The 285,857-nt window shown below is 42.7% G+C and overlaps 9 protein-coding genes and 5 long non-coding RNA genes across 33 annotated transcripts in view; 7 read left to right on the top strand and 7 right to left on the bottom strand.

The window, feature by feature from the left end:
* The window catches only part of SERPINC1 (serpin family C member 1), a 13,529-nt gene extending 2,971 nt beyond the window's left edge, over positions 1-10,558 (top strand). The window contains exons 3-7 of the mRNA XM_084783904.1: positions 2,960-3,175; positions 4,506-4,643; positions 5,764-6,154; positions 8,093-8,157; positions 10,299-10,558. Of these exons, the coding sequence (XP_084640030.1) occupies positions 2,960-3,175; positions 4,506-4,643; positions 5,764-6,154; positions 8,093-8,157; positions 10,299-10,475 (987 nt within the window). The 3' untranslated portion in view covers positions 10,476-10,558. The remainder of the gene's footprint in view (positions 1-2,959; positions 3,176-4,505; positions 4,644-5,763; positions 6,155-8,092; positions 8,158-10,298) is intronic.
* The window catches only part of LOC311599319, a 155,240-nt gene extending 109,456 nt beyond the window's left edge, over positions 1-45,784 (top strand). Inside the window, exons 2-5 of the long non-coding RNA XR_014779865.1 lie at positions 44,827-44,875; positions 45,263-45,284; positions 45,471-45,518; positions 45,697-45,784. This is a non-coding gene — a long non-coding RNA (uncharacterized lncRNA). The remainder of the gene's footprint in view (positions 1-44,826; positions 44,876-45,262; positions 45,285-45,470; positions 45,519-45,696) is intronic.
* On the bottom strand, positions 11,131-42,355 carry ZBTB37 (zinc finger and BTB domain containing 37). 6 transcript variants are annotated; one of them, XM_084783496.1, is made up of 5 exons: positions 41,939-42,354; positions 41,255-41,450; positions 38,952-39,908; positions 36,706-36,805; positions 11,131-28,736 (listed from the first exon to the last, which is right to left on the bottom strand). In XM_084783496.1, the coding sequence occupies exons 3-5, from the start codon at positions 39,878-39,880 to the stop codon at positions 28,251-28,253; spliced, it is 1,515 nt and encodes a 504-aa protein (XP_084639622.1). In that variant the 5' UTR covers positions 39,881-39,908; positions 41,255-41,450; positions 41,939-42,354; the 3' UTR covers positions 11,131-28,250. The 6 variants fall into 6 exon arrangements, 3 of the variants coding, with proteins under 3 accessions (XP_084639622.1, XP_084639623.1, XP_084639624.1); XM_084783498.1 differs by lacking the exon at positions 11,131-28,736 and adding an exon at positions 34,228-34,397 and having other exon boundaries at positions 41,939-42,206; XR_014779542.1 differs by lacking the exons at positions 41,255-41,450; positions 41,939-42,354 and having other exon boundaries at positions 11,131-17,953; positions 19,854-28,736; positions 38,952-39,926.
* Positions 42,346-44,756, top strand: LOC311599260. 2 transcript variants are annotated; one of them, XR_014779833.1, is made up of 7 exons: positions 42,346-42,371; positions 42,954-43,006; positions 43,187-43,216; positions 43,414-43,449; positions 43,809-43,839; positions 44,077-44,108; positions 44,528-44,756. It is a non-coding gene; the product is annotated as an uncharacterized lncRNA (long non-coding RNA). The 2 variants fall into 2 exon arrangements; XR_014779834.1 differs by lacking the exon at positions 42,346-42,371 and adding an exon at positions 42,682-42,696.
* Positions 45,785-49,768: 3,984 nt separating the features above from the next.
* Positions 49,769-78,805, bottom strand: DARS2 (aspartyl-tRNA synthetase 2, mitochondrial). 2 transcript variants are annotated; one of them, XM_084783350.1, is made up of 17 exons: positions 78,151-78,805; positions 77,027-77,126; positions 73,371-73,437; positions 71,506-71,607; positions 71,034-71,129; positions 67,902-68,025; positions 66,792-66,838; positions 65,113-65,219; positions 64,456-64,525; positions 60,650-60,829; positions 57,946-58,053; positions 56,362-56,424; positions 54,104-54,256; positions 53,455-53,673; positions 53,163-53,273; positions 52,106-52,181; positions 49,769-50,389 (listed from the first exon to the last, which is right to left on the bottom strand). In XM_084783350.1, exons 1-17 carry the CDS (start codon positions 78,272-78,274, stop codon positions 50,172-50,174), a joined length of 1,965 nt encoding a protein of 654 aa, XP_084639476.1. In that variant the 5' UTR covers positions 78,275-78,805; the 3' UTR covers positions 49,769-50,171. The 2 variants fall into 2 exon arrangements, with proteins under 2 accessions (XP_084639476.1, XP_084639477.1); XM_084783351.1 differs by lacking the exon at positions 73,371-73,437.
* A 196-nt stretch (positions 78,806-79,001) lies between these two features.
* On the top strand, positions 79,002-92,631 carry CENPL (centromere protein L). Its single transcript, XM_084784255.1, has 5 exons — positions 79,002-79,553; positions 82,653-82,826; positions 85,473-85,724; positions 88,962-89,504; positions 92,292-92,631. Exons 2-5 carry the CDS (start codon positions 82,656-82,658, stop codon positions 92,361-92,363), a joined length of 1,038 nt encoding a protein of 345 aa, XP_084640381.1. The 5' UTR covers positions 79,002-79,553; positions 82,653-82,655; the 3' UTR covers positions 92,364-92,631.
* A 1,995-nt stretch (positions 92,632-94,626) lies between these two features.
* On the bottom strand, positions 94,627-135,007 carry KLHL20 (kelch like family member 20). 3 transcript variants are annotated; one of them, XM_084783068.1, is made up of 12 exons: positions 134,892-135,007; positions 133,938-134,001; positions 116,606-117,179; positions 112,253-112,411; positions 111,014-111,108; positions 108,528-108,643; positions 105,588-105,771; positions 105,180-105,323; positions 104,047-104,180; positions 102,046-102,254; positions 100,410-100,516; positions 94,627-96,693 (listed from the first exon to the last, which is right to left on the bottom strand). In XM_084783068.1, the coding sequence occupies exons 2-12, from the start codon at positions 133,958-133,960 to the stop codon at positions 96,609-96,611; spliced, it is 1,830 nt and encodes a 609-aa protein (XP_084639194.1). In that variant the 5' UTR covers positions 133,961-134,001; positions 134,892-135,007; the 3' UTR covers positions 94,627-96,608. The 3 variants fall into 3 exon arrangements, with proteins under 3 accessions (XP_084639194.1, XP_084639195.1, XP_084639193.1); XM_084783069.1 differs by lacking the exon at positions 134,892-135,007 and adding an exon at positions 134,559-134,797; XM_084783067.1 differs by lacking the exons at positions 133,938-134,001; positions 134,892-135,007 and adding an exon at positions 119,388-119,706.
* A 1,386-nt stretch (positions 135,008-136,393) lies between these two features.
* On the top strand, positions 136,394-173,303 carry ANKRD45 (ankyrin repeat domain 45). Of its 6 annotated transcripts, none has more exons than XM_084784362.1 (7): positions 136,394-136,487; positions 144,745-144,865; positions 149,488-149,827; positions 155,915-156,082; positions 161,198-161,292; positions 164,244-164,382; positions 170,132-173,303. In XM_084784362.1, exons 1-7 carry the CDS (start codon positions 136,444-136,446, stop codon positions 170,161-170,163), a joined length of 939 nt encoding a protein of 312 aa, XP_084640488.1. In that variant the 5' UTR covers positions 136,394-136,443; the 3' UTR covers positions 170,164-173,303. The 6 variants fall into 6 exon arrangements, with proteins under 6 accessions (XP_084640488.1, XP_084640492.1, XP_084640489.1 ...); XM_084784363.1 differs by having other exon boundaries at positions 136,410-136,531; XM_084784366.1 differs by lacking the exon at positions 144,745-144,865 and having other exon boundaries at positions 136,403-136,531.
* Positions 145,195-146,421, bottom strand: LOC311599523. The gene is made up of 2 exons (XR_014779923.1): positions 146,238-146,421; positions 145,195-145,273 (listed from the first exon to the last, which is right to left on the bottom strand). It is a non-coding gene; the product is annotated as an uncharacterized lncRNA (long non-coding RNA).
* Positions 155,153-159,847, bottom strand: TEX50 (testis expressed 50). 2 transcript variants are annotated; one of them, XM_084784816.1, is made up of 3 exons: positions 159,387-159,846; positions 157,825-157,950; positions 155,153-155,382 (listed from the first exon to the last, which is right to left on the bottom strand). In XM_084784816.1, the coding sequence occupies exons 1-3, from the start codon at positions 159,708-159,710 to the stop codon at positions 155,293-155,295; spliced, it is 540 nt and encodes a 179-aa protein (XP_084640942.1). In that variant the 5' UTR covers positions 159,711-159,846; the 3' UTR covers positions 155,153-155,292. The 2 variants fall into 2 exon arrangements, with proteins under 2 accessions (XP_084640942.1, XP_084640941.1); XM_084784815.1 differs by lacking the exon at positions 155,153-155,382 and having other exon boundaries at positions 156,296-157,950; positions 159,387-159,847.
* A 2,902-nt stretch (positions 173,304-176,205) lies between the features above and the next one.
* On the top strand, positions 176,206-230,827 carry SLC9C2 (solute carrier family 9 member C2 (putative)). Of its 4 annotated transcripts, none has more exons than XM_084781930.1 (28): positions 176,206-176,324; positions 177,340-177,512; positions 180,755-180,855; positions 183,293-183,421; positions 184,573-184,738; positions 187,130-187,246; positions 189,547-189,708; positions 192,913-193,012; positions 195,047-195,190; positions 196,084-196,252; positions 197,161-197,242; positions 198,131-198,294; positions 199,425-199,544; positions 200,865-200,962; positions 202,696-202,815; positions 205,935-206,133; positions 206,944-207,132; positions 208,522-208,671; positions 212,335-212,386; positions 215,199-215,347; positions 215,463-215,588; positions 218,207-218,305; positions 220,345-220,512; positions 221,452-221,583; positions 224,732-224,917; positions 225,752-225,836; positions 227,132-227,187; positions 230,279-230,827. In XM_084781930.1, the coding sequence occupies exons 2-28, from the start codon at positions 177,377-177,379 to the stop codon at positions 230,312-230,314; spliced, it is 3,435 nt and encodes a 1,144-aa protein (XP_084638056.1). In that variant the 5' UTR covers positions 176,206-176,324; positions 177,340-177,376; the 3' UTR covers positions 230,315-230,827. The 4 variants fall into 4 exon arrangements, with proteins under 4 accessions (XP_084638056.1, XP_084638055.1, XP_084638054.1 ...); XM_084781929.1 differs by having other exon boundaries at positions 177,337-177,512; XM_084781928.1 differs by having other exon boundaries at positions 176,206-176,344.
* LOC311599487 lies at positions 184,750-187,116 on the bottom strand. Its single transcript, XR_014779912.1, has 3 exons — positions 186,465-187,116; positions 185,233-185,379; positions 184,750-184,852 (listed from the first exon to the last, which is right to left on the bottom strand). It is a non-coding gene; the product is annotated as an uncharacterized lncRNA (long non-coding RNA).
* A 4,691-nt stretch (positions 230,828-235,518) lies between the features above and the next one.
* On the bottom strand, positions 235,519-246,757 carry PRDX6 (peroxiredoxin 6). The gene is made up of 5 exons (XM_084797374.1): positions 246,562-246,757; positions 242,698-242,854; positions 239,287-239,433; positions 237,712-237,858; positions 235,519-236,402 (listed from the first exon to the last, which is right to left on the bottom strand). The coding sequence occupies exons 1-5, from the start codon at positions 246,654-246,656 to the stop codon at positions 236,274-236,276; spliced, it is 675 nt and encodes a 224-aa protein (XP_084653500.1). The 5' UTR covers positions 246,657-246,757; the 3' UTR covers positions 235,519-236,273.
* Positions 246,758-277,572: 30,815 nt separating this feature from the next.
* On the top strand, positions 277,573-285,441 carry LOC311599405. Of its 2 annotated transcripts, XR_014779883.1 has the most exons (5): positions 277,573-277,735; positions 280,942-281,043; positions 283,390-283,448; positions 284,410-284,584; positions 285,340-285,441. It is a non-coding gene; the product is annotated as an uncharacterized lncRNA (long non-coding RNA). The 2 variants fall into 2 exon arrangements; XR_014779882.1 differs by lacking the exon at positions 280,942-281,043.
* Positions 285,442-285,857: the final 416 nt, after the last annotated feature.

Below are 285,857 nucleotides of genomic sequence, written 5' to 3'. Positions count from 1 at the left end.
GAAGATTTTAAGTATTAGCTACTTAAATGATGATTAGTATTATTTCTTTTTGATTTTCCAAGACAGGGTCTCTCTGTATAGCCCTGGCTGTCCTGGACTTCTTTGTAGACCAGGCTGGCCTCGAACTCACAGCGATCCTCCTGCCTCTGCCTCCTGAGTGCTGGGGTTAAAGGTGTGTGCCACCACGCCCGGCTCTATAAAAGTTTCTTATTCTCTCCCATTTAAGAACTATTTTCCTTATTAATTGAGGGGAGCACACATGTGCTGTGGCATGCATGTGGAGGTCAGAGGACAGCTTTCAGGAGTCAGCTCTCTCCTACCTTGTTGAGGGAGGGTCTTTCATTTCTGCCACACTGCATAGGCCAGGCTAGCTGCCCTGCAACCTTCCAGGTCATTTTCCCGCCTCTATTTCCCATGCTGCTATAGGAGTGTTGAAATTACAGATGCAAGCCACTGCATGTGGCTTTTTGCGGGCTCCAAGGATCAAATGTAGGCTGTCAAGCTTGATAAACAAACACTTTCACCTGCTGGCTCATCTTGCCAGGCTATATCTATACTATCTGTAAGCAGGAGAAGGTGTCGTGGCTTCTCTTTTTAGTCATATTTTCTTCTTTCTGTCTCTGTCTCTGTCTCTGTCTCTGTCTCTGTCTCTCTCTCTCTCTCTCTCTCTCTCTCTCTCTCTCTCTCTCTCTCTCTCTCTCTGTCTCTCTCATTGCTGAGATAATCTCTCACAGTGTCTCACTCATGTTGTCTTTGAACTTGTTGCCCTCCTGCCTCTCCTTCCCAAGTGCTGGGATTAGAGGTGTGCACTGCTATGTCCAGTTATTTGTATTGCCATTCATTTGATCATTTGTATGTATTTCATATCTAGAACTACCTCTATGCTGGGCCCTATGCTAGCACCCGCCCCCCCCCCCAGGTAGGGAAAGACAATTTGCCATTTGGTGAGCTCAAGCAGGTTGGCTCTTGGGGTAGATTCTACAGACCTGGATCCTATGCAGCTGAGACACTATGGACGGCACTGATAATGTCAGATCGGCGATTTCCCCACCCCCTTTGGGAGGGCAAGGGAGAGGGGACATGAAGCTGGACCAAGATAACAAGAAATGCCATAAATGGAGTGGTCTCTGGGATCCCAGTAAGCCACCCGTGCAAACACTAGGTCCCTACTTCACCCTTGGCTTGAGTGTCCAGCTGGCATCCTTCAGGTTGGACCTCGCTCTGGAGACAGAGATAAATGACAGGGAGTCAGAAGACCCTCCAGCACACCATGTGGTGTCCTGGAGACCCGAGACACGGAAGTCTGCAAGTTAGGAAGGGTTTCCTTTATCCAAACAGCCAGTTTCCACTGAACTTCGCTCCTGTGTCCAGACTCAGGCCTGAGGTTATCTATGCCGCTACCCCACAGAAGGCTGAAAGGCTCTGTACTCGCCTCCTGCTGTCCCAAGCACAGTGTACAAGAAACTGTCCTTGCCCTATTGTGTGTTCCTCACGCTCTTCTGAATGACAGCTCACAGCACATTAGTAACTCCTGCCACAAATGCTGCCTCCTGGGGCATGCATGGTCACTGGCATCGGTCTCAAGCAATCCCTCATACTCTGTCTGCATCCCCAAATGTGAGCTTAAGTATGACCCTTCTTATCAAAAGAAACAAGAGCTGGAGGGAGACCTGGCTCAGGGGTAGAACACCTGACTGGGAATGTGCCGAGCTCATAGTTGAATTTCTGTCAGTGCGAAATAAAGCCGGGCCGGGCGATGTGGCGCACGGATTTAATCCCAGCACTTGGGAGGCAGAAGCAGGCAGATTGCTGTGAGTTCGAGCCTACCCTAGTCTACATAGTATAGGACAGCCAAGGCTAATAAGAGAGACCCTGTCTCAAAAATCCAAACAACCAAACAAGCAAAATAAAGCCGGAAAGAAAAGCCCATTAGAGACAGAACAGCGCTGCTAATCCCAACATGTCCTCAGGGAGAGGGGCTCGGTTAATAAAGTGCTGTGCCTCACATACATGAGTCCCGAGTTTGAGCTCCGGGACCCCTGTACAGAAAGCTGGGCACAGTGCGCATGCTTGTTAATTGAAGCGCTGGGGAGGCAGACCGCGGATCCTCTATCAATCAGTCAGTTCCACCGGGGAGGTAGACTGGCAGATCCCTGTCAATCAGGCCGCTCCTCCATGGAGAGACCCTGTCTCACGAAGGGGGAAAGGTGGATCTGCGGAGGCGGCTCAGAGGTTAAATGCGCGTGCTTCTCTTCCACAGGGCTTAAGTTACGTTTCCAGCACCCACACAGCGGCTCATAATCTCCTGTATCTTTAGCTACATAAGATGCAATGCCTTCTTTTGGTCACTTTAGGCACCCACATAAATGTCTTTTCCCACCCGAGGACAGATCATAGAAAGATGAGGGCAGCAGACACAGCATTTTTATGCTGGTGATTTAGGGGTGGGTGGTTGGGTCTGTGACGGCTTCTGCAGCCCTGACTGCCATGGGTAACTTTTAAGTCCTTTATAACCCTGAGACTCTGGTTCTGGGTCTCTTGCTGACACACTCTTTTCCTTTCTCGGTCCTTCTACAAGCAGTATTCCAGAGCCCTCAAGAAGTGCTGACCAAAAGAGACGCTGTGAAAACACTTGTTACAGTGACATACACTAGCTTGGTGTCCAGAGCCACCAAGAGGACTTCTCCTGTCACAGTCAGAAAGCGCCCTGCACTGGTCTACAGTCCCTAGAAGATCAGGTGGCGTGCTTGCCTCCTGGTCTTTGCTCCTTATGATGCCTGCCCCTTCTTCTTTTTCTTGCATATTCATTTCAAAAACATGAGCCGAGTGTTTATGCTGTACCAGGCACTGCTGGAGGGAACTAACAGCTGAGTTGGCTTTGGTCCAGCATTGGACCCCGTACCCATGGTAACCGGACTGCCCAGCCACACCCACCACTGTTTTCTTTTGTCATCTATAGGTTTTTAAATTTGATACTATCTCCGAGAAAACATCCGACCAGATCCACTTCTTTTTTGCCAAGCTGAACTGCCGACTCTATCGAAAAGTCAACAAGTCTTCCCACTTGGTATCAGCCAACCGCCTCTTTGGAGACAAATCCCTCACCTTCAACCAGACTTATCAGGACATCAGTGAGGTTGTCTATGGAGCCAAGCTCCAGCCCCTGGACTTTAAGGTGAGTTGCAGACATTAGGGTCTTCACCACTCAAACTGAGAAAGGAGAGGGACAGGAACCAAACCAACAGGGCTGTGGTTGCCCATGGCTGGTGGAGGCTGAGGGCAGATCAGTGTCCGGGGAACACAGACCCTTCCTTAAGGCCTCAGAGAGCAACAATGCTCAAGCCTTCGGCTCCAGGGGCTGCTCTGTAGAAGCAGTATAAGGAATGACCTTTCCATTTCGTCTACCAAGTTTAAATGTGTTGTGCTCAAATGAAACTGCAGCATGATGTGTGTTCCATGCTCCCCTGGAGATCCGCGAGGCGCAAAAGCCTACTGAGCGCTCTGGGGAGGGACGACAGCCAAAGCACAGCAACAGAACAAACCTTGATTTCTGATGTCTATAACGGTGAAGAGACACCGAGACAACTCTTGTAAAAGAAAGCATTTCACTGGGGCTTGCTTACGGTTTCGGAGGGTTAGTCTGTTTCCATGATGCCTGGAAGCACAGCAGCAGGCAGGCCTGGGGCTGAGGGCCTACACCTGACCAATAGGCAGCAGGCAGGCGTGGGGCTGAGGGCCTACACCTGACCAATAGGCAGCAGGCAGGCGTGGGGCTGAGGGCCTACACCTGACCAATAGGCAGCAGGCAGGCGTGGGGCTGAGGGCCTACACCTGACCAATAGGCAGCAGGCAGGCGTGGGGCTGAGGGCCTACACCTGACCAATAGGCAGCAGGCAGGCGTGGGGCTGAGGGCCTACACCTGACCAATAGGCAGCAGGCAGGCAGGCGTGGGGCTGAGGGCCTACACCTGACCAATAGGCAGCAGGCAGGCGTGGGGCTGAGGGCCTACACCTGACCAATAGGCAGGCAGAAAGGAGGGAGAGAGGGAGAAAGACAGAGACAGAGGTTGGCTTGGTCTTTGACTACAGGGCACTCGCCCCTCCCATCCTCTTAAGCTGCCATCACTCGTTCCCTCCCATAGACTGTGTTTGGAAATTAAGCTTCTGTGAGTTTAGGTTTCCCAGAATCAGAGCCCTCCAGACTGCTTTCCCCTTCCATCATTCCTGGTCCTTTGTCTCCTCTTTTTCTCTCTCTCTCCTTATAACATTTATTAATGGGCTGGGCTCTGAGTGTGGTCCCAGGCATGGCAAAAGATTAACTATTAGTTAGTGACAGTGTCTAAGATGAGTTAGGTTTCCTCAGTGTGGATTAAGATGATGGCTTCTTAGCCAAACACTGGAAAAGAGCAGAGAGATTCTGAGCAAGGTAGATCCTGCATGGGGAAGTTGAGATTCAAAGCTGACCGAGAGGAACAGGTGGGTAGGCTTATTTCCTGTTTCCCATAGGAAAACCCAGAGCCATCCAGAGTGACTATCAACAACTGGGTAGCTAACAAGACCGAAGGCCGCATCAAAGACGTCGTACCCCAAGGAGCCATCGACGATCTCACTGCCCTGGTGCTGGTTAACACCATCTATTTCAAGGTACTCCAGCTGGTCCTGTGGAAACCCTAGGGACGGCCTCTCACTGTTAATCCAGGAGGCACGTGTAGTCAGATCCCTCCTGAACTGGTCTGTGCAGAGCCTAGACAACCATATAACTTTCCTAAGAGCCCAGAGGCTTTAGTAATGTCCCCAGTATGTGAGTTCAGTCTGTGAACTGAGCTCACAGAGAGCCACCTGCCCCCACCTCCTCCCAAGTGCTGGCATCTCTAAGCCTATGAGTTCCTCTGAGTCACTGGGGACTTTCCTGTGGCTTGATTCCAGCATCTATGGTAAAGAGGACTCACCGACTTTATAGGATTCCCAAAGGGGCAGAGTAGGTGTTTGTACATCTTTAGAGCACGCCGTTAACGTTCTGAAGTCCCTGGCTCTTTCCTGTGCTTAAGTTTCGGGTGAGAAACCATTCTCAGAAGCACTGAAGGACTTAACCTAAGAGCACAGAGTGAGAAGATGGTGAGGAGTGCTGCAGGCAGCTGGCCAGGAGGATTCTCTGCCTGGCAGGACTTGCTGCCTGAGTCTGGCCTGTGACTCATGAGGGCCAGGCCACAGAGTCTTGGGAGGCTGGCTCTTGGAAAGATGCTGGCAGACAGCAGACCACACAGACAGAAGGAACTTGAAAAAAGAAAACTGCAGCTTATTCTTGGCTTTACACATTCCTGATTAAAAAAACAAAACAGTACCAGGATGGCAAGACAGCTCAGCTGGTGAAGGTGCTTGTCACCGTACCTGGTAACCGCAGTGCATTATGGGAACTGACATGGCGGGAAGAAAGAATCTGTTTCTTCCTGTTGATAAAGTGTCCTTTGACAGCCACACACTCAGTGGCACACCCCTCCTCTCAAATGTTTAAAAAAAAAAAAAGGTAATATTTCTGGAAATCTGAAAAAGAAATAAAAGAAAAACAACAGATTGAATCATGCAGAAATAATGGCATCACTCAGACATAATTAGCCTTTTAACATATTTAACATATTTAGTTTTTTTCTAGTAACTATTTATATGTTGATGCAATCAGATAATAGGATTATGCCCCATATCAGTAAACACTCTGCTAGGATAATTTTCTTCTTGCTTTACGATTCTCCCACCTGACATTTTTCAGGGCGTGTGGAAGTTAAAGTTCAGCCCTGAGAACACAAGAGAGGAAAAGTTCTACAAGGCTGACGGGCAGTCATGCCCAGTGTTTATGATGTACCAGGAAGGCAAATTCAAATTCCGGCGCGTGGCAGAAGGCACCCAGGTGCTGGAGCTGCCCTTCAAGGGCGATGACATCACCATGGTGCTCGTCCTGCCCAAGCCTGAGAAGAACCTGGCGAAGGTGGAGCAGGAACTCACCCCGGAGCTGCTGCAGGAGTGGCTGGACGCGCTGTCGGAGACGATGCTGGTTGTTCACATGCCTCGCTTCCGCCTGGAGGACAGCTTCAGCCTGAAGGAGCGGCTGCAAGACATGGGCCTTGTTGATCTCTTCAGTCCGGAGAAGTCTCGACTCCCAGGTGGGTGTGGGAGAGAACCGCCGCCTCTACTCCAAAGGGGTTGGACCCAAAGTGGGAGAACTGAGGAAAGCACAAAAAAAAAAAGAGTGCCGAGTCAGGACACCTGGAATTCGGATCCTGGTTCTGGGCTAAGCTGTGGCGGTCCCTTGCCCTTCCTAGCCCCCCTGTGAAACGGGGTGTTTGCTCTGGTCTTTAGGAGTCCAGTCAGTACTGTCACCCCACAAGTCTGTATCTAATAGAGGAGATGAAGCCAGGTGGGGACGAAATTGAAAAAGCATTGGAATTGAGGAGACAGATATTAAAACAAGGCATGCTGGGACAGAGGTGAGGCAGAAGATGAAAGTGTTCCAGGTCTTCCTGGGCTATGTAACAAGCCTTTTTCCCAAAAGTAAGTAAAGTAGGGGCTAGAGAGATGGCTTAGCAGTTATTATTATTGCAGAAGACCCAGGATCAGTTTCTAGCATCCACTGTAGACAGTTCACAACTTCCTGTTACTCCAGCTCCAGGGGATCTGACTCTGTAAGTGTTGGTACTTATGTACACAGAGAGAGAGGGGGGGGGGGGAGAGGAGACTTAGACTTAAAAAATAAATTTTGAATACAATAAAAATGAAATGTGATAGAGATTAAAATTAAAAAATGAGGGCTGGAGAGATGGCTCAGAGGTTAAGAGCACTGGCTGTTTTCCCAAAGGTCCTCAGTTCAATTCCCAACATAGCGGCTCATAACCATCTATAATGAGACCTAGTGTCCTCTTCTGGCCTGCTAGCTCACATGCAGGCTGAATACTGTATAATAATTAAATAAACCAAATCTTTAAAAAAAAAAAAAAAAGAACCTTAGCCAGGTGGTGGTGATGGTGGCGGCACACACCTTTAATCCCAGCACTCAGGAGAGGCAGGTGGATCTCTATGAGTTTGAGGTCAGCCTGGTCTACAGAGGGAGTTCCAAGGCAGTCAGGGCTATACAGAAAAACCCTACCCCCGAAGACCAAAATAAATAATAAAAATTTCAAAAAACAAACCTTAAAATGCCCCTCTATTTTCCTTTTTTGGTTGAGACAGGGTCCTATGCAGCTAAGGTTAGCCTGGAACCCACTGGACAGCTAACAGTGGCTTGGGTTGTCCTGTCTCTACTCCAAGTGCTGGGATTATAGGTGTGCACACCATACTTGGCAGTATCTTTTACATATTCATTCCCTTATCTCTCTCTCTCTCTCTCTCTCTCTCTCTCTCTCTCTCTCTCTCTCTCTCTCTCTCTCTCTGTGTGTGTGTGTGTGTGTGTGTATAAGTCAAGGGACAACTTTTGCGGCGTTCAAAGGCATGTGGATCCCAGGGATTAAATTTAGGTGGTCAGGGTCGGTGGCGAGCTCTTACCTGATGAGCAATCTCCTTGGCCCGCATGCCTAGAGCTGCATGTGGTGGCACACAGCTGGGGTCTCAAGAGCTCAGGGTTGAAACAGGGTGACAGTTGAAGGCCAGCCCAGGCCACATAAAGAGATTCTGTCTAAAATAGACGTAAATCAGGCGAGTGATTTATCTTTATTGGACTATCTTTAGCTTTGAAAGCCAAACCTCTTTAAAAGTTTACGGGACTGCAAAGACATATTTTTTACTAGACTTAGCGAAGTGTTTCTTTAAAAACAGGGTCCCACTCGGGAGGCAGAGGCAGGCGGATCACTGTGAGTTCAAGGCCAGCCTGGTCTACAAAGTGAGGCCAGGACAGCCAAGGCTACACAGAGAGACCCTGTCTCAAAACAAAACAAGAACAGGGTCCCATCTTTCCACCTTCCCCAAAAAGCTGACATGAGAATAAAATTCACAAGACCCAGGCCTCACTGTTTTTAAGAGGTAATTGTTGAAGAGGTGAGGTTACTCTCGGGATGTTCAGCACTCTGTTTCTCCAGTCACAATGTCACCTTCCCTGTTCTTGCTTCCAGGGATTGTTTCGGAAGGCAGGGACGACCTCTACGTCTCAGACGCATTCCACAAAGCATTTCTTGAGGTGAGTCCACCTCCCTCCAACCACTGCCTTTTCTGTCTTTTCTTGATCCGTGTTGATGTCCTGCTACCGCCCTTATGGTGGGCACAGTGGGACAGGACGGTGGGCGAGGCATGTCTGCAGGGTTCCTGTAATCATGTATGTGCACATGGAGAAGCTGGTGCTCTCCTTCCCCATGGGGTCTGCCTCAGTACAGCATTTCAAGGAAACCCTCAAGCGCCAGCTGTCTGACCTTCCCTCCCGCTAGAGGCATATTTAGAGGGTAGCCCAAGGAAGAGGAGCCAGCAAAGGCCACTGGGAGGGAGTTCTGAGACATTTCAGGAATATAGAAAGCATGGAGTAAGGCTGAAACTGAATCTGGACAGAGTGGGGAGGGGGCATGGGCCTAAGTGGGCAAAGAGCAACTGGACATAAGAAAAGGGGATATGTCAGGAAAACGCAGTTAGGTCAGCACATGATGATCTTGAGAGATTAACTACACACCACGGTGTGCTGAGACCTGACAAGTCCCAGTGAGGACATTAGTGGAGTATTGCTTAGCCTGATTCCCCCCAGCTGAGGTGAGCGTAGACCAGTGTGGTAGAGGAAGTCATGACAGCTTGTAAACGTTCTGAAGTGTGATCTCTGGGTGGCGAGCTTCACCCCTGGAGCCTGAGAATCGGTTTCTTTCTACAGAGTCTCAGGAGATTTCTTTACATACAATTGGGTTTGAAGCCCAGTGGGCGTAGACTATTGCTCAGGGAAGTTAAGACTGAGGGTGGGAGGAGATGGGCCAGCATTAGACAATGTTGACAAAACTGGCATTTGCAAAGGAAGGCTGCAGTCGGAGAGAAGTGTCCAGAGTGTGGTACCAGAGAGCTAACTCTAGGAAAGCAGAAGGATGGAGGGACAGGAGGTTGGCACCTGCTGGCTCTCACCTGCACACCACTTGGCATTTAGTTCTAGAATGAGCATGGAATAGATGTGAGACCCCGAAGGGAAGGGGGAAAAACATTAAAAACACTAACCAGCCCTCAAAGTACAGACATTACAAGTACTTTGTCAATAGTTAGGGACAGGAGGCAAAGGCAGGAGTGCCACAAGTTCCTGGCCAACCTGATCTATATAAAAAGCAAAAGGCCAGCAAGGGGTACATAGAGAGATTGCATGGGGGTGGGGGTGGGGAAAAGGAACCAGGAATAGGTGAATGACAGACTAGCCTTGGCTGCTGGAATGCACAGCGTATCCCAGAGATGTCAGTAATACAGTCATGTCACCAATGGCCAGACGTTCTCTGAAGGCATCCCTCCATTTCCTCAGGTCATTACTCCGAGAAACACCTCACTCAACCAGAGGACTGACTTTTCATAATCCATAGGTTCTCAGTGGCTGTTTGGGGTAGTGATAGCTGGGATTTCTTAGTGCTTCAAGAATGAATCTATTTCAATTACAGATCTCCGATCTTAAGAGTCTGAATTTCTCTTAGCAATTGGTTCAAAAACAATGCTCTGGGGGCCTGGAGAGATGGCTCAGAGGTTACTGGCTGCTCTCCCAAATGTTCTAAGATCAATTCCCAGCAACCACATGGTAGCTCATAACCAACCATCTATAATGAGATCTGGTGCCCTCTTCTGGGGGGCAGGCACACATGCAGTATAGAATTTTGCATACACAATAAATAAATCTTAAAAAACAAAACAATGGGGCTGGAGAGATGGCTCAGAGGTTAAGAGCAGTGACTGTTCTTCCAGAGGTCCTGAGTTCAATTCCCAGCAACTACATGGTGGCTCACAACCATCTGTAATATGATCTGATGCTCTCTTCTGGCCTGCAGGTATACATGCAGGCAGACCATTGTATACATAATAATAAATAAATCTTTAAAAAAATAACAAAAAAAAACAATGCTCTGTGATAGTGTCCAACCATGCTGGCAGAATGTGAGATCTAGTTCAGGGGTCACACTTGTGGAACTCTTGCAAGGATTTGGATGAGCCCCTACATTACATTCACCAGATGTGAGAATGAGCAGGTCTCTGGAGGGAACCATTTGTGTCCAAGTGTGTTAGCTAGTGGAAAACAGCGGGATGAGGAGCTGGGTCTGTGTGTGGTTTCTGGGCCTCTGATGGACCACAGCTAATGGCTGTTTCTTCTGTGGCCTGCAGGTAAATGAGGAAGGCAGTGAAGCAGCAGCGAGTACCTCTGTCATGATTGCTGGCCGTTCGCTGAACCCCAACAGGGTGACCTTCAAGGCCAACAGGCCCTTCCTGGTCTTTATAAGGGAAGTTGCGCTGAACACTATCATATTCATGGGGAGAGTGGCTAATCCTTGTGTGAACTAAAATAGTCTTAATCTTTGCACCTTTTCCTATTTTGGTGTTTGTGAACAGAAATAAAAATAAATACGACTGCCACCTCACAAGAATGGACTTTTCCACTTGAAATGGGGGCATTTGGTAAAGTGACATTTTCAGGTCTTCACTACCCAGTAACCGATCTGGGTAAATACAGGGGAAGAGGCCAGCCATGGTAGCACATACAGGGGAAGAGGCCAGCCATGGTAGCACATACAAGATTTCAGACGCAGGAGAAGAGGGAGTTAAGGAGTTGCGGCTGGGCTGCATAATGAGAGACCCTGTTTCAAGATGTCTTCCCTCCCCCTCAAAAGTAGAAAAGAAAACCATAAAAATATATAGGTAAAAATATTACTGTTTCATCTTGGAGGATGGCAGGAGTCTGGAAAGGGGAGAAGGACCTTAAACTCTTATAAACAAATTAATCTCTATATAAAAAAGAGAGATTTGGGCTGGAGAGATGGCTCAGCGGTTGAGAGCACTGACTGCTCTTCCAAAGGACCTGGGTTCAATTTCCAGCACCCACATGGCAGCTCAACTGTCTATAACTCCAAGATCTAACACCTTCACACAGACATACATGTAGGCAAAACACCAATGCACATAAAATACAAATAAATAAATTAAAAAAGAGAGATTCAAATGAGTATTAAACCTTTTATTTCTCAAACCACTCACATGCATAATGTTCTTATACACAGTGTCAAAATAAAGAGGAAATGCACTTTTATACAAACAATTTCAAGTATACATTAATAGACTTTTCAGATTACTAACCAGGTTGCTAAGGTTTCATTCACATTGTTCTTAAAGCTGCTCAGTGAGAAAGCTTCTGCTCACTGCTTTAAATATGTTTATATAAACCCACATTTAACTCTTCTTTCATCCCCTCCCCCCTCCCCAACACGCCAGGGCTCCATGGGCTCTAGGAGACATGCTACCCCTTGTCACCAGGGGAAGAACAGAATCTACAGGAGGAGAGTCAGGTACTGTCACATTAGGGGAAAAGAACCCAGCACTTAGATGTGACATAATTCTGGAAAATATTTTAGCGTCATTGCATTTTCACTTGATTTTTAATTTAAAAATAAAAAATAAAAACAAGATTAAAAAAATAATTTGGTAGCAAAAAATTAATAAAAATAAAATTTCCCTTAGGGGGGAAAAATCCAAAACCAGTGTAGGTATTTGAACTTGTTTGGTGGTTCTTTTCCCTTTGGAAGGGAATGCTTGGGGGAGCTTAAACATAGACAGCATTTTGTGTTCACATTAAGATATTAGTTACAAGGCAGCAGTTGCCTAGCTCAATCCCCAGCACTAGGAATTAGGGGTAAAGAAATTTGGTTAAATCTTACAGGGTCTGGCAAGAGTTTTCCCTTTTCAACTCTCCTCCTGAGTGGTCTGGCTTCAGGGCCAGGAACAGCCACCCTTCTTAGGGATTAAAGTGCATACTTTGTTTTTGTTTTCAGTCAAGGGGAAGGGAGGGTTTACACGTAAGCGATGGCTACGGGAGGCTGGAGAGGAAACCTACTCCTATGTATAGGTATTTATAGTTAAGGTCACAACAAAAAACCAAAGTCTGAGGAGGAAAGACGCACACAGCCAGCCCCATGTTCTCAGGGCTACCTGGTGTACTTTTCTGAGGCATTTTTACTATTCACAGAGTAATTGCTACAGATGAAAAGACACAAATCTCAAATGTTAGACTCTCTTCATAGGGAGAAGACAGACTGATGGTTAAAAATAATCTGTCCTGCTCCCATCCAGGGCCAATGTTATAGAAAGTGATTGTCTGTTTCAATATGAAGTCCTTGTGATGAATGAGTTGTGGAAACTAAGTGCTGCCTACAAATGCTACAGTGTCAGCTTGAGGAAGAGGAAGAGGAAGAGGCTGCAGTCTGATTCTTGCTATCACTCTGAGGCAACTGAAGTGAAATCTTTCGGTGATTCCTTAATGGGACAGCTATAAGCCAAATCTAACTTTCAGTTTCCTTGTAAATGTTTTACGGTTTCCTGGGAAGAAAACCTCCGAAGTTCTCAGAGAGAAGTTAATGCTACATTTTAAGCTATGTGAGGAAGTAATGGGCTCAAGATAAGAAGAGGGATCTTGTCTTAGATTCTGGCCTCTGAGTCCAGTGTGATCTACTTTTCACAGTGACCAGTGGGAAGGCACAGTGCCAGGGACAGGTAGCTGGGAGACAGCTGTCACCCACTGAGTAAGCACCATAGAGAAGAGTTGGATATAGTTCCTTCTGAGTAGGCCCATCTGAAGGAAATCAAACCTCTGCTGCATTGCTGTTCTTCTTTCGCCCTCAGCCGTCCCTTTGCCTCTCAGAGGCAGTGCCTGAGTGGCCCATCCTAATGACAGGAGCCAGAAAACCTTAGTGCCCTGCCAATGTGCTTTCCCTCACTTAGGTAGGCTCACAACCCTAGGTTGAGTGCTTTTTTTGGGGAGGGGGGGAAGGAGGGGGTTGAGACAGGGTTTCTCTGTATAACAGCCCTGGCTGTCTTGGATGTGCCACCACCACCACCTGGCCCAGAGTGCTGTTATTAAGATGTTTTAAAGTAAAAGGAAGCCACTGGGTCCACTGGGTCCTGAGTATTAAATCTACTACAATACAAAACAACTAACAGAGGAAGCTGTGAAGAGACCACAGCAGGTGATAAGCTAATGAACTGAGAGCCATGTCTTTTGCCTACAGTGATGACTTTTGCTTTGAGGGCCAGCAGACAGAGCAAAGGGCTCACAGTGTGGTCAGATCAGCATTTGCTTAGCTATTTCTGAAAAGATTTAGATCTGGAACGATAGTGCAGTGGCAGAGTGCTTGCCTAGCATGCTCCAGATTCTTGCACTCAACACCCAGTACTAAAAGAAGAACAAAGAAAGAAGAAAAGAAAGAAAGAAAGATGGGGGGCAGGGTAAGGGAGGGGGATGAACCAATGAATGAATGAGCAAGACACACATTAGGGCAGAAGATGATTGGACTTTACAGTTGTGGTAGAAGCTGCTTTTACCAAAATTTGCTCAAAATATCAAAGGCAGACACGTTTACCTTTTACTACCACTTCCCTACCTTCCTCTTTTGTCCCTTCAAAATCTTAAAGTCCAGTGTGGTGTTACTTGCATAAGCTTCAACAAGTTTCACAGCACTCCACCATGTTCTCCAGCTTGAAAACCCTAAGGGACTGTTTTCCCATCCTAGTCACGACCAGGAAGTCTTCAGAGCATCTCCTAAGGCCAGGGAGGCAGTTCTCTCCTGAAGCTGCAGCATTTATAGCTAAGCAACACCAAGGCCCTAAAGCTTAGAACAAGCGTTCATATCCTGATGCTAATTAGTCCTCTAATCAACTTCTCCATGAACCTACCTTTTCTTCCTAATCACACCACCTAGTTCTAAAGGCCAAATGGTCAGTCATTTATAGGCAACGGAAGAACAGAATTTTCTATGTGTTCAGGAGGGTAATCAGAGTCTGGCACTGAGCTTGCCCTTGAAGGTGCACTTCTTTGAGAAGCTAGAAGCTGCTCAGTAGTTCCTTTGAAAGGTGGTTTTCATTGACTTGGGATAAGAATGGAAGCTGCTAGGTCTCATTTAGGAATTACTGGAACATCTTAAAACAAAGATGTTAAGATGACTCCTTTCACATACTAGTCAGGAATATTTAAGCCTTGGCTAGTTCATTTTATTCAGAAAGACACAACTAAGGAAAAGTAAGAGTTGCTTGACAAAGAAATCCTACCAGGCTAAGAGACAGGTAATCAGAAGCCATGATCACCCACGGCAAGACTATTCTTTTCTCCACTAAGCAACATTACCTGTTTGTTTTACAGAGAAAAGCAGCCTTGCAGACAGCCTGGGCATAGCTTTGCAGTTTTGTTTTTTCTCAGGACACTGAAGTGCTGCTCTATTTTAGCTTGCAGAACTGAGCAATTGTCACTCACATCACATATGCAGAGAAGGAGTCTGGAAAACAGTCCTTGACACTGCTTTCATTCACATATGCACCTTTGTATGGCACACAGGATACTGGGCTGCGACATTTTCCTCCAGACCTACTCTGAGGGGCAACAGAGGAGCCTGAGCTCTGGCCCACGGCTAAGCCAAGAGCCACGCCTGGGATAGCAGTAAAGGTACCTGTGCCAAGAAAACCCAGGCCTTTAGCCCCAGCACTTGGGAGGCTGAGGCAGGCGGATCTCTGAGTTCAAGGCCAGCCTGGTCTACAAAGGGAGTCCAGGACAGCCAAGGCTACACAGAGAAACCCTGTCTTGAAAAACCAAAAAAGAGAAAGAAAAAACAAACAAACTAAGCTTCAGGCATTTCTCTCCTGGAGTCCTTCCACTCTAAAAAGTTTTTTCTCTTACAAAACAAAACCCACACAACAACAGCCCACCTCCACTACAAACAAAACACACACAACAACCACAACCTACCTCCACCCCCACCACAAACAAACAAAACCCAAACACCTTCATTTCACTTGGTAGGTAGGGTCACAGAGTGAGCTACTGTTAGTTTGACGTTACCCTGCCCAAGTTCACCAATGACTACCCACAAAGGGATTTCCCGCTTTGGCTGTGCATGAGAACCGTGGGGCAGGTCCTGTTGTTGCTCAGGCACTGCACTCAGGGAGTTGTGTATATACACCCAAGCCACATGCTGCACTCCAGCACACTCCTAGGGACCTTTCTAAACCCAGGCAGCACAGCACACAAGTCAAAGGTGAATGTCAGACAATACAAGGCCCAATGCTCATCCAAGCCAGAGGGGAGGGTAAGAATGTTTCCTTCTACATTCATGGACAATGTAACTCAAGAAAATTACCTGGGAACTTCTTATTCTTTTTCTTTTTTTACTCCAAATAAATTAGTTTGACCAAATAGGCAACAACATTGACAATAAAATATTATTATGACTTAATTAAGTATGTGTTTTAAAGTATAATTTATAGCAAGACATCAGGGGTAGGCTCTGTGTACAAGGACAAGACTTTGTGTAACAATAAGCCAGAGGGAGAAAGTCTCCTAAGCACAACTTAATCCCCGAGTCTGGAACACCAGCCTAGCTCATATACTGAGATCTTCTCTATGGTTTAGCAGTAAAGCATTTGTGGTAAACAGACTTGTGTCTACCCAGCTTTCTCCCTGGAGGACGCATACTGGATTTATTCACAAACTGTTCACAGTCGCTTCTGTGTAATGCTTCTCTCCCTATTGGGGGTTTCACACTGCCTGTATTCCCTACCTGCTCTACTTAAGGTCATGAGGAGAGAACACAGTACCCAGAGAACAGCGGCAAACCCTCAAGCTTTGAAAATGGATACTCCTCTAACTTCATTCCTAACCAGGGAATCGCTGCTTTCAGACATTATAACCGGGCAGAGCAAAATAAAATGAACAGGTGGGGAAAACTCCAGGACAGCTGTTAGAGCCAACAGCTGCTCCTCAGCTATAAGATGCTCAGAAGGGAGGCAAGCCGACATCAGTTCTGACTAGGTGGCATTCTACTGGTGAAATGAACTTTTCTGCCATGTACAAAATTCAAGTCTTGATTATTATGACAGTAATTTGGCATTTAAAAAAGCACATCTCTCTTTGGAGTAATCCTTGTCATGTATACCATAAGCTATTGGTAGCAAGCTCATTATCAGGAAAATGTGGTTAATATTCCAGTCCCTATAAAATGAACTGCAAATGGCAATGGAAGAACAGTGATGTTTCACTTCATTCAGAGGAGGCGGGGCCATCTTTAAGAACAAACACAAAAAGTAGGTGTGGTGACAGATACTACTAGTGCCAGCAACCAAGAGACCAAGGCAGAACAGTGAGAGTTCAAGGCCAGCCTGACCTAAAAAGCAAAGCCTGGGGAGAACATCACAAACAAACTGCAAAAACGAAGGTGAGGATGGAGGATGGAAAAGTTTGAAGCCAGCCTGGGCAACACAGTGAAACTCTGCGCATGTGCACGCACACACAGAGCGAAGGTTCTACCTCCACTAGACACTCCCAGCAGACAAGTACAGGACTTGGGCAACAAGAACCAGACAATAACATCTGCATTAGTCAAGCATTAATAATGGCTCTTTATTTTGAGTCTAGCTTTCCTCTGTTTGCTATAGAAAGCTACACTCTATTTCCTCAGCCAAATGCTTAGAGGTAGAGGAGCTGAAACGTATACAGAAAAGAACAGGGGTGGAATGGCAAGGACTCAGGCTCCTGTGCAAGGGCTATAGGGAACTCTTGAATATGCTCAGTATTCAGTGGGAGGTAGAATACTCTACACTGCCTTCTCTGCCTTCATTAAATACATTTTCCTTACACACACAGACATCCAGCAACTCACAGCAATATTGCAATTCACAGCAACAGTACGTTTATCCCAACAGCTACTTTCAGGCTATATCCTGCGTATTGATTCCTAGCCCTCCTCAGTATCTAGAAGCATAGTTTCTTTTTCTTTTGCTGGGCTCTAAGCATATATTTCACTTTAATACTTACATCTGCTGGCTCCTAAAAACTAAACCAAACCAAACCAGATACACTAACTGTTAGATGTATTATAATGTCTTTATAAATAGAAAGTACAAGAAAGAATATTTTTCAGCCCAATACAAAGTTACCAAAAGCTCTCATAGCCTACTGTGCCAAGAATTGAATTTTTAGTACAACACAGCTAACAGAATGCTTCTATGCTACCAAGATCATGGTGAGTAAATATATTTTATAAACATACATTATGAAAAAGACATTAAGAAAATAGCTAAACTTCCCATAAGAGTTATTTGCATGAACTATCTTCAATATACCATTCTGTGTTTAATGCACATGCATATACAATTGAATTCTTTAGTGATATTTTTATTGAGCCATTTTTCCAAAAAGAAAACAGGCTCATTAAAAAACAACAACAAAACTCATTATCAGATTTAGTTACTTCTGTAAAAATACTGGAAACTCTCTATAAATTCTAAGTACGTCTGCCATCTGATAGCATTTCAGAGATGGACTTTCGGCACACTTTTAGTGACCTCTTTATTAACGCGGCTTCTAGAGGAAACACATTTAAGCTTTGTTCCCTGCATAGCATCTCTAGGTTTGAGTGGTTCTTAACCACTGCAGTTGGATTTCTATGACTTATAGAAAACAGAAAACTCTCCAAGGTTGTCAGCACCTGCTTCCGGATAAGACTACAGGCAGAACTCTAACCCTCAGGTGGCGACTACTCACTTGGGTTGTTGTGACTGGCTGAAACAGTTTATACTTGTGATGCTGAAAGCAAAGCAAAGATTGTCAATCTGTAGGATTTCCCCCTTTTTCATCTTGTTCTCTCTTCTATGGAACCGTACAGTGATTCCGAACTTGAGACCACAGAGATTCCAGAGAAGTTTTCAATGAGCAGAATACACATGCAGTCATGACATAGGCTATCACGGTAAAATGCCATTTCCTGGGACTGTAATTTCAAAGTTCTCTGTCAAGAAAGGCAGAGATAAGTGATTATATCAGGGTGGAAATGAGCGTTTTTTAAAAAGTTTTAAATTAAGTTCTAAAACTTCCCCTAATCTTCACGATAAAACCTAATTAACCTCCACAGTGTCTTTGGATATCTAAGTACACTATTGTCCCGTCCCCTGCCCTCCCTCCCCCGATTCCTAGCATTTTTGTAGAGTCCTAAATAAGCGTTTGGCTCCCAGTGCCCCTCATTTCCCTAGGCCTCACATGGCAGCAGAGGTCACTGTCCTCTGAGACCTGGGAGTGATGAGCCAGAAGCCTTCACAGCTACTTCTCTGGGAATCTACTCACATGGTACCGTAAGCCTTTTCTTCCCTCAGAAGTGTGTGATTTGGGATAATTTGAGTATAATTTATTCTCTACCGTCTTCTTCTCAGTGCAGGACTAGTGTAAGTTTTCCAGTCTAATCATTTTAAGTCAGGAGAACTTAAATAACGCATTATAAATCTGACAACTCCAGCCTTAAGAAAACGTCAATGATCTGTGACTTTGAATAAGAGAGGCTGCTAACAACTGCTAAACAAGAGACTAATACACAAAACTGGGCATCTGATTTTCCTGTATGAATAGCAGTAAGAATGGGATCAGCCAATTCATCTTTAAACACAAAATTATATGAGGAGAAGTGGTAGAGGCAGAGAGGGGACAGGACAAGCAGGCGACACTTGCCATCTTGAGCTGGAGATGTAGTTCGGTGGCTGGAGCATTTGCCTGACACCTGTGAGACCTCAATACAAGAACCCTTATGGTCTCAACAACGGGTATCAAGCCACACAATAGAAATTCCTAAAAATGATTTAGTAGCCATGTATTTCCATAGCACAGGAATTTCTCATCTAGACAGCTATTAAAATATAGCTGTCTTCAATAAATCAAAATCTCAAACAATATTAAGTTTTTAACTTCCTAGGGAGTATTTCTGGCTCAGCACATACAGCTGTTGTGCCTTCACAGCAACCAAAGCAAAAAGGCAAAACCTGGAACACAGTGGAGGGGAGGAGTAACTGCTTTAAAATATGTGCAACTCAAAAGAAGGTGTTAACCAAGAAGTGAGGCACAAGTATTTGTCTCCTTCTTCTTCTCAGATCTTTTACTGTCCCACCGCAGATATAATAATGGCTTCAATAACACTAGTAACTGACCACAAAGGTTTAGAAAGAAAATTAGAAACTTTATGTTACTTGTAAACAATTAAACATGGTTTCAAATCTGCATGTCTTTCATAAAGTACTGGGATATTTCCTCTTGCTTAAGATCTGGGCTCACCACTGACTAAAATATGGCAGTGACTCTGATGACTGTGGCCTGGACTCTAAAACAACTGGCATCTTTTGTCCAGCCTGAACTGCCATATTAAGAAGTCCAACTACCGGTTCCCAGCACCCAGCTGTCTCTCCAGCCACCAAAAATAAAAAATAAAAAAATAAAAAAATAAAAAATCCAAGTACTTGCTGGGTGGTGGCGGTACATGCCTTTGATCCCAGAACTTGGGAGGCAGGCAGGTGATCTCTGAATTGGAGGTCAGCCTGGTCTACAGAGCGAGTTCCAGGATAGCAAGGGCTACACAGAGAAGCCCTGTCTCACTGCCTCCCACTCCAAAAAAGAAGTCCAACTACCATGGATAGTCCCTGAAACTCAACGAGAAGGCTAAGCCCAGCTTTTCAGCTATGCATGACATAATTTTGGACCTTCCAGACCAGTTCAACCACCTGCCTCTTCCTTAACATCTAACTTTTTTACAAAGATTTATAAAGTGGTTGCTAAGCTACTTTGGAGTTAAAACTTTAGAGTAGTTTGTTAGACAGCAATAAGAAACCAGAAAACATTTTCATTTTTAAATAGTAACTCAGTCAACTTACCTACAATTAGACCTACCAAGTGGGCAATCCTGAATAATACTCAAGTCAGCAGAGACCAACTGCATCATCCTTTGAAGAAATTTGCTGATTACATACTCTTGGGCTATACAACATTTTACTTATTTATATGCCTATGGGTATTTTGCTTGCATGAAATGTCTTTGTACAACGTGCATGCCTGGTACCTGAAGAGACCAGAAGAAGAGGGTTTTGTGTCCCCGGGGACTGGAATAGCAGTTGTAAGCTGTCATGTGAGTTTTAGGAACCAAAGCCAGGTCCTCAGGAACAGCTAGTACTTGTCCATTGAGCCATCTCTCCAGCCCCTGTTTATGATTACAAGTTCACTGAAAGTAGGAACAATGCTAGGTACTGTACGGGAAGTAAATGTGCTATGGTGGAGGCAGTCTGGACTTTGTAGCTGGATGGGTAAACACCAGCTCTTCAAATTAGGTCCCCTCAGGCCCATCAGTTTTTTCATCTATAAAATGTGCCATAATTATACTTATTAAAGGCCCTAGAGGCTATTCAGAGTATCAGGCGTTAGACTGCCCATGTAGAGACAAAGTGCGTCATTCTCACTAAAATGACGGTAATAATCACAACAGACTGACATTAGGATCAGATAAATTAATAAAACTGTGTCTTGAGCATAAACATTCAAAAAAAGCTGACTGTTTTTAGTATTATTGTTATTATCTCAGGAGATTTGGATATAACTTCAGCTATGCTAGTAGAGCACGTAGTACAGCTAAGACTTTCAGAACCTCCCTCGCTATAGAAAAAAGTGCAAGCTTTCTAAAAAACCATGTCTCAGATTCCCAACAAGTAGATTTGGGTCTCTCAAGAATGGGAAGCATGTTGGGCATGATAGAGCGTGCTTTTAACTCCAACACTGAGGAGGCAAAGGCAGGCAGATCTCTGTGAGTTCAAGGCCAGCCTGGTATATGTAGTGAGTTCTAGGACAGCCAGGAGAAACCCTGTCTCAAAAATAAAACAAAACCCAAATCAACCAAGCAACCAAAACCCCTAAAGGAAAAGGAAGCCACAACTAACGCTGGTTTTGTTTACAAATTCCAAGCATATTATCTGGTACCAAAAAGTATTTAACATTTATTTAATGGAACATAGTCTCCTATATATTACCTACCAGTGAAGACAAGTAATTGCATATGTTTCCATGAGATACTTTAACTTCTGGCATTATGGAATAATTCACATCCTAAGATCCAGAGTATTAAATTATGGTGTTGGTCACATGGGATGCTCAATGTAAGACTACCTTAACTGGCTGGTGCACTTGAGACTCCTCCACAGGACAGGACCTACTCAGTAGACACAAAATAACAAGCATTAGAAAAGCACTCCCCATTCCCACCCACCATGAAGTTATGCTAATGGCCAGTAAATACAGGAAGTAACATTCAACAGGCTCTGCCTTTTTTAAAAAAGTTAGCTTTGCTGTTTAAAGCTTTTACTAGTTGAGCTACTGGGGTTCTTTTAACCATGTTGAGAAGTTAAGCATTTTTGCTATACAACGGGAAGGAAGATTAGAAAATTATTTATAAAAATTATTTTTGTACTCTCTGTAAAGATAATGTAATTTCAGATAATATTTGTCTTTTCAGCATTGCTGTTTATGTGTCATTTGAGAAAAGATGGTCTTCCAACACAACAGATGTGGATGATTTATACAGATATCTCTAAGGCCGTAGCAATAATTACTTTCTTTGTAATGTAACAAGCTCAAGTGTTCTAACATGCATTCATACTGTTTTAACTGTGGCTGGTCCTGAGGAAGAAAGCCTACTTACTATCTAAGTAAAAACACCAGCCTGGGGAAAAGTACCACTTAAAAATCTTGGTCTAATGCCGGGCGTGGTGGTGCACGCCTTTAATCCTAGCACTCAGGAGGCAGAGGCAGGTGGATTGCTGTGAGTTCTACAAAGTGAGTCCAGGACAGCCAAGGCTACACAGAGAAACCTCATCTTAAAAAAACAAAACGAGAGAGGGGGGAAAGAAAAGAAAAAACAAAACAAAACAGAACAAATCTTGGTCTAAAGACCAGGAAAAGCATTAGAAAGCAAAGAAGCAAAAATACTGAGAATTGTCGGGCATGGCAGTACATGCCTTTAATCCCAACACTTGGGAGGCAGAGGCAGGTGAATTCTGTGAGTTTGAGGTCAGCCTGGTCTACAAAGTGAGTCCAGGACAGCGAGGGCTATACAGAGAAAGCCTGTCTCGAAAAGCCAAAACCAACCAAACCAACCAACAAAAACTGAGAATTAGTCATAATGGTTGTCAAACTTCAATGCTTTCAATTGATTCCTGTTTAAATGACAGCTTCTAGCATAACTGGATGTTTCAGTTGTCTGCAGCCAAGTTCTTTCCCAAATAACATGTCCCAGATCAATCAGAAAACCCATTATTACTAAGGTTCAAGTGCTCTGAGACAAGGCAGATTTAACCTAGATGAATAGTCTGAAACTTAAAATGAGGATTGTCTAGTCCTCAGAGGCTATCTCACATAAAACACAGTAAAGCTTATTGGGAGGCAACTTTAAGAACAAAGAGGTGAGCCTGGAGTGGTGGTGCACGCCTTTAATCGCAGCACTCAAAAGGCAGGTGGATCGCTGTGAGTTCAAGGCCAGCCTCATCTACAAAGGGAGTCCAGGACAGCCAAGGCTATGCAGAGAAACCCTGTCTTAAAAAACAAAACAAAACAAAAAGAACAAAGAGGTGACCAGCCATGGTGACACATGCCTTTAGCCGCAGCACTTGGGAGGCAGAGGCAGACATATCTCTTTGAGTTCCAGGCCAGCCAGGGCTATATAATAAGACCCTGTCACAAAATGAAATAAAAACTTACACTACACTAAACTAAACCAAAAGAGCCAAAAAAAAAAAAAAAAAAAAAAAAAAAAAAGACATGTCCTGTGTGGAGACTAATGATTCTTCCCCTTTTACCTCCGATGATAGAACTTATAACAACAAATCACACTCACTGTACTGCATCAGCACAACCTAGAAAACTTGGCCCAGATAAAACTCTGAAGCCCTTGTATTATTTCCAAATGTGGAGAAATATTCTCCTCTTGTAAGCAAGCATTTATGAACACAGTTAAAATTGTACATTTCCCACATCTTATGTAACAATGAGAATGAATGTACACAAAGTAAATATGTAATGGTCCAAGTATTTTAACAAGTTAGATATTAGCAGATGTGCAAGAATGAGCCTAAGAAGAAACTTAAATTCTGATGTTCATTATGTTTTAAAACATCCAGAAGAAAAAAACAGAAAGATTGAACTTTGTATTAGTCTACACATGGACAGAATGGATTTACTTAAGATTAGAACGAAGGGAAAAGTATAGGTGTCTAATCTAGAAAAACAGTACACAAGAATTAAAACACCATTTGTTTTGCTGTTTGAGAGAGAGTCTTAACGCACCCCGGCTACCCTCAAACTCTATATAGCCAAGGGTAGCTCTGGACTCCCGGTCCTCACCTTCACCTTCCCTCCCAAGTGCTGGCATCGCAGGCAAGAGCTATCCACAACAGAAACTGCTCTTTAAGTCTACCTTAAGTTCACTTATGCCATTATTATGCAGATCAGTTGAAGCAAGATCAGAGACGACAAAACTTATTCATAACATGAACTTTTGAACAGGGTACCCGTTTAGCCCTATACTGTTGTATGTGGGATTTTTAAAAAAAAGATTTATTTATTTATTTATCATGTATACAGTGCTCTGCCTGCATGTGCACCTGCAGGTCAGAAGAGGGTGTCAGATCACATTATAGATGGTTGTGAACCACCAGGTGGTTGCTGGGAATTGAACTCAGGACCTTTGGAAGAGCAGTCAATGTTCTTAACCTCTGAGTCATCTCTCCAGCCCATGTGGAAATTTTTTAAAATAAGAAACATCCTGTTATAAACAACTATTCTAAACTTAATCTATTTATAACTTTCAGACAAGGAGAAATCATAACCCTGTTTCTGTTTGGCTTATAATCCATTCTTAGTGCCCTTTGGAATGGGATTCAAGCAAAAGAAAAAGCCAGGGGACATATGAGATCCAGGAAAGGATGACACACTCTCAAGTACCAGGCACAGATATGACTGAGGTCAAAGCCTCTGTGAAACTATGCCTAAGGTGAAATGCGAGAGGAGTAATTTGTAGTTAGCTTTTGAAAGTTAGACAGAAGACAGCAAACTTCTCTGACAGCGTCTAGACAGTGAGTACTTTTAGGCTTTGTGGCCGTATACTTAGCTTTAACCAAGCACACAGGTGTGAGGATGTATCTTATAATCAGGTGGCCTTTATATTTAACTTAAGGGCTACGGGTTGCCGAACCCTGATCTAACTCAAGCTCTGCTGAGGGCTACACTCAGAACTCTGTGGTTTACCTGGCAATCACTGCTGTTCCTTTCCTAACTCTCAGCTATGAAAATGTTTTAGTATTTTAAATTCTTTCCCAGCTGGCCTATGTAAAAAGCTCCACTTCCACAGACTGCTCAATAATGCCTTAGTCAATATTCCTTGAATAAGTAATATACAAGTAAGAAAAAGGGCATATTTGGAAGGGAAAATAAGTTATTTCTGCTTACATATCTTCCAGGGTTTCAACTTTTCTGATTAAGTACTTTTCTACTACAATTAAGAAGCATTTGCCACTGCTTCTATTTCTTTAAAATTAGACCTTCTGGTTAAACAAAAAGTAATTTACACAGGTTAACACACACACAGACACACAGACACAGACACAGACACACACAGACAGACACACACAGACACAGACACATACACATACACACACACACACACACACACACACACACACACACACACACACACACACACACACACACACACACACACACACACACTAGTCTGAGTTAGTAGGAAGACTGTGAAAAGCTACCTCTTGGTCACAGACTACTCAACTATTAAAATGAGGTTCCAAACATCACTCTTCCACCAGGAAACTCCAACCAAAGCTGGATTTCCACTGCAATGAGGCAGGGACAGCCTATGCCTACTTCATACCATGTTTGGAAAACTGTTTCACTGGTGGCAAGGGAACTGGAAACAGGAAAAAAAAATTAAAAAGCACAAAAATACAAGACAACTAAGATTAGACTTAGTTCTCTGGTACAGTGAGATGGAATGGGGCCAGGGTGGAGGTGTGTGCCTGGAACCTCAGTGCTCAGGTGGCTCTAGAGCGTGGACCAGGACACCAAGGGGCTACACAGGAAGGCCCTGTCTCAAATACCCAAAAGCAAAATAAAACACCCCTCAAACTATGGAGTTGCTCGGAATTACATAAAATAAAATTCAACTCAGTTTAGAGGTAATTATGGTTGAGTAAAAAGAGAAGAATTCATTAGGAAGAGCCTTTCTGCATATATACAGTGATACTGCCACGTGAATGACATAGTTTATACCAGTATTAGAATTCGGAGAGAATAGAAAGTCTATTTAGGTGAAAACAGATACACATGTGGCCAACTCTCGCTTTTGCTGAGCATCCTCCTCTGCTGTTAAGTGCCACCCAATAGTACTAGTCCTGATACGGCAGCTTCATGACACTGAGTCACACACTGATGACGTAGCTCTCACTGCTAATGCAGTTCCCCTCACAAGGTGACGTGTGCAGGTCAAGATTTGGTAGTAAGGGTCAGCATTAGCTGAAGCCCATTTAGTGCTCCTCGTACACACCGGTACGCACACATACGGGTACTACAGTACTAACCCATGATCCTACAGGGGTGCTAGCAAAGAAGTAGGACAAGGTCACAGTGAATCTGGGTAAGAATCCTGGGTATTCAGAATAGTTTCACTTCTAACTAAAAAGGAAGATTATTTTTTGCAAACTTTGTTTCAAAAGTAGCCTGGGTGGAAGTCTCATGAATTTCATGGCTCTGGCTAGGATAATTAGGGCAGAGAACCAGCAAAGAAGATTGTGCTGATGTGGTCCCAGGACCGGAAGCATTCTATTCACAGTATCAGTACAGTAAAAATTTAGTAGAAATGAGTGAAAACGGTGGGAGGGAACCCCCCAAACATGCATTCAACAGTCTCCACCCCATTCAAGCTGTTTGTGGCTGACCTGGATGGAGTGCTGATAAGTGCTCCAAAGTTTCTTTTTATAGAAATTACTGCACGTTACCTTTATAATTTGGTAATAGTTAAAAGCTCTATTTTCTTATATAACCTAAAAAGCTAACAATGTGAAAAACAACTTCTGAGCATATAACTTAACTTTTCAAAAGTAGGGTAGACGTAAAATATTTTTGGTTGGCTTAAAAAATCCCTCTAAAGCAGCATCTTCTGACCTCCCAGCAACCTGCCTGATCAGTAATGACAAGATCTGTTCACTGAAAGCCTCGAATACAAGGTAAAGTTTCCCTAGAACTTCAACTCTATGGTTTTAGGCCACAGAGCACGGTCACCCCTAAGGTGGCTCTAGCAGACAGTTTTCACTCTTTCATGCTGTTGCCCACTGAAGCAGCAAGAAGTCTGTCTATGATTATCAGAGACACTGCTCTCCAGTGCTGCTTTTAAAGGTGGGCTCTTCAACTGGAACACCATAATACTCCTTTAAAAGATGAATTTCTATACTTGCTCAGAAGAGAAAACCTTTCTCTGGTGATACTGTATACCCAAGCCTCCGGTTGCTTAAAGCCATCCTTTGCATTCCAGTTCCTTATCAACGTCTTCTGCACCTTTCCACACGCCACAAAGTGCTCACAAGAAAGGAGCGCACAAACTCCACATTCTCCTAAATGGCTCACAAGTGCAGGTAGGACCAGCCCATCCCCCCAAAGCTCTGAGAATCACAATATCCCTATACCAAAACAATTACACATTTAAATATGCTCTTAACATCACTCAAGTTAGAGACATCCTTCTGTTTGCACTGTAGACTGCAGGCATCAGCTTGCCTGAATCACTTTTAACATTCCTTTGCCCTCTGCATGCAAGACAAGGCATATAAAGCTCTATGTGTTTGGTAAATTCTTTCAGAGCTGGATTTAAGAATCTCAGAAAAACTCAAGATCACTAAAAAGTTTTAAAAATCTTAGGAATGATGATGTAACCATACCTGATAAGAATTGATCCCTTGATCATTTATTGCAACATGATTGTGCATGATATTTTCTTGTAAGTCAAGTGCCCTGTAGTGTATTATTTAAAAAACAAAAAAACCAAAGCTCTTGGAGTCACCAGCAATTTGCTAATTGGTTTATGAATTATATATAGACCTAAGACACAGATTTAAGTGACGTTCCTCTTCACTGGACTGAAAATATAAAGTATAAAACACGCAGAAGGAAATAAAATTGTGGTTGCAATAAGAACAATAGTGTTGAATCTCTCTTCAACTGTAATATTGCAGGAAAAAAACTTTAAAAACTTCATATAAAAGTTATCAAATGTGGAGACCTGTGGATTTAAAAATACAATCCAGGCTCATTTCACTGGAAAGTGACACTTCTGATGTACAATATTGCTGTTATATGAAACTAGGAGCTGAAGAGAATCAGCTTTTGGTAGCCAGCCTAACAGGTTAACCCATAGCGCTAGAAACATTTTTGTAATACCCAAGGATTTATGCAAGTGCAACGGTTTACAAACACCGAACAGGAAGTTGTACTTCAGTTCTGTGCTGTGCAGTATTTGTAAAGCATAGAAGCACTTGCTTCCCTGCTCCTCTCTCAGGCTCCCACAGGTAGACGTGCCCACTGTAATGCTTGGCTGTTCGTTCTCCTTCTCTGTGCCTAAAGTGCCTGCTAGAATACTGCTCCATGGTAGCTGACCACACGAAACCACCAGGCAACGTCAATGTCTCCCCAGGGCAAGGGCAAGCTAACCATTTAGACTAGTAAGAACCACCAGCATTCTCTTTTCTTAAATACGGAAATGCATGCTCTGGCAGGGAAGAGGAAGGAAAGACTCCCCTTTCTCACCATGTTGACTATCTTTCCCTCTTCTGATAGGCTGCGTCAGCTGGCCAAAGCTCCTGTTGCTTTTCGTTTTTTTAGATCTGGGTTTTAACCCATCAAGATGATATGGACCTAAGTACAGTGTTCAATCATGACTGGTAGATAAATGACCATTCATTTATCAGTTTTGTTAAAAACATTTTTTTTCTTATAAAGTTAACAAACCAAGGCTGTTGATCCCTGAATTAGAAGCTGATTTGCTTGATTATTTTCCAAAGTGTGAGGAGGAGAGAGAAGAGCCTTTAGTGCTTTCTGCATGTTGGTCTTCTAATTTGGCAACACCATCTTCTAGTCGAGTGATGTGGCATTTTGTGAATCTAATGGTCCTGATAGGGGCTGGATACGGCCCAAAGGGGAAGAGGGTCTGCCCCCTCCCCCTCAGTGTTTCAATCTGGCCCAGTAGTAGACACTGAGCCCTGGGCAGATTCCCCAGGAGCAACTGTTTCTTCGTGAGAAGGTGAGCCTTCTTCAGCTTGCCGAGATGTGACAGTTGTCTCAGGAGAAATGCTGTGAGGCCCTTCCAGAGGTATACAGCCAGGGTGGTTTTTTCGAAAGTGCTGATTCAAGATGGCCTGGAAGGGGAAACTTTTGCCACAAACATGACAGTGAAAAGGCTTGTTGCCTGTGTGCTTGCGGATATGATACTCCAGCTGATCTTTCCGGGTATACTTTTTTCCACACATGCGGCAGACAAAAGGTGTGATTCCCATATGCAGGCGCATGTGGCGGTCGAGACTTCCCTTTTGGTTGAAAGATTTGGCACAGTAGATGCAGGTGAGACGGGGATTATACCGGAACCACCGTTCAGATACTTCCTGTTCTCGGAGATACTCCACATAGCCGCTTACTCCCATCATTGCTGACTCTTCTACCTGCACCAGAAGAAAATAAGTGAATAGCACATAATGCTAAACATAGACGTTAAAAGCAACCCAATCGACTTGTGCCTGCTACTAAGATGTATGCTCTTCTGTATCTGTGTGGTGTAAGGAACAGAACACAGGGTCCCACCCATATACACTTACTTGAAATGGAGAGCCCAGAGGGAGCCTTACTACTACCAAAAGGTAAAGATATGAACACAGTAATGAAAAAGGAACCCCGGGAGTATTATTCCATTGACATAAGAAGTGCAATGCAAAGCTCTGGCTGGTGATCTGGGTATTTACTAAGCCTCTGCTACACTTGGGAGGTAGAAACAACAGGGTTAGGGATGCAAGACTACTTTTAGCTATATAGGGAGTTGAAGACTAGCCTGGACTACATGAGGCATGCCTCAAAAAAACAAAACCAAAAGCCAACCCAAAACCGCTCTGCTTTAGTGCTATTTTACATACTAGGAGACAATGAGCCCACAATACTACCCTTGACTCTATGCTTACAGCTGTGCTCTAGAGAATCGGCCACAGAGTACGTACAACTTTCTGTGGTGCAAACGCTCTGTAATTTGAACTACTCATGTGATAACTACATGGCTATTAGCATTTGCCATATGCCTAATGCAACTGAGGAACCATTTAAATGCCATTACTTTTAACCAATTAAAACAGAAATTCAAATGTGGATTTTTGTCTACTACATATGAAAATATGGAATATATAAAGGCAAATATAATAAAATTTTATTTATGACATTATTATTACCATGTTAACCAGCAGTAGCTAGCTTTATAAAATATATAATGTATAGGTAATAATGTAATGTACCAGCACACCATTATCATTCCAAAAACTGAAAAAAATTCTTTACATTTTTACTATTTTATGTGTTATGGGTGTTTTGCCTGCATGTATGTTTATGTATCATGTGTGCTTGGTGCTCTTGGAGATCAGAAGTGGATGCCAAGTCTCCCAGAAGTGGAGTTACAAACAGTTGTGAGCACCATGTGGACGTCAGGAATTGAACCTAGGTCCTTTGGAAGAGCAGCCAGTGTACTTAATCACTGAGTTATCTCTCCAGCCCCTAAAAAACTTGAAGTGACTTTGGAGTAAATTGGCTGAATATGTGGGGTTTTCTCATCTGACAACTGGAAGGATAAGAATATATACCTCGGGCTGGAGAGATGGCTCAGAGGTTAAGAGCATTGGCTGTTCTTCCAAAGGTCCTGAGTTCAATTCCCAGCAACTACATGGTGGCTCATAACCATCTATAATGAGATCTGGTGCCCTCTTCTGGTGGGTAGGCACACATACAGGTAGAATACTGTATAAATAATAAATAAATCTTAAATATATATGTATATATTTTTTTCCCTTAGCTGGGTGTGGTGGTGTGCACCATTAATCCCAGCACTTGGGAGGCAGAGGCATGTAGATCTCTGTGAGTTTGAGTCCAACCTGGTCTATAAAAGTGAGTCCAGTACAGGCAAGCTACACAGAGAAAACCTGTCTTGAAAAACCAAGAAAAAGAAAAAAAAAAAGAAAGAAAGAAAAGAAAAAAGAATATATTCCTTTAAAAAACTAACTTACAAAGTTTGGGACTGGGCTCTGGAAAATGGCTCAGTTGTTAAGAGTGTGCGCACAGCTCTCACAGAAGACCCGAGTTTGGTTCCTAGCACTCATGTCTAGTTATTTTGCACCGCCACCTTTGGCTTCTATAGGCATCTGCACATATGTTCACATAGTCCCACACAGAAACATATGCAGAATTTGAAAAATACTAAAGCTGGGTGTGGTGGTGCACGTTTTTAATCTCAAAACTTGAGAGGCTGGTGGAGCTTTGGAGTTCCAGACGAGCTTGGTCTACACAGTAAGTTTGAGGCCTGCAGGACTATATAGTCAGACTCTATCTAAATAAATAAATAATAGCAAAATGAAACAATAAAAATAAATATTGAAATGTGTTTTTGGGTGATTAACATTTTTAGCTCAAAATTCTTTGATAAATATCACTATTCAGAAATTATACATTTTGTTTCTTTCTTTTCTTTTTTTTTTTTGGCTTGTTGACTTTTAAGGTCATTAAAGTCAATTTTTAAAACAAAATCATTTAGAAAATAATTACAACTAGGGCTACCTTGAAAAATCAAAATCAAAACCAAACTGAAACATTACCCAAAAATTCATATAAATGAATGATTTCTTTTACTTTTTATTTGTCAGTTTGATACATGGTATTACTCTACAGCCTAGGCTGACCTAGAACTTTTATATACCTCAGGCTGGCTTCGGGCCTGAAGTGATCCTCCTGACTCAGTTTTTCCAGTGCTAGGATTATAGGAATAAACCATGACACTGAAAATTTCTACTTTCTAAAACAAGTATCCCAAGGACTTGATGTGGACTTTGAAGTTTCCCATCACTTCAATCTTTAATTGCTACCAGATAAAGAACTGAAAAGAAATAAAAAAGAAATAAAAAACCACTAATGTTATTTTAAAGATCTTCAAAACTGGTAATTTTAGCTTTCACAAGCAACTAGAAATTTTACAAGCAACCAAATAACCTATTCAGAAGATACAACTTTCATAACTTGTGATATCTGCAAATGAAAAAATTAGCCATTACTATTTTTAGAAGTAAAACTGACAAACACGATGTCATATATATATCTGCTCTCAAGACTTCAATTTAATAAAAACCACAAAATTAGGGCTGGAGAGATGGCTCAGGAGATATAAGGCACTGACTACTCTTTCAGAGGCCCCGGGTTCAATTCCCAGCACCCACATGGCAGCTCATAACTGTCTGTAACTCCCGTTCCAGGGGATCCAACACCCTCATACAGATACATATGCAGGCAAAACACCAATATACATTAACAAAACAAAACAAAAAATAAACAGAAAGGAATAATTTATACAAATCAGTAGAGAATCAGAAAAATTAAGAGGCTGGGGATTTTCTTCAGTATAGAGCGTTTGCCTTCCATCCCCACCCCATCCCAAAAGAAGAGGAAAAGTGGTGCAGTGTGTAAAGTGATGTAATAGTGGTTTAAGAAAAAATAAAATATCAAAGAACACTGGACTAATCAGGGCAGGGAGAACTTGGGTGTGGGGCTTTAAAAGGACTCAAAAGAATGAAGACTCTCAGACACAAACAGGGAGGAGTCCGAGGGGTGACAGCATGCACTGAGAAGTCTGCAGACGGAACAGTCAACAGTAGGACAGCTGAGCTGGAAAAACTGCAACTCACACGGAAAATTAGCCCAGTATTCTTAACTTTCCAGTGGTAGAAGAAAATGATTTTAAGAAGCAACTTTGGCAATTTGTTCCAGATTTACTCTTTACAGTCAGAAAGTCTAGTCTATCAAGTTAAAATTCTTTTATTACATCTATTTATTTGTATGTCTGTGCATGAACTACGTGCATATAAATCAAAAGGCAACCTGAGGGAGCCTGTTCTCCTCTTCCACCATGTGGTCCTGGGATGGTCCTCAGGATGCAGCTCATCATTCTTGCCATCAAGTGCTTTTACCTGCTGACCTGTCTTGCTGGCCCTGCTTTTTTTTTTTTTTTTTTTTGGCTTTTTATGGGTTGTAGATCAAATCCAGGGCCTCATTCATTCTTTTTGAAGTGCTGGGCACTGAGCGAGGTTTCATGTCGTCAAGGCAGGCGCTCTACCACTCATTTACAGTTCCAGTATTTTCAATTTATCAGCTTTTTTCCCTCTTTTTTTGCTCAGATTACTATAAGTTAGCTAGAGAGTTATCTCAGCAGGCAGAGGTGCCTGCCTCCAAGTTTGACAACTGAAGCTGACTCTAGTGATCCACATGATGGGAGAACCAATTCCTGCAAGTTGTCCTCTGATAGTCACATGCTGTGGCATGTGCATGTACACATCCACACACATGCACAAAAGCAAATAATAGCAACAAAATATGTAAATTTCTGCCTTACTTTGGTCTTCTATGGTACAGGAAAATGACTGGTAAATGGGCTTACCAAAATAAAATTTCTTTCTTTTTTAAAGAAAATGTATTTATTATGTATATAGTGTTGTGTCCACATGTACAACTGCACACTAGAAGAGGGCATCAGATCTCATTATAGATGGTTATGAGCCACCATGTGTTGCTGGGAACTGAACTCAGGACCTTTGGAAGAGCAGCTAGTGCTCTTAACCTCTGAGCCATCTCTCCAGCCCCTCAAGATAAAATTTCTTACACATTAAAGTATGTAGACATACTTTATCCTTCATTTCATTTCTAGATAGTACTTTTAAAGTTTTTTTTTGGGGGGGGTTGTTGTTAGTTTGTTTGTTTTAGTATTATATTTATTAGGGCTGGAAAGATGGCTTGGTGTTTAACAGCATTTGTTCTTCCAGAGGACCTAAGTTCAGTTCTCAACACCTACATCAGGTGGATTTCTTGGGCACTTGTACATACATATGTGTACATACACACACACACACACACACACACATACACACGAGAGAGAGAGGGAGAGTGAGTATGTGTGTGGTGTGTATGAAGATCAGAGGACAACTGATAGCAATCAGTTCTGTCCTTTCAATATGGTCCCAAGTTGTCAGGCTTGGCAGTAGTTGCCTTTACCTGATGAGCCACCTTACCAGCCTTAGACAGTATTACTATATTCTATTTCTTTATGGACTTTTATCTTTTGCTTTAGCCATATAAAGCCCCTTATATATTTCCAGTATGATCTCTATCCTAATTACAATAAAAAACTACATCTAGGCCAGGCATGGTGTTGTACTCTTGTAATTCCAGCATTTGGGAAGCTAAAGGAAAAAAACAAAAAGATTTAAATCCTGGTAGAGTGATGCAGAGCAGTAGCCCCAGTTACTTGGGAAACTAAGGAAGGCAGATCTTTAGCTCAGAGTTTAGCCTGGATAACACACTTTCCATCTCAAAATAAGGGAGGATGGAGGTAGCTCAGCAGTTAAGAGCATTTGTCATTGTTCTGTAAGACCTGAGTTCTGTTCCCAGTACCCACAACCTCCTGGAAGCCCTGGGGCTGTCTTAGGGTTACCACTGCTGTGACAAAACACTAGGACCAAGACAGTGTATACAATAAAGCAGTGAGTTGGGGGCTTGCTTACAATTTCAGAGGGCTAGTCCAGGTTCATCATGGTGCAGAGCATGGCAGCAGGCAGGCAGGCAGGCACGATGCTGTAGTAGTAGCTGAGGGGTCACATCTGATCCGAGTCCCAGGCAGGAAGCAGAGAGCCAGGTGGCCTGGTGCTGGCTTCTGAAACCTCAAGCCCCACCCTCAGCAATACGCTTCCTCCAACAAAGCCACACCTCCTAACCTTTCCACAACTGGGGACCAAGGACTCAAATCTCTGAGCCTATGGGGGCCATTCTCATTCAAGCCGCTGCAGGTGCCAAGGCCCTCTTCTAGACTCTAAGGGCACTTGTACTCATGTGTACAGCGCTATGCATAGACACACGGGTAATTAAAAATAAATCTTTTGTTTTTTTTTCAGGGAAGGGGAAGAAAAGGGAAGGAAGATGCAAACTGCATTTAAAATCTTAGGAAAAAAAAAATCCACAGCTGGGAAGACAGCTCAGTCAGTAAAATGCTTGCCATGCCATGCACACATTAGGACTTCGTTCAATCCCCAGAGCCCCTGTAAAAAAAAAAAAAGCTGCGTCTGGGAAGGCAGAGACAAAAAGGATCCCCGGCTAACCTGCCTAACTGAGTCTTTGAGTCTGAGGCCAGTTAGAGACCCTTTCTCAAGAAAAATAAGGTAAAAGGTACAATGGCTAAGGCTTACTTCTTTTTTTTGGTTTTCCAAGACAGGGTGTCTCTTTGTAGGCCTGGCTGTCCTGGAACTCACTCTGTAGACCAGGCTGGCCTCAAACTCAGAGACCTACCTGCCTCTGGCTCCCAAGTGCTGGGATTAATGTCGTGCGCCACCACTGGCCAGCATGAGGTTTACTTTAGCTGCCGTATATACTTGTACACCATCCTCCACACACAAATACAGGAACCTGTTTAACTGTGCTTTTGTTATGTGGACACTAATCTAGTGAATGCCCAGTGAGTCTAGGAAGCACTTACACTCCTTTTGTGTGTTACTGTGATTAGCCAAAAGGCTGTTAAGAGCTGCCCTAATCACTGAGCCTATTTGCTTACCTAGTTATCTTTGTGTGCTGTTACACCACATTTGAGAGATGGGGAGAAGCAGCATTCTAATTACCTTCTCTCTCTCTCTTTTTAACATTTTCTCTACCACTCAGTCAAAACAAACAAACAAACAAACAAACAAACAAAAATAGCAGGATGTATTGACACACATCTGCAATTCCAGCCCTCGGGGAGCAAAGTCAGAAGGATCACATTGGAGGTCAGTCTGGGCTACGGAGACCATGCCTCAAAACAACAACAACAAAAGCCAGAAACTGAAAAAGTTAAGTTTGAAATAATACCTTACTGCTATTAGTATACCAATATACACAACAAATGTTCAGTGGTTTAGATAACAAGAAATTATAATAGAGGTTTAAAAAATTAGCTATTCAATGTTGTTGTTGTTGTTGTTGTTTAAGACAGGGTCTTACCATGTAGCCTCAACTGACTAGCTTGGAATTTGCTATGTAGACCAGGTTGGCTTTGAAATGACAAAGATTCATCCGCCTGCCTCTGTTCCCCAATGTTGGCATTAAAGTCCCGTATTACTATGCCTGTCAAGCTATACAATCCTTTTTTTGTTTTGTTTTTGATTTTTGAGATAGGGTTTCTCTGTGTGCAGCTCTGGCTGTCCAGGAACTTGCCATGTAGACCCAGCCAGCCTTGAATTCACAGAGACTTGCCTGCCTCTGTCTCCCAAGTGCTGGGATTAAAGGCGTGCACTACCATGCCTGGCCAAACTATTTGTATTTTCTTTTTAAGGGCTAAAGTGTCTAATTTATTGTGTTCTATGTGATTTCCAGCTTTGAAAATCAATCCTCAATGATTAGGATTTGTAAAAGACAAACAAAAATGTCAACCAACCACTTATCCTAGCTAAAGAGAGCTGGGAAATATACAGAAGACATCATTCTCGGGAGTTTTTGTTTTTAAAGATGGAGTTCCATTCTGCAGGCTGCCTGGCCTGGAATTAATAAAGTAGCCCAGGCTGGCCTCACATCAGCAGCTACCCTGCCTCTATTTCCCAAGTGCTGGGATTACAGATGTACACTACCACATCTAGCCTTTACAACTTTGTAGTATGATGTAGTATGTTTTAGGAAGCAAATAAAGAAAAAGATACAGTCACACAAAAAAATAAATACACAGAATAATAAGAAATTTGCTTTATGTACATAAATAAATATTATATAAACTAACAACTACATACATACATTATATTCCCTACCTACCCCTAATCAAATTATTTGTAATCTAGGTTCTAAATGACCTAAAGGTATAATATTCAGGAGTTAATTTTATTCTTAGGTTACAAGTATATCTCTATAATCAGGAAAAAGTTCTACATTAAAAAAAGAAGAGAATGAGGAGGAGGAAGAGGAAGAAGAAGAAGACGACAACGACTTATTTTAATGTGTAGGAGTGCTTTGCCTACATGTGTATATGAGGGACATGTGTATGCCTGGGGTCTGCAGAGGTCAGAAGAGGGCTCTTGATCCCCTGGAGCTGGAGTTACAGATGGTTGTGCACTGGGAATCACCCCGGGTTTTCAGGAAGCGCAGTACGTGTGTACGTGTGCGTAACTGCTGAACCATTGTTCCACCCTCACACTGTTTTTTGTCTTTCTACATCTCAAATTCTAATTCTAGCATGCTCACAAGTAAGATTAAGGAAAATTTAATATATATCAAAGCCAGTATTTAATAGGGCCACTCTTGTTTCTCCTACACACTTTTTTTATCATTCATTTACTCAGTGACAAGTTCTTCCACCAACACAGAAACCCTAAGATCAAAACTACATACCTGGGAGCTAAGTTGCTTAGGCTCATCCATTCTCCCAGGAGACTCACTTCTGGCTCTGTGTCTTTCTGTCATGGAAACAACACTGCCGGAGGGACTAAATCTGTTGGAAAAGGAGCATAAAAGGACCAATAGACAAATAGTGTCAAGGAACTTGAATGTTGTTTCTACTCTATCTTATAGCTGAGGAATGGAACTAATCAAACAAAAATATTTTCAAAGCAGGTATACCATATGAGAAGTTGAAGCTTTCTTCTCTAGTAACTGCTGAAAAGAAGGTAAAAATGTAATGAACCCCAGTTTGTGGTTTTGCTTTTATGAGCTCCAGTCTTCCTAGGAAGCCTTGGGTGGCCTGGCTGGGCTCCAAGGCTGCCCTCTGCTCACAGGAATCCTCAGGTTCAGTCTCCCAAGTGCTACAGTTCCAAGTATGCTCCATGACGTCTGGCAATTTTGGTTCTTTTATGTGACGGTTGGTGTTTTGGTTGTTCCTTCTCTTATGGTAATCTATTCATAGTTCATATAGATTAAATTTTTTTTTTTGCATTTAAGAAGGTATTACTTCTGATATAGTTCTAATGCAAGAGGATAACAGTTACCAATACAAGGGATGAATATATTCTGTACTCTAGAATATTTAGACTACTAAAGTCACATGATGGAAAATACTAAATTATGACCACCTAAGTGGCTAAAAATCCTAAATGTCTACATTATCAGCTATAAGCTAAAGAAATGAGTCGGTTGGTTTTAATTACTCCCAAGATCAATCTCACTGTTAGTTTACTTGCGAGAGGCATGTGTGCAAGTTCAAATGGTAACTTATATTATAAGAGTCCATTCTTTCCTTCTCCATGTGCATGCCAGGGGCTGAACTCAGATGGTCAGGCTTGGCTCTAAGTGCCTTTACCCATTGCAAACTATTTTAAGCAGGAAAAAGAAAAACATTAGTGCTTGGTAGCCTGAGGCAGGAAGAATGCTTGGGTTTGAGTAAGCTATAGGCCATCTGTAATTACGGAGTGAGACCCTGTCTCAAAAAAACACAACAAAACAAAAACCCTAACCAAAACCAAAAATTCTAGATGGGTGGGGTGGCACACGCCTTTAATCCCAGCCCTCAGGGAGGCAGAGGCAGGTGGATCTCTGTGAGTTCAAAGCTAGTGGCTAGTGCGGTCTACAAAGAAAGTCCAGGACAGCCAAGGCTATACAGAGAAACCCTATCTCAAAAAGACAAAAAACAAAAAAAGCAAAAACAAAAACAAAAACAACAAAAAACCCAAACATGAGGGGACAGTGGTGGCATACTTCTTTAATCCCAGCACTTAGGAGGCCAGTCAGGTGGATTTCTGTGAGTTGAGTTCAAGGTTAGCCTGGCCTACAGAGCTATTCCAGGATAGCCAAGGACTCATAAAGAAACCCTGTATGTGGAGAAAATACCCCCAAAAGCAACAACAACAACAACAATACAAATATGGTGGCTCATGCCAGCAATTCCAGCACTCAAGAGGCTGAGGCAGGAGGACCGTCCTGAGTTCTAGAACAGCCTGGGATATAGAAACCTTATCTCAATAAATAAATGAACATAAAAAAAGAACGTAACACATTACCAATCTAAACTGGTAGGAGCTTTCTTTCGATTGGCTAGGTGAAAGCCATTGCTACTTTCATCAAAATGAAATGTTCGAACAGATTCAGTGTTTTAGGGAGAGAACAGTGAAGGCCGAAGGCCAAAGGCCATGGCAGCACTGGTGAGGATACTCTCAGACCAGAGGTAGCAGCAGCTTCACAGGAAACATCACTAGGTGACACTTAAGCTTTTCTCTAGAATTACTGTACTGTGGTTTACTCTAATTGACAAAGAACATCTACTAATGGCACTGGACTTTCTCTAATTTGGTGGGTAAGGGCAAAGAGAAGTACACAGTGCTCTAGGGAAAGTAAAACTCCGCAAGGTTATCTACCTGTGGGATGCTATGGTGAGAACGGGCAATGTTACCAGACTGCTGACAATCAGCTCCCTGATGCTATCCTGACTCACGGCGGTGGCTGGTTTTACATAGCTCTCAGGGCATTGTGAGTACTTCAGAACCAGGAGCCTCTTGCTTTGAGAATAACACAAGTCTCCTGGCAATACTTGCAGCCTCCCAAAGTCAGCTGAAGAAGAACGTCAAGTAAGAAAGATGCTCCTGTAACACAGACGGCTCATTTAGTGATGTCTGCACAGTAGCTTTAAGTGGGGAAACAAAACTTACCTGTCAACTTCACTGCTGCTTGGCCGAGCTACCTTGGCTCCTGAAGACCCTAAGGTGTAACTTTCCTGTCCTATAGAACCATGGCCAGTGGTGTCAATCACCATGGCGGTGACTTCCTCTGCACTGCTCCCATCTTCTCCAGAAGGCTGGTTCTCTGGCCCAAGCCACTCTTCCAGATGTTCAGTTTTGATGTGCACTGCTCCAAGAACCCTAACTTCATCCCCACTCCGGGCCCCCTGGTCTGCTACTCCGGTTTCCACGTACCACTGTCCCGCTCTGTTGATTCGAAGAATGGGCTCGCGGCCCTCTACATCAGAGCTCTGTTCGATTATCTGAGGACTAGTGGACTCCTCAGGGGGACTGAGCTCTCTGATATCCAGCACGGCACTGACCTGTCCTCTCCAGTTTCCCTTTGTGGTGTTATGCCGTGGACTAAGTGAGCGGCTCAGGCTTGGTGTGACCCTGTGAGACTCTGGAGGTCTCTCTTGCTGCTTTGTCCTCGTTTGACTTAATTCTGCTTCGACCTCAGCCACGTTGATTTTGAAGTGAATGCCCTCTAGGATCTGTGTACATTTGTCTATAATATGCTGCATCTGCAGAAAACTAGCGGCCGTTAGGTAGCTGATGATATCTGCTAGCTGCAGGCATATCCGCCCTGTGTAACAGAAAGAAAGGAGCTGTTCAAAAACAGTAGGGTTCTTGATGACAGAAATGGACACAGTACTCATTTCATTCAAGGACATGTGATCCCGGAAATAAGGGGAACTGGCAGCCAGTACTACTTTGTGAGCCCGAAAAGCTTGTCCTTGCACATTGACCACAATATCACAGAGTCGGCCTTGCATGCGGAGTTGGTTGAGATGGCTCAGAACCGAGTTGCTGAAGTCAGGGATCTCCAACTGTATGTTCCCACTTTTCTCCATGGTCATGCCTGAAAGTACAGGCAGACATTCAACCCTGCTGAAAGAGCAAACCATATTCTTAGTACTACTTTTACTCCTTACATCCCTGCAAATCTTAAGTCTTCTAGCTAGGAGTGCCAGGGACACGTATGTAATTTTAGCACCTAGGACACTGAGAATCATAACTTTGGGCTATGTAAGTGAGATCCTGATTCGGGGTGGGTGGGAAGAATTCTCCATGTACAAAGAGATACCTTCCTTATGTTTGGATGCTGGATATAGAAATAGAATTGCCAGCAGGTGTTTTGTTAGTGACAAGGACTTATTCTAAGTCTGGCTTCAAACTGTGGCAATCTTTTTGATCCTACCTCCCGAGTACTAGGATTAGTGAGAGCAGCAAAGCCTGGCACAATGTATTTTAGATTTCACTGTAAAATGCAATTAACACAAAAAAGGTGACTGCTAGACTGCTAAGAATTCAAGCTAAGGTCATACTTTACTATATATAACATAAAGATAAGAGCTCATCAAAAAGGGGCATCAAACACAAGGTATTTTCAGATTGAATATAAAAATCCATCATCTTTTTCTGGAGGAGGAAATAAATTTTAGAATGTGATATATACAGGTTGGTTATAATTTACATTTGGCTCAGGCTGTTTATGACCATAAAGTGACTTTTTCCCCCTGAGACAGTAGTTCTCTGTGTAGCCCTGGCTGTCCTGTAACTTGCTCTGTAGACCTTGAACTCAGAGATCTACCTGCCTCTGCCTCCTAGCACTGTCTCCGGGCAGTCCTAGAATTAAGCCACCACACCCAGCATTTGTTTGATTGTTTTAGACAGGGTCTATGTAGCCTTGGGTGTTCCCGGAACTTACTCTGTGGACCAGCTAGTCTCTAACTCACAGAGATGTGACTGCCTCTGCTGAAATTAATGAATGCTGGTGTTAGAGGTGTGCAATCACCATGCTAGACTATGCCAGTGTTTTTAAGCTTACCAGTTGGGGCTCCAGCTTTTTGAATATGGGACTCTGAGGTGGATGAACTGTAAGTTAAGAAAAAGTCCACAGCCCTGCCAGCATGCAATTAACATGCAGAGAATGTAGAGCTTAGTTTCCAGAGTTAGCAAAAACTAAGCAAATCTTTCTCTACCCAACAAACTCGAACTTGGGAATTCGAAAGTGGTGATGCAACTTTGATTAGGATGCTACTTTGATTAGGAAAGTTTGTGGCACCGCACATTCAATTTACCTCTGAATTTAAAACACTACCCAGCACACCAGGAAGTTGTCCTGACGAGCTCACATCATCACCTTCTATCACCTCGCATTTACCACACACTTATAGATAAACAGGGAAGTGCAAACACTGCTTTCAAGAAGCAACTTTAACCACTCTGACCTTTTTCCAAAGCGTTATTGTTTGTTTTGAAACTTTTAATCCTTTAAGAGCCTCTGTCGATGCCATCACGAACTCAGATGTATATTTTGGAGCCTACACCAGCGCCTTTTTGTTTGCTCTTTCCAGCAATTCCCCAGTGAGGAGGAAGCCCCTGGAGTTAAGTCTTTCTCTAGCGTCGGCACTGGAGGGGCGAGAGCTGTAAAAAGGGAGAATCGGGAACGCTGGGGGTTGGCCAGTCAGGTACTGGGGCAGCTTCCGTGACTGTCAGGGAGCATGGGAAAAGGGGACCACACCAAACTGGGAGGTGACACAGAGCCCGGGAAAAGTGGAGGTGCAGAACCCGCAGCCAAGTAGGAGCAGGCGCGCTGCTGCGGCGCTGGAGGGGGAAGGGGGCGGTGCCCCGGGACCCGGTACGGGGCGGCAGGGGCGGCCGCGGTGGGGGTGTGTCTGGGTGTGTCCCCGCCGCGGGGTCCTGAGGGAGGGGCTCGCGAGGGGGCGGGCCCACGAGCTCTGCAGCCGCGAGCCAAAGGGGTGGAAGGTCGCCCAGAGCTGGGAGGGGAGGTGGGGCCGCGCGGCTGAACACCCCAGGGGCCGGCTGCAGCGGAGACGCGGCCGAGGAGCGTCCGGTATAGGCTACTGGGGCGGGGGTGCGGGGCCCGAGCCCAGGCAAGGAACAGCACCTACCTCCGGGGGTGGAAATGGGCCGGAATGGGCCGGAACACCGTCCCGGAAGTGAAACCCCCTGCCCCCCCTCCTCCGGAGCGGGCGACGTGCCGGAAGGAAATCAGTCACTCTCACACCGCCCCTCCCCCAGCGCTTTCCTTGCGGAGCCCCCTCCCCTCAGCCTTCACTCCTTAGGGAGGCAGAGGCCGGACTTGACGTGACCGCGCCGACTCCGCCCCCCAGGCGCTGTAAGGCGTGGCCAGCCGGAGAGCTTGAGGGCGGGAAGGAGGCGTGGCTTGAGCTTGAAGGTGGGCGGGGGGAGGACAAGGCGGGACTTAAGGGGAGGCACGGTGGCTTAAGGAGGACGACGGTGCGTACTGACGTCACGGAGGCCTTATATACTGGACTCCGCCGCCATATCGGTCTTTCGGAGCTCTGAGGCAAGGGAGAGCAGGTACTTACGGTCTTTTGTTGATTATCGTTTCAGGCCTTGGGTGCTAGGATTTTTGGATCTCAAGTCACTTAGACTTGCCGGATTTTGGGATTAATGGTGGGATTACTACAGTAAGGCTCAAACTGCAAATATGGGAAATTGGCCTTGTGTGATTGCGTTGCTTAAAATAGTATTGGAGCTTTTACTGGAAACCCTACATAGAGCGCCCGGCATGCGTGCTGTCGCTATGATGAAGGCTATGTTGGTAGGGACAGCTGAGCTTGTTGATGAATACCAACATCTCTGATGGCGGAGCATGCCGAGTCATCCCGGGAGGCCTTTTGTGGTTAGTGCTCACGATTTCTGTGTTGTACGGCTGATCTGGAAAGCACAGGCCTGCAGTCTCGAGCTCACCATGAGGTTGGCGCTGGCTGACAAAGGCCTTAACGTAGGCCTTTCTGTAATTAGTAACAGCCTGCGGATGCCTCTATGGGGAAGGCCTGGGATAGAAATTAAGAGTGCAGCTGTTAGGCATGTGCATTCCATAGAGCCACAGTGAAAGTTCTTGTGGAAATAAAACTTATAATAGCAAATATCTCTTAGGAATGGTGCCGTGGAACTCCGTGATGGGGCTTTTCGTGACATCTCACAACCAGGTAAGTCAGAAGGGCGTCCTAGAAAGAAATACTATAAGATGTAAAGCCTATGATGGTATGAGAGTAGTGGACAGAAGGGATTTCTGAAAAAACACTGTTCTGAGGCATTAACTTGAGTATGCGAAAGGGAAAACTCTGGAAAGAAGTGGTCTCACTGTTCACCCTTCTTTTTATTTCTAGTTCTGTCGCAAAGACGGATGAAAGCTTGAGGTAAGTTCTAAAGTGGTCTCTGAGAAGATAGGTTTTGAGAAGAGTGTGACAATGATGACATTTTTATTTGCTACTCTTGACAGTGGGGATGACGATAGCCTTAAACCACCATAATTGTAAACTGAGGCACATGAGAAAGTGACTTGGGTATACTTAACGGCTTGAGCAAAACTTACACAACGCTGTTTTTATTCCAGGATCTATGAAGAAGCGGGAGTGACCATGAGTGCAATGTAAGGAAAGCCTTTATGCATGCAGGGCATTGAAAGTAATGCCTGATTGGTCAGCCAGAGGGAGAGGCATTGACAAGGGAGAAGCACTTGGGAGAGGTTCTAGCAGCCAGCACCCGAAGTGGAACAGTTTCATGGAGAGCTGAGCGGGTGGGTGGTCTGAAATTCTTTGCATATGCGGGGAAGTATTGATAGGGAGATTAGCTGAATTCTGATTGGGTCTCCAATCTCACATGCTGAGTCAGCCGTGTAAAAGTAGGGTGGTCCTTTATAAAGTGGTTGCATGCAGACTTTGTAAGTTTTTGGCTAATTACTGTGACAACCCTGGCTGAGTTTTTAACTTAACCTATTTGAAATTTTAGGTGCTAGATTGGGAAACCAGAAGAGAAAATGGTGAGTAAAACTGACAAAGGAAGGGTAGATTGCCTGGTTTGGCATGGTTGTACTTTTTGCTGCCATGCGTTGAGTGTTGCAGCCATGGCTGTGAACACAGCCTACATGATGACAAGCAAATGCTGACTAACGTGAAGATCTTAATTAGCTCTATCTGATAATTGGGCTCTGTTAGCTGTTTTGGAGGGTTAAAGTAAGTCTTCTGACTGCACTAAAATTCTCACTTTTTTTTAATAGATGGAGTTTGAATTGTCTCGACAACTTGCAAAGTAAGTCCTGGAAAACACTGACTGTAGGCCAATATTAGTGGCATGCCAGACATTGAGTCTTCATGGATGTTAGATTGTTTTCTTGGATGTGCTCTAATCAGGGTTTTTGTAATGATGTTGATTAAATGTCTGAGCTGAAAATAACTTGTGGACAAATTAAGACTGAAGAACCCTGGGGCAGGCAAACAAGTAATTGATGCTTAGCATATTAGGAGATATTTCTAGCTGCTGGTTGCATGTTTTTGTTTGGATGACTTATGTAAAAAGCCAGCTTCTGGACTGCTGGCATCTTGATTCTGAATTGGGTTCTTGAGGATTATTTTGTTATTAGGTGCTATGTGCAGTATTGACTGCATAGCATTTAAGTTTTGAGTATGCACATGCTACTATCAACTAAATGGTGTCATGAATTTTTTCAGGTCCAAGTTGATGCTTATTTTTTTTTCTTTTGAGACAAGATTTTTGTAGCCTTGGCGGTCATGTGGACTCAGAGTGTCAGTCAAGATAGCCTCCCAATTTGATCTCTCAAGGTAAGTAAACATTTTTGTAAAGTCACACTTTACAAGTACTGTTAGTGATGACTATAAGGTTAACACAGATGGGAATCTCTCTGAATAAGATTGAAGATTCTTTCTTAATCTGAAACAGTAGTTAGGTGCTTGTATAAATCTACTTTATAAATACCTATTTCTAAATGGCTCTTAACTTTATTCTTTAGGTTTATGTGGGCCCCATGACTAAAAGCACTTCGCAAGCTTTGAACGGAGGTAAGTTCTGATGTCCATGTGAATGTTCTTTGAATAGTCCCCAAACAAAAGCCGATGCAGTGATGATAACATAGTTCAGCAGACTTGACCTATGATGAACAAGTCTTTCGCTCCTATCTGATGTATCTGGCTGTAATGGGTCACCACAACCATTTTGCACTATTAAAAGAGTATAAGACGGAAGGGTGGGTACTAGTGACTTAGGAAGCCAAAGCTGCCAGTGACATGACCCACTAGGACAATTTATATTGTAGTGGCTGTAAGGTATAGTCTCAGGCCTCTAGTCAAGAAAATTGAGAGCCCATGGAGACCCAAGCAATAGTGCAAAGTAGAATGAATGGGATAGACAATCTCTGGGCTAATAAGTTTTCTTTTATCTTTAAACAGATCCTTCATTCTGAACTTCAAGGTAAGTCAACTTGTTTTTGTACAGATGATAATATGCTTGTAACCAGTGATGTGATGATTCTGCCAAATGATTAAAAAATGATATCACCTTTAAAACCGTTCCATCTTATTTCTGAGGTTACTCTAGATCACATGAAGCCTTCAATTGTTCTAAGCCAGTTTAATAAGTTTTTCTTTTTTTGGGTAGGGCTCCTGTGGCAGAAGTGGACATGGAATGTACCTTACTATTTCAAAGGTAAGAGTTGAAAATGGCTATACATGAACCTATTACAGAATATGTGATGATCTCAACCCATCTTGAACTCTCTCACTGATTATTTGATGACAATAAAAGATCTGATATTCTGTGTTTTTAAAGTTACATTTAAATTAAGATTGTGTAATGTTGCTAACAGCAGGCACCTCTTTTGCAGGTGGCTGGCTGGAGGCTCGTGGATCATATACATCGCCCTGTATTGCTGTTATAAGAATTTTACCATTAAAATAATGAATTAAATAGCATCTGGAGAAGTGTGCATTTTGTTCCAGTGCTGAGGATCAAGTCCTGAGATTATTGTGGGGTATTCAGAGAAAGACTGCCCAGTAGAGATGTATTAGTTGGCCAGTGACTGGATGGATGTTAGTGTAGTCTTGGCCTTTGGGTAAACTTTGACATTAACATTTTGCAACAGCTAGCCAGAAGTAAAACCATAGAAGCCAAAGCCAGAACTATGGGTCATGTTGAATTGGTAGTTTCCAGTCTTGGCAAGTGGTGCCAAAAGTTTTAAACCTGAATGAATGACTGCCATCTGTGGCCCTCTTAAAGTAGCAATTAGTGGGGCTAAAGTTGGGGGTATGGCAGCCTACTAGGGAGGAATGGTTGGGAAATTCCAAGTTGAGGCTAGGCAAGATGTGAGGTGGTGAAGGCCTACTCCCAGCTAGGTCTTTGAGCCTCCTGGGTAGCCCAGCATCAACCAAAGCGTGCTGAGATATTTAGTGCTTTCAGGGCCTCTGGCAGCACTAGAATCTGTATCTTAAGTTTCATGAATAAGCATTTTGGCTTTAGAGAAAAGTAGTAGCACTTGAAGTGACAGTGCTGTCTGTCTGAAGACAGACCTCACCAGAAAATACACACTATAGCATTGTCTGAGATTAGATATGCACTTTGACAGGCTTAGCGATTCTTCAGAGGGAGAAAAGCTAGAGGATGATGGTTGTCCAGCTTGGGCTTTTATTTCCCAAAAATAAGGGTCTGCTTTGCAAAGCCCAAATTCCTGGGCACTTAATCTCCTGGTACCAGATGGCATGTCATCTGGACAGTACTTCAACACCATTCCTAGGACTCTGCATCACTGTAGCAGAGGCTATCTAAATAGATCATCCAGCTAAAATGGATTGGTATATGGCATCATACCTAGCTCCCAAGTACTTGCACACAAGTGGTTATGTGCCTGGCTAACTGTAAGTTGTGCCTTAAGTAGCTCTTGGCAGAGCAGTGTACCCTGTGGGGTTCAGCCCCTGCCACCGTTAGACAGCATCCCAGAGGTGGAGGCAAGAGTGCAGACTGGGCTACATGAGAAACCAAAGCTAGCATTGATTCTGCCTAGTTGTGGTTCTCCCAAAGGGAGGTGTGAACCACGCTACTTTAACTGGAATTTAAGGTAGGGCATATAGTCCCGTCTTGGACCATACTGGCCTCATTAGTCAAGGATCCTAATTACTAGGTTTTGAATGGCCTTGTGCAGCAGCCTTTGAGGGAGCTGGGTGCTAAACCAGGATTTGCCTGGTTCCCTGGTAGGGCAGAGTGAGGAGCTATAGTAGGTGCTATGCCTCAGCTGGGGGTGTAGACGAGGGAAGGCAGTATTTTGCTCACCTGCTCTGCCTATGGGTTCTAAGGAGTTGGGACAAGGCAATGAATTGGGGGAAGGGAAGCTTAGAGGAAGATCTGTGATCTGGTGATGGCTGGGGGAGGGTAGGAGGCTACAGTTGGTGGTCACCTACAGAGCCAGGCATGAGACTAGGAGATTGGATTTGGAGGAATGGAGGGAGAGTTCAAGATCTGCTATCCTATTTCCCTGATCTGAATGACCTGTCGGTTACCATGGAATGCCTACAGGTGGTCATTTTACTGTTTGTGACAATAGAATTGAAACTAGTATACTTCAGAGGTTTTTTTGTTTTGGATTTTCAAGACAGGGTTTCTCTGTATCCCTAGCTGTCCTAGACTTTGTAAGACCAGGCTGGCCTCGAACTCAGCTATCCTCTGCCTCTGCTTCCTGAAAGCAGGGATTAAAGGTGCCCAGCTAGGGTTTACTTATGTGTATATCCCACGGGTTGATGTTGGTGTTCCTAGATTTCTATCTTACTGAGATAGGGTTAGGAATCTCACTGCTAGGGTTATTCATGTGCCCCACCACACCTGGGTCATGGGAATCTGAACTATGTTCCTCATGCTTATACTCCCCTTACTGATGTACTATCTTACCCAGCCCGTATTTCTAGATTCTCCACTTGTGTTACATACATGTGTTAAATAAAGGCCAGAGGACAACTAATAGGAGTCTGTTCTTTAACTTCTAGGCTCCAGGCACCTTACCCAGTGAGCCATCCTGCCTGTGGTCATTTTTGGGAATGGCTTTCTTGTGTTGCCTTGGCTGGCCTGGGACTCCATATGTTCTCTTTCCTCTGTCTCTAAGTGCTGGGATTAAAGGTGTATATGGCATGTGGTACCAGGTCCAGCTGGGAATGTTTTGCTTTTTTTCATATTTTTAAAAGACTTCTGTAGTTCCTCAATTTTTTTCTAGAACACAAGATCTGACCTTTCCCATAGGAAAGTATTGCATCCCGATATTGTTTGAACCTGTTATTACCACTTTGTTTTAAGACATGGTTTTATTGTGGAGCCCTGGCTGTCCAGAAACTCTGTACCAGGCTAGCCTTGAACTCAGAGATCCACCTACCTCTGCCTACAAGGGCTGGGATTAAAGGAGTGTACTTCCACTACCTGTCTAGCCCATTTTTGGGGGGGGGGGGTTGAGACAGGGGTTCTTTGGACTCCCTTTGTAGACCAGGCTGGCCTTGAACTCACAGTGACTCACCTGCCTCTGCCTCCAGAGTGCTGGGATTAAAGGCGTGTGCCACCACACCCAGCCTTAGCCTATTATGTTTTATAGGGACCAAAAGAAATAAGAGATTAGCTGCCACATAGGCACTCATCTGCCTCCCTTAATCCATCTACTGCCCAAGCAAGCCTTTTTGTCGGGAGCCAACCCAAGGTCACTCAAGGCTAAAAGAATCTACTGGCTATGGAAAAATACTGATGGCCCATTCCAAAGCTAATCAGCCTCTGCATTAACTTCCTCCTTTCAGCCTCTACATAACTTCCTCCTTTTAGCCTTTGCATAACTTCCTCCTTTCACCCCCTGCAGATGTTGTTCAGCAGGATAGCTCCGGACTTTCCGAGATAGAGATAGTGTTCCGATATAAACCACAGGATGTTCCCTTGATGGCATCATCTGGAGGCATTCTCGGGCCCCCGCCCCTGCTGCTTAGCCCCTGCCTCCACCCCATATAAGCTTTTGCTTTTGATTCAATAAACAGACCTTGATAGGAGTTCTGCTTAGTCTTGCCTCCTTCTTTCTCGTCCCATCTTTTCAGGTATGGGTCCCCTCGCGACCCCGTAATTACTGGTCCTGCTGGACGGGACACCTTTTGATTTTTATGTACATGGGTATGATGCTGGTGACTTAACTCCAGAGCTGTGTACATTCTATACAGATGTTCTACCACTGAGGTGCTGCTGGTTCGAATAAGAATGGCCCCATAAATTCAGATATTTAAATAATTACCAGGGAGTGGTAATCTTTGAAAGGAAGAGATTAGGAGATGGAAGAGTGTGCCACTAGAAGCAGGGCTTTATGGTCTCAAAAGCTCATGCCAGGTTGGTGGCACATGCCTTTAGTCTCAGCACTCAGGAGGCAGAAGCAGGTGGATCTAAGTTTTGAGGCCAGTCTAGTCTGCAGAATGAGTTCCAGGACACCCAGGGCTACATGGAGAAACTCAATCTTAAGAACAAAAAAAGGATGTAGGACTCTGAGCTACTTCTCAACCATGTCTGTGTGCTTGCTGTTATGCTGGTAATGGACTAAACTCAAACTGTAAGCCAGCCCCAATTAAATGCTAATTTTTAAAATTTTTTAATGTTTTTTGAGACAGGGTTTCTCTGTGTAGCCTTGATTGTCTTAGACTTGCTTTGTAGACCAGGCTGGTCTCAATCCACCTGCCTCTGCTTCCCTGGGATTGCAGGCCTGTGCCACCATGCCCAGCTAAGTGCTTTCTTTTATAAGAGTCCCTTTGGTTGTGGTGGCTCCTCACAGGAACAGAACAGTGACTAAGCCAGCTGCATTTCCAGCTCTGCTTTACAGTATTTCAGATCATTTCTACTCATTCTACAAATGTTACCTCCTGATTCTAGCAAAAAGGGACCGGTGAGACAGCCAGGACAAGTGTCATTCACATCATTTAAGCAGCAGGGGAGGCTGAGATGTTTGTAACTTGCTCAAGGTACAACACTGAATAGAATTTTGCGACTTGTGATTTTTTTTTTATATATAATTCTGCTATGCTACTTAGTATATTCTGTTGATAGCTAAAAGGTCACCACAAAGCTCAATTATTTTGGTTGCTTGGAAAGCAAGAAGATGAAATACTCTAATAAAGAGGTTTTCTGTTTTGTTTTACAATTCCCCGATTAAAAAACTTCCACAGAGTCCTAATGTTACATGTTACCAAATCACCATTGTGAAGCTTGTCTCTTACTCAAAGATGAAGGTTTCCACAGAGACTGGATTCTAAAGTCTGTGGCAGGTCTGGATCCTATTTTAGGTTTGTCAAGCAAAGAAGACACAACTTAAGAGCTCAAGTGTTTGGAAGGTGTAGCTGATGCTTTCTCTTCTTCTTCTGAGTCTGTTGGCCATGAGACCTGGATGTGGTAAGGCTTCAGGTCCTCAGGAAGCACAGAATCCGGGGCACTGCTCATGAGGTCATAGCCGCGGTGGGATTTGGGGAAGGCTATGACATCTCTGATGCTAGGTGCTCCTGTGATAAGACACACCAGTCTGTCTAGTCCTGTGATGTAAAGCACAAAGTTAACAGTGAGAAATGTGTAGCAACTTAGCTCTGAAAATGATGTTTTTCCTATTGTCTCTTTTGGGGAGGGAGTTGGGAGGAGGGGTGGTTTCAAGACAGGATTTCTCTGTAGTCCTAGCTGTCCTGGACCTCACTCAGTAGACCAGGCTGGCCTTGATCTCACCTGCCTTTGCATCTCAAGTGCTGGCGGTAGAGGTGTGTGCCACCACTGTTGAGCCTTTTTTTGAGTCAAGAGTTTCACTTTGTAGCTCTGGCTGCCTGGAACTAGGGGAGATTGGCTTGCTTCTGCCTTGTGAGGGCTGGGATTAAAGATATGCGCCACTACTACTGGCCTTGGTCTTTAAAAGATACAGAGAACTTTTTTTTGCCCTGGTTTTATGCATTCCAGACAAGTGCTCTACCACTGGGCTGCATTATCAGGCCTGTAGAGAATTTTTTTTCTTATTTTTATTGTGTGTGTCTATGCACCTGAGTGCAGGTACCACAGAAGGCAGAGGTGTCAGATCTTGCTCCCCTGGCACTGGAATTACAAGTAATTGCGAGCTGCCTGAGGTGGGTGTTGGAATTAAAATTCAGGTCATATCTGATGCACATTAGAAACAACAGTGGCAGCATGCATGGGGTCTGCAGATTCCAGTCAGATGGGGATCCCAACGGTGAGAGGGGGAAGTGGACATGAGCTTTCACCCCAGCCAAGAACTGCAACTGACACTTGTTTGCAAAGGAAAAATAGTTCTCTCCAATTGAGTCTCACTGGGTATATTAACCATACTTAATGCTAGGCACCATAGGAACCCAATCCTAATTGTGTAGACTTTTGTCTCAGTGCTTGATTTGGGCATTCTTTATCTTACTGATCTTTTACTTGTACACTCTCTCTTTTTCCTCTTTATTTCTTCCTTTGTTTTGTGGCTTTTTTTCAAGATATGGTTTCTGTGTAGCCTTGGCTGTCCTGGACTTGCTTTGTAGACCAGGCTAACCTCAAATTCACAGAGATCCCAGTGCTGGGATTACAAGTGTGCACCACTGCGGCTGGCTGCCTGTTTAATTTATTTATAATATTGACTTTTGGCTGTGTGTGTATATCTGTGTGAGGGTGTCAAATACCCTGGAGCTGGAATTACAGACAGTTACGAACTCCCATGTGGGTGCTGGGAATTGAACCTGGGTCTGGTGGAAGAGTAGCCAATAATCTTAACTGCTGAGCCATAACTTTAAGCCCTAACTTTTCTTTTTCTCCAATTTAAATAACAACAATCAGGCTCTCTACAAGAGTAATAGGTAATTTTTTGTTGTTTTTTGTTTTTAAGGGTGTGTATGGTGGGGCTCTCACTGTCATCTTGGCTGACCTGGAGTTTGCTATGTTGACCAGGCTGGCCTTGAATTCACAGAAGTCTGCCCACCTCTGCCTCCCAACTGGTGTGTGTGTGTGTGTGTGTGTGTGTGTGTGTGTGTGTGTGTGTGTGTGTGTGTGTGTGCGCGCGCGCGTGCGTGCGTGGGTGCCCACATCTGGCAGTAAAATAATGGAATGTGTGAACACAAGGCTCTGGGTTCAATCTAATGTCTCATGAATTACTGAAATAAGAAGAGAGTCATAGGAACTCTTGGACACCCAATCCTTTCCCCTAAACTGAGAGTCTGAATCTGAGACACAGTGCCATGGAATGGAATTTAGTGCACAAAAAATTTGTTTACCTAAGGCAATTCCTCCATGAGGGGGTGCCCCATAGTCTAAAGCCTGGAGCAGATGGGAAAGCAATTTCACATCTTCCTGAAATGCAAAACACATTTTATTTAAATATATACTTCTGTCTTCTGTCACAATGTAACAGTAAGTACTAAGGAGAATGAAGTTCAGTTTAAGAAATGACCTAACTAGTGATAATGCATGGGGAGATTGGTTTGGTTTGGTTTTTGGAGAAAGTTTCTCTGTGTAGCCTTGGGTATCCTAAACTCACTTTGTAGACCAGGCTGGCCTTGAACTCACAGAGATCCTGCCTCTGCCTCCCGAGTGCTGGGAGACTCTTATTTTTATTTTTTTAAATTAAGAGGGTTGAAGTTCAATAGACAATATACCAGCACTCTGGAGAAGGCAGGATGATGAGTGCCAGCCTAGCCTGAGCTATAAAGCTGTAACACAGAAACCAAACACACAGAGGGCTACCTAAGAGCCACCCTTCAGCTCTCGCTCTACAGGAAACAGGGCTTTGGTAGTGCAAGCTTGAGCAAATCAGCAACTCCAAACTACTGAAAGCGGAGATCTCAGACTATGCCACCATGCCTGCCCTGGCTCTGCGCTTTGTGACTTGTGCAAGTATCTCCCTCAGTTTCTCACCTTTAAAATGGGAATAATGAGGGTATTTACTCACAGGAATTACTGGGAATGTTACATAATACAGCAGTGCAAGTGTGTGTGTGTGTGTGTGTGTGTGTGTGTGTGTGTGTGTGTGTGTTAGTCAGGGTCTTGCTATATAGCTCAGGATGGTCCAGACCTGAGGGCAGTCCTTATATATCACATCTTCTAGCCGTTGGAGTTCTATGCATGAACTACCACATTTAGCTGTGTAGCAGGCAGCCCCTGGCACACAGTAAGCATTAATGAGGAACTGTTACTATCGTTTGCTCTTCCCAGTCCTACATAAACATGGAGAAAAGGTCGCATTTTGCACCTAGTAAACTCTCAATTTAAAACAACTGTTTCATAAAACAGACTCATGGGTAAAGGAAGGAAAGGTCAGAAGGCATTCGTTACCTTTAGCAGCGTTGCCAGGATGTACCTCTGGAGCTGTGCATTGTGAATTCGGATGGAACCACCACCTATCTCGCTGCCATTTAAAACCAAGTCATAATGCTGGCCACGAACCTACAAGAGCACAGAACTTTTAGAGAAAATTCCTGGCTTTCAGTCCTACAGGACCAAAACCCTATACTTAAACACGATTCATTAACAGGCTCAGTTTTCCCTTTGCTTCTCCTAAGCAAATCTGGAAGTTCTTTGTATCTATTTAGAGATTTCCTTTTTATTTGGAAGAAGAGATCAGTACCTTTTCAGGCTCAGTACAGAGGAGGTCAATGTCACTGGAATGAGGAGCAGTGAATGGGTGGTGGGCTGACTCCAGCTCTGTGGGACTCTCTTCCTTGGTAAGGAAGAGTGGGAAGTCTACCACCCAGAGGAAAGAGAACAACGCTGGGTCACGGAGCGCCACGCCTCTCATTTCCAAAAGGTCTGCACACTCCAGTCGTAACTTTCCCAACAGAGAGCACTGCAAACAAAAGACACAAGCATTAAGTTAGCTTCTGGTCAGAGTGGGCAACAGATAACACAACCTAAATTCTGCAGGCCAGTCTCTGTTAAAAGACTAGCCAATTAGTAGATGAGGCACTTTCTCAGGAGACAAACATGACAGTGATCTGATTGCCTGATGGGTAACCACACAGGACCATCAGCCTAAGCGGCCTGCATGACAGTGATCTGAATGCCTGATGGGTAACCACACAGGACCATCAGCCTAAGCGGCCTGCATGACAGTGATCTGATTGATTGCCTGATGGGTAACCACACAGGACCATCAGCCTAAGCGGCCTGCATGAACATCTCATACTATGGTGACCAGTCCATTTTACATATGGAAATACACAGGGAAAGAGGCAGCCTGTAGCACATACCATGTCCAGAGAAAAAATGTTACTTACTGCTTTCTCATGTTCGCCAGCAGTCAGTAGCACCATGTCTTCTTCTTGTATCTCCATCAGTCTGGCTAATTCCAATCTTTCTTCCTCCATTATGAATTTAGCACATGGTGAGCTCCAGTTCCTCTTGGCATTCAGGAATACAGGCAGGACTTCCTTGATACGGAAAAAGGCTCATTGATTTTTTTTTTTTTAAAGTGAGATGATTTCTTTATCTCACAATACAAGGATTACTTGTTCCAAGTGGAAGACAACTCATATGATTTTCTTAGGTTTCTATTGCAAGTTGGGGAGGGGAGGAAAGGGGTTTTTTTTTTGGCTTTTATTTCCATATCACAGTTCATCATTGATGGAAGTCAAGACTGGAACTCACACAGGGCAGGACCTGGAGGCAGGAGCTCACGCAGAGGCCGTGGAGGCTCTGACTTGCACAGCCTTTCTTGTAGAACACAGGCCTACCAGCTCAGGGATGGCACCGCCACATGGGCTGGGCCCTCTGCCAATTGATCACTAATTGAGAAAATGCCTCACAGCTGGAGGCATTTCTTCAACTGAGGCTCCTTCCTCTCTGATAATAGCGTGTGTCAAGCTGACAGAAAACTAGCTAGTTCAATGATACTCTTTTTCACCATGAAATGAAATACAATTTTCAAAAAGATTTATTTATTTATTTAATGTATTTGAATGCTCCATCTGTATGTACACCCGCAGGCCAGAAGAGGGCATCAGATCACAGTACACATGGTGTGAGCCACCATGTGGTTGCTGGGAATTGAACTCAGGACCTCTGCAGGAGCAGTCAGTGCTCATAACTGCTGAGCCATCTCTCCAACCCCAAAATACAAATTTTAAAAGTTAGTCTTGAGGTGCAGGCCTATAAGCCCTGCTACCTAAGAGACTGCAACAGGAGGCTTGTACTTTTCCAAGACCTGCCTGAGCTACACTATCATCAGTTCAAGGCTAGCAGAGAGGCAACTTAGTAAGACCCTGTCTAAAAAAAAAAAAAAAAGAAAAGAAAAAGAAAAAAGGATGGCAGAGGATATAATTGATCTTAGTGGTAGAGCACCTGCCAATTTAAGGGAGGCCCTAGAAGCTTCTGTGACTTTATTTTTTCCTTTTGGCAGTGATTGAAAGTGAATGGAGTAAGAATGACTGAAAGGGGGCCAGTGCGATCTCTCCGTGGTAAAGATGTGTGACCTCTGCATGTATCCATGTATCCCCCTCCCCCGCCATGGCGCGCACACACACACACACACACACACACATACACATTACTACTACTACTACTAATAATAAATACTCCCATCAAACAGAGACTGCCTTGGCCTCCCAAGTGCCAGGATTATCAACAGGTGCTACCACACTTGGCTTTTCTTGGTTTGCTAAAGGGTCTTGTTACCTAGACCAGGCTGGTCTAGAACTCACAGCAGCTGTGCTTTAGCTTCCTGAATACTGGGTACTGATGTGTGCCACCATGCCCAGTCTAAAAGAATATTTCTATAGAGAAAAAACAGAAAGGATGGCTCTCTAATTTTACGATGAATAATGTTTCAGAGTCTTTTAATTTCTGAAAATTTGCTTTGACCCGTTTTGGATATCTCTTCCCTCTTTCCTTCCTCCCTGTACTGATGACTGACCCTAGGGCCTCGCACCTGCTAAGCAAGCACTCCCCCTTGAGCATCAGCACCAGTCAGTCTCTCTTTGAAAGGTTGAGACAGCCTGGCAGTGGTGACACACACCTTTAATATCAGCACTCAGAGGCAAATATAGGCAGATCTCTGAGTGCGAGGCCAGCTAGAGCTACAGGTCGAGTTCTGGGACAAGGTCTCACTTTGCTATCCTGGTGGCCTTGACTCACTAGGTATCTCATCTATGCCTTGAACTTGTGACCCACCTGCCTCAGCATCCTACCCTTGTGTTTCTTATTGAAACATCTGTATCCCTCTTTGAGCTTGAGCTGTAAGGGAAGTAGTCCATTTTAAAAGGGATCTGAGAGCTGGCTGTTATGGTGCACACCTCTAACTCCAGTGCTCAAGGCGAAGGCTTGATGGTCAAGAGTTCAAGGAAGCCTTGGCTACATGAGACCTGCCTTAAGAAATGAAAATAACAATAACAAAAAGGAAAACACACACACACATAACAAATTTTTCAGACTTATTTTTAAATCTAAAAAAAACCCACCAAAACCAGAACCAACCCAAAACTCAAGTCCCCGCCAATTGTTAGTGGAATACAGACTCCCACAAAACACTGCTCCTTACCTGACTGAAATGGTGAGCTGCAAACTTTCTAATGAAGTCAACATCTTCCTTTCTTAAGTACTTCTGGTGAAGGGAAATGAAAGTAAAGTCATCATTATGGCATCGGCTTTATGAACAGGCAAATAAGATATAATCATATCTGTGTCTCTCCATTACAAGAGTCTAATTCAATAAAAACTTAATTTCTTCTTTATGATGGCACATGTTTTAAGGCATGCTACAACTTGCACAGGATCACTGCTTTCCAGTTACAGTCTGCTGGAGCCTGCTGCAATGTGCTGGGTACGTATAAAGGTGTGCTCTACAACTTTCAGAACAAGAGGGTCCACAGTTCGATTATTTCAGGTTTCTATTTTTTGAAAAAGATTTATTTATTTATTATTATGTACACAGTGCTCTACCTGCATGTACACCTGCAGGCCAGAAGAGGGTGTCAGATCACATTATAGATGGTTGTGAGCCAGGATATGGTTCCTGGGAATTGAACTCAGGACCTCTAGAAGAGCAGTCAGTGCTCTTAACCTCTGAGCCATCTCTCCAGCCCCTATTTCAGGCTTCTTTAACTATATGTTTTTAAAATTATCTGATTTTTTTTGGGGGGGAGGAGGGGATACAAGGTCTCACTATATAGCTGAAGCTCATCTGAAACTGAATATGTATACCAGTGTAGCCTCAAACTCACAGAGAGCTGCCTGCCTTTACCCACCGGTTAAAGGCATATCCACCATGCCCAGCAAGATTGAGTTTTTAACTACCACTACAAATATATTCAGCTGTTTATGTATCCAAATGGGTGTAATCTTCCTTTCATATAGTCTTTGTTTTGATTATTATAAAATTTAAGTTAACGAGGATGTTTATTCACAAGAATACTACTTTTAGAATTATAACAGTGGCGGGGAAAGCAAATTTCCCATGTTTTCAAATTCCTGGCATCTCTTTTAAAAAGAGATCTCAGCACTTGGGAGATTAAGGCAGGACACCTGGAAGTTCAAGGTCAGCCTATTCTGAATGAGATCCTGTCTGATAGAAGTAAATATAAATACATTTAAAACCCACAGTTTTATCATTATTTATGTAATAATTTTAGGGACTCTGGTTAGACCTTCTACGAAAAACATTTTTTTTTATTTTTTAAAAAGATTTTATTTGATTTATTACATATACAGTGTTCTACCTTCATGTAATGCCTACACACTGGAAGAGGGCACCAGATCTCATTATGTATGGTTGTGAGGCATCATGTGGTTACCCGGAATTGAACTCAGGACCTTTGGAAGAACAACCAGTGCTCTTAGCCTCTGAGCCATTTCTCCGGGCCCCATTTTTTTCTTTTTTGAGATAGGGTCTCACTATGTAACTCTGGCTAGCCTAGAACTCACCATGTAAACAAGGCTGGTTTCTAACTCACATAGTTTCACCTGCCTCTGCCTCCCAAATACTGGGATGAAAGGTGTGCATAACCATGCCTGGCTGAAACACGTTGTTATATTATTCTTTATCAAGTGTTCATGTGCCAGTATTAAACACATTTTCTTCTAAATTATACATTCTAGAGAAAACATAAAATTGTACTTCACTTACTGCTCCTTCAGGGACACGTATGGCTTTGATAGTTCCTTGGGGCTTAGCCAGTGCATCCTGAAGAAATCTAATCTCTGTGTTTCTGAACACATCGCTGATATCCACAATCTATAAAATGGATAACAATAAGGAATAACTAAGCACAAGGTTAATTTCACCTTAAAACATTGTATAAATAAGATTTGGTTTTGCTTCTTCATATTTTCTTTCTTTCTTTCAAGATTTATTTATTATTTATACAGTCTTCTGCCTGCTTGTACACCTGCATACCAGAAGAGGGCACCAGATCACATTATAGATGGTTGTGAGCCACCATGTGGTTGCTGGGAATTGAACTCAGGACCTCTGGAAGAGCAGACAGTGCACTTAACCACTGAGCCATCTCTCCAGCCTCCTACTTCTTTAAATTTTCATGTGTATGTGGTATGTGAGTATACGGTTGCATTGTTGCATATATGTAGGCACATGTATGGGTTTACATGCACATATGTACATGTACATGTAGATGCTGGGGAATGAGGTCAGGACTCGTCCTCCATTGCTCTTCCACTGTATCTATTGAGACAGGGTCTCTCAATCAAACCCAGAGCTCCTGATATAGTTAATCTTTCTAGCCTTGCTAGCCTTACGGCTGGAATTACAGGCAGGTCCCAGGACCACCCAGCACTTACATGGGTTCTGGGCATCTGAGCTCAGGTCATTACACTTGAGTGGCAAACATTTAACCATGGAGTCATTTCTCTATTTGACAGGTAAGATATTTTCTAATTTTATATATTTATTACTGTGGGAGAGATGCATGCTCATGGGGTGTGTGTGTGTGTGTGTGTGTGTGTGTGTGTGTGTGTGTACGTGTGTGTGTATTGAACTCAGGGTAAAGTGTGTGTGGGTGGGGTGGAGGAGGCCAGAGGACAACACAAGGGAGTTAGTTCTCTCATTCTGCCAATGTGGAATCTTGGGAGCAAAGTCAGGCCATCGGGTTTGCCAGAAATAATCTTTTATCTCCTCAGTCATGGTGCCAGCCCAGAAACAGGATTTTAAAGAAACAACTAGAGCTGGAGAGGTGGGTAAAAGTGGTTGCTAGGCAAACACGACAACCTGAGTTCAAATTCTCAGCATCCATGTTGTAACCTCAGCTCTGGGAGGCAGAGACAAGGGCATCTTGAAATATTTGCTAGAAAAGGAAAAAAGAACTACATTTTAGTAATTTAGCATTTAAAGAATGTATTCTACAGAGGGTTACTGCAGGGTCAGCCTTTGCCCAAGTGACTGCTGTGGCAGAGTCAGGATTGACTCCAGGCCGTCTCAGCCAGCATTCTGTATTACAGATGAACAAGGGAAGGCTGGCATATAAGAACGTATGTACGGTGATGGCGATGGTGGTGGTGCACGGGAGGCAGAGACAGGCGGATCTACAGAGGGAGGTCCAGGACAGCCAGGGCTACACAGAGAAATCCTGTCTTATAAAAACAAAAAGCAAAAGGCAAACAAAACCAAAACAACAAGAAAATAATGTATTGCCGACATGGTGGCGCACGCCTTTAATCCCAGCACTCGGGAGGCAGAGGCAGAGGGATCACTGTGAATTCGAGCCCAGCCTGATCTACAAAGCGAGTCCAGGATGGCCAAGATAACATAGAGAAACCCTGTCTCGAAAAACCGGAAAAAAAAAAATTCCATTCTTTTTTTACTGGTAATTGGAATGTGTTCCTGTATTTAAGCTCTTTATAGACCAAGGGAAATTAGTAACTCATTCATTTCCCTTCTGAGAGCCATACTGACATAGGAAAACTTGTTTTACTTTTTTCTTTCAAATAACTATTCATGTCCATAAAAAAATCAGTAACTGGTAAGTACTGTAGTAAAACCTTATAGTGAAAATTTTGCACATGTGTGGTTAGAGGGCAGCTTTCAGAAGTCAGTTCTCTCCACCCTGTGGATTCTGGTGAGCAAATTGAGGTTGTCAGGCTTGACATGAACAAGGAAGTGTTAATCTTACCTTTTTTTTCTTTTATGTTTTTTCTTTTTTGTTTTTTTGATACAGTGTTTCTCTGTGTAGCCTTGGCTATCCTGGACTCACTTTGTAGACCAGGCTGGCCTGGAATTAACAGAGATCCGCCAGCCTCTGCCTCCCTCCCGAGTGCTGGGATTAAACGCATACACCTCCATGCGTGGCTTTTGTTTTTTGTCCCCTCCCCCCACCCCTCCAAGACAGGGTTTTATCTATGTAGTCTTGGCTTTTCAGGAACTCATTCTGTAGACCAGACTGGCCTTGAACACAGAGATGCACCTGCCTCTGCCTCCTGAATGCTGGGACTAAAGGTGCGCACTATCAACACGTCGTGCCTTCTTAATCTTGCTCTTACTGAATATGATGAGACACCCTTGTAACCCCATCACCTGTAGGCTTAGGCATAAGGATCTCAAGTGTGAAGCTAGTGGCTTCAGCTACATAGCAAGCTTCAGGAGCCCCCATCTTACACAGACACAGACACACACAGAGGCTTGCTTTTGGAAATGGAACTTGAATGAATAAGTAGTACAATGCTAAGAGTCTATTATTATTATTTAACAACAGAGATAACAAGGTAAAAGAACATTAAAAATATTAACCAACAGTACATAACATTTGTAAATTTCCTCACAATGCTTGAAAAGATGGCTGAACTACTTGGGGGCAGTCCTGGAAACATGAAGAAAGTACCTTCATCCCAAAGCGTGTATCTGGCTTATCAGTGCCGTAGGTGGCCAGTGCCTCAGCAAAAGTCATGGAAGGAAAAGGAATCACCAGAGGATCTTTATCATCAGGCCAGGAATACTGCAGCAAACCCTCAATCAAACGCTGGATGCCTGTCTGGTCTACAAAAGACATCTCTATGTCAATCTGAAAGCAAAACAACATGGAAACAACACAAAGAGTCACAATATGAAGAACTCTGCCCAGAAATAATATATGCCTAAAGGTATAAATTTTGATTTGCATTTCCCTGATGACTCAGGACGTTGAACATTTCTTTAAGTGTTTCTCAGCCATTTGATATTCCTGTTGAGAATTCTCTGTTTAGTTCTGAGCCCCATTTCTCAACTGGGTTATTTGGTTTGGTGGTGTTTAATTTCTTGAGCTCTTTATATATTTTGGATATTAGACTTTTTCAGATGTAGAGTTGGTGAAGATCTTTTCTCAATCTGTAGGTTGTTGCTTTGTTCTGCTGACAGTGTCTCCTGCCTTATAGAAGCTTCTCAGCCTCATGAGGTCCCATATACTAAGGTACAAATTTTATTATACATCATTCTTATGTCAATGACTGCTATTGCCTAACATACATGGTCTTGTTTACTTCACAATTATCTCACAGCTGAAGGCTCAGAGAAGTAAGCGAATTGCTTGCAAAGTGCAATCACTAAGTAGTTAGGCTACATCCGATCCTGGTCATTATGACTGCAACCTTGTGACTTTTGCATTTAATCACACCAATTAATGCTATCTTAACAAAGCCAAATAAGGGTTTTGATAAATCTGTAGATTAAATAAATACATAGCGTAGAGTGATTTTAATCCAGCAACATGGCTACTCTGGTTAGACTACAGACATGCTTTTAGTACACACTTTTAATCCCAAACAATGAAGGTAAAGTTAGTTGGTTGGAGGCGGCAGCCAGGCTGGAGTTCATTAGTGAGTTCAGTGCAGGTCAGCAAGAGACAGCTGAAGCCAGAGAGAAGGGGGGGGGGGGGGTAGGAGAGAGAGAGGGGGGGGAGAGGGAGAGAGAGAGAAGGCAGTTTTACTTGGAGAGTTTTACAGAAACAGATAGAAGAAAGAACAAATTAGACACAGGTGAAGACAGAATGAGCCAGAAAATGAGAAGGAGCCAGAAGATTAGAACAGATTGCCAAAATTAATATGAGGCCAAGAAGAGCAATTCAGTCTGAGGCCAAGAGAGAAGTCAGATAGAATCAGTCAGCTTGGAGATGCGGTTGAGCCAGAACAGCTGAGTTGAACCAGCCAGCCAGAGTTCAGTAAGAGCTAGAAAGGGTGAAATTATTCAGCAGTAAGTCTCAGAGGCTGAAAACATTCTAGGCCTAGGTTAGCTTGTACGAGGGCTAGAAGCTTTCAGGACTAGGCCTAGGTTAGCAGAAGGAGGCAGTAAGCCTGGAAGACAAATCAGGCAAATAAAAGTTACTTTAACAGTATAGGATTATTTTTCTTTAAAGTTAGTATTATCCTTTAAAAAAAATTTTATATCTATGAGTGTCTTGCCTATATGTACACATGCATACTTGGTTTTCGTGAAGGCCACAAGAGGGCATCTGATGCCCTGGAACTGAAGTTACAGATGGTTGTGAGCTGCCATATGGGTGCTGGGAATGGAACTCAGGCTCTCTTAAAGAGCAACCAGTGCTCTTAACTGCTGAGCATCTCTCCAGCCCCAACTCCTGGTTTTGGAGTACTGATTCTTCTTTTAACTTTATTTGTTATTATTGTTGTTGTTGTTGTTTTGAGACAAAGTTTCTCTGTGTAGTCCTGGCTATACTGAAACTTGCTTTTATAGATCAGGCTGGCCTCAAACTCAGATATCTGCCTGCCTCTGCCTCTGCTGGAATTAAAGACATGCACCAGCATGGCCAGCTTTAACTCTATTTTTTATTTGTTATTCTATTCCTGTGTGTATAATGCGGATGTGGGCACAAGGGTGTCACAACACACATATGGAGGTCAAAAGACAACCCAGTAGTCAATTCTTGCCTTCACATTTTATGGGTTCAGAACACTCAGGCTTTAGGCTTGTGCAGCAAGTGCCTTTATCTGCTGAGCCACCTCACTGGTCACTGGAGTACTGCTTTTTGATGGATAAGATTTGTTTTAAGAACTTTATCATGTCATAAATGCTAAAACACTGGGAATGTTTGGCACACCTTAGTCGATGACCACACTCCTTATAAGAAGGACAATGGAAAAGATTAAAACTATTTTGAGTTCTATCTTTCCCTAGGCAGAATGTCAAGTAAACATAGGATGGGGGTGGAGAGATGGCCCAAGGTCAAGAACACTTTCTGCTCTTGCAGAGGACCTGAGTTCAGTTTCCAATACACACATGGCAGATGGCCACCTGTAACTCCAGTTCTAGGGACTCCGTGAGTACCAGGAATGCATGTGCAGGCAAAATATTCATATATGTATGATAAAATCTTACTCGCATGGTGGGACACTCTTTAATGACAGAGGCAGGCAGATCTCTATGACTGTGAAGTCAGCCTGGTCTATTTAGGGAGTTCAAGGCTGGCCAAGGCTACATAGAGAGACTTAGACCTTGTCTCAACTGCACAACCCTGCAGAGAAGAAAAAAAATCTTTTAAAAACTATATGAAAAAGAATACAAATGACAATAAATGCTGGGTAGAGGTTTGGGGAAACAAGGAACCCTTAGTCACTGCTGATGAGAGCACACACTGGTGGTGTCACTGTAGAAATCAGTATGGAGGTTTCTCAAAAACTGGAAATAGCTACTATATGATCTGATTTTCCCACCCCTGGGAAATACTCAAAAGCTCTAAGTCTTTTTTTTTTTTTTTTTTTTTTTTTTGGTTTTTCGAGACAGGGTCTCTCTGTAGCCTTGGCTGTCCTGGACTCACTTTGTAGACCAGGCTGGCCTCGAACTTACAGTGATCCGCCCACCTTTGCCTCCCGAGTGCTGGGATTAAAGGCGTGCGCCACCACGCCCAGCTTAAAAGCTCTAAGTCTTAACACAGAGATACTTGCATATCTGTGTTTATTGCTGTACCATTCACAATAGTTAAGGGATGGAAACAGCTTATTTGATGACTGGATAAATAAAATGTGTTATATATACACAATGAAATTTTATTGAGCCATAAAGAGAAATAAAATCATGACATTTGTAAAAACTGAAATTCGAAATTAGGTTCAGTGAAGTATCCCAGATGCAGAGACAAGTACCCCATGCTTCTCTCATACGATAGATTCTAGATTTTAATTTTATAATAGCACATATATGTGCACGTATAGGTCATGGAACTTTAAAAGGAAATACAAGAGGGGAAAGGAGAGATCTTAAGGAAAAGGAATTAAAAACAAGGTAGGGCTGGATGTGGTGGCACACATCTTTAATCCCAGCCCTTAGGAGGCAGAGGCAGGTGGATCGCTGTGAGTTCAAAGCCAGCCTGGTCACCAAAGTGAGTCTAGGACAGCCAAGGCTACACAGAGGAAACCCTGTCTTGAAAAACAACCTCCTAATTAAAAAGAAAAAAAAAGCAAGGTAGGACGCTTGTGATATAAAAGCAGGAAGGTAGTGGGAAGAAGCAGACCAGTGTGGAGACAGGGGAATGAGAGTGGACGTTCAACAAAAATGATATGTATATGAAAATGAAACAAGGAGGCCCAGTATCTTTTATGTTAATTTTAAAACACTCATAAAATGACTGCTCTATTATTGAAGAATCCTGGGTTATAGCAAGCATGAATTTGTAAGAGCCAAGTAAACATAACTTAGTACCTGAGTAAACTCGGGCTGTCTGTCTGGTCTTGAACCTTCATCTCGATAACACCGAGCAACCTGAAAATACCTATAATTGAAAACGAGAGTTAATCTTGACTTTGAATAGCCCAAATAATTTCCCCCAAAGTTTTGGCAGTACAGGCTATGAAACAGATTAATGTGAGAAAGTTTAGTTTTTCATTTTATTTGTGGTGCAAGGCTCAAACTCAGGCCCTCATGCATGCTAGGCAAGTAAGTACTCTACCATAAGGCCGGTATCCCAGCCTCAGAAGCTTTATTTTATTATATAGGGGACAAGCAATCTCAAAACTCACATAAAACTAAACCTCTTCATATGAGACAACTTTAATTTTTTTTAAATTTTTTTATTTTTACTATTATTGAGTGAGGGGTGGGGTGTGCAGGTGTGAGGGCACACGTGGAGGTCAGAGGGCAGCTTTGTGGAGCTAGTTCTCGCCTTCTACCTGTATGTCGGCTCCGGGGATTGAACTTAAGACATTAGCCTTGTGTGACAAGAGCATTCACCCACTGAGCCACACCACCAGAGCCAGATCAGACAAGTTTTGTCCCTTCCCTCTCCCTGGTCTTTCTTCCTCCCTTTTTGAAGGAATAATAGCAATCCCCAAAACAAAACAAAAAAAAAAGGCTGGTTACCTGTCTAAACCACCGACCATCAGAAGCTGCTTGAATTGCTGAGGGCTTTGAGGAAGAGAATAAAACTTTCCAGGCTCCCTGGATGGTACTAAAAATTCTTTGGCACCCTTTTAAAGAGAGAGAGAGAGAGAGAGAGAGAGAGAGAGAGAGAGAGAGAGAGAGAGAGAGGTGGCAGAAGGAGAGAAGAGAGATAGTATTGAAAAACAAACAAACAACAACACGTAAGCCGGGTATGGCAAGTGCCGGCCAGTCCAGCAGCCCTCAGGAGGCTGAGGTAGAGGAATAGTAAGTTCAAGGGCACTTGACCTGTATAGCAAGGCCCTGTCTCAATAAAACAAAATGAAAATCTTGAAACAAAATTAACAACAACGAAACAAACTCAAGGTGTGATAGTGCAGCTTCCTGCTGAAGCACCCCAGGAAATTAAAGGGCCAAGTTCCCCCTGACAGGCACACAGGTCTTGTGCATCTTTTTCTTTTTTTGGTTTTTCGAGACAGGGTTTCTCTGTGTTAGCCTGGGCTGTCCTGGACTCACTCTGTAGACCAGGCTGGCCTCGAACTCACAGCGATCCACTGGCCTCTGCCTTCTGAGTGCTGGGATTAAAGGCCTATGCCACCACACTTGGCCTTCTTGTCCATCTTGTAGTCCCCTAAAACAACTCGCATACAATAAAATGTATTTATTTATGTAGCTCTGAATGGACTGGAAATCACTAAGATCCACCTGCCCCTGTCTCTTGAGTACTATAATTAAGAGATGTGCCATGCACAGCTACCATATATATATATCTATATCTATATCTACATATATATATTGGAGACAGTTTTCTTTGTGTAGCCTTGGCTGTCCAAAACATGCTTTGTAGACAAGGCTGGCCTTGAACTCACAGAGATCTGCCTCCTGAGTGCTGGGATTAGTGGCTTGTCATCTCTCCAGTCCAATATTTTAATTTATTTTGGTTTTTCAAGACAAGGTTTCTTTGTGTAGCCTTGGCTGTCCTGGACTTCCTTTGTAGACCAGGCTGGCATCGAACTCACAGAGATCCGCCTACCTCTACCTCCTAAGTGCTGGGATTAAAGGCATGTGCCACCACCCCTTGGCTTCCAAGATTTTATTTTAATTAAGTATATATGTATCTGTCTGTATGTGGGTATGTGTTCATGAATATAGCATTCACAGGCCAGAAAAAGGTGTCTGATCCCCTGGAGACGAAGTTTTACTATGTGCTTTTAACCTTCTAGCCTAGTTCACAGTTTTTGTTTTTGTTTTTGTTTTTGGAGACAGAGTTTCTCTATGTAGGCTTGGTTGTCCTTGACTCGATTTGTAGATCAGGCTGACTTCGAACTCACAGAGATCAGCCTGCCCGAGTGCTGGGATTACAGGCATGCACCATTGCACCTGGGGTTCACACAGTTTTTAATGGACAAAACTTAATAGTACATTCATTAATGATTTGCTTCTGTAAAACTAATGGGAAAGAAAACTCATGCTGAATAAAAGTGTTCTGATTCAAAATGCTGACTCACAAAATTTTCTCAACTCTTAAAATAACCTAATTAATCTGAAGATACTGAGGTAGTAATAAAAGTAAATTAAAGCGGGCCAAGTGACTATAAAAGCAAAGCAATCACTTATATCGAGGAGGATATCAATAGTAAAATGATAAGTAGTTTACATACCCCTGGGGTCCTCTTAAACAATGTTGGGGTTTCTATATCCACAAACCCTAAAAACAGAAAAATCAGTTAATACATAGGGATTTGGCAAGTATAATGTCAATAGTGAAGTACAAATCAGAGGCTCCCTTAAATTAGGAAGCCGTCTGAAGTAAGACATGCTCAGCTTGGTGTCTATAAATCCAAGAAAGCTAAGCCTTTTATAAAATGTAATTCTACTCATAAGACTGATGTTTGTGATTGGAAATTATCCCAAATACCTGATTAATTTATATCTACCGAAATGCTTCAGTGATCAAAATGTTCTGCCAGTATAGCAATGATGAAATAAGAACAAGTTCCGGGGCTGGAGAGATGGCTCAGAGGTTAAGAGCACTGTCTGCTCTTCCAAAGGTCCTGAGTTCAATTCCCAACAACCACATGGTAGTTCACAACTATGTATAATGAGATCTGGTGCCCTCTTCTGGCCTGCAGCAGTATGTGCAGGCAGAACACTGCATACTAAATAAATAAATAAGTCTTTAAAAAAAAAAAAAAAAAAAAAAAGAACAAGTTCCAAGGAGTGCTCTAGTTTTACTCAGGGGAAATTTCAGACCTCCCCACAAATGGCGTACCAAAGTGACAAAGAACTATGCAAAATTGGCTGGGCATTGTGGTCTATACCTGTCACTCCAGAGTTCAACACGCTGAGGTGCTTGTGAGTTCAAGGTCAGCCTGAACTTATCTCAAATAGACAGACAGATAGACAAGTAAATAGATAGATAGGTAGACAGACAGACAGACAGACAGATATATAGATAGGTAGATAGATCGATAGATACAAGCTGGGTGTAGTTGTGTATGCTTCGAATGCTAGTAGCTAAGAGGCTGAGGCAGAAGGACTATTTCAAGATTAGTCTAGCCTGGGCTACAAAGCAAGGTTCTATACCCTGGACTGCAATAGTGAGACCTTATCAAACAAAAAGGAATTAGGAAAACTTAAACTGTTGGAGGCGGGGGTGGGGGGAGGGGGAGACCAGTCTATACACTGACTGATTACAGGTTTTGGGAACACGTGACCCAACGATGACGAGAGCATACAATAAAACAGAAAGAATACACAGGCTTCCTTACCATGCAGATTACAGAGATACTCTCGCATTTTCATGACCATCTTCGACCTCAGCCGCAGATTGTATTGCATTTGGAAGCTTCGCAGATCTAAATACCGATACTGCAAACGAAGAGCCTCTGTTTTCTACACAAATGAAGATTTTTATGCTTAAATATTTTTGAACATTAAAAAGGTAGTTATCTTTTTTTTATGTTCATAGACACTTTATTCATAATATTCAGAATCTGAAAACAATCAAGATGTCCCTCAACTGAAGAAAGCATATAGAAACAGGGGTGTTTATGTAATGGAATAATATTCAGTTATCAAAAACAAGTAAAAGGTAGTTATCTTTAATTTTTTAAACTTACATTTATTTATTAATGGGGTATGTGTAGGGGGGAGAGAGAGAGAGAGAGAGAGAGAGAGAGAGAGACAGAGAGAGACAGAGAGAGACAGAGAGAGACAGAGAGAGACAGAGACAGACACTGACTCTAAGCACCCTTGGAGCAAGAGGCAGCCTGGGAACTCAGGTCCTTTGTAAGAGCAGGGCAGATTCTTAGCCATTAAGCCATCTCTCCAGCTCAGTGTTGTTTATTTTCAAAGCTGTAAATCTTTGTGTTCATCTTTGTTATGAGAACTTAAGAAAATAAGCCCTTTAATGTGGGTAGCTCAATTATTTTATACCAGAAATAGAAATAGTAACAAATGCCTATAACTTCTTTTTCTGAATGTTTACCTAAGGAAATTAATTTTCTTTTCCATAATAAGGTCAACTTTGCAATCTTTTTTTTTTTTTGCAATCAATGAACTTAAATATAAGACTTAATGATAATATAAGTAAAAAATCTCTTAATAGGGCTGGGGAATCACTCAGTTGGTGTTTCATTCCACTTTCTGTTACTATAATAAAATACCATGAAAAAAGCAACTTAAGGGAGAAAGGGTTAATTTGGCTCCCTATTGTAGGTTACAGGCCATCACTGCAGGAAAGCCAAGGCAGCGGGAACTTAAAGCAGCTGGTCACATCACACCCACAGACAAGAGCAGAGTGCAAGGAATTAATCCCAGCACTTAGCTTACCCCTTCACTCAGTCCAGGGCCCAGGCCATGAAATGCTGCCACCTACAGTCATGGCTCTTTTTCCCTTATCAACTCATTCAATTAAGGAAACTCCCCTTTCTGGGTGGTGGTGGAGCACACCTTTAATCCTAGCTCTTGGAAGGCAGCGGCAGGCGGGTCTCTGTGAGGCCAGCCTGGTCAACAGAGCAAGTTCCAGACAACCAAGGTTACATAGACAGATCCTGTCCGGAAAAAACAAAACCAAACACCGATCCCCCCATAAAAAACTCCCTGAAAGCATGCTCACAGCCAAACCTAATCCAGACAGCCCCTCACGGAGCCTGTTTCCCATGTGATTCTAGGTTGTGCCAGGCTGACTTAAAACCAACCATCACAGCTGGTAAAGTGTTTGTCCTGTGAGCGCGAGCACCTGAGGTCAATGCTCTGGACCCAGGCAAAAAGCTGGGGGTGTGGTGCACAGCTGTGGTTTTAGCACAAGGTAGGTGAAGTCAGGCCGATCCCTGGGGCTTGCTGGCCACCTAGCCTGTTCTACTTGGTGAGACTGAGGACAGTGAGAGGCCGTCTCCAACAGGAGGTGGACAGTGCCTGAGGAATCACACTCAAGGTTTTCCTCTAGCTCCCACATGCATACCTATGTGCACACACACACACACACACACACACACACACACACACACACACACACACACACACACATGTTCATAGATTGGGTTAAAAATTAGGTATATATGCTGGGCATAGTGGAGCACGCCTTTAATCCCAGCACTCATGAGGCAGGGGCAGGCAGATCTCTGTGAATTCGAGGCCAGTTTGACCTATAGAGTGAATTCTAGGGTTGGAGAGATGGCTCATAGGTTAAGAGCACTGGTTGTTCTTCCAAAGGTCCTGAGTTCAATTCTCAGAAACCAGGTGGTGGCTCACAGCCATCCATAATGAGATCTGGTGCCCTCTTCTGGCTGAAGGTGTACATGCAGGCAGAATACTGTATAAATAAATAAGAGTGAATTCTAGGACAGAGAGAGCTACACAATGATACTCTATCTTGAAAAAACAAAAACAAACAAACAAACAAAATTAGGTATATACAAGCATATAACTGTGACAAAATTAAAAATTATCTGGACATACATTTTTTCTTTTATTTATTTTTAAATGTGGGTATACTTAATCAGTGCTGGCTTCCTCCATGAAGCCCTGAGACTTTTGGCAAACATCATTCTAAATCTGTAATTGTATGGTTGGTAACTTAGGAATTGCTCTAAGCATACATTTTACTACGGTTACAAGTTTTCAACTTAATAGAAATAAAAGATTCCCCTATGCAACTTTGCCATTTTCAAGTTAGATACAAATTTCCTTTCAACACTTTTTCTTTTTCTTAAAGATGTATTTATTATTTATACAGTGTTCTGATTGCACATACACCTGCACACTAGAAGAGGGCACCGGATCTCATTATAGATGGCTGTGAGCCACCATGTGGTTGCTAGGAACTGAACTCAGGACCTTTGGAAGAACCTCTGAGCTATCTCTCCAGCCCCCTTTCAACATGTTAAACAGTAGCAGTGGAAAAGCTTGAACAATAGAATACTTCAAGTCTTTTTTTTTTTTTTTTTTTTTGCTTTTTGAGACAGGGTTTCTCTGTGTAGCCCTGGCTGTCCTGGACTCACTTTGTAGACCAGGCTGGCCTCAAACACTCAGCGATCCATCTGCCTCTGCCTCCCAAGTGCTGGGATTACAGGCATGCACCATCACATTTCAGCCTGTCTGCACCCCAAGAACATAGTAAGCTTTCAGTAGTGTAGAATAATTGATAATAAAATACTCATTTTATTTATTTATTTATTTTTTTGAGGCAGGGTCTCTCTGTGTAACCTTGGCTGTCTTGGACTCCTTTTGTAGACCAGGTTGGCCTCAAACTCATAGTGATCTGCCTGCTTCTGCCTCTGCTGGTATTAAAGGCGTGTGCTACCATGCCTGGCTAAAAAATACTCATTTTATATAAGGTAAACTTTCTCTTTAAAAATTCTGATACTTCCAGATGGATTTTATTAATGAGATGCCCTCACCTTCACAAAGTCTTTCATTTCAAAGGGAAGCTTCTTGCAGGCATTCAGGAGCTCAGCTGTTTTAACTTTGATTTCAATCTCACCTGTTGGCATTTTCTTTAAAACACAAAACAAAAAACAACTTATTTAGAAAGTAATTTTTTAGGACATGTATGCAATTTGTTTATTGCACAAGCATTTGTATACACAAGTAAAATGGGTCAAGCTACAGTGTAGATTATAAATAATAAGCATCTATATAATTTTTACATATTATTTATATCTGTGGCACATGTCAGCAAATATTATGTCATCATCAAGATCGACAGATGTCTTTTTGTGCACACTTAGACGGGTGTGTTGGCATCTGTGAATTCATTTGTAGACGAGGAGCTTTAATGCTAAGTGTCCACAAGGGACTCAATCTATGTTGTTGCTGTACGCAGACACCGAGATGCACAAAGCCAGCCTTTGCATTTCCTAGACTACTAACTGGGTTCTCTTGTCCTGGAGGTCGGGAGATCACTGTCCCAGATACTCTCACCACAGATTCCACAGGGGCTTCACATAAAGTCTTCCTTACAGAGGCAGCAGACTGCAAAATAAAGGGAGGTGAGGGCAGTTCCAAGGATAAATGTACAGAAATCTTCAGTAAGTCTGTAGTTTAGAAAAACAATATTCAAAGCTTACTTGCTGTAATATTGGAGCTGTCTGGATGTTATTACAAGATTTGGCAAATCCCATTGCGCCTTTGGCTCTGTGTAAGACTGTGAGTAAGCCCGTCAAGAATGCCCCTCCCTCCTGTCTATTGACAGGGTCTCACTATACAGTCCACACTGGCCTTGAACTCCCAGCCTTCCTGACTCAGCTTCCCAAGTACCAGGATTGTAGGTAAGCACTACCATGCCCACCAGCTATTTCTTATCCATCTCCCTACCTAGCTTCATAACTATTTATTTATTTTGGGACAGGGTTTCACTATGTAGTTCTGGCTGTCCCTGGAGCTCATTATGTAGACCAGTCGGTCTGGCCTTGAACTCAGATCCACCTGATTTAGTCTAAATGCTGGGATTAAAGGCATGCACCACTATGCCCAGCTTGCCAGCTACCTTTTATTTTGAGACAGATTCTAATTTGTCAGGCTGGCTTTATTGTTGTGTGTGTGTGTGTGTGTGTGTGTGTGTGTGTGTGTGTGTGTGTATGCATATCCATGTGTATGCTATAGCCTGTACATGGAGGTCAAAAGGCAGCTTGTGGGAGTCGACTCTGTCCTTCCACCACAGGGGTCCAAGGGATCAATGTCAGGCTGTCATCTTGGTGGCAAGAACCTTTACCCACTGGGCCACCTCCACAGCCCTAATCACATCTGTACCTTCGGCATACTTTCATGTGTACATGTGTACCTATGTACTTTAGATAGGCTCTCATGTAGCCCAGGCTGGCCCTGAATTCCTGATATTCTTGCATTTGTTTCGCACTGAGGAGATTGGAGGTGCACGCTTCCATGTCTGCCTTATATTTTCTTTGAAAATTATTTTTAGGCTATGTTTTCTTTTCTATAAATTTCATCTTCACATCCTGATTTCTTTATTGATTTTTTTTGCTAGCTAATTTATTTATTACATTTACTTTGGGTGTGTGTATGCACACAGACACGCACATGAGTGTACCATGGAGGTCAGAAGCCAACATGTGGGAGTTGGTTTTTTTCTACCATGTGGGATTTGAACTCAGGTTGTTAGGCTTGGTGGCAGGCAACTTTATACTTTCTGGCCCCCACCTCTTTTTTTGCTTAGTTTTTTTTTTTTTTTGACATATTAGAGAAATTAGCCCTGTGTCTATGGTATTAGCTGTTTGCCTGCATGTATGTGGGTGCAACACATCCAAGACTGGCACCCTTGGGAGCCGTGAGAACACTGGATTCGCTGGAACTAGCATTACAGATGGCTCTGACCTGCCATGTGAGGGCTGGGACTTCAACAAGAGCAGCAAGCACTTTTAGCAGATGATCCACCTCTCTAGTTCCTCAGCTTATCATGTCTTAACGTTGTATGTAGTAGTTTTCAGTTTTTGTTTTTGTTTTTTTTTGGTTTTTTGAGACAAGGTCTCTCTGTGTTAGCCTTGGCTGTCCTGGACTCACTTTGTAGACCAGGCTGGCCTCGAACTCACAGCGATCAGCCTGCCTCTGCCTCCCAAGTGCTGGGATTACAGGCGTGCGCCACCACGCCCGGCAGTTTTCAGTTTTTATTAACAATTAACTCCTGCATTTAAAACTTCGAACACACTGATCAAACTACTTAGCTTAGACTACATCTTATCACAGAAGCTTTTAGATAACGGTAGGAAACCTTGAATTACCTCATCCTGGGGAATGATAATTTGAACAAGACCGTGGCAATCTCTTAGGACTAAGAAGGTGTTTTGCCTGGATAATGGAAAAAGGAAGAATATTTTATGATAAACTCTCTCAGCTAAAAATTTAAAGACAAAACCTGTAATAAAAACAAAATCCACTGAATTTCCCCATTTTTATGATTATTTCCATAAGCTATATTCATGAAATTATTTTATGCTCCCTCCCCCCCTTGAGACAGTCTGGCTTTGTTGCTCAGGTTGTCCATGAACTTGACATCTTCTTGCTCATCTTTGTTTTTTGTTTTTTAAAAAAAGATTTATTACATATATGTATGTTCTGCCTTTATATATGCCTGCACACCAGAAGAGGGCACCAGTTCTCATTATAAATGGTTATGAGGCACCATGTGGTTACACGGAATTGAACTCAGGACCTCTGGAAGAGCAGCCAGTGCTCTTAATCGCTGAGCCATCTCTCCAGACCACTGCTCAGTTTCTTAAGTAGCTGAGATTATGGGTACACAATCCCATACTTAGCCAAACTGTTTTTTTCAACTTGAATTTCTTTTAATTACTCATATAGCTACTAATTTGCTATATGTGGTTTATTAATGACAAAGTAGATTTAAATCTTTTTTTTTTTTTTTTTTTTTTTTTTGAGACAAGGTCTCGCTGTGTAGCTGTGGCTGGCCTGGAGTCCAGGCCTCACTCACAGAGATCTGTTTGCCTCAGCCACTCCAGTGCTGGGATTAAAGGCGTGTACTACCATTCCTAGCTAGATTTAAAGTTTTCGAATGTGGCTGCTGTGAGCATCTTTTTTGAAGTGTCAGGCATGCATGCAATCACTTGTTTGTTGAAAAATTCTTCAAGGAGACTCTCAGACCTGGTACCAGGCTCTTTTGGCACCATCAGTCATGGGTTGAGAAAGCAGCGATTGTTTCTATTAAACCAGAAGATGGAATCATAAGAAAGAAAAGCCTGAAAACTATTGATTTTTAAAGATTCATTCTAATCTCAATTATGGTTCTGTGTGTGGACATGTGCATGTGAGTGCAGACTTTCTGGAAGGCCAGTGGCGTGAGCTCTCCCCAGAGCTGGCGTTTCAGGCAGCCGGGAGCCTAATGTGGATGCTGTGTCCTCTGCAAGAGCAGAACTCATCCTTAACTCCTGAGCCATCTCTTCAGCCCCTGCAAATGGGTCTTGATCATCCCGCTCCCCTGAGAACAGATTCCCATATGAGGAAACAGGGACTATGGATTTTGTTGTCTAGGCTATGAAACAGTCATGGGAATTGATGGGTTCTGCAGAAGTGTTTTATTTCTTTCTGATGTCTTTCTTCTTACTTTGGTCCAACATCTTACAGGGACTCAATGTGCTAAACTCAAATAAATCTTGGGATTTTGGTTATAATACATGGTCTGGAATCAGCTTTAACTATACCCTGTGTGCATGCAATATTATACAAATTATGACAGGTTAGGGCTGCCTGATTTGACTTTTGCTGCAAAGAACAGCAGGTACACTGTACTGGGGTCACTACTCTTGATAGCAGTCGGCTATGGAGTCTTTTCTCTGAGGGAGCAAATGTTCCAAGAAGGAATCTGGGCACACCAGTTTCAGTCAACTTGAGAGTATGGTTTTAATTCTATACAATAACTAACAGTTAAATTGCTGATAACCAGATATAGAGGCACGTGTCTTTAATCCCAGCACTCAGGAGGCAGAGGCAGGTGAACTTCTGTGGGGTCCAGGCCAGCCTGGTTTACATAGTGAGTTTCTGGCCAGCCCGCTATACTGTAGAACTTTGTCTCAAAACAAAACAACAACAAAACCCAAAACAACAACAAAACCAAAAGACTGTTGGTGGCCTGGGATAGCAAAGGGGAAGACAGCATTTACGGATGCCTCCTTTAGTGAGAGGTGCTTGATTAAGATGTGAAAGCTTCAAGAACACCAAACCCCATTCCAGAGCTCACACTGCTGTTCAGGAGCCCGTGGAGACCTGTGGAGGAAGTGTCTAAAGCACAGGGAATTTCTGTTGCTAGCTTTCAGCCCAAGCCAGTGAGCTACATTAACCAGCTTATCATAAAAAGAGCAAAACACTGTACTTGGCTGAATGCGAGCAAGCACTTATTTTATTCTTATTTACCTATCCTTTTCTATAATGTCTGTAATCACGAAAATGGAATAGATTCTAACAGCAAGCTTTTATTATTTAAGAGAATAAAGCCTTTTCTATTGTCGTAAGTCTTCACAAGGAAATTTTATTAACTTTATAAACTTTTATTTTACATAGTAAAATCCAAAGATAATATTTTAGAGAATTAGAAACACTTGATTGCCTATTTTTTTTTCTCCATAGGTTGAAACAGATAATATATATTTTTCTTCTTTATTTCAGGCAGTTTATTGAGAAAGGAAAAACAGGAGCTGGAGAGGTGGCTCAGAGGTTAAGAGTGACCCAGGTTTGGTTCTCAGCATCGGGATGGCAGCTCACAACTGTCTGTAACTCTAGCTTCATGGGTTGAGACCCCTTTCCTGGTGTCCATGGGCACCAGGCGTGCACATGGCCAGACATACATACAGGCAAGATACCCATACACACGCAGTAAAAATAAGGGAAGAGAGAAGAGACAACCAGTGTATGTTCTCCAGGTCTTGTGGAAAGCACAGAGGTCTTCCTTTGTCCACATACATGTGACTCTAGAAGGGTGATATTGCAGACATCAAGGGAATGAGTATAGTTAAAAAAAAATTGCTTTAAGAATGTTACTATGAGCCAGGCATGGTGGCGCACGCCTTTAATCCCAGTACTAGGGAGACAGAAGCTGGTGGATTGCTGTGAGTTCCAGGCCAGCCTGGTCTACAAAGTGAATCCAGAATAGCCAAGGCTACACAGAGAGACCCCGTCTCAAAAAAAAGAAAAAGTTACTATGGCAGCCAAAGCAGTAGAACGTGCCTGTAATTTCAGCACTCTGGGAGGCAGAGGCAGGAGGATCTCTGTGAGTTCAGGGCCAGCCTGGACTACAAAGCAAACCCAGACGAGCTAAGGCTACACAGAGAAAGCCTGTCTTGGGAAAAAAAAATGTCATTATGGCAAAACTGTAAGAGTCTACACTGTCACTCAGCATAGTGCTGACAGCGGTATAATCAAGCAGGGTAAGGATAAGGGTCTTGCCAGCACAGTTAATGAATGTCTGTACTGAGGCATGCTGAACCCTCCAAGAGCTAAGGCAACTTCTTTTATGTGACAAATATGTACCTACATTTTGGACTTCTTTCATATGAGTTAATGCTCTAATGTGCTTTGGAACGTAAGAGATAGACAACAAAATATGGGTTTCAAACCTAAGGAGCTTTTCCTTCCTCCCGTGCTACTGCTGCTCCACACTGGCTCCCAGCGCCTGCTCTAGTCCCAGTGCCTGCTGACCAAAGGCTACCTCAAGATTATTTCAGTCTTCTGGTGGACCAGGGTTCATCACTGCACCCTTTAATAGATGACATTGGTACTGAGAGTGACACTATCAGAATTTTCCAAAACAAAACACGCAGTGGATTCTGAGAAACTACAGAAGTGGCAAAATGCGATTCTTTGACTGGATAAAATTAGTAAAGGTTGGAATTGTTTGGGAAAACAATCTCCATTTGTTTCAGTTTACCTTCGGTACTGGATCCATCCACACAGGGTGACCTCCTGGCCCAAGTGGGAAGAGCGCAATTCTCCGCAGGTGTTGGTTCGAGCAACGAAGCTACTGAATTCTTTAAAACACACACACACACACACACACACACACACACCAAACAAAACAAAACAAACAACAACAACAAAACAGAAAAGAAAAACAATTTAAAATATAGCAGTAAGAATATTTGTAGCCTGTTTAAAAATATTCTCCATTCATGGTATATTAGCTGTTTCAGGTCAACGGGTGAAGTTAATAAAAACTTTAAACTACATTTGTGTGTGTGTACCCACACGTGTGGGGAGCCAGGTGCTACGGTGCCACCTGTGGAGGTCGGAGGACAACTTGTTGGATTCTGTTCTTGTCTTCCATGTACAATGTGGGTCTTGGGAATGAACTCTGGTCCTCGCTTGGCAGCAAGTGCCCGAACCCACCAAACCGTCTTGCTGGCCTACATCAAACAATTTCCTTATTGTGTTTATCTGCAAGTGGCAAAGCCCAAGGAAATAACTGCCCCAAAATAAAACTATGCATTGTGTTTAGAAACCTAAACTTTTACAAGATGTAGCACTTGCAAGGACCCAGAATACATTTTTCTTTGCTAAGTGAAATATGATCTTGGGATTACCTGTTTGATAGGGCAGTTACTATTTAGCTTTAGTACAAATCTAGTTTATAACAATCATGTGTACATCAATAAAAGATGTTGCGAAAAAAATCTTTCTTTTAGTTTTTCTATTAATAGTACCAACTAAAAACAGACTGTCCTATCTACCTTTGTTTTTATAATTAAGGGGGAAAAAACTTGATTATAAGTTATCAAGAGAGTGAATGGACGCCGAAGAGACGGGTTCAGGGGTTAAAGAGCACTGGCAGCTAGACCCAGGTTCAATTCCCAGGACCGCACGACAGCTTAGAACTGTAACTCCAGTTCCAAGGGATCTGACACTCTCACACGAACATGTGTGCTGGCAAAACACCAATGCACATTAAATAAACAAGTAAATAAATAGAGAAAACGAATGATCTGCTATTAAAATGCAGTGAAGATTGGGGAAACACGCTGTCAAAACCAGGAAGAAGCTCGCCGCTGCTTTCACCTGGAATTCTTTGTGAACTCGACGTGAGACTTCTGGAGAAAGAACCCCAGCTTGGCTGGGTGGTCTTTCCGATGGGTCTGGATAAACCCCTGCACAGACGATTTAACCAAGAACCAAGATACATGTTGAAGTCCCAGGATCGGGAGAGACAATCACGGATCCCACGCTGCGGGTGTGGTGCTGCTCAAACTCGGTTTCCGGAATTCCAGGGAACCTTTTAAATTCTAGTTCCCACGCAAATGCATCCGGACCCTCCTCCGCAGAGCATCCAAGTATCTACAACGTAAATTAATCTGCGGGGTCTCTAGGGCCCTTGGTGAGTGGGTAGGGCAAAACTTTTGCTACCTTCAGTGCATTAGTTCCAACTTGAATTAAACAAGACTGCGGCCCGAAGACACCAAAGATCCCAAAGAGCAGCGCGAACGCGACCCCAGCGGAAAGACCGGCCACGTTTTCTCGAAGGTGACTAGGCCATACGCAGAGTCATATGGATGTACAGCCTCGCGTTTCAAACCTCCCAAACCTGTCGGCCCAGCTTGAATTTTTCTGAAAGGCGAAGGGGAGCAAATCGAAAATGCTTCTAGGTTCGAATCCAGACACAAACCACGTTCAGAAGCCGGTGTCTCTGACGCCCTGCGAGCGCCAAACATTACGTAAGGTATTCGGCCAATCAGCGATAGGTCGACTCCCGCCATGTTTATTGTGGGCGGAAATAGGCGAGAAAGCTTCGAGCCGGTTGTAAAACGGAAGAGCAACACGGCGCAACTGGAAACTTGAGGCTACTGATTAGTCACGAAGCCTTGCCCTCAGTTAAAATGGCGGCTTCAGTTGCTAATTTCCGTGAATTCGGCGGGCCACAAGAGAGGCTTTCCGCAGCCGCAGGGCACGTCGGGAAATGATTTTAAACTGTGGAAGGCGTAGTGTCTGTGATGTTGTGGGTTCCCGGACGGAGGTTTCATTCAGGTTTACCTTTGATCACAGGAGAGCGCCGGAGAAGGGGCTTTGGGGACGCCAGCTCCCGCGGAGTGAAAGGTCGCAGAGCCGTGCCGCTAGGGAAGCGGAACTGTTTCTTCCAAGCTGCAGTTTCAGGCGTTGCCCCTGTCTGAGGGAGCCTAGGTTCCCTCGCTGGGCTCCTGACGTCTCTTCTGAACTCACCAGGGATTGCTTCAGTTCTCTCTTAGCAGCCAATTTGGCCGCTTTCTCTCTCTCTCTCTCTCTCTCTCTCTCTCTCTCTCTCTCTCTCTCTCTCTCTCTCTCTCTCTCTCTCTTTCTCTCCCTCTCTCCCTCCCTCCCTCCCTCTCCTTCTCAAAAAAACCTTTTGCCTCGTCGTAGTCTTGGAGCCAGACTTAAAGAATGATTCGTGAATCCGGAATGGGTGACAGCGTCATTACGACATATTTTTGGTAAGAGGGTTTGTTAGGGTCCTGTACTGGCTACGTACTGGGTTGAGCTCTGTTGTGTGGCTGTTGTCTTTGGAATGCTTTTGTGTATTTAGGTGGGTACGTACTGTGTTGTGGGGTACACTTAAATCCAGCATGACGTAAACACCAGGTCAATGCAGATGACAAAAATGTATTGTAATCAAAACTGCTACTCGCTTCTTTACTGATCGATCAGAGCTGCAGAACAGATCCTGGAACTGAACTGGGACCCTGAAGGACGTTGTTCAGCATATTTAAAGCATGAAACCATAAAGCGAGTGGGGGGGGGCGGGTTGGGCTGTAGCATTGTCCAATCATATTTTGACATAAGGGGTTGATCAAGGGACTTCCCATCAATCAGGCTAGGAGTGGGTTCCTGAGCCTGGCAACGTCAACTTAGTTTGACCCTGCCAGTAAGATGGAGAAGTTGTCTTTGGGATGTGTGGACTCAGACAACTGTTTTCTTACAAGTTTTCCCTGATATGGCTGGACTCTGACAAACTTTCTCCTTACAAGCTGCCCCTGAGATGTCTGGACTCTGACAACTGTCTCCTTACAGCAGAGCTGTTCAGCTATAAGTCCTCAGCTGCCTTAGGGCCTGGGACCTTGAACTCAGTTTTCTCCCTAAGATTAAATGAAGTCTGAAAACCAAATGGTAGTGCTTAGAATAAGTTTCTTTTGCTTGTTCCCAACATTGTCCCCTTGTCTTTGTACCTTAATCAAATCTTTGATGTTATGCTTTCTGTCTGTTGTGCCCTCAGGACCAAAAATTTGATAGCATTATTGCGGTCTTGGAAAAAAAAGTGAAATGAAATTTATCATGCTGGGGGCATAAAGCATAACTAGGAGGAATAGGACTAAGGACCCAATCAGGATGGTGATGAGAGGGGTTGCCATGGGGATCAATTTTGACTATTCATCTTGTCCTGTTCCCTCTGCAAATATATTTCCGAAATCTTAAAGATTTCAATCATATGTAAGGTGACTGATTATTAATTTGTACTTTTTTTTATCCTGAACAGTTTATAATAAAATGACAATTCTGAACTAAAGTATCAAGATAAGACTTTTAAATTTTCAGATTGGGAACTTTCTTGATCCTTATATGGTATACTATTATAGAACATAACAGTTCTTTGTATGACTCAGTTTATTAAAAAATAGCTATATATTAATAATACTAGTAAAAACAGTGAGGTTAAACATCTATCTTTAAATCTGCCTCTGTTTGCCTGAATAGACTTAATGTAGGGGGAGACATAGTTTTAAGCCAGTGATTCCCATTTTTTTTTTTAATGCTGTAACCCTTTAATATGATTTGTGTATGTGTGTGTGACATCAGTCATAAAATAAACATCTACTTTGCAGGCAATCCTAGACTACCCCTGTAAAAAGTTTCTCATGTCAACAAATCCATTGACATACATGGATTTGTTTATCTGAATCAGTTACAGTCTTAAAATAGAGATCTTACTGTCCACAGGCCACAAAGGGTTGTGACCTACAGGTTGAAAAATTGTTTCAAGTTCTTTGTCAAGCTGTCCAAGCTCATTGTCTTACTGCATGATAAGAATTCTTTAGTTTCTGTTGCTTAGCTGTGGCCCTAATTTTTTAGTTTTTTTAAATTCACCTATTCATCAAAATCATATATTAATAAAGACATTATAATAAAATACATATAAACTTTAAAATGTCCTATAGCCTTATAAATTTAAACATTTTTAAATCCAGTTTCACCTTATGATCAAAATGAAGACTCGGAGGCAATAAATTTTTTTGCTTGTTCCCAACAGCTGAAGTTAACGTTCAGGTGAGCGTTGGTATGGGGTAGCGGATTGACTTTTTTGGCAATCTTGCAGTGATTAACTCAGAGGCCCTTTCTTCTTGGACTAACTACAAGAGAAACAATTGAGTTATGTGTTATGAACTGAGTAGGAAAGGATTTGGCAAAAGATGTAGTTCTGTGGGTACTAGAAAGCTGCTGAGAGAGTGAGTCTTGGGAAGTCATCCGGCAACATAGTTTACATAATGGGGTCATTTGAAGAGTGAACAAAACAGTAGTACCAGATGTGTGCCTGCACTAGGGAGACTGAAGCAAGAAAGTTGCTGAGTTCGAGGCCAACCTGGGGTTGACACAGTGAGACTGTCTCTGAACAAAACACCTCCAGACAAAAGGAAAATATTTGTTGAAGGCTTACTGTCCATCAACACATCCAGTAAAGTTGCATTCTCTTTACTTTATACACATTCAGCTCAGTTTTGTTCCTTTTCTGGCTGAAGGAGGCTTGGTAGGGAAGGAAATCCCTTACACAGGGTTGGAAGGCGGCAGTTGAGGCGTTTCCTCCACAGGGCAAGTTCTGGTAGAGGGTGTTGGTGGTGTGGGGCTGGGTCTGTAAAGATGCTCTCCAGTTTTCTGGCTAGAAATTGCACATCTTTCTGGCAACCAGGAGTGTTAAGTGCACAGCCAGCAGGGGTATGCAGTACTCTAGTCTGGGAGCATGGTTTTCTAATTGGCTGGTGATCTAGAGCCAGTTAGGAAAAGGTCATTCTGTTGCTGTTGCTATGCAGCCTCCTTCAGGAAAGGGCGACAAACTGTGATATGGCCGCCTTTCCTCCTAGGACTGGCCTTGGTTCCCTTGATTCCCTTCCAACCTCCAGGGATCCTGGAAGAGAGCTGTCCACCCACCATGCCAGGTGTCATAAATGTTGTCTTTCCATGTGCTCCTATAAACTCGCCTCATGCCTTTCCTAACTTTTTAAAACTGGTAAGCCAGATTAGAGACTGCTCTTCAGGGTCATGGCGAAGGCCTTGTTATGCCTGCCCATCATTCATGGTGGTCTTACAACTCTCCTTTGCAGCATAGATATAACATTATTTGACTTCTTCTAGAGCTCATACTATAAGCTGGCTTGCTTTGGTATTTCCCTTCATAGCAACAGAACATTGGCTAAGACGGGAAACAAAAGGATGTTGTGGAAAAGGTGTAGTGGAATGGAAAGAGTAAGAAGTATCTGTAGAGCAATATGCATGAATCAACTTTTGTGTGATTAGAATTCAAGTTACCTTTTTTTTTAATGCAGACCATGGATCGCTATGACTCACGAGGATCGACTTCTAGACAAAGGACCACAAATCTTAAAGATTACTCTGTAGGTGCCACCCCTCTGCAGAAACGACTGGAATTCGTCAGGAGGCACAGTTCATACTTTCCAAGTCCATCTCAAAGGAAAATTCCCCAGTGTTCACAGTTGCAGGTATGGTTTGTGTCCCCGTGAGATAGTCAGTCATAGAAAATCTATGAACTAGAATACATCACCTAGCTGGGTGCAGTGGCACACGCCTGTAATCCCAGCACTCAGGGAGGCAGAGGCAGATGGATCTCTGAGTCGGAGGCCAGCGTGGCCTACACGAATGAGTCCAGGACAGCCAGGACTACAAGAGAAAACCTGTCTTGGAAAACCAAAACCAAAACCAAAACAAAACACCCAAAAACCAAACCAAAAAACCCAACTTACATAACTATAATACCTTTAGTATCTTAACCTGTCAGCTAATAGATAAATGAGGAACAGCTATGTAAGTAATTCTTCAATGTTTTTCTTTTATGACATTGGCATCTTATTATTTTCATTTTACTTTTTGGGGGTGTTGGTGGTTCAAGACAGGGTTTCTCTGTGTAGCCTTGGCTGTCCTAGACTCACTTTGTAGATCAGGCTGTCCTCAAACTCACAGAGATTTGCCTGCCTCTGCCTCCCAAGTGCTGGCATTACAGGTGTGCACCACCATACCTGGCGACGTTGGCATTTTCGAAGAATATAGACTCATATTTTTCTCTGATTGACTGGAATATTCCTCATTTTCTTATTTGTATGATGTTTCTCAATAATTGGAATGTATATTCTTGTCTAGCAGATTGTATAGGTTCTGTTGTATTCTTTGGTTTCCTTCAGGGTAGCCTTCTCCTCTTGTCTGTGGTGTGTGTCTAGTGTCTTTTGGGATAGGAGATAAGTTTGCTTCTTATGATGGTTTTTGAAGAATTGCTAGTGCCAGTACTGAAAATAATAGTTCCTAGCCTGGAAGCTACTGGGTTTTTAGTGTAGGGCCTTGCATAAGTTAAGCTTAGGTCTAACCCTGAACTACCTTCCCAGACTAAGCGACTTTATTTATTTATTTATTCATTCTTTCTCCTGAGAGCTGAGATTACGTGTGTGCACCTACATGACCTCCAAGTGTATAGTGTTTTGCCTGCTTGTATGTATATGTACCACATGTGTGCCTGAGGTGGTCAGAAGAGGGCACTGGAGTCTCTAGACTTCGAGTGACATCATAGTGAACCATCATGCGGATGCTGAGAACCAAAGCCAGCTCCTCTATCTTTTCTCCAACCCCTCCGAGATATTTTATATAAAGATAGAAATGTCTAGTTTAGTGCTTCTTATTTTTATAATTTTCCTGTATATTTAATAAGAAAATGTATGGCTGGGAACTTACTTTGTAGACCAGGCCAGCCTCAAACTCACAGAGATCTGCCAGCCTCTGTCTCCAGTACTGGGATTAAAGACATGCTCAGTTTAACACATTTTCTTTATTTAATATGCACATGAATTGAGCATGTATCTTTATAGGATATTACTCCTGTGGATATATGCCAAGAGTGGTCTAGCTCAAGAAGTTCCACACTGCCTTTGTAGTGTGCACTGGCTTATGTTTCTACCAAAGTGGGTTTGTAGTTGTTGTTGTTGTTGTTGTTTTTGGTGGCACTTGTGACTCTACTAGAGCACAGACAAACATATTTCTAAGTATCCTTTTATTTATTATACTAAATTAGGCTGTGTTGCATAAAGTGGACTTACTGTCAAATAATTTTTTAAATTACTTAAGGCTAATCAAACTAGATCCTTCAGAAATACTTTTGTGTGGGTAGTGCAAGTCCAGGGCTGGCCACATTTACCAAGCCCCCTGCCGTTAAATGACAGCACCACTGTTTTCAAGATATATAAAATAAGCTGGGCGTGGTGGCGCACACCTTTAATCCCAGCACTCGGGAGGCAGAGGCGGGCGGATCGCTGTGAGTTCGAGGCCAGCCTGGTCTACAAAGTGAGTCCAGGACAGCCAAGGCTACACAGAGACACCCTGTCTCAAAAAACCAAAAAAAAAAACCAAACCCCCCCCCAAAAAAGATATATAAAATAGAACATAAATATTTATCTATGAACTGTTTATTAAAATCCTGTGAAATGCCACTGTTATGATCCAGCAGCTAGAGGAAATGAAATAGACAAAACCCTGTCCTCAGTAACCTTATACTCTGATTGGAAAGGAAGACAAGACAAATAATACATATATATTCGGATCATAGTAAGTGCCATGAAGAAAAATAAAATGGTTAGGAGACAGTGACAGACTTGGAGTGATACATTTACTTCAGAGTGGCCTCTGAGATAAGAACTGATGACAGAATTGAATACAATTGGGAGCTGTCTTGTGTGAGCATTCAGAGGAAGAGCTTCCTTCCACTCAGGAGGGAGGGCAAAGGCAGAGGACCATTTAATGACCTGTAAAGTCCTGCAAACTCCATTTGAGATAAATCTTTGGAACCCAAGATCATGTACCAAGAAGTAGATTTATGTTGAATGTATAAATTGCCATGATTAAATTCCTTTTTAAATTAAAAAATATTATTATTATTATTATTTTGAGACAGGGTTTCTCTGTGTAGCCTTGGTTGTCCTGGACACGCCTTGTAGTCCAGGCTGGCCTCAAACTCAAAACAATCTGCCTGCCACTGCCTACCTGAGTGCTGGAATTACAGGCGTGTGCTGCTGTGCTCAGCTGCTATAATTAAATTCCTACCCATATTTTTGTTTTTTCAAACCTGTGTCTTAATTTTTTTGTTTTAGGAAGATGTTGATCCTCAGAAAGTTGCATTTCTCCTGCACAAACAGTGGACGGTATATAGTCTAACTCCCCTGTATAAATTCTCCTATGCTAATCTTAGAGAATATTCTAGACTTTTGAGTGCATTTATTGCTGCTGAAAAACAAAAAGGACTTGCTGTGGAAGTGGGGGAAGACTTCAACATTAAAGTGAGTTTCTCCACTCTGCTTGGAGTGAAAGGAACACAAAGAGACGCCGAAGCCTTGCTTGTCCAGGTACAGCGTGATCGCGCGGCATGTGCTTAGTGCGGGTTAAGGTCTGCGTGCTTGGTGTGCAGTAGAGACTACAGTATTTCTTACTGCTTGTTCTTTTGTTTTTGTTTGTTTTTCATTTAAAAACATTTTTACTACATTTATATATTTATATATTTATTTATTTATTTATATGTGTGTGAGTGTGTATGTGTGGCTGTGTGCCACAGTGCACTTAGAGAACCTACTGGAATTGGTTCTCTCTAATGTGGGATCCTGGGGCTCAAACTCCTGCTGTTAGGCACATCTTACAGGACCAAAGTTTGTTTTTTAAAAAATCTTACTTTATTACTTAATTACTTACCTATTTACTTATTTAATTGGTTTTTGTCAAGACAGGGTTCTCTGTGTGTAGCCCTGGCTGCCCTGGACCTTACTCTGTAGACCAGGCTGGCCTCGAACTCACAGAGCTCCGACTGCCTTTGCCTCCCAAGTGCTGGGATTAAAAAGTATGCGCCATGAATGCCTGGCTCTTATTTTATATTATAATAATTAGATAGAGTCAACTTAAATTTTGTTTCCTACATGTATAGGAAATTTTTTTGTGAATGTAATATACTGATATTAGAAAACACACAGAAGTATAAAGAAACTTTAAGAAACTTGTGCTGGCAGGATGACTGGGCAGGTCAAGCCCTGGTGGTTTGAATTTGATACCTGGAGCCAAAGTTGGAAGGAAAGAAACTATTCCATAAAGGTGGTTTGGTCCTCACACTCCACTCTGGCACACATGCCCCCCAACCGTGTACTCAGATACATACAATAATATTTTTAACTGAAATTTAACATTTTTGACATACATGGATTTGTTTATCTGAATCAGTTACAGTCTTAAAATAGGGATCTTACTGTCCACACTTTGCATTCTGGCATTTTGGCTAATCAGTGTTGTGGATAATACTCACAATTAGGAATTCTACATTTTTGTAGGTACAGCTACATGTTACAGTTTATTTTTTATTGTGATAAAACACTGACCAAAAGCAACTTGGGGAAGAAAGAGTTTATAAATTGGCTTACATCTCCATGTCATAGTCCTTGAAGGAACCCCAGGCGGGCGCTCAACAGAGACAAGAGGGAGCACTGCTTATCAGCATCCTCCCTGTGGCTCGCTCAGTTTGCCTTCTTACACAATCCTCGCTACCTGCACAGGGTGGCACTGCCCACATCAATCAGTAATCAGGAAATGCGAGGCCAGGCTGGTGTGGAAAGTTGTCAGTTGATGTTCCCTCTTCCCAGATGACTGTGGCTGTGTTAAGGTGACTAAAAATTAACATGATAATTCAGTGGAGTTTTTAAGGTTTAGTTCCTAGAAGCAGAACAATAGTAAAATCTGTTGATTATATCATTCCATGTGGTACTCTCAGGTGGGAACATAAACTTTCAGCAGCCACTTTAGAAAGCAATGGGTTTCAAAATTTTATTTCTTGATAACCTTACAGACTCGTAGGTCACGACAGTGTGATACATAGAGTATATTTGGTCTTAGAGATGTTTGGATCCCTCATCATCTCTTAAATAAGGAGACTGTTAAATGATCCTTTATTAAGAAATATTATGGGGCAATGATTTAAATGTTGCCTTGGTCAGTACTTTAACAAAAACTATTGTGTTTTGAAGCTGTGTTTGATATTTAATTCACAATGGGAAATTTGAGGGGTTAGTCATGAGAATATAATTAAAAATTTAAGCCATCTTGAATAGATTAGCCCAATGGGACAAATTAAAAGGCCCTTAAATTTTAGGGTTAAGGTTTACTGCCTTAATTTAGATTGAGAGGAGATTTTCATTTTACATATAATATCAAAGATGAATGTATTGGGCCTTTTAGATTCTTTTTAATTAGATTTATTCCTTTTATTTTATGTGTGTCTTGCCTGTTTGTATGTCTGACCACCTGTGTGCTTGGTGCCCTTGGAGGTCAGAAGAGGGCATCCGATCACCTGGAACTGGAGTTACAGGTGGCTGTGAACCACCATACGGGGGCTAGGAGTGGAACCCAGGTCCTCTGCAAGAGCAACAAGGTCTCTTCACTGCCGAGCCAGCTCTTCAGCCCTGGGGATTTTTTTTTTCTGAGTTAGGGTTTCTCTGTGTAGACTTGGCTGTCTTGGACTTGCTTTGTAGACCAGGCTGTCCTTGAACTCACAGCGATCTGCCTGCCTCTGCCTCCTGAGTGCTGGGATTAAAGGCGTGCAACACCATGCCCGGCTCAGCCCTGGGGATTTTTAATACAAAGCTGTCAACTAAAAATCAGCGGTCTGTAATCTGAGATTATATTAATAGTACACTCTATTCAAGGATGATCTAACCAGACTTTTTTCTAACCTAGAGCCTTGTATATACTATGTACTTTGCCACTGAGTTAGACTCTTAGGCCCTTGTCATTAAACTTTTCTGAACTAAGTATGTTCATTTTTGGATGGCTCCATGCATGAGAAGTTCAGAGAAGAGAAACTGTGAGTGTATGTCCTAGGAGGAATGACTTGAAGACACTGGAGATGTTGACCTTGACAGTGTATGTGTTGTGGACCAGCAGGTATCTGAAGGGCTTTTCCTACATAGAAGAGAGATTAGATTTTATTTGTCCTACATGCCCATAATGGAGAGGGAGAGCGTGGGCGGGAAGTGTGTGTAACATACGGAAGAGGAGAGCACCCACAGCACTCCACCTCTTCCTGTCTCCATGCTAGTCCCTAAGCTGTTTAACTACTACTTACCTCTCGGCTCCTGTAGTAACTGTGGACCACAGCAAAAAGAAACTTCTCTGACCGAAGCTGACAGCAGTATTCATCAATGAACACAACATAGTATTTTAAGAAGGCAATTTGAAAGGGACATTATGCCCACTTAGCAATAAGACGGCAGTATAGAGCCTAGGTTTACAGTTCCAGACATGAATTCCTTCCTGTGCAGTAGGCCTCAAGTGTAGTAACAAAGTTATTGGTTACTCCCACAGCAGTTATGCCATTATTGCACATTCATTCATTCATTCATTCATTCATTCATTCAGGCAGTATCTCATAGACCACATTAGCCTCAAACGTGCTATGTAGCCAAAGGTGTCTTCCTGATTCAGCCTGGGATTATGAGCATGTGCCAACCATACTTGGCCTTTTAATATACTCACTAATTTTGAGAAGATAAAATTTAGGAGTAAATGGTCTTTTAAACTTAATGAACTTGTTTTGGTTTCCCTTGTAGATTCTCTCAAAATCTCAGTCATCCCGTGAACACAGAGAAGGCAAAGTGTTGTGGACTGGTTGGTTCTGCTGTGTGTTTGGAGAGAGTCTCCTGGAGACTGTCTCAGAAGACTTCACCTGTCTACCCTTATTCCTTGCGAACGGAGCAGAGTCCAATACATCCTTAGTTGGAAGCTGGTTTCAGAAAACCTTTGACTGTTGCTTCAGCCCATTAGCAATCAGTGCATTTAACCTTTCCTGGATGGCTGCTATGTGGACTGCATGCAAAATGGACTGTTACACGGCTACTACTGAGTTTTTTTGGTCTGTGCCCTGCAGCCCTCAAAGCCTGGATATTTCTTATGCAATACACCCAGAGGACGCAAAAGCTTTATGGGACAGTGTCCACAAAACACCTGGGGAGGTTACCCAGGATGAAGTTGACTTATTTATGGACTGCCTTTATTCACATTTCCATAGGCATTTCAAAATTCACTTATCAGCCACAAGATTGGTTCGTGTCTCAACATCTGTAGCTTCAGCACATACTGATGGGAAAATAAAGGTTAGTTTGAACACATCTAACTAATTTTTTGGTCATGTTTCCCAAATGTGAGGTGACTATATTTTTACATGGAGAAACATAGTTGAATGTATAGTAGTTCAAGACAACAGTGACTTAGTGTATGCTTTATAAGTGACCCAATTGGGCATGGTGGTACATGCCTTTAATCCTAGCACTCAGGGGAGGCAGAGGCAGGTAGATCGCTGTGAGTTCTAGGGCAGCCTGGTCTACAAAGCGAGTCCAGGACAGTCAAGGCTACACAGAGAAACCCTGTTTTGAAAAAGTAAAAATAAATAAGTAAATAATAAATGACCCACTAATGTCTGACCACCTAGAGCCAGTCTTAGAGTGGAAGGGCACTGTGCTCTGTAGAGCTGAGTAATATGAACTACACTCTAACAACTGAAAACTTCAAAATTGCCACATTTTGAGATAGTTATTAAAATAATAGCATTTTTATGTGTGGGATAAAATTATAGCCAGCGACAGAATAAATGTCATCTTTGCCTTCTAGGCTTTTCTATTGATTGCCATTAGGAAGGAAGACATGGTTTTTATGTTCTCTAAAGAAGCAAATATTTGGCTTCTAAGACATTTGTTTTTAAATTTTTATTATGTATATGGGTGTTTTGTCTGTATGTATGTGTGTGCTGCACCTGGAGCTCCTGGAAGCCAGAAGAGGGAACCTTTAGATCCACTGACACTGGAGTTTGGTTGTGAGCTGTCATATGGGGCTGAGAATTGAACCTGGGTCCTCTGAAGGAGGAGTCAGTGCTCTTACCCACTAAGCCATCTATCTAGTCCCTTTAAGATATATTTAACACTCGGGGAGGCAGAGGCAGGCCTCTGTGAGTTCGAGGCCAGCCTGGTATACAAAATGAATCCAGGACAGCCAAGGCTACACAGAGAAATCCTGTCTCAACAAAACAAAACAAAACAAAACAAACAAACAAAAACCAAACCAAACCAAAACAAAAAAACCAAAGAACAAAAAAATAAAAAAAGCTTAAATATGAATCCCTATACAATTCAGTAAATGTTTCTTATTATTTTGCCTTTGTTAAGACTTTTAAAATTGGGGTTGGGGATTTAGCTCAGTGGTAGAGTGCTCGCAAGGCCACGGGTTCAGTCCTTAGCTCTTAAAAACAAACAAACAAAACACACACACACACACAAACAAACACAAAACCTCTTAAAAATTAAGGATTTAATTCTACTTTTTTTCCTACTTTAAAATTTTTCTGTGTATTTGTCCTTTTCTTAAGTGTGGTGGGAATTCATCAACAAAACACATAGGCAAACACTTGGCCACTGAGCTACACTCTTTCTGTCCTATTTATGCATTCTTAGGGCATACTATGGCTCAGGAAGGGCTGGATTACAGTAACTAATCTATCTTTTCTTTGTATTGGAATCTTCAGATCGTCTAGTTACTTTGAAATAGATAATAAATTGTAGTCCCAACTGTGCTATAAAAACAGAACTAATTTCTCCTATCTGGTTGTATTTTGTTATCCAATATGTATCCCCTTTCTATCTCTCTTTAGCTGTCTGTGACCACTCTTTTCTTCTGTGAGATTTGTTTTGTTTTAAGGAAGGGTCTCATGTAGCTCAGGCTAGCCTTGAACTCATTATGTAGCTGATGGTGATGTTGAATTCCCAATCCTCCTGCTTCCCCTCCCAAGTAGTGAGATAACAGATGTGCACCATTACTCACCGAGATCAATGGTTTTTAGCTTTCACAAATGAAAGTATTCTATATTTGCTTTTTTGTGCCTAGTAGATATTAATTCTGATTTTTTTTTAGAACAACACTATTTTTACTCCATGTTTATTTTAAAGCAAGGAAATCAAGGCCAGAATAAATTTAAGTGACACATTCAGGGTAGCTTAGGAAGAAAGGATGTAAGGAGCTAGTGTTGGCTCAGTGGGCAAGAGTCCTTGCTGCCAAGCAGGATGACCTGAATTTGATCCCTGGGTCCCACACGGTGGAAGGAGAAATAACTGGCTCCTGAAAGTTTTCCTTTGACTTCTTTCTCTACATGTGCTGTGGCATGCACATACATAAAGACACAAAATAAATACTTTTTAATAAAAAGAAAAGGAGACAATATTTGGACTTTGATATCTTAGGTACCATGAGTACTGTATAACTCACATTTTCAAACTGGACGTTAAAATGAAATAATTGGCTGGAACATAATTTTCATGAGAAGAGCTAAGCATTGAAAATAAAAGGAACATGCTTATAACACTAGCACCTGGGAGGTAGAGGCAGGAGAATCAGTAGTCCTTGGCAACATAGGGAGTTCAAAGCCACCATGGGCTAGTTGAGACCCTGTCTCAAAAAACTAAAACAAGGACGAGAGAGATGGCTTAGTGACTGAGAGCACTTATTTGAGAGTCTGGTTCCTAGTACCCATATTGGGCAGGTCACAAGTGCCTGCAACCTCACTTCCAGAGGATCCAGCACCCTCTCTGGCCTTTTAAAAGCAGGCTCAGCTGTTTGAAGACTGTATTGTTCTTGCAGGGAATCTGAGCTAGGTTCCCAGGACCCACATCAGGCAGTTCACAACTTCCTGTAACTCTGTCTTCAAGAGATCAGATGCCTCTGGCTTCTTTGGGCACTTGCATTCATGTGCATATACTTATACACACAACTACATAATTAAAAATAAGTAAAATCAACAAAAACCATGACAAAACCCACAAATATCAAAATGCTGTCATCATCATAATACTTACTGCATTAATTTTAAACCTATAATCTTTTTTTTTCTTTTACAGATTCTGTGTCATAAATACCTTACCGGTGTGCTGGCATATATGACAGAACTGGCAATTTTTCAAATTGAGTGAATTCCTGTATGGACTATAAATGATGCATTATAAACCCTTCCGATTATCTGCTGAATTGCTATACCAAGTGGGACAGTGGAAGAAACACTGCACCTGTTTTCTCATGGTGCCTTTGGAGTTGTCCAGGTGGATCTACATCACAGCAGTGGTAGTGGGTGAGCCGCGTTCGTGTGCTTGTGTGCCCATCATATCAGTGTAGTCGTGTCATGTATAATGCTGTTAATATAAAACTATCCAAGTTAGTCAAATAAACTTATCTAAAATCTGGTGTTGCTGATTTAGGTTATTTATTCTCTTGGTGAGACTTGCCTCTGAGGTTTCTGTTTGAGGTCCACAATTTTTTTTTTTCCTTTGAGACAGAGTTTCTCTGTGTAATAGCCCTTGCTGTCCTGGAACTCTTTCTAGTTTAGGCTGGCCTCGAACTCAGAGAGATCTGCTTGCCTCTGCCTCCTGAGTGCTGGGATTACAGGTATGCACCACCATGCCCAGCTGAGGTCCTCGAGTTTTCACTTCCAGATTTCCCTTAGCTTGTTTTTTGTTTGTTTGTTTTTAAATTCTATTTCCACTTTCAGGTTTTGAAATACATTATTTATTTCCTTTCACTATTTGTGTTTTCATAGATTTCTTTAAGGGATTTACTCATTTCCTTTTAAAGGACCTCTATCATATTCATAAAGGCTATTTTAAGGTCTTTTTGTCTTGTGCTGCAGGTATGTAGCAATTCTCAGGGCCTACTGTGGTAGGGTTGCTGGGTTCTAGTGGAGACCTACTGTCCTGCCTATTACTGATTATGTTTTATGATGGTGTGTAGGCATCTGGGTTCGGGAAGATTATATTTCATGATGTTGGTATCTGGTCTTGTCTTTGTTGGGTGGCTGTTTTGCTTCTTAGTTTCTGTTGCCATCTCTGGTTCTTGGGGAGTGTGGCTATGTGTTGCCTGGTAGGAAAATCTTCTGGGATGCTGATAGGTGTGGCCATTGGGAGTTACAGGTAATGAATACACAACATACTCAAACTTGGTTCTAAGTGAAGGCAATGAAGGCAATGAAGGTGGTTCTAACAGGCAAGTTCATAGTACTAAAGTGCAGACATTAAAAGAAAAATAGATCTTATACTAGTAATTTAACAACACAATTGAAAGCTCTGGAACAATAAGATATTATACCCAAAAGGAGTAGACAGCAAGAAATAATCAGCCTCAGGACTGGAAAAAAAAAAAAACCAGTATAAAGAATCAATGAAGCAGGGTGTGGTGGTGCACACCTTTAATCCCAGCACTCGGGAGGTAGAGGCAGACAGATCTCTGTGAGTTTGAGGCCAACCTGGTCTACAAAGAGTTCCAGGAAAGCCAGGGCTATTACACACAGAAACCCTTTCTCAAAAAACCACACACACACACACACACACACACACACACACACACACACACACACTCCAAAAAAAAAAAAGAAAGAAAGAAAAAAAAGAAAGAAAGAAAGAGGGACATAACACTGAGGAAATCCTGAATTATAAGGACAAACTTAAAAAAATCTCTCTTCCACCAAACTGTAAAATCTAAAAGAAGTAGATGATTTTATATATATATATATATCACTTACCAAAGTTAAATCATGATCAGATAAACAACTTAACAGACCTATAATAATGAAATAGAAACAGTCATTAAAGGTCTCCCAACCAAAAAATGCCCATGGCCAGATGGTTTCAGCACAGAATTTTAGACTTCCAAAGAAGAGTTAGTGCCAATACTCCTCAAATTGTTCACAAAACAAATAAGGAACATTGCTCAATTCATTTTACAAGATCACAGTTACGCTGATACCCAAACCACAAAAAGACCCAACAAAGAAAAAGAGTTAGACTGGTGAGTGTATTAAATGGGTTTGGGCTAGGTGACTGAAACACCAGAAAATATGTTGACTGGGTAATGTAAGATACATAGAGGTCTTAATTGTATCACTGTCAGGACTAAGTACTTGTGACTTTATATACAAGTGATGTAAGATACAAAACCAAAAAGAATCCAAATAAACACTGAAGTTAGAAGCACTAAACCGCAGTGATTAGGACTGGAGAGGGCTCAGCAGGTGAAGGCACTTGCGGGCAAGCCTGACGAACTGAGTTTGATTCCTGGAATCCACATGATGGAAGGAGGACGACGCCTGCAGGTTGTCCTATGGTGCCGTGGCACGCTCCATTCACACACACACACACACACACACACACACACACACACACACACACACACACACCCCATAAAAACATCTTTATGGTAAATACTACCTTTATTTTAAAAAGTTATACATGCTAGAAAAAAGCATAAATGATACATGTAAACAATTGTTTACCAAATACTTATTTTTTTCCTTGAAAAAGGTGCAAATGATGTTTAAATGTAAACACAAAAATTGCCAAACATTTTGTTGTAGGGAAGAAGGAGAAGGTAAAGGTTATTCCTTTTGGTTGTGGCTAAAGTCTCATTCAAAGGTTTTCCTGCAACATATATTGAAAGAAGAAAAATCAGTCTATGACTATAATGGGGGGAGAACCTTAGGCACTAAAATTTTCATTTATTTCCTTAAAATTTTTAACCTTTAATCAGAAAGGGCAACTTAGGAAACATAGTTACAGTGGCCTTACGGGATGAAAGACAGTGACAAAGAGTCAGCATAGCGACCCCAGGCCTGCTCAGACTCCTTCCCAGGCACCGCTAAGAAGAGCTGAGATCATTCCTTTGGAGGTGTTACTGCAGCTCACAGCTGAGAGAGGCCGCTTCTGCATGTGGCAATGAGGAGATCCAGAGAGAAAGCTGCAGGTGGAGACATCTGTGGGCACTTGGTTTTACTGTATTCTCAGGACAACAGTGAATGGGACTCACACTGTTCTAATAAGAGGCACTGAGCAGAGGCCTAGGGAGAAGGTGTGGCAGAAACTCTATGAAAATATTACAGGGGAGAAAGCGGTGGGGGCAGAATGGAATAGAAAGCAAGTTCGGTTAGATAGACGTAAACGTTCACTGGTGAATGAAAACCAGCATCCAAGTTCTGCTTCTATAAATTTAATATTCCTTCTGATTTATCCTATTTAGCGAAATGTTTTCTTGTTTTGCTTTCCTTTTACATTTAAAAAAATTTATTTTTAATTACTTGTATTTGTGGGGTATATGTGTGTTTGTATGTATATGAATGCACAGGAGTATAGGTACCTGCAGAGACCAAAAAACAGCCTTGGATAAGACAGTCCACTGGTTCTCAACCTGTGAGTTGCAACTCCTTTTGCCCTTTCACAGGGGTCACATATAAGATACCCCTGCATATTAGATGTTTACATTACAATTAATAACAGTAGCAAAATTATAGTTGTGAAGTAGTAATGAAAATAACTTTATGGTTGGGGATCACCACAGCATGAGGAACTGTATTAAAAGGTTGCAGCATTAGGGAGGTTGAGAGCCACTGCCCTAGCTGGAGTTTACACAGTTATGAGCTGCCAGATGTGGGTGCTGGGAGCTCAGCCTGGGTCCTATGCAGAAACAGCACACACTCTTACTGCACCATCTCCAGCCCCTTTATGTTCTGCAGTGTTCTGATAGTTAGTGCAGGAATGGTAACTAGTGAATATACTTTGTGTCTATGTCACTGGTAATCTTTGCAGATGGATAGTATCTAACAGGAATAACACCCAGGTTATAAATAGCCCTTCTGCCCTTATCAGTATTTTCAAAATCAACCCAAAACCTAAAAAAGCAAAGAAAATTTTGCAGTAAAGTTTCTCTGTGTAGCTCTGGATGTTCTGGACTCGCTTTGTAGACCAGGCTGGCCTAGAACTCAAAGCTCTGCCTGCCTCTGCCTCTCTGAGTGCTGGGATTAGAGGAGTGCACCACTGCACCTGGATCAGTTTGGAATTTTTGCCTTTTTTTTTCTCCATTTTTTTTTCATGGTAGGAAGAATAAGTAAGAAAAAAAAATTAAAAAAACAAGAAAACCAAAGGACCCAAGCCAACAAAAAAAGAAATCCCCATCAAAACTCCCTGATAAATTAAAGCCAAAAATAAATACTCCTGTGTACAGAGCAGAAAGGTTTTGTGCAAAGGTGGCATCTTGCAGGTGAGGCTCGTCGTTAGACTGGTATTTCTGAATGTTGAGGCACCGGCAAATAATAAAATTTGTTCTAACATTTTCTTGAGCTGTACAAAGCTTCAAAGTCAAGGCTCTTCCAAATACGTAGGAGAGTACGCTTTCCGTGTTCACCATATGTGGGATTCACAATGTGTCATTTTAATAACTCCTACACCACCTCCCAGCCGACGGTAATTCATCCCTCCATATAACCTGCAAAGATAAAACCAAAAATTTTTCTACCTGGCAAAAACAGCAGTCATGGCACTTTCAGCTTTGTGTAACTTTTCCAAAGTCAGAAGCAAGTTGAACACAGACAAGTAGCAAGAGGAATTCAGACTATACTGCAAAGCGCTCAGGTGAGTGAGGCTGGCTGCCTACCTTTTTGCACTACACCTTTGCACCTAGACTGGCTTCTAACACACAAAACATATGTTCTACATTTTAGTGTCTAATTTTATGTCTGGCTATTTACTTTCCAAGTTGTATTTTCTCTTTGCCTAAAACTTTCTCAATTGTTTGTTTTATTTCTCTTGCTATGATCTTCCTAGGCCTATAGCTGTGGAAGTGCTGGTATTACAGGTATGTACCATTGTACCTGCCTCAATTATTTTTATTTTATTATTTTATTTTATTTTTGAGCTGTTCTCACTCCAGCTGTGGTTGCTTCAAACCCATGGCAATCCTCTTCCTTCAGCTTCCAAAGGGATTATAGGTATAAGCACCAAGCTAAACTGCTCAATTTCTCCCTCCCCTTGTCTCTCCTCCCCTCCTCTCCCTCCTTCCCTCTCTTCCTTTCTTCTTGGGTATCTGTGTATAGGTGCACCTATGTCTGGAGACAAGAGGTCACCTTAGATGCCATTCTTCAGAGGAATTTTAATCTAGCAACATGGATGCTCCGATCACTCCAAAGACCTTCTAGGTCTGTGTGATCTGGCTGGAATGCAGACACACCCTTAGTACACACCTTTAATTTCAAACAATGAAGGTAAAGTTAGTTGGTAGAAAGAAACACCCATGTTTGAAAGTGAGGAGGCAAAGTGACAAATTAGAAAAAGATCTGACAGAATAGGATAGGCCCAACTCTCACAAGAACAGAGAGGAAGAGAAAAGCTTTGAGAAAGCAGCTCAGAGAGAAAAAGGAGGAGGCAGTTTTACCAGGAGAGTTTTATAGAGACAGGTTGAAGAGAGAACAAGCTAGACCTAGGTAAAGACAGAACGAGCCAGAGAATGAGAAGGCACCAGAAGTTTAGAAGAGATTACAAGAGTTAGTTTGGGGCCAAGCACAGCAATTCAGTCAGAAGCTGAGAAACACCAGTTTGAATCAGTCAGCTTGGAGAGGAGTTTGAGCCAGAACAGCTGAGTTGAACCAGCCAGCCAGAGTTCAGTAAGAAAAAAAAAAAAAAGGGTGAGTTTATTGAGTAGTAAGTCTCAGAGGCTGAAAACATTCTAGGCCTAGATAAGATTGTATGGAAGCTAGAAGCTTCCAGGGAGGCCTAGGTTAGCAGATGGAGACAGTAGGCCTCTAAGAAGATAATTGCATCAGAAGAATGAAAGTTATATTTACAACCCGTCATTTGAGTTTTGAGACAGGGTCTCTCAGTAGCCTGGAACTCATCAAGTAGGCTTGGATGGGAGCCCAGGGACCTGCAGTGTCTGTCTCCCCAGCTCTGCTAATGCAGATGCACACCACCATGTTTGGCTTTTCAAGTCTTCATGCTTGTATAAGCAAGCACTTTACCAACTGCTCTTTCTTCCCAGCCCATCAGTTACTCATTTTTATTCCTTTGTCTATATAGTATCACATCAGCATTTAGCGAGTGATAATGTGAACAAGATCATCTTCAAAGTTAAAGACTCCATGGAAAAGTACTAGCTCCTCATTCAGCAATGAGATAAAATTGGTTTGGGATATGCACCTGGCATGGTAATACATGTCTATAATCACTGAACACAGAAGGGTGAACATGACAGGGTGAGGAGGATTATCCCTGCTTAAGGCTAGCCTTGGCCTACAAAGGTCTAGGCCTGCCTGGGCTGTAGAGGGATACTTTCTTAAAAAGCAAAACAACTAAGCGTGGTGGTAACCCATGCCTGTAATCCCAGCAGTCAGGAGGCTGGGGTAGAAGGAATGCTGTGAGCTCAAGGGCAGTTGGGCTGCAGAGTAAATTCCACATCAGCTTGGGCATAATGAGACCCTGCTTCAAAAAGCCTCAAACAAAAATAAAATTAAAAAGTTTGGGCCAGGCATAATAATACACACCTTTAATCCCAGCACTCAGGAGGCAGAGGCAGGTGGATTTCTGAGCTCAAGGCCAGTCTGGTCTACATAGTGAGTTCTAGGACAGCCAGGACTATAGAGAGACCCAGTTTCAAGAAGAAGAAGGAAGAAGAAAGAAGAAGAAAAAGTAGGAAGGAAGAAGAAGGAGAAGAAGAAGAAGGAAGAAGAAGGAAGAGGAAGAAGGAAGAAGAAAAAGAAGGAAGAAGAGAAGGAAGAAGAGAAGGAAAAGAAGAAAAAGAAGGAAGAAGAGAAGGAGATTACATCATATAATCTAGATTATTTTTAATACTTTCATGAATATTATTCATCACACATTACTAACTTTAGTGATGGCCACTGATAAAAGTCCATAAATAAAGTATATGAGACAGGAAAAGATAAAGCTATTTCTTAAATTATGCTTATTCTGAATTCCTACCAAAAAAAGAGAAAACTATATAAAGAAGAAAATATCCCACAAGTGGGAGGCATTTCTTTGTGCAAACCTGTTCTTTCCTCTCTGCCCTTTACCATTTCAGGGAGGCTTCTCTGGCCACCCTTTACAGCCATGCTTCCCTGCTTGCTACAGTCATCCCGCAGCTCCCCTGCTTGCTAATCACGCAGCACTTCCACCTAGTACGACATTATAATGCTCACACCAGGACTGCAAGGAATTTGTCTTCTTCACTTTTGTTTCCTCCAAGACCAGAACACTCAGTAAATCTGATACACACGGTCATGAAAAATATAATGTTGGAGCAAAAACTCACTATGTTGTTATTATTCTGACTTTAGTACTGTGACTACTCAGCCACACACAGAATCCCAAGAAAGTAACTTCAGTCTCTAAGAGGAATTGGAGGGTGTGCTTGCCTAGCATCTGACACCCTGGATTTTGGGATAGAGAAAGTGCTAGAGGTTAAGCCCAGGCTCTCATCCAGCTAGGAATGTACTCTACCACTGTGCCCAATCCTGGCCATGAAGATTTAAAAGCTAAATAAAATTAAATTTATAAAATACAGGTTAACATAGTTAACCTCTCAAAAATAGGATGTAGCTTCCTATCTAAAAGTATACATTAAAATTGGCTGGATTTCAAAACAGAAGAATCTATATCAATACACTTTTAAAAGCTAGTTATATATGAAATAATGGGAACCATTAAATAGGTTTTAAAATATTGTTTTGTTTTGTTTTGAAAGTGACTACATTTTTACTCCCTAGAAACAAGACTTCTCAAACAAAACAAAACAAAACAAAACAAAAACAAGCAAACAAAAACAAGAACCTATAAAGAGAGTCTGAGAACTGAAAGGCAGGCCCTGAGTCTAATAATGTCACTAGCTTATTTATGCACACCTTTTATTTTCTTGGTACTTTAAGTTTCCTCAGCAGGATGTGATCAGAATAGAAAGGATATTTTTCATTGTTTTTCTTACCTCTATTTATATAACATGAGATGGTTAGTAGAAGAATTTTGGAATTTGCTATCATACTCTTTAGAAGAACCAAGTCAAATGTTTCATCATATCTGGGTAACCTTAGCACACTTGAGGAAATCACACGAGGACTTTGGGCACTGGCCATCCCAGTTTTGGTGGGCATGATCTTTCTCAATCTCATGGTTTCAAGTGAGTAATGAAAAGACTTGCAACAGTCTAAAGGTTACCTCCACGTATTGGCATCTGGATCAAAAACTTCAATGGTCTTCAAGTACGTTGTCCCATCAAAACCTCCTACTGCCATGAGCTGTCCATTGACCACTGCCAGGCCAACCTGGAAGAGCAAAGCAGTGGCTGCTGCAGAACTGAGACAACCACTGGGAAACTTTAGACTGTCTCTAGACATCCACTCAAATCTATGAATTCATATTCTAGTTTACATGAATTCAGGGAGGAAAAAGTAGCAGTTTTATATGAAATTATGGGAAGCATTAAATTATGTATTTTATTAATAAATGTACACAAGAGTCAGACCATGTGTTTGTAAAATTTAGAAAAGCATTCACTAGGTAAGAACAAGAACCTCCAGACTGCTCTCACTTCTGGTTTGTTCTCTCTAATCCACTTTCTAAATTGCTACTGAAATATTGAAAATATAAACATAAACATGTCACTCCTGTTCAGAAACTTCTAAGTCTCTGTCCTGCCTAAGGTAGGTTTAAGGTCTGTAATGCTACTCAGGTCTTTCAGGAATCTGTTATAGGCCAGGATGTTGGGTCTCAGCTCCATTTCCCCCTCTGGCTGTACTCTATGTTCCGGTAACACTGGGTCAGCCATTAGTCTCTGAACTAGTATGCAGGGTTTCCTGGCTCGTGTGAACTCAGTGCATCCTTCCCTGTGCTCCCTACCACAGCACATCCTTCTGCATTTCTGTAAACGGTTCAGTTTCCTTCACCAGACTGAGCTGCAGGAGGACAATCACATAGACATTTCTGCTTTCTAAATGAGTGAAAACATGATCAGTATGAAACAGTGAGAATAATAGGAATGTAACTGAAAGTCTGTTAGCTTCCAGTAATAAATAGCCATGGATATGGGATGCTTCCCTCGGTGAGACCCCTTGACTATGTAAATCAGAACTTGCTCCTCCCTCAGATTCTGGAGCCTTTCTGTGCTGTTTGCTTCTCTTTCCTGTTGAGCATGTGTCCTATATTGATGGACTTCTGCCATGATCAGTGGTAATGAGTTCACTGAGACAAACACTCCCAGAAGGATGAATTTTATATTCCATCTTGGACATATCTTAGTGGCAAGTCATTCATTCATGGCTGAGAACGAGACAACAGGTCAACCAGATCTGGCCTAGGTTATAAATGGGGCAGACCCAAAGCAGCTTTTGAGGACTCGTAGAAGGCCACATATGCTTTGCCTAAATATTCATATTAGTATGCAAAGTCTACTTGGAAAAAATAGCTAGAAATATCAGGTAAGAATAGTTAGTGCTAATCCACAGTCGTTACATAGGGGAATAGCTCATATAGGGAAGACACCTTCCAGAGAAGTAGCTGGTAGAAGACAAATAACAATAATAAGCCACACAATTAACTATACGAATGCTGAGAAAATATATAGCTACTAGAGTTAAAAGCAATACAAGCTTTTTTTTTCCTCTTTTCTTTTTTCCTGTTTTGCTGCAAAGCATCTTGACAGTTGAGACAATTGAAATGGAAAATAAAGCACGTGGACATCAGCACGTCACCTCCTCAGTGCCCTAGTATAGCTTATAGTTCAGAGAATTCCTCTGCACAGCCCCCTCGCAGTGCGTGTTTCCAAAGCTCAGAGCTCTCAGTAGCTGGCACTTACTCCACTCCTGCGGGATGTCATGGCCACCACGGGAGACCACTGGTTAGTTCTGGGGTTGTATCTTTCAGCACTGCTAAGCTCTGTAGTATCGTCTCTCCCTCCCACAGCATAGATCATGTCCTGGTACACTGCACAACCTAGGTGTTTCCTTCGGGTGCCCATAGGGGCTATGGTGTGCCATCTGTTTTCCTGAGGATTGTAGCGCTCCACTGCAGTGAAAACAAAGACCAGTAAGTAACCACTTACCTGAGTCTTCTTCATAGCCACTAAAACTGCGATGACATTTATTTTCAGTAAATAATCTGATCAGGAAGCAGTTTCTTGCAGTCATCTTCTGAGGAAAGGGCATGTGGTAAGTTCTAGTTTTGGCTATGTAACTAATCATATGCACTCTATCTTCCAATGGGATGGAACTAGATTGTGATTCATAAAAAGTTGAGTAGTAAAAATTTATTGTTATAATTAGACAGCTTATGTACTCCTATAATCTTCATATTGTTTATTTAATTACTTATTTGTTCATGTTTTGCTATTTTACATGGGGTTTTGCTTTGTGGTGCTGGCCTAGAACTCACCATGTAGCCCAGCCTCAAACTCATGATCCTCCTGCTCCTGTCTTCCAAGTGCTGGGCTGTAGGCAGGCTCTCCTGTGCCTAGTTTGCCGAGTGTCTTTTGAGCCGCTGAAGGTACATGACCATGAATTTCATAGGTGCCACTGAGAATATCCTTACATGAAAATACCTATTATGTCTAGACCAGCAATTCTCATGCTGTGAGTCACAACCCCTTTGGAGTTACATATCAGATATTTACATTATGATTCATTACAGTAGCAAATTTAAAGTTAAGAAGTAGCAACAAAATAATTTTATGGCTGGGAGTCACCACAACATGAGCCCTGTATTAAAGGGTCACAGCATTAGGAAGGTTGTGAACCACTGGTCTAGCTACAAAAGGCAGAGAAACTTGTGGTTCTAAGGCTTTATTTATTCTTATATTAAACGAATTCTTTTTTATTAAGGGGAGGTGGTGATTATGGGAGGAAGGAAAATCATTCTATTTAGAAAGTAGATTTTTAAAAAAATTATGGCCCACATCTTTATTTATTATATGTCTTAGTGTTTTGCATTCATGCATGTATGTGCACCATATGCATGCCTGGTGTCCTCAATAGTTCTGAAACAGGAGCTACAGAGGGTTGTGCTCTACCATGTGGGTGCTGGGAACAGAAGCCATGTGTCCTTTTATTTTCAAGACAGGGTTTCTCCGTGTAGCCCTGGCTGTCCTGGAACTCTCTTTGTAGACCAGGCTGGCCTTGAACTCACAGCGATCCGCCTGCCTCTGTCTCCCTAGGTCTGGAATTAAAGGCGTGCACTGCCATGCCCAGTTAGAATAAGTGCTCTCAACTGCTAAGTAATCTCTGCAGCCCCAGACATTTTTTCTTAATCACTAGAAGTTTCTAGCAGCTTATAAGTATGCAGAGAAAGACAAGTTTGGAGAACATATTAGAAGTTATGAGTTGTAGTTTCCTAGAGAGAAAAATAAGACATTTTCTTAAAAAATATAGAATACATTCATGAATATATGAGCAGCACAAATTAGACTCAGTGGGTTATTAAAAAAAAGAAAAAGAGGCTGGCATATGTCTTTAATCCCAGCACTTGAGAAGCAGAGGCAGGCAGATCTCTGTGAGTCTGAGGCCAGCCTGGTCTACAAAGCCATTCCAGGAGGACAGCCAAGGCTACACAGTGAAACCGTATCTTGACCCTCCCCCACACAAAAAAAATGAAGTTGGGAGCAGATGGGGAGGTGGGGGTGGATCTGGGAGGAGTGGGAGGGTAAACAATAATAAAATATATATTGCACGAAATTCTCCGAGAATTTATAAAGATGTTATACTGAAAAATTACAGAATAACCTGGGCTTTTTATACTTAGTATAGAGGGATTCTCTCCAGGAAAAGGTGCTACTTTTGAGACTCAGACTGCCTTACTGACTAACCTGTATTGAGTGGGGATGTTCCATCAGAGCCACCTACAGCATATAAGAACCCTCCCAACACAGCCACAGCAACTCCTAGTCTTCTAGTGCTCATAGAGGCCACCCGAGTCCACTTGTTTTCCTTTGGGTCATACCTGCAGGGAGGGAGACAGATTCCCATTAGCCCAAGTAGTTTCCAGAGGTCTGAAATCACAAGAGATACAATGAACACAGATTTGCCACAGCTTAAAAAAAAAGTACACGTGTACAGACACACACACACACACAAACACACACAAAAAAAACCAACAACAACAACAAAAAAACCCACAAACCAAACCAAACCAAACAAAATAAAACAAAAAACTACTCAGCATCCTAAAAAGCCAGAAATGTTGTCATTTGTGACAATAAGATGGCTGGGTGGGGGTGGAGGGGACATTTTGTCAAGTGAAATAAATCAGACACATGAAGAAAATACCATATACCAGATGATCTTGAAAATGAAACCTAAAATCAGTCTAATTTATAGAAACAAAGAGTAGAATGGATTTCACTCTCAGTGGGCTGGGTGAGTGGTTGGCAGAATCAGAGAGCTGCTGGCCAAAGAATGAGTTTTTTTAACTGTTTTCATCCAAACCCATCAAGTATGTAAGGTAATAAATGTATCAGTTAATTAGTTTGTCTTAGCCATTCTACATGGTTTAAATATTTAAACACATCATGTTTACCACAAATATATCTTAATCAATTAAAGGATAGACGGATGAGGGGCATAAAATAGTAGAAGAAAAGAACCAATTCCACAAAGTCATCCTCTGACCTCCTCCTTTCTCTCATAAGACCTAGGCCATTTAGGGTTACAAAAAAATGCAAAAAGAACTCTGTATGTCCATTTAAAAAAATAGAAAATTACTTAGGTTAAAAAAAAAATCACCTTAGCTGGGCGGTAGTGGTACATGCCTTTAATCTCAGCACTTGGGAGGTAGAGGCAGGTGGATCTCTGAGTTCAAAACTAGCCCAGTCTACATAATAAGTTCCAGGGCATCCAGATATATACAGAGAAATCCTGTCTTAGAGAAATAAGAAAGAAAGAAAGAAAGAAAGAAAGAAAGAAAGAAAGAAAGAAAGCAAAGAAACAGAAAAGAAATCACCTCTCAACAATATTGAGGCAAGAGACACCATCCTGTCCACCCACAGCATAGAGAAAACCTCCAAGGACTGCAACACCAACGCTTGTCCTGCAGGTACTTGTAGGGGCCACATCACTGCTCCATTGGTTTGTTTTGGGGTCATATCTGCAAAGAACACATTGCAAGTTTGTATTACATGGTAGAGCTTGGCTGTGCTTATTATATTTAGCACACACAGCATATATTTCTATTTAAGGGCTGTTCTCCTCAAACATAGGCTGATTAACAATCAAAGCATATGAAAACAGAAATAAGCAATGCTGGGGATTGCCCTCTGAGCCATCTCTCCAGCCTGCCACATCTGTGTCTTAATTAATACCTCAAACAAAATCATAGGGACAATAGGGATTTTTTTCACATTAACCTTACCTTTCAACACTATTGAGATATGAGGATCCATCATGGCCACCTACTGCATATAACAGGTCGTCAAGAACACTGACTCCAACTCCACATCGCCTTTTACTCATTGATGCTACCATTCGCCACTCATTGGTCTGTGGATCATACCGTTCAACACTGGAAATGGCATCTCCACTACACCAACCACCAACTAGGAAGCAACAGAAATGATTAAGAGACTACCTGTCCTAGACAGATTGCTAACCTCACTGTGACCCAATGCTCTGACTAACCAAGTGCACGAAGAAGCAGGTCAAGGACAAGTTACAGCCACCAAAAGTCACCAACCATCACTAGCCTGTTACCTTGATCTTGGATTCCAGTGTGAGAAAATGCATTTCCTTTGTCTGAAATATCTAGTCTACAGTAATCTGTTATGGCAGCCTGGGTAGACTAACAGTGAGTAAGATTTAGATTAACTGGCAAGCGAAGATTCATTATCCTTTTCTACTGCTAAATTTGTTTTTCTTTCAAACCACCCCCATTTCAACATAAAAACAAGAGTGATTCTGAAGCTTAAAAAAATACAAGGTTACTTTAAGCTCAAAACCCTTTGGAACTATTAAGTGTTAAATGATTCCTGAACCACACTAAAAGCAGAACACTATTAACCATCTTCTAGACAAACCTAAACATTCACTTTCTTTATTTCAAATTATTGTTTCACTTAAATCAGAAGAGTCACTTGGTACTAAACTACAGCAAGTCTGTGTACAGTAATTTTCTTAATGTGGACTCTGTAAATGGGTATGGACAGTATCAGAGAAAACATCTTAAACTTTAAAATGGCTCTAGGCTGGAAATGTGAGGGTTCATGATCTTTGAGATCAATCAAATGGCCCAATCATTAAATCTCTGGCACACCTGTGTAGTGGAGAGCCATTAAAACCAGCCTTATATTGGACTGTATGGTTTCACCTTAAATAAATGCTACCTCATAAATGGTACTCCTCAATATCAAAAGGAAAAAAATTCCTTCAGGAATAAAATATAAGTCTTGCCTGCTGACTTAGAGAAACCTGAGACATGATTTGTTAGCTCCAGAGCCTCATGGTGACTGTGTGTGCACTACGATTTCTACAGCAACACCTGGTGACAGACACAATTGGATGTTAGAGCCTTAACAGTGGGTCATATATGGAAGCCAAAGTGACTGTCTAGAGACTGCCTTTAAGGAGGTAATTAAAACTAAAATGAAGTCATGAAGCTGGACCATTACAGTAGAACCAGTGAGTCTGCTCTTAGGAGAGGAAAACACCAGAGAGTTCTCTCGTCCCATCTCTGCACACAGAGAAAAGGCCATGTGAGGCAGAGGACAGAGAAAGGCATTCTGTGTGAGGGTGAGAGGAGGCTCAGCAGCAGCCGACTCTGCTGGCACCTTGATTTTGGACTTCAGCCTACAGAACGATGAAAAGACAGATTTCTAGAAAGCCATTTGCTATGGGGGACCAAATTTTACTTATTAAAATGAAATACCAAACCTGGAAGCTCTTAAAATTTTTTTTGTTTTTTGTTTTTTTCGAGACAGGGTTTCTCTGTGTAGCCTTGGCTGACCTGGACTCGCTTTGTAGACCAGGCTGGCCTCGAACTCACAGAGACCCACCTGCCTCTGCCTCCCGAGTGCTGGGTTAAAAGCATAGGCCACCATGCCCAGCGAAACTCTTAATTTCTGTTAAGTAACAATTTCCGAACCTAAAGGAAAATATTCAGAAAAGGGTTCACACACCTTTGTATATATGTGATATTTACTTTATAATTATGTCAGCCAGATTTGCCCAAAATGTGTTATGATAAAGAAGGCTAAACAAACTATGCAGGCATTATTAACCTAACGAAACAGAACAGTAAAATCAAGAAATGAATATATCAGTAGGAATAAACATCCTTAATCTGAATATATGAAATTTGAAATGTTCCAAATTGCAAAACTTTTGGAGAACTGACATGATTTTGAAGACTGCTGACTTCAGATTTTCAGATTAGGGATGCCAATGCTTAGAATCACCTAGAAGACATATCTCCATGAGGGTGTGCCCAAAGAGTTCAGCTACAGAGTGGGGTACCACCAGCTAAGGAGATGGTATCACTCCATGGATTAGGGTCTGGAGCTGAATAAAAATAAAAGAGTAGACAAAGTGAGTTGAGTGTCAATATCCACTCTACCTCCTGATTGGAGAGCCAGTGCTGCCACAGCTGAGGGCCACTCTTGCCATCATGCCTTCTCCAACACAATGGACATACTCTTTGATTGTAAGCCAAAGTCAGACTTTCTTCCTGTAAATTTCCTCTGGTGAGATATTTTATTACAGTAGCATGTAAAGTGACTGGTATACATGGGTGCAACTGCAGTTGCCCTCAAAGGTGAAGGCTTCAAACACTTAAGAGCAAACATAACAGTAAAGTGATGCATCAGGTTGTCTTGAGCTCAATCAACTTCAAAAGCCAGGAAGAGTCTTTAATGTAAGAGAATGTTTTTGGCAACTCCATGTAATTATGAAGTGACCTGCACTTTGGTATAGAGATTAATGCATGTAACAAACACACATTGTATGATATTTTTAGATAGGTTTTCAGAGTCCTCATTTGAAGAATAGCACTGTTGACCCACTATGTGACTCTTACAATAGTAGGTATCACAACTATCAAGTGATTACTCAAACATAAGATATTTGGATTAATCACAGTACATTAAATAAAGGTCAAGCCTGTACTGGGCATGTGGTATATCATACCTACAATTCTAGCTCTCAGAGGCTGAAGTGGAAAGATTGTAAGTTTGAAGCCAATCTACACTATATAGAAAGTTCCAGGACAAGTTGGGCTATACAGTGAGATTTTTATCTCAAAAACAAACAAACAAAGGAACAAACCAAAAGACCTAAATAAAACAAATAAAAAGGTTGAAACCTGCAAAGAGCACTTCTCCACATCGAATAGGTTTCCGGGGTCTTGTCCTTGGTCCCTGCATTAGTGGTCGTTCTTGAGGCAATAGGAGGTAGTTTTTAGCCTCATCTACCAAGTCTCTGTAGAAAGAAAGTTCTGCAGTTATTCCAAATGGCTAAATAACATTGCAAGTTAAGTCCCTATATGGGGTAAGAAAATAAATGTTGGTAAAAGGAAACAAGCACAATTCAAATCAAATCTTTGATCCCAGTCAATACAAAAAATGACACAAACATGAAAGCCATGATGCAAGTCACACTATGAATTCTGAGTTGATTGGTATTTCTACTTCATACCTGAGTGAAAATTGTAACCTTTTAAAGCTCAACAGTCTTAGAGCAGACATTTTTCCCTATCCCCACCTCCCAAATCTAACTCAATTGCCAGCTTGCATAGTCTCTGTTTTCTAATGAGTTTTATTAGGTTCTACAAGACAGTGGCAAAGGACCACATCAGCAAGGACAGTAGCTCTCTGCTAATTTACGCACAGTAGTAAAGCTGGGCCAAATAATACTTTAGGCCACTAACACTTAGGTACTACCTAGTATCAAAGAATGGTTAGTCCACTGACATGAGCAAAAATTTCCCAATATTCCTTTAGGAGAACAGCCTACAGACTGTGCATAGTACAGATTTCTGTATGTGCATCTTTTAGGTGATTCAGTGATTAATGTAAATTCTATTACTCTATTACAATCAACTCCAAATGTGCCCTCAACTACTCTGTGTTTTAATTTTTCACTATATATATTACACTGAGTAATTTATTCACACATGATCAGCACTAGCAAACCCAAAAATATATTTTCTCCTCTTAATTTATTTATCCTACTAACAAATGAATAGAAAACAAAATAAAAATTAAAAAACAAAAGTCAAGCCGAGCATGGTGGTGCATGCCTGTAATCCCAGTACAAAGAGGGCAGAGGCAGGCAGATCTCTGTGAATTTGAGGCCAGCCTGGTCTACAAAGTGAATCCAGGACAGCCAAGGCTACACAGGAAAACCCTGTCTAAACAACAACAACAACAACATCAACAAAGACAAACTAACACACAGCACAGATAACACTTAACATCCAACACAAATTAACAGCAACAATATGGCCACCTTCTAGCTTCTGTTTTAAGCTCTCAGTATATGCACTCATGTAACTAATAGCCATGAGGAGTAGACACTGATTTTATCTCCATCTACAGATAAAGGAACTATAGCACAAAGTATGTCCTTTGCCCAATACTGAGGATGGGGTACTAAAGTAACTTCATAAGTACTTCTCATATTAGAATCAATATAATCTGGTTTATGTTTTATTAGAGGAGGGGCAGCCCTTATTATTTCCATATTCCAGATTGCAATATTTAGGAAGCTGACTGCTAGTGATTTATTATAAATTTAAAAGTTGCAATTTGTAAAACATTTTTAATGTATATGGGATATGAGTATCACAGCATGCATGTGCAGAAGTCAGTTCTCTTCTTCTACCATGGGGATTGAACACAAGTTGCTAGGCATGATGGCAAGCTGCTTTACCCACTGAGCCGTGAACACCAGCACCTCCCACCCCAAACATGCACCTTTTCAAATTTAAAAGACAAATATCTAACCTCAAATGTTACATTTGCAATGAACAGCAAGCTTGAGATCACAGAAGAAAATGCAATGGATTTCTATGGCCTACCTATGTACTAGAATCTGGGATAATTCCAAATTTCTTTATTGCTAAGGGGAGGCAGAAACAACAGTGTGATCTGAATAGTTCTGAGTACTGGCTAGTTCTTTTACTCATATAGTTTACTTATAGTGTGTTTGGAATATACTACTTGGAGGGGAGGGTCATTAAAATGCCAAAATGCTTCAGATTTGAAAATAAAAATATTAATAATCTACCAAGCTGAGGGATCAATTTATTAAATAAAGCATACATATGTTAAAGAGCAGCCTAGTAAATCAGTGAGGTCTTCTTTCTTAATACTATTTGGAAAAGATATCATTTAGCTCTATGGGTGATCTTTCTAGCTACCATGGGAAGAGCAGGACTTTACCTCTGCCTATAATCTTCCAAGTAAGGCTGTGCCATTCCTCAGTGAGATGTGATGTAATCATGAGAAAGTACTTGTGGACAGACTCACTGCACTGTTTAATTTATTTCAAGGAAATGCAATAGTAGAGAATTGACTCTTCAAAGTCAAACTTAGAAATCTACTTCTTTATTGCTACTTCTACTCCAATAAATACCACACATTACAAACCAAAACAACAAAAACTCCTAATGGAACACAATACTGGAAATTCAGCCCTCTCTTCTTTCTCCTCTTGACCCTAGTCCAGAAGAAACACTTCTTAAATACTGCCCTGATTTTGGCATGAGAAATTTTAGAAGCAATACCAGTAAGGACGGGAACAAATATCAGAAATGCTTAATTGTTTATTTTTCTCACCCACTCATACCTGCATTCTTCATCACTTTTAATGAGAGGGTCAGAGCCTACGGTGCCCACCAGGAACTTGGGACTAAGCAAAGGCAGGCGAACATGCTGCAGCACCTATGAGATAAGAAGCACAGTTAAGGCATGCACACCCACTGCAGTTTGTTAGGAGAGTGGTGACTGTGCTTACCGACGGACAGCCAGGTGCTCAAACTGGACATAATAAGTGAAGAGTAAATCTAGAATTTATTCTAACCATCAATTCAGTAAAGCAGACTAGTTACAAAATAAAAGCATGCTAGTATCACTTTAAAATGCCACTTTTCACTTTCAACAATGTTATGAGCTTCTCTATTGCTAGAGTCAAGTTCATCAGCCATTATATCCCATTAGATTACTAAAGAATACTGTTTCTGGGGCTGGAGAGATGGCTCAGGGTTAAAAGCCGTTGTTGGTCTTGCAGAGGACCTACATGGTCATAACTCTCAGCATCCGTATGACAGCTCACAACTGTCTGTAACTCCAATCCCAGGGAATCCAAAGCCCTGTTCTGACCTTTGTGGGACCAGGCATGCATATAATATATATACATACACACAGGTAAAACACCCCTACATAGAAAACAATAAAATAATCTAAAAACTATACTTTTTACAAGGCAGTGGTGGTGCACTTCTTTAATCCCCGCACTAAGGAGATAGGGGCAAGCGGATCTCTGAGTTACTGTTAATCTTTATTGTACCTAGTTTCTAAATAAAACTTTATCACAGAATATATATATATGGTATAGTATATATATAGTATATATATAGTATATATGGTATATATGGTATATATGGTATAGTATATATATAGTATATATGGCGTGTGAAGGTTTTAGGTACCTGCTAAATATCTTGGAATACATCTCCTCTGGATAAGGAGGAGACTATTTCATAGTCATAAGAATGACTCTACCTAGTGACTACTCAGCCCCAATCCATGCTCTTACTCTTTGAGTGTGGGAGGACTTCCAAGCTATGGAACCAGATGCAGTCTTGCTTTCTTTTGTTATTTTCTATAATTTCTGAATCGCGGAACAGAAACATAAAATGAGCCCAAAACAGGCAGGAGGCAAAGGAGCAGTAAGTTCACAGCAGTAAGCAGCTTGTGTCTCTAAAGGCTTATAAGGAAAGTAACAGCTGTTCGGTTTCCGTAAGACAAGTACATACTTTTTCTCACAGTATAAAGCAGCTTCCTGGAGAAGTGCTCCGACTCTCACCTGGGGTAGCTGAGGGCGTCTTTCCTGGATGCTGTATTTGACCCAGGCCATCACGGCAGTGAACACTTGCTCTTCACTCCGCACATTGAGCTCATCACTAGATATTATATCAATGAGTTGGTTAGCTGGAAGTAACATGAATTCTTCACTCTCCATTACCTGCTCAGGGTTAGGTAAGAAAAAGGAGAAAAACCTATAAGCACATTTTTTGGTCTCTATATGTATGTTTGTTTGTTTTTCAGTCACAGGGCAAAATTACATTCCACAATGGAGTTGGTATTTAAAACAAGGAGGAAAAGAATAGTTTCAAAAGAGAACCAAGGAGAATAGAAAAGACACAAAAAGCTACCAAAGCTAATTGTTATTTAGCTTAAATGAGGTTTTCCCTTTAAGAATTAACAAAATTATAGTCAAAATAAGCTGAATTACAATACTAAATCAGAACTTCAGAATGACAAGACATCTAAAGTGCCTGGAAAAGCTTCCAGAGGAAGGCTAGCTGTTAAATTCAGCTTCCAGAAAGAATGAAGAGACATCAGTTCTGCAAGCATGAATAAAATGAAGGGAGAATTTGACTGAGGGGAACTTCTGAGGCCAAATCACTATGATAATATTCTAGTGAGAAATTACAAACACACCATGCTTACTTTTACCCAAATCTGGAGACTTGTCAGGATGGAGATGACATGGCAATTAGGATACTACCTTGTACAGGCCAGCCATGAAATGTAAGACCTTGTAAGTCTATTTGTCACGATGTACGTACGGGCAGGGTGAAACACAAGGAAGGTAAGCACCTATTGCTATCCTAATGGTGCTCTCTATTACATTGCATGTGATGTCGGACAGCTCTCACAGAATAGGTTACAAGTTCAGACTCAGTGGTGTTGCCTTTAATGAGCATAATGCATTGCTTTTGGGACAGGGCCGTTTTCTTGTTCATCAAAAAATGAGAATATTTAGCAGGATATGATAGGGCGTAATGATATTTTAAATATTTGATTAAGAATGTTTTATTCAAAAACATTAGAGAAAACACAAACCACAAAAGTAGTTAGTGGCTACAGTTATTTATTACCTTCTTGTAGCACCAAGATTTAAATAGTCTGACTTTCTATGGTCCAGTATAGTCAATAGTAAACTTTCACACTTCAGCCAAGTAACTAATTAGCCAGATAACTAGTAATGAACATTTCACTTTCTGTGTCTCAGTTGCCAGATTGCCTGCCCTAAACCAGGACCTAGCTGCAGGACAAATAATGCGCTGTGGAATGTAACTGGGAGCACTGTACTTTACTTGGCAACTGCAGTTTCGGTGCTGTGGGTTCTACAATGACCGGAAGTAGCATTTGGGCCTAGTTCTAATAGGAGTTGTGGCCTTGATGGCCTACAGAACCTCAGTTGTGGCTGTGTTCGACTGTCTGTTTCCTAGTTTCTTCATCTAAGTTTAAGTTTGGTATTGTGCATCTTTAAGAAAGGCTTAATGTGTCCCCTGGATGGGGAGGCCTGATGGCACTTGGAGGAAGGATAGCAGACTACCAAGAAGAGACTTGATACCCTAGCATCATATTCAGGGGGAGGAGGTCCCCTCAGTCACAGTCATAGGGGAGGAGAATAGGGTGAAAGTGGGAGGGAGGGAGGAATGGGAGGATGCATGGGATGGGATAGCAAATGAGATGTAATATGAGTTATTTTATTTTTCAATAAAAATGTGTAAAAAGAAAAAGAAAGGCTTACTATTTATTCACTTGTTTATTTATTTGTTTGTTTGTTTTTGAGACAGGTTTCTCTCTGTAACAGCTCTCGCTATCCTGGAACTTGCTCTACAGACCAGGCTGGCCTTGAACTCACAAAGATTTGCCACCACTGCCCCACTTTAACATTCTTTTAAAATTTCATCAGAAGATAACTCCCCCCCCCCTTAATATATGGGTAAAAAGCCAAATGTTAGCAGGCTGGGGAATGTAGGCCAGTGGTAAAGGTCTTGCTTAGCATGTGCCAGGCCCTGGGTTCTAACCCCAGCGTTACAAAGTCTACACGGAGATTCTCTTTTGCTGTAGTCAGAATGGTGGTAACGAAGAAAACAAGCAAAATTAAATGCTGGGAAAAAATGAGGGTAGGAAAGACCTCTTATTAATCTGCATGGTTAATAAGAATGTACATGGCCGAATGTGGTGGTGCACACCTGTAATCCCAGCACTCAGGGAGGCAGAGGCAAGTGGATCTCTGTGAGTTCGAGGCCAGCCTAGTGCACAAAGTAAGTCCAGAACAGCTAAGGATATACAGAGAGATCCTGCCTTGAAAAACAAAAACAAAATAAATAAAATGAGTATTTTATTATCAATTATTCTACACTACTGAGAGCTTTCTATGTTCCTGGGGTGTAGACAGGCTACAATGTGATTCTATCCTTAAGATTTGAAATATTCTATCTATTGTTCAAGTTTTTCCACTGCTACTTTTTAAAATATTTATTTATTTATTTTTGGTTTTTTGAGATAGGGTTTCTCTGTGTAGCCTTGACTATCCTAGACTTGCTTTGTAGACCAGGCTGGCTTCAAACTCACATCAATCCACCTGCCTCTGCCTCCCGAGTGTTGGGATTAAAGGCGTGTGCCACCATGCCCGGGCACACTGCTACTTTTTAAATTGTTGAAAGGAAATTTGTATCTAGCTTGAAAATGGTAAAGTTGCATAGGGGAATCCTTTTTCTATTAGGTTGAAAACTTGTAAAGAGTAATTTTGAAGGCAGGTGGTAGTGTACCTCTTTAATCCCAGCTCTTGGGTGGATCTCTGTGAGTTCAAGGCCAGAAGTAAAAAAAGAAGAAGAACAACTCTGATAGATACTGCTGAATTTCCTTTCAAAAGGGTTGTGCCAGTGCATATGCACACCAGCAACGCACCTATGTCTCCACAGCTTCGCCAAGAGGGTATATGATTACATTTAAGGATATATGAACCTGAAAGATGGTACTTTGACCAGATGGTGCATGTGTCTATAATCCTAGATTCTAAGAGGCTGATGTTCAGTTCAAGGCCAGCCTAGGCTAAAAGGTAAGACACTGGCTCAAAAGACAAAGCTGGAGAAAACAGTACTTTGCTGTAGTTGTCTTTCAGTCATCTCAAACAAACAAGCAGACTTTCAGACATTTAAGGGCAATTTGAATTTCTCTCTGTGTGTCCTGCCTACTTCCCTGCTACTCACTGGTGTGCACTACTGCTGCTCTTCATGCATTAAGTACATTAGCCTTTTGATAGGGATACAAATTGCAAGTATTTCCCTCACTTTGTATTTGGCTTTTGTCTTAATATTGCAGAAAAATTCTATATAAAATTGATAAATGTTAACTTTTAGCCTTTCTAGATTAGTAACTTAGGAACACTTCTTTGTTTCAAGATCATAAAGGGATGTTTCATGTTATCATCTCATGTGTATTGAGTAAGTGAAAAATAGTAAGTTTAATGAAAATTCTTTTGGTACCATCTAAACTTGTTTTTTTCTTGTTGTTGTTTTTTATAATTAATTTACCAAGTAGTCTGGTATATAACTTATCCTGTTGAATAATCGATCTAATCAGGAGGTAAATGCTGTAGGAAATCATGTCTATGATGCACAGGTCCTCCCATGCTGAAATAAGCTATGCTTAGCTTACTTATGAGCCCTTCATGAAGATGATTAGGGAGAAACAACTTGCTCGTAGATATAGAATTGGCCTTTAAAAGTCACCAACAGGCTTGGAATTTATAGCAACCTATTCATTTGATATTATGAGCTAGACCCAGAATACAAGGCAGGTGTTAGTTAGAACATAAACCCATAAAATTTAAGACTCCATTAAATTAAATGGCACTTATTTTTATATCATCATCATCATCATCATCATCGTGTGTGTGTGCTTCCTATGACATGAGTGTGGGCATCAGAGGGCAACATTCTCTTCTACCACAGTTTCTGGGGTAGATGAGGTTTACCAGTGGAACTCACTGGACCCCTATTGCTCTTTTAACAAAAGGTTAGAAATACATTTAAACCTCTTAGTACAACTTGTGTATGTGTGTTTGGAGTCACATGTATGTGGTACACTTTCTACATGCATGTTTGTGTAGAGGTCAAAGGTCAATGTGGGGTTTCTTCTATCATTCTTTACTTTTTTTTTTTTAAAGATAAACAGGGTTTTTCATTAAACCTGGAACTAGTCAGCAAGCCGCAGGATCCTTCTGTGTTTGCTGGGGTTACACATGCCCACTGATGTGTCAGGTTCCTATATTGGTGGTCAGGAGCTGAACTCAGGTCCCTGTGCCTGCACGACAAGCACTTTACCCAGTGAGCTATCTCCCTAGCCCACAACTCACCTCCTGAAAGTTATGTTGAGTGAACTTGTCCGCAATCCTCAGCAACTCGCGGCAAGAATGCGTGTCAGCAAAAGCCCGAATGCCCAGGCAATTAGAAGGGTCTAATTGTCTCTTTAAGAATTCACAGCAGGCTTCCTGTATTTCTGCCAGCTGGAGGAGGCAAGCAGCAGGCAAGAGGGTCTGAACGTTACCCTCTTCCACAGTTATCTGGGAGGTATATGCGAAGTCTATCAGCAACTCCATAGCCCTCTCATCTATGTCTCGGATCACCACTTCTGTCTGCCGGCTTTCTGCCAGCTCTCCTGTAAACATTGCTCGGAAGTAGGGGCTGCAGGCCGACAGAATGACTCGGTGGGCATAAATCTTCTTAGCACCCACAACTAGCACCACATCACATAGCTCCCGGTGCTTTCTCAGAAGGTTGATCACTTCCAAGGTTTGCCGAGGGTGCTTGTCTGAGATATAGGGCATGCGAGCAGGCTGGGGAACCCCTTCTGGCAGTTTGTTGGGGTCTCCAAGGGTGCAGCGGCTTGTTACATCCATTCCAGTCTCTCCTGGTCGAATGCTGGTACACCTACAGCAATGAGGGGATGGAGAGAGAGAGAAATATTATCGCTTCTCTTCTTGCTTTAAAGTGTTTATAGAGGTAAGAGAACGTATCACCTAGGAGGTGCTGGACGGTGCTTTGACTTATGGGGATGAAAACTAGGAATTCTGGCTCCACGTCCAGTTAGAGGAAGACCTTATGCGGTTGAGATGCTGCCCCAGTTTTGACTTGTGCCTACCCAGCCCATCTGTGAGCTGAGTCTTCCTTGACTTTGAGTTCATCTACCCTCTTACCTCTTGTGGCATCAGGACACAATTTCTTCCATGGGGGCACTCTCATTGAAAGTTCTCTCTTATATAAACCCATGATTTTAAAGTGTCAGAGCTTATTTCCCAATATCATGTTCTGTTTGAAGAAAGTTTAGATCTATTTTTACAGCAAAAGTGGTAGTGAACGATAGAAGTCCATATGGGGAAACAATCCAAGGACCATTGGCAATGAAAAACTCAACATCAGCCGGGAGGTGGTGGCACATACCTTTAATTCCAGCACTCAGGAGGCAGAGACAGGTGGGTCTCTGAGTTTGAGATCAGCCTGGTCTATAGAGTGAGTTCCAAGACAGCGAAGGATATACTGAAAAACCCTATCTCAAAAAAACAAAACAAAACAAAAACAAAAAACAAAACAAATCAACTCAATATCATCTCAAGGGCTAAATTTTGGGGCCCAACCAGTATGTTAGCTGAGAACACTTGTTCCTTTGTTGAGTTATCTTAAGTTTCTTCTTTGGTCCTAAGCAGAGGAATGAAGCTATAACCATCTGAATGGTTAAGGTTTGTTTTTTTTGAGACAGGGTGTCTCTGTGTAGCCTTGGCTGTCCTGGAACTCACTTTGTAGATTAGGCTGGGCTTGAACTCAGAGATCTGCCTCCTTTTCCTTCCAAGTACTGGGATTAAAGGCATGTGCCACCAATGCTGGGCTCCAATTTTTAATTCTTAAGCTTGGTTTGATTTGAATGTTGGTTTCTGTAACTTTCCTAAAGTAGCTGGTGTCTGTTCTCCTTTCCACTTGGGTGCTACTTTAATATTTGCAGTTATAGTTCAGCACAGAGTCTGTAGCACAGAATACATGGTACATGAACAGACAGGAAGAAAAGAAGATAGCCACCAACCTCCAAAATTAAACTTGCATTTAATACTCAGTTTCTTTGAGTCTCACTATCAGGCAATGAGTTATTACTACAAATGACATGTAATTCATTTTAAGACGTCTTATCGGTCAGGCATGTCGAGAAACGCCTTAATCCTAGCACTTAAGAGACTGAGTTAAGTGGATCAAAGATAGTCTTGGCTACATAGCAACTCTTGTCTCAAAGACAGTCTTGTTTAATCTAATAAAGTATATGCCCCAAACATACAGTCAATTATAATGGTTGTAAAGAACTTTAAAATAATCAGCACATACCCGCCCACATACACACCCAACATCACAAAAACCAGAAGCACAGGTTATAGAAAGAATAACATGCCGTCCTGATGCTGGGTAACTGCTGAGAGCCAAACATAACTCAGAGGATTCTGCGATCTCTAAACAGAAGGAAAGCTTAAAAATCACTACTAGGCTTCCATATGGCTTTTCAAAAGGCCTTTAGTATTAGTTGTCCCTCCCCACATCCCTACTCTAGCCTGCTCGCCATCCTCCTTCCCATTTTATCATCCTATTCCACTCTGCTTTTTACTTCCTTAAAACACTATATTGGACTAGATAGATCACTGCCCTAGGGGAAAACAGACTCTTCTTCTTCTTCTTCTTCTTCTTCTTCTTCTTCTTCTTCTTCTTCTTCTTCTTCTTCTTCTTCAGGAATATAGCAATAGGTGACTCCTAGTGACACACTGCTATAACTATAGCTGAACCTTCATCAGAGAAACTTCATTTTTCAGCAGACGGTAATTACCATGAAGACCCACAAGTAGAAAATGTCTAGAGAGAGAGAGACTTTGGAGCACTTGGCCCTAAATGGTATGTCTTTTTCAGCCTCCTCCCTTCAAGGCTCAGGGATCTATGTGGAAGAGGAAGCAGAAAGATTATAAGAGCCAGACTGGTATCCAAGAGTCCCCAGACACAACAGAACACGTATGAACCCACAGACTGTGACGGTACACACCAGGCCCACACTAGAAGGGGAAGTGGACAGAAAACCCCACAGCTAAGCAGGAAGCTATTTGAGATTGATACCTGCTGGGAAATGGAAAACCAGTTTTCTCCAGTGGCGCCACCAGGGCAGGTCCCACGCCCAGGAGTAGTTGGCCAACACAAAACAGACTCCACGGTTTTTTGTGTGCTTTTTGTTTTGTCTGTCTTATTGGTTTGTTTTGATTTTCTTTCTTTCTTTCTTTCTTTCTTTCTTTCTTTCTTTCCTCCTTCCTTCCCTTCTTTTCTTTCTTTCTTTGTTTCTTTTTTTCCATTTTATTTCCTCAGAAAGAAAGAAAAATGAACATAAAGTTGGGTAGAAAGGGCGGTAGAGAAGATCTGGAAAGAATTGGGGGAGGGGAAAGAATCTGAGTAAAATATACTACTGTATGAAAAAAATGTTTTTGGTATTTTGTTTTGTTTTGTGTTTTGCTTTTTTGAGACAGGGCTTCTCTGTATAGCCCTGACTGCCCTAGAACTTACTCAGTAGACCAGACTGGCTTCCAATTCAGAAATCTGCCTGCCTCTGCCTCCCAAGCGCTGGGATTAAAAAATGTTTCTAAATAAAAAAATATTAATTAAGAAATTCTGTGACTCTGGGCTGAAAATTATTTACCTTTATATGGGAATTCTTTAGCCAAATACAAAGACTGCAAACCAATAGTAAAAATTTGCCTAGGGTGTGCAAAGGTCTGGGTTCAATTCCCCAGCATTTCCCCACCCCCAATCAAATTATGTAAAAAGCTAGGTATCATAAGCAGGACTCAATCCTTTCACAAGGAACACGGAGGCCAGAAGATCAGAAGCTCAAGGTCATAGAGTGTGAGGTCAGCCTGGGCACATGACATCTTGTCTCTAAAAATACCAACATCTGAGCTAAAGAGATGCTCGGTGGTTAAGAGCTTTGCCTGCTCCTTGAAAGGACCCGGCTTCAATTCCCAGCACCCACATGGCAGCTCACAACTGTCTGTAACTCCAAGATCTGACACCCTCACACCAAGGCATATAAATTAAAATTAAATAAAAATATTTTAAAAAAATACCAACATCCCTGAAAAAAAAAGGACTCAATTTTTTAAAAAGTACTTATTTTATGTGTATGTGTGTGTGCCTGAATGTATGCATATGTGTATGCACATGGATGTGTGGGTATTCATGAAATCTATAACAGAGCATCAGATCCCCTGGAAGTGGAGTTGTAGGTGGTTATGATCTATTCAATGCAGGTGCTAAGAACTGACCCACTCTTAGAAGCTTCTAGACCAACGTTAGATTACTTTGGGCTCAAGTATTGTGTATATAACAAGCCTTATTTAAAAGCACCATGTGTGTCAGATCAGCTTGAGTCAGCTAGGCTTTACTATGATTCTAGAAAAGCTGTAAGTCCACAAACATTCTGTGCTTTATATATAGTCTTCTGAAAGTTTACTTCTATATCAGCTGTTTGGAGGGCTGGATTTTTCTGTAACAGGAGTGCTATATATAGGCTTAGACTTAGTTGTAAAATGCACAGTGCCTCACAAGCAGCTAAAAAAGAATAGAACAACAGACAAGAAAATATTTATATACATTCTATTTAGTCAAGAATGTGGGTGCAAGGGAGGGGAAAGGAGACCTCTTTTAAAAAGTTATTCTAAAGCTTGTTGCTACTGGTTTTGGTTTTGAAGTAACTATGTTAGGGAGGGGTGACAGCTGGAGCTTAGGGACGTGTCTGTATATAAATAACCACTGTTGAAGCCTGTAAGCTGGGTATTTCCTGTATATTAAGTATGTGTGGTCCAAGCTGCAACTCCTTCCAGGGCATCTAACATGCTCTTCTGCCTCTGAGGACACTACACACACAGTGCATATACAAGCAAAATCCCTATACAGATTTAAAAAAATGTTTAAAGAACAGACAAGCTCTAGAGGCTACAAAAATTACTTTTCTTTAAGATCTGAAAAAAACAAAAACAACAAAAACCCACCCAGAATGCCATAGCCAAGTTGAGTGGTTCAAATATTTCAACATATGAAATAGAACATATTATAGGCTCATCTAGAATAATATCTTTCTTCTACAGATAAAGAAGCCACTTTGATTATCAGGTGACTTTGGTGACTTTCAAAAAATGAAAACCCTGATACTTTCTTAACAGTTTTCCTGCTGCTTCTGGATAAACCACTTTCCCCTGGAGCCAATCCTCGTGAGTGCCATAGGAAGAGAAGAGTTTATAGGATTATTTTGCAATTCAAAATAAAGGTTTTATTATATTATTATATATATTATATATTGTTATACAGATTTCTGTACCACCCTAACTCTTTGAAAGCCCTGGAAACTGTACTAAATACAGATTGCTTTGATTCGGTCATCATGGCGTCAGTAATTTGGAGAAAGGCCTACAGAATGAATTTCAATTTAGCATTAACAACACTGAATTTAAACTCTGCTTTTCCAGTTAAAAGCAAGTGAATGGTGTAAGAAGATTAATTTTTTATTTTTTATTATTAGTGTATCTGTGCACACAGAACATCTGTGCTTGGAGATCAAGGGGTAAGTTTCTGAGGGTGGTTCTCTCCTTCCACGTGGGGAATAAACTTAGGTCATTAGGCTTGAGTGTCAAATGAGTACCTGCTAAGCCATCTTGCCAGCCCTGACATTTCAATATTATCTCTCAGTGTCTAAAATATAGTTAAGGTTTTGTTATCTTTAAAAAAGTTATTTCAGTTAATATATGAAAAACAATCTATCTATCTATTTATCTATCTATATATAACTATATCTATCTATCTATCTATCTATCTATCTATCTATCTATCTCTCCCCCGTCCCCCGAGACAGCCTTGAACTCACAGAGATCCGCCTGCCTCTGCCTCCCTGAGTGCTGGGATTACAGGCATACACCACCATGCCCAGCTCACAATTTATATCTTATAACCTAAAAATGGAGTTGTATAAGCCTGGTAGGTAAACAGTAGTTTAAATAACTGGCAAATGATTATAATTTAAAAAATTGGATTTCACAATCATTATATTGTGAATCCACAGAGAAAGAGAACCTATGTCTACCAGCTGTATATAATGCACAAAGCTTTTAGCTCTGGACTGAGGAGAGTTCACGGGTGTATCAAGAAGCAATTGGAGCACTTAGTTATTCAGAGTAGAAGTGCGCGAGTAAGCAGAAAGAGGACAAACAAGTTGGGCTTGGTGAGTCCGTGCTGTGATCCCAGCACTCAGAGATCTGAGGGAGCAAATGGTTGGTTTGAGGCCAACTCAGTGGTGCAATAGACCTTATTTCAAAAACAAACAACCCAAACCAAGCAAACAAAAAAACTCCAAACTAAAAAAGGAAAAGGGGAAGGAAGGAATAAACCCTGATAAAATGTGGGCCAGACAAAAGCATTTTTGCTTAATAAATTATTATTATTTATTTTGGAGGGGCACTGGGGATAAGACAAATGCTCTACCACAAGTTCTACACAAAGAACTTTTGGAGGTGATGGACCTATATAATGCTGTGGTGATAGTAACACAGATGTAATGGCTAAAATCTCAACTCTCCTAGGAGACAAGCCTTCAGGCCCATCTGTGAGAGATATCTAGATTAACTAAGGTGAGCAGATCCCCTCAAGCGTGGGCAATGCCAGGCCATGAGCTGGGGTCCTGGACTGAATTAAAAGAAGAAAGCAAGCTGAGCACCAGCATCTTCGCTCTATTGCTGACTGAATGCAGTGTGACAAGCTTTCCCAATCTTCTTTCCATGACGATTAACTGTACCCTCAAAGACGAGCCAAATATACTCCCTTAGATTGCTTTGTCATACCAACAAGGAAAACAACTAATACAATAGGTGTGTTCAAGTGTCCAAACTCACAAAAGCGTATACATTAAATATGTGTAATGCTTGTATATTATATATCAATAAAGTTTAAAAGCATAGTTTGCAAAGGCAAAATATTGAAGTATTTGTTTTACATCATCCAGAGAGGTTTGGATTTAATTACTCCAAGGATTTGTTTTGCTGTATAATAGGAACACCACCTCTGGCTTTCGCAGAGTTTAAGTGAATTAGACCACTGCACTTCTTTTCTGCCACTATATGCACTAAGCGGTTCTTTAGTATTTTAAAGGTACTGTGCTACTTTAAAAGGGGATGTGGAGCAAAGTGATGGCTCAGCAGTTAAGAGCAGAGGACCTGAGTAAGGTTCCCAGAACCCACACCAAGCAGCTTACAACTGCTAGTAACTCCAGCTCCAGGCGATGGATACCCCTGATCTCTGAGGATACCTCATTCATGTACACACACACACACACACACACACACACACACACACACACACACACACACACCTAATTTTTAAAAGTGTGGATAGGTAACTCAACCATTCTTATTATTGGGTCATCCCCATTTAAGTATCTTTCAGACATCAAATATCTGTGACCATACGGAGATAGTCTACTGTCTTGTCTGAAAAGAAAAGAAAACAAAACACAGTATCCCTATCAGTTTGCTCCTCATAGAGCTACAGTGCTACTATAACTAAAGTCGCAAAGAGTCTTGTGGAAGGAGAGGACACTCTAGGAAGAAGAAACTGCACGTACAAGACAAAGGCATAGTGTTGAAAACAGAGGACATGGTTCTTTCTCCAATACCAACTTATTTCTCAAAATTATGTATGTAACTTTTCATCTCAATCTTAGATTTTTGGTTGGCCTCAGACCACAGGTAATTCAATATTCTAGAGTACAAACTTCATAATTTCCAATATCTGGTAAGCAACGTTGTTTGTGCTTGACAATTTAAGAACTGATACTACCCACATAAACATTCAAGAAAACTTAAAAAATATGTATTTATTTTAGTAGTTCCCATTACTGACACACAAAGGGCTAAAGAACTCCTATTTTCCAACTGGTAATACTGAATTGGATCCATGTTAGTGTCCCACTACCACCAAAACCAATGTCCTCTCCCATAAACGTCACCATATCAACAGAGAACATTTTCATTCTTCCAGCTGCTCAATCCCAAACTCCTGGAGTCCCTTCCCAGCACACCCTCAGACCCAACCATCAGCAAACCCTGCTGAGCCACCTTCACATAGGCTCCAGCTGTTTCCCCACATCTTTCTAGTCTGGCGGTCATGTGAATTGTGGCTATCCCCATCCTTTTCTTACCTAGACTACTACAACAACCTTATGAATGACAGTTCTCCTCTTGCCAATTTATACTGCCTTCACTAAACGACAATCAAAGAGTTGCTTCAGGAAAGCAAACCGCATCTTCAGAGCCAGTCCTGCGCTCAAAATTCTTTGTAAAATCTTCACAGAGGGAAACAAAGTTCAGCTAAGCAAGCTCGCTGGAACCTCTCCCTGCTAATCTTCTGAATCCATCTCATAACATCCCCTTGCTCCCTGCTCTCCAGGCACACACTTCTAAGTCTTCTTTTGCTTTAGACTTTTACTCTTTCTTCCTAAAGTTCTTCCTGAGAAAATATGTAGAGTTCATACTCATTTCTTTCACACATTTACTAGATCATCAACTTATCAGGCCATCTTATGAAATAATTCATATTTCTAGTACTCAGAATCATTCACCTTGCTTAAGGTTTCTGCAAGGTTCATAATATATTAACTCTCTCCTGCAATTAAAATAAAAGCTCTTTAAGAGCAAAAGGTTCTGTTTTTTTCTGCATGCTGCTCTTTTCCAACACTCAGATCCAGAGTCCATTAAGGAGCTATTAATGAATTAACTTCTCTTGCCAAAATAAAGCATGTCCTCTAAAAGTTCTTGTCTAGTTCTCATTCAAGAATGCCAGCTTTGTAGCTAGACAAACTCTGGTCAAACCTAGGCTCCCCGCTTACTAGGCAAGGAAAATTACCTAACCTGCATTACCTTGGTAAGTAAGGGTTTATATTGCAGCGATGAAACACCACGACCAAAGTGACTTGAGGAGAAAAGGGTTTATTTGGCTTACACTTCTGCATTGTAGCCCATCATTGAAGGAAGCCAGGACAGGAACTCAAACAGGGCAGGTACCTGGGGGCAGGAGCTGATGCATGGACCATGGAGGGGGTGCTGTTTACTGGCTTGCTTAACCTGCTTTCTTATAGATCCCAGGACCACCAGCCTAGGGCTCGCCTCATCCTCAATGGACTGGGCCCTTCCACATCAATCAGTAATTAAGAAAATGCTCTACAAGCTTGCCTACAGCCTGATCTTATGGAGGTATTTCCTCACTTGAGGCTCCCTTCTCTCTAGCTTTTATTAAACTGACATAAAAGTATCCAGTACATGTTTCATCTCTACGTCCATCATATGTACGCGGGGACAACTGTACTTACTTAATAAAGACTGCCATTGTTGAAACTTGTCTGAATTAGGCCCTCTGGTTCCAAACGCAGAGGTTTTTTTTGTTTTGTTTTTTGTTTTTTGTTTTTTTAATCACAAGCTGTCTTGGACAACCGGACCAAGTATTTAAAATAGAATGATTTTGGAAATCTGTTCCATGTGCCCGTCTATTATTCTTAGGTAAGAAGCAAATGTGTTGCCCCAAGGCTGTAGTATGCTGTGCTCCTAGAATCACAGGCATGAGAACAGGAGCCACCGGCAGGCTGGGCCCTGCTTTAAATCTTCCAGAAGGCTGCACTGAACTCTACAGGTGTCTAGGTCTACAAGCTGTACTCAGTGCTACACAGTCAAACGCTTCTGATATTTATCTTTCTGTTTAGACGGGTTTAAGAATCTGATCTCACTGGGTGTGGTGGCACACACCTGTAATCCCAGCACTCAGGGAGGCAGAGGCAAGCGGATCACTTTGAGTTTGAGGACAGCATGGTCTCAGCTACACAGAGACACCCTGTCTTGGAAAATAAAACAACAACAAAAAACCAAACAAAAATAATCTTATCCTCTTTCCTATTCTCATCTTCTCCAAAGAGTTTTATGGAATAAAACTGTTTATTTTGTTTTCTTAAGTACCAGAGATGAGAAATGATAAGAGACCTGGAAATAAATCATATTTATACCTTATGCCTGCAGTTTCTTTGCCTAGCGGAATAAATGCTCTGAAGATCTGAGAGTTAAGCTGCCCTGCAGAGTAATAAGGTATAGAACTAAAATACAGAAGGAATGGGTGTTAGGCAAAAGGAAGAACTTCCCGTGGAGATTAATTCACAGATCCCGTGCGGGCAGGGGGAACGGTAACAGACCATGGGAGGAAGAGATAAGGACTGAACTATTTCCCGTGTAGAATGATGAGGCAGTGACTACAACACTGTCAGTTAGACGCCATTCTAGACCAGGAACATTGTGGCATGGATTCTCTGCAGCTGGTTTTATTTGACAGTACTCACTACTATGGATCTGAGAATACAAATTCCTGGATTATTCTAGAATTAAAATGTTCCTAAGACCCACTACTATACTAAGAGCAGTCTCAACTAAAGAATCACATCCTGCAAATGACTAGTTTCTTTAAAAATAATTAGAATAAAAAATTTAGAAAATAACACCCTAAAGCATTTATTATCAAAGATCTGTGGAATGGAATGTTTCCTTAGACATGTATGCTTCTCCTTTTATACGTTTGCTTAGCATTGCAAGGCCCTGGGTTCAATCGCCAATACTTTTTTTTTTAATTTGAAAATTAAGAGCCTATACTTTAAGATTCGTTTGAGCTGACTCCCATTTACAGTTATAAATACAACTGAGAGCACATTTGCATGGAGATTTGCACAAACAAGTCCTCAGAGCGTAAATACTGCCTCAGAGCCCTGCTGCTGCACACCAGGAGGACACCCACGACACTAGATTTCATATCTAATTCCAGACCAAAAGGCCTGACTGCCTATTTTTAAAACATTTGTTTTTATTATGTTTATTCATGTGTACTTGTGTATGTGTGGGTGTATGTACAGGTGCCTGCAGAGGCCGCAGCATTAGATTCCCCTGGAGCTGGCGCTATAGGTGGCTGTGAGCTGCCTGGCATGGGGGCTGGGAACCAAGCTTGGGTCCTCTACAGGAGCAGCATGTGCTCGTAACTGCTGAGCCTTCTCTCCAGCCTCTGCCTGTTTTTAAAATTAGAAATAGGTTGTGAATGTTTTAACTCCGAGACATCTCATCACGGCTTACTGGGTAAAAGTGTAAGTTCTACCCCAGTGATCAAGGCGGAAGAAAGAAAGGAAGTGGTAAGTAGCCATGCAAGCAAACTGCTTTCCTTGTAAGTCAGGAAGTAGAAAACACCTCTAGAATACTCTCAGCAATGTGTTCATGAGCAGAAAGCTGGGCAACAGAGCAATCTCCAAATGAAAATAAGACTAAAAAATGAAGCACATTATTCCATTTTCCTGTGTCCCAGAAAGGGAAGGAGAGTGTTTGTGACTAGGACAGCGTGCAGTACATGCATGCTACACTGGGGAACAGTCGACTCAAGCAGCCCTATCTGCTATTTTTAAGCATGCATTTCAGACGAGCTAGACTAAACAGGAAGTTGCAGCAAAAGCTCTTTTCTGTTTTAGAATGTTGGCTTGTCTTCCTTTTGAGCCCCACTTAAATCCCCATGGTACCCTAGGCTTCTGTCCTTGGTGTTTTTCCTTTTTATTCTCTCATTGATTCCCATAGCTTGAAGAACCTTCTCCACATTGGTTGACTCGATTTATTACATTCCAGCACAGAGCTCTTTCCTCTCCATTATAAGCCATGTAGCTGTACTTGGCTCCTTTGTAGACAACAAACCTCTTAAAACATATGGTACCTGCTGGAGGCCTATGAAACCCACTCAATTTTCCACGTATTTTATGTCATGGGGCAGCACTCAATGTTCTATGCTGAAATCTTTGGAACTGTTAGATTTTCCTCAACCTCTACCCCAGGTAATGTTTCCGTTAAACTACCAAAACTCTTTCATGCTCATTTCTTGATTATTATTTTCTCTGTTTTCCTGCCTACCTACCATGTGCCTAAAAATCAGAACAAACAAATCTGATCTACATGCTAGTGCTGACTCCTAAAGTAATAAAATGATAAAGGCCAAGCTACTTCATGGTTACACTTTTGAGTTCCACAATTTTTGTTTGTTTGCTCTTCTTCCTTTGTATACCACATACTTAAATTTGGGAAATACATATCGTGCATATAACGCACACTTACATCTTCCTGTCTCCCTCCCCAGCTTTTCCTTCTGCATCTCTCCTTCATTGTAGTGCCTTTAATTACCCTGCTCACCCCCATCCCCACCTTTTGCTCCCCTACCCCTTGGCAATGCTCGGATTGAGCCAAGGGCCTCACACATGGAAGACAAGTGCTGGACCACTGAGCTGAGCTACAGCTCCAGTTCTAACACTCTCTTTCAATTTAAAAAAATTTACTTGTGAGCCGGCCATGGTGTCGCATACCTGTGAATCCCAACACTCAGGGAGGCAGAGGCAGGTGGATCTCTGTGAGTTCAAGGCCAGCCTAGTCTACAAAGCTAGTCCAGGACAGCCAAGCTACACAGAGGAAAAAAAACCCATTCACTTCTGTCTGTGTAGGTGTATGTGTGCGTGCACCCATGGATGTCTGTTTGTGTGGTGCTACAGTGCATGTGTAAAGGGGGTAATTTTTGGGAGTGGGTTCTCGCCTTCCACCTCGAGGAAGGGCCCCTTGTTTCTGTGAGCTATCAGAGGATTCCCCTGTCCGTCTCCCAGTTCCCAGGAGGCACGCTGGAATCAGATGCATGACCAGCACCTAGCTTTTCATGTAGGTTCTGAGCACTAGCTCAGGCAGTCAGACTGGACATGCCAAGCACCTCTACCCATCTTGCCTGTCCCTCATGCCTTCCTTTAGAGGTCTTGGGGCAGCTAGATGGCTCAATGGATAAAAGCTCTCACTATGTAAGTCCAAAAACTTGAGTCTGATCCTAGGAACCCATGTAAAGTGGAAGAAGCACATATTATGTGTACACATTTGAGCAAAAAATACGTATATGGATGTTCACTATAGAATTTGTTTAAGTATGGAATATATGAATACCAGAACTAGAGGCGGGGTGCTTATGTGTATCGGTCACTTGAAAAAAATAGAAACATGTTCTTGTTGTATAGCCTAGGCTAACCTCAAACTTGTAATATTCTTGCCTCAACTCTTGACTGTAGGGATTTCAGGAAGTGTCTCATCATACTGGCTCACAGTTATTTTGTAAAGTGGTTAAGATACAGAACACTGTGCATGATATGTTGACTTTTTTCTTTACTAAATTCTTCCTTTCAGAACTATTCAGAATCCGACTTCAGCTCTAGCTGTGCTGGACAGCAACCTGTCCAGCTGCACATTGGCTCCTAAAGGGATAAAATGGTAAAGGCCAAACTATTTCATGATTACAATCCTGATTTCCACAATTTTTGTTTGTTTGCCCTTCTACAGCTAAAGGGGAGGAAGCTCAGGGATCTGCTGTTGTTTTGAAGCAGTATCTCATACACCCAGGCTGGCTTCAATTTTGCTGTGCAGTTGAGTCACTTTACAATCATGTGCTACAAAAACCTAGTTTATTCAGTGTGTGGGATTAAACAGGGCTTCAAACATGATAGGCAAGAATAGCACTTGAGCCAGTATCTTGGCCCTAACATACATACACATATGAGAAGACAGACACTCTGTGTATCTCGGCCCTAACATACATACACATATGAGAAGACAGACACTCTGTGTATCTCGGCCCTAACATACATACACATATGAGAAGACAGACACTCTGTGTATCTCGGCCCTAACATACATACACATATGAGAAGACAGACACTCTGTTTATACTTGTACATGACTTGCGTGGCCTTACAAATAATGCAAAGAAACTATTTACGCCTTTGGAGAAGAGCAGTGGGACATGGGAAACTTATTTTTCACAATTTTTGTTGTTGTTTTGGGACAAGATCTTTCATAGGCTATGCTAGCTCTGAACTTTTTATGAGGCTTAGGATGATCTTGAATTTCTGATCTTTCTGTCTCCACTTCTCACAAGCTAAGATTATAGGCAAACATCACTATGCCCAACTTTGAATATGCTACTGTATCTTTAAGTATAATATCATATATACATAAACGTACACAAATAAACCTTTTGCTAATAAATTAACAGTTAATTCCATGAAGCTGTATAATTATGTATTATAATACCTTACATATTTATATTTATCATTTCTTTGTGCTGGAAGCCTTTGAATTCCCTTTTCTGGTTTTATAAAATATATGATAAATTATTATAAACTTTAGTTAACCTATTGTGCTGTAAAACATTAGAACTTATTTTTCCTACCTACCTGAATTTGAGAATCTATCATTCAGCCTCCTTATATCCCCCATCCTCTTGTTTTTTCCTAGTTAGTATCCCATTTTCTACTTATTTGAAATCAATTGCTTTTAGTTTCTATATATGAGAATCTGCAGCTTTGTCTTTTTATATCTGGCTTGTTTTGTTTAACATAATGATAACATTCTTCTATCTAGGTTGTTGCAAATGATAATATTCTTTTTTTAATAGCTAAATAATGTAAGTGAGTGTGTGCAAGTGCGTGCATGCGTGCGTGTGCGTGTGTGTGTGTGTGTATTATTCTACTTTCTCTATTCAATGGACACTTCAGGTGATTATCTATGATGTCTGTGTGCTGTATAATCATGGAATCTCTCTGATACAGTGATGTCATTTTCTTTGAATATATATGCAGTAATAGGATAGCTAGCCAAGTAATAGTTTTTGTTTTGTTTTGTTTTTAGGAATTTTCATAGTGTTTTCCATAATGGGTGAAAAAACTTACATTAGGAGATGTGTAGGCTAATTACTTTGATTTGATCATTACACATTGTATATATGTATTAAATTATAACACTGTACTACATAAATACATACAATTAAAAAGAACGTGAAGGGGGCTGGAGAGATGGCTCAGCAGCTAAGGGCACTGGCTGCTCCTCTGGAGAACCTGGTTTAAGATCCCAGCACCTACATGGCGCCTCACAACTGTCTGGAACTCTTGTTCTACCACATCAAACACCTTCACACAGACACACATGCAGACAATACACCAAAGCACAGAAATAATAATAATAATAATAATAATAATAATAATAATAATAATAATAATAATGTCATTTCAAAAAAGAATAAACAATCAAATCTTTAAAAAATAAAAATAAAACTACAGAAGAATACCTTTAATGGCAACTTTCAATCTTTTCTTGTCCATAGAGTCTGCCCGCCACCCAGGGGAAAAGCCTGGGGAGGCTGCTCATTCGGACAATGATTCAGTAACCATTAGGTGCTATGGCTGTTATGGTGCTGTGTATTAGGTGTTATGGGTAAACTTACAGTCTGTGAGGGAGAATGAGCATGCATCTAGATAACCACAATAAAGAGTTACTTTCATTCAGTTTGTTAGCAGCAGTTGAGGATAGGCCACGCATTACCTTACAAAGTCTACTTTCTGAGTTTTAGCAGCAGAAGGAAAGAATCAGGAAATGTGACCATATGTAGCTTAATGTAGGCAGCACTAAGTGAAAGTAGGACCAATGAATCGAGGGTGGGCTGGCCTCTGGCCAAGTGATGAAAATAAAGAACTATAATTCAACAACTGACGGCATTAGAATTATCAACATCATTAAAAAAAAAAAACCCGACATTATGTAATAAAAATAAAGCAAGAAAAAAAGCTCCTCAGATTGGGTGATTAAGTGAGCACTTTATATAGAAATCACTAATAAACTAAAAACATTGCCACAATCTGACTTTCCTTTATAAAGCCCCAGCATTGAGAAGGGGAGTTGAGTACAGTCTCAACCCCAACCAAGAAGCTATTTGCAAAAGACAGGTGCTGAGAGAGGAAAAATCAGTTCACTGAGTATTTCAGCCATATTCCAGGGTAGGCACTATGCTCAGGAATGGCTGGTCAATACACAATGTACTCCATGTTCTGTGTGTGTGTGTGTGTGTGTGTGTGTGTGTGTGTGTGTGTGTGTGTATGTGTGTGTGTGTGTTTAAAAGAGAGAAAACACGAAGTTGGAGGAAGTAGAATCTGAGTGGGGAGGGCAAAGAATATGTTCAAACTATACTATATAAAATTTTGGAGGTTATTTGGTTGTTTGTTTGTTTTGTTGTTGTTTTTCGAGACAGGGTTTCTCTGCGGAGCCTTGGCTGTCCTGGACTTGCTTTGTAGATTAGGCTGGCCTTGAACTCACAGAGATCCACCTGCTCTGCCTGCATGTATACCTGCACTCCAGGACACCAAATCCCATTATAGACGGTTGTGAGCCACCATGTGGTTGCTGGGAATTGAACTCAGGACCTCTGGAGGAGCAGTCAGTGCTCTTAACCTCTGAGCCATCTCTCCAGCCCGTCTAATACTCTTCTTACTATAGAGTAAGATACAAGTAATATAACAAAATGTGTCACCTTTATGATGTCCTTCCATTTGGATGTCTTAACGCATTTGTGAACAGTTACTAGTTCTGTATCATGGGCAGATGCACCAGCAAAGATAGCAGGACAAGAGAAGGTGGACCAGCTCAAAGCCAGTCAAAACAAAGACGCTCACTCCTTCTATTGAACTTGATCTTGCTGTCTGTGCCTGTAAGGTGCTGGGTTTGCAGTTTGTATGGCCATATCCAGCCCTGCTCCTAGTTCTAAGCCCTGCTCTTATGATGGATGTCTCTTTTCTTAAAGGATCACTGTGCTGCCTATCTTTGATGTCAAGTAACATATGACAAAATAGTTTGATAACCATAAGATGAGTTTAAACAATGGATAAATAGAATTGGCTCATTTCAATAAAGATTCTAGTATAATTTGTTAGAACACATTAAGACATTAGTAAATTCTAGAGGCAAGAGAGCCAGTAACTGCATAATTTCCTCACACGTCTATTTTTCTACATCTATTTTAGTCCTTAATCGTCCCAGTAGTGCAGCTATTTTTTTTTTTTTTGAACACCAGCAAAATAACCTATCTGTAACTAAGGATGCAGCACAGTGTCTTACAAATAGTACTTTTATTTGGCAACAGAATCCTCTATAGCGTACAGGGAATTAAATTTATAATAAGCACACAAAGCATCATAGTGCACTTAATGGTTATATGTAACAAAAATTACTTTGCAAAAGACAGACTTAAATAGAAACACAAAACCCAAACTGTTTTTAGAAATCTAACTCCTACATTCCCTTAAAAAGCTCATCTTTAGTAATCTAACTCCTAAATTCCATTAAAAATCTGTGGAGTATGGCGGCATACACCTTTAATCCTAGCACTTGGGAGACAGGCAGGTGGATCTCTGTGAGATCCAGGCTAGCTTTGTTTACATAACATATTCTAGGACAGCCAGGACTACATACTAAGTTCTTGTTTTAAAAAACAAGCCAACAAACAAACAAAATAAAACAAACAACCCCCCTCCAAAACCAAACCAACCAAACAAAAGTAGTTGCTAATTTCTGACATTACTAGTTTTAATTTACGTGAAATAAGAATGATTAATTCCAAGCAGGATTTAGTAAGGCCTGTGAATAGAATAATTTTAAATGATGCACTGTTGGTAGACACTGTTTCAATCACTGGAATCAATTGTTTTATTCTTAAAAGGCTTACCTGCGCATTGGCTTTCCTTCCATGCACCATGAAAAGTATCCTTCACCGTATTCTAAAGCCGTACCTTAAACAAGAGAAAAACAGTCTCTTACTAAAAACTGTTTCTGACTTCTCCAGAAACTTTTATAATAATTTCATTCACTTCGTCTGTAATCAAGAATCTTACACCACATTATATTTTTTGTGCACATGCACAACCACAGAAGGACGTAATGCCTTTAAAATGACTATCATTAACTAAGTATGCTAAGGTGATTGATTATATGTGAGGGTGAGGGAAAGCGTGAAAGTAGTTATGATCGCTGATCTGTCTTGTCTCTGTTCAAAATGCACTTGGGAGTCTTTTTTTTTTTTTTTTAACTTCCGCCATCAAGTATATCTGCAGAGCAATCACTTGATACCCACAACAGTACTAGTTGGAGATACGTTGTTTTAACACTGGATCTGAAGGTTGTTAACTAGTTCTGAAGTGACAGGGAGCAGGCCGAGGCATTTGCCTTTAAAAACAACTCCACTTCAGACCAGCCCGGGCAGCCTGAACAACGGCAAGGAGAGTATAATTCTAGATAAACACTCTCCCAAGCCCTCGCCTGAGCCCCCGAAATACTGTCTGTTCATCACCAGGATCTTGCTGGCTTCCAAAGGTAAAATGGGAGGCACAGCGCTCACTCCCTCAGAATTCCGAGTGAAGCTGTCCAGGATGCAGAGCCCTAGCGTCCCCAGAAAGCACAGTCTTCCCCGGCTTTAAGACACCTCAGCGGGCAGGAGCGCAGCCTGGCGCCTCGCAAGGCCGGACCACGGAGCCCCAGCAGTCCCTTTTAGGCGCTGACTGACAGGCGACCTACAAAGCACTGTCCTGACCCCACTGGGCAGTTCGGCAAGTTGAGATCACAGATCTGCAACGCGAGACCTAGGGCTCTGCTCTCCATCCCCTGTTCTAAGGCTCTGACTTACTGGCTCTGACACTTTTTTCTCTGAGGCACCTTTCTCTGCCTTCTCCGCCCTCTCTGCCTCCACCTCTGTTGCCGCTAGCGCAAGCAGGATGCGGTTCTCGGAGCTATTTCCTTTCTCAGCACCCGCCCCTATCCAGAAACAGGAAACGGTCCTATACCTAAATCCTTCCCACGGAAGTACACATGCTCGGGCAAGTGGTTCCGGTATGGCTGTAAGAGCGTAAAAGTCTTACAATCTATTTAGACGGCAACTAGATGAAATATGTATGAAGTGAGGGTTAAATTTTTGAGCCGGGCGTGGTGGCGCACGCCTTTAATCCCAGCACTCGGGAGCCAGAGGCAGGTGGATCGCTGTGAGTTCGAGGCCAGCCTGGTCTACAAAGTGAGTCCCGGACAGCCAAGGCTACAGAGATAAACCCTGCCTCGAAAAAAATAACAACAAAAAAAGTATATTAGTAAAAGGCTATTGCTGATTTTTTGAAAACTATACTAGGCTATATTAACCAGAATTGCTTTAACTGATCGTTACTTGACATCTACAGATTCTGTGCAGTTGCTTGTGATCGGAAATATAGCTCTTATTTATAAACGTGCAGTATGGAATGATTGGCTTTTGGGTCCAGTTTCCAGTTCTAGTTATATGATAACTAGTTATATGAAAATTTTTGGCCAGTTTTTTCTTGCATGTGTATATGTAACATATAATAAATAATATATGTACTAGTAACAATCCGTGGATATTTACTTTATTATAAAATACTTAATATATAACATTTTGTATTAGGTTATCAGTTACAATATCTCTCCTATTGAAGAAGGATTTATTACCATCATTCCAAATGGTGATACCAAAGCATTATATCTCAGATGGTACTATTGCAGATGGTACCAAGCATTTTATAACTTACAAAAGGGCAAGAGCACCTGCAGAGTGCCTTTTTGGGATGCATAGCATGTAAGGGTTAGAGCCAGGACTCGATGCCATCTATAACGGTCCAGAGTCTGGCTATAATTGTGTTGTGTTTCCCTCCACAAAGCTTCAAGGATTCTTGTTGATCTATATTATTGGTACTTTCAACGTTATTATTTTTTCTTGCCAATGTGATGGATATAAAATGGCTTAGATGTACATTTCTTTGATCCATTGAGATGGTATTTTATATGTGCACCTGCCAATAAGGTTTCTTTTTATTTTAAGGTTTCTTTTTTTTAAATTTATTTATTATGTATACAGTGCTCTGCCTCATGTATACCTGCACACCAGGACACCAGATCACATTATAGATGGTTGTGAGCCACCATGTGGTTGCTGGGAATTGAACTCAGGACCTCTGGAAGAACAGACAGCGCCCTTAACCTCTGAGCCATCTCTTCAGCCCCTCAATAAGGTTTCTTTTGTGTGAATTGTCTAAAGGCATCTTCAGAGTGACCCTTAGATTCTTGCAAAATATGAATTATGATTTTAATTATTTTTGTTTTGTTTTGTTTTGTTTTTGGAGACACAGTTTCTCTGTGTAGCCCTGGCTGTCCTGGAACTCTCTCTGTAGACCAGAATGGCCTTCAACTCAGAGAGATCTGCGTACTACCTATCAAACAGGCAAGTGCCTGGGTCTGGGCAACTTGCTTTGCCGACATAACTGAGTGAGTATGTGTGTGCTTGCAAAAGTGGCAACATTTCTGTGGAGGGAGATTTGGCAACTTCTCCAAAATTACATTTGCATTTCCTTTTGACCTCATAATTATTTTACCCCAAGAAATTAGTTTCAGGAAGAAAAGAAAAGGTAAATGTGAGAAGAACATGAGAATAAAAGGTTAGGTACAGGAGTATTAACTGTAGGACTCTTAGCAATAGCAAACATAGCAGGTAAGTTTGCAGCCTGCGGGTGTTGTTTTTTTCTTTTTTCGAGACAGGGTCTCTCTGTGTAGCCTTGGCTGTCCTAGACTCACTTTGTAGACCAGGCTGGCCTCAAACTCACATCATGCACCAGTCTCTGCCTCCCGAGTGCTGGGATTAAAGGCGTATGCCACCATGCCTGGCAACTGTGGGCTTTCTATATGTTGGGGAGTTACGCTATAAAATAAGAAAAGACAAAGATTTGTTAATGTTCTTCATGTGCATTGTGAAAGCCAAGCACCTTCATGCTTAACTAACCTCATTTTGGAGCCTGAGTTGAGGGAACCTATCATTGTGGGAGCCGTACTTCTCACCTCATGGCCTGGAGGCAAGCAGAAAGCCTGGGCAGGCAGAAGACTCAAACGTCCCCTTCAGGAGTATGATCCCATGACCTGATCATCTCCTTTATAATTAGTAAACTCAGCCCCACAACAGCATCTCCAAGCATCAAGCTGATGGATTAAGAAAAGACACCACTGAGCTTATCAGCAATTCTGGTACTGCTTTTCATTATGACCTTGCTATTTTGGTAAATGGACCACCCTGCTGAATGTGGTGGTCTAGTTAGTTTTCTGCTTGCATGGTACACTAGCCCTAGCATACTTAATTCTTTGAGCTTCTAAATGCCTTCTTCCACTTCTATAGCAATTCTGGCACCTCTACCCCTATAGCATGAATCATCATCTTCTCATGCTTACAGAAGCAATCCTGATGGCACATTCGCATTGCTGTTAGACTTATGTCCTCGCGAGCAGAGGGGATCTGAACAAAGACATAGACTAGAGATGCTATGCAGGGCCAGGAAGATGATGGCCATCTAAACACCTGGATAGATCATTCCCTCAGAGCCCCTAGATGAAGCCAACCCTGCTAGCCCTTTCATCTGCTGCTTGCTGTTAGTTCTTTTACTTTGGCTTGCCACATACTTAGCAAGCTCATTTATTGACAACTCAAGATTTTATTTATTTATTGTGGATCATTTTCTGTATGGGACAAGGGGTCAAAAAATGGAATGTTGCCCAAGGTCTGGTCTGCAGAAGAGCCACTACATACATGATAATTTCTAGTAGCCATCTTCCCCCATCCCTGACTGTATCCTTGCGATAGACACACTCAGCATTTGGCAAGGTCCTCACATTGGTTCCTTGGACAGCATAGCTGGGAAGCACAGGTGGAACTCCATCCCATAGAATAGGAGTAGAACAAAAGCAATATTGATTCTGAGGAGAGGGGAGAAATGATAGAAATTTGTGTCACTTAAAGACCAATGGAGGCATGGGTCCTGTAGTTTCATCCCACCTGCTGGGTTTACTATCCAGACCTGACAGTGGGCAAATGGATCCCAGAAGAGGTCTATGTACTGTGCAAGCTCACGCATTCAGTAAGCACTGCGGCTCTTATGGCAATGTGATATTTTGTTATGGGATATTAGCACAGACTCAGGGACATGGCATGCAGGCATCATCGGAGAGCTGTTTCTTCATCAGAGAAAGATCAGACCAGTTCACACTCATTTGGAAAGGACAAGCACAAACTTTTACAGTCTTACCACTCCAAACACAACATAACTTGAATAGATCTGAACCAGCTAGAAACTCCATAAAGTATCGAATCAATCCATTCTGTCATTGACATAGCACTGATTAGGACCCAAAAGCAAGATGAGGAAGATATATTGGTGTATTAATAAGAAGGATGCTTCAAAGGGTAGGTTAAACCTGTGGGCATTCAGAGGCCCTCCTTACATATATATAATTTTAGGTCCTGGCTGTCTAGAGCATGTTGAGATATTCCTTTTATAGGACAGGACAAATTTCATACCTTTCACAATACCTGGTATGCTTTATCATCTAGGAAGCTGCATCAACTCATATAGTGGATGATTTAAAGGCTTAATTTTTTTTTCCAGATTTGGGCTTTGTTGAGGTACCATATAACCCAAGGCCCCCTTCAGTACTTGAAATGCCAGTGGTGAGAGCTAGGGAGACGGCCCATTGGGGAAAGTGCTTGTGCAATTCTAAGGACCTGTTTTCAGATCCCTTTACTTACATAAAAATCCAGACATAGTGGTGATACCTAGTCTCAGCACTGGGAAACAGAGAGAGAAAAGTTCTGGAGGCTTGCTAGCCAACCAGCGATCTCTAGGTTCAGTGAGAGACACTGTCTCAAAAGAAATAAACAAAGCCGTGGCAACCACTTAGAGAGCTTTTGTCATGAAGTACTGCTAAGCTGCTTGCTTTACTGAGTTCTAACTCCAAAAGCACAATTTTTTATTTTCCTTCTCTCTCTCTCTCTCTCTCTCTCTCTCTCTCTCTCTCTCTCTTTAATTCTAAGCATGCTTTTCTTACCCTTCTCACACTTTTTCTTTGAAGCTTCCCGACTACCACTGTGCACTAGTTTGCCAAGTGGTTGGCTAACTTCTGTTGCTGAATTTTCCAGCTTTTGAATTTTTCTAAAATTTAAATATTATTTTATGTGTATAAGTGTTTTGCCTGCAAGTATGTTTATATACCATGTGTGCAGTGGCTGTGAGGCCAAAAGAGGGTGTCAGATCACCTGGAACTGGAGTTAGAGATGTTGTGAGCTGCCATGTGGGCTTGGGCTCTGGGAACGGAACCTGGGTCTTCTGAAGTCAGAGCTCTTTAAAAAAAAAAAAAAAAAAATATATATATATATATATATATATATATAAACTTTGTATGGATTGGTGTGAGGATATCAGATCTTGAAGCTACAGACAGTTGTGAGCTGCCATGTGGGTGCTAGGAATTGAACCTGAGACCTTTGGAAGAGCAGACAAGTGCTCTTAACCACTGAGCCAATTGTCCAGCCCCAGAACTCCTGAGCCATCAATGTATCCTTGAATTTATTGGTTTTCCTGAACCATAATTCAAAAAAGTATCTTCCTTCTGTTCATCTCTCTCTTCCCAGAAACTTTCCTGTACCCTCCTTCTCTCTGGCCCTCCCTCCCTCCCCACCTCTCTCCCTCAGACTTATTTATTATGTATACAGTATTCTGCCCACATGTTTGCCTGCCCACCAGCAGAGGGCACCAGATCTCATTACAGATGGTTGTGAGCCACCATGTGGTTTCTGGGAATTGAACTCAGGGCCCTTGGAAGAACAGACAGTGGTCTTAACCGCTGAGCCACCTCTCCATCTCCCCTGCTGTTTTTCTCTTAAAGTCTAATAAAAGTATCCCGGAGCTTAAAAATGGGTTGGGGGTGGAGTGCAATGGAGGAAGACATCTCACACTTAGCTCTGGTCTTCACTTGAACATGGATGAATGCATGCATCACACACACACACACACACACACACACACACACACACACACACACACCAATGATAAGGAGATTTCTCTGAAAATTTTGCCGTGGTCTAGTGGGTACCATATTATAGACCCCTTTTGTTAACTAGCACATTATGTCTATTGAGAGTAGAACTAGTTCTTGAAGTATTTCATCAGGAGCCAACACTGTGCAAAGACATAACTCCTAGATTGTAAACTATAGAAATATAAGCTTTTCTACAACAAGTTTATTGATATCTGGGGGACATCTTCCTTAGGGTGAAAAAAAAACTCAATCCCAGTCAGCTAGAAAACTCCCTCCCACCATAATTTTGGAGCTGATATGGTGCCTGAAGTTGTGGATGGCACTTACGTTGTCTGCTCTGCAGGCCTTGAGTGCCTTAAGCTGAGCCTCCACCATTTGTAGCCTCAAATGTCTTCTGTACATGTGTATTTGGCCCCTTCAGAGCTACTGGCTCCTTTCGATGTCAAGCTTGGGAGAAGGTGGCTGGAGGATAGAGGGAATTGTGAATGTCTTGTTCAGGCTTTTCATCACTGTGATAAAATACCTGAGAAGAGCGACTTAAGAAGGAAAGAGAGTTTTGGCTCCTGTTTCTTAAGGTTCCTATGTCTGTCTTGCTCTATTTATCTGGCCCTGAGCACGGAAGGTTATCATAGCAGTGTGGTGGGGGAGGTTATGCATCTAAGGGCTGTCAAGAAGCAGAGAGACAAAGAGGAAGGGGCCACGAACAACATAAACCCTCCCAGAGTGCCCCTGACACAAGTGACCTACTTCCTTCATTTGCGCTCCACTTCCTATTTTCTGACACCTCCACTAATGCCATCAGATTATGAGTCCATTGAGGGTCGGAACCCCAGTAATCAGTCACTTATAAAGCCTCAGACCACGTCTCTAACATTTGGGCTTTGGGGGTAGCACTCCATGCTAGCTGTAACAATGGGAGTGAGCCTGCTGTACCTGGGTCACACTTGAGGCACAGATCTCCCTCACAATCCACTTCTAACCCTACCTGCCTAAACATGCCGCACAGTTGCTACCGACATGAGCTCAACCAGCCAACAGGAGTCAGTTGCTTTATGTTTCTCAAATCTATTTAGTTTCTGGTCTCCTACTAGCACTTAGAGCATCAAAAACAACCTTTGAGAAGTTGAGGCTGGTGAGATTGCTCAGTATATATTGCTCTTGCGGAAGGACTGAGTTGTGCCTTCAGCACCTATGTCTGGGTGCCACAACTGCCAGTAACTCCAACTCCAGGGGATACAACACCCTCTTTTCCCTTCTGATGGCATCTGCACTCACACTCACATACCCCTACCCAGAGACACAAATACACAGTTTTAAAACAAACAAACAAACAAACAAACAAACAAACACACAAAAGCCCACACCTATTTAGAGCCAGCTGTGCATATGCAACCCTAGGAGATCAAAGCAAGATTACTGCCCCTTTGATGCCAGCCTAGGTTTCATAATGAGTGCTAGGCACAGTTTGGGCTACATAGCAAGAGCCTATTTTGGAAAACCAAAACTGGAACTGGCAAGGTGGCTCAGCAGGTAAAAAGGTACTTGCTGCAGAGTCTGATGACCTGAGTTTGACCCTTGGCACCAGAATGGTTGAAGGAGAGAACCTGTTCCACAAGCTGTTCTGTGACCTTGACATGCTGTGGCAGGAGCCTCCCCCAAATAAATGTGTTTAAAAAAAAAAAAAAAAAACCTAAAATGAAGCAAATAGCAACAGTGGAAAAACTCTGACTTACTTAATTCTACTTAAAGCCTTTAAGAAATATTTACATTTGCAAATTCTTTGTGACCTCTAAAACTGAATTTAAAATAAAATTGCATACAATTATGTATTATGTCATCTTCTATCCAGATATTAAAAACAAACAGACCTTCCTTTTAAAAATACTACAATGAAAGAAGAACATGTTAAAATGATGTGGTAATACCTAAAGCACATCTGGGTTCTCACCACCAACTTCTGTAGGAAATGGGCTTCAGTAGAGCAAGTCTGTTTCGTGGTTGTTACAATAAAATGTATCTGTTCGGCCTAGGAAGCCAGTAACCGACACAAAGAGACTGAAAGGTAATTCAAGCTACAAGCAAAATAGGCAGAACTAAAATAAACTACTCTACTCCTCATAACCTTCATATATCCCAAGCATGTGCCAATCCGGTTCTTCTCTGGCCTCTTCTCTCTTCCAACTCCCAGTCAACTAACTCTCAACCATCACTCTGTCAACTGCCGGCTCCTCCCCCTCTGCAGGAAGTCCCACCTTCCACTTACTGTCCTTTTGCCCAGCTGATTGGCTTAACAGTGCTTTATTGAAAGTTGTTATATCCACTCAAAACATTCCTCCACAATTCCCCTTTTTAGTCTAATAAAAAAAGCCTTTAACTTATACATTTATATTATTACACAATGTACACACACAAGAACCACAAAACAATCATTATATTTATGTTATACTCATAATGTTTTGCTGTCTTCAACCCCATCAGAGACTTGAGAAGGAATAAAATTAATTACCTGAGTAAACAGGAAGTGCAGGTTAACAGCTTCCAAAATGAAAAAAAAAAAAAAATGACAGGGGCACTTTACTGCCTGAACTGTCACTCAAAACTCTTTAACACGTTGGAGCATCATCTTCAGCCTTCTGGCCCAATATATTTGGAAGACATATTTGTGAAGCAGGGTCTATTGAGGACTTGCATACCCTGTCTTGGCAGAGTTTGGGCGTCAACTCTGCCTGCATCCAAGCTTTCCCATTTCAGGCAGAATTCTGTCTGTGGCAGAGAACAAGGACATGTTTGCCCAGTGGCTAATTTGCCACACCTGAAACCATCTCCATAAGGAGGTACCTCTGTGCTCATTACCTTCTTTGAGGTAGGTTGGGTGTTGCCAGGAATCAACCTGTCTATCACCAGTGCTTGGGATATGTGTAGGTTATGGGGATTAGGATAGTTTATCTTAGTTCTGCCGGGTTTAGTGCTTGCAGCTTTGCACTACCTTTCAGTCTCTTTGTGTCAGTTATCGGCTTCCTAGGCGGAACAGATACATTTTATTGTAACACCTGATGATTGCAGGAGTAAGTCTGTAGCTCACAGAGCATCTGGCCTGGCTTGTGTCACTGTCTCTACTGGCAAATTCTAAAATTCTGACCACACAACTTTGTTGAATAAAAAAAAATCTTAACATTTAAAAATTAAGATTTCAAGCAGGGCCAGGTGGCACACGCCTGTAATCTCAGCACTCAGGGAGGCAGAAGCAGATATATCTCTGTGAGTTTGAGGCCAGACTGGTCTACAGAGTTCCTGGACAGCCAAGGCTACACAGAGAAACTCTGTCTTGAAAAACCAAACCTAAACAAAAAAAACCTAGATGTCGGTGGTACATGCCTTTAATCTAAGCACTTGAGAGGCAGAGGCAGGTGGATCTCTGTGAGTTCAGGGCCACCTGGTCTACAGAATGAGTTCCTGTACAGCCAGGGCTACACAGAGAGACCCTGTCTTAAGAAACAACACACACACAAAGTTAAGATTTCTTCCTCTTCTTCAAACTTCAGCTTGATAATGGTTGATCTTTTGCTTGGGCTTTAAGTTATGCATTTCCTTTTATTTTTATATTGTTTGTTTGTTTTTGAGACAGGGTATCACTATATAGCCCTAACTGGCCTCAAACTCACAAAAATCTGTGTCAGCCTCTGTTTCCGGAGTGCTGGGATTAAAGTTCTGTGCTACTATGCCTTGAAAACATTTATTTTTATTTTTAAAGATATGATTAAATTCACTGGACCTTACGCCTTTTGTTCACTTAGTTTAAAATTTTTATTATTTATTAATTTTTGTTTGTGTGCCTGCACGTGTATATGCATATTTGTCGAAGGATATCAGCGGCATGTCAGCTCCCTGAGCCTGGAGTCTGAGACAGATGTAAGCTGAGTGATGCGGGCGCTGGAATCGAACTGCAAACTATGAGCTCTTAGCCACTGATCCGTTTCTCCAGCCTTCAAACACTGATTTTTAAACAGGTTTTAATCTTCAGTGCAACTGCTGAGCCCTTCTGGAATATTGCCTCCCCTTTAATGATTTCATTGAAGAAACAAATGACGTTTCACTTTACACGACTTCAGAACAAAAGCTTCCTGACTTTCTCTCAGCCAAACCACATGCACACGTGTACTGCTTAACAAGGAAGGTGGCACTTTTCTGTTGGCTTCTTTCCAGTTTCCTCCTGGTCTTCCCCACTCATAGAGATGTTTGGGATTTAAATTTTCTGAATTAAAAGAGAATCTAACACATATAAACTTGCAAGTTCCTTCTATTCCGACCTAGGTAGTATTTGTGAGTTGTCAGGATCAGTCTAGTTGACTCGAACTTAACTATATAATTTCCCCAAATAAGTAGGAAAATAAACAAGGTGTTTAGTTGCATTCTTAAAAATAGAGTCCATCATATTTTGAGGGGAAAAATCCATTTAAAGACAAAAAGAGGAGACCAGACGGACCATCAGTGAACATGCATACTTCATTTTTCATTATAGTTTTCAAACAGTTAAATACAGACCTACTACAGAAAGTTTTACAAATAAAACATCTTCACAACACCGTTGGAACACAGATTTCCTGCATGCTTCTCCCCTTTAGCGAGCTGTGCCTTAGCATCCCTGACCTTCCCACCCAGCCAGAACCTAGGCGCTGGGTGAGACGCGGCTGCGCGAAGTGCGCCATCACCATGGTAACCGCGGAAGCCTGGGCCTTAGGAGAGGTGAGTAGGAGTCCAGGAGCTGAGGTCCTGGGTGGGCGATCGGGAGCGATGGGGCCAGGATAGACCCGCATCATCCCTACGGGCAGCAGGGGCAAGGGCTACCGGGGTAAGCGTCATCCAAGGTATCCCCAGCCTCTTTGTGTCCCGTGGGCTTTGTGCATCCCGCCCCAGCTTTAAGCATCCCGCAGCAGCAAAAGGGCAATGCAGACGGTCCCCCAGCGATTGCGGCGGAAGGGAGACTTCTGAAGCCCCTCGGGGAACCACTGTGCTCTTTCCATCTGACCTGGTTAGCACGGCAACGCTGGCACTCCGAGTGTGGGTCCCCAGGCCTTCTTTCTTTATTGAATCCTGGGTGCTGACTTTGCGGGGTGAGGATCCAACCCCTTTGTGAGCTGGGACTTAAAAATTCTTAAGACGATATTTTTTATTATTATTGTTATTATTATTATTATTATTATTATTATTATTATTATTATTATTATTATTATTATTATTATTATTATTTCAGTTAGCTAAAAGAGCCTTTGGGGTCGACTCCACTACAGCTCTGGGAAGCTCCCTCTTCCTCTTAGCTATTTGTTTATAGGATTCGGATCTCATCATCATTAAGCCTCCTTCCACCCTCCTACTGAATTATCACCTCTCCAAGGAAAGCCCTTCTGGCACCTTCTTCTTCCAGTTTGCTGTTGCTGCCCATCCTCTTTAGAGCCAGAATGAGCTTAGTCCATGGCCCCTTCATTCTTCATCTCTGCCGTCACTGATTAAACTGTGGGTTGGCAACCAGACCTGTGTAATTTTCTATTTTTGGTACTTTACTTTGCAGCCTTTAAAATGTTCCCTTTGTGTAGTCGGGAAGTTTCTAGACCTCTCACAACCATTTAGTTAAGTCAGAGCAGGTTATAGCCTCATTTCATAAAACTCTACTGAATAAATAGGATTAAATGAGGGACACTCTGCCTTCACAGGCCCTGGCTGCTCTCCCTTTTCTATGTGTGTACAGTCTACAAAGCTTATGTTTCATATTATTACATATGTGGATATAGAAAACATTAAAAAAAAATGTGTCCTTTAAGAGTTGGATGGGAAAGCTATGGTCCGATATCCAGCTATCCATTTTGCAAATATTTTAGCCACAGTCAAACCCATTTATTTGTGTGACGCCTGCGATTGCTCCCCTGCTACAAAGTGAGTAATCATGTGCTACACAAACAATAGGCCCCGGAAGCCTAAAACTGTGCCTTTCCCGGGACCTTCATTTCTCTTATCCTCTGCAGTCCTAGCTCAGGATCGGCTCCTTATCCCTCCTAGTTTACGTTTTCCCCCCTTCTCTTTCCTTCCCTGCTGTTTCCTAATTCTTCGTCATGTTTAGTACCTCATCACAGTCTAAAATGGCCTCCTCTGTTTTCTTTGTCTCTTGCCCATATGCATAAGCACCGCGATTGGAGGGAACCTTGTACTGGAAGACACCCAGCAGGCACCGGCTTAGATAGTTAATAATTACAGCCCTTGCTCCCATTAGTTTGAACTCTCGCCGCCGCTGTACTGGTGTGAGTGGCCGTTCCTCTCTCCTCTCCTCTCTCGTGTGTGTGGAATGTGTACCTAGGCTTGTTGAATCCAATATATTTGAAATCACCTAGTTCTTTCAGCAGTACCCTGCCAGCTGCCTGCAGAATCAAGTTTAGACATCTCTTTATGCGTACACTGCACGTTAATTTTTAATGGAGTTCCACTAAGCTGGACAATTTGTTAATTTCTAAAGCTGCTTTGTGGCCTTTGCTCCGGTACTTTTACTTGTGTTCTTCTCCTCCTCGGTGACATAGTCTTGCACATTCCTTACTGCCCAGTACTTTTTGGTAAACATCCGAGCCTTGTGATTAGTCTGGTTTTGCTCTCTTTCCTTTCGCTTCCCCGTCCTCCCTTCCTCTTCTTCCTCCCTCTTTCTTTCCTCCTCCTCGTCTTTCTTCCCTTCTTCTTCCTCCCTCTTCCTCTTTTTTCTTCTTTTCTTTTTTGAGATGTAATAACAGAGGATTAAATCAGTGGCATTCTGCCTTCATAGGTCTGCTCTTCTCTCCCCTATCTATGCCTGTACAGTCTATAAAACTTGTGTCTCATACTATTATGCATGTGGGCATAGAAAAAAATAATTTGTTTTGTCTCAAGAATAGGGTAGGAAAGCTATGGCCTGTGGGTCTTTATCCATTTGCAAATATTTTATTTGCAAAGTAAAGTCTTGCTGTATAATCCAGATTAGCCTTGATTTTGCAGTCCTCAAACCCAGGGATTACAGTGTAATACACCATGCCTGCTCTCTCCTGTCTTAAGATGTGTCTCTTAGTTACTTTTCTATCACTATGATAAGTCACCATGACCAAGGCAACTAATAGAAGAAAGAACTTATCTGGGCCTTACAGTTTCAGAGGGTCAGGGTCCAGGGCTACCATGTCAGGGAGCACTGCAGCAGGCTGGTAGGCATGACCCTGGAGCAGTAGCTGAGATCTCACACGTTGAGAAACAAGCATGAAACACAAAGAGCTAGTTGGGAATGTCATGGGTTTTTGAAACCTCAGAGCTCCAGTGACACACCCCCTCCCGTAAGGCCACACTTGGTGATCCTTCCCAAACAGTACCATCAAGTATTCAAAGATAGGAGCCTATGGGAGACATCCTGATTTAGATCACCGCTGAGTGTAATTACATCTCTTGCATGCTTTAAAAATCACTTTGACTGCCAGGTGGTGGTGGCACATGCCTTTAATCCCAGCACTTGGCAGGCAAAGGCAGTCAGATCTCTGTGAGTTCAATGTCAGCCTGGTCTCCAAAGGGAGTCCAGGACAGCCAGAGCTACATAGAGAAACTCTGTCTTGACACCACCACCACCAGCACACAAAAAGAACAACAACAACCAAAGCCAAACAAACAAAACAAAAACTCCTCATAGGCTGCTGGCCTGAGGGCTTCTCTTCTTGACAGCTGTCATCAGAGTTTGCCTTCAGTTTCTTGAAAAGTGTCTCTTTCCACAGAACGAAAATATAGGACATAGCCTACTAAGGTCCCATTATGGAAGCATCATATCATTAGCATACGGCTCTCATTACTGTGTCTCTTAATTAGAAGCAAGCCACTATATAGAGCCCATGCTGAAGGTGATGGGATTCCCAATGGCGTGGAAGGTAGGGTACTGTGAGCCAAAGCAGAAGAAGCAGCAGGTCACGTGGTATAGCTCTATAATTTATTTCATTCATCTGCTATCTATAATTTTTACTTAAAAATAGTTATTCTTATTTATATGTGTTTATATGAACCTGCATACGTTTATATATACCAGGTGCATGCTCAAGGCAGCCAGAAGAATATTTTGAATTTCCTGGAACTGGAGTTATGAGTAGTTGTGAACTGCCATGTGGGTGCCGGGAACTAAACCTGGGGTGTCTGCAATAGCAGTAAGCACTCCTAACTGCTTAGTCATCTCTCCTGTCCCTGGGCACAGTGTTCCCCTTAAGGATTTTTTGCTGTTGTAAGAACATAGTGACATCATAACATTTCATGTGTATGGGGGAGGGTGGAGCCATGGTGCTCTTCCCTGAGTCATTCCCAATTTGATGTGCATTCCATCAGTGATAAGACTTTCTTAATTGACTATAATTAGTTTTGTCCTTTCTAAAGTTCCATAGAAGTTTGTATGTTATAGTACTTACCACATGTCACTTTTGTTACATATATTTTTGTTTAGCTCAGATTTTCTCCTATGTAGTGCATTGTTGAGGGCAGAAGATAAACTTGTGAGTTTTAAGCTGGGTGTACAAGCTCATACCTGTAATCCCAGCACTGGAGATATGGAGGCAGGAGGATCACCGCAAAGCCAAGGCCAGCCTGGTCTACACAGCAAGTTTCGGGCCAGCCAGGGCTATCTAGCAAGACTCAATCTCAAAACAAAAACAAAAAAAATTAAATTTATATAAACATTTAAGTAACGTACTAACAAGCTTTCAATAAATAATAATAAGTGAATAAATTCTGTTTGAGTGGATTCTGTTTAAAAGCTAGTGCTTAATTTTTAGTCCTCAGAATTTAGCTCCAATGATCTAACTATATTTCTTAATTCTCCCCAACGAGAATCATGTTTAGACAGGTAAATTTCTTTAACAATTCTCATTTGATTCTTTCCTAATGAATCAAGTTCACTTTGATCTCTCATCTGTTTCTATTAAATATAGTATTTATATTACGTATTTAGTATTTTGTTATATACTGAGGCCATATGTTTACTCGTTGTAGATTTTAATGATTGACTGGCTAAAGCAGCTTATTTTATGAGCATAATTACTTTCAAGTACACATTTTTATTTCATTAATATTGCCAGTGGGATGACAGAAGGTAAGTAGCCTTGTGTGGTGGTGCATGCTGCCTTTAATCTCATCATTGGGGAAGCAGAGGTAGATGGATCTCAGTGAGCTAAGAGGCAGAAGGAGGCTGATCTTGATGAGGTCAATCAGCTGGCTCACATAGCAAGATCAAGCCAGCCAAAGCTACATAGTGAGGCCCAGTTTCAATCAATAAACAAATAAGTACATGCTGACATGTTGGAAATGCTTCCCCCCCCTTCTTTTTTCATTGGTGCTAGGTATTTTTGAAGTTAATGGAGCCGGAAGAAGCACCAGAATCAGAGGGTTCTGAAAAGTTATCATTTTCCTCACAACAAGAATATGAAGAATCCCAAGAAACAGATGAGCGGGGCGCAGAGAACCCCCTCCTGCACCCGGCTCTCACAGGGGACGTAGAAGGTCTGCAGAAGATTTTCGAGGACCCTGAGCACCCTCACCATGAGCATGCTATGCAGCTGCTTTTGGAAGAAGACATTCTTGGGAGAAACCTGTTGTACGCAGCTTGCATGGCTGGCAAAAGTGACGTCATTAGAGCCTTGGCAAAGTATGGGGTGAATCTGAATGAAAAAACTGCCCGAGGTATTTCATTTTTTATCAGCATGACTTGTGACCCCCCCTAAAGATGCTCCTCGCTGTCTTAAGATTGGATAGCTTTGATGTGTGTGTTTTATACTTTACATAACTCTTTCAGAAAACTTTAACTTTTAAATGAAAATGAACAGTTAAATTCATTTTCATTAAGCCAAAACTTATTAGTCAGCTGTGTTTATGCCACGAACTAGAGGTTGGTTATAACGTTAGAAAAGATTAGTGTTATTCCCTACACTAAAAGATTAAGCAAGCCGACCTTGGGATGTAGGGTCATTGGTAGAGTCACCTTCAACTTGCAGAAGGCCCTGGCTCTGAGCCCCAGAGCTGCATAGGAGTAAACTATAAGAAACAAAACTGGTACCACTTATGACCACATAGATTTAAATGCAAAAAAAAAAATTCTGTTAGTACTAATTATTTCCCAAATTATCAATGTGGATAAACATTTTAAATCAATAGCTTTCTATAGACCATTAACAGTCAATTATAAAATATATAAAAAGTAAACATAAGTAATTTATTATACAAATATAGAAGTATTAAATTACATGACTCTCTCTCTCTACACACACACACACACACACACACACACACACACACACACACACGTTTAAGAAGCTGATATTAAATATTATAAAGGTGTCCATTTTTTCCTGTAAGCATAAGGCCTCACACAGGTTAAGAAACACACTTTCCAGATGATAGTGGTGGCGCATGCCTTTAATCCCAGCATTCTGGAAGCAGAAGGCAGGCACATCTCTGATGTCTACAGAGTGGGTTCCAGGACAACCAAGGCTACACAAAAACCTAATTTCAAAAAACAAAAACCAATCAAACAAACAAAAAACCAAAACAAAAAAATGAAAGAAAAGAAAAAAGAAACCCTTTGCTACTGAGACACACCCACTAAGCCCAAAGAGACATAATTTCCTTTTAACTAATTCATTAATTTAGTATCCTAGAAGACGTTAAAGTTTTTAAATTTTACTTTTGAGGGGCTGGAGAAGTGGCTCGGTGGGAAAGGTACTTATTGTTTTTTCAGAGGATCTGGGCTTGGTTCTCAGCACCCATATGGCAGCTCACAAGCACCCATAACTCCTTATACCTTGCTCTGACCCCTGCAAGCATGAGGAACACATGAGGTACACTCACACACATAAAATAAATCTTTAAAAAATAAAATTGTTTTTGATTTCCATAAAATGTAAAATTATACATATTAATGGAATGGTGTGATGGTTTGACATATGTGTGCATTATTTAAGTTGTGTAAAATATACTTATTTTTCAATTATCATTTCTTTATGCTCGCTACAGACTTTTTATATATTTTCTAAAATTTATGTATATATTTTATAAATGATATATATATATTATGGCTGTTAATGGTCTATAGAAAGCTATTGACTTAAAATGTTGATCTTACATTGATATTTTGGGAAACAATTAGTGCTAACAGAAATTTTTTTGCATTTAAATCTATGTGGTCATGAGTGGTAACAGTTTTGTTTCTTACAGTTTACTCCTATGTCCAGCAGCATGCTGCTAAATCTATCTGTAGAGAAAAGCTAATTACTGTGACATGGGGCCTAGAATGGCTAATTTCCAACTGCCAATATGATGTCAATCATTCATAGAGCCCTGAAGAGCTGATAGTCACTTCTTAAAGCAAAACAAAAACAAAAATAGCATTGAACATAGGAGGAAGTAGGGCTTATATAGTCAACAACAACAACAACAACAATAATAACAACAACAACAAACAAAAAACCCAAAACCCTGCAAGACTAGGGATTTTCAAGGGTTGGGGAGTTCCAGAGGAATTTTGGTTGTGTGGGAACTTGACTGAACATTTTAAAATCATTTGGCAGAACATTTTATCAGGGTCTGTTCAAGGTGTGAGTCAAACTCGGTAAGGTGGGAGAATGTCAAGTTCCACAAACATGTTAAAGCACAACTTGATTTTGTTGTTATTGTTGTTGTTGTTGTTGTTATTGTTGTTTGAGACAGAGTTTCTCTGTGTACCCTTTGGCTGTCCTGGACTTACTTTGCAGACCAGGCTGGCCTTGAACTCACAGTGATCTATCTGCCTGCCTCTGCCTCTTGAGTGCTGGGATTAAAGGAGTGCGCCACCACTTGAAATTTGTAGCCAGTAGAGCATTTTCTTAATTAGTGATTAATTGTGCATGGTGCCATCCCTGGGCTGGTGGTCCTGGGTTCTGTGAGAGAGCAGTCTGAGCAAGCCATCCATGGTCAAGCCCTCCATGACCTCTGCATCAGCTCCTGCCTCCAGGTTCTTTCCCTGTTTGAGTTCCGGTCCTGACTTCCTCTGATGATGAACAATGATATGGAAACACAGGCCAAACAAACCCTTTTCTCTCCAAATTGCTTCGGTCATGGTGTCTCATCATAGCAACAGCAAGCCTAACTAAGGCGGCCTATCCGATTGCTACGTTTTATGTTTCTTCCTAAAAAGGTTTGCTTTTATTTTTCAGTGTGCGTATGTCTGAGTCTGTGTGTGTATCTGTGCATGTGTCTGTGTGTGTGTGTGTGTAGGTATGTGCACATGAATGCAGTTGTCTGTGGAGCCCAGAAGAGGGTGGTAGAGCTCCTGGGGCTGGAGTCACAGCAGTTGTGAGCTTCCTGACCTGGGCATTGAAAACTAAAGTGTGAGCTTGTCTTTGATATATTGTGGGTTCTTCTTTTACCACCCTTTATCACTTCAGCTTTACCCCCATCACTAGCTAGGAGAAAAAGGATAGAGCGGAGAGAGATAGAGATCCTTGAATCCATTTTCTTTCTTCTTAGAGCATGACTACTAACAGACCTCATCCAAGCCCCATGAACGACCAGCAGCCACCCACCTCTCAGGGCTCCAGAATGTATGCACCCACTGAAAAGTTCCCAGATTTGCACATGTCACACAGTCGCAGAAACTATCTGCAGCTTGCAAAACCATGCCTCTGCTAGAGCACAAGGCAAATAGTAATTAGCTGCTGAGAAGCAGCTCCATATCCCCACACCTGGGATTAAAACAAAAACATGTTCTTATAATGTTTCTGTGTTACAAAGCTAGCTAGCAGTACTAGCACTTAGCCAACGAACAGTCTCATTTGCTGCCACAGTTTTCTTTTGCATGTTAGTTTTTTTTTTTTTTAAGTTGTGGTAACTGCTTCTCTCTCTCTGTTCTTGCCTTCCATTATTTTGGTCCTTAGAGTTGAACTTATTATTGGCACACTCAATAATTAACAATGGCCTTTTGTGTTTCGGTTTTCTTTTATATAGCTGAGAGCAGTACCAGTGCCCAGTACTACGTCAGAGGACCAGGATGAGGTTTGAGTTCATTGTCCTTATGAAGTACACTGAGCAAAGCCTGCACAGAGGAAAAAATGGTTTTTCCTTCTCACCTAATTTTGGCTTACTGTGAACTCCTATGTTGGTTAAAATTTTGTGAATGTGACACCAACTAGGGTTGTTTGGGAAGAGCGAATCTCAGCTGAGAAAGTGCATCCATCAGATTGGTCTCTAAGGCATTTCTTCTTGATTATTTGTGTGGGAGGGCCCAGCCCATTGTAAGTGTTGCCACACTTGGGCAGTGGTCCTGGGTTGTATAAAAAAGCAAGGCTTGGAGAACAAGCCAGTAACATTCCTCTATGGCAGTGGTTCTCAACCTGTGGGTTGTGAGCCCTTTAAGGAGGTTGAATGACCCTTTCACAAGGGTCGCCTATGCCCTTGGAAAACACAGATATTTACATTACAATTCACGACAATAAAAATTACGATTATGAGGGTCGCCACATTAGAAATGTTGAGAGTCAGTCACTGCTCTATGGTCTCGGCTTTAGTTCCTGCCTCTAGGCTTCTGCTCTGCTTGAGTTCCTGTTTGGCTTCCTGCATGGTAGAATGTAATCTGGAAGCAAAAAAATGAAACCTTTCCTCAGCAACTTGCCATATAAAGAAAACTAGGACACTACCTCTTAAGTTACCCTATTTTTCAGGAATCTTCCACAAACAATTTTTTGTTTTTTTTTTTACTCTTAGAATCTTCCAAATTCCTTCCCACTTCTAGTATAGGCCCTTTCTTCTTGTAGGGCTTTCCAACCCCCTTCTATGTGCTCCTTTCTGTGTCTACAGCTCGTTGCCAAAGTAAGAGGAGAGGCTCAGGAAGTCACCATTCTAGTTTCACTTTTTTTTTTTTTTTTTAACTTTTGAGACAAGGTCTATGCAGTCCTGGCCTGGAACTTAGCATGGAGACAGGGCTGGCCCCAGACTCACAGACACCCATATGCCTCTCACTTCCAAGTGCAGGAATTAAAAGCTTGTACAGCACACAGCGGGCAAAAGATCTCATTCTTATCTGAATGTTTTCTGGAATCTTAAAAAAATTTACAGGTAAAGTTTATATTTTACGTGTTAAAAAAATCTTAGCCGCCCCCCTCCCTCTCTGTCTTGTGGAGACAGAGTTTCTCTGTAGCTTTGGCCGTGATGTAGACCAGGCTGGCCTCAAACTCAATTCACCTGTCTCTGCCTCCCAAGTGCTGGGATTAAAGGTGTGCACCACCACGCCTGTCCCCCCCCACCCTCCACCCCCCGCTTTGTGCATGCACGTATGTGTGTGTGTGTGTGTGTGTGTGTGTGTGTGTGTGTGTGTGTGTGCTATGATGCATGTATGGAGGTAAGAGAGCTTTTTTTGTTGTTGTTGTTTTTTTTTTTTTTTTTTTTTTTTTTTTGCAAAATGGGCTTTTTCCAGAAAAGGATTAAAAGTATGTTGAAACTTTCTTGGTAAAAGCTTGTTTAAAAGTTTTATCTTAAATTGGCTATATTAAAATATACAAGCCCTTCACCCCTACTTTTTGTGTCAAGTGAATTTAATGAGTAAACGACACCTTGAATTATCATTTCAGCTTTGAGAAAAGCAATACAGGGATCCAGACCGTGTCCCATGTGGACTTTTTTTTTTTTGTCATATTTTCAGTGTCTTGTCTAAAGATAGTGGGCCGTTCAGCTGATGGAAGATTTCCACGTTTAGACTAAAGGAAGGAATAATAGAATGGCATTTGGATATTTGACTCACTTTGTACTCTGTGGTCTGAGTATGTCCCCTACAAAACCCGTGTGTTAGAAATGAACGCCAGGGCAGGAGGGTTGGGAAGTAAGTGCTTGTGAGGTGTGTTTAGGTCAGGAGGCTCGCTCACGGATGGACAGTGGACTGATGCCACTGTGCCACAGGGCTGTGACAATGCCATCCTTCCCACCATGTGCAGATGGTAAGAAACAACTTTCTAATTTGTGAAGTTATACTTCCAGCTTTAATGCAAAAGGTTAGTTTCAGTAAAGGGAAGGTAATTAGAGTTTGACGAAAGTTCCTTAAAAGCACAGTTCGGAAGTTCGGAAGTGGACAGCTGCTAGAGGTTGCCATCTTTCTTAGCAGATGTGGGAGAGGCGCTCAGGGGTCAGGCTTCCTGTGCAGGTTTCTTGCTTCCATCATTAATTTGCTGTGATTCTTGAGCCAAGTTTCTTATCTCTGAATTTAGTTTCCTTGTCTGTAAGATGAGGATTATAATAATTCTGATGCTATAGGGTTTATAAAATTCAATGAGTTTACTATGTAGAACACTTAGTGCCTGGCTTATAGCACCTAATCATTCAGTATTTGATTATGTTTATGATCTGCCACATAAATTAGTCTGGAATAACATAAAGATGTTATATACTTTGACTTACGATGAAGTAATGGCCCAATGGAGCCATTATAAAATACTATAAGCATAAACATGCATTTGATATAGCTAGCCTGCTTGTCTCCATTTAGCAATACTGTACACCAGAGAACAAGCCTGGCAGCTATTTCTCCCTGCGAGTACATGGCTGCCCAGGAGCCACCGCTGCTCATGTTGCTCTCCAGAGTCATGACAGCATATTGGAACACATATTACCAGCCTTGGGAAAGACTATCAAAGTTTCAAGTGTGGTCTCCACAGAACGTGTATGCCTTTTCTACTATCGTAAAGTTAAAAATTCCTGTCGAGCCATCCTATGCCCATTTGACCTGCCCATGCTCTCTCTGTTCGTCAGGGTACACACTCTTACACTGTGCTGCAGCCTGGGGCCGTCTGGAGACTTTGCGGGCCCTGGTGGAGCTGGATGTTGATATACAGGCTTTGAACTTCCTGGGAGAGAAAGCGCGAGATGTTGCTGCTCGCTACTCTCAGACTGAGTGTGTTCATTTTCTGGACTGGGCAGGTGAGGACGTGTGTTCTTAAGATGATTGAGGCCATGGAGTGAGATGATGAACATTTCCAGCTTCCATCCACTTGCTGTATTTTCTATTGTTACTAGTGTATAAAGATTGCCTTCATTTCATTTCTTTTCTTTTTATTTTGCTATTGACCATAAAGCATTACTCTTAATTGTAACTCTGTGTGTGTGTGTGTGTGTGTGTGTGTGTGTGTGTGTGTGTGTTGTTGGCTTACCAACTTCTAACAATTTAAGCAACAAATTCCCACGGGGCTATACATACAATATATGCTCAAGATTGTTTTCTGAGAAAAAAAAACACCCAGGCAAAATACACCATTCTTTGAATGTTTAAATATTAGCATATTTCAGTAATATATTTGATACCCCAGGTAGAAAATTTGTTATTGAAAACTAAAAATATGTTCCTAGGAAAAGTTAACCTATGGTGTTGGCTTACCCTGTAGCACAGGAAGACTTCTGAGACCTGCCAGTTTTTGGTCAGTTTGGCTGCTGGTGACAGGGGTATTTTATTTATGAAAGTTCACTGAGATGTACACTTAAAAATTTTCACATTTTTATGCATATTTGATTTCAATAGAGTCCTCCCCCCCAAAAAAAACCCAACCTTTGTGCTACCTTGAATTGTGTTACTATTTTGCTCTTATTCCCCAGAACTGTAAACTACAGCTTGAAGAGACTTTAGGAAGATGAAACTGTAACTTGCTGTGTGCGAGCATACACTTCAAACCAATTTTGCATGACTGTGTGCGTCATATGCTTAGGGGTCTTTTATGGACTGCCCACCACTAAGTATGCTGATATTGTAGGCACAACTGCTTGTTTCCACCTCCTGGGTTTTTTTTTTTCTTTTTTAGGAGAAACAATCATGTAGAGATCATTCAGCAAGTATATAAAAGTATCAGAAAGATGTATTAAAAGAAAGGTTAAAGGTAATAATTGGTGGCCAAGGCAGTCCATCCTCTGGACTAGTGAGAGGACAGGATGCCAGCTTGCTGGGCTTTCAGCTGAGTCTGCAGAATGAATAGGATTTAAAAACACAGTAGCAAAGAGCAGAAGCAAAACACTAGACCTGGGCATGAAAGTGACATGTTAGGGGACAGTGACAAGACTCTCTTGCTGAAGCCTCTGCCATACCTTCCATAGGTAATATATAGTAGAGGTGGAAGGCGTACGCCCAGGGTCCCTGGAGGATACTTGGGTTTGAATACTATATTAGCTTGAGCCGAGCACTCAATTCTTTGAACCCGAGTTTGCTTTTCTGAAAAAAGCGGCCAAAAATAGCGTCTTCCTCTTGAGACTTGTGAAAACTAAATAATATGGTATAAAGCGCATAGCAACTACCTGTCACGTGGTCAGGCTGGGGAAAAAAAAACCTGCTGCTATAATTACCACCAGATTATACCCTTAAGTGCCAGGTAGAGGTGTTTTCATTTTATTCTGGGAGCCACATTAGTAAGTGTGGATTCTTCCTCAGTTGAATGGAAACCCAGACTTTCTCAGTAAAGATTGTGGCAAAAAAAGAGAAAATATACCAGCCCTCAAAGAAACCTTTTCATGCTTAGATGGACCTCGCAATAGGTTCCTTTTGTTCTCGTCCACGTTTGCCTGAGCTACACTTAAGTGTGCTTAGCATTAGGATCCTTTGGCTCCTTTTCTCCTTTCCTCTTCTTCCTCTTTAATTGACGCTGTTGCTTAGCTTTCTTAAAGGAAGAATGTTGGGACACCTGCTTCAGGAACTTGGTCATCATGGATGTCGTGGCCAGCAGTCTGCAGAGAACTTGTTCAATGTCGTAGATGGCTGGGCTCCCTAGGCCATTGCTGTGGCTCTTCAAAGTGGCTTGCTGTCTCAGCTGAAAGAGCAAAGCAAATGACACTGGTCTTACTTCAAATTAAGCATGTATTCTGGACAAGCAGACTTAAACACCACTAAGACGTACGCATCACACATTAATGCTAAAGGCACGGTTACTATAGAAGGGCCTGAGTGCAGGGGAGATGTTCTTCTTTAATGTGCAATACAAGACAAGGCTGATCACTGTTGCTGCCGGCAGACAGAGGCTAGTGTTTTCTAATGCCAGAGCATTTGCCAAAAGAAATTCAGATGCAAGTGCAATGTTTTCCTTCAGAACATGGAGAAATTGAGTCGGTATTGACCACATGGCTTCCTCCCTGACAACTGGCTAGCTCTCACAGTATTAGAAAGTGCGAGACATGCTGCTCTGGCCTCCCCCCACCCTGGCCCCCCTTCCCGCCCCCTGCCAGCTGTGAACCCTGTGAACTGCAGTAATGACTAGCATAGCAAAAAGTGCCCATGGGTGCAGTAGTGGCGTGAATAACACACTGTTTTCTGATTGGATTTAAGGCCTGCCCCACAAGAGGAAACGCATGCCTGGTACCACAGAGCAAGGACCCATGGTTGGGGAACTCACATGTCCCATTGGGTAACCTACTAATATTATTTTGCTGAATGGGCATAATATCGAACCGCCCTCCAAATTTGTATCTCTATACACTTAGATTAGTGCAACTCTTTGCCCCCATCAGAGAAATTTCTTTGTGCATTAGGTGCAGAAACTTACAACTGGTCAAAGTGCAGAGACTAAAATGACTGTGGCGTGTCTAGACATAAGTTGCACATCTGTGTCATCCCTCCTCCCCTCAGGCATCATAGAAGCCACAAAGTCTGAAAGAGCCAGAAGTCAGAGAGGACCAGAGAAAAGTGTACCTTCTGACCATAACAGGAAATCTGCACTCATGAACTTAACACAGTATATCTAGGTCACTCTGAAGGTTGGGGTGTGTGTGCGCGCTCTTGTGTTTAGAAGAGCTCTCAAGTGTCTCAAACTATAGCGCCATCTATTGGCAAAATTAGGAATTAAGCGCTGTTTCCCACTAAGTCCTAACAAGGCAGGTTACAGCCAGCCTAGGGTCTCCAAGAGAACCCCTCGTTTCAGATCATTGTATGAGGAGGGTGAGAAAGAGCACACGACTTACCTGAGACAGACAGGTAAACTTACCTCCTATAAGACCACCCACCACATCTTAATGTTTTGGTGTGTTTTGTAACTTGAGGTAGGGTTTGGACGAGATGACTTTTAGGACCTACTGATTAAACACACATCTGCAGAACTCTTAACTGTGCGCATGACACGACCCTGCTGGATGATGGCGGGTGAGTGGGGAGCAGGGAACGCGTCGGAGACGGATAACTTCAGAGAACCGGGTAACCTTGCGCCATGCACCCTTTGAGATTCTACAACGCCTCCTATTTGCATCACACATTCACCTTTTTTTTGTGTTTTGTCCATTTCATCCATAGGTAATGCACAGATAACACAAACAGGATGAAGAAGAGAGCTTGTGTTAAGATATAGGTCATGTATAAGGAACTCTGGAATAGGTCCATGTTAGCAAAGTTGCAGCAGAGTCCATCCAGAGGGTAAGGGAGACACTGGGAGGAGGGGGCCTTAAGTTTCAGGTAGTATACTTCCTCTGGGAAGATCTCCCATCCAACCTTTGTCCAGGTTGTCCCGTCACAAATGCAGAAGCTCTCCCTGAAGAAGCAGAAGAGCAGCAGAGGAGAAAGCACAGATAGTCTTTGGTTACACATCTCTTTGTCTTAACTGAGAAGAAATTCTTGAGCTTTAAAAAAAAAAAAATTGGTCAGACAGAGCAGAAAATGCCCCAAGCACTAGGTAATGTGGTGCTCCCGTCAAGGCCTTTAAGATAATCCTGCTAGTTAGCCCATCACACCCAGCCAAATACACAGTGATGACCATTGTTACATCGTCAGTCATAGTGACTCAGGGCTAAACCCAGTGACATCACTTAAAAAAAAATGTACTGGGATGACAAAGCATATCCAGCTAATCAGCCTAGGTTTCTTTTTCTTTTTCTTTTTCTTTTTCTTTTTCTTTTTCTTTTTCTTTTTTTGAGACAGGGTTTCTCTGTGTGGCCTTGGCTGTTCAGGAATCACTCTGTAGACCAGGCTAGTCTCACAGAGATCAGCTTGCATCTGCCTCTCTGAGTGCTGGGATTACAGGCATGCACCATTGTGTCCAGCCCTAGATTTCTTGAAAATGAACAATTTGTTAATATTTTGTCAAGGAGTGGTTAGCAATAGGTATGCAGTCATAATAATAAAACTCCATGAAAAACAAAACAAGGCTGGGTATGGTGGCGCATTACTACCTTTACTCCCAACACTTGGGAGGCAGAGGCAGGCAGATCGCTGTGAGTTCAAGGCCAGGCTGGTCTACAAAGTCCAGGACAGCCAAGGCTACACAGAGAGATCCTGTCTTGAAAAACAAAACAAAACTAAACAAAAAAGAAAGAAAGAAAGAAAGAAAGAAAGAAAACAAAACAAAGTCCCAAAGGTTGTGACACCTTGCTGTGAGGTAGCAGAAAGACACTGACAGCTTTGGGCCCTCACCGTCGTGTGCAGAGCAGACTCAGAGAACTTGTGTGTTTAGATGAAAAGATTTCCATGCAAAATGTTGGAGGTGTAGCTGGTCTTTTCTTGCTGTCTATAGTGAAATGTGAAAGGAAAGGGATAAATTGAGGGAAACTACATATGTCTAATGTAATTTGGGATGAATCTACAGGTTCCAGCATTCAGTTATTCTGTGTAAGAATATGGTAAACCCAGTAAGCCCTTCCATTTATTCCAATTTTTATTTCTTTTAGCAAAGTATACTTTTAAACAGATCTGTGTGTGTGTGTGTGTGTGTGTGTGTGTGTGTGTGTGTGTTGTGTGCGTGTGTGTGTAAGCTCAAGAAAAGAAAAGCAAGTGACAATCTGCCTACCAGAAATATGTTTCTGTTGTTGCTTTTTTCCCCAGAGTGAACCTTTTCACAGATATGGTTGATTTGGGATCCAGTGTCATGTTTTATATTTCGTTGGTTCTTTAAAAACCCTATGACAAATCTAGGAGCACTCTGAGGGCCACTTTCCTGAATTCCTCAAGGACAGCGACAGTGCACCTGCTACGCAAACGCAAACTTCGTTGGGTTCGGGCTATGTGTTGGGCTCCACAAACAGGACGGCTTGCTCCTCCTTTTTTGTCTTATTTCGTGTTTTTCTGTCCTGTTCTTTCAGATGCAAGGCTGCTTCTGAAAAAACTAATTATAAAGTCCTCTCTCGTTATTACTGACCCAGAAAAGGGCCCAGGGAAACTCCTCAAGGAAGACAAGGTACTGTGTGGTAATCACTGCCTGCCCTGACATTCTAGAGGTAGCCAGTTCTCTTCCCCTCCCCCCTCCCCTCCCCCTCCCCCCCTCCCCTCCCTTCCCCTCCCCTCCCCTCCTCTCCTCTTCTTTCTTTAGTAAGCTTCTGATAAGAGATGAAGCAATACGAAGGAATGATGTTGATGTACAAAATATGTACCTGACCATGTAGATGAATGTTAGAAATGTTGTTTTGAGTGAAATTTGGAAAAACAGACAAACCCACCAAAGCTTGAGAAGGTTTTGATAAAGCTAATGCTCTCAAGGTTTATTGTCAGATGCCTGTTTTGTTTTTTTGTTTTCGAGACATGGTCTCTCTGTGTAGCCTTGGCTGTCCTAGACTCTCTTTGCAGACCAGGCTGGCCTCGAACTCACACTGATCCTCTTGCCTCTGCCTCCCGAGTACTTAAAGGCGTACGCCACTACGGCTGGCTCAGATGCCTGCTTTAACAGAGGGAGAAGCGAGGCCGTGCGTCTGTGCCTGGGGCAGGCTCTGAGAGGAGAGGCGGGATCGGGAGCTGTTGGCTTTCTATTTTTCCTTTGCAGTACTGCGCTTCTCTGATAGTCACACCAATATTTTGCTTCAAACCCTTAAAAGATACATGATACATTTTCGTATGTATGCATATGTGTATAGTGCATAAGCATACACAATACACTTTAGTATATATGCCTATGTATATATTACATGTATCAAATCTCTCACAATGAGGAAAAAGTAAAAAATATATTGATTTGGATATACATTAAAATTGGGCCTAGTGGCATATGCCTGTGTTCCAGCACTAGGCAAGTCTCGTTACATTCTGAGAACCAGACCATCCAGGGCTACAGAACACAACCCTGAGCTATAAACTAAATATGCTCCAGGCATTAGAAATGTGTGATGGCTTTAAGTTGCTCTCTGTGCTGCTCTGTAGGATCTGAGTATTTGTTCTGATAGTATTTGATGAAATACAGTTAGCTGCTCCTTAACGGGCACCAGCAAATCTCTCTAAAGTGCACACTGCACTTGTATCTTCATAAACAACTTTAAAATTTTCTTGTGAGAAAAAAATCCAGAACCCATTAGATTAGAGCACATACTAGGGCTGTTGGATCTAAAATTCACAGTCACCATGAAGAAACAGTGTGTTGTCAAACTGTTACTAGAGAAGCCTTTAAATTACAATTAAAATGTGATATGCACACACTGTTACTTAGAAAAAAATAAAAATATCTAGAATGAATTTAATGCCCTTTTCATTTCTAGTCTTAATACCCTGGAATTCTGATAACAATTTTGTGATTTTATCATATTTTTCCTTTTACTTATGTAAATACAGATAAAAGAGGTTTAAAAGGGAGACCTTTTTGCTATAAAACTAAGATCCTTCTAAACAGGTTATATTATTATTAACTTGCTTTCCCCACTCTGGGTCTCTTATGGATACTTCCTTGAATCTGTCTTTCACACACTTCCATATCTATGGCTTTTTATTCAGCACTCTGGAAAATACACACCACGAGGATGTTAATTTGTATTATTATAAACCTTAGTGCAATACACATGTTTTTCTTTCCCACTTAAAATTTTTTTGGCTGACACATTCTGTCTGTAGGTATAGGGCACATGTGAGAACTTTCTTGAGGCAGACATCAGGAATGTGTTGCGGGTGTGTGGTCAGATGGGGAGGGGATTTCTTTCTTTCTTTCTTTCTTTCTTTCTTTCTTTCTTCCTTTTTAAACTTCCTCCTCTAGCATACCACTGAGAGGAAGTAGATATCATTTTTACTGAGCCACCTGTAGTTAATACCATCCACCATTTTTCTAAAGCTCTATTTGTTTTTTTTTAAAAATGTGCATGAATGTTTGTCAGCATGTATGCACATGCACCATGTGTGTGCAGTACCTGAAGAGACCAGAAGGAGGGCACAGGATATCCTGGGACTAAGTCACAGGTGGTTGTGAACTGCCATGTGAGTCCTAAGAACTGAACTCAGGTTCTCTGCAAGAACAGCAAATGTGGGCTGGAGAGATGGCTCAGTGGCCAAGAGCACTGACTGCTCTTCCAGAGGACCCAGGCTCAACTCGCAGCACCCACAAACAGCTCACAACTGTCTGTAACTCCGAGAGCAGACACCCTCACACATATATGCAGGCAAAACGCCAGGGCACATAAAATAAAAATAAATTATTAAAAAAAAAAAAGAACTGTAAGTGTTTTTAACTGCTGAGCCATATCTCCAGCCCTACTCTTTTTCAATGTTTGCAAACACTTCTCTCATCTAGAGGGCTCCATTAAAAACAAAACAAAACAAAAACCACAAGGGAATCAAGGAGAAAGGACAGGCTGGTTTAAGGCTTCTCAGTTCCCAATGATGAGTTTCATGACCTCTCATTCTACTGGTTCAGTAGCCAGAAGCCGTATGCTGCTTCAGAGATAGTTACCAAAAATTAACATTTAAGTATAATTTAAATTTTAGTTCTTCAGTCACACTAAGCCCGGCTTCAAATACTCAACAGCTAACCATACCTAAGAGTTACTGTGGTTGATGAGGTTCTCTCAGATACTGTGGCCTTAGAGACATTCCAGTTTGCAAAAACAATATTACACTGTGTGTGTGTGTGTGTGTGTGTGTGTGTGTGTGTGTGTGTATGTGTGTGTGTGTGTGTGTGAGAGAGAGAGAGAGAGAGAGAGAGAGAGAGAGAGAGAGAGAGAGAGAGAGAGAGAGAGAATATGCCCTGGCATTCCCATATGTTAAAGTCAGAGGACAGCTTGGGTGAATTTCTCCTTCTACCATATGAGTTCCGGTATCACACTCTTGTTTGGTGAAAGCGCATTTAGCCACTAAGCTTTCTTGTTGATCCTAGAGATGCTACAGTCTTATTTCTCAATAAATAATAAGTGGAAGTCAACTCACAACTTCTGTCCCCAGAACACCATCATCAACGCATGCCGCATGAAAAACGAGTGGTTGGAGACTCATCCAGAAGCTTCCATCAGCCAGCTGTTTGAGCAGAAACAACAACTGGAAGACATTATGGCCCCCATCCTCACAAAACTGTCTACACCGCGTGAGTTTGGGGCTTGAATGTCAGGAAGTACAATAATTCAATTCAGTGTTGCTTTTCTGATGCACTATGCTTTTAACTATCTTCATTCAACGCATAATACCTGAATTCTTTTCATAAGATATGCCAGAGTCTAATCTTGATATTACACTTATCAGTTGTTGATTTTATATAATTATGTCGTTTTTAAAGATGATTTTATTTTATGAGTGCTTTTCCTGGGTTCTGCTCACAGCACACACGTGGTGGCTCACAGTCATTTGTAACTCCAGCTCTGAGGGCTCTGGCACCCTCTGACCTCCAAGGGCACCAGGCATGTTATGAGGGTGCACATACATGCAGTTCTCTTAGCTGAGGCATGACCTCCCTATGCCTGCCTTTGAGTTTTTTGAAATAGTGTCTTGCAACGTGGGCCCAGTCGCCTATGCCCATGGGGTACTTGGATTACAGGTATCACCTTGCCCTGCTTATGCCATTGATTTTGACCAGAGACTCTCATGCAGGAAAGGATGTTCTTCTGGGAGACAGAGCAGCAGAGTGTGTAAAAGATTTTCAGTATTATAATTCTGTTTTTGGTTGGGGGAAACTACTGTGGAAATAGTATCCTGAGACCAGAAGAAGTATACACATCAGAATATCATCGGCAGGTGTGGTGGTTTGAGTAGGTTTGGCCCCCATAGATTCCTGGGTTTGAATGCTTGGCCCATGGGAAGTGACACTATTAGGGGGTGTGGCCTTGTTGGAGGAGGTGTGGCCTTGTTGGAGGAGAAGGTGTGGCCTTGTTGGAGGTGGTGTGTCACTGTGGGGGCGGGCTTTGAGGTTTCCTATGCTTAAGCTCCACCCACAGTGGAATGAGAGCCTCCTCCTGGAGGCTTTGAATCTTGGCTCCTCCAGTATCGCGTCTGCCTGCACGCTGCCATGCTTCCTGCCATGATGATAATGGACTAAACCTCTGAAACTATACAGCCCCAATTAAATGTTTTCTTTTGTAAGAGTTGCCTTGGTCATAGTGTCTTCTTCTCAGCAATAAAACCCTAAGACAGCAGGTATACCTACTATTTTTTAAATTGCAGCCTTACTGTCATACAATTTTCATGAAATTCGCCCTTAAAGGCTCCAATCAGTGCTTTTTCAGTATATTAAAAAAGCTGTATAATTATCACCATTTTAAATTTTAGGCCATTTATCTACCTCATAAAGAAACCCTACACCTACTAACAGGCATTTTCTGTTCCCCTCTCTCCCAAGTCCTGGCAGTCATTACTTTACCTTCTATCTTTATGGGTTTGTTTGTTTGAGTCAGGGTCTTGCTATGCAGTCCTGCATGCGCTGGAGCTTATGATGTAGACTAGGCTGACCTCAAACTTGCTGTGATCCTCCCGCCTCAGTCTGTCAAATGCTGGGATTACAGAGGCGTGACATCTTGCCCAGCTTGGATCTGGCTGCTCTGAACTCTTCCTGAATAGAATCACACATTGTGTGTACAGAATTACACATTGGCTGCTGTCCTTGGCGTAATGCTCATCTCGTTCTTTTATTCTGTACATGTTTTGTCACTTAATATGGGTGAATAACATTCTGTTGTAAGGACACACATTTAGTCCATTTGTCGACCAGAGGACATTTTCGTTTTCACTCTTTGGCCGGTGTACACAGTTCTGATAAGAGCTGTTGTAGATCGCCACACTCTTTCCTTTTTCTTTGGGATATAAACAAGTGTAGAATTGCTGGGTCATAAGGCACTCTATGTTTAGCCTTCTGGGGAACTGCTAAGCTATTTTCCATTCTCATCAATGGCATATGAAGTTTTCAAATTCTCTTTGTTAATGTTTATTATTGTCTTTAAAATATCTTCAACACACTTGGTGGATGTGAAGTGGCACCATGCTCTGATCTGAATTTCCCTGGCGACTAATAATTGTAAGCATTGTTTCATGTGTTTATTGGTTATTTGTGTAAGTACTCAGGATAGCTACTCATTTCAATTATTTTAAAATTTAAATTTGATGTGTCTTTTAGATATCTCGTTATAAAAGTTTTAAAATATATATTCTGGATACAAATCTATTATCAGAAATATGACTCCCAGCTCGACATGGTGACAAACGCCTGCAATCTCAGCACTGGGAAGGCTGAGGCAGGAGGTTCATGAATTTGAGGTGATCCACTGCTGGCACTTCATTTCTCTGCTCTCTGAGAGCTGAAGGAAGGATGGGTGTGAAAGAAGAGGTGGGATAATTAGAGTAACCAAGAAAAAGGGGCAAGTTGGCTAACTGCCCCTCATCTGCTAGGATGATTTTCTGAGTAAGCCAAGGGCTCTAGCTGGGATTATTCCCATCCTGTGAAAGAAGGAAGAAATTGGCCTCTCAGGGAAGCACGTCCAAATTGCAGCTAGAAATAAGAGTGGCATTATAATTCTAATCTCTGCCCCCCACCCCCACCCCCGCCACTGCCACAGGAGTGAGGGTGGTGCTTGTCTGTGTTACCGCTCAATTAATGAACAGCTTTGCCATAGCCCACAACAGACAATGCCCTGTCCACTCAGAATAATGTGTGGTGCTGTGAGGAAACAGAACCCATGATTTTGCAGACAGCTCTCCACTCCTCTTTTGACTACTGAGAGATAAAAACGACATGGCACTGCCTGGTTGCACAAGTTTGTCTTCATTTCCTTGGCTATTTTCCTCAGTTAGCTGTCACTGTCATAGCTAAGATACCATTGCCTAACCCAAGGTTCCAAAGATGTAACCTATGTTTTTGCTCAGAGTTGTCTTTTTTTCCCCCTTTGTATATGGTATGGGATAGAGCTCAACTTCACTTTTTTTGTGTGTGTCTGGTATCTATTACTTAACCCTTTTCTGTTTGTCAAGAGGGATTGTGGGTTTTAAGAGGCCGAGACAATTGGCTAGTATAGGTAGGATGAGAGGCTAGCCCTTGCTTTGATGTAACCAGTGTCTATGAGCACATGGGTGGCACCTGCCTAGGTACCATGAGGGGAGACAGTCGCTAGAGTGCTGCACCTTAGGCAGATCCTTACGTAGGTTGTGAGTAAAGCATGGATACTCGGAAAGGTAAACTAAGTTCAGAGAGGCTCAAAGGAACAGAGAGAGCACCACAAAGCAGGCAGAATTGGAGCCAGGGTAGTTTGACAGTTTTAGGGTGAACGCACAGGCTACCTATGAAAGGTTCAGATCAGGGAATAAGGAAGTGAAGAGCTCCTGCTTTGCTGATTGTAGTTGCTGTGTGACAGCAGGGTAGAAAACAAGGCCACAAAACTAGCTTGTGATCATTTTATTAAAATTACCGAAAAATAATCTGACAGCTTTAAGCTTTGTTTTAGGGGCAGTGGGTTGTCATTGCAGAGCTTTTAGGTATGGAGAGAGCTCAGTCAGTAAAACGCTTGTCTCAAAAACACGAGGGCCTGACTGAGACAGATCCCTCGAAGCCCCTGAAATAGCTGCGCACAAAGCCATCTGCTTGTAGTTCGGGTGCTGGGCGGTGGAGATAGGCAGCTCCTGGGCTCACTGACTGGCTGGCTTTGCTAAATCAGCAAGCCCTGGGACAGCGAGAAACAGAATCAAAAAACAATGTGGCCATGTCCTGAGGTAGGACGCTTGAGTTGTCCTGTAACTTCCAAAGGCATGTGACCCACATGCACACCCACACAGGTGCACCTGTACACGCTGTTCCTCCAAGGTGTTGTGTACCTATACTCCCCCCCACCCCCCGCCACACACACACAAGGTGTTTGGTGTTATGTACCTATAATCCCCCAATACAAAGTGTTTGGTGTTGTGTTCCTATACCGCAGCCCCCCACACATGCACAAGCAATCTGCTGTGTGTACCTATAAATCCCCGCCCCCCCGACACATGAGGAGTTTGCTGTTGTGTACCTATAATCCCCCCAAGCTGTTTGGTGTTGTGTTCCCATACACCCTGACCCCCCTAACACACAAGAGGTTTGGTGTTGTGTAGCTGTAATCCCAGAACTTGGAAGGCTGGGGCAGGAGGACCGTGCCTTAGGTTGCATAGCAAGACTCTGTTTCAAACACACAAAGAAACAAACCTTTCAGGCAGGAGAAAAAAGGGCTTAAGCATGGGAGAATAAGCTGGCTTTCTTCATGAAATGGGTTGGAGGGAGAGGAAACTAATGCAAGTCAAGCCCCGCACTCCAGCAGGGAGATAATTAAGACTTCAGCCACTGGTTAGGCAGCCATTTTCCACCCATTCCATCACTACCACTGAGCTGACCCAACAGCCCTCTCCCTCCTCCTCACCTCTACAGAGGAATTGCCTCTCTCCTCAGGTCTTTTACACACCTGCCCCTCTAGGCACCCTCATAGCATAAGATGCTCTGCTGGGTCTTGATGGAACCTCTGAAATGGTCCTTCACCTTACCACAAAGAAATGAAGATCAGAGAGGTTCAGCATCTTTTAAAAAATATTTTGGTTTTCTTAAATTTATTTACTTTACATCCCAATTGTAGCTCCCTCCCTCATCTCCTCCTGGTCCCATCTCCCCTTCCTCTTCCGTCTAGCCCCTCTCCCCTAGTCCTCAGAAAGAGAGAGCCTTTCTCCTCTGCCATCTCACCCCAGCCTATCAAGCCTCATCAGGACCTGCCTGCATCCTCTTCTTCTGTGCTCTGGCAAGGCGCCCCCACCAGGGGGAAGTGATCAACAAGTGGGCAACAGAGTTCATGTCAGAGGCAGCTCCGACTCCCCATATTATGGGACCCACATGGAGACTGGAATGCTAGGTCCTCTCCATGCATGGTCTTTGATTGGTGCATCAGTCTCTGCAGACTCCCTTAGGCCCAGATTTGTTGACTCTGTTGGTCTCCTTGTGGAGTTCCTGTCCCCTCCGGGTCCTTCTATCCCACAACTCTTCTATAAGACTTCCTGCACTCTGCCCAAAGTTGGGCTGTGAGTCTCAGCATCTGCTTGGATCCCCTGCTGTGTGGAGTCTTTCAGAGGACCTCTATGGTAGGCTCCTGTCCTGTCCCCGCTCTTCAACTGCTTCCGGTGTCTATTCTCTTTGCCCTTCTGAATGAGAATTAAGCATCCTCCCTCGGGTCCTCCTTGTTATTTAGCTTCTTTTTTAAAAAAATTAATTTATTCAGATTGCATCTCAATTGTTATCCCCTTGCTTGTCTCCGCCTGTTACTTAGCTTCTTTAGCTCTGTGGATTGTGGCATGGGTATCCTGTATTATATGATTAATATCCGCTTATAAGTGAGTATATGCCCCGTGTGTCTGTCTGGGTCTGGGTTACCTCACTCAAGATGATGTTTTCTAGTTCCATCCATTTGCCAGCAAATTTCATGATTTCCTTGTTTTTAATAACTGAGCAGTATTTCATTGTGTAAATGTACCACAGTCTCTTTATCCATTCTTTGGTTGAGGGACATCTAGGTTGTTTCTAGATTCTGACTATTATAATAAAGCTGCTATGAACATAGTTGAGCAAATGTTCTGAGGTTTTAGCATCTTAATCAGAGTTCCTCTAGGCAGTGGTACAACAAGCACTAGGAATAGCGAGTGTGTGGAAAGTGTGTCCCTGTAGCTTTACACACACTAAAGGAAAGGCAGAGACTATTGGAACTGACATACCCAAATGCTAGGGTTTAATTAACTGAGCTGACTCAGGTTAGGATGTTCTGATATTACATGACCATTGTTTGAAAAGTTGGTTTCATTGTATTTCATATATCAAGCTAATTAAATGTTATTTAAAAATCCGCTTCTTTCAGGTCAAGTGAAAAGTGCCAGATCCGTAGTCTAAGCTGTGGTCAGCAGAGAAGACAAGGCTGGACCTTCTACAGATGCCACATGGTGCAGAAGGCTCTTTATGTTCCAGTGTTAAATACGACAAGCCTGTTCCTGCCAAACTCAAGAAACAGACCCAAGATTTTGCAGAAATGTTTGGGTACAAATCCAGTCACCCTAGCTTTGTGTTAGGCTATTCAGAAAGCTCACACCTGGATCGGGGGCTGGCCCCCTGCTCCTCCAAGCACAGCTCCTCCTGTGTCCTCCAAGCACACCCCATGTTCCTTTAGAAGAGCTGAGGGAGGCTTTAAAACCCACACTGTGTATCCAAGGAAAGAAAATTCCACTTGGCTAGGGAATTCCATTTTTAAAAGATGCGTTAGTCCAGTTCTAAAAGAAAAGCATTTGTTCCCTCTCTTTCAAGAAGCAAATACTAAGAATTGTTGGGACATGGTCCTCTGGTTTTAGCTGTTACTTTTTATGTCTGAATTAAAATTCACCTGGAAGGTGGGATATAGTCCCAGAGAAAAGACCAGTTACTTTAACGTCTGTAATAAACACAGAGCTGTCTAGTTTCCCCTCTCCAGGGGGTTTGGTAATACAGATACTGTAACTGGCACCGTGCCATCTCCTACCGTTCTCTTTTATATTGCCTGCGTTTTAAAGGTCATGGTTACCAAAAGGGTCTTCAGAAAGTCTTATTTTCTAGTCAAGTTAAGCAGGACCCTGAACTTCCTATTACTTTGTGACTTTCTGGAAAAGTTTTTATAGAAAATAAAATATTTAAAAAAGGAGAGAGAATATTTATTCGTCATTTTTATCACTTTCTCCTCTTTGTCTTGCTATGCAAACTAACTTCACATTAGAGGAGAAAGAAAACAAGAGAGCCATTCAGTAATACTTGTTAAGGGATGCTCTCTTGGTCACTGTAATCTTGTTTTAAATGTTTCCCCAAGTTTTTTGACTTCTGAGATCTTTTCACTATATGAGCAATTCCCATTTGGCCTCCTTCAGCAGAAAAACTAATGCTAGCCCATGTCCTCGACACTCTTTGTATTCAGTGCTAGAAGGAGATGTGTTTGGCCCTTTTAATACAGTATATTTGAAGATACTCGATGTGCATCAGCCCTGGGATCATTAGGAAGAGGCCAGGAGCCATTTTGTTGTTGTTGTTATTTTTATTCTAAGCCACAATTTCTGAGCCTTGATCATGAATACAACAGTGTTTTCCAGGTCTGCGCTCCTGGTAAGTGAGAAGGAAGTCTGAAAACTCACTTCTGTTTCTAGGTAAGGCGGAAGCATTTTTAACAGTCTACTAGAATAATGTCTCTCTCCCTCTTCTGTCTCGCAGTCTTTGTCCTCAGACATTTTATAGTCTTTGATACACTTGCTAACACAGTATTTGTACAATTCCTTGCATTGGCACCTTTATACCAACACCCCAACTTTCTTACAATCAACTTTTCTAACTCCTCACTAGCTCCTCTTCTTCTTGCCCCTTGTCAAAGCCTCTCAGGATTCAGTTCTTACTCTTGGTGGGACAATTGTTCTTCTTCACCCCATGACTATCCCCATCCCCAATATTACAAAGAGTTAACCCTTCCTTCTTCGTGGCATTAATGGTGCCAGAAGCCTCATTCCCTGTTCTGCATAATTACTTACACGCGCGTCTCTCCATGTGAATGAATAATGATGTTTATGAAAGGAAGACCTTTTCTTTTCTCTTTCACATACCTAAAGAGCGTGTAGAATAGGTAAGTCAGTAAATAAACGCTGAACTGATTCACTTAGTACTACCTTACTCCCAGTACCTAGCACTGCCTAGTACTCATAGAACTCAGTACCTCTTCATTCATTTATAGAGCTTGATTACTGTTACAGAAATGACACCAACACTGCTCATGTCGATGCACCATTGCAATCCCTACTCCTCCAACAGGCAAGCCATACGCATAGCAGACACGTGGCTCTATGTCTCTCTTCTCGCGACTTTGTGTTCCTTAAACTTCCCTCTTGACTGTCACGATCTTAGTGATTTCCAAGAGATTCTTGCATCTTATTTCAGAGATTCCTTTGATGAGGGAATCTGAGCACTTATTTGTATCTGCATATCTGTAACTTCTGTTTTGCGAGAGTTGATATCAATTATTACCTACCATACTAACTTATAGATTTATAGGAGATTTAGATGCCCTTATGCTGTGAGTTTGATGTCATTGTATTATCTGCATGATGTTTTCTGAACGTGCATAAATAATTACTTTTTAAAAGCACATGCTAAACAATTCAGGAATGCTGCCACAGTATTTGAAAGGTAGTCAAAGGCTAGTTTATGTTATGATCAGTCCTAGGTGGTAGTTTTTTAGGTTTTTGTGTTTCACTGGTCATAAAATATGTAAAAATATAAAGATGTTCTATCAATGTAACATTATTTAAGTAACAACTGCTGCCTGCTCTCATTGTCATGTAACACCAAAAAACGAGGGACTCTATGACGACAGTGTGAACGGAATACATTAAGTTTCCCTATATAATTTTATGTTAGGCACACTTTTCTCACCAGAGCTGACCTAGTGTCTAACTTTTGACAATTACTGCTCTAGAACAATGTAGGAAGACTGACATTTATTTTTAACATCAAACCCCACATTGTGAAAGGCGGACAGTTACTCCAGCGCAGTAGACCTACTCTAATATGCAGTAGATTTTATTGTCCAGGCTAGCCTAATGGCCCCCATGTCACCCACTCCTCTTACTGTGTGACCCTGTCATTTCTAATGTGGAAATACGAGTCTCTGATCTCTCCTGAATCCAGGGAGCCCATGACAGTAGCTGAAAGTTATTCTGTGTCATTTTCAAGGCTGAGTGATGAGAAGTGATGTGGCTTCTGCCCCAGCCTCTTAAGATGCTGCTTTGGAAGCCAGTCCGTGGGTGGACAGACAAGGGAAGGAACCGTGGCCTGAGCCTGCAGCTCTGACTGCATTCTGTCCATCTAGCCAGTGCTGCCAGCCTGCCCAGACTATGAGGGTGTCGTCTTGGAAACGGATTCTCCAACCAAGGCATTGTTTGATGCTCTATGGAGCAGAGGCAAACTGTTATCAAGTCCAGATACAGTTTCCAGAATCATGGACTTCTGTGATAAATAAATGTTTTTGTTTTCAGCTACAGAGTTTTGTATTTATTGGTTACACAGCCAAAATATAACATATGCCTTTTGGAACTCAGAAATGTGAAGTGACACAACAGAGCCCAGAGTATGTGGCTTTGGTTCTGAAACTGGATGGGCGGGGGGAGGGGTTGAAGCGGCAAAGATCTAGTGGAGAACATGAGTGACAGTGTCCAGGCCTCAAGTACAGTCCCAGCAGATGCCTTCAGATCCTCTAAGAGGTTACTAGCGGGGTATATATGGAAGAGGAAAATGTCCCTGCAAGCTAGAGAAAAAGGCTCTCATCGTGAGGTCACCGGAGGATATCCATGATGTTATTTGAGTAATAAACCCAATGATTCAGTGACTAACTAGTCCACGTAACTAGTCCACATAACCAGTCCAGCTGGTCAGTTATTGGGGGGCCGAGGGGGGTCGCAACCTGTGGTTAAAGATATGGGCGAGAGAGACTCAGGGCTCAAGCGAACAGTAGCTTGTCAAGAGCTGTTTATTGAGGGTGGGGGCAGGCTTTTTAAAACCTGCTTTAGGGAGGGCGGGGTAAGCGGGGAGGGTAAATGGAAAAGTACAAAATCTTCTGGGGTTGAGCCCCGGGAACATTTGCAAGGAGAGGGGTTTTCCTAGGTGAGACAAAGCAGGATGTCTCTGTGGTTATCTCAGGATCAGATCGCTCTCTTCTCAGGGCTAAGCTGGATGCCTTGCATGCCTAATGAGTGGCCCAGCAGGATGTTTGCTGCAGATGCTGAATGGGTGGGGGTCAGCCACAGGCCGTTTGGTCCCTGGCAGGTGACTGTGACCCAACTTTGCCCCAGGGCCACCTAGCCTTTTCCAAAGTGTGAGAGGAAGAAAGGAATCTAGCTGCAGAAAGGAAAACACCAGCTTTCAAGGAAAACTGAAAAGGAGTATGAATGTGCCAGTATCTACTTGGTTAGAAATCAAAGTGTGGGCTGGAGAGAAGGCTCAGCCGCTAAAGGCTAGGCTCAACCATAAACATAAGAGTTTGGTTCCCAGCACCCATGACTGTCTCTCCAGCCACAAAACAAACAAACAAGCAAACAAATTGAAGCGCCTCTTCATTTTGCCTTTCTAATTCTTAATCCAAGAAATGACATCCAGGAAAAGATAAGACCCAGGACAGAACTACAGGGGCAACTGTTAAGAAATCAGAAACACCGACAATGGCACCTTGAAATTCTCAGATCTTAGAGCTGTCTACACGTGGCCGGGAAGATGTTTTCTGGATGTTCTAAGACGGCCATCAAGGCTCCACCCTGATGGAGACAGAAGTTCCATGCGTCCCTTTCTCAGCAGTGGCACACTCGCCTCTCCACTGTCAGAATCTCTTTCTGCTGGCTTTGCTCAAAATGGCAAAATGGCAGTTTATTATGGCCTTTATAAAACATTCTACAGGACAGGTTGTGATAAAGAGCTTGGTCACTCCTGCAGCTTAGTTAGGTGCTGTCTCTGGCTCTCAGCACCCCCATTTAAGCCAGAGCTGAACATAAATTCTGTCTAGGTTTCCTGAGGTACGTAGGCTTGGAGAGCCTGAATCTTGAAACTTAGAACTACAAGTGTGGTACTCACAGGGTTTGGTGGAACCAAGAGAGCTTGAGGGGACAGCAGTGGGACAGGAGCTAAACACAGCAGGGGAAGGCGTTGTTTGAATGATTGGAGTGTGGGGAAATTCAGGAGTGAAGGTGACTACCAGCCCTCTAAAGTGAAAGGGCAAGTGAGAGAAGGCATAGTGAGCTGGGCATCCAGTGAGGCAAACGACGGCAGCAGAGTGAACGTTCTCTAGCAAGTTTGGTCCTGCGGTGTGAAAAGAACTGCACACCTATCTCTACAAAGTTACAGAGCCTATTTTAGGTGACATGTGGATGTAATATAACTCAGGGGCATTGATAGAACTGTTGGCTGAGATTCAGTCTCTAGGAATTGAGATGTCCTTCGAAGTTTTGTAAGTGATACAAAAGATGATAGATTCCATTAGCTTCCGGCTTGTGATGTTCCCCTTGTCGCTCCGTGGAAGACCATATGCAACAACCTCGGTTAGTAAGGCATCGGAAGAATAGAACCCGCTCCACCCCACCCCCACCCCCCACCCCCACCCCACCACGCACACACACACACAACACAACTCTTCATGGTAGTAAACTTCAGATTGAGGTCATTGAAGAAATAGTTAATTGTATTTGTTTCTAGTTAGATTGGAACTACCTCCTTAAACAACGTGCTAGGCATAGTTCGTTGTCCTGAGGAGAGTGGGTGGCATTGTACCTTTAAGCAAATAGCTAAAAATACAACGATGAGTTGAGTGGAGGAAGATGGGAACCTTAAATATTGAAAGGGAAGAAGAAGAAAGGGAAAGTGGTGACTAAGAACGGATCAGGAACCAGGAAAGAAGTCTAAAGGGACGAAAAGGGTAATGGGTGGAAAGATAGATACGACGTGAAAGCTGAAGGGCAGAGGGATGTGGGAGGCACAGATGTGAGCAAAGTATAATAATATACACGTGTAAGATGCTATAGTGAAGCCCATTGTTTTATAAGACAACTATAATTTAATTTAAAGAAAATGAGTCAGAGAGCAGGCAGTGCAGCGTTGAAGGGAGTTAGGGCTGAACTGGATAGAACTGGCATAAGAAAAACATCATGTATGTTTTAAAAACACCACGTCTGACTTTCGTGTGTCACATCAGGCAAAGGAAATCAGTTAAACAGTTTGTAGGTGCGGACAACAGTGGGACCTTTAAGAAATGCACGCTTCGCTGCAACTCAATCACTCTTTTTGGATTGGAGGTAGGAATAATGAGTGCAGCCAATCAGAACAAAAGCAAGTTGGCAAGAAGCCAATAGGAAGTCAGTATGAAAATAGCATTTGCTTTGGTATCAGTTGGTGGCGCTGGCCCTGGCAGACAGCGCGACTGAGCCATCTGTTCTTGCGGGTTTTTGAAAGGCTGCGTTTTGATTTCAACTCTGAGCCAGCTTAGGCTTGGAAGAACACACACACTTCTGGTGAAGAACTTGGTTTTAAGGTCAATTACATGGTGGGGGGGGGGCGGGAGCGGGGGGGGGGAGGAGGAGGGCTTGGGGAAGGGCTGCTTGAGGCATGGGGAGTAACTTGAAGATGTAATGTATAATATTCTCTGTATTAGAATCTTTGTGACTGGTAGCGAACACGTACAAAACAGGGGCCAAAAGATAAAGTTTGTTCCCCGGGCTACTTCAGGACCTTCAGGAGGTCTTAGGTTAAGGCTAGCTGTAAGGAAAAGCAAAACAACGCAAGTCCTTCTCGGGACCATCCCATACATGTAGGGCTATGTCTTACACAAGGCACCAACTCAGTGGGCGCCTCCAGCCTGCTGTTGATATGACAAGCCACGTGCCTGTTGCCCGGCTTCATGGCCCAGAGGAAAGAGGTCCTTTTTCCTAATTTAATCAGAGGCGTCAACACAACCAAGCCTCAGTCTTTTCAGGCTTCTTTTTAGAACATTGTTTACTCCTGTCCTCACTCCAACCTTAACTGTTATGATGCAACTCACCTTGTTTTTTTATTTGCTGAGAGAGGAAAACAAATACAATTTGGAGTTGGAGAATAAGGCAGAATTCCAGAGTGATTTGTACTCACGGGAAACAAGGAGCATGGTGTTTGTCTTTGCTTCTTTCCTTTTAAAGATTTCACTCCGGCAGGTGTTTACCCAACCTGTGTTGTGCGGTAGACTGTGTTTTACTGCCTTATTGGAAGTCAGAAACTCAGTCTCAGCCTTTGAACGACTCACTGCTCCAAGCAAGCGCGTGCTCAGATCGCCACAACAACACTACAGTCAGGATCCTTGTGTAGGCAGTACCTCGAGGACAAAACACCAGCACGACTGTTGTTAGTTCCCTGTAAATATTGCTGGAGGCATGAAGGACACAGTGATGCGCTCGGATCTCAGTGTGGTACCCGCTTTAGACAGGTGGAGGATGGAGGAACCGGATCCCAGCCAGTCTCATGCTTTTTTTTTTTTCTTCCCCCATATCACAGCAGGATAGTCGCTGTAGTGCGAGTTAGTCCTGAAAAAGCAATGCCAAACAACAGTTTTTCTTTCTGGGCAACAAATAAAGGCAGCATGCCTGACTTACTCTGTGGGAGGCCAGCTGATTACTTTGTGGTCCAGAAGCATTTCACGGTTCTTATCAGTGCCACCGTCGTTTTGGGAGGTAAGTAGCTCTGTGAGACCCTTCCTCCATCCTTAGAACCTTTTCTCACTGTAGGATGAGATCGCAGCTACATCCAGAGTAGCCAGTGGACCCTCAAGCTGTGAATGAAGGCCACCAATCGGTACAGCTTCACTCCGTTTCTAAGGGGCGCTTGTGTATAACCCTTCATTCAGTAACGCTGGCTGAGCCTGGTAGGGTTGTAGGTGCATTAAGGAGAGTGAGACTGTCTGCCATCATGGAGGTCTCTCGTGGGAGGTAGGCAAACAAATAATTTTGAGGCAAGGAGCTAAGTGTAGACAGAGAGATACTGTCAGGATTCTCTAGTAAGGAGGAGGAGGAGGAGGGAGACCCTGAGACTGCCTACTGTGACCAGACCTACCTTAAATCAAATCTCTGAGATGAGGGGACACAGCTTGTCAACCAGACAAAGAGCACAGACAAACAGTTCACGATTTGCAAATGAATTTTGTTTATTGTGGCTTTGAAAAAAGATTTCACTTTTTTTTATATGTGTAGGAATGTTTTTGCCTGCATACATGTCTGTGTACCATGTACATGCAGAGGCCAGAAGAGGGCATTAGAGGCCCTAGAAGTGTGTAGTTACAGCCGCTTGTGAGCCGCCATGAATGCTAGCGCTGGGTCCTCCGGAAGGCCAGCAAGTGTCCTTCTTATTCTTTTTAAATGCAGTTTCTTTTATTTAAATCACAATCATCACGCATGTTTTCAGGAGACGGTGCAGCATAATTAATACAAGCGTAAAATGCATAATGATTACATCTAGCTGTTGGTGATTGCTCCAGATCATATTGGAGATTTTAATTCTAAATTTCTTTGTTCACCTGGCAGTAGAGCTCACTGGCTTTCTAGCATTGTTTCTTCTTTTGAGCTTTTGTGTCAGCATGATGCTGGTCATCTGCCAGCATGAGAAGATGAGGGAAACAAGATATTTTTGGGGCCAAATAACTTATTAAAAATTTTTTTAAGTACTTTGTTTTATTTGTGTGTTTTGTCTGCATGAATGTTTGTGCAACACATGGGTGCAGTGCTGGCAGAGGCCATAAGCGGTCTGTAACTGGAGTTAGGGACGTTTATGGACTTCGTGTGCGTGCTTGGGATTGTGAGCCCTCCGGAAGAGCAGACAGTGGTCTTAGCCTCTGAGCCACCTCTCCAGCCCATGATTTAATTTTTTAATAATTATGAATCTCCTTCGGCTTTAGACTTACTAGACACTTTAAAACAATCTTCAATGAGATTCACCGAAATGTGAAAAGTAATAGGGGGGAAGTAACAAAGTGAATGAAGGGCTGGTGATACAGCGCAGCACAAAACACTTGCCTAACGTGGGTGAGGCTCCAGGCTCAATCTCCAGTAGTGCAAAAATATCAAATTATTAACAAAGGAGTAAAGTAAAATAAGCATAGTGAAATAAATTATTAAGTGAAAATAGTAAGGGGCATTTTATAGGCCCTGGTCCCACTACAGGAAGCTAAGAACTTTCACATTAGGAATGGAAGTATAGAGATTATTTTAAAGATCATTTGAAACTTAAAAATACACCATGGGGCTTTATTAGGAGTCTTGAAAGTTTGACCAAGAACCCAGGCTATTATTATTATTTTTAAAAAGTGTTTGACATTTTGTCATGGCCAGAAAGCATCTTGAGGACTAAGGGCAAGGGGAACAGTGACAGATTCGGTAGTCTCCAAACATTCTTTCATATACTCAAATTTCTCTAGCAAGTGTTCTTAACCACCGAGCCATCCGTCCATTCCCCTAGTATGGTCTTTGATGGGATTTTCTACTCACTTCACCTGCCTAGAAGAAAATGACAGAGGGCTTTGTAAGAAACGTCTCCTAAACATGAAGAATTCAGCAGGCACAGTGAATGGCATTCACGGAGATAAAGTAAAGATAAAGTCAGTAACACAGGTGCTTTACTCTACAGCTAACTCCTGTGATGAGAGTTTCTAGGACTCTGAAATTTACGTAGGAAATTTCTGGAGTCAGGAAGACTAGCAAGGAACTGAATAATGAAACAAATGTGTGTAAAGAATATCTTCATCTGGAGAGTTTTAATACATTCCCTAATGACTTTGCTGACCGTGAGCCTTGGCAACTCTACATACATCCTGAGGATGTAAAGATGAGTAGCCAGTAGCAAAGGGCATTGCATAGATGGTGGGGGAACCAGCTCATTACCTGGACTCAAGCATAAGAAATATTCAACAATTATTTACTGATTTGGTTCAACCTCGGGTGGCGAGGCAGGAAGTACCGAATCTAGGCTGTCAGTGAGTCTTGCTGTATGCACAAACGCACAGGGTTCTAGTCTCTCCATCTTGCGTCTCTTGGTGGAGAGAAATGAATAGTCTTGGATGGAGCAGGCTTAAAGGCAGCCAGACAGTGACAAGTGCTTTTTGTGACTTGTCCTGTAGAGGAGCCTACCTGATGATCAGTACAGTCAGTTTCAAGCATTTCTGTCTTTCAGGAGTATATGTAATTTTAGCACAAAATAGTTACTAACATAAGATTAACTGTATGGATATTGAATTTGGCCTCTTCCTTAATTTTCACCATATTGGTAAGATGCCTAAAGAACGGTCCTAACGTGTTCCCAGTGATCAAGTGTGAGCTGGTGGAGCCTCCATGGTTCCCATATTCTTGTGTGCGGGGTGCTTGATTATGTGTATCTTGTACTTCACAGACTGCACTTGTGAGATGGTTCCAGGAGGTGAAAGCACTTGCCACACAACCCTGTCCACCTGAGTTCAATCCCCAGAACCCACCGAAGGTGGAGGGGGAGAACCAAGTCCACAAGTGTGTAGAGTGCTTGAATTCTACACACACACACACACACACACACACACACACACACACACACGCGCGCGCGCGCGCGCGCACACGCACCCACCACACGTGCACACACATGCACATGCACACATGCATGCACACACGCATGCACAAAATCCCAAATCCAAATAGAATTTGTAATAATTATTAACTTTCCACACATCCTATGACTCAGAAGAAGTTGGAAATTAAATAACTATGCTGAATATTACATTATTTTGAAAATATAATCACCTATCTCTTTCAATAAGGTTTATTCGTATTGACATGTAATATATACACATACACACATATTATGGGTTACAGTACAGCTTGACATAGGCATATAATATATACTAATTGAATAGAGTAATTACTATTTTGAAATTTAAAATTATGTTTTTATTTTTTAGGGTTTTCAAGGATGGTTTTAAAGAATTCTGAGGTCTATGTCTTGATGATTCTCTCTCTGTCAGGATTTGTGACAGGGCGACTGGCTTACCATTTTGTTGAGGTACTGTATACATAATAAGTTAGAGAGTAAATTGAAGGTCAAACACCTCAAACAAGGTCCATTCCTAATGTGCAAGTTGTTTTTCTTCTGTAGTCCTGGGGATTAAACTCAGAGCCACATGCATGTCAGACAGAAGCCCTGTATCAAGTACACACATCCTCAACCCCATGGGATTAAAACAAACAAACAAACATGTGAATAGGTATTCAAATAATTTCACATAACACTGAGCATTTTTGCAAAGAAAGATGGTGGGGGATGGTCTGATGTATTTTGATGCTAATTACTGCTTGCTGTCTCTGTGACCCACCTTTTAATTAATGAAAAGCCATCCCACCTGGGCAGGGCAAAGCAAATAGAGGTGTGGGTAAGGTTCCCTGGTTTAGGGGAGAGAGAGGAATTCTGGGAAGAGGAAGAAGAAAAAAAAAACTGCCACGAGGAGGAAGGAGAGAGACGTGAGGAGAGAGAGGAGAAAGGGGAAGGCCGCCATGGGTTAGATGGAAGAGAAGCACATGGCTGGTGTGGATGGAGGCGTTGGCCCAGATGAAGAACATGAGCAAGTATTTGGGATTATGGATGGGAGGTAGCTTGATAGACATTATCAGAAGCAGATGGCATGGGAGTGGGGCAGGGGTCCCATCCTGCTCCACTATGGGAAGTAGTGTACAGGATTAATGTCTGCCCTGCCCCAGGTTAACTAAGGCTATTTTAAAATATAACAAATGTCAATGTCTTGATTGATCTTCAGTAAGAGTAGCAAGTGCTCTTAACTCCTAAGCCATCTTTCCAACCCCTGTAGCAGTTATTTTCATGATAAAGCATCATTGCACATTTTCCTAGATTAAATACGAAACATACACCATACACAACATAGCCACAAGAAACTTCATTTTTTAAAACTTATTAATGCCTGGCCTTAACAGCAATACAATAGGCATTAACAGTTTGTCTCCATTCAATGTTTCATTTTTTTTTAAATGGAAAATAATACCTATAGCATATTTACCTAGGGCTGTAAACTCCTGTCAGTCTCCCCAGATCCCACCACTCCCGCTAGCTAACGTCATTTTAATGTCTACTACGTGCGCCACACTCATCTTATGCTGCCCTCCCCTCCCCCAGCCCCCACACACAGACAGGGCTTCTCTGTGTAGCCTTGGCTGTCTTGGATTCACTTTGTAGACCAGGCTGGCTTCGAGCTCACAGAGACCCATCTGCCTCTGCCTCCCCAGACGCTGGGACTGCAGGCGTGCGCCACCACTCCTGGCTGCGCCGCCCATTTTTAAGTGCTCTGTACTCCGGCTCATTAATCATTCTTTCAGGAGTGCAGCGATAGCATTGCTCTCTAACCACGTTACAGATGAGGAAGTGGGGTGCAGAGAAGTTGGGTGATGAAGTTGTCAAGTTGGAGTGGTCTAGAATAAACCTTTAGGAGAGAATAGTGCAGCACTTTAACTAGCGCTGTGTTTTCTGTTACTCTGTGTACACCTTCCGACCATCCATGCCTTATGTAGATTATACTACGTAAGCATATTTTGCTCTGACTAAATATGCTTTTTTTCTAAATATATGTGTATAAATATAACAGATATATTAAAATAAGTATCTGATAGCCTCACAAAATACTTGTCTGTGGATCGGATAGTGTTATCTCAGGTGACCCCAATGTAAGGGATATTATTTCTGAAAGTACCAATTATAGGTTCTAAGCAATGTTCATGTAAAACATATGAAAGAAGATCAGTTTAAAAGGAGAAGAGAGTGAAAAAGAAGGGGATGGAGGGATGTGTCGGTGGTTAAGAGCACTTGCTACTTTTGCTGAGGATCTGGGTTCGGTTCCCAGCAGCCACATGGTACCTCACAACACTTTGTTAACTCCAGTTCTAGAGGATCTGACACCTTACTCTGGCCTCTTTGGGTACTGAAGGCACGTGGTGCGCACACACACACACACACACACACACACACACACACACACACACACACACACACAAATGCAGTCAAAACATTTACACATAGTCAAAAGGAGGAAAGATGTATTTGGCTCACGGTCTCACACTTTCCCGTCCTTGGTTGTTGTCTCCATGGCTGTGGTACGAGGGGAGATAGAGCATCATCATCATCATCATGGCAGAGGGGGATGGGGTAGTGAAGGTCTGCTGGCCCCATGACTGAAAGGAAGGCGCCAGGACAAGATACGCCCTAGAATGCTACTTCAGTGACCTTCCGTACAGCACCCATATCCCAAGAGCCCAATGATAAAATTAGCATCCTTATGATCTAAGTGCCTCTAAATAATGCCACCTGCTGGAACCAAGCCCACTAACACGAACCTTTTCCGGGGGACGGGGCGGGGCGGGCCGGGGAGGGCCGGGGCAGGGCGCAGCGCTAAAACACCACAGTAACAGACCGCTTTACCTTGCTTTTGTTACTTTAGGTGCACCAAATTGTCTACCCTCTTCTAAAAACACCAAGTTTTTCACTTTATTGTTATTTTTTACCTATAATTGTATTCGTGGCTGCTTTGGATGTAGACTTTTATATAGTCAAGAACGTGTTATGGCAGGTAAAAAAAACATTTTACAACCGCTAACCTTTTTTGTTCTGTAGACCCACTAATTTAAAAGAGTTGCAGGGCGGGGTAGGGGTGGGGGATGGGATCAGTGTTTGCTGAGGGCCTCCCATGCTTAGGATCCGAGTAAACAGCCTCTCAGTTTTGCTCAGGAGCAAACTGAAGCAGAGGTCACAAGAAGGTCAGTAAATATTTGGATCTGGGTTCTGGTCCTGATCCAATTTCATTTCGACTGTGTCTTCTTTCTGTTGCTGGGACTGCTGTATTTATCTGTTCTCCTTTTTCCTTAATTACACTTGTTGCACTGTTTTATTTATGTCTTCAGACAACACCTCCCCCCGTTTTGGTTTAACTCTGTTCTTTCTAACATCTTATATTAAAATTAATTGTAGCAATTTAATGGTATTTTGGATGTGCAGGGTGTAATTGCTTCCCTTTTTAACCTGATCTCATTTATTTTATTTTATTTTATTTTATTATTATTTTAAGTCATATAGCCTTGGCTGGCCTGGAACTCACTATGTTGAACTTGAGTTTACCAGGCTCTGCCTGTTGGGGTTAAAGGCCCCACCATGCCTGCAGGGTACGAGTAGTGTTGTAGTAAGCAGAGCCCTGCAAGGAACCTGTGGTCTCTTGATTTAGAGTCCTTTGGGTACTCTCTATCCCCCAAATGCTGTCCAAGCCTTTGCCAGTTAAAAATAATAAAGCAATGGCTGGAGACATGGCTCACCACTTAAGACATTGGCTACTCTTGTAGAGGACCTGGCCTTGGTTCCCAGCACTTACATGGCAGCTCACAATCATGTGTAATCCAGTTCCAGGGGATCTGATGCCCATTTCTGGCCTCTACGGGGACACGGGGACCAGGTATGCAGGTAGTACACATGCTACAGTTATACATACGGGTAGGACACCCATGCCCATAAGAGGAAAAAAAAAAGTTAAAGAGAATAAAATGGTGAACATGATTAAAATACATTGTGTGTATGCATGACATTCTCCAAGAATAAGTAAAAATGTTACATTATTAAAAAGAATAAAAATGAAAAAAAAAACTGTAACCCAGGATTTGGTTCTTGAACATGAGTAAATGCAGGCCTGTTATTTTTCGGTGACGTAATGCTGTGTGGTGAATTGGTTCATAGGTCTTACTAACAGGACTGATCAGTTTTGGCACAGCGTTTGTCACAATTGCGTACGTGGTTCTGAAATTCCAAGAAGATTCGTGGGATCTGCAGTGCTGTTTACTCTTCAGCATCATCCTGTGCATAATAGATCCTCTTCACTCCGTCAACGCGCTGAAAACTATTGGTACGTCAGCTTCCCTTTCCTCACTCTGCAGGTACGAGGAGACGGCATTTCCTTTGGTTGTATTTTTCTTGCACGGTTTATGCAGCCAGCAGAATAGGACTTAGGGCTTTATTTCTGCGAGGAGAGCCAAAGTCTGAGAAATCTGGTACTTAACCCTATCACTCAGAGGTCACATGGGGCATTCCAAAACTTCACCTCCAGATTAAAAACTGGAAAACTGATTCCTTCACAACAAAAACTATAAATACAGTATTTTAGGAATAACAATAATGATGATAGTATGTCAACTCTATATTTTTAATTATTATTGCTTCAAGACCCCAAGGTAAAAAAGAAGATTAACCAGGTCCAATCTTCTTAAAGATGTTGATGATGATGATGGTGGTGGTGGTGATGATGTCACTTAATGTGATCAGTTTGGATTTTTATCCAATGACTTATATTAAACAGTTGCTTTTATTTTATTTTTGAGACAGGGTTTCACTTTGACTTACCTGAAGCTTACTGTGTAGACCAGGCTGGCCTTGAACTCAGAGATCTGCCTGCTTTTGCCTCCTGAGTGTGGCCTAACAGTTGCTTTTAAAATACAGGCCTTCTTTAGTCATGGTGTTTGTCTGAAGATGCTCGGTGTTTGTCTGAAACTATAAATAATATGCAGGCATAGACTGACTGTTTTGTCTTATGTATCCGCATGTATGACAAGACTTAATTTATACATTAGCTTCATGAAGAAGACAACACGGCAGTGGTGGTGCACAACTTTAGTCCCAGGACTTGGGAGGCAGAGGCAGGTGGATGGAGCTCTGTGAGTTTGAGGCCAGCCTGGTTTGCAGAGCTAGTTCCAGGACAGGACAGTCACAGTCGGGGCTACAGACAGAGAAATGGCTGTCTCAAAAAACCAAAAGGAAAAATAAAAACAAAAACAAAAAAACCAAAACAAAACAAAGCCCAAACTGAAAACAAGAACAACAAAACCCAAAACAAAAGAAGATAATATCTAAAGACAAACAAGGAAATTGTAACAATATGTGTTGTAATTAGTTATTTAAATCATATGAGTTGTTTATTTCTGCAAGTTTTCATTTTCTACTTTGAGACCTCATTTGGTCTCAGAGGACTGAAGTGATGGAGAGCGAGATCACAGATATATATATATATAACAGGCTAGTGTGCATGGCTTTTGTGCCTGGCATCTTTCATTTATAAGGTCCTCAAGGTTCACTGTGCTGTGATTGGACCAGCATTTAATTCCTTTTGTGGAGGGATAGTGTCCTCCTGCATGCATGCACTCATTAGCTGACAAACACTGGATTGCTGCTGTACAAACACCCATGTACATATAATTACTGGGTTATATTCCCCCTCCACACACCCCCTCTCTTATTTTTTTATGCAGTCATGACTGTCCGGGAACTCACTAGACCAGGCTGGCCTCAAACTCACAGAAATCCTCCTGCCTCTGCTTCCCCATTCCTGGGATCAAGGGCATGAGAGACAATGTCTGGCTATTTTGCACTTTTCTAAAACGAGCTCTTCTTCTGGACTCTGATATTTATTCAAGCTGAATGTGGTGTCTTAAGATTTGTCTCATCCAGAAGCTTAAAAAACATTTGCGGCAGGGTGTGTCGATAGCTCAGTAGATACAGCATTTCCCACATACACACGAGGATAGTAGTTATGATCCTCTTAACACCCACTTCCAAGCCAGGTAGACATGGTGGCTTACCTGTAATCCTAGTGTGGGGAAAGGCAGAGACGAAGACTCTGGAACAAGCTGACAAGCCAGACTAAGTGAAACAGAGAGCTCTGGGGTCCGTGAGAGACCTTGCCTTAATATATGAGGCAGAGAGTGATTGAGGAAGACAGTTAATGACAGGCGACCAGACACGTGCGTATGTAAACATAAAGTAAAAGGAAAGGAACAGATACTTGAGTCAGTGGGCATCCAAAGGTTGGCTTTAATTGCCAACTTGTCACAACTCTAGGTCTCAATGAGAGACTGTCTGTATAAAGTTGGCTTGTGGGCACGTGTGTGTTTGCGGATCGTCTTGACTATGAGTTAATCGATGTATCAAAACCCAGCTCACCATGGGCGGCACCACTCCCTAGGCAGAGGGTCTTGGACTGTGTGAGCACAAAGAGGGAGCTGAGGACAAGTAAGAATGAATGCACTGCTTTCTGTCTGTCTTGATGTGTGAAATGTGTGAAATGTGACTAGACGTTCTAAATTTCTCATGTCTTGACTTCCCTGCCATGGTGAGCCATGGCCTTTTATGATGGTCTTGTTTTTGTTTTTGTTTTTCTGTCATGTTCTACCTCCTCTCTGTTTTCTATGCAAGATCATCGTTTCTACCCACTGCGTTAAACTATGTTCTGTGTTTCCTTTCCTAGGCATTTCTAAGATGTACACGGATATCATCAGAGGGGAGTCACTGATCATTTGTAGTTTCACGTGCATTTTCTTTGGAATTTTTCGGGGCCACACAACTAACGTGTCCATGTTCAGGGGTAAGATGGTTGTGTTCTGTCTGTGTATTTTCTAGAATTATTCTTACTGAAGTGAAGGTGTATTTACCTTTGCATCTTTCTCTGTACATTGTTCTTGGACTAACTAAAATGACAAGTTAGGCAATGAGAAAATAGCTACCATCTTTGCATTTTATTAATCACTAAAATACAAAGTGTGGGGCTAGAGATATGGCTCAGAGGTTAAGAGCGCTAACTGCTCTTCCAGTGGTCCTGAGTTTAATGTATCTGTATCTGATGTGATATGATGCCCTCTTCTGGCCTGCAGGTGTCCATGCAGGCAGAGCACTGTCTACATAATCAATCTTTAAAAAAAAATCCTAGCAATTAAAAAAAAAACCAAAGTGTGAGTTTTATTGATCAGTAATATGCAAGCAGGGTTATATGGGAGGGCTGGACAGAGAAAAAAGGAAGGAGGAAATAATATAATTCTATAATCTCAAAATATAAAAGAAATAATTAGAATAATAACTAAAAGACCCCATTTCCTCTCCCTCAGCAGCATGCATGCATACACAATTGCATCATCTGGCTCACCTTATCCCTTGAGCTGGGATCACTCTGTTTTAAAGTCATTGGGTGTTAAGAATTGACTTGGTCCCCCAGAAGATGCTCCAGCACACAACAAGGATATATGCTCAACCATGTTCATAGCGGCCTTATTCATAATAGCCAGAACATGGAAACAGCCTAAGTGTCCCTCAGTAGAAGAATGGATAAAGAAACTGTGGTACATTTACCCTCCCTGGGATACCCATATAACCCTGGGATACTACTCAGCTATTAAAAACAAGGAATTCCCAAAAATTGTGGACAAATGGATTGAACTAGAAATGATCATAATGAGTGAGTTCACCCAGAAGCAGAAAGAGTCAAATGGTATATACTCACTTATATCTGGACACTAGCCCAAGGGGCGTGTTCTGTGAAAGTCTTCACTTACCAGGAAAGTGGGATAGAGGTGACGACATCCTATTGGGACTCTAGGTGAGAGAAGCATGGGAGAATGGGGAAATAGAGGGATCCAGAGGGTCCTAGAAACCTACAAGAAGAACACTATGATGGGTGGATCTGGGGCCAGGGGTCCTGCTCAAACTATGGCATCAACCAAGGACAAAACCTGCTGTAAGCATCAAACCCCTACCCAGATCTAGCCAATGGACAGAACATTCTCCACACTTAAGTGGAGAGTGGGGACTGACTTTCACACGAACTCTGCTGCCCCATATTTGACCACGTGCCCTTGATGAAGAGGCCCGGTGGCACTCAGAGAATGGATAGCAGGCTACCAAGAAGAGACTTGATATCCTAGGATCATATACAGGGGGGAGGAGGTCGTCCTCAGTCACAGGCATAAGGGAGCAGAATAGGGTGAAAGTGGGAGGGAGGGAGGAATGGGAGGATAACAATTGAGATATAATATGAATGAATTAATAATAATAATAATAATAATAATAATAATAATAATAATAATAATAAAGAATTGAGTTGGTCCTAGATTTGAGGGTGAAAGCAGACTGTTAATGCAGTGTTAGTAAAAACAGGCCTATGAATGACAATAGCCATATCTGTGTGGCTAATGATCACTGGGGTGTGGAATATGTTCCCTTGACAGGTTTCTAGATGCTTTAGTGGTATTTAGAGAAAAGGGGGGAAAGTCTGGTCGTAGCGTGAAGGGGGAAATGGACCTCCTGGTATATTCTTGTGAGAGCTGCACGAGGAGGGTAGGGAGGTCTGAAATCAGAAAGCAACGCTGCTGGAGGAGAAGGCGTCCTGCAGTGCTTCCCGGTTAAGGAGCTACAGAAATTTGGGTCGATAATTTTTAAAAAACGATTTATTATCACATATTAACTATGTAATGGGTTTCATTATATTTTTATATGTCTACATAACGTGTTCCAACTGTATTTACCCCTGTTAATTCTCTCTTGTATCTTTCCCCACTCTCCCCACTAGCTACGCCTGTTTAATGTCTTTTGCGTGTGTGACCCAAGGAGTTCCCTGAGATTGTTCAGAGGAGTGTGGGTGGGGGTTTGTTTACTTCTAGGGGAGGGGGAGCTGAAGCGGGAGGACACTCCTAGAGAGCCTGTTTTTCAGACTTTCTCTGGGCACTCTGCCTGCTGAAGAACAGGCTTCTTATTCACAAACCTCGAGAGCAAATCACACTGAAAAGCCAAACAACAACGACGACGACGACGACGACGACGACGATGACGACAAAACCCAGGTGAGTGTTTAACTCAAGTTTTTTTCTCTCTCACGTTCTCTCTTTTCTTTTTTAGAGTTACATGTAATCATCGGACTCACCTTTGATATTTTTGGAAGCACGGTATGCGGATATTGGTGTACAAGAGTCATTCAAATCATACTGACGGACCTTTTTAGCAACACCCTGACTAACGTTGTTCTCTGTTTTTCGCTGGTGTACATGACTTTCTACCTTGGTAAGGCAAACAAATGCAAAGCTACTGTACTACTGGAGAGCCTATGAATCTTGGTTTTGCCATGCTCCCTGCTCCAGACTCGTCTTCACGACTTCCTCCTCTTTGTGGCGCCCCCTTCGTGTTTTGTCACATCACCTTTCTGTCATCTCTCCCGGCCTCCATGTCCTTTCCTCTTTGCACTCCTACCTCTGGGTATTCGCTTACCCCTTTGCCGCTCGCTCTGTTCCCTGACCCTACAGGTGAGTCACTGGCCGGGGCCCTAGAAGTGGAATCAATAGGGAGTTGTTTCTGTTCGGACTGTTGAGCAGCTTCACCAGTCCGAACAGAAAGTTGTCAGAGAAGTTCCCGAGGTCTTTCCCTTAGTAAGCAGAGAAGGATGCCGAAGTAGCGATCTTCTCTTGACTCTAGAAGGTGGGAAAGGAGAGAATCAGGGGTGCTTCTTCATACCACCACTCAGTTAAGTAAGGAAAGGCACTGTTTTCCCTCTCGATATGTCGCCACCTAGTGGTTGCTCACTGCCCTGAGCCAGTCAAACTAGAGAACACTTTCACAGAAGGCTCGGTTCCTTAAGCTTTGTTTCTCTTCTCCTTTGTGAAAGTTGTGTGAGTGAGTGCCTTCTTTTTCTTTTGGTTTTTTGAGACAGGGTTTCTTTATGTATCCTTGGCTTGACTGTCCCGGACTCCCTTTGTTTGAGGCTGGCCTCAAACTCACAGCGACCCACCTGCCTCTGCCTCCCGAGTGCTGGGATTAAAGGCGTGCGGGCTGGGCGTGTGCCACTCAGCTTTTCCACCTCCCTACCAGGCTGTGAGCCTCTTGAGCATGAGTGGGGTGCATAGTCAGCTCTTTACTTGATCTGTTTCGCCTCTTCTCAGCCAAGCTTTGAGTTTGCCAAATGCCCGACAGTAATTTAACACATGATGATTGAATGAACCAATATCCTTTCTCAAAGGTGTTTTTGAGCAGGCCAACTCCACATATACTCAGTCAGCGTATACACAGACATCGGTCAGCGACGTTGGCTAGTACTTAGCCTCTCTAAGCTTGTCTCTTCATCTATGCAAACCGTCTAAAAATAACTCACCTGCATCGGGCACTGCAGGCATTAATGAAGTGTGTGCTGGGAATTACTATGCTTGGGAGCTGGAGGTAGCGTAGGGGCTAGCAAGAGCTCAGTATGCACATCGGCTCCCACCTCCTTTTGAGTGGCAGTTGTTCATGGGGGTGGGGTGTCTTTATACCACGCAAATCAAGGCTTTCTCCCCTGCCCCAGAGATTTGTTCTTAAGCCTCTGCCAGCTCACCACTGAGTTCCAGACAGGGTGGTGCTTAAATGCTGGCTCCCTTCCTCTTCTAGAAATGCAGGCATTTCCGGCCAATGCTTTAACAGATTAAATGAACAAGAGCTGAGGGCAGAGTGGCAAGACCAGGATTTTAGCCACATTTTCACATTCCCCAGCCCTGACACATACGTTTTTAAGTTGAGACGGAGTTGTCACATAATTTATAGTGCAAGTTCCTTATTTTCATTTAGCTATGTAACCAAAATGTTGAACTGTTCAGCTCAAGTCATTGAAACACAAACATTTGATAAAAAATGTGTTTAAAATCCAGCATGAAAGAAATCAAGATATGCTAGGCGGAGGCACACACCTTTAATTCCCAGCACTCAGGAGGCAGAGGCAGGTGGATCAATGTGAGTTCGAGGCCAGCCTTGTCTACAGAGTGAGTCCAGGACAGGCAAGGCTACACAAAGAAACCCTGTCTCGAAAAAAACAAAAACAACAACAACAAAAAAGAAAGAAAGAAAGAAAGAAAGAAAAACAAGAACTAGCATGTACCCATTATAAAAAACTGGAAATAAGATTTCTCCTATTGTCATATTTGCAGAACTATTAGCTTTACTCTACTTGATTTCTTTCTTTCTTTTTTTATTTTTTAAAGTTAAATTCAGTTAGGTAAGTAGATTTAAAAAAAAAAGTCCAAAGTGAAGTTAAGTGAGTAAATAAATGAAAAGAACTGTGGAATCTTCTTTCCTGAGTATTAACAAGATTTGCAGAGCAGTAAAGCCAGTGGATTAAAGTCAACACCATAGTCACAACAGTGATCATCGGTTGCTATGCAAATATGCCAAGTAATAGTTCATCTAATGCATATGTGGGGTGCTACTATTTTACACTTGTTTTGCACGTGCAGAGACACTAACAGAAAAAAAGAAAGGTCACATTCCAAAAGCACCTTGCTCCGCCCCGTTTCAAAGCTCTTCCACCTTCCTTTGGATGGTCTTTTCTTTAATTAAATTTATTTTATTTTATTTTTAATTTTTATGTGCATTTGTGTTTTCCCTGCGCGCGCGCGTGTGTGTGTGTGTGTGTGTGTGTGTGTGTTGTGTGTGTGTGTGTGTGTGTGTGTGTGTGAAGGTGTCAGATTTGAAGTTACAGAGAGTTGTGAGCTGCCATGTAGGTGCTAGGAATTGAACCTGTGTCCTCTGGAAGAGCAGTCAGTGTTCTTAACCGCTCAGCCACAGATGGTCTTTCTCTTCTTTTCTACCTCCTGTTACCCAGGGCTCTTTGGAGACTCTGCAGCCCACCACCTTTAGAGTTTACGGTGTTCAAACACTCTTCCTAGACTATGTTTCAGCGTTTAGAGCCCAGTGACTTGCCCCTATAGTGAGGTGAGGGCAAAAGCTCCAGGAAGCAGTGAGTTTGGTCAGCAACTCCAGGCTCACCCAACACAATGTCCCTGAGGTGCTGAGCAGAGATTATGTAATTTCTTTTCCCACTAGCTCTAGCCTCAGTGATGATGTAGGGTTGGCAAACTGGGTAAAATATGCTCTTAGCTAAAAACAGCCTTATGAAAAGAGCAGAATATATATAAAAGAAAAACATCCTATGGAGATGAAGATTATATGAAGTTCGAAGTCCATAGTGCTTTATTGGCCAGCTGTTTGTTTGCATCCTATCTCTGGTTTTGTACAGAATACTAGGCAAGGAGAGTTCCATGGCAGGTCACCCATGGCTCTTTATTATGTTGCCCATTGCAGAAGCAGCATTGCTATTCCCCGACCTAGTGTTAGGCTAATCCCTTGAAGCAATTTTCTAAATAAGAAACGCTCCTTTCGACTTTCCTATGGATTCTTTACTCAGAGCACACCAGTGTGCAGGTTTCTTCGCAATCAATTTTAATTCACTTTTTTTTCTCTCCCCAGTGGAATATTTTGGAATGTCTGGCATTGTTGCTTTGGTCACGGTAGGCCTGAATTTAGATTCTTTAAGCTTTAAGCCGAGGATGGAGTTCATCATTACTAAGTGAGTTTTCTGTTGTGTGTTCAGTATAGATTTCATAGAATTCCAGCGGTTAGGCCATCCTGTCTTCAAGGAGGCTAAGACAGTTCCATTTATATACATATTTCCATCTTTAAAGTTTCAATGTGCCAACAATGATCAGCATTTTGATATCCTCATTCTGAGCAAAGGATCAGTGGTTCCGAGACCACAGCGCTTTGAATTGTGGGTGTTTTTCCTTCATATCACACTTGGGTGACATCATCCTATTGCATGAAGGGAGGAGGTCAGAGCAAGAGAGATGCATCACCAGCAAAACTTTTACCTACCCTTTCCACCTGGTGTTAAAAAAAATGTGACAGGGATGGCGTTGGGGTGGGGGTGTGGGGATCAGTGCCTTCTCAGACAAATGGATTAAGGCCTTCCCTGAGAACCTCGCAAAATCACAGAATTGTTCAGAATCCAGACACTGAGTCGCAATCTACCAAAGAAATTCCCATATCAAATGAAAGCAGTTTCCCATGAAAATTTGTTCAGTGTTAAAGTTGTTTTGAAATACTGTCTTTTCTATATTCTTTAGTATTTAAAGTATCCTATAAAAATAATAAATAGCCACAATAGAGAATGCTCCTTTGTTTATTTTGGTTTGGCAAAATGAAACAAAATTGGCACCTATAACTTTTGTTGCTTTGATGTGCTTGTGAATGAAGCCTGGGACTGGCTGGTTCCTGAGGCTTATTTCCAGGGCAGCAGCTGAGCTTGGATGCGCTCTTGAGAGTGGGCGTACTGTCACTTACCAGTATTGTAATCTCACATCCTAGTCACCCAGTTGTCTATTCTTTCACTTAGGCCACTAATATTTTCCTGGATGTTGAATTTTAAGCCAGAGGCAATAGGAGTAAGACAGCTCAAAAACCAAAACAGCTCCCCCGCCGGCCCCACCCCCACCCCCACGCAACAACAAAAACATGCCGTCGTTAAATGGCATTCAAACTAACTAGAAGTACTCTAAGCTCATGTTTCTTTTGGGTCCTGCTATTTGCAAAGGAACTGTCAGACTCTGTGGAGATATTTTAAAAAGCATCCAACTCATCGGTTACCCTACGACAGCTGAGAATTAAGCTCTGGGATTTCAGGCCCTCGGTTCCTACCTTTCTCCAAAGGAGCCCTGAGCGGCTTGAATTAGAAGCTGGACATCACTTGGAGAGTCACACCTCGTGCTAATTAGATCAGATAACAAGCTTAATCTGCAGCTAAAACAAGGCTTCCCAGCGCTCCTTCGCTCGCAGAACGGTTTACTTCTTCAGCCAAATGAGGTCGTCCCCAGAGAGGGAATCAAGAGGGGGTGGGGCTTGCGATCTGCCTGTGACGTCAGATCTGGCCTTGACTCTTGCAAGCCCGCAGGCAGAGAGAGCATAGTAGGTTTTCCATAAGCAACCTAACAGGAGTCTATTGCTCTCCCGTACTTAACCACCGTGGTGGTGCAGACGGTCAGCACTGCAGAGACTCAGAAGAGGTCACGTCCCACTAGAGTGCGTCAGTTGGAAAACACAGGAAAAGAACTGATTTCGAAGACTTGTAGGGACTCAGCAGATTGGGAAGCGGACGAGAGACGTTCCAAAGTAAGGGGAGGAGCATGTCTCAGCAAGAGGCGTGGTGAAGAGGCATTGGGTCACCATCCTTTTCACCTGAAGGTACCCAGGTGCCTCTGCAACCACCGTCGCTCTGGACTTCGAAGTGGCAGCTCCAGTACTAGATAAAGTGCTGGCTAATCCCAGAGAAACTGGTGCATCACCAGCTTGGGGAGGGCTCCGTTTCTCTGCTTTGCTGTTGTCGTTGTGCTGGGAGAGGCACCCCATGAGTTTTGGTGTGATGAGGATAATGACCTGAGTGTCTTAGACTGACAAAACGTAGTCTCATGCTGACTGTAAGTGTGATGGAGGCCACAGCTTCCACCGAGATGACAGTGATGGGCATAATGTAGGTGCTTTCGTGTGAAGAAGAATCTACTTAAAAAGTGCATTGATTAAAATGTCATTTCCTTTTCATCTCTCCTAGGTTCTTAATAATGTGCTCATCTGTGTATGAACATTTAATATATGCATTCTTTGGCATTGTTATTGGCTGTGGAGAAATCAAGTATTTCAGATTTCACTCACTAGTTTTCACTGTTACCTTATTTGTAACAGTGAATTTTGTAAGGTAATGATTAGTTTCTTTTGTTGGGCTTATATTATTTTTTGTATACATGTGCATATATGTATTTAGGTCTGTGTGTATGTGATGTGTGTGTGTATGTGTGCATATGTGTGTGTATGGTGTGTGTGTTTGTGAGTGTGTGTGTGGTGTGTATGGTATGTGTATGTTTGTGAGTATGTGTGTGTGGTATGTGTATGTATGTGTATATATGTGTGTGGTGTGTGTGTGCGTGTTCAAGGATGTGTAGGCCTGAGGCTGATGTGGGATGTCTTCTTCTACATCTTTTTCTACCTTATTTAAAAACTTTTAAAAAATTACACATGTATGTATGTATTTGCATAAACACATACATCCACATATTTTAACGTCAGAGGGCAAATTGCAGGAGTTGATTCCCTCCTTCCACCATGTAGGTCCTGAGGATGGATCTCAGTTTCATCCACTGACCCATCTCCTGTATATTATATTATATTATATTATATTATATTATATTATATTATATTATATTTACTGTAATAATTTTGGTTTTTTGGGGGGCCAATCAGTACTTCTTCCATTTCCAATTTCTCAGTCGTTCCAATTTCATCACTGCATTGATAAGTCTGTCAACATACTTTGGAGACCTGTCCGTATAGGAACTTATTACCCAACTGCAAATTATACACCATCGTGTGAACAGCAAAGCCTTGTACTTGTGTAGACATCCTCCCAGTATTTACACACTAGAGTATAACACAGTTCAGATTGGCTCCAGAGACTTAGTGGTGACCTATGCTGTTCTCTCAGTCATGGAAACTTTTGGATGAAGTTCAGCACTAAGTACATGATTTTAGCTGTGAGTAACATCCGTGTATGGCGCCTTTTTAAGTTTATTCACGCTGTCTTCCTGCCCACAGGTTGCTTACTGTGATCTTAGTGAGCCCTATTTTGATGCACTCAAGCTATGAGTATGACTGGCGATGGGGCGTTGTTATTGCATGGTCTGGAATTAGAGGCGTTTTTAACTTACTCTTGGCTCCGGACATTTATAATTTTTCTGAGTATAAACTAGAGGCACCACATATGGTAGGAAAAATAATCATGTGTTATGATTATTTTTATTTATTCATTATTACTTATTTTGTAGCGTACTATAGCTAATCTTAAAGTTAACCAACTTTGAATTAGATTTTCTTTTTTGAATGCATTCTTTTCATTAGAAAAAGACACCGTCAGAAAAAGGTTTATGTGGATAGTGACAAGGGGCCAGTGTTCACATAATGATTTTAGCATGGCTATTTGTAGACTTGGTTTCCAAGCCAGACTCCACTGTTCACAAGTTCACTGAACATCAGATTCTAATTGAGGAGATGACACTTCATAAAACAGCTGACACCCAACCGAGCACACAAATGGCCATGTTTTCAATAGCTACTAGAAAATGTGAGAAGAAAATACCCCCATCTAGAACATTCAATCCCATATAGGTGCTAGAACAAAACTTGAGTTGCTCCTTATGTATGCCAAGGGAAGAAAGAGGCTATAAGTGGATGTATTAAGGATATCCTTTATTTAGTCTTCAGACTCATTTAAAAATGTTTGACTGAAACTGGGCATGGTGGTGCATGCCTTTGGTCCCAGCACTTGGGAGTCAGAGGCAAGCAGATCCTGTGATTTTGAGGCCAGCCTTGCTGACTTTACATGGCTGCTGCTAAATGAGGCAGCTCTGGAAAGATCTCTCAGGGTCCTTATCCTAGAATATACATGGTTAGTCTTTTTTTTCTTTTCCTCATTCGAATTGAAAGTTAATTACTGCCCCAGTGTACTATGACCAAACAGTGTCCACAAACAATCCGTTTGCTTTAACTTATTAGAGACAGAGGTTAGAAATATAGATTGAGTTAGAATTCTGCAGGCAGTTAAATGAACATTGTTCACCCCTGGTAATAGTATTTGATATTTTTGCTCTAAACATCTATATGTTTTGTTTTTAGTTTATATTCTATATACAAGTACTGTCATTACTGACAACAGGAATAAATTCACATATGATGCTTCGGTCAGCCAAGACATTAGGTAAAGTATATGTATTATTGAGAGGTTTACTAGAGAGAAAACACAATGAGAGTATTAATGGAGGGTTCCGTAGACATTTGTTATGGACCTTAGGAATTGTCTTAGAAATGAGTTATGTCATTAATGGAGTGTATGTAGACAATTCATTGATTGCAATATTGGTTTACATAAATTTAATAGAAACTAAGTGAATAGAGTCTTAAAAAAAAAAGCCAGGTCTTTTCCCTTCTACCAAAATGTCTAGAGTAGGAGGATGACTCTGCTGTGCCAGGTTGTCCAGAGACCCAGGTTGCCTGTGTGCTTGCAGGGTAGGAACTGCACATCCCTCCAGTGTAGCCAACATGAGATGAACTGCTGTGTCCACAGTCTAACCTGCTGGCAAGGAGGAGTTGGGGCATAGGGACTGGAGGATAAGCAGCTTCTCTTTAAGGACAAACCCACCATTTTCCTGCACATTCCATTGGCTAGAGCTTAATTACATGAGACACACAAGTGACAGAATCTGGACATTTTTGTTTTTTTCTGGTCAGCTATGCTTTTACTCAAAAGTCAAGGACTCTCTTGGCAAAAGGATGAAGGAGAGGATGGATGCTAGGAGACACTTCCCAGGGCCTTCTGCAGCTGCCTATATCCAAAAGGAATTTGAATTTGAAGACAAAAATATACATAGATATAATAAAATCACAAATGGGGAATACTCAATAACATCTAAGAGGAATTTGAAGCGATTTATAATAAATACATAAGAACAGTTAAAAATACAAATAAACATTCTAGGTAAAAAAGCCAAAGTAAGATCATTGGTAGTAGTAGTCGTCAAAGGAGGGCATAAAAACTTGCGTGGGTACTCTCCTAAGGCCTTCCTTTTTTTTTTTTTTTAAATCACAGGTTTGTGTGCTCTCTCCCTCCCAAGACAAATGGCTGTCCAAAATGCCATTCAACACATACAACAGATTATAATGAATACAATAACTTTATTAAAGACAGAAAAAATTTTGACAAACGTCAACTGGAAGGTAGTAGAAGAAAAAGCAAAGATTGAATACAATCCTGTGAGTTGACATGCACAGCGGCAGCCTTACTTTCCCTCTCTGGGTCTTCCTGTCTTTCTCAAATGTGAAAAACATGAATCTGGGGCTGGGGAGAGCTCAGTGGGTAGAGAACTTGTCACACAAGCCTCAGGACCTGAGTTAGATTCCCAGAACGTACATAGGGAAGCCTGGTGAGGGGTGCGTGCTTGTGATGCCAGTGCTGAGGGCCCTGGAGTCCATGGGACGGCCATACCATGCTCCTCGGTGAGCTCCTACTTCCATCGATAAACTCTGTCTCAAAGGTTGAGTATCTACAATTGTCAGGGAGCAAATTTAATTAATAAAAATCCCTTTGAAAAGTTAAACATAAACTAAAAAAACAAAAACAAACAAACAGAAAAGCAAGGCAATGGCTATTCTGAGGAATGATATCTGAGCTTAGCCTCTGGCCTCCACGCACATGTGCGCGCGCACACACACACACACACACACACACACACACACACACACACACACACCTGCATATGTGTACATGCACAGCCACACAAGCCTGATTCTACTAACTAGATGCTGGAAAATATTTATTAGCTGGTGAAGCAACTTTAATTCTGTCCCTAAAAAGAAAGTCTTCATGACTGGCCATCTTTCTTTCTTTCTTTCTTTCTTTCTTTCTTTCTTTCTTTCTTTCTTTCTCTGTCTCTCTCTGTCTCTCTGTCTGTCTCTGTCTCTCTCTCTCTCTCTCTCTCTCTTGGTTTTTCAAGACAGGTTTCTCTGTGTGGCCTTGTCTATACTGAACTCACTTTGTAGACCAGGCTGGTCTTGAACTCACAGTGAGTAGTGACTGGCCTTTCTATCAGATACAAGGAGAATGGGTATTAGATAAGATGAATTCCAAGCAACGATCCTTGCCAAGATATTCACTACAGGCTGAGATCCTGAGAGAGCTCTCCCTGCGTATGATAAAGAGCAGAAAAATCAGGCTGATGTGCAGAATGGAGGAGCAGAGCTGGGTTTAGAGTACAGGCTGGCTTACTCCAGTCTCACATAGCTCACCATTCAGCAATTGCACGGGAGCTACTGAAACCTTTGCTAGTGCCTTGTTTGTCCTGTCTTAACCAGCTTTACTCATTTTTAACTTTTTGTCTCTTCAGATTTTAAAACAGACTCATACTGTTCAGGTTTCCCATAGTCCCCATGATCCCAAAGAGGAGTCCCCAACAGATGAAGTTTTAATAGAAGAGGCCAGATTGCATGTAGCTATTATACAAATGGTGGGTATTCAAACAACCTTATTTTTTTTTCTCTGACATGCCTTTAAATCCTTACAGTTTTGTGGTGACTATAAACTTTTTGGTCTCCTTATATAGTATACTGACTGTCAAAATTAGTGTTTGAGTTATGGAAATGTATGTATTTACTTATTTGGGGTATGTGTGTGTGTGCACATGTGTGAAGGCCGGAAGTTAATAATAGGTGTCTTTCTCAGTTGCTTTCCACCTTATTTTTGGAGACAGTGTTTCATCCTGAATATGGAATTTACTGATGTGGCCAGGGTAGCCAGCGTCTCCCCATCACTGGAGTATAGGCTGGAGCTGAGCCTAACCTCGGACTTGGGTGCTGGGGCTCCAAACTCAGGTCCCCATGTTAGCATGGCAAAGGCTTTCCTGACCGAGCAATCTCTGTAGCCTGAGTTATTGAAACTTAAGCAAAACCAAACCTTCCTTCCTTCGGCCTTGAATTCAAGTCACAAACATTTTGTTTCTAACAGCAGTAAATTTTAACTGTCACTTTGTAGACTCCTTTAGATGGCTGAAAGGTTAATACATACATACACCCCCCCCACCCCCAACCCTCCCACCCCCACGTGTATATATATATACACACACACATATACATACCTCGTCTCACTAGGTATTCTGAGCTGATCTTGAACTCATGACTATCCCGTTTCAGTCACGCAGGTGCTGGGACTACAGGTGTGTGTCATTACACTCAGCTGAAAACTGCTTTCTGGAAATTTAATACACCAAATTCTTCTTAACACAATTCCCCACCTGCTTATTTAACTTCTAGCAGTGAAAGAAGTTGATAGAAGCCGTGGTGCACCCATGGCCTACTGCCGGGGCTAGTAATTACAGTGTGATCAAGAAGCTAGCTACTCAGTGAGTGAAAGTGCTTGCCACCTCGCCTCAAGACCTGCGTTCTAGCCCCTGGACCCACTTAGTGGAAGGAGAGAACTCTTTCCCACAAACTGTCCTCTGACCTCCTTGTGCTCACACACACTCACACACACACACACACACACACACACACACACACACACACACAAATAAGCAAATGTAAAAATAGCTAAATAAAAATTTATAAAGAGGCATAAGTCAATGTATGCTTTGTTTTTTTAAGGCAGGATTTCACTGTAGCCCAGGCAGGTCTGGAATGCAGGACAATCCTCCTGCCTCTCAAGTGCTGGGATTACAGGTGTGAGCCACAGTTCCCGGCCCTCCAATTTGTGTTTTGATCCTTTGTAATTTTTATTTTAATGTAAATATTTATAAGTATAGAATACTAAAATATAAAAAAAAATGTTTCAGAGTAGCTTTGAAAAGCAATGTAACGATGGAATCCTTGGAGTAGAGGCAGCTCGAATATTAATTGGTGCAACCAAAAGCTACTGCCCCATACCTGGAAAGTAAGTGAGATGCTTCTTTAATTGATATTTTCTGAAAGAGATGAATATGCAGCCATGAGCACACTGAGAACTAAATGTCTGGGCTAACCGATCTACCGTTCCAGCTGTCTGTTCCAGCTGTCTGTTCCAGCTGTCTGTTCCAGCTGTCTGTTCCAGCTGTTTACCTGTCCACTCATTCATCTATTCAATAATGTTTTTTTTCTTCTCCTTCCTGCCCCTTTCCTTCCCCTCATCCCCCCGCCTCCTCTCCTACCCTCTCTCCTTTTCTTCCTCTCTCCCTCCTTTTCTTTTTTTTATGCTGGGCCTTGAACCCAGGGCCTTGAGCATGCTAGGCAAACGCTCACCACCGTCTGCGTCCCTACTCCTGTCTGTCTTGTTCGAATGCCCCTCTCCGCCCTGCCTGCTTCTCTCATCAGTTTCATAACTTTGATTCAGGCTTAGATAAGAGACAAGGGAATTCATGGGCGAGAACCCATATTGCTTTAATTGCTCTTGTAATTGTTTTACTTTTGTATCATATTCACTAAGTTGTTGGCAAAGGTGCAGCAGCCCGAATTTTCTTATTGCTCTCTGGGGATGGCGTGAGCTTGGGAATAGTTGGCCTAAGAGATGGTATTGCTAGATGCAGGGCCGTCTGGTGGGAAAACCTCAGTGTCCTAGAGACGTATCAGTATCTGTTCTCCGTCCTGCAAGCATCAGTGAGTTGTGCGATCTGAGATGGCAGTAGAAAGACCAGCCAGGCTGTCATTACTACTTCAGCAGTCTGTCAATCTCTGTGGGAGACCTACCATTGGCCTGGGGAGTGCATTTGGGAAAGTTGGGGCATTTGCTTGCCCTTAGGGTTGGGTAATGTGAAACCAAAAGAAGCTTAATTCCAGAACTCTAAAGAGGGCTGGTCTAGAGAAGGTTTGATTGGGTTCTGTCTCAGGTCAGGGACAGATCTGGGAACAGGGGCACAGGAGTCCCAGGCTGAAAATGTTACTGAAACATGGCTGTGGTGGACATGTGACTAGGCACGGCACCTAAGGGCGGCTGAGCAAGTAAGCACGTTCAGTACGCCCGCAGTAAATTGATATTCAGTATGGCTTCCCCCTTTTTATTGTCCCAACTGAGACACTATTCTTTTTTTTTTTTTTAAGATGATCACAAATCCATGATCTTTATACCCACAAACTTGTCATACATTACAATGATAAATCAAAATGATTCAGAGACAAAGGCTTCTGTGGGGGACAGAGGAAGTAGACAAAAATGCTGATGCCATCAATTCAGAGAAAGTTAAACCATGTTTGAAGTTATCAGTTAGCATATCTGACTTTGGGATATAAAATATATCTAAGCCAGGTTTTATAATTTGACTATAACTCTTCTTCAGTTTCAATAACTTTTTCCTTTGCTCTTACATCTCTTGGAATAGAGTCAAAAACCTTTATAAAGAAATTTTATTGTGCTGAGAAAAGAGCAGAGGGGCAAAATCCTGTTTAAATTAAAACGAATTGAGAGAAATGTTTTAAAAGGTCCATAGAAGAGCAAGGGGCTTCTCTGATCTCATTTTTCTTCTTAGCCCTTCTGACCTGCTGTGCTAACGGGGTCACAGAGAACTGTTTAGCATTCTCTTTTGTGACTCCTCTTTTTTTAAAAAAATTTTTATTAATTTATTCTTGTTATATCTCAATGGTTATCCCATCCCTTGAGGCACTATTCTTAATAACATGTGTGTGTGTTTTTCTTAGATTCATGAGTATTTCTGATGTTTCAACCTATGTGAGAGCTAGAAGCTGGCTTATAAAGTTTAAAAACATGTTAACTTACTTGGAATATCACAAAGAGAGGGTACTTTTTAATGTGCCTGGGTAAGTACTATGAGCCTTTGAAAGCTGCATACTCAGTATCATCACTTCAACATTTTAGAGTAGAGCAGTGCCACCCCCACCCCCATGCAAACTAATTTTGTGGCAGATGTGAACAGGTTAGGTGAGGGCTGTGTCTGTCTCTTCTGTCTCAACAACTTTATCGACACTTGTAGTTTTAAAAATGATGGCATTTTAGGGCTAGCTTATATACCATGTCGCTTGCAGACTTCATCTGGGTGGAGGACTGAGCAAGGGTGAGCGATATCTATGATGGGCTAAAAATAGCTCAGTGAAGCTCTGTTTGTGGCACTAGGACAGTAGTTACATTGATGTTGAAAATTAAGGAAACCCTAAGAATGCCTATCACTGATTTTCCAAAATATTATAAATTACACATTTTGCTTAGCTTAGGTAGAGTTTTCACTTATATAATTTTTAGAACAGGAAAACAACCTTTCCCCCCCCAACAGAGGATGCCAAAACAAGAACATACTGGAAATGGTTTTTGCTTTCTTCCATCGAATAGATTTAGAGATAATGAACACAAAAAGTTAACATGAGCATAAATATAATAAATTAATCCTCTAGCATCTGAGATAATATGTTCAGGAGCATTTGTCTTTTTACTCATTGTTGTGATGGGGTACTGGACATGAAACAACTCAAGGAAGAATAATTTTGGCTCCCAATTTGATGAGGCATAGGGCATGATGGCAAAGGAGGGACGGCACTGGGAGAGCAAGGCTGCTTGTTCATATCTGGGCAGGCCAGGAAGATGTGAGAGATGTTTGGCTGTCTGTCTCTCATATATTCTCCCTCCCTTCCTCCCTCCCTCCCTCCCTCCTCCCTCCCTCCTCCCTCCCTTCCTCCTTCCCTCCCTCCCTTCCTCCCTCCCTCCCTCACTCCGTCCCCCCCTCCCCCTTCCACCCTGCAGCTGTTGTGTGTTTATGACTGCAACAGCCACATCATACCCTGAAGACATCTCCCCACCACATCCGTCTTCATCCTTTGGTTCTCACAATCCTTGCACCCTCTTCTAAGATGTCCCCTGGGCCTCAGAGATGGTGACGTAAACGGCCTATTTGAGGCCAACCACTCAGCAGTGCCTTCTTCTCACCACGCTGGCCGGTTATGAGCCCCTGCTTTGACTATGGCCCACTGGAAAAAGAAGTTCCTCTGGTGGAGGCTGAGAGCTTTGCTGGTCTGTGGGTATGCACCTACGGATTTGGAAAGCAGTTTAACTGCATGTCCACTTGACAAAACATCATCAGCTGCAGGCCCGCCATAAGGACTGTGGGCTCCCTAGCCACATATATGCCTTCCAGGGGAGTGTGCGTTGAATCTAATCAAGACGTGGTCGGTTCTCTCAGAACACTTCACGCCGATATTGAACCAGTGGGCATGTCTTGCCAGGCAGTTCAGCATTGCAATACTCAAGGTCTATGGCTGAGTGCGACTGTTGATGACTTCCCCATTGACCGTCTGCATAGACAGCACCTTCCAGCAGGGAGGCAGCTTCCAGCTCAGGCTCTGCTCCATTCCCTTGGGTCCTGTGTGCAGAGCATGTGCTGTCTTTGGCAATAAGGACGTTAGAATATCTAGTTCTAGTGTGTAAGCAAGAGCAATGGTGACAGCCTGGACTGTTTCGGAAGTCTCTGGGAGCCACCTGGGCAACAACTTAAGGAGGAAATCCCACATACAAGGTGTTTCTTTTGTTGTTGTTTGTTTTTAGAGACAGGGTTTCTCTGTGAAACCTTGGTTGTCCTGGAATCACTCTGTAAACCAAACTGGCCTCAAACTCACAGCGATCCACCTGCCTCTGCCCCCCAAGTGCTAGGATTACAGGGGTGTACCACCACCGCCTGCTCCATGGCGTTTCTTAATCCAGTCAAGTAATGCTATCATATCAGGGAGCCTCTTTTGTTCAGTTCTACTTTCAATGGATTAGAAAGTTTTAAGAAATGAATATGGTAATTATTAAGTATTTTTCTTATTAAATTTTTTTATTAAAAAAACCCACCCAAAAAAACAAACAAATAAACAAAAACCAAACCAAGCCGGGCATGGTGGCGCATGCCTTTAATCCCAACACTTGGGAGGTCAGAGACAGGTGGATCACTGTGAGTTCAAGGCCAGCTTGGTCTACAAAGAGAGTCCAGGACAGCCAAGGCTACACAAAGAAACCCTGTCTTGAAAAACAAACAAAAAATTTTAAAACAATGCTGATGAATAACACATTTTCCTCCAAGTTCTTAAAAAAAAAATCCCACAGAAATATTATAAAAATATGTTTTTGTTTTAATACCAGGTATGGGATATGGGGCTGTTTTAGATTGTCCTCAGCATCTGGCTATGATTTGCCTTGTGCTCTAGTAGGGGCGTGATTTTGCCAGCTGCAGATAGTTTCTGTGAGCATATGAGCTTCAGAGGGTATAAGGGTTGTTGTCGGTGGCAGGATTGTTGTTGTTGGCTGGTTGTTGTTGGTTGCTGTTTGTTAAGTAGTCATGTTCAAAGAAGAAAGAACAACAAGAAGAAATTAGATATCTGGACGGCAAAGATCAAACTTGCACCAAGGAACTTAATGCTCCTAATCAGTGCAGAAAGTAGTCTAATGATAACATTGTCCCCTTTCCCCTCTATCCTATTTTCCTCTTCTATCTAGTGTTTGATGGTTGAAAGGGTAGAAAAGGGGCGGAGAAGGGTGGAAGGAAAAAGAACCCACAATGTAGTCAAAGTCTGGCTGTATTTCTTACTTTTGATTTATTATATACATTAACAGAATCATCCTTTTAACTTCCTCTATTATAATCTATATAAAGTACACATTAATAATAATAGTAATTATTATTATTATTTTGGTTTTTTGAGACAGAGTTTCTCTTTGTAGCCCTGGCTGTCCCAGAACTCACTGTAGAGACCAGGTGGCCTCTAACTCAGTGATCCTCCTGCCTCTGCCTCCCAAATGCTAGGACTAAAGATGTGTGTCACAGTGCCCTGATGTGTGCTTGTTCTATTTCATATCATTTCTGTGTTTGATTTGTGTACACAGGTGTTGGACTTCCCTGTTTACTGGTTATACTTTAAATGATCTGATATTTTATTTGTTCTTATTTTTTCAGGAATAATAAATTTCTGATTTTTGTCTATCGCATTATAATTTCAGAAGAATTTGAATATGCAACGCATGTTGTAACAGTAATGTATATTTTCCCTATGATAATACATTTGTGGCCAACTGCAAGAGAGTTGAACGTACCGGCATTGATGTCCATAAACTACTATTTTGTCATTTTATATACATTAGAATCGGCACTGAAGGTACTGTGGAAAATAGAAATATGCTGCATAAAAAGAATAATTCAGATATTTTGATCCACTTTTGTTGCCTTATTATTGAAATAGCTTGAAACCAGAAGCTGTTTGCTATTACAGCTCATGGGGTCCTGAGACGTTAACAACCTTAATTTCAGCCTTGGACATTGGCTAAGTCACATAAGATCAGAGAGAGACTCCCACGGATTAGGTGAAAGAAAACTGAAAATATCAGACATAGATACTTCCTTTAAACTCTCCCTTAAAGAGTGCAGGAAATGAATAAACAAATGAACTGGCTTGAGAGCCCCATGCCAGGCTCAGTGGCAATAGTTTCATTCTTAACAGTGTTACACAAACTTGTTTATTGCTTTTAAAGTTTTGAATCATATTAAACATTTTGATGTGGAAAATCAACAATTTAGGGCAATTCCAGGCACATAGCTTAAAATTCAGCTTTTATAATGCAACTCATGGAGCTGGAGAAATGGCTCATGGTTAGGAGCAGGCACTGCTCTTGCAGAGGGTCTGGATTCAGTTCCCAGCATCCACACTGAGGAGCTTACAATCACCCATAACTGTAACTCCAGATCCGGAGCATCTTGGGCTCTCTTCCTGGACTCCGTGGGCACCTGCACACATGTGGCGTACACAATCATACACTAGGGTGAACATACACAAACACATAAGATTTAAAAAATTTTAGGATACAACTCATTTCCAGTTGACATACAATTTTAAATATTTCCCTCTCCTCTATGTCAATGTATAGTTGTAATGCAGTAACATTCAATTCTATTTGCATTTTTGAAACAGATATTAATTTTAAAAAGGAAATACTTCCTTCAGAATTGGAATACTTTGGACTTTTTCATCATAGTTATCGGAATTGTTGATATATTGTGCATATACTTCGTCAAACTGAGACCAGACAGCTTGCTTCTCATCCAGTTTACAGTGATATTAGGATATTTAAGAATAATTAGGTTTCTTCCTATCTTCAAGGTAAGGCTTCTTATGCTAAAATACTGTTTTCCAGCACAGTTTGCTAAGTGATTTAATATGTATTGCTGTTTTTGAAAGAAATGAGAGAGGGAGTTGTCTCTTCCAGAATGTTTTTCGAATAGACACCTGCCTGGCTTGCTCTTCCACCTTCTTGTCATCGCTTACAGCTTGTCTTCACAGAGGCTTTTCCAATGGCCCCAGATAAGAGCAGAGCCTTGGAGTTAAACCCCGTTCTTTTTGTCCTCCTCTGTCTGCCTAATTGTTATTTTCCTTCTATTTATCAGTGATACAAATTTGTTGTTCATGAGGCCTGCTATGTAGAGCTGTATATGTAAAATCCACTTAAAGGAATAATTTTGGTTCTCCGCTATTTGCTTTATGAGTTGAGATACAGGCTAAGAGTTCACGTAAGGTATAACCGCATAGTACAAACTACTGGAAATCAAGTTGAATAGTGAGGCTAAGATTTAGTATGGCAGAACTTTCTTTAGACAATCAGGTTTCATGCTGATGTCTTGTACACATAAATGCAAGATATTTTTTTCCCTAGGCAGTATTTCTTTGTGTAGCCCTGGCTATTGTGGAACTCACTGTGTAAGCCAGGCTGGCCTTGAACCTGGAGATTCCACTGCCTCTGCCTCCCAATGCCTGGGATTAAGGGCATGTGCCGCCATGCATGGTGCAAGATAATTATTTTAGAAGCAGTACTCTATGGAAAGTTTTAAAGATGGAATACTTTTTTTAAAGATGTACTTTTGTGTAAGACAAATTGTTGTGAAACTTTTGGGGGAGAGATGTGAAAAAACTGTCTGTACATCTCAAATGGGTATCCAATGACAGGCCAAAATAGTGATTTCCAGTCCATCTTGGCAAGCCCATGAGTTTATTGGGGTTACTTACAGAGAGATGGGTGGCTCAGAGTCGACAGGTTAGCTTCCTTTCCCCAGCAGTCCTTCCCATTACATAATTTTTGTAAGAAGCCTGTGACCCTTGTAAGTTTCAGGGACTTTCTGATACTTGTGAGTGGTTTATTTATTTAGTCTTAAGGAGTCTTCCTCCAGAATAGAACATTTCAATTTAGAGGAGATTGTTAAACAACACAAATCTTGAGACTGTGCCCACCAATTCTCAACCACTTAGCCCTTCTATCTAGTACTGACTGAACAAAATAGTAATGTATATTTAAGAAATCTGTTTTATTATATATTTGGGTTTTTTAACTGAGCACTTACTCTTTGCCAGGAACTGGGAAAAACACTTTATATAGCTTATTCAGTTAAGCTTTTGTCATAGCCTTATGAGGTAGATGTGACTTCTACATAAAGTTAGGTGCCCTAAAAAATTAGACTTAATGAAACATATGATGATTTCCACACCCTGTTATTCCAGATTATAATACCAATACTAATAAATATGGCAGATGTACAGATCAAAAAGAGCCTCAGCTTGATGTACAGTATTACAAAAGGCTATGTCAAAAGTCAGGAAGATGCCAAACTCTTGGTCAGGCAAATCTCTGGTCGTGAATCAATCTATCGGGTAAGAAACAGGCAGTGGCCATTGTTTGGAGGTGGTGGTACAGGTGGGAATGACCTTCCTTAGGAGTGTTCATATCTTGTAAGATCAGCTTGTTGTGTATTCGACCAATGGGCAGATTTCAGTAGTCAAACGGGTTCAAATATTTGTTATACAAGGTGCTTCAGAGAACACTAAACTTTTAATTTGTGTGTGTGTGTGTGTGTGTGTGTGTGTGTATGTGTGTGTGTGTGCATGTACATGCCTGTGTGCTCTCATATGTGGGTGCATGGTTGTGTGTGTGTGTGTGTGTGTGCAATTGGATGTGCTATGTGAGACTGGCAAGATACAAGACAAAACAAGACAAGACACAACAAACAAAAAACACCAGAAAGAGAATTGAAAATGTTGAAGAAAGCGAAACTTGAACCGGGTACTTGTGGGAAGCCTCGTGGTGAAGTTCATGGCTGTGGAGTCACAGCTGGTGATGAGGTAGGTATGAGAGTTGAATGAGTCAAAGACAAGCCCCTGGTCCAGGAAGAGCTGACAAGTCCAGGACGCGACTCAGCTTGCTCTTCAGGTGCTGTCTGAGACAGCTCCCGGGAGCCTTGCCTCAGGTAGCCCTCTCCTGCTCACCATAATCATGCAGTCACAGATAGATGGATGATCTCTGGGCATAGTCCCTGTTTCAGCTTTTCTCACAACTTTCAGCTCCCTCCCCCCTTTGCCATGAGAACTCCATGGTGTGATTTTCCAGGTTTCTAGTCCAGCCCTCTCTTGCATTTTCCAGCCCTCCGCTGTGTTCCTTTTGCTCTCTTGAGGACTTATTAAACCATTACTTTAAAATTTTGACACTCATGTTCCCATCTTCAAAAACTAAAATATCTTCTTTCTCCAAACAATGGTTTCCTTAAAAAAAAAATTAACAGCCTCTTGGGGCTCTTATTTTAAACATTTCCCTGTTTCCTGCATGAATTCGTTCTTGAAGTCCCATTTCGTATATGTTGCATTTGTTTCTTATCTTCCATTCTTTTTCTTTTCTTCACCCCATTGCTTCAAGGAAACGATAGTTGAGAGTCACTCTCCCAGCTCAAATAAAGCTTCTGGTTTTAAACACAACAATGAGTTGAAATCCTAGGCACGAAGTCCCTAGTACAGCATTTTTGATGAATTGTGTGTGTAGCTAGAGGGCTGGTGGCCACAGCTTCTTCTTGCAGTGTGTATCCTGAGCAGTGACTGTTAGTGGCCTCAGGCCTGCAGCCAGAAGAGAGATTATGAAGTTACCTACCTTCTTTATAGGATCAATATTAATATGCAACAGAGTTTTATCCTGTAGATTTATTATAAAAAAATAGAATACAAGGGATGGGATAACCATTGAGATGTAACAAGAATAAATTAATAAAAATTTAAAAAAAATAGAGAGTGAAATTAAAAGAGCCACTAAAAAGCTAGGTTGCTGCTCTCTAGAAAGGGTACAGAAAAGCCAGTGCGGTGCTTCTCGCCTGCAGTTTCAGCAGCTGGGAGGTTAAAGTGGGAAGACTGATTTAAGTCATGCTGGACTACACAGTGAGCTCCAATCCAGCCAAGGCTACACAATGAGACCCCGTCCCTCCCCTGGCACAGCCCCCCGAAACAACAAACAAACAAACAAACACAGCAGAGAACATGGAGAAGTCCATTTAAGAAAAGACTTTAGAAGAAGGAAGATAAGAAAAGACAAACAGGAGCTGGAGAGGGAGCTAAGAATGTTCAGAGACAGTTAGGAGAGGACAGAGGGAGCTGCCTTGGTAGCAGGTATAAAACAAACCTTCACTAGCACTTTTTTTTTTACTTTATTAATTTATTCTTGTTACATCTCAATGGTTATCCCATCTCTTGTATCCTCCCATTCTTCCCTCCCTCCCATTTTCCCCTTATTCCCCTCCCCTATGACTGTTCCTGAGGGGGATTACCTCCCCCTGCATATGTTCATAGGGTATCAAGTCTCTTCTTGGTAACCTGCTGTCCTTCCTCTGAGTGCCACCAGGTCTCCCCCTCCAGGGGACATGGTCAAAGGTGAGGCATCAGAGTATGTGAGAAAGTCATATCCCACTCTCCACTCTACTGTGGAGAGTGTTCTGTCCATTGTCTAGATCTGGGTAGGGGTTTAAGGTTTACCGCCTGTATTGTCCTTGGCTGGTGACTTAGTTTGAGCGGGACCCCTGGGCCCAAATCTGCCTATCATAATGTTCTACTTGTAGGCTTCTAGGACCCTCTGGATCCTTCTACTTTGCCATTCTCCCATGCTTCTCTCATCTAGAGTCCCACTAGAATGTCCTCCCCTCTGTCTCAGTTTCCTGGTAAGTGAAGGCTTTCGTGGGATCTTCACTAGCACTTTAAGTGGAGGACTCCAGGGGCCTTGAGAGATGAGCCAGTGGTTGGAGCACTGGCTGCTCTTTCAGGGGATCCAGTTCAATTCTCAGCACCCACATAGCGGCTCACAGCCATCTCTCACTCCAGTCCCGGGGGATTCGGTGCCCACATCTAGCCCCACAGGTACCAAGCACGCATATGGCGCAGACAAGCATTCAGTCAAAACACCCCTACATATTAAAGAAACTGAAGATTAAGAAACGGAGAGCTTCAGTAAGGATGGAGATGGCTTCTTGAGGTGTGTATTACATGGATGCTTCTTTGGAAGTGACTTGCGTTTCTGAAAGCTGGCCCTGGCAGTTGATCTGCAGAGAAGTCACAGACATTGCCTGCCTGGTAGCGGGGGATGGGGCGGGTGGGGGATGTTATTGTTGCCCAGAGGGCTCAGTGTGAATATAAACCCTTTTCTGCAAGAAGGGAGCTTAGCACAATGCAAGGAGGGCTGGACAAGAGTATGGTGTTACTAAAAGAAGCCTGATAACTATTATTAATATTTAACTTTTTCATAAAAAATATACCCCATTTGCACATTCAAAGCAAGGGACATATCATGTGTAATTTTAAAAGCCTGAACAAACAGAAAAAAAAATTTTGTTCTGCTTAAGCCTCAGGCAACAGACCAGTTGGCTCCTATGAGTAGTCCTTGGCATGCAGTGTCTCAGTACATTGCAGGTGCCTGTAAGTGACAACCCAGGGAAATAGTTATTGCTGCCTCAGTTGTTGGCATGGCTAAGAGTATGCTCCAGAAAGACTCGAAGTCAGAGTGTGAGCATCCCACGTTATCTGTGGTGTCACTGAAAACACAGTCATTCAACCTTCGCCTCAGCGTGGAGTTTCTTCTTCGACTATTTATTTAAGGAGTGGCCTTTGGGGAGCAGGAACTCACTTACAGGGGATGTCCGCATCCTTCCACTTGTTTTTGTGCTCTTGGCAGAATAGAATAGCTGTTCCCTTGGCACATCTCTAAGTGGACTGAAGAGTTCTTTTCCTTCCTCCTTTCCTTTCCTTTCTCTCCCTCCCTCCTTCCCTTCTCTTTCCTTTCTTTCTTTCTTTCCTTCTAACTGTCGTTACAGTGAAGCGTTGTACTTATGCTGTGCAGCATTCACTGCAGCTTGCGTCCCAGCCTGGGGAATGCAGTTGGATTCCCCAGAAGACAAACACTCCCCCAAATCAAACTGAGAATTCCTCTGTGATGATTTATTAACCTTTAATCAGATGATGAAGCCAGGATTGTACTTTGTATAACAAGAACCATGTCTTAATTTCTTACAGAAGTTATATGACATTTTAGAAAAAAACAAACGTGAGGCAATTAAAGAACTAGGTGAGTGGTTTGGGGCACTTGGTTTCTGTCTTTCTTCTTCTTCTTCTTCTTCTTCTTCTTCTTCTTCTTCTTCTTCTTCTTCCTCCTCCTCCTCCTCCTCCTCCTCCTCCTCCTCTTCCTCTTCCTCCTCCTCCTCCTTTTTCTTCTCCCACGTACTCTATAGATTTTCTTTCTTATGGTTCTGAAGACTAGAATCCCAGATGCATACTATCAAGGTTGGTTTCTGGTGAAAATGGGCTTCTTGAGGGGGCGAACATGGCTACCTTATTACTGTGCCCTCATCTGACCTTCCCCGCACACATAGAGGGACTCTGGTGCCAAGTTCTTCAGTGATGGTCTATCCTTACAAGGTCGGGGCTCCGCCCTTATGACATCATGTCAGCCTCATCACCTCTGTAAAGGCCCTTTCTCTAAATATGGTGACTGAGGGGCGCTAGCTTCGGCAGGTGACATTGACGGGGCACAATTCAGTGCACAATAGAGGGAAAATGATGTGGGAAGAAAAAGTCCCAAATATCCACAGAAGTATCTGTAGAATCCAACCACAGATAGGTATTTTCTCCTTTATATGTGTGTGTATATACTCTGTTACTTAAGTTTTCCAACTCCCTGCAGTGAGCATACGTTCTTTTGTAAGTGGGAAGGCTGCACTGAGCTGCAGGACCCATCTCCCTGGGGGAAGCCTTCTTCTGACAGCTGTGCCTCTGGGCTCTGTTGCTCTGGGCATGAGGAATTCTTACCACAAGCTCCTCACTCCTCTTGGAGCAGATACATACAGGAACTCGTGGGAGAGCTCTGTTCTTTCAGGCAGGGCTGCAAGCAGGGCATTTCAGGGTGTGAAGTCTTCCACTTCATTTTCTCATTCATTCATCTCTCTAGCCAGGATTTACTGACCACCTGTAAGGTCCAAAGATGGAAAAGTAGTATTGGGTAGATGCAGATTCTTAAAAAAAAAAAAAAAAAAGGAGTGCATTCTGGTGGAATGTCTGAGCATGCCAAAGGATATCACTGCAGAAGATAGTGGGGGGAATCCTGTCAGCTGCTGTGGCAGTGTAGGGGAAGGCTGGAAGCAGGGGTGTGTGTTAAGGTGGTATGGTCAGGCTGGAAGCAGGGATGTGTGTTAAGGTGGCAAGGTCAGAGTCCTTAAGGTTTTTAGGAGAGGGCACATGAAAGCTGTTACCTTTGACAAAAAGCTGTTCTGCTTTGTTTTATCCAGCCAACTTCAGAAAGTAGGTCAACTGTTTCTTAAGCATTCCACCCTCGCCTATCTCCACACCCTTTTTGGTAAGACTGTGTCAGAACGTAGGACTGCAAGAAATGTTACTTTTGCTATCAAGTCTCATCTTGGTAGCCTGCTTATTCTTTCTTTGAGTGCTGTCAGGCCTCCCCACCAAGGGGAGGTGGGCAGAGGAAGTTCCCCCTTGGTCTTAGACCTAGGGGAGGGGAATAGGGTGAAAGCGGGAGGGAGGGAGGAATGGGAGGATACAAGTGATAAGGTAACAATTGAGTTGTAATCTGAATAAATTGAATAAAAAAAGAGAAATGTTACTTTTGATTGAGTGTCTACACTCAGGTTGCTTTAGTTGAAGGAGACAGTAGGAGCTCAAGGACTTTGTGCTGAATATCTTGGGTTTGCTTTCCTCATATGAACAAATTTTAGTGGGCACTGAGCACTGGGGCACAGCTCTGGCCTAAGGTAGAGCCTGAATAAATGGAAGTCATTAGACAAGAAGTAAAGGCCGTTTTTGCGCTCATAGCCACACTGTAAGATGTTAGATGGATTTTAAGGTGATCATGCCTTCTAGACCACAGTGGAAAGAACACAGTCTAGCGGCTGATTGTGCTTGGGCAGGATAAACCAAAATAATTGTGCTGCTGTTTCAGGAGCCCCCAAACCCGTGGTTGCCGTTTACTTAGCAGGAGGTTTTTATTTCTGTGCTCTTAAAGTGCAGGGCCCTTGGAACTGTGTACCATGGTGCTGCGGTTTTAGGTGATAAGGAATATTATGAAGTTTTCTCAGTTTGGTCCAGAAAAATGGAGTGTCTGCTTCCATATGGCTACTGTCCGTGATTATAGAATGAGGATTTCAATGAGGAGCTATAAGGCAATTTACATATATCACCTCATTTAATCCTCATAATTACTACTTATATGGCTTATACTATTTTTTATGGTCTTATGGTCTATCAGTTTTGGAAACTGATGCTTAGTGTGGTTTAGCTTGCCTGAGGTCACGTGACTAAGAAGTGGCAGTCAGATCTCTAACTCTGGTAGATCCGGTACTAAAACCTACTCTTTAGACGGCAGCTACCCTTTATCTCACTGATCAACTCCATTTAGTGGGGAAAAAAATGTGTAAGTACCTTCCATTCACACAGAAGACATTGTGCTCAATGTAAAGATGATAACGTGAGTCTAGTTCCTGACTCCCTGCGTTTATTAAAAGGGATCCCTGATCTCACAAGACCACCCAACCTAAGTCCAGATGCTCTTTCGAATGAAAGTCTTTTTGTCATCCAAGCAACAAAGATATATGGAGGGCGAGGCTGAGACATCAAACAGCACTCTAGTGAAGTGAGTTTCGGTGAAGACATGCGTAGGAGATGCCGTGGGAATAAGGCAGAGAGTGCTAGCTGTGGCGGGAGCTCGTCTTCAAATTCCTCATCCGTGTAATGGGGACGCAGATTCACCCTGCCAGCCTCTCAAGTTCTGCGCAAAGCTAGAGCCAGCAGCTATTCTGCAGATGCTAATGCAATCCCAGTTCTTACTGTGGTGATTGCATAGGTTGCTTATCGAGCTCAATTTTCCTCAGGGCTCATTGAGCACGAGGGTCGTGATGTCGTCATTGCCCTGAAGACAAAACAGGCAATCCGCAACGTGATTGCCAAAGCCCTCAAAAACCTCACCTTCCTTTGGTCAAGAGGCATCATTGACAAGCACGAGGGCATTGAGATGAACAAGGTAATGGCGCCGTTCTCACCTGGTTTAGATTTCCCTGGTTTGGCCTTCATGTCTGTTTTTTTTTTTTCTCTTTGTCGCAGAAACAATCACCATAATTTTGCACGTTTATTTTTAGGTACTTCTTACAAAAATAAAAGCCTTGAATAGCTTTCCAATGGCGATCCCACCTCCCACTCCTGACAAATACCTTCCCAACATCGTTTGGATGGAAAATAAAGATGTTCTCATTGAGTTCTTCAAGGTAATAATGTCTTTTGTTCTGGCTCAGGCTTGATGTTAACATTTCCCCCTATACTGTGCAACTGCTAAAGAAAAGCATATTGAAAATGTAAAATTAGTTAAATTAAGCCTTTACTCTTTCCTTCCTTCCTCCCTTCCTTCCTTCCTTTCTTCCTTTTCCTTCTCTTTTTCTCCCCCCACTTAAAGCCATCAGAACGCTAACTGAAGCAAGGAGAAAATGTTCTGAAGAACTGTGGTTGCTTTCACAAGCGAAGAGCTGCTTGGCTCTCTTAGCTTGATTTACTGTAGCAAAGCACTGCAGACCAGGTGGCTTTCAACCAACAGAGACTTACCCCTCACAGTTCTGGAAGCTGGGCAATCAGCTGGGAAATTCAAAATCAGGGCACAGTCACATGTGATGTCTGGAGAGGGACTGCATCTGGCTCCTAAGTGACTGTCTTCACCAGGCAGGAGGAGCAAATGCGCCCGGCAGTGCTTCTTTCATCAGGGCACTAATCCTAACGCTGAGGGCCTCACCCTTCAGACCCAATCACCTCCCAAGGGCTCTACCTCCTAATCCCTCATGTGAGGAGTTGGGATTCCAACATATGAAATCTAGGGAGACACAGACATTCAGTCTATAACATTAGCCAACCTTAAGCTGGCGGAGGTGGGGGTGGGGGGTGGAGGGGTGGGGGGAAGGCCCTATCAGGAGTTTGTGGATGTTTCTTTCTAGTGCTTAGGTCCTCAAACCCTAGGTTCTGTGCCTCAGTTTAGATTCTTGGCAGGTCTGGTTGGTGTAGCTCGTAGCAGATGTCCAGCCTTGACTAAGTGTGGCTAGGAGGAAGGAACCCTTGTTGGCAGGATCTTGTCTCAAAGAAAGTAGATGGTGAGGACCAACACCTGAGGTTGTCCTCTGCTGTCTTCCACACATGTACTGTGGCATGTGCACATTCACACACACACACACACACACACACACACACACACACACACACACACAGACACACACACACACAGATAAAGGCAAAGATGATGGTAGGAAATCAAGGCTGAAATAACACGTAAGGCAAGTAATTAACCTTAGGTAGGCATTTGAATTTTTTTCCTGAGACAGGGTCTCTCTGTGTTAGTCTTGGCTGTCCTGGACTCGCTTTGTAGACCAAGCTGGCCTCGAACTCCCAGCGATCCGCCTGCCTCAGCCTCCCAAGTGCTGGGATTAAAGGCGTGCGCTATCACGCCTGGCCTGCGTTTGAATTTTTTTAACTGCAGAATTGCCAGTGCTTATGGGACAGCACACAATTCAGAAGCATGTAAACAAAGTGAGAGGTGAGAGTGGCTTTCTTGCATCTCAACCCCTATGCTCTGAGATGCCCACTACGGGTGATTTGGAAACCTGCTTATTGCATATATTTCTCAAGCTGCCACCATAATTTTCCTATTAAAAACCTTTCGTGTGGGACTTCCATTTTCTGAGGAGTAGGGGAGGGGGGTTAAGGGGGAAGAGGAAAGGAGGGTAGGATCAGGAGGAGAGTAAGGAAGAGGCTATGATCAGGATATAAAGTAATTAAAAAACCAAAAATACCAAAAAGCCTTCCGTGGCTCACTTATTCTGGTTAAAGCGATACCCATAAAGCTTCTTTCAAGACCTGGCTCTGGCTTTGTCTCCATTGGGGCTATGCCGTGACTTTTGTGGGACCCTAACGATTTTGCCTTTGTAGGCCTGTTCCTCCATAAAAATGTATAGAACATCCTACTTCATGTCTGTTGATGTTATTATGAAACTGAGTGTATTAGCCTGGGGAGATAGTAAAGTGCTTTCCACAGCAAGCATGTGGGCCTAAGTTCGAGTCCCTAGAATGCATGTAAAGCTGGACATGGTAGCACTCCTCTGTAATCTCAGTGTCTGTTATAGTGAGATGGAAGGTGGGCACGGGAAAGTTCCGGAGAGCCTAGTACACCCAGTGTGTCAAGAGACTGTCTCAAACAAGGTGGAGTGCAAGAATGCACACCTAAGATTGTCTTCTGACTTCGCACACGTACACTTTGCACACACTTTATTGACAATACCTTCGCCCACCTAACTAAAAGTTCTTCTGTAGTCAAGAAGTTGATTTCCTGGCATGGCATTTAAAGCCTAAGCCCCAGGGAGGGCTAAAACACTTTTTTTTTATTTGTTAATTTGCTCCGTCATTCCCCAGATATTTGCAAGGTGTTAGCATTATTTATTGTGCAAGTACTGGTTACAAGGTCTTTGCTTGTTTGCTCGCATTTTTATTTCTTAAAGTTGATGTGATATGTCTGTGTACGATAACTAACAATCCAAGAATATGTTTTTCATTTTTAATAATTTATTTACTTTTATTTTATGTTCGTTATTGTGAAGGTGTCAGATCCCTTAGAACTGGAGTTACAGACAGGTGTGAGATGCCATGTGGGTGCTGGGAATTGACCCTGGATCCTTGGGAAAAGCAGACAGTGCTCTTAACCACTGAGTCATCTCTCCAGAGCCATGTTCCCCAAATTTTTATGCAACTTGAAAAAGTATTTTTAATTTTAAAATCTTATTTCTGTTTAGACAAGTGGTCTATGAAATTTTAGGATTGAACTCTGTCCCCCTATTTTCTTTTCGTCATCCAGGAAAGAACCAGACTCACCTATTTTGACTACGGGGACATCATTTGTAGAGAAGGAGAAATGCCGCAAGGAATCTTCTTAATCATTTCGGGAATGGCAAGTGTAAGAACCACTCATTTTTTAAAATTTTAAATGCCTTTTGCATATATCGTTGTAACGTGGGGGTCAGTTCTTGAGCTGAGAAGTTTGGAATCATGTGTCTCTCCCACATGGAAGCCTTTCTGTGGAGAGTTACAGGTGACGGCCGAGACAGCGCTCACACTTAATACTCTAGTGCGCTTCCCGTATCACGGAGTGCTCCGGAGCTGTTACTTACTCCTCACAGCTGAGTGGAGGCGTTAGTGCTTTGAGGATGTTCAAGCAGGAAGTGCTGGGACTCACTGACCTAAGTGAGAGTTCAGGCTTAAGGGCTTGGCCGCAGCTCAGAGCCTCACAGAGGCCGAGTTGGCTGAAGATCAAACTAGAACTTTACAGTTGATCAATTCGATCAATTCGAGGCCTTTGAGGGGAGAGAGGGTGGGAGTGGTGGTGGGGGGGGAAGAAAGGGGGGGGGGAGGAGAAAGGATGGAGGGAGGGGGAGAGAGAGGAGTGAGAAAGGGAGTATGAGTTCTGTAGTGGGATGGGGGCGAGAATCCTCTGTCTCTTCATACTGGTGCTTTATAGCTGACTACAGCGGTCAGCTTGGCCTGTACCCTGATCAATTCCTAGTTCCCAGCTGATGCTCTTATGGGACAAATCTTTATCCTAGGGAAAATAATATATTTGACTAACATTTTAAAGTGACTGTTACCATGGAGAAAATAAACTAGGGTGATGAAGATAATATGAAGACAATATAATATCAGATATTTTGTTCTAGACACAGCTTCGTGCATTGATTAGACAGAGACTTGCTTTGTTACTATCATGACCAAGCACTGGTCATTCTAGGTACAGGATTGACAAAACTGAACAAACAAACAAACAAACAAACAAACAACCTTGGCTCATTTGGAACTTATTTTCCAATGGAAGGATAAGAAGAGAGAGCACACTGTACATAATAAGTTAAATGTATATACATTTAGTATTGTAAAAAGAGGTGTCCTAGGAATTAGGATTTCTGTAGGAGAACTTCCTGCTGAGAATGTCACCCACAGGGCCTCTGAAGCAAAGAGTAAACAAACACGTCATTCCTCGCTCATGTCCAGCTATTTTTACTCTTGTGTAACTCAGGTTTGGCCTAGGGAATAGTGCTACTCACTGTGGCTTGGCCAATAAACGGCCAAGACAATTTCTCATAGACATGTCCACAGACAAGCCTGACTTAGCTAATTCCTCCACTGAGACCCACCGCAGGTGATTCTATGTTATGAGAGTCTATGTCATTTCAACCCAGGGTCAGGCTTTCTGTGAGCAGAGGCTCTGGCCTTTGGCAACAAAAGTAGGGGCCAAGAAGGGACAGTCTCGAGTCTTTTGGATATGGCACTCCCAGAATTTCACCTGTGGCTATCTGTCCTGAGAAATTTGTTTGTTTGGTTTGTTTTGTTTTTCGAGACAGGGTTTCTCTGTGTAGCCTTGGCTGTCCTGGAAATTGCTTTGTAGATCAGGCTGGCCTCAAACCCAGAGATCCACCTGCCCCCCCCCCCCCCTCTCTCTCTCTCTCTCTCTCTCCTCTCTCTCTTTCTCTCTCTCCTTTCATAATGCTGGTGTCTCTTCCTGACTATGAAAAAAACCCCAGCATATGGCCAAGTTAATTTATTTACAGATTTGTTCATAACTGGGGAAAGAAAAATTCCCAATCTGTCTAGGTATTTTGTATAAAAATGAAAAAAAAAACCCTTAAATAAAAATCATGAAGTTTGCACACGGTGGTAGTTTTTCTCCTGGGTAGCGAGTCTTTCTTCTGACACCAGGATCCCTGTGAGTGACCCATCCTCGCTCTCAGCATGGAAATCCCAATTCCTAACCCCACCCCCAATTGCAGTGTAACTCACCAGTGTCCTTCTGATGCCTGGAGTCAGATTTTTGGTCTATTTCTAATGAGATCTCTTTGGAGCAATGTTCACATCTAAACATGATATTCATTTTTGTTTCTTGTATGTGTCCTAAAGATCATTTTATATAGTATTTTTATTGCCACCTACATTTCTCCCCCACAGTTGCATAGCTCGTCTCCCACCTTTGGGATAGAGTCGACCAACAGGACTGACAGACAGTTCAAGACTATGTACACAGAGTACTGTACCAGCGGGGATGTACTTGGTGAGCTAAGCTGTTTGCTTAAGCGTGAAATTGAATATACTGCCGTCTGTGAAACTACTTTGGAGGTATGAAATCGTTCTCTGGGTTGTTTGTAAATCCTTAGTAAAGAATGCAGGTGTCTTTTTCCAGTTTGGGTTCTTAGATTTTATTTGATCACTAGGTCATCTGAGGCCAGCAGTACGGAATGGCCTGGAGAAGAGAGCTTTAATCTCTTCATCTGAGGCTCTCCTGAGCTCTGCTGCATCCTGCCTGAGGATGAGTTATTAAACCTCCTCAAGTCTTGATTTTCTTTTTATTTAAGTAGAGAGAATGTCTGTCTTTTGATGTTATGAAGATTAGAAAGCTGTTTTTAGTGCTATGCTGTATAAATTGTCACCATTCTGAAAGGATACTCTTGTGTTAAAACTCCCTTTCTTTTGCTTTTTTTCACTTGCCAAGTAATGTTATTTGTTCAACAAATAAGTGACCTGAAACCCCATTTTGTGTGAACAATCCCGATAAAGAGGAGCCAAAGTCCCCACTATGAATGTTCTCAGTCTCTGAGGCCGATAGAAGGAACAGAGCAGAGTTCAGTCTTAGGGGCCCTGTGGAACAGAGAAAGGGGCGGGGCTTCATCAAAGGATCCCATGTTGTTTCTAGAGAACGGGAGAAGGCATGTAGTTAGTCACAGGTCTGATGGACTCCATGACAAGTCACTGAGCTTGAATTGTGACAAGAGCACAAGCAATTTGCCTCTGGGATGGGGCAACTGTGAGTGTGGAGCACTGTGGGTTAACTACCGTGGGAGCTCAGATCCTGAACCTTGGGCTTGTGATCCAGAATGCCAACATGACTGTTGAGTAGTGGATATCCTGGCTACATGTGTTTTTAAAAGACTTAAAATTTTTTAAATTATGTGTAGACGTGTGTACGTGTACGTGTGTGTGTGTGTGTGCATACATGTGTGTCTGTCTGTTTGTGAGATTAGAATTTAGCTGTCTGTAATAGGCACATTGTTATTTCAGGCCTTCTTCATCTCCTTGGAGGATTTGTATGAAGGTTTTGATGTCTTCTGGCCATCTCTGGAATATAAAATATGGCTCAAGCTTGCTCTTAGTATTGCGAATCAATATTTTGAATCAGTTATTGCTAGTGAGGTAAGTTATACGAAGCGAATGTAAGTGAATTTGTAGGTACCGATTTTTAAATTAAGTATATCCTGTGTTTCTCAGAAAAAGATGGAAAGAAAGGTGGTGTCTGATTCTTTGAAATGAGTTTTAACTACTGTCTCATCTAAAATCCCTGTGGGCCATTAACCTTCTTGTCAGAGTTAGCTTTTTCAGGCTGCCTGAAAGATCCCTTTAAAAAAAAATAGAATTAGAGAATATTAAATAGGAAGATCCTGCAAAAGCCAAGCATATAATTAATTAGAAGTGAACGAACAGCCCTGAACATAGCTTCCGGTTTTCTTACAGCTTTGTTGATATGACTAAGTCCTATTTATAAACTTTTCCTTGAAGGAGTAGTGGTTCAAACCTATCCCTGGACCAGCGTACTTTGCAGTCCTAATTTTGTACATTACTTGAGACTTATCTCCCACTCCTTCTGTGGGTCAGATGCCGAGGAGGTGACACCTACAAACCTTGGGTTACAATGACTATTTCCTTCAAGCCAGTGATGTTTCATTTACAACCCAACAATAATAACTTTTAGGGACGTTTTGGTGGAGGAGAAAGGAGGCTAAGATTCGTTGCCTTTTATATTGCATCACCTTAAAGAGCAAGAGAATTGCTAGTCTAGGATGAACCTCCAGCGTGGAAAGTTAAGCACAGGGTGTTTGACTTCCTCAACAACTGGGCTACTGTCCTTCATGATTATGTTTTGATTCACGAACCATACAAATTGCCGATGTAAACGAGAATGTTCAAACATAAAGTGTCAAGGACAATACTGTTTACCCACGGCCCACTTAGTTTTGCTGTGGCTGTAATGAAGTACTTAACAGAACAACCTAAGGTTTCATTTTAGCTCACAGTTCAGAGTCATGTCCGTCTAGGCGGAGAGGTAGAGGCAGCAGGAACTTGAGGCAGCTGGTCACGTCGCATCCGCAGTCAGGAAGCAGAGGAGAGCGGCTGCATATCAGTGCTCAGCTTCTCTTCTCTGCTCAGCGCCATTCAGGATCCCTGCCCACAGCGAAGATTACATTAATTAACAGAGTCAAGATAAGCCAGCACAGGCATGCCCAGAGGGCCACCTCCCAGGCCATCCTAGATGCTTTCAAGTTGACAACACTAACCCTGAGTTCCCCAGTCTTACCCCTCAGGGAATATCTATTAGAGCCCCACTGCCTTACCAGATAGGTTCAGAATCTAATTTACACTGCCTAGCAACAAACTCACTTAATTTCCCCACGCCCGCCCTTCCAATAATCCAGTCACTTTAAGAAGGAGAGACTGTTCCAGGTTAAAGAATGTAAATACAGGAAAACAACAAAACAAAACAAAAACAATTTTAGTAGTTTGCATCTTAAATCATATTTTATACAACTTGAGAACTTGAGTGTAGACTGGCTGTTTGTTAGATGATACTAAGGAGTTCATAATTATTTATTATTGAGTATTTAATAGCATCATGGTTATGTAAGTGATTCTTAAAAACCTTCATTTTCAACTGAGGGCAGGGAAGTAGAGGCAAGGGGATCAAGAGCAACTGGTCAACCTCAATTACAGACTGAGACTCTTTCTTAAAACAAAACCAAAAATAAAACAAACAAAAATATTTTAGGTGTGAAAAACTGAAATGAGAGGAAAGCTGGGATTTGTTTGAAAATACCACTAGCATGACCAACAATAGTAACAAAAATACAGAGCAATTGCAAGAAGATTTCAGAAACTATTTACTTCTGATAGTGCTATGAAAGCTAATCGGTTAAGAATTTTTAGAACCCCAGTGTTGTTGTTTTTTTTTTTAATCCCAATAGTTTGATTTTACCAATGAAGACTTGGGTGCCAGATGCTGGGGTGAAAGCCTGCTATCTCAGAAAGGCAGAGAAAAACAAAACAAAACAAGACACACACACACAAAACCCCTTCCTTCTCAGCCAACATCCCAAAAAGAAAAAGGGAATACTCTTTTCTCTCAGAAAACTGTCAAACCGAATGTCCCTCCCTTCTACTTCCTGTGTGCCCCTCTATCCATCCTCCTGACTTCCCCTCTCTCTATGTTTTTTTCCCTAATATTCACGCCCTGTCAACTGGCTGCTTGCTTTGTCTCTTGATGTATGGTTGACTTTATTTAATCCTATTTACAATATTTAAACAGAAAGCTTTGGATTAAAGGTGTGTGCTAAAGCTGAGCCACACCACAACTAGAAACAGTTTTATTCCCCCCAGTAAATGACACAATCTTGGGGTTCACAGTGTGAGCAAATAACCTGCAATGCCCCAGACGTGCATTAGATAATACTGTCTTCAGTTTTCCTCTATGTCAAAATATACATGCATTTTCACACCCAAACAACACACTTCTAGCTTTTGCCCCTTGTTGCAAAATCTTAGATAAAATGTTTGCTAATTTTCTTAGGTTTTTGGTGCCCCGGCTGTGCTGATATCCCCAGAAAATAACCACTTGACTTACCAGTCAGTGACTAACAACCAAGGGCTACCCTAACACTGAGGCTGGCTCCTGCCGGCAGGGAACAACTGGTCCAGGCTTCCCTCCTTAGGCTGCACCTGGGTGCTTTTATCTTCACACAGCATCCTCCTTGTTTTCAAGTTTGTCTACAGACTTCTCCCACTCTTAGGCAGCCTCATCGCCAACTGCATCCGAGTAGCCCTACTTCCGGGTCTGAAGGTTAGGACTTCAAGTAAGACCTTTAGGGGAGGGGACGCAATTCCACCTGCAACGGCTTCTGCTCAGGTTCGGAAGTCTGTGATTCAGAGCCTTCATGTACGGCCTGGATGAAGTGCCTTGCCTGCTCTGGTTTTGGATTTTTGTTACCGCTGCTTATACAGTTTTCACGTGGGACATTTGCTCACTGCTAGGTGAATCCATGAGTCTTAAGCCTAGAAACCCAATAGCACATAGCACACGGCACGGTGAAGCTGATGACCTATTCATCAGGCAGGGCATCTGCACTCAGGGTCGTTTGCAGAAGCAAGGCTAAACTCTTAAGTAAGTTCCGTCGAGTCTAGTGTTCTGACATCATCAAGGAACTCAGGGCGTCGCGCGTCTGTTTCCTTCTTGATGTCATGTATCCATTTGTTTGATTTACAGGGGGGGGGGGGGAATGTGATTTCTTTGTAGGACTTAAAGTTCCAGAAGTGCGTGATGTTCAATTACGCGTATGTGGAGACTCTGTCAAGTTATAACGAAATGACCCTTAATCATGTGACCATGAAACTCATTATTCTTGTGTACGGCAACGTAATTAATAGCAAGACGGAAGAACCACATGTGGCGCCCGCTATCATTCCTAAGTCCTGTGAGCAGGTAAGGAGTATCACGCCTAAAGAGCCCTTTGCTTTGCACGGTGCTCCCTCAGCAGCCGCAAGTGAGTGGCTTTAAAACTCAGAAGACAACAGTTAGTTGTGCATGTTAAAAAGCTAGCCGTTAGGAGAGTAAGGTTTGGAGTCGGGATTCAACAGCTGAGCAGTCGGTGCCGTCTGGATGCAGGAACCAAGCCAGCTGCTTAACTGTTCCGGGAGTGCTGGCAGCAGCCATGGTGCTAGGTCAGCGTGATGAGGGCTGCCACTGTTCTTCTGCTCCTTGCGTTCTGAGAGGCCAGTGGGAAGGCTGGTTTTGAACTGTTGACCTTCACTGTAGGTGTGAAAGCCATCCACGGCTTGCTGGCTGGTTCCCTTCTTTCCAAATGGGGTATCCTAGTCCAGTTATAAGTAAGGAGTAGAAGTTTTTGCTCTGGCTTCCATCAACATGCAAAAGACAATGTTCTGGCCTAAGATGTCTTTGAAAGAACATGAAGGGAAATTTCCAAGTAAAAAGATAGGGCTTGACTGGGTTTGCATGGTGAGTGCCAGAGTTCTGGCAGTTTGGCAGGGAGAGATGTTAGCAAGATGGAGGCCAGCCTGGGCTACATAATGAGCCCCCCCCCTCCCGTCTCAGGACACAAGAAAACAGACAGACAGACAGACAGACAGACAGACAGACAGACAGACAGACACACACACACACACACATGGCTTAGGTTGGGGACCTAATGCAAAGTTTTAGCTTGTTTCTTTCAGCTTTTCCAAAGAAGGCTGGGAACCAAGCACTTAGGGATCGATGTCTGCCCTTTTGACGAAGTTTCCTTTCTTTTGTCTTTAGATCCAGGGAATTTCAGATGTAAGCAAGTTTCTCATCATCCCGTCGTCCGAGCCTGTCAAAAGTGATGCGAACTCGCATGCCATGGGTAAGGGACGATGGCCTTTCAGTGGCGAGAAAACTCCTGCCAAGCATTCCCACAGATGCAAACTCTTCTAATCCTGGAAGCTGGTCGGAGGTGGTCCCCACTCCGGGGCCTACACTGGCTGCCGCTTTGCTTTGGGGAGGTCACCTGTCAGAAGCTCTTGCTCCTTCTCTTTCCCTTCTCAATCCACACTCTTGACAGCAGACAAGCCCCGGTCGGGCGGACTGACAAAGTGCTGTTGGGGCGCTGTTGAAATGGGGGGAGGAGAGATGGCCACGGCGGGGTCAGGCACGGGGAGGGAACTGGTCTGTTCCCAGCAACTGAAGGGAAAATGAAACCTGACCAGCCTTGCTCGAGTGTTACAAACCACAGTCACGGCCGCAAATCCAAGGCCTTGCTCCAGTTAAGTCTTTGAAGGTCACTAAGTAATTACAGTCAGTAGATGCAATTCTCAGTCCGGCTGCTGAGCACTGGTTATACAGAGGAGAGTGGGTAGGAAGGCTTTGTTCTGGAGCAAATACAGCCAAGGACTTCATTCTGTGCTTGTTGTCTGTGCCTTGCTGGACTCAATGTCAGCGCCACCCCACCTGTCCCAGCTTGAATGAATACAGAGTCAGCTTGAGCTGTCACTCTGAGTGCTACTGTGTGTGAGGCCATGCAGTTCTGAATGAGCTGCTAATCTGAGAGGGGACCTCTCCTTCATCAGGGCCTCCTGACGAGATACTAGACAAAGGGCAGCCGATCCACTGGTGTTCTCTGGTGGGCTTGAGACAAAACGCACCGATGGTAGGACTAGGACTAGACCCACTTCCTTGAATTTCGACCTTGACACATATTTTGCTTTGAGAAAAACAAAATTCAATAAGCTGCCATGGAAAAACATAGAAATTACATGTTTACGAATGCAGACTTTGAGTTTTTCATGAAAAAAAAAAGTGAGAAGGTCTGCCAGTAGTATGTGACCCCTGTTCCCATCTGTGGTGACAATCCGTGAGATATTGACCCACTTGTGCAGTGGGAGCGGGTGCCCTCCTCCGCAGGCCACACTGTACCCTTTTACCTGCATCCATTCAGCTTGCTTTACTTGTGGGACCTGCTTGCCAGCCTGTATATTAGACCTTTAAGATCTCATTACACAGCTCCGAGGGCAGAAAGTAAAGAGTCTGTGTGGAAAAGAGGAGGGAAAGAGAAAGAGAAAGAAGACATACCTGGAGAGAAAAGGCTGAGACTCAAAACCTCCTGCTGCCTTTATTCAAATAATCCTAATTTTTTTTTTCTTCTTTTTCTGTTCACCTCAGTCAGCACTGGTCTTCGAACGACCAAGAGAGACTATAATTGGAAAAGGAAAGATGAGGTAATAAACTGGGTACTTGGAATAGCTTTTCCTTATTGTGAATATTAATCTGCATAGCTAACAAGAAATTGCACAAGTGAGGCACGGTGGCACACACCCGTAAGCCGCACTGGGGAGGCAGAGGCTGGAGGACCTGGAACTTAAGGTCATTCTTAGCTACCTAGCAAGTTTGAGGGCACCCGAATCGGTCGGGGACCCTATCTCTAAATAAACATGTAAAGAAATAGTGAGATTGAGGAGAAACTGTAGCTAGTGAGAAGAGACACCTTGTTGCAGTTCACCACATTGGAGTAATTGAGAAAAGGCCAATCTGTATTACTTAAAAACTAAAATTAGGGAACATTGTTTTGAAATGTGTAACTTCGAGGGCTGTGGAAACAGCTCAGTGGCGAGTGCGTTTCCTGTGCAAGCTGGGGACCTAGGTTTAGATTCCCAGTCCTCACGGAAGAGCCAGGCGTGGTGGCAGCGCACTGCTGTGGCTTGTGCATGGGGAGGGATAGGTAGCTCCTGGGGCTCATGGCCTGCAGGTCTAAACACTGTCTCAGGCTCACTGGAAGACCTTGTCTCAAAAAAAGTGGAGCCACGATAGAAGATAGATCTGAGGACATCGTCTTCTGCTCCTGTCCAGCCACAAGCATAGTGGAATTCACCTGTGTACACATGTGCACGCACAAGCACAGAGATGTGTAATGGACACACCCAGGTTTCCTCCACTCATTCTCGGTCCTTGATTTTTACTTTAGAGAGTAAGGATCTGTGAGGAGAGGGTGGGCATCCATCAAGCACAGATTTAAGCATTGGCGGTCTAAGCATTGGTGCTTCTCCCTTTTGGAGTGCGCTGCTTGGGAGGCCCTACAGGCCAGTTGGCTAAGCTGAGGGTTGCGAAGCCACAGACTGATTCTGTCTTCCTAGAGGATCAACCAAATTGACTATTAATGTGAACTAATAGGTTAATATTAAATGTTATGAATAGGATGGGAAGTTTATTTGGATTTTTAAAGATAAAGCCAGAAACTTTAAAAAGTATTATTTTATTTGATTAAAATATCATTACATCTTTTCTTCCTTGCTCTTCTCTCTCTAACCCCTCTCATGTTCCCTCTCCCTTTCAAATTCATGGCCTCTGATTTTTTATTATTGTAGCTACATTCATGTGTGTGTGTGTGTGTGTGTGTGTGTGTGTGTGTGTGTGTGTGTAGGTGTGTGAATAAATATATAAATGGGATTAGAGAGCCATTTAGGGTTGTCACCTCTTGGGACGATTAATCCTCCCTGACTCAGCAGTTTGTAACTGCCTAAATCACATCTAGGGGTGATTTCTCCCATCACACTGGCATGTCGACCGGTGTCACTGTTCAGGTCTTATTTAGACAGCCATATTGTTGATATCTCATGGGCCCAGGACACAACCTTGCAGCACACTTGCTGTTCTTCTGGTTATACTAATTTTTGTTCACGGTGTCCTGGGATGTTTCCTGAGCCTTAGGTCTAAGAATTGTACTATAGGTATATGCACCGGGGTGGGGTACCCCACAGTCAGCTGTGGCTTTCTTTAACACTTTCTGTCTGCTGCTAAAGAAGCTTCTTTGATAAAGGGTGAGAGCTACACTCACCTGTGGGAATGAGGACAGGTATTTAGAATGCATTAGGCGTTCTACTGGCAGTACTAGGCCCTCCTCTGCTCTCTCTGACCTCACTAGCCACATGGAGCTGACCAGGTTTACACCACCAGGCATGGTTTCCCTCCGGTCGAGTGGGCCTTAAATCCAATTAGACAGCCGTTAACTGCCACCAAGACATACATGCCATTGTAACACTTGTGGGGATACCTTGCAGTGCAGCTAGATCACTGCTGTGGTTCACAGGCCTAAAACAATAACAACAAACAAACAAACAAACAACCCCAGAAAATTCGAAACATGTTTCTTAAAGCCATGTAGAGTTCTGCTTTCCCTTCTTTTAATCTCTTTGGCTGCCAGAGCTGCTGTGGGGAAGTCTGAGCAGTGCTCGAAGCCATGCCTAGCTCTGTGGAGGCAACGGGCTTGTTAGAGTAGAGCCCAGGTGGTGGAACTCTCTGCGACTCCCAGGATCAGAGGCTTCTCTGTTCAGTCTCTTTATCCCTCTTTGGGGACAAAGCCAACGTCTGGGTGGAGTGCACGGGCAGACGGATCTGACGGGGTGATTGGGTTTAGGAGTGCTGGGTGCTCAGAACAGGCCTCAAGGGCCTTCAGTGGCCTCCCTCAGTTTGATTTCTAATGGCTAGATGCCAAGTCACCCTAAATAAAACTGTCCTCTAAGCAAAAGGGACACACACACACACACACACACACACACACACACACACTGATTCCATTCTCAAAATGCCCATGCTAATGCTTTTTTAAGAGAAAATTTAGTCTTGCCACTTACATTTATGATCAAGGCGATACCCAGTGCACTTGTCAGAAGAAATGGCAGTTGTACCAGTTGAATTAATGTAGTATCAATGGTTAGTTAAGTTAATGCAGTCTCTTTCTGTCTGTCTCTGTCTCTCTTTGAGACAGGGTTTCTCTGTGGAGCCTTGGCATTCCTGAAACTCACTCTATAGTCCAGGCTGGCCTTGAACATATAGAGATCCACTTGCCTCTGCCTCCCAAGTGCTGGGATTAGTGTGCACCACCACCACCCAGCAATGCAGTTTCTCTTTACAGTATACACATGAGGCTGGAGACATGGTCAGTGGTTAAGAACACTTGCTGTTCTCGCAGAGGACCCAAATTTGGGTCTCAGTACCCACATGGCTCACAGCCATCTGTAACTCCAGCCCAGGGGATCCAAGTTCTACAGGCAATAGGCACACACATGGTGCACATATATGCATACAGGCAAAACACTCAGGCACATAAAATAAAAATGAATAAGTAAAAAATTAGAAATACACATGCTAATCGCATTATAACTCAGCGCCTTTAGTATGTAAGTTCTTTTAAGAGAAATGTTCCAGACAACAAAAACCTTCCAGTAATTTTTGATTCCATTTAATTGGTAAGAAGTTCCCCCCCCCCCCTCTTTGAAGTGTTCATAGTTTAATACTTTTGACTTTCTTTTGCAGCTTGAAGGTGGACATCTCTTTAGGAAGACAAATTAATGAGACAGTTTTGATGTGTGGAGTCAGGAAAAGGAGGAGCTGACACCCTGATGTAAATGACTCAAATTGTTCACTGATGCATTTATTTTATAAGCAATTAATGGATTGCCACAAACACTTCAAATTTTTAGTAGTTGCACTATACTCAAAATACTTCAGGATAATTTAAACTTCTTTAAAACTTAGTGATGGGATCTTCTCCTAGTTGAGCACACGCCTAACAGAGTAAGTTGGCAAATGAGGTATGCAGTTAATGTGGCAGTCTAAATCACAACACTTGTGCACGTGCTTACTTGTGGAATTGCATAATTACTGCCCCTCTGACATTCTGTGTCTTCCCTCTCTGATTTGGAAAGGCTGAAAAGTGGGGAAATGTTCCACAGTCTGGGTTACTGAAAGCAAAGTTCAGGAGAACTCAACATTCTTACATTATGCACTCCTGTTTGATGTAACCTTCTGTTTCATTTTTTAAATGAGGTTTAAATAAAGTTGAATGTTATGGCTAACGAATAACTTTTTAGGATCCATTATTTCCTTTTCATTTCAACCTGACTGAGAATATATCATAGTTTTAGGAAAGCTATCATAGAACTAAGAATAGAAAAAGGAGAAGAGGAGGAGGAAGAGGAAGAGGAAGAGGAAGAGGAAGAGGAAGAAGAAGAAGAAGAAGAAGAAGAAGAAGAAGAAGAAAGAAAGAAAGAAAGAAAGAAAGAGAAAAAAAGGAGTAGAGAAAAATAGTTGAGCTTTCAAAACTTCTCAGGGCAAGTCCTGAGTAGCCTTCACTGTGTCAGGAAATACCAGGTGTGGCCGCACACTACAGAAACCTGACCACAGAGGTTCGTTTTTTCTGATGTGACATGTCTGGTGCTGCCGCTTGAGGACGTCATGGGCCACGCTCCTCCTAGTGTCCCACTCACTCCTTGACCTCTCCTATCAGTGAAACACCTGTGTCACTGGGCAGTCCATTTGCTTTCCAGGAGTGGTGGGAAGAGCTTCCGTTCTTGGTGGAGGGCCGCTTAGTTTTAACTGTCAGTTGGTCACAACAGAGAATTACTCGAGGAGAAAACCTCAGAATGACCTAGATCAAGTGGGCCTGGGGCTTGGTGGTGGTGGGGATTGTCTCGACTGTGAGTTGATATAGGAAGACCTGGCCTGTTGAGGCGGTACCATCTCACGGGCCAGGCCTTGAACTGTTTAAGAGTAAAAAAAGTTTCTTTATGTACATATACACGATGGAATATTACTCAGCTATTAAAAACAAGGATTTTCCAAAATTTGTGGACAAATGGATTGAACTAGAAATGATCATAATGAGTGAGCTAACCCAGAAGCAGAGAGACTCAAATGGTATATACTCACTTATTACCGGACACTAGCCCAAGGGACAGGTCCCATGAAAGTCTGCACCTACTAGGAAAGTGGGATAGAGGTGAGGACATCCTATTGAGACTCTAGGTGAAAAAAATATAGGGGATAGGGAAGTAGGTGTATCCAGAGGGTCCTAGAAACCTACAAGAAGAACATTATGATGGCTAGATCTGAGCCCAGGGATTCTGCTTGATCTAAGGCACCAACCATGGACAAAACGGGCAGTCATTATCAAACCCCTACCCAGATCTAGCCAAGGGACAGAACATTCTCCACAGCTAAGTGGAGACTGGGGACTGACTTTCACAGGATCTCTGGTGCCCCATATTTGGCCATGTCCCTTTGTGGGGGAGGCCCAATGGCACTCGGAAGAAGGATAGAGGACTACCAAGAAAAGACTTGATACCCTAGCACCATATTCAGGGGGAGGAGGTCCCCCACAGCCACAGTCATAGGGAAGGGGGATTGGGGTGAAAGTGGGAGGGAGGGAGGAATGGGAGGATGCATGGGATGGGATAGAAAATGAGATGTAATAGGAATTATTTTTAATTTTCAATAAAAATGTGTAAAAAAAAATAAATAAAACATCAAAAAAAAAAAAGAGTAAAAAAAGTATAAGCATCAATTAAGCAAAGGTGCGTTTATTCTTTTTGCTCTTGACGGTGGACTCAACCTGGCCAGTTCTAGCCATGACTTTGCCAGAAGTCACCCAAGAACCGTAAATGAAATAAACCCTCCCCTCGTTACTTTTGGTCAGGGTGTTTTACCATTTTTAAGTTAAGAAGGGACCTCATCCTAGTCCCGGAACTGTTGGGTGGCCACATGTTTCTCTGGTCACCCTGAGATGAGCTGGCACCCTCCCCTTGCTATTCTGAGCAGTTTGGATGTTCATCAGGGCCTGAGAGAGGAACAGACATTGATGAGCAACAACCAACAGTATTGCTCTGCCTGTCACCAGCTCCTGGAGTCCAGATGGCTCGACCGGTCTCAGTCTCCAGGCTCCTCATTTTTCACGCACTGCTCAGTGTATTTCGTGCATATTTAACCTTGCGGTCAAGTGTAAGTCGTGTAGATGCACTAGAAAAGGTATAAGCTGTACGGCCTTGCTTAGGAGGTAGAGAAGATGGCACTTCACTCTATGTATATGGAGTGCCTTGTGCTTCGGGTGGCTACAAAAGCAGCCCCAAAGCAGGACAGTTTTCCAAGGGTAGAAATGATCAAGGACTAGCTGTTCTTTCTCTACCTTTGTACTCACATGTTCAGCCTTATTCTGTGGTTTCACTTAAAAAAAAATCACATCCAGTAGGACACCCACACCCCCTACCCCCCAAAAAAACCCTTCCACCAAACTCCCCAAACCCTCCTAGTTACCCTTTAGTTAAAGAATTATTTTAGAAGCACAGCATGGTGGCTCACACCTAGAATCCTAGCACTTGGGAAGTAAAGGGAGAAAGATCAAAAGTTCAAGGCCAGCCTTGCCTGCACAACACTGTCTCAAACAAAACAAAACAACAACAAAACAACCAAGAAACCATCAACAAAAATAAACTCTAGAATTCCGAGGACTCTTCTATTTGTATCTCCCAGGCAAGAAGTAATCACACACTGGTTTCTGAACCAATCAGTCACACAAGGGTGGTAGCGACCATTAATGTGTGTGTGTGTGTGTGTGTGTGTGTGTGTGTGTGTGTGTGTGTGTGTGTGTGTGTTATGTGGAGGCAGAGGTCAACCTGTGTTCTTCAGGAGTCTTACTTTCAAAATGGATCTCTCACTGGGACCTGGGCTTGCAGATTAATTTAGGTTGGTTTGGACAAAGGCGCCCCAGAGACACACCGGTCTCCGCCTCTATAGAGCTGGGATTCAGGCATGCCTGGTTTTCTGTGTAGGCACTGGGTACTACATGGCAACCACTTCCCCAGCTAAGTATCTCCCCAGGTCCTAGGTAATGACTGTTTTTTTTTTAAACAGGTAGCAAGCCCTCAACCTAGAACTAGAACTCTGTTTTCTCAGCTTGCACGACTTTAAACTAGTGGGAAGAATGAGGGAGACCACACCAGGGTGCTGCACTTAGGACTGACAGGCCGACCTGTCGTTTAGACAGTCATTGCCCCCTCTGCCTTCACTGGCCTCTTTACGATGAGATGAAACCAGCTTTGATCATCTTAAAGGCCACCTGCTCTAACTAAAGCAGTTAATTGTTCAAGAGTCTCACAAACTGCATCCTTAATCCCTTGTTGCTGGGGCTGGGGTGGTGGTGCACACCTTTAATCCCAGCAGTTGGGAGGCAGAGGCAAGTGTACCTGAGTTTGAGGCCAGCCTGACCTACATAGTGGGTTCCTGTTTCAAAACAAAATCAAAATACTTTGTTTCTTACAGCCATAACTCAATGTCAAGAAACAAATCTTTACACGGATAATGACATTCACCCAAGGAAAAAACAAACAACCAAACAACCAAACACCCCTCAGGCCAAGATTTACCCTCCCCACCCAATGATGCATTTTAAAACATGTTCGTTCAGGTTCACTCCTATCCTGGAAATGTCCCTCCATTGTTGAGCATTTTGTATTTAGTTAAAGGACACTTGCACTAACTCTCAATCTCAAAACTATTCAGTGAAAAGTACTAGAATTCAGGTTTTTATTTGTATTTTTTTTTGTTTTGTTTTAAAGCATTCTTATACCGACATCATTAATGTGGGTAGAATAGTTGAAATATCAAGATTTAGGAGTGTGAGTAAGGAGGAACAAGTTTCCGGGGATAAGGGAGGAAATGATGAATCTGGCTTTGGATTTGCTAATTCAACGGTAAACATTCCATTGATTAACAAACACAGGACTCAAGTTTGAGTAATCAACAACAGCTATTTTGATTTTGAGCTTTGTCATGAAAGTGATACCACAGCGCCCTGGTGGTGCCCTCATGACAATCCCAGCCCCTGAGAAACTGTGGCAGCATGAAGAGATTTGGGGTCCAGTCTGGGCTACAAAGCAAAGACAGTACCACAAACAAACAAAAAAACCCCAACAAGAACAAAACCCCTCAACTGGAAGTGGAAGCCAGACTTCCCATGGAAAGCGAGGGCCAAAATAAGCAAATGTTTAAGGGCGGAGAGCGAGCAGGGAGGTTCCTAACGGTAGGGAGATGACCTAGGATCCATCACTGCCTTGATCCTAAGACCAACTTGACACTGAGACATAAATACCCACTGCTCAAGCTTCCCAGTCTGTAGGATCTCGGTTATAACTCAGGTCCCTGAACGCCCCTCTACCCTGACTCAGCAGCGCTGTATACAAGCTGGAGAGAAGCCATAGTAAAAAATAAATAAATAAATAAACCATCTCGAAACTCTCATTTTTTTAAGCCTCACTAAGACATTAAGTTAGACAGTCTAACCATTAGGGCAGAGCTCTTGACCTTCCTAATACTGCAACCCTTTACTACAGTTCCTCATGTTGTGGTGATCCCATCCCCACCTTAAGATTATTTTTGTTGCTACTCCAAAATGTAAACTTTGCTAGCTATGAATTGTAAATACATATGTTTTCCAGTGGTCTTAGGTGACCCCTGTGAAAGGGTTGTTCCCCCAAAGGGGTTGTGGTCCACTGAGTTAGAAGGCTGTGATCTGCATACCTACCCACAAGGCCAGGAAAACAGGAACCAACAGAGTGGTCCGACATACTTGTGGGAATCCCGCCCTCTGGTGGCTCTGTTTGCGTGCAATTTGATATATCCGTTGTTCGAGAAAAATACCCATGAACCCCAGCAAGAAGGAAGCGTGCCTCCGTCCCTTAGGGTACGGGTCTAAGCTAGTACTTCAAGACGTGACAACACAGTTTTCTGATCCAGTTTCAATGAAGGATTTTATTTGCTGAACCCTGAAAAGCAAAATTCTGAAAATGGCAACCCACTACCAGGACAGTTTAGTGGTTTATAACGTCTGTCTCTCTGCCTGTCCTCACACGCACACATCATCAGTGGGCAGATACGGAAATGCCAGGAGGTACACGCTGTCTTGATCACACTCTTGGGTACACCTCCTTTCTTGGGAGGGGGAAAAAAAAGGTCTCTTCTGATCCTGCTTTGATAGGAACTTACCACAGATTTATTATAAAGGACTCTTCCCACTTTATTTACTAAAAGTACAGAGTCGGAAGCCCTCCTCCCCCATTTTAGGGCTCCCCAAGATCTGGTTAGGAAAGCTGCAAAAAGTGAATCTCATCCTAGCATGGAGCAGAGGGGAGCTTCCTCCACCCGCCCCGCCCCCCACTACCCTGTGGACCACACACTCTGCAAAGACCTGCCAAGATCTGCGTCTTACATGCAGAACGTGTTTCCACGGAAGCCAGGCCGGGGGCTTGGAGGTGGATGGAGGGGTAGAATGCTGGTGAAGGCACACAGTAAAGAACCCCGAGAAAGTTTTGGTGCCATTTCTGTTTAATGAGCCAGTACTACAGTGACCTAAGGACTTCAGGTGTGATCACGCCAGGATGTTTCTGCCGAACTGCTGCAAGGGCACATGGCTGTCAGCTGGCACCCTTGGGTCCACCGCCGCTGGGCGAGCAGCTGCAGCCTCAGCCCCCACAAAGACTTAAGGCTGGGGAGTGTAACGGAGGTACTTTTTGCCAGATGGGAGCTCTTTGGTGAAGACACCTTTAGGGAAAAGTTGTTTGGCTTCTTCTTCAGGGATGGTGGGAAGGACCATCACGCTATCACCATCCTGTCGGGAGACATTAAAAATGGTGCAATTCAATCTTATGGTAACAGTAAAAGGTCTTTAAGAATTAACTACCTGGTAAATGAAAGTGGCGGTGAAAACAAGTGTTTTTGTCCCTTTCCTCTTAGAGGAACTTACCATGAGGCAACACTAACATGCTCTTGGAGTATTCTCTTGCCCTGTTTATTTAGAGATCTTTTCTGGGCATTAAAAGTTTATGAACAATTTGGGTGTGGTGGTGCATGTCTGAACTCTAGGCGCACCGAAACCCGAGCCCAGGGCCAGCCTATGATAAAACCTGAGTTCCTATTTGAAAAGGGGTGGAGGGTGGGGATTCATTTAGATGGTAGAGTGCTTGTCTGGCACGCATGATGCCCTGGGTTTGGTCCCCATGGCCACACCAAACTGGGCGTGGTGACAGGATTGAGAGCCTAGCACCTGAGGTAGAAGCAAAAGGATCAGAAAAGCAAGGTCATTCTTGGCAACTTGGTGAGTTAGTTTTGAGGCTAGCTTGGGCTACATGAGACCATGAGTCTCAATCTCTCTCTCTCTCTCTCTCTCTCTCTCTCTCTCTCTCACACACACACACATTTCTGAGCAAGTTTCAAAGACTCTATAAGATTGGAGCTTGGGGGGGGGGGGGACAATGCCATAACATCAGTACATCAACACTTACATAGCCACCTTGACAGAGGTGAAGCAGCTAATTACGCTTTTCTTTGTCCTGACTTTTGAGACAGGACCTTGCTACGAGGAAGCCTAGGCTGAGTCTGGACTTGTGATCTTCTAGCCCCTGCGTCTGGAGTGCAAGGCTCACAACAGGTTCCATTGTGTCCCACTCCAACAAGGTTTTGTTCATTTTTTGCTTAATGGTTAGATGAAATGATTAAAAAAAAAAATTGTACATATTGAGGAAGGAAGTGTTTCCTATATGGGCATTTTTTGAATATGTGCACATCTCAGTTGAACATCCCTAAGCAACAAAAATTGAAATGTGAAACACATCATGTTCTCAAGTCTTGGGTTTTGGAGCATTGTGGATCTGGGATTTTTGGATTAGGGATCTTCAATTTATATACAAAAAAAAGGATCATTGTGACTGACAGGTTAGAATTACATAAGGGTTAGCAAGAACCATAGTGTTTGTGTTTTGTACATACAATGTGAACAGTCTCTTAAACAAATCCTCCTGGCACACAATACCATGACAATAGAAACAGACCCGGGAAACCCTGATCCCGAAGGTGGCCATGACAGACTGTCTTTCAGACCTTTCGGGCAATCTGGGCACCTGGCTCTTGAGCAGCTTTACCTTCCAATCAACTGGGGTAGCAACCCGCTTTGTCGCCGTCAGCTGGAGAGACTTAACCACTCTGAGAATCTCATCGAAGTTCCTGCCTGTGGTGGCTGGGTAGAGGATTTGCAGCTTCAGTTTCTTGTCAGGGCCAAAAATGAAGACCTACAAAGCACAGAGACACACGGGCATTATTCAGTACACATTGTAGTAAAGTCCCTACCGGACACTCACGTCCATGAGCTCGCTGCCTCATTTCTCCCTAGTTCAAGAATGAGAAAACAGAACTAGCAGAGGAAAATGGACTTCATTACACGGTCGCCAAACCAGGGAGGGAAAAAGACTCCTTCTGTCTGTCTACTTTTCCACTACCACAGTGGTTCACAACCTTCCTAATGCTGTGACCCTTTTAATACACTTCCTTATGTTGTGGTGACCCCAATCATAAAATTATTTTGTTGTTACTATATAACTGTCATTTTGCTATGAATCATAATGTAAATATTGATATGCAGGGTATGATATGTAGCCCCTGTGAAAGGGTTGGTTGTTTGATCCCGAAGGGCTCTCGACCCACAGGTTGAGAACCACTGAACTAACATTCTATAATTAAAAACAAAACAACAACTTATTTTTCTGTGTGTGAGGGTGTGGGGCTTACAGGCACTGGTTCTCTGCTGCACCCCATGGGTTCCAGGAATCCAGTAAGATCCTCAGGTCTGGCAGCAAGCACTCTCATCTGCTGAGCTACCTTGCTCCAGTGCAACAGGGATGTAGAATAGATGGAACAGAAGACAAAACCACCCACGTGCCCATTTCCTCAGCTGTCAGAATCATGGGAGATGTCTTCCTTTGAGGAAGAAAGTTCCTATTTTGGTGTGGCTGCCTTAGCCTTTCCCTTCCAGCATGGGATTCCTGGAGAAATTTTAATTCTTCGGGGTTCGTTGTCTTAAAGCCTGATTCAAAGCTCCGCCTCCCCCCCATGCCCCCCAGCAAAATTCTGCAGTCATTAAGTGTTCAAAGATGCAAAAGACATTAAGTAGAAACAGAACAAAGGAAGTGGAAGGGTAGATAGATACGGCTCTCTGTCCGGGACACAGGTCACTCTCTTTTCTACGCATGCGTCAAAGTTTGCTGTTGCAGAAAGAAAAAAAGCTGTAATGCAGCTTTTCAGGGTGGAGCCTCAGGAGGATGAGATGTACCAGGTCACGGGGAAGGTTATCGAGAATGGATTGATTACTAGTGTGAGCTGATAATGGTAGGGGAGATCAGGCTTGCTCCCTGCTGAGCAAATGACAGAACAAGAACGTTCTGGATCGTCCTGCCAGGATTGCTTTAAAGACCACTGGCAGGAGATAAACATAAGGTTTTTAACTCTAGATGTACCTTATTAAGGTGTAGCCATTCAACAACAGCTACGAATTAAACAGAAGTTTTAGCTGGATATTTCAGCCACTCTGCACCAGCATGTAATAAAGGACACCTCACGGGTACACAGCTGCTTCACAAATGCACCTGTTCCTCCTCCTCCTCCTCCTCCTCCTCAACTTCCCTGCCTTGGCTCAAGCTTCACGCGGGGTTACCAGGACTCACCACACGGGCTGTCACAGGCATGCCCTTCTCATCCTTCTCCGCTGGATCCAACATGCCCAAGAGGATGGCGAGGTCCCTGTTCTTGTCGTCGATGATGGGGAACGGTAACTTCTCCGTGGGCTCGTCACCATTGTAAGCATTGATGTCCTGAAACAGGGGAGACGGGAAAGAGAATCTTAAACCTTCACACGGGGCTCTGCACTTCATTAGCTAAGAAAAGCATCACTTCCGCACGCCAAGGAACGGTCATTATAATAATGTTCTCTAAGGAATTTCAGTAGGATGCACAGACAGACACTTCTCATCCCAAGTCTTCACTCAAAGGACTATTAGCAGGGCACGGTATACATGGCCACACAGACCTCTCTTTAAACTCATAGGACTGAGGTGGGGGGAAAGGCCTCAAGGAAGGGGTATACCGTCTACCTGGGCTTTGAAAGACAGGTAAGGCTTTTCACTAGGAAGAGCAAGTCATTCTTAGGAGGAGAGTAATATTCGAGACTTGTAGGCAAGTCCACGCATAATCTACTGAAGGGAAGTGAGGAAGCTAACCAGGGGTTTTATGAAGTGAGAGGGAAGTGGACTTAGAAGTAGAAAAAGGTGTGTTTATTACTTGTGTCTAGCTCAGCGTGGAAACAAGGTTGAAATTGTTTTGCATTTCTTTAGAAACGAGAAGAGATAAAAGTGACAAACTCTGAAATGGATAGCAACTGATTTGATTGCATTCATTAACTGTATTACCTGAAGGTGCCTTTGCTATTGGTTACTGGCTGACTATTATTTAGTTACCAGCTAAGTAAGAATCAATATAGTTTCCTGCCAGGACACCTGGAGCTTTCCTATGTAATCAGTTATATGTCAAAGCCTGCGCTGCTTTTGGAGACTTGGATTTATTTTCTATTCCAGACAAACATAATTTTGGAAACTTCCCGGGGAATGTCCTATACTTTCAAGGTGTTATGTAATGCTGAGCTCCAAACTCTTCCTTTAGCAATCTGTAACTTATAGTTTGATATTGATAGACATTACTGCATATGGATATGTTTAATATTGGTATACATTAATTCTTAACCTTGTCACTTGCTTAGATGACAGTATATTACACTCAGATTCCAAAGAACCACATAATTTTGTCTTTAGTTTTATCCTAAGTCAGGACAATCTCACCACCTCACCACCTCGCACAGAGAGAACATTGAGGTTCAGATGACACTGATGTCCTTTTCAACTGGGTGAGCTTGAGCAAGTCACTCCAATACTCATTTACAAAAATGGCGTACCGTAAAGGGCTTTGCCAGAACCAAATGAGAAACTGCCTGTGAGAGAGCTGTGGAAATGCCGGTTACCATTCACTGCCAAGGTATGCAGAATAAAAAAAGGATGCTCCCCAGGGAAGAGGACAGCCTCCTGATTCTCCTACCCTTTGCCTTTTCGATCCTAGACATTTAGGATTAATTGGTGTGAAATGGGCAGGGGATGCAGGCCAGCTCACACATCAAAATGCCACCTTTTTTTCAGTCTCATGTGACTGTCAGTGCTCTGTACATATATACACAAATGATAGGTGTCACGTGGTATGTGGTAGCAAAGTTGATTAAAATCATCTTGTCCAAATACCTGTAAATATTTTTGCCCAAAGCAGATAATTTCAATCCATTCATTCAACAAACACTGACTGCCACCTATACTGAGTATTTTTGTAGCAGTGAACTGCAAGTTTACTCCTGCTGGGCCCTAAACTCCACGTGGGACAATAATAAAGTGACTAGATGAGCAATACGCAGAGACTTAGACAGGGGCAAGGGCTAACAAGGACAGATGACGGATGACCACGTGTTATAATTTTAGATAAAGACAAAAAGCAGGGTTTTAATGGGTGCCATTTGAGGTCAAACACCAAAGCAGTACAGGCAAGGCAGATGGATGTGTTTAACACAGAGTGCCTAATGAGTGTTGTGTGGCTAAGCCAGCCAGGGGTTGTGAAAACACAAGGAGTTGAGTGGCGCTGCAGTCTCAACTTAGCAACTCCAAAAAAAAAAAAAATAAATAAAAAATAAAAAAATAAATAAATAAATAAATATGGAGCCGCTGTTAGCCAAGATGAATAAAATCTTGGAATGAATGATGGTGTATAGTTTTAGACACATTAGGCTCAACATGTCTGGGTATCCCAAGGCTGATGCCAAGGCGGCCGTGTTTTACTGACCTGGAGGCCAGGAAGTCCTGACTGGGATGGAATTCTGAGAAGCAGCTCATGGACGCTATCTTTAGTTTATCCTGGTGAGTGGGAGAACACACCAAGGGAGAAAATACTGACAGAAGCAGAGGAGTGGTCTATGAAATAAGCTCCCATCAACCTCAGCGCAGACTAGGAACAGGAAGACAATGAGGAACAGTTCTAAGCATGGACAGGTGGGGACAGCATCCTGATTGGCAGGAGAACAGAGGTAGGGTTCAGAGAGCTCAGCTGGGCGGAATGCTACCGGTAAGCCAGGGAACGATGGTGACTGAGAATCTACCATTGGCTATAACAACACAGAGTCGTCACATAAAGTTGAAGTCTGACTTTTATTAGTGACTTCTGAATCTGAGGTGTAACGCACACTTTTACCTCAGAAACCAAGCTATTCTCTACGAAACTACGCTCTAACTTCAGAATCAAAGCGCATGCCAACCGATAGTCCTGAGACTAAGGAACATAAAGACTTCCGTGACATTGTTGGTCATCAGGAAGTGTACAACCAATTAGTTCTACAGTGTCTATCACCACTGGATCTTCAACTCAATTTGAACATTTTCTACCTGCTGAAATAGCATTAGATTCTTCATAAGGCTCAGACCAACAAGACTACCCCACTTTTGATACCAATCACAAGCTCTAAGCTGGCTAAAATTTGGGACTCATAAACTCCTCTCTTTGGGACTGGTTAACTTGGGATCTTACAGAATTTAGGGAAATGCGTTTACAAAGAACACAGAGGAACAGATGCACAAACCAGGGTGGAGCTTCCACCCCCCCGGGTACATCACACTCTAGGAAAACACACTCAGTTTAGCAATCCAGAGGGTCACGGAACTCGACCTTTTAGGATTCTTATGGAAACGTCATTACATAGGCACAGTTGGCTAAATCATCAGCTACTGATGCACAGTTCAATCTTCGGTGGCTTCTCCCCAGAGACTGGGTAGGGATTAAAGCCCCCTTAGTCTTGCCTGGCTCTGTTCAAAGTTGTGGAGGGAGCTGGGGCTACCAATCAGCTCACTGGCACATAAAAAAAGGACATTGCCTCTTGGAAGATATTAAAGCTATATATAAGGAATATATGGGAGGCAACAGGAAAGGAGGAATATATATATATATCAATCACACACACACACACACACACACACCCTCACATCATAAAACTATACCTTGCTCCAGGCAAGATGGTCCTCAACACTGTCTATGGAAAGAGCAATCATTTTAACATCCATCTTGGCAAACTCTGGCGCCAGCTTTGCAGCTCTGCCAAGCTCTGTGGTGCACACTGGGGTAAAGTCCCGTGGGTGGGAAAAGAGAATGCCCCATCTGGAATGAAGAAGGTCACAACTGAATGGACAGTTGCCATCACATGCAGAGGGAAAACACAGCAATACCTGCATTTAAAACAGGGTTTCTCTCTTTCTTAAAACATCTGCATTTTATGAAAACTCCTGAGTTCCAACTTTGCCTCCAGAGAAGCCCAAGTAGACAGCTCAAACACCTATCAATATATAAAACTTTATACATGAAATATAAAATCCAGGATAAATGGTTCAAAGGAACTTGTTTTAGGATACCACCTTTTTTTTCTTTTAGTCTGAAGATCAGGTTAGCCTTGACCTCAAGAAAGCCACCACACCTGGCCAATACCGTTAACTCCTTTCCAGTCAATAAAATTTGTGCTATTCAAGTCAAGCACCCCAGTGAAATATTCCTTAGGCCCTTTGTTTGTTTTCTAGCACAGACCTTGATATTCAGTGCCTACTATGCCCCAAATTCAAGGATGCCTGACTGCAATAATAAACAGATTATGTAACCTGGAACAGACAGGGCTCTAGCCTCAATTCGTAGGTAAAAGTGTGGGTTGGCACTTGGCTTCCTGGAAGCAGATGGATATAAAATCCTTCCTAAAGCCACTTGACTGATCTAACCTGTTAAACAAGGCACCCACATTTGCACCCGTGACAAAATACCACTTTAATAGCCGCAGTTTCTTTTCTTACTTTAGACCAAGCACCGTAGACTTCCACATTTACAGTTCTTAGGTAAAGACTACAGTCAAACTGACGCCTAAGGTTAAAGCTGTTCAGACTTTGAGGCTAACTCAAGGCAAGTTCCAGGAAACTTGGAAGTTACTATTTCCTTCTCCTTGGCAACAGAAGCGGTTCTTTCAAGCCCAAAGGAAAACTCAGCGCTCAGGGCTGTACACTCCCACTGCTTGAGCCACCCAGGGGGCAAGGTCCCAAACTAGAAGATTACTCAATCTGGCCTAGACACAGAGGGTTTGGCAAATTTTCCCAAGCACGAGGAACAGAGTGTACAAAGCTACCGCCCTTCCACCTAGACCTGCACTCAACTCCTGGGGCAGGGCAAGGCCTTCTTCTAAAAGGGTGTTAAGTAAAGCCTCGTGGTAAGAAAGAACTACCAGGCAGTACTTGGAAGATTGTGGAGAGGTGTGGTGCCTTAAGTTTTTAACATGGGGCAGGAAGAATTTAATCTAGCTGTGACATTTAGGCCTCAGAGTCTATGGAAAAGGACCGATGGGGGGTGGGGAGTCAGATGAGACGCAAGAGAAAGGCTCTGGAAGTTGCAGGGAAAATAATGCAACAGGGTATTACTTTATGTATCGCCTCAGGAAGGATGGATTAGGACTTTTTCCTTTTTTTTAATTGTGAGGCAAATGTGTTTTGCTGAGTCATGCTGGGGAGCTGGTTTCCTGCTATTCCACACACTCACTCCAGGGCATCTCAGGGTAGTCCAAGAATGCCTTCTCCGCCCTTTGTAGACATTCAATCCCACCATGCCACTTCCTTCCTCATTTTCAAAGGTCAAAAGGTTACATCCTCCTAAGAGAACGTTTTCTGTGTCTACCAGAAAACTTCTGTGCGGGTGTTTTGACTAGTGAGGAATCCTGCGATACACCCTAAAGACGCTCTTCCATATCCAGAGACCAGACAAAGCTGAGTAAGCCACATAGTGCCCAAAACCTTTAGTTGTTTCTGTCAGGGGTAGAGTAATCTTAAAGAGCAATTTTTTTCCCCCTCCTTCAAAGGATATTTGAGTCGGTAATCGGCAGTTTGACTTGTGATCATCCACAGAATGGAGTTTGGAAAAAGTAGGCAAATTCCATGTACTATTGTGACACACTGGGTAGAAACATCTTTCTTCCTTATGGCGGGAGTGTCATGCCTCTCCAGGGCTAAGCACACTGTTATGCTCTCCCTTATAAATGTGCCTCATCTTCTTAAGATGATGCCTCATCTGGAGAGAGATGCTTCACTAAGTTACCCAGGTTGGCCTTGAACTTAGGATCTTCCCACCTGTCCCCTGAGTAGCTGGAATAGCAGGTGCCTGGATGCGGGTGAGGGGAAACAACACTTTTAATCAGATCTAGGTCAACAAGTAATCACAAAGACAGCCACCCCGCCCCCCTGCAGTTAGCTCAGCAGTAAGCGTGCTTTAGAATCATACTGATCTCCAATCCATACAGACCAAGAGTTCCAGCAAGATCTCACACTTCCTGGGGGTGTGAGATGAAATGTAGAAGGAACCGGAAGGAAGCCTGTGTAAATCTTGGGCAGTCTTGGATAAATATGTGTGAGACTGGCAGTCATTCTTACCTCGATAGACTTTTGTCTTGCAAGGTCTGAGAGTCCGTTTGCTACTTTTTCTAGTCTACCATTCATTCATTCATTCTCTCTCTCTCTCTCTCCTTCGCTATCCTGGACTAACTTTGTAGACCAGGCTGGCCTCGAACTCGCACCGATCCGCCTGCCTCTGCCTCCCGAGTGCTGGGACTAAAGGCGTGCGCCACCACGCCCATTCTCTTTTAAAAGCTGCTTTCCCTTAGTCGGTAGGTGGGAAACGGGTGCCAGGTAAGTCTCCTCACCCGATGGATTCTAACGCTTCCTCCGCTGACTGATCATGGATTAGTTTCACAAACTGTTTTGTCTTCCCACACACCAGAAAGGCCAAAAAACTCGGGAGTTTGTTTGTAGAGCAGCAGGGGCACTGAAACTCCAAAACCATAGTGTAACCTGACACGTACGCAAAACGCTGACTGAAATTAAGCATCTTACAATTTGTGCATTCCAGAGCTGTAAAACTAAGACAACAGCTGTGTACCGGTGTACTCCTAGACGTTATGGCCACCACCACCGTTGCAATCAAGCAGCGAGGCCAGGCGCTGGATGCAAGGGGAGGGGGAGGGGACCACTGGGAAACAAAAGAGTCTCAAAGTGGGAGGTACACGTGTCCTAGCCTTGGAATGGCCTACAATGGCAAAATGGTCGCAGGAGCCCCTCCCTCAAAGTGTTGCTTTTTCTGGAATGAGAATCACACCTACACAAAGTGTTCTTGGGTCCTCCCAAAGCTGTTATGCAAAATCTTATCTTGACTGCCGAAGGAGGTTCTGGACGAAAACTCTTCTGGTTACTTACTTGGTACACGGTAGTTTTAAAGAAATTCGGAAGTACGCCAATACCACTCTCCGAAGTTTAGCAGGACATCAGATAACGCCAAGCCATTCCCTAATTTGTGGCTGTGTACTCTAACTTTGGCCTTAGGCGCCTACTTTCTGCAGGTGCAAATCCTAGAGCGGCGGGAGGGCGGGCAGTGCGACCCTGGGCAAGCTTCGTGGGAAGTGACCTCCAACAAGAACACCGACCGCCCCTGCTCCACCTCCCCCGGGTTTTCCGTCAGACCGCAATACAAAGTGAGCATTGATTACAAAGCCAGGTTAAACCGACTGACTACAAACCGTCCTCGATAAGGACCTCCTCTCCTACGCCAGCCCCAGTCACGGGGGTGGGGTGGGGGGCTCGGGGAAGGATCTGGTGGTCCACGCAGGGCTGGCCAGAGGTAGCAGGAGCCCAGCAACGCCCGGTGATGCTCGGCGGGACCCCAGCGGCTAGCACGTGCGGGAACCGGTGAGGGGTAAGCCAGTGACGCGGCGGGGCCGAGCGCAGCGCGGAAAACAGAAGCGGGGAAGGCAGCTCTGAGCTACCTGGCAAAGCGACGCGGTAGCCACTTACGAGTTTCCCAGGAAATCGTGGAAGCGGATGCGGCCGATGGTGGTATTGGCCTCAAAGTTGGGGGCTTCGTCCCCGAGAAGCAGTCCTCCGGGCATGGCGGCGGCGGCGGTGGCGGCGGCGGCGACACAGAGAAGGAGGAGGCGCAGCCGCAGCAGCGAGCAGCTGGCGGGCGGTGGAGGAGAAGCCTAGATCAGTGCTGGCCGAATGGGCGGGCCCGGGGGCGGGGCCGGGCGGGGCGATCGCGAGTCTGGCGCCTGCGATCCTTCACGTGGATCAAGTTGAGCGAGTGAGGTTCAGGAGCTAAAGAAGGCCACGTGCAGTGGGAAGGGAGCAAAAGGCAGATAACTGAGGGGACTTGTAGTGTCTGGCGGCTCTGCAAAGATGCTCTTGGCGAAGTAGGGGTCAGCGCAGATCCTCCCGCACTCCCACCCCAGTCAGACTTCCAGACACACCCCTCTTTTACCTTGAGCTGCTTGTAGTTGGCTGACAACTCGGACAACCTAGTCTTCAGGGGTTTCTCAGGATGTGGCAAGAACCAGATGCGTGTGTGGGTGAAGTCAGAGGAAGTGGCTTTCTTATTGCAGCAAAAATCCTGTACCAACGTCAGTAAGAGGGCAATGGAAACGACCTTTTTAATTTATTTTATTTATTTACTTTTATTTTGCCTCCCCGTCCTTGGAGTTCCACATGAACTATAAAATACTCAACACATTAAATAAGTTTAAATACAAGTTTCACAACATGCTTCCGGGGAGCGAAGAGTGTGCTAGTCCAGTTCCACCTGGGGAAGTGGGAGGTTTTGATCCCCTTACTTCCTGTTTCCCAAGCACAAAGCAGAGAGGGTGCCTGCGCTTCTAAGAGACCGACAGTAGACGGTCTGCACAAAAAACCAGAATTTGCTCAGCCTAGTGATCGCAAGCCTCAAACCCCAGCTACTGGTGTGGCGGGGGTGGGGGTGGGGGTGGGGGGGTGGCAAGGAGGAGGGGGAGGGGAAGGAGGATCTTAAGTTCCAAGCTACAGAGGAAGTTCAAGGCCACCTGGGAAACTTAAGAGTCTGTCTCAAAATTAAAAAAGAAGGAGGAGGAGGAGGGGGAGGAGGAGGGGAATGGGGAAACAGCTCTATAGCAGAATGCTTGCCTAGAATGTGAGAGGGGAGGGCCTAGGTCCACTCACCAGCACTAGGGCCGGGTGGGGAAGAGTATTTTAGAAAGCCCTAAGTCCTAGTTGGAGAAACAAAGGTAAGGTCGGCTTCAGATGGTGTGGTCCAGTGTGGGAAAGCCTGCAGGATAGTATATAATAGGTAAAGTACTCAGCACAAGGCAAATGCTCTGGTACCTATTACTTAGATATGATTCATGCAATAACTCTTACTTTCCTTATTGCTAGCTAGACACTGTGCCAGGCCTGATGTGAGACATAGTCCCAGCTCTTACAGGAAAGGTGAATTTCATACAATTAGGATAGTGACAGGGAAGTTGCGATTGGCTGGGATTCAGTGTGAGGGATCCTCTGGAACAGACTCAACAGATTTAAAGGAACATTGGCAGTACTGGGTGTAGGGGCCCACTACTGCAACCTGTGTTTTCATCATACTGTTGCTGCCTTTGTGTCTGTGTCTGATCATACCGGCTTTGCTGTACCCACACTGAGATTACTGGCAAACATTTTAAAGATAATTTAATCTCTAGCTTGGCCCCACCCTTCTGTTTTGAAAGCACGTATCTTAACTTTACTTATTTACTTTCATAGTAGGGACACAAAGTCGCATGACCTTAGGGTGCTATGAGCAATGTGTTGCTAAGATGGGTTAAAAACCAGATTCACCGCAACACAGAGAACTGGTGCAGAAAACAAGTAACTAATCTCTATCAAAAGCATAATTACATAGCTACCAGTGTAAAGTAAGTAAGCATAGTAAAAGAAACACCTATTCTAGTTTACAGTGCCGGAACTAGCATGCCGATGATGATTTGGCAAAGCGCTTTAGCCTTGGCAAAAATTGAAATTTCCTTAAGGTAGAGATTAACGTTTTTGTTTGTTTGTTTGTTTTCTTTTTTATTGTTATCCCCTCTCTCTTATCTTCCCATTCCCACCCTCACCCCCTCTTCTGCCTATTCCCCTCCCCTAGACCTCTGATGGGGGGGCCGGCCCTCCTACCCCAACTGTCTGGCAACAACCTATTAGGCCTCATTAGGATAGCCTGCATCCCCTTCCTCTGTGTGCCCGCTAGGCCATCTTGCCAAGGGGCAGTGAACAAATCGTGGGCAGCAGAGTGCATGTCAGAGGCTCAGCAGTAGTCGTGTCCCCCCCCCCCCCCAACGTGGAGAATCTGTCCCTCGATTATATCTCAACAGGGTCTTGGTTCTCTGCGTGCATTGTCCGTGGTTGGTGCATCACTTTGTTCAGGGCCCCTGTGCCAGATCTGCAGGCTTTGATGGTCCTCCCTGTGGGGCTGCTGCTCCCTCCCAGACCTTCCATCCCCCACTCTTCTTTGTATATATCTGACTGTCTGTCCTGGGACACACTCTGTAGACCAGGCTGGCCTCCCCAGTTCAGAGAGATCCACTTGCCTCTGCCTCCAGAGAACAAAGATTAAAAGCATGCGCCATCAGCACCCAGTCGATATTAACACTTTTAACAAAAGTGTATCTCACAAAACACTTTGAATTTCTGTCTTCTGGGAAGTCTGAAGATCTAGCAGCAGCAGGCCGTGGCATACTTGGAAACAGTGGCCACAGAGTAGGTGTAACTTTCTTTTCAGGCCTGGCTTTTCCTTATTATTGTTTCTTCTTTCTGTTTTTTTGTATTGTGAACATGAAAGATGAAGGCTATTTTATTCAAGGCAAAAACCTAGTATAGTATGTTTCTTTGCAAAAGCAAAGAATGTTCCGATGTATTTAGTATGTGAAAAAAGTTGGAGACCTCACTGTTGTTTGGCCCTTGTGCATAAGTGAGTTTGACCTTGACTTATAGCTGTGGAACAAAGGAGTCCCAGGAGGAAATTTAAGAACATTTTCTCAAGGGCAAGTGTAAAGTATAGTGGGAAAGGAGGAAAGGAAGTGATGTGGGAGCCCCATCCCAGGGAAAGGCCAGACTGTGGAAAAGAACCAGGCTAAAGCCTGGTGGGCATGGTGGCACACACCTTTAATCTCAGCACTTGGGAGGCAGGGGTATGCAGATCTCTGTGAGTTCTAGGCCAGCCTGGTTTACAAAGCAAGTCCAGGACAGCCAAGGCTACACAGAGACACCCTGTCTTGGGGGTGGGGGTTGTGGGTTGTGGGTTGTGAAAGCACAGGACAAAGGTTCCAGTACCTGGAGGAAATGCTTTCGAGCAACCTAATGTTTGGAGAGAATACCAAGGTGCTTAGAATTAGCTCCTGAAGGGTAACAGGGAAGTGCAGGCCTGTCCAGTGGGGGCTTTTGCCTGATTTACACAGTCTGTTCTGTGTTCTCTCTCTCTCTCTCTCTCTCTCTCTCTCTCTCTCTCTCTCTCTCTCTCTCTCTCTCTCCAAGTCTATGCACATGACAGCAGAAGGGGGCTATTAGGAAGAGGGGCCACCTGGATGGGGACAGGAAGATGGAAAAAGGGGACAAGGGAGAAGATCAACAGGAACAAAGTTATATCGAAACCCAACATTTTTGCATGCTAATGAAAAATAATAAAAAATGTTGGTTTAAAGTGTATGCATGTTTACCAAAAAGATTATATTAGAATATTCCTAAGAGCAATGTCATAGGGACAAAATAACTATCCACTCCCCCCCACCCTCGCACCCCGCAATTCGTATTACAAAGAAAATAAACTGTGGTTAGCCGTGTAGTAACCTAGTGAGCAGCAAGTAGAACGGAGCCCCTAAACTCCGCATAGCGCTGTGGTTGAATCTCACAGGCTTGAGGAAGAGGGCATGCGTTTGCCCTCCATTATGTGAGGTACAAACGAGCCGAATGAGTGCGGTTGGCAGCCAGTGTGTGTGTGGTGGGCTGACACTGGGCAGAGTGAGAAGGGTAAAAGGAGTGAATACACAAAAGCAGTGTTTCACGTTCTCAGGACTCAATAGCCACCTGTTAAAACAACTCATTCCTAATACTTTTTTTTTAAATTTAAAATATTCTTCCTGGTCTTAACATTTTTTCCCCTGCCCTCACTTTCCCATTCATCTTTCTTCCTCTTTCATACCTTGAAACACATCTTCTTAAATCCCATGGATGCTTTTCTTCACTTGCTATATGTTGGGTGGAATCGACTACTTTATTTATTATTATTATTATTGGAACTACTTCTTTCTGGCTTCTATAACACCAAACTCTCCTACTTTCCCCTCCTTTCTCATTAGCAGTTCTTTCTCTTTTCTTTTTCTTCTAAGTAGTGCTTCTTCCCAGAGCACTTTCTTAAAAAAAAAAAAGTATAGTTTCTCTGTAGGTGATATATCTAATTCTGTGGCTTTAAATTACATCTATTTGCTGAAAATGCCCATTTTTATTTTGAGAAAAGCTCAAAATTTGTATATCAATCTGCTCATTAGACACATGCTCAATACTTAATTCTTAATCCTCATTGCCCTCGCCTCACAAGCCTATCTGTCCTAAACTGTCTCACTGGTGACTCCTTGTTATGAGTGGTTCTTGGCCTGGCCCTTAGCCTCCTAGAGGAGGTACACTCTCTAGCCACTCCCTTTCAGCTGCTCACTTGCTCTTCCTTGTCCTAGTTGTGGGATCAGAACTGTGCAAATTACATTCCCGGCCCTGTGATAGACAGCCAGCCACCTGTCAGGACCTGCCCATTGGAGCGCCGGGCATGCCGAGAGAGTGTTTCAGGGCCGGAGAAGGGAGGAAAAAACCTTATCTTTTTCCCATTCTGTTTTCCCCGCTTCACGAGACAGAGAAAAGATCATCCCACAGCTGGCCTTGGGGAGAGGGATCAGGAGGATAGCTTCCCCCAGTGTTATTTGGCTGGGAGTTAAACACTGTTAAATATTGCCCAGAGCGACCATGGCACCGTAGGTCTTATCTGGTAGCAGTGTTTGAGCTGGCAGGAGTGAACCATTTGACTTTTTGGTTGACAGCTGTGGGATCTTTTCCTTGTGCTCAGCCACCTTAAGTGGTGGCCTGTCAATCAAGAAGACTTTTTTTATTTGACAGCTCAGTCAGACGGTCATCATGGTTGCTTAGAACCCGTCATGGAATCCCTGAGAAAAATCCACACCAGCTATGAAAACCAGGGCCATCAGAAGCCACAACATCTGCTTTAGGGGACTTGCTCAAGTCACAACTGCTCTAGACCACACCCGACAACTTCTAGAGATCTGTTTTGACCATGGTCTTATTGCAGTTGTTCTGGATAGCCCCACCCATCTTCCAACTATTCTTTTTTTTTAATTGGAGGCAAGGTTTCTCCGTGTAGCCGTGGCTGTCGTAGACTCCCTTTGTAGACCAGGCTGGCCTTGAACTCGAAGCAATCCTTGCCTCTATTTCCCAAGTGCTGGGATTAAAGGCCTGTGCCACTACACCCTGCTTTCCAACTATTCTTAATTCTTGCCAGCAGCAGAAAACACTTTTCTGAGGACTCGGCAAAAAGGTTGTGATTGGTAGACTGGAGACTGTACATCAAAAGCTTGTGGCTGGCAGAACTGGAGTCTGGATACAAGCATACTGTTGGGGGCTGGCCTGGTGCTATGTATTCTAATGCTAATTACTGGCCCCCAAGATCTGATTGCAGCCCAGACAGGCCCAGTCTCACTTATACCAAGTGATGTTGTGTAGACTTTGCTCACCAATAGTCTCTGCCTGGTTAAATAAAGTAGCTGACGGTCTATAACTGGGCAGAAGGGAAGTAGGTGGGGCTTAGACTCCCAGGCTTAGGGTTAGATGGGGACCACAAGGTGGGAGAGAGAAGCAGGAGAGGAAGCCGGAGAGAAGGAAGTCACCATGGGGCAGTATGGACCATGAGCACGTGGCCAAGAGGGCTGGCCTGATGGAACAGAAGCAGCCCAGGCAGGGGAAATTATGGCAAATAACTTTGGGTGTATAGCTGGGAAATGCTTAGAGGGCTGATACCTGCCCAGTCATTCTGCCTTAAAGCTTTTATAAATCTGGCCAGGTGTTGTGGTGCACACCTTTAATTGCAGCCCTTGGGAGGCAGAAGGAGGCAATCTCTGAGTTTGAGGCCAGCCTGGTCTACACAGTGGGTTCCAGGACATCCAAGGCAGTTAACACAGAAAAACCCTGTTTCAAAACAAAACAAAAAGCTTTTATAAATCTAAAAGTTTGCAGGGCGCAGTGGTGCACACTAGTAATCCCAGCACTCTGGGAAGCAGAGGCAGGTGGCTCTCTGTGAGTTCGAGGCCAGCCTGGTTTACTGTCTGGAGCTGTTTGTGAAGGCTTTCTGTCCGTAAGCGTTGCTCTCCTGTTCTCTGTTCCATCATGAGGATTGCGTGGATTGCTGAGACCGTGATTAAGCAAGATGTTCGGCCAAGTATACACTCAAGGTCTTCAGACTATCAGAAAAAGTACACTGTGGCCTCTAGGCTGAGAGTTGATCGAGATGACACCGCTTTTCCCGTGAGAATGTCCGAATTATCTCCTGAGAGTGACCTTCTGCTTTGTTTTCCCATGCCTGATAATGCGTATAAATTGAACTGGTGAATAAAGCTGAGGTGTCGGGTGGTATTGACTGCAGGCCCTCTCAAGTCTATCCTGTGTTTCCGACTATTTCTCGCCTCAGTTTCTTATTTCTGTTCTTTTATTTCTCAATCCTCGCTCCCTGGTAGATATTGTCCACAGTGGCAGTTTACCAAGTGAATCCAAGACAAGGGTACCCAGAGAAACCGTCTCAAAACAAAACCAAAACACAAAACCAAAACACACACACATACACACACACACACACACACACACACACACACACACACACACACACACACACACGAAAGAAAGAAAGAAAGAAAAAAAAGAAAAGAAAAAGAAAAAAAAAGAAAAGAAAGAAAACACCTCAAAGTCTCTATCTTGATTATTTGGAAAGTACCTGGTGTAGAGAAGCCCTCTAGAATTTAGTATCTATTCTACAAATATTCTACAAATATTCTGGACAAAGGAGCATCCTGCTTCTCTCTCAGGTCAGTCTTGGTGCTTTTCCCCTGTATACTATCTGTCTGGTAACAGAAGGCCCTAATAAAAGCCTCCCAATTTCTTTTTATTGCTTGCTGTCTTTATAACAACTAGCATAGCTGAGCTGGTACCACTTAGAACAGACAAAACCTGCAGCTTCCAGACGAGGTGCAGGCCCAGGAGGCATTTTATAGCATCACTTACAAGGTGCTGGAGAGTGATGTTGGCATCTATAGGCCCTGGGAAACTCCGGAGGCCGTATGCTCTTGGCTAACTCAGAAGCTAGGAAGCCGCTGAAGAGCTTGGGAGAGCAGACAGGGACTGAGACTACGAATGACCGTAGAAGTGCTGAAGAGGTAAACGCCAGAGAAGAGCTGAGAAGGTGGAAGTCAAACGACTACAAAGAACCAAGTGAAGGGATTGCAGACCTCAGCTGCTGCGTAAGTTCTGGAAAGCCATAAAAAGTTAAGTGCTGACACAGAAAGCTTGGAGTTATAATACTAACTTTTGGGTACAAGGCCACTCGCACTTAAAGTCCAGACAATTAAGCCTCTGGCTTGAGTACTGAAGACTGCAAGTCTCTGGGGTTTGAAAGCCTAGAGCCTTAACCCTCTAGATCTCAAGACCCACGGCCAAATCCCTGTCTTTTGAAAGATCAGAGCAATAACCTCTGGCTTTCATAGCCTAGAGCCACAAACCTCTGATTCTCAGGGTCCAGCGCCATGAGCCTCTGAGTTGAAAAGCCTTTGGACACTGGACTCCCCACATTAAGGGACTTAATCCTTGCCTGTTTACACTTTCCACTTGAATAGAGAAAAGGAACACTCTGTGTGTGAGTGTGTGTGTGTGTTTGTCTGTCTGTCCCTGCCAGTCTTCTTTAGGCAGTAGATTGCTCCCATGGCTCAATGAGGGACATGGAAATTGTGATTGCATCCTAGTGGGGCGACATTTTATACAATTGTTTATACAATAAACAAATACAACTGTTTTTGTATTATTGTAAAAAGGCCTGCATCTTGCTTGTTGTGGCCCTTTTCTATATTCCTAAGTATCCCTCTGCTTCCTTGTTGCTTAGTCTAAGAAGTGATCTCCAGAGTCTGCGTTTAGCACTGTGCTTGCTTACATCATACTTTAAAGACCTCCTTTCTTAGCAATGAGCTACCCTTTCACAAGGCTAACAGTTCTTTATAGTTGCAGTTGTGTTATTTCAGTGACTGTGGTTTCTGTCTCTTGCCCACACCCTGATTGACAAAATTCATACTAGGAATATGGGAAAGATACTATAATACATACGCTTTTATTGGTTAGGCCTGAGCCCATTGTTTTGTTTTGTTTTATTTATTTATTTTTATGTATACAGGGCTCTGCCTGCATGTACACCTGCAGGCCTGAAATGGACATCAGATCACATTATAGTGGTTGTAAGCCACCATGTGGTTGCTGGGAATTGAACTCAGAAGCTCTGAAAGAGCAGTCAGTGCTATTAACCACTGAGCCGTCTCTCCAGCCCTGAGCCCATTGTTAATGGAAAACATAAGACTAGTAATCAGTGGTGCTCAATCGCATCAAAATCAAATGATCGCACATGGTTGACTGTGACTAAATGCCAACTGAAGCTTGTGCTTAGGGGCCCAAGCAGCTGCTGCATCGACCCTGAAGGCAGCAGTGGTCACGGTAAGAAACGTGGCGTGAGATGGGCATTTCTGAGTGGAATGGAATGTTTATAGACAAAATAAAAAGCTCAGGGCCTTGAGTCGGGCATGGTGGAGGCATATACCTTTAATCCCAGCATTCGGGAGGCAGAGGCTGGCAAATTGCTATGAGTTCAAGACCAGCCTGGTCTACAAAGGGAGTCCAGGACAGCCAAGGTTAACACAGAAAGACCCTATCTTGAAAAACAAAAACAAAAACAAAAACAAAACAAAACAAAAGCTAAGGGTGCCTTAAACTCTTGGTTCAGTTCTTGGCCAAATGATGACAGAGCTTCCATTGCAGCCCTAACATTTTTTTCCCTTCCCACAGATTTGATACTGTTAAAAAAAATCAAAGGTTAATTGTCTAGTTGCCAGATTACAACATCACTGGAAAGTAAGGCTTGGCCAATTTTCTCATATGAAAGTTAAGCCTTTGAACCTGAAAAGAACAACTTCAAACTTAAAATAGGGACATAGAGTTGGACTGAAATAAATGGACACACTTGAGCCTCCAAGTCTCCCCTGCCAGTGGAAGGAGCTTGCCTTTCTCTGAGGAGCCCGAAGCAGGCACCTCACAGAAAGGAGAGGTTCATACTTCCCTCCAAAGCAGTGCCCAAGCCTTCTTGTTTTCACTATACACACCATAAGGCTTATGTCTCAATGAGTGTTACCCTGGTGCTGAGTTCAGATTCCCAGGTTTCTCTTCTCCAAGGAGTCACTTGCCTTGCCCTGCAGGGGAGTGTGGGCCAAGACAACCTGACTAAACAGCAGGCTCCACATTCCAAAACACAATGGTTTGTTGTTGTTGTTGAAGAATGTACTTGACAGGTAATATTAGGACTCTTTAAGTAGTAGAAGAATTCATCTTAATGACACATATCCATGGTGACTGTTGTCCAACTCAGAACTTGTCAGCGTTGACTCCTTGAGTTACCAATGGCAAGTTAAACATTTGTGGCTTCTGGCTGCATTGCTGGCACTTCAGTGCCGTGAAAGTCTTGGGCAGAAGAAACAGGACGTTTGGCACAGGCAGTCAGTCTCTTTATCTCTGAGATTTGGCCCCAGTGTCTCCTCAGTGCTGAGTCATCTTCAGCAACCACCTAGGATCAAGCTATTGTTCTGAGCAGGAGTGTGGGCTTGCCCTAGTTCTTGACTGCTGAATGTAAGCACCGCTAACCTAAGTGTTCTTATTTTTCAGGGGAATAAACAATTAGAGCTGTGTAAGCTGTGTAAGCCATCCGCCCTCAGTACTCCATCCCAAGAGACCCTCTAGACAGGTAGAGTTGTCTCACAATTAACAATAAACAATTCTTTGTAAATGATGGCTGGTGGGTCGAAAGCTCAGAGTTTAATATTTTTGTTGTTGTTGTTGTTGTTGGGTTCTACTTTGTGTGTATCTGTCTAAGTGTGAAGTCGTTTCTCATCAGTAAACACCCAGTCTTCATTTTCATCTCACCTTAGTTGAGAGAAAAACCCTGGGTTCTGAAAACCAAACCAAAGGTGCGGGCCGCATGCACATGTGTGAACTCTGCCCTGCTGTATGATAGGCCCATCTCTGTGATCAATATCCTTGCAGAAAGGTAACTAGGAGGGTGGGCATCTGGTTCATAGACAAACATCTCTAATGGAGGGTAGCCAATGGAGAATGCATGCTCTATTTAAAGGTCTGAGAAGGAGTGCCAGTGGTATTGACTTCTTATATACAGATAGATTTATGTAATATTTCAGCAGAGTTTCTGAATTATTTGATATTAAAACTATTTACAGCCGGGCGTGGTGGCGCACACCTTTAATCCCAGGACTCGGGAGGCAGAGGCAGGTGGATCGCTGTGAGTTCGAGGTCAGCCTGGTCTATAAAGTGAGTCCTGGACAGCCAAGGCTGCACAGAGAAACCCTGTCTCAAAAAACAAAACAAAACAAACAAACAAACAAAACCCCCCCAAAAAACTATTTACAAGCTAATTGATTTATATACTTTATTTACCAGTTTATTTATGTGTCCATCTGATAACCAGTTTACCCAAGTGTATGAGACACTTATAATGAGGTCTCACCAAACTTTTAGCTAAATGTTCTTCTCCTTTCTATCTTTTAATTCTTCTGTCATCCCTTCCCCTTTAAAGCCTTCCTTCCTTCCTTCTTTCCCCTCCCCCTGCCTCCCCCTGCTTCTTGCTACATTCAAGTAGTCATCTATTAAGTTTAGATCACCCAACTCTTGAAGGTTCGGGTTTTGAGTAGTCTTTGTGGCAAAGATGGAGTATGTGTCTGCACTTTGCTTTTGCCACTAACAGAACCTACTAGGCTGAGTTCGTCAGTAGTAAGGTGAACGGGGCAGTTGGAGGTATGGTGGTAACACAGCAGTCCTAGGGTTCCTCACCAGATTAACTCCATAGTGTTGGATTCAAATTCTCACAATCTGCTCTTTCAAAGTTGGCCTTTGCCCTCTTTCAGGTTAAGTCAAATCCCTGCTTTCCTGGGAAACAACCTTAGTTTTAAGAATTGTCTCTGTCCACAGTTAGCATTCCCACACAGTGTCTGAAAAGTCTAGTCACATAGAGTCATTTCAACCAAAGAGATTAGCTTGAAACTTCTCCAGTAAGGCCAGTCTGTGAAAAAGCAAAGGCATGCAGCTACTGTTGAGCTGGAAGAGACACAGGCGCACTGGAGGACCCAGGCTTTGTATTTCTCATAGCTGCCCAGCACGTGACCTCTTTTACTTACTCAACGTGATCTGTTGGGCTCTCTTAATATTTACTGATACTAATAAGGGAAACTCAAGAAGCTAGGCTGGGTATTTAAGTGATCAGGTGGGCATACTCTGCATGAAAAAAAAAATATTCAGCTTTCTGGTTTTCTTTCCAAGGTAGTGTTTTTTTATTTCAGCCTTTGGTGCTGAACTGGAGCCAGGAACTGTGGATCAGAGGGGAGCAACCATGGAAAAGAACAGAGACGAGACATTTAGCTACACCTCAGACTACTTCATAGGAGGAATTCGGGAAAGATAAGAACCTTTTGGCTATTTTGCACCACGTTTTGAGACTCCCTGGAATAAGAGGTACATCTGGAAACCTGAGTTATACCAGGGGGCTTCCTGTCACCTCCAGCCATTGGGACACACTGAAACTTAGCCCCCACTCAGTTATGGGCCTAATGGCAATAAGAAGTGTTTAGAGTAGTTTCAAAATTACATATATTATTTTATGTGTGTGAGTATTTTGTCTGCATGGATGTTTGTGCACCGTGAGCATGCCTGGTATGCACAGAGGCTTGAAGAGAGTCTCTGATTCCTTCACACTGACTGGAGTTAATAACAGTTGTGAACAGCCATGCTGGTGCTGGAGAACTGAACATGGAACATCTAGAAGAACAGCCAATGCTTGTAGCATCTCTAGCACTTCCTCCTTAATGTTATTATTTATTTGTTTCCTTATTTTATGAATATTTGTGACTGCTGCATGTATGTCTATGCTTGGCTGCCTGGGGCCTGCCAGTTACCGACAGTAGGAGCAGGGAATCAAACGTTGGAACTCTGGGAGAGCCGTCTGTACTCTCAACCTCTAAGCCATATGCAGTTTCCACCAAACCTAGCTATGCTTTCAGACTCCCTTTTCTGTCTTTGTTTCTCTTTCTCTCGCCTAGTATATAGCAGAACTTAAAGGAAGTTTTGGTATCTAATAGTGACCTACCTTCAGGAAGATTCCCTTCTAAAAATGATACAGTGCCGCCATATTCTTCCATGTGATTTGTTCTTATCCACAAGTCTTTGCTATTAACCATAGAACCAACAACCAAAATCCAAACTGATAAGATTAATGTCAGAGTTTCATTTATTTTACCAGTTAATTTGGAGGAAGGCTTAGGGTATATAAACAACAGACCTTTTAGAGTCTTGATAGGTATTTTTTGTTTTTTTTTTTAAGTCTTATACTATACTTTTATACATAAAAGACATGTGCACAAGAATTGCATGTTATGTGATTTACTCAAGGTTGCTTTTTTTTTTTTTTACATTTCTTATTAAAGGGTGTCTTTCCATTGTATTTTCAGCTCGGTATTTCTCTTTAGTAGAGTCCATTTATTTGTATGTACTTGGCTAGCACAGTAAAATCTCTTTTTGATATTACTGGCTCTCAGTTTACTCTCTTGAATTTTGTTTTCTCTATTTGTTTATTTTCTCTCTCCCTCCTTTGTTTCTTTCTTTCTTTCTTTCTTTCGAGACAGGGTCTCGTGTACATAGGCTGGCTTCAAACTCACTATGTGGGTGAGGATGACCTTGGACTTCCTGATTTTTCTGCTTCTACCTCTTTGTGCTAAGATTACAGCATGCCAGCATGTTCAGTTTTCTTCTGTGGTTCTGGGGATCTGATTCAGTCTACCCAGCTATGGTCCCTGGTCATCCATGCCTTCCTGCAAACATTCCAATGAACCTTTCTCTTAGATTTCTCCCTGGAGCCCTCTGGTCCCTGCCTGCCCCTGGTATCTCCCTTATGAACCTGCCTGACGAGGGAGACACTGGATAGCAGCTTAGAGGCTGACTGTCCAGCAGCAGTGAAGGGATAAATACTGGATGAAAATCAGCCCTGGCATAACCCTTTCCTTTGTTTGTGATCAGTTGAGAAACCGGTAATTAGCTCAGGATAAAGCTAGGAATGCAAGCCACCAAGACCTTTGTCACATTTCCCTTCTCAGGGAAGAGACACCTTTAATATCAGAAGGTGTTCACTGAGAATTAGTGTCTAAGACCAAAAGAGCCAGAGCTAGAACTAGGTGCAGCTAAGCAACCAATGGAGGCAGTAGAAATTATAGACCTGTGTTATATGTGGATACCGAGGTACCCTCCACTGCCCAAAGACCTTGGTCCCCAGGATGGCATTGGTGAGAGGTGTTCAAATCTTACAGAGAGCAGGACCTAGTGGATGTCTTTAGGTCAGTGTGTGTGTGTGTGTGTGTGTGTGTGTGTTGCTGCTGAAAGAGGCAGTGGTACTTTAGGCTTTTTCCTCTCTTTTCTTCTGTCCACAAAGTGAGCACTTTTGCTTCTCTGCTCACCCCTGCCGTATGTGCTGCCTCACAACAGGCCCCCAAACAACTGCCATGCTGGACTGGAAACTTCAGAACTGTGAACACAAACAAAGCTTTCTCTTGATAATTTTTCTCAGTTATTCTTTATACTTACAGTAAGCTACTATACTCCTTCACACACAAAACACCAGTCTGGTAGCAAAGAAAACCTATACTTAGCCAGGAGTGGTGGTGCACGCCTTTAATCCCAGCACTCAGGAGGCAGAGGCAGGAGGATCAAGATGAATTCGAGGCCAGCCTGGTCTCCAAAGCAAGTCCAGGACAGCCAAGGCTACACAGAGAAACCCTGTCTCAGAGAAAAAGAAAAAAAGAAAAAGAAAAAGAAAAAGAAAAAGAAAAAGAAAATAAAACATACTTGGCGTGTACACACGGAATGCAGGTTAACATACATCTAGTTAAATTTCAGTCCTGGAACCCTTGATCCTGAGGCTGGAAAAGAACTGTCAGAGGAGGGCTCGGGGAAGACACAGATTGAAGGTTGCTCCTGGAACACGGAAGAGGGGAGACTAAAGGCTATTTCTGTGGGGAAGAGTGCCTTGAGCAAATGAAGAGAAGATGAAGTGTACTTGAGAACAAGGCTTAAATCCCTCTGGATAAAGCAGGAGTCAGTGGCAGGGAGGCAAGGTGTTGGCTGTGTTAAAAAATGATAGCTCATGGACGTAAACGGTGGAAGATATGGTCTTCAGTGTGTCACAGGCACCAAGGAAATAATTTTTGTAGCTGTAAAGTTGTAATATTTGTATAAAAATTCAGTTCACACAGATTTCGGATGGTTTGGTCAACATAATACAATTTTAGAGTTGGGACTACTCTCTTCTTTTAGAGTCTGATAGCCTCCAGGGACCATGAGGAATAATGTAGGCACCAGCATATATCTCTGTATGCCCACACCCATGGATTTTAATTTGTTGTTCTTGTTTTTTAAGACAGAGTCTCCCTAAACAGCCCTGGCTGTTCTAGAACTCACCACATAGACCAGACTGGCCTCAAACTCACAGAGACCCACCTACCTCTGCCTCAAATGCTAGGATTAAAGATGTGCACTACCACATCTGGCTCCTTGTACTTTTTATTAGAGTGAAACAAAACAAAACAAAATAGAAAACACTCAAAGCTTAAGGTTCTCAAAGCATGTAACAGCAATTTCTTCTGCTGCTTGGTTTTATAGCCTTTTGGGGGCTAAGGGAGGGAGGCGGAAAGCAGTGGCAGGAATGAGGAGGAGTTGAAGAACAGGGAAAGGCAGAGAGGAAAAGGAATGATGTGTTAGTTTAAATGGAACCGGTCCCAAGCCCAGTAGGTGGTGTCACTATTAGGAGGTGTGTCCTTGTCGGAGTAGGCGTGGCTTTGTTGGCGGAAATGTGTCACTGTGAGTGAGCTCTGAGGTCTAAGATGCTCAAGACAGGCCCTGTGTGGCACTCTCTTCCTGCTGTGGAACTCTCAGCTCCTTCTCCAGCACCATGTCTGCCTGCATGAAGGCATGCTTCCTGCGATGATGATGATGCACTATACCTTTGAACTGTAAGACGGTCCAATCAAACGCTTCCCTTTATAACAGTTGCTGTGGACATGGTGTCTCTTCACAGCAACAGAAACCCTGACTAAGACAGATGAGAAAGAAGAAAAGGGTTAGAAGTAAAGGATCTGAGGTGCAGAATGAGCCTACTGGGTGCAGGGGTGATGCGGTGGCCTGCTGGGTGCAGGGGTGATGAGGTGGCCTGCTGGGTGCAGGGGTGATGTGGTGGCCTGCTGGGTGCAGGGGTGATGAGGTGGCCTGCTGGGTGCAGGGGTGATGCGGTGGCCTGCTGGGTGCAGGGGTGATGTGGTGGCCTGCTGGGTGCAGGGGTGATGTGGTGGCCTGCTGGGTGCAGGGGTGATGCGGCGGCTTGCTGGGTGCAGGGGTGATGCGGTGGCCTGCTGGGTGCAGGGGTGATGCGGCGGCTTGCTGGGTGCAGGGGTGATGTGGTGGCCTGCTGGGTGCAGGGGTGATGTGTGCCCTTCTGGGTGCATGGGTGATGCGGTGGCTGGAATGTCTCTGGTTTTCTTGGGGGAAAAGTCAGGAAAGGGGGGTTCACCTCTGCTCTCATCAGCACCCAGGGAATTGGCAGTTCTGAGTAGTAGCTTCTATTTTTCACCTTTACCATTTGTCTTTTGTAATCAGGGAATTACGGGTTTGCAAACATCTTCCCTTATACTTGAGGATTTAGTAACTTAGATTAGATTATATAAATATAGCATGGATTTTGCTTTGGTAGACTTAAAATCTGATTTATTATTGTTGTTGCTTATTGTACCAAGGCCAGGTTGCCATCAGTCTTGATATGTCGTGAAGGATGATTTTGAATGTGTGATTCTCCTGCCTCTACCTCCTTGACTGCTAGGATTACAGTCATGTTCAACAAGTCTTCTTAGGCAGCACTGGAGATCAAACCCAGGGCTTTGTTCATGCTAGGCAAACACTCCACAAACTAAGCTATCTTCATAGCCCACGTCAAATTATTTCAAGAACTCATTTGAGAACACTAAATTTCACAATGTTTATAGACCTCACTTGAAGACAGTGTTTTTAAAAAGACATTTGTTTTCATTCTCTTTTTCGATTAGATGTTAAAGGCACAAGATGTAAGCAAATAACATGAGAAAGTACACTTCAGCAGGCATATTGTTTATGTAAATGGAATGTGTGGCTCTTACCTGCAGGAAGGGACCAAGATCCAGTGCTCTACGAGGAAGACAATTACGGCTTATTTGCAGCTTTTGCTGTTGGACAGTGTTGTCTCCTGAAGGATGACATCATCTTCCAACAAGATGGAATCAAGAGCAGACACACTATGTTCCCTACCTAGGAGGAGGGCAAGTTTCACGGATTAGAAGTTACACATTTGATGGTGGCGGCTGGTGAGGGGTTATGCTATATCTAGCCATAAACAAATGATGTATTATTTAGTAGCTTTTCTGTTTGACAGAGCCTGTTGTCCTAATCCACCCATGAAACCTCCCGCTGAAGTGAAGCCATTAACTGGCTGGTGCCTCCAGGATTGCTGGCTGGTCTTTAACGTCTCAAGCACATAACTTTATTCACTTCCTTCCTCCTATTGTTCCTTCTTGACTGACTTGTACGTACGATGGCAGGATGCCGCTCAGAACACACAGAAGAAGAGAGGCATTGTGCTGCCAGGTCACTGGGAATTGAACTTTGTAGGTAGAAAATGGCGGAACAGAAGAACCAAGAGGAAACAACACTTGACTGTGGACAAGTTCTGTTGCTGTCATGCAAGGCAACTGCACATTCATCCTGTTGTCCCCTAGACAAGAGGGGGTCCTTTGTTCTAGACTGTCTTTGACAGTGAAAGTCAAGAAGTTATGTTTCCTGGGACACAGTGAACTCAGTCCTCCCCTCTATATTGGCAGGTCCTGGGACAGAGCCCACAGGGTTCAGGTTGTCACAGGCTCACTGATGGTCATCACATTTCTCCTCTCAGCTGCTCACCTCAGCTTGTTCTGATGGGCTTGGGCAGGCGCAACCTGTTTTGCAAGTGTACCTGTCTGTGTTAGGTCAAGGATTATATTTTATATTTCCCTTGAAACCCTTGTCTGTTAGCACAAGTATACATGCTACATGGGTCGTTTGTGATGGGCTTTGTTTCCTCGCAGCACTGGGAACAGGGTCTTGCACATGTTTGCATGCTAACTGGTGTGAAGGCTTTTCCCATACAGTGCATAGAACTGTGAACTCGGAGGCAGGTGACTTGGACTTTAATTAAGTTATATACTTGTTACGCCCATGAACTTGCACACAACTCTGACCTTTCAGCTTCCTCATATCCACCCAGAGAATCCTGAGTAATCCCTTTTCTTTATTGGGTCAGTTTAAAGCTTATGAAGAATGTGAACCCTCTTTTGTGAGCTCTAACTGCTATAGAAATGCAACACACACCCTTGAGGTGTTTACCACACCTGTCACTTGTACAATGCACTTCCCCATTCTTCACCTGGGTCAGACTTGGGATAAGGAGAGAGCTCAAGCCATGTGACTAGGGACCAAGCCTGGACCTGCTGCTACTTATGTCACCATCTGGTTTTGCACAGGAGCTACTTGTAGAATCTTACTTACTTTTCTCAATATGGATTTTTATGACAAGCCTTGAGAGATCTGTACTCTAGAAGCCATAGAGTATGGACCCCTGCTAGCTATTTCTTTTGCATATTTATTTTTTTCAGGGAATTATGTTAGATGTTAAGGAATCAGAGGGTTTTTTTTTTTTAAATTTTTTTTTTTTTAAACTTCAGTCTGGTGAAGGAGATAGAACACAAAGGAGGTAGCCAGATTGTAAGTTGTGAGAAGTGCTAGGATGGATGCAAATCAGTTGTTAAGGAAGATAAGGTAAGGAGACTTGCTTTGGGCAGTTTGAGGTCTCCATTAACTGAGACCTGAGGGAGAAAAGCCAGCCAAGCAGAGATCGGAGATAAAAACTTCCTAGGCATAGAGAGCTTTGTGTGGGAAGGCCCTGGGGCTCAGAATCTTCTAGCGGAGAATGGGAAGGTGGCAAAAGTGCAGAGGACAGTTGTCCAGGTGAGTTGGAAGGGTGGACCAAGTCCGAGACTAAGAGCTGTAGAGTGTGGGATTTCAAGATCACCTCACTGTCTCTGTCTCAAAGTCAACACATAACCCCAGAATCTTGACTTCTTATCAAAACACAGGAGATAGCCTTATCTCTTCCTTCTACTAAACACTGGACTTCAGGTCTGGTCAAGAGAGCCTACCAATACTTGCCCTGGATACTGCAGCAAGCAGTGTGCTGGTAAAATATTTTCAAAAATCCATTTGCTCATCTTAACCTCATTGTTGTCACCCTAGGTCAAGCCATTGTCCTCCTTGCCCTGGATACTGTAGAAGCTTCCTATGTAGCCGGGTGTTCATAAAAGCCCCTGAGGTGATGACGTTGGGGAAGGCATAACTTGTACTTGTAAGTTTCCTTGGTATCAAGACACACAGCCTGGCCTATTTGTTTCCAACACCGTGCTGTTAAACATGGCGGTCAGGGCGATGTTTACAAGTTGACCTGATACTAACTGCCTAGGTGTGCCTGCTTCTTCTTCCAGCACACACCCAGTAAAATCTTTTTAGGAGCTGTGTTCTGACTATTTGTCCTCTATGCCCTGTACATAATGTGGTTTAACTTTTGACTTTATCATGAACTGGGTAGAGACGTCATGAAATGTCAGGTTAGCTTTGGTCTTAGGTCTGTGTTGAGAATTTTGCATTAAAGCCAAGTCTTAGCCTCAAGTCTTTGATTGAGCAACTCCTAGGAGGGAAAATTAGCCGCTTTGCAACTCTGGGTGTGTATACTTTCCATTACTGTAACAGGCACTTGAGACAATCAACTCGTAGAGAGAGAGGGTTTATCTTGGCACACGGTTTTGGCGGTTTGACTCCATCCTCAGGCAGCCTACTACTTTTAGGCCTCTTGGGAGTGACCGGTGTCAATGGCAAGGGACCCATGGTGGAATTTCATGGTTGGGAAGCAAGATGCAAAGAAGCAAGAGGAACTGGTTCCTACAGTTCTCTTAGACAGCATGCTCCCAATAACACAAGCTCCTCTCACTCAGCTCCACTCTGAAAAGTTCCGCCACCTCCCGGGAGCACCGAGATGGGCTTAAGATCCAAACGATAGCGACCCGTGTAAGGATGATGGCATCATTAGAGGTTGCTATTTACACTTTGTACTAAATTAGGAAAAAGTGTGTTTTGCTAACTATTGATGAAATGTGAAAGTTTCCGTTTCAATCATATTGAGTTGGGAGTTTTACTTTAAAATGTTTCCAAGTATTTTACGTTACATACATCTTTAAAATGAAAGATACACAAATGTTTATTTTATAGGTGATGATTAAGGTTAAGGTCATCTTATGGGCATGTTTGTCTTCTGTATTTGCTCATTTTATTTTTCCTTTTAAAATTCACTTTTTTAGGTTAGCACACAAAGTGTTGGAGTTTTGGTGGTATCTTTATACACAACCCACTGCACCTCATTCTCCACTGTTGCCCTCCTAACCATCCTCCTCCATAACCACTCCCTTCTCTTCCTTCTCCCCATCACTCCCTCTCTCTGTTTGCCTTTTACCCATAATCCATTACTCTATTGCCTATCTCCCTTGAAACCTCTCCTCATTATCCCATGATATGTTCTATTTTGATTTTTTTTTCCGAGACAGTGTTTCTCCATGTTAGACTTGGCTGTCCTGGACTTGCTTTGTAGACCAGGCTGGCCTTGAACTCACAGTGATCCACCTGCCTCTGCCTCTCGAGTGCTGAGAGTAAAGGCATATGCCACCACGCCTGGCTGTGATGTATTGTCTTATGTTTGTTTATTTATATTGTGTGTGTGTGTGTGTGTGTGTGTGTGTGTGTGTGTGTGTGTATGTCATAGTGCACATATGAGGTAAAAGGGAGAGACAGTAACCTTCCACCATGTGGGTCCTGGGGGTTGAACTAAGATCACCAGTTTTGTCAGCAATATCTTTACTTGCTAAGTCATCTTGGTGGCCCTAATTTCTAGATTTTCAGGAGTTGCCCAAGTATGTTGACAGTTTCCTGTTTCTTAGGATGGGTTCTCTGGAATTATAAGGGATTACAGTGACCTTATAGATATAATTTCAAATGTTAGAAGACTAATTTAAAAAAACCCAAACAAATCACAAATATATACATTTAAAAAAACTGTGTAGCCCAGGCTGGCCTCAAACTCGTGATCCTCCTGCCTCTGCCTCCTTCAGCAAATCCTACCAAGCGTGTGCCACCACTACCGGCAACAAATCATATTTTATACCAGCATTATTTAATTTATAAATAGAATGACAGCAATTTTACTTTGGATCCAAAAGCTCTGAAAAGGAGGCTTTAAGGTTTTGTTTGTTTCTTTGTTTTTGAGACACAGTTTCTCTTTGTAGCCTTGGCTATCCTGGAACTTCTTGTTCTGTAGACCAGACTGGCCTTAGTCTCACTGAGGTCCACCTGCCTCTGCCCCTGGAGTGCTGGCATTAAAGGTTTTAAACTAGGTTTAACATAAAAGTTTTTAGAAGCCAGCTTTATGAAGGTACAGCTTCTTTTTTTCATTTCCAGGAATTATGCATGCCAAATGAGGCACGCCAGGCAAACTTTCTACCATTTGGCTTCAGTATGTCCTCAGTGCTCTAAGTTTATAACTGCAATGAATTAAATGCCAATTACAAGACAGGAATCTGATAGAGTTCCTGCTAGTGTGCAGAAGTTTCTTTATTTTAATAACTCACCTTCTTACATATGCACAGGAAACTTCCAGAAGGAAAGAGAGAACCCTGGTGTCTCACATGTAGAAATACAGAGCAGGACAATGGTAAGCAGACGTCAGGATGGAGAGGATGGATAGAGGGAAGCCAAGATGTAGTTAGATAGGAGAAATGGATACTTGTTTGTACATTATATCAGGATAATTATAATCTGCAAAAATTTACTGTACATTTCATTAAAAAACTATAAAAAAGAAATTTGAAAGTTTTCAACACACATATTAAATTGTAATAAATTTTAAATAAAATTTAAAAATATTAAAGTGCTAATGGTCCAGATTTGATCATTACAGAGTATATATTGAATTATCACACTATACCCTGAAAACATGTACAAAACTATTATGCACCAGTTTAAAATAATTATCTGTGGGGGTGTTGGGATTTAAAGGTTAGAAGGACAAAGAGTGACAAAGATGAAGGAGAGATGGAAAGGCATCCCAGAAGAACAAAAAGAGACTGAAAGCATTTCTTTTTTGTCATCCAAAGAATGCGAACATCTGATAGATTTCACAAACCGATCTTTGAGTCAGTGAAGCCTTTGAATCATTGTGCAAGGATCCCATTGACTCCACCCAGTTACGGGCAATATCCTCCCCCACCCCTGGCTTAGCTCTTCCTAAGGGTAGAAATGCAGTTAATGCTTCCACACTCTGCTGGTCTCTGCTGAAGGCTGGATTATCACAAACCTCATAATCATGGTATAAGCAGACGATTATGATAATAGGTACTAAGGCCAGTCCTCACTCATCGTTATTATGCATTGCAACCTTTCAGTGTATGATACATGGTAGCTCCCATAGTGACATTCCCCCTTTCTAGAGTCAGTGCTCAGTTCTTTCTTTTTAGAAAAATGTATTTAGTTTAGTGTGTGTGTGTGTGTGTGTGTGTGTGTGTGTGTGTGTCTCCTGATACTGTTTCTCTAGGCAAAAACAAGTGGTATCAAGTCTCCTTCAGAGCAAAGGAAGTATAATATTATGTCACACACACAGAGAGTAGACTGTTGTGTGTCTCTCTCTCACACACAGAGTAGAATATTATGTCACACACACACACACAGAGTAGAATATTATGTTACACACACACACAGAGTAGAATATTATGTTACACACACACAAACACCTAATTAATTGTCACCAATATTTGAGTCATGCTCACATAGTGCCTTATACAGATTTTCTCTCTTCTTACAACTGTCCTACAAATTACTCACTGGGTAAGAAAGGGAACTGAAACCATCAAATGACATAGTTAACGTCAAACTATTGTGATGGAGCAAGGACATCAATGTGCTTTGTACAGAGCAATTCTGCGGGCAGTTTTGCTTGCTCTTTATTGCTGTCACATGACTGGCATGGAGCCGGAAATCTTGCATCAGGTCTGTCAAACATATTGGAACTATCAGAGTCTCATATTTCTCTCGGCTTGAGCAACCTTCTGGTAAGAATGTGAAACCCACGACTTTGTAGCTTCCGGGGATCGATTTCTGTGTATTGTAACAACCCACTTTTCCAATGGTGCTGGGTAAGAGAGAGCATGGTTAACTCTCTGTAGACTTTCACTGACTCATGAGCAACATCAGAAGACTAGGGAGTTTATGATCCTTCGAACTAAAATGTATTTTGTCTGATACACTCATGTGTTGACTTATAAAAAGAACAGTGTTAGTTTGGAGATTTCAGTCTATAACCATGCAGCTTCAGGTGAGGTGGCATACTGTGGCACTAAAGTGTGGAATAACCAAGTCATTCACTTTATTTCTGAGTATGGAAGAGAGGGAGCAGGGAAGAAGGCAGCACTCTTTGAAAGCATGTTTGGTGAGTCTAAAATTTTGCCTGAGACCTGCCCTCCTAAAGATCCCACCTCTCCCAGTAGTGCCAAACTGGTGAGTAAGACTTATCACATGGGCCCTTAAAGATCATTCCAGATCTGAACTAGAACAGCTGGTGAGAGGTCCTCAGCTGTAATTACTTCAAGTTCCTTCAGAGTGAGAACATTCTGGCACTCTACTGGAGTATGTGCCAACAAGTTGCTTAGGAAACCAAATGGCCTCGGCATAGAAAAGTCTTCAACTCAACAGGATTCAACAGGGATACAAATCAAGCAACTTTCAACATTAGAAAAAAAAACTCCAACTTTTTAGACAGTGAACTGATATAAGTCCCACAGGGATTAGGGAACTAAAATTAAATATGAGATATGAAACAATGATAAGAACACAAATCAATAGAAGGAAGTACATTCAAAAATGATATGGTATTTGTGTCGGTAGCCTTCCTAAGTATAAAGATCATTGAGGAAACCACAAAGAACAGATTTGAAAGTAAGAAAAAAAATTAAAATCTGCATATTAGAAAACATAAATAAAGAGACTAATAATATATGAAGGAGAATATGTCTGTAGTAAAATGTTATTCTTTGTTTTAGACAGGGTCTCACTGTGAAGCTCTGGCAGGCTTGGAACTTGCTCTATAATATAGACCAGGCTCACCTCAGTCTCACAGAGATCTACCTGTGTCTGCCTCCAAAGTGTTGGAATTAAAATTGCCACCACACTCAACTTATTATGCCTTTCTCAATATTTATTTATTTATTTATTTATTTATTTATTTATTTATTTATTTATGTCTATGTGAGTATATATGCATGTGTGGATGTTAATGCATGCATACATGCATGAATACATACATGCATGTGTTTGAGTGTTCTGGCACACTGAAGCCAGAGGAAGGCATCTAATTGCTTGGAGCCAAAGTTGTATGTGTTTGTGGGATGCCTGGGTTTCTTTGTAGGTGCTGGAATCCAAGCTCTGGTCCTTAAGATTGTGCAGCCGCCACTCTTAATCAGCCACCCCCAGCTCTGTGCACAAGATACAGTTCACAAAGAGAGGCATACAAGTAGCTGATAAACAGACTCGCAAGTGTTCACCAGAAAATGCCAAAGAAGTCCAGACAGAACTCACAGAGATACCTTCTACCTGCTCAGACTGCTTGGGGCATAGTTAATGTTATATGATGCTGATGGAAGTGAAACATTTCTGGAGATTAAAAAAATGCTTATTTCTTGAGCTTAGCTGGACCTATATGAAGAATATGAACTTTCAAAATGTTAGTCCTTCTTCTTAAGCTGTGAGACATACTGCCAAGAGCCGCCCTGTTGAGGGGGCTCACTAGGCATGTGGGCTGTCTAGGAGGTGATCTGGTGTTTGCAAGGTCTTATACCATGATGTACCCCGAAACTACTTCCAGCCTCTGACATGCTGTCAGGAGCCATTGATTTGGGAAAATCCAGGAGGCATGAGAGATCTCTGGAGGTGATCCGATATTTGCAAGGTCTGTATCGTGATGTGCCCCAGAATTGCTTCCAACCTCTGAAAGTTAGTTTATGGCTGCAATAAATACCTTTGTGGACCTCCAAATGCCTCACTAGGATAGCCTACCAGCAGATTTGTGGCTTCAGATAAGCCTCCACCGCAGATGGCACCACGAATCCTGGTATTTGACCATAAATATAGCCAACTTTGTTTAAACTCCATGTGAACCTATGTGGAATGAAGTTACCTAGAGATGTCTGAATTTACTCTGTTTCTTAGAATGAAAAACAGACAAAATTATTGTCCTGAGCTCATAACGAACTAAGAGATAGCTGGATAATGTATAGTCAGGTTCATCCTAACTGATAAGTTGTATACTCTTGTAAGTTTCTGACCCTATTAACCTTAGACCCTGTCAATCTTTGTCATTCTGAACTCACCATGAACTTATGTAATGGATACATAGATAAGAAATGTTTAGATTTAAAGCATGTAACCTGTTGTATTTTAGAATTCATCTGCTTTTGTGATTAATTGTACTGTTTTGACTATGAGGTAATTCCCTGTTCTCAGAAGTATAAGTATGGTCTTCTACAATAAACGAGGAGAGAGAGAAAAGGAGAGAAAGAAGGAGAAAGGAGAGAGAGAAAAGGAGAGAGAATGGAGAGAGAGAGGAGAGAGCGAGAGAACAGAGGAGAAAAAATGAAGCAGCTCAACTTCAGTTGAAGTTAAGACGCCTGACTTCATCCACCTTTTTCTCCTGATCCTCTTCTCTTGAATGTATGTGTGTGAGTGGTTTATTTTCTATCTCTCTCTTACTTATTTCTCTGTAGATTCGCAAATAAGTTAGCAGACTCAGGGCCATCAGCCTTCTATAGCCAATAAGCCTAAGTTTACACCAACTTATTGGAGATCTCCGTAAAGAGGCCTATCTACAGATCAAAGAGCCTCCTTTTACGACCCCGTGCAGTTTCTAGCCAAAAGCCGCTTTTACAGCCTCAGCCATAGGAAAAAAGGTGGTCAGTTTAAATTCTCCTCAGCCGCGGTACAGCCAGTCCCTAGAGAAGAAATCTTGGGCTACTTTTCTCTTTCCTTCCTTTTTCTTCTTTCAATCCTGATCGGTTGCCTGAGCCATCAGCTCTGGCCACCCAAGAGATAAAGTGAACAAGAAGGGCACCCGCAATCCAACCCCAGAGAGAATTTACCCTGGACCCTCTCCAGAGCACTAGCCGGGCATTAACAACATACCATGCTCCTACATGGGAAAATTTGTTTTAAACAATTTTGGTGGCGCATGCCTTTAATCCAGAGGCAGAGGCAGGTAGATCTCTGAGAGTTCAAAGCAAGCCTGGTCTGCAAAGTGAGTCCAGGACAGCCAGGGCTACATAGAGAAACCCTGTCTTGAAAAACCAAAACCAAAACCAAACCAAACCAAAGTTCTCCCCAAATCAGTTTTTAAACAAAAATGTAATCACAAAAACATTGACAAAGTGATTTAAACTTTCCTTTTATGTTCTGAGTTAAGAATTTTCTTGGAAGCAATAGGAAATAAGATCAAGAAGATTGAAATAGAAATGACAGGTAGGAAATCTACATACAATGGAAAGATAATTTGTATTATAAACATACACACACACACACACACACACACACACACACACACACACACACACACACACACACACGGAAGGTTCCAGATGGAGCATTCAGATGGGGCAGACAGAGGGAAACAATATATATGTGAAAATCTACTATGTGATTAAAATTAGGAAAAATTATTTAAAAGATGATATTGGATTGATTGACAACATGGAAAATGGTAAGAAGAGACTTTTAAAAATCTGAATAGCATTAAACAAAATAAACCTCAAAAGGAATTAATTAAATGTGGAAAAAATGGCACACTGGCAGAACCAATTATTTAGTTACTTATTATTACCATAAAACTTTATCTACATATTTCCACATCCATCTATCTATCTATCTATCTATCTATCTATCTATCTATCATCTATCTATATCTAAAGCTATATATTTAAGACCCCCATAGTCACATAAGGGGAAAATTGGGGCTGAGTAGGCAATCCCCAATAGGAGGCAACTCATTAAGGCAGATGAATGTGCCTCCTTTAGCAAAGGCCCTAAGAAGGCACAAGGAAGCAGTGTTTCTTCCCTGGGTGGGAGCTTCCCTTCCAGGCAAGGCTACTAAAAGCTGACCCAGTGAGCTCAAAGCATAGCCCACTCCCAGGAACTTATTAAATAATGAGTGGCAAAGGCTTTTAAGGTCCTTAACTTAGAAGAAACTTAAGTACATTCTAATTTCAAGCCCAACCTGATGGCTATTACTTAAGGAAAAGAACACATTTTCTTGAAGAAATAATTGTCTTGGAGGATATTCACAACTGAAGAGTATTTTCCAAAGAGAACTGGAGACATAGCTACATCAATTCATTCATTTTTTGTTTGTAAAAACAAAATATGAACGATGTACTCATCTCTTTAAAAGATGGGTATGGGGAAAATTGAAAAAAAAAGTCTTAGTATTTACTGGCTGTTAGAAATACTAACATATTATGAACCATCAAAATTCAAATTTGCCTCCTTGGAATTCTTTTATACTATAAACAGATTCTTTGTTTAACAAAAAGCTTCTGTGTGTTGGATGGATGCAAACACGGTTTGTTTTGATCCCAAGTGTGGGATGGGGAAACAGACTTGTGAGAGAACAGGTGATGTTTATTCACTAGAAGAGGAACCATCTTTGTTTGCGGGTGGGGGGTGGTCTTTGCCAGCTGAAAACCATCTTAGTATGGACTCTGAGAGGTCCAAAACAGGAGGCTGGGCCTTTTGGGTCTTGGTGTTGTTCCCTATTGTTTGGCTGTTCATCATTCCACTTTGAGACACTCCTAGAGAGAACTGCTCCAGAGAACACTTCGAGGTTCTGGGTTCCAGTCACTTTTGTTGAATTGTTGGTTTTCTGTTTAATGGGTCTGCTGGAATCCTGCCACTTAACACCAGTAGAATCGCTCCAAGGAACCGAGTCTAACAAGGTCTACTTCTCCTGTTCCCATTAACCTCTTTTCTCTCCTACCTAGGGTGGGTGGCTTGGAAGGGAGGTGTAAGCATTAAAGAACCTCAAATAAAGTAGGTTTGAAAAAGTTTGAAGCCTACACTTCTGGATCAAGCTAGACTTGAATACCAATTGTCCCTATCCCAGCAGGGCTTTGAGAATTGCATGGGAGGTGCTTCAGGACCTTTGGATGCTGAGCAAGTGTCTCATCTTAGACTTTTCTAGGATTAAAATATAGTTTCTGAGTTACACCCGATGTACATAAGACAAGTTACATAACTGTTGGAGTTCTGCGCATCATCCAGTGTAACCAGGAGCCTATAGCCGTGACTGCTTGTAAACATCCTGGAGGGGTCAGTTCTTTACTGAGCTGTCCCACTGAGCGGGGTTAGGGTCCCATCAGTTAGATCAGGACCCTCCAAGCAATGTCCTTCCTTTCAGTCACGTGTAGGGAAAATAAGGCCTGAGTAAGTAGGCTCAAAGCAGGGGCCTAAGTGAGTGGCTCCTTGAGTGGTTGGGAAAGAGTGACGGGAGTTGAGTTCCCATACCAGAGACACTCAGGAGCATAACTAGGTCTCTCTGTACCCCGAGAATGGCTCTCAAGAAACTGACAGTCTAGGAGAGAGAGAGAGAGAGAGAGAGAGAGAGAGAGAGAGAGAGAGAGAGAGAGAGACAGAGACAGAGACAGAGACAGAGACAGAGACAGAGACAGAGACAGAGAGACAGAGAGAAAGGTTAAAACAGTTGGACCAATCTGGTACCCTGGCTGTGTTTTGCTTGGTCTAGTATCATCTCTAGATATGTGACTTGAGGTTGGCACAATTGACCTTTTTTTCAAGAGATCTTATAACCCCTTATAGTCAGGAAGTGAAGGAGGGACTTGGTTCCCTGTGAGACTTCCTTTTCTGTTCATCTACAGAATAATACATCGTCTACCGATTGGAGGAAAGTGGTGTATGTGCTTGCCCATTCAATGAGATCCTGCCCCAAAGCCAGTCCAGATAAATGAGAGTGATCTCTGAATTCTTGGGATAGAACAGTTTGACCACTGTATGAACTCAGGTGCCCCCAATTTGATCACTTCTCGTTGGTGGGGAGGCCTGGTGGCACACAGAGGAATGGGATGCAGGCTATCTGGATGAGACCTGATTGGCTGTGGTCATATGGTGGGGGAGGAGGTCCCCTTCAGTCAGAGGTCTAAAGGGAGGAGAATAGTGTGGAAGATACAAGTGAGGGGACAACAATTGGGATGTAATCTGAATAAATTACAATAAATTTTAAAAAAAAATCAGTTTGACCAAGGCAATTCTTATAAAAGAAAATATGTAATTGGGGCTGGCTTACAGTTTCAGAGGTTTAATTCATTATTGTCATGGTTGGTAGCATGACGGCCTGCAGGCAGATATGGTGCTAGAGAAGGAGCTGAGAGTTCTTCATCTGGATCGGGAGGCAACAGGCAGAGAAGATCACACTAGGCCTGGCATGAGCATCTTAGGCCTCAAAGCCTGCGTGACATACTTCCTCCAACAAGGCCACACCTTCTAAGAGTGACACTCCCTATGAGCTTATGGCGCCATTTTCATTCAAATCACCCCACAGTCCAAGTGACCTGTCTGGCCTCATGAGTTGAATCTTCAGAAGCAAAAAGGGGTGATTATTGGGGGCATGGTGAGTACAAAAGAAGGTATTTACATTTTTCCTTTTTTCTTTTTTGTTTATTCTTCTCTTATATAATGCATCCTGACTATAGGCTCCCTCCTTCCACTCTACCAAGTACCCCCACCCCCCATCAGATCCTCGGCACTTGTTTCCCTTTAGAAAAGAGCAGGGCTTCCAGGGAGATCAACTGAGCATGCCATTACAACATGCAACAAGACCAGGCACAAACCTTCATATCAAGTCTGGACCTGGCAACCCAGTTGGAGAAAAAGGCTCCCAAGAGCAGGCAAACTAATACAAGGATTTCAGTTTGAGTCAGTACGAAGCAGAGCAGGAGTTTGTTAAAAGACATACCTAAGTGATCTGTAGATTTATATATAAGGGGTGTGTTTTAGGTGTGGGACTGAGAAATGCCAAATGCAGGGTTATAGATCATTTGTTCCCATGAGAGCACACTTTATTCATTGTCTTTAAGGTTTTTCTTTGAGATGTCTTAAGGAATACAAATACCAGGTTTTTTTTTTTTTTTTTTTTTCTGAGATAGGGCTCTGTGACAGCCTTGGCTGTCCTGGACTTGCTTTGTAGACCAGGCTGACGTCAAACTCACATCAATCCGCCTGCCTCTGCCTCCCGAGTGCTGGGATTAAAAGGCATGTGCTACCACGCCAGCCATAAATACCATTTCTGTAGACAATTTTGGCTTTATTAGTGATGTCTGAAGTTTCCTGACTCTGTCAGCCCTATAGGCAAACCAGAGGTCTAGATAATCCTGGGCTTTTTTTTACCCCTTCCCAGTGCTCTTACTTTTCCATCATTCTTTCCTTCACAGGGCTCAGTCTTGGCCTCCTGGAGACCAGTTCATAGAATTACTTGGGACACCAAGGCTGTGTGTGCATTCATTTCTCTCTTGAGTAGATTGAATTTATAACTGCCTGGTGCCTTTGTGTGTCTATTTACACTGGCACTGGCTCTTCAAACTGACTGTGACCCGGATGGAGCCACTGGCCTATCCTCTTCACCAGTAAGTTGTTGCTTCCTTATCATCTTCTTAGAGGCAGAGTTCTGATTTGCTGGGGCCTGGGGGCCCCATGTCTGTACACACTTTAAGAATCTCTCATTTCTTTCCCTATTCCCAGAGCCATTCTTTTATTTTAGAGCTTTAGACCTTTCCTTGGATTATGAGATAGTCTTCCCAAATTACCTCTGCTCGGCCTCCATGGCACCAGTGTCAATGGTAATATTGTAATTTTAACAGTATTCATGTAATCCTCACAACCATTCTGAGCTCAGCTAATTCAAGGGGCAGGCCAGAAGCCAGACGTTCAATGAATGTCACAGTGCGTGGGTGAAACAAGATACCATTAGTAATGAAATTTAATATGAATCTCTGTTGAAAGGTCTGGGCCAAGTACAAGGAAAGAGAAGCACTTATTACCAGATTAACTACAGATTAATGACTGGTTGGCTGGAATATGGAACCTGATTGAAATTAAACAAGAAAGACGGGGAACTGCTACCCGAGGGAGTGTTCATCTTTTCCTTGTTTCAAAACAGTTGAATAAATTACTTGGGCATCTAGTTGAAAGGGCACCACTGTATGTGTACCTGAAGATTGACTGTGATCTTCTCTTTCAGCTGAGAAAACAGAGGCTCAGGGTTAAGCAAATTGCTTGAAGTCCCATAGGAAGTCAGTGGTGGACTCAAAATTCTATTTTAGGAACCCAAAGTTCCATGTTCTTTCCACACAATGGTTTGTCATTATCCACGTTAAGAACTTAATTTTCAACTCTTTTCTCTATAACTCCCCACTCTTTGCTGGGCCTTGAACTTCCCCACAAATGTGCCTTTTTTATCTATGACTGTTTCTGCCTGGTCCATCTTGATCCTTGAAAATCTCATCCTGGAAAGGCTGGCAGCAACACTGGGCAGGTGGGTCCCAGAAAGCCATCAAGGATTCCCACGGTCTGCATTGGTCTAGTAGCCGCCAGGAGCACACTGCTCATGCCGTTTCCACTTCGTATCTTTCATTTTTGTGTTTTTGTGTTTTTGTTTGTTTGTTTTTCGAGACAGGGGTGTCTTTCATTCTTGACACTTGCATATGTTCTGCCTCTCCTGGTGAGCATATGTTTGAACTTTGTCTCATTCATCATCATGCCCCTAAATTGCCTTGTTAATAGGAGACACTGAAAACCCATGTGGAGCATAGAATATGATTAAGCCGCGGTCAGAATTTGTTCCCCCAAATTCACATTTTTAAATTCAATCACTAAGGAGGTAGTGTCAAGAAGTCAGGCACATTTATTACCATGCCACCTTGGATGTGTCCACTCTCATTTCATTATGTGAGGTAAGCTGAGTGGGGCCTGCTTAATAACTCAGATGGGAGAGGGGATCACACCATGAGCTTGGAGTTCTCGTGGATTGCATTAGAGCCCCTAGACAAGGGCTTGCAGGCGTGTATTTCCTTCGTTCTTCTCTTCTGCCATATGAAGATAGCAGCCATCACATTTGCAAGTGTCCGGACCTTGGGTCTTCATCAGTCCCACAAACTCTAAGAAATCAATTTCTATTGTTTGTAAATTACCTAGTCTTAGATATTTTCCTATAGTGGCCTAAATGGACTAACCACTGTATAAATGATGTTTGCTATAATGCTGCTGCCACACACCATGTATCAGTGTTTTGGTCAATAGTGGACCACACATACCATCATTGTTCCATATGTTATAGTGATGCTGAAAAGCCTGTATCCTTTGATAGTAGCCATCATAATGTCAGAGATGATGTATTAGTCATGCGCCTGTAATGACTGGAGTTTAAATAACTTTTTGCTGACAGGTAAAAGTCTAGCAATATAATTATATATAGTATATAACTTGATAATGAAGGCAAATCTTGTTACTAGATTATATATTTACTATGCTATACTTTTATCATAACTTTAGAGTGCACTCCTACCTATATGGAAAAGCTTATTATGAAACCATGTGCATGCTACAATGGCAGCAGCCTCATAAATCCCACATTTACCACTTCTCTTGACTGCATCAAAGGCTGTGTTGGTGAGTGATGCATATCATAGAGGTTTATGAAGGTACAATGTGTGATGTTTACACAAGAGAATTGCCCAGTGATAAAGCTTTAGTAGCATATCCTGTCATTCAGTGACACACGCCTGATTTAAAGTTAAAGGCGGGGAAGGGAGGTGGCCAGGCCTTTGTCCAAATTGTTTCTTCTTCACTGTGCATAAAATCTTTTCCTTTCCTACTCCATGTTTTTAATGAGGTAAGGGCTGCCAGTTTCTTCAAGACCCAGATCAAAGTCCAGTCTTTGCTACAGGGCTTCCTTGTGGGTCTAGATGACTGTGGTTCCTTTATGCTGTGGATGCGGGTGTCCACCCGGTTGACAATTCATTGTCATTGCCACTGGGTGCCTGGCAGATCAAAGGATCTATGCCTTGTAGTATGGGGGAGGCTTGGAAAAGCTTTGCAGAACTGTGGGATTCGGGGTATTGATTTAATAAAAGATGAGATTAAAAAAAGGTTTACTTTGATTAAAGTGATAGGAAGGGAGGAGAAAATAACTCACAACAAATATGTTGATCCTTATGTTTCTTGTTACTGTATATGGCATCTTGAGAAAAACCATTCAATTGCTTTGCAATCAGTTTCCTCATACATAACACGGAACCAATGAGACCTGTGTGATAAAGACTTTGTGAAAGCCCATATATTTGCTAGAACTCTTCACTGCAGTGATGTTACTAAAGTTAATTTGGGTGGTACATGAAATAGCATCTTCGGTGGTCACAATAAGACCACTTTCTCCTTTCTCTGTGTCACCAAGTCTCTTGTCTTGTGATGTTACCATCTTGTCTGCTGAAGATGGACGAACTTCTCCCTTTGGTCTTCCTTCTACAAGGGGCTATAGATGGTGTCCTATTATTACTGGGGCTGTAGATTTCTTAGTCTTGGGTTCCCAATAAAGGGCCAATGAGTCTTTTCCATTTCCTCCACATACACTGTAGTGTTTTATACCCAAACAGTAGCATTTATACTGCTCTTCTACCTGGAAGGTACCATCTCAGCCTGATTAATAATTACTCAGTGAACACTAGCAGGGATATCATTCTAGAAGTTTCTATGACTGGCTTTGGATTCCTAGACTGGCTCAGGTTCATTCTGTATTTCCATGATGTGGTAGGCATTGTGTATCATGGAATTATCACACTGCATTAGACTCCCCAGACCTTCAAAACTTGTTCATGGTGTGACCATTGAATGACTGAGTAGACTTTCTCCATTGTTTGCCAGCCTTATCTTTTTATCTTTGGGCCCTAACTCTCCATTCTACACTGATATGGTTTGTTAGGTATGAAAACCCTTCCAGATATGACCACAGGTTCCCAGGTGTTAGTAAAAACGGAACCAATAGCTCACATATACAGACACCATTCTGAACACTTATATGCAACCTTTTCAATGTATCTTTATTCTCAACCTTCCTAATGCCGCGATGACTCTTAAACACAGCTCCTCATGTTGGGGTGACCCCCAACCATAAAATTATTTCGTTGCTGCTTCACAACTTTAATTTTGCTACTGCTATGAATCATAATGTAAGTGTCTGATATGCAGGATATCTGATATGTTACGCCTATGGTCATTAGAACCCCCAAGGGTTGAGAACCACTATCCTAGCATCTAACCTTAACCTTGGGAGAAGGGAAGATGATCCTCCTACAGCCCTTCTTAGCACACTAAATCCTTTAATGAAATTCAAGTTGGCAGAGTATCTGATATCGTTAATGCTGGAACACAACGGTCTTATTTTGTTTTCTCTGTATGTTCTGTTGACATTACATTATTGAGCTTCAGGTAATTTAAGGCACAAGACCAAGTCACGAGGGACCATTATATTTAAATCTCAATCTACTAGAGTTAGCCTTAAAAGGAATTATAGAAACACAAATATCAAAAGACAAAAGCAAAGGTTGAAGGAGATTTTTTTACTGTGTTTCTGGAAAACCAACCAACCAACCAACCAGCCAAAAAATGCAAAAGGAGGAAAGTGTCTTGGGAGTGCACCACCTGGTAAGTCCTTAGCCAGGAAGAATCTTTTTTTTTCCCCCCTAGTAAGCTGAGAACCTGTGACAACTGTGACAAGTGTTCTTTAACCTGCAATGGGAGCAACTGACTGATGGGAAACTGCAAGCACAGCAAGTAGTGGGCAGCATGGTATGGAGAGAGGGCATTGCCAGGAGTTCTGGGATTTGGAAGCTCAGCTGCAATATAGGTCAAGTTCTTTGTGTCTCCCCCTGCCAATCCCCCCCACCCCCCCCAACCCCGGACAAGAGAGCCAGTTTCCTTATACAGAAAATACTGGTTAAGTTGCCCAATTTAGCCCAGTTAGATTTGTGTTTTGGTGACACAGTTTGTTTTTGTTTTTGTTTTTAGTATAAATTTACTTATGTTCCATGCAGTGTGTTCTCAGCTGTACATTAAACTATAATTTGTTATTATTTGAAATTCAAATTTAACCAGCTATCCTATGCTTTCCCCAGAGCTCCTACATGGGGTGTGTTTGGGCTAAGTTTAATCATCTTGCAGGAGCGATGTGGTGATAAGGTGGTGTCACATTCACTACCACTCGTAAGGTTTTAAATTTGTATATAGGAAAGCCAATGGGTTTTATTAAAATGATACTAATAATTAGTCTGAGTAAATTAATATTGGAATAGTAATACACACTAGTACTATAGAGATCTGACCATAGCCTGCTCTGTTACTCCATATTGTGTGAGACAGCAGCTTTCACGCCGTGCCTTACCCTGGGTGACTACATTTTACACAGCATTTGGTAGAGGCAGAGGCAGAGTGACAGTGTACTTCGTGCACATAGACACAAGTGCCCTGTCCACCACCAATCATGAGGCACAGAGCAAAAACTTATTCCCCAAAGTAAAAAAGGAAAACTACCAACCATAAACTTACTAAAGTTGATCAAGATGTATGGGCATCTGTGACATTAAAACCGTGTCAGAAAAGACATTATCAAAACACCAGACCAATGAAGGATACAACATCCTCACTTGGACCCCAGAAAAAGAGCACAGCGCACTGATGGTGACACTGTTCAATGTGACCACCCAGTGTGTGTGTGTGTGTGTGTGTGTGTGTGTGTGTGTGTGTGTGTGTGTATCCATTGAATGTGACCACCCAGTGTGTATGTGTGTGTGTGTGTGTGTGTGTGTGTGTGTGTGTGTGTATCCATTGAATGTGACCACCCAGTGTGTGTATCCAGGAGCACAGAACCCTCAGTTGTCTTGGACACGGCAACTCAGCTCAGCCCCCACAGCTTGCTGCCACCCACTATGACCGTCAGTCCATCTGTTTGTCAGTGCCTGGTCCTGCCCCTCACGTTAGCTATTCTGTGCCTTTGCAACTGAGCCAACATGAAAGCTGAGCTCAACCTTCAGACCCTGCAGCCTGGCTCTTTAAACATCCAGCAGTTCTTCAATGGGGTTCATAAATATCTTACAGCTTTGCAGTGACTCTCTCTGTACCCCTGTCAAGCCTTGTCCTCTGCCTCCAGTAAGGCCCCTGAATGCCTTGTAGTCTGGCCTCTAAGTTTTTTTTTTTTTGTAATCATCCTGTAACACACACACACACAGACACACACACAGACACACACACACACACACACACACACTGCTATGTAATGTGTGAGATCTGAGAGTTAATATTAGTAACCAAGATCAGGATAAAAGAGCATGAATTTGCCAATGGCCAGCTATCAAGGGAATTGGGACTAGTTGGCAAATTGCAATTGACATAGATTATAATTAATTTTATTTAATAAATTCTTATATTTTGGAAAGACACGGCATGTCTGTTTCTAGCATAGCGCATTCACGACAATGTAATATTAATGAAAAATTTAAATGGCAATTTGCTATACAAGAAGCTACTGGGGAAGTGTCTGAGTCTAGACTAGGGGAAGTTGAATTGTAACTAAAGCTGACATGATTGTGGCTTAGGTGTTTATTTTCTTTGTTGTGAAGGGAGGGAAAAACTATATTCTAAAGAAATGTGACTATGTTAAAACAGTACAAGCAAAGTAAAGAACATTTACTGCCCCCTGGTGACTGTGCCCTCTAACTGCAATGTGAGCAAGAGCACTCTTTTTTTATATGTATATTTTATTTATTATAATTTATCCACATTACATGCAGAGTGTTATCTACTCTTCCTTATCTTTCCATTCCCACTCTCCCTCCCTTTTCTGTCTACTCTTCTTCCCTAGACCTCTGATGGGGGGGGCTGCTACCTCAGAGCACTCTTAGAGGAAAGTCACTGTCTATCAAGACAGCGTTGGGCTCAGCGATAGAGCTCTTGCCTCTCATGTGCCATGTCCTGGGCTATATTCCAGCCATGCACTAAAAAATAAAGCTTTACATTGTAACGAATCTGACAACTTGAATATAATTAACAATAATAATAATAATAATAATAATAATAATAATAATACAGTAAGATCCATGAGCACTGTATCTTTGCTCACATTTCTTCTCTCGAGTTTAGGCTTGAGTACTTGCTGGGAGAATGATGACATCACCTATGCCCTCCTCCTAAGCGATCAGGTAGAGTGCTTAGCATTGGGTGGGAGTGGGGGGCGGGGGCGGGGGCGGGGGCGGGGCCGGGGGCAGTTAAAGGTCAAGACAGAGGTCCTTTTGTTTAGTGGCTTAGAGTGGCTAGAATACCCATTGTGTGGCTGGGATTTCATCCAGTGTGCTGGGACAGGGCAAATTCAGGGAGTGGAGATAAAGGGTCAAACAAAAGCAAGGAGTAAATGAAGCTTTGGCTTTGATTGTGCTGCATGCAATTCAACAGGCATGTCTAAAATTATACTAATGAGATCAAAATCAGGGTACAAAGCAGTACACGGAAGCTGACAGATGACTAACGATTTGAGCTGCCGTGAATCATGGCATCTCTTTTTACACATGAACCGAATACGGCTGAGATCAGGGAGGCGGAGGGCTAGGGATGTGGGCCATTAGCAGAGCATCTGTCTGGTCCAGGTGAAGCTCTGGGTTCTAACCCAGCTCTGCAAAATCAGGGCAGGATGATTCCAGGGTAAGGTCATCAGTTGAGTCAGTTTTAGAGTTTATAATAAATCTCCATTAAAAAAAAAAAATCCAATCAAACGAAACAAACAAACAAAAACTTGTCACAAAGCCCTGAATCTACTGCAATACAGATGTAAGTGGAGTCTGGTTCTGATGTGGTTGCCCTGACCCCAGAAGCCTTTGGCAATGTTTTGTCTTTCGGATTTTTCTAAACCCCACAGGGATGGGACAGGGGCACTGGCTCCATAAGTGTCTCTACTGGAGCTTCTCACTTTTCTGCTATTTCCCTATTCTGTAGATCAGGTGTGTCAAACCTGCCAGAGGGAGGGGGTGAGGGGAGGGAGAGGTGAGAGTATTTGGTTTCCAGGCCAGGTTAGTCCTTCCATTATATTTGCTGCCCTAACTTATAGCCTACACTATTTGGCTCTCAATTTTTATTATCCTTTTTCTATTTTTTTTTCTGGCTATAAAGTTTCCAAGATCCATACAAATGGAAAGTGCCCAGCCAAAGCAAACCAGATTCCTTACAGCCACTAAGGAATGACTCAAACGAGACACCACTCTCTGCTTTCAGTGGAAGTCCCAAAACCAACACTGTGGCACTGTTTGCTGAGTGTCAGCAGGACCTTGGAATTCACCTACGGCATGTCAGTCCATAAGCCCCCAGACAGGGAGGCTTTCAGGAAGTAATAAGAATGCTGTTTGAGCCTTGGTCAGTGCCCCATAGGGTCAGGGGCAACACTTCAGAGTCCTCCATGACCCAGGAAGATGACTGGTCGAGGTGTAGTTCCACCCATGCCAGAACCAGCCCAGGAAGAAAATCCCTGTGGTCTGCCTATTGCTGATGTGGTGCTGGGGATGCTGAGATGAAGAAATCAGGGTCCTGACATACCTGGGGCTAGGTGCTCCCGAAGGAAGCAGACATACATCTTTAGACAATTCCTGTCCCTGGCAATGTGCTGGGCAGCAGATTTGCAGATGAGGGGTAACTAGTTTGGGTGGACAGGGAAGGCTTCCTGGAGCTCAGCATCACAATCTCAGTGCTGGAGCTTGTGCTGCCTTTCTTCCTATTCACTGGATATCTGGTCAGAGACATTCTTGAGATGCTGTGTGTAGTTAGTGTCTACCTGCACTATTTTTGCTCTCCTCTGGGCCATCTTGGATGGAGGATTAACTCAGAGCAAGCAAGCCACTAACATCGTGCATGTACTAAGATATTAATTATGCACATGTGCAGATTCCTTTTATAATAAGAATATAAAAGTGCCTCATGTCCTTTCATTTCCTTCCTGAATGACCAACACTTCCTTTAAAAAATACCCCCCCCCCCCCCCCCCCCCCCCCCCCGCTTAAGAGGGCAATGATATGTCTCACTGTGACTATTTTAAACTTTGGTTCGTAGGTGAGCTCGCAGCTTCTGCTCCAATGCCATGCCAGGCCTGCCTGCTGCCCAGCTTCCTGTCATGATGGCCATGGATCTTAACCTTCTGGATTCACATGTCCCAAATTAAATGCTTTCTTTTGTAAAGTGACTTGGTCATGGCGTTTTGTCACAACAACAGAACAGTAACTAAGACGGTCTTGCTGTGCTTGATTTATAAAGCACACTCTAGCATAGTCAGGCATATGGGGTGCAGTACTGTCTGAGATTTCAGGTCTCCATTGGGAGTCTTAACATGTATGCCCCACAAGTAAAGAGGTGGGTAATACTGTTTGTTGAGGACCTGAAAAGCAATCTACACATTTTGCTGTTGTTGTTTTAAAGACAGGGTCTCATATATGACAGGCTGTCCTCAGACTCACTGTGTAGCCAAATATTACCTTGAACTACTGAGCCTCTTGCTCCACTTCCAAGATGTATGATCACAGTTAAGTGCAGTCACAGTTTATAAGGTGCTGGGGATCCAATCCAGGGCTTGT

Source organism: Acomys minous, assembly GCF_964271855.1.
Source record: "Acomys minous genome assembly, chromosome: 1".
NCBI classification, from domain to species: domain Eukaryota; kingdom Metazoa; phylum Chordata; class Mammalia; order Rodentia; family Muridae; genus Acomys; species Acomys minous.
This window is presented reverse-complemented; position numbering and strand designations above follow the sequence as displayed.

Coding starts and splice junctions, on each gene's coding strand:
- ZBTB37 (XM_084783497.1), bottom strand. CDS start 39,880: ATGACCATGGAGAAAAGTGGGAACATACAGTTGGAGATCCCTGACTTC. Junction 36,806..38,951: donor AGCAGCAGTGAAGTTGACAG/GTAAGTTTTGTT, acceptor CTTTTCCAACAG/ATTTAGTCCCTCCGGCAGTG. Junction 28,737..36,705: donor CTAAGCAACTTAGCTCCCAG/GTATGTAGTTTT, acceptor CTTCTGGTGCAG/GTAGAAGAGTCAGCAATGAT.
- DARS2 (XM_084783350.1), bottom strand. CDS start 78,274: ATGTATCTTGGTTCTTGGTTAAATCGTCTGTGCAGGGGTTTATCCAGA. Junction 56,425..57,945: donor TACGTGTCCCTGAAGGAGCA/GTAAGTGAAGTA, acceptor TCCCTTCACCAG/AAGTACTTAAGAAAGGAAGA. Junction 54,257..56,361: donor CAGCTCACCATTTCAGTCAG/GTAAGGAGCAGT, acceptor TTCCGTATCAAG/GAAGTCCTGCCTGTATTCCT.
- CENPL (XM_084784255.1), top strand. CDS start 82,656: ATGGATCGCTATGACTCACGAGGATCGACTTCTAGACAAAGGACCACA. Junction 85,725..88,961: donor CCGAAGCCTTGCTTGTCCAG/GTACAGCGTGAT, acceptor TTTCCCTTGTAG/ATTCTCTCAAAATCTCAGTC. Junction 89,505..92,291: donor ATACTGATGGGAAAATAAAG/GTTAGTTTGAAC, acceptor TTTCTTTTACAG/ATTCTGTGTCATAAATACCT.
- KLHL20 (XM_084783067.1), bottom strand. CDS start 119,617: ATGGAAAAAAAGAAACAAAGAAAGAAAGAAAAGAAGGGAAGGAAGGAG. Junction 112,412..116,605: donor CTCAACATAACTTTCAGGAG/GTGAGTTGTGGG, acceptor AACCCTGAGCAG/GTAATGGAGAGTGAAGAATT. Junction 105,772..108,527: donor TGGAGAAGTGCTCTTTGCAG/GTTTCAACCTTT, acceptor GTTGCTTCCTAG/TTGGTGGTTGGTGTAGTGGA.
- ANKRD45 (XM_084784362.1), top strand. CDS start 136,444: ATGGCCTTCAACTCAGAGAGATCTGCGTACTACCTATCAAACAG. Junction 149,828..155,914: donor GAATGAAAAAACTGCCCGAG/GTATTTCATTTT, acceptor TCTGTTCGTCAG/GGTACACACTCTTACACTGT. Junction 164,383..170,131: donor CACAAAACTGTCTACACCGC/GTGAGTTTGGGG, acceptor CGCTTCTTTCAG/GTCAAGTGAAAAGTGCCAGA.
- TEX50 (XM_084784815.1), bottom strand. CDS start 159,710: ATGTGTAACCAAAGACTATCTGTGCTTTCTCCTCTGCTGCTCTTCTGC. Junction 157,951..159,386: donor GGACAAAACACAAAAAAAAG/GTGAATGTGTGA, acceptor TTGCTCTTTCAG/CTGAGACAGCAAGCCACTTT.
- SLC9C2 (XM_084781930.1), top strand. CDS start 177,377: ATGCCAAACAACAGTTTTTCTTTCTGGGCAACAAATAAAGGCAGCATG. Junction 198,295..199,424: donor CAAAGATTGAATACAATCCT/GTGAGTTGACAT, acceptor TTGTCTCTTCAG/ATTTTAAAACAGACTCATAC. Junction 224,918..225,751: donor TTCCTAAGTCCTGTGAGCAG/GTAAGGAGTATC, acceptor TTTTGTCTTTAG/ATCCAGGGAATTTCAGATGT.
- PRDX6 (XM_084797374.1), bottom strand. CDS start 246,656: ATGCCCGGAGGACTGCTTCTCGGGGACGAAGCCCCCAACTTTGAGGCC. Junction 239,434..242,697: donor ACCATCTTGCCTGGAGCAAG/GTATAGTTTTAT, acceptor CCCCTGTTTCAG/GACATCAATGCTTACAATGG. Junction 236,403..237,711: donor CTACCCCAGTTGATTGGAAG/GTAAAGCTGCTC, acceptor GTCTCCCGACAG/GATGGTGATAGCGTGATGGT.